The 288,358-nt window shown below is 49.0% G+C and overlaps 1 protein-coding gene and 1 long non-coding RNA gene across 4 annotated transcripts; one reads left to right on the top strand and one right to left on the bottom strand.

Annotated features, from left to right (window-relative positions):
* The first annotated feature begins 49,297 nt into the window (after positions 1–49,297).
* Positions 49,298–278,602, top strand: LOC144826100 (uncharacterized). The gene is given in 3 exon segments (XM_078684483.1): positions 49,298–50,902; positions 50,905–51,949; positions 275,563–278,602. Coding segments are annotated over 3 exon segments (3,075 nt in total). The 5' UTR covers positions 49,298–50,385; the 3' UTR covers positions 277,076–278,602.
* LOC144826101 (uncharacterized) lies at positions 91,120–107,839 on the bottom strand. 3 transcript variants are annotated; one of them, XR_013609685.1, is made up of 4 exons: positions 107,563–107,839; positions 94,558–94,691; positions 93,076–93,156; positions 91,120–91,325 (listed from the first exon to the last, which is right to left on the bottom strand). It is a non-coding gene; the product is annotated as an uncharacterized LOC144826101 (long non-coding RNA). The 3 variants fall into 3 exon arrangements; XR_013609686.1 differs by lacking the exon at positions 107,563–107,839 and adding an exon at positions 106,670–107,024; XR_013609684.1 differs by lacking the exon at positions 107,563–107,839 and adding an exon at positions 106,782–107,024.
* Positions 278,603–288,358: the final 9,756 nt, after the last annotated feature.

Raw genomic sequence — 288,358 nt, 5'->3', positions numbered from 1 at the left:
GGGAGGGTGTCCGGGCATAGACACATGGATAATGTTATGTTAAGTGTATTTGTAGAGCGCACTATCACCCGGGAGGGTGTCCGGGCATAGACACAGGGATAATGTTATGCAAGTGTATTTGTAGAGCGCACTATCACCCGGGAGGGTGTCCTGGCATAGACACATGGATAATGTTATGTAAGTGTATTTGTAGAGCGCACTCTCACCTGGGAAGGTGTCCTGGCATAGACACATGTATAATGTTATGTTAAGTGTATTTGTAGAGCGCACTCTCACCTGGGAAGGTGTCCTGGCATAGACACATGGATAATGTTATGTAAGTGTATTTGTAGAGCGCACTATCACCCGGGAGGGTGTCCTGGCATAGACACATGGATAATGTTATGTAAGTGTATTTGTAGAGCGCACTATCACCCGGGAGGGTGTCCTGGCATAGGCACATGGATAATGGTATGTAAGTGTATTAGTAGAGCGCTCTATCACCAGGGAGGGTGTCCTGGCATAGACACATTGATAATGTTATTTTAAGTGTATTTGTAGAGTACTCTATCACCCGGGAGGGTGTCCGGGCATAGACACATGGATAATGGTATGTTATGTTAAGTGTATTTGTAGAGCGCACTATCACCTGGGAGGGTGTCCGGGCATAGACACATGGATAATGTTATGTTATGTTAAGTGTATTTATAGAGCGCACTATCACCTGGGAAGGTGTCCGGGCATAGACACATGGCAATGTTATGTTAAGTGTATTTGTAGAGCGCACTATCACCCGGGAGGGTGTCCGGGCATAGACACATGGATAATGTTATGTTAAGTGTATTTGTAGAGCGCACTATCACCCGGGAAGGTGTCCGGGCATAGACACATGGATAATGTTATGTTAAGTGTATTTGTAGAGCGCACTATCACCCGGGAAGGTGTCCGGGCATAGACACATGGATAATGTTATGTTAAGTGTATTTGTAGAGCGCACTATCACCTGGGAAGGTGTCCGGGCATAGACACATGGATAATGTTATGTTAAGTGTATTTGTAGAGCGCACTATCACCCGGGAGGGTGTCCTGGCATAGACACATGGATATTGTTATGTTAAGTGTATTTGTAGAGCGCACTATCACCTGGGAAGGTGTCCGGGCATAGACACATGGATAATGTTATGTTAAGTGTATTTGTAGAGCGCACTATCACCCGGGAAGGTGTCCGGGCATAGACACATGGATAATGTTATGTTAAGTGTATTTGTAGAGCGCACTATCACCCGGGAGGGTGTCCGGGCATAGACACATGGATAATGTTATGTTAAGTGTGTTTCTAGAGCGCACTATCACCTGGGAAGGTGTCCGGGCATAGACACATGGCAATGTTATGTTAAGTGTATTTGTAGAGCGCACTATCACCCGGGAGAGTGTCCGGGCATAGACACATGGCAATGTTATGTTAAGTGTATTTGTAGAGCGCACTATCACCCGGGAAGGTGTCCGGGCATAGACTCATGGATGATGTTATGTTAAGTGTATTTGTAGAGCGCACTATCACCAGGGAAGGTGTCTGGGCATAGACACATGGATAATGTTATGTTAAGTGTATTTGTAGAGCGCACTATCACCCGGGAGGGTGTCCGGGCATAGACACATGGATAATGTTATGTTAAGTGTATTTGCAGAGCGCACTATCACCCGGGAGGGTGTCCGGGCATAGACACATGGATAATGGTATGTTAAGTGTATTTGTAGAGCACTCTATCACCCGGGAGGGTGTCCGGGCATAGACACATGGATAATGGTATGTTAAGTGTATTTGTAGAGCGCACTATCACCCGGGAGGGTGTCCGGGCATAGACACATGGATAATGTATGTTAAGTGTATTTGTAGAGCACTCTATCACCCGGGAGGGTGTCCTGGCATAGACACATGGATAATGTTATGTTAAGTGTATTTGTAGAGCGCACTATCACCCGGGAAGGTGTCCGGGCATAGACTCATGGATGATGTTATGTTAAGTGTATTTGTAGAGCGCACTATCACCCGGGAGGGTGTCCGGGCATAGACACATGGATAATGGTATGTTAAGTGTATTTGTAGAGCACTCTATCACCCGGGAGGGTGTCCGGGCATAGACACATGGATAATGGTATGTTAAGTGTATTTGTAGAGCGCACTATCACCCGGGAGGGTGTCCGGGCATAGACACATGGATAATGGTATGTTAAGTGTATTTGTAGAGCGCACTATCACCCGGGAGGGTGTCCGGGCATAGACACATGGATAATGTATGTTAAGTGTATTTGTAGAGCACTCTATCACTCGGGAGGGTGTCCGGGCATAGACACATGGATAATGGTATGTTAAGTGTATTTGTAGAGCACTCTATCACCCGGGAAGGTGTCCGGGCATAGACACATGGATAATGTTATGTAAGTGTATTTGTAGAGCACTCTATCACCCGGGAGGGTGTCCGGGCATAGACACATGTATAATGTTATGTTAAGTGTATTTGTAGAGCACTCTATCACCCGGGAGGGTGTCCGGGCATAGACACATGTATAATGTTATGTTAAGTGTATTTGTAGAGCGCACTATCACCCGGGAGAGTGTCCGGGCATAGACACATGGCAATGTTATGTTAAGTGTATTTGTAGAGCGCACTATCACCCGGGAAGGTGTCCGGGCATAGACTCATGGATGATGTTATGTTAAGTGTATTTGTAGAGCGCACTATCACCCGGGAGGGTGTCCGGGCATAGACACATGGATAATGGTATGTTAAGTGTATTTGTAGAGCACTCTATCACCCGGGAGGGTGTCCGGGCATAGACACATGGATAATGGTATGTTAAGTGTATTTGTAGAGCGCACTATCACCCGGGAGGGTGTCCGGGCATAGACACATGGATAATGGTATGTTAAGTGTATTTGTAGAGCGCACTATCACCCGGGAGGGTGTCCGGGCATAGACACATGGATAATGTATGTTAAGTGTATTTGTAGAGCACTCTATCACTCGGGAGGGTGTCCGGGCATAGACACATGGATAATGGTATGTTAAGTGTATTTGTAGAGCACTCTATCACCCGGGAAGGTGTCCGGGCATAGACACATGGATAATGTTATGTAAGTGTATTTGTAGAGCACTCTATCACCCGGGAGGGTGTCCGGGCATAGACACATGTATAATGTTATGTTAAGTGTATTTGTAGAGCACTCTATCACCCGGGAAGGTGTCCGGGCATAGACACATGGATAATGTTATGTAAGTGTATTTGTAGAGCGCTCTATCACCAGGGAGGGTGTCCGGGCATAGACACATGGATAATGTTATGTGAGTGTCTTTGTAGAGCGCTCTATCACCCGGGAGGGTGTCCGGGCATAGACACATGGATAATGTTATGTTAAGTGTATTTGTAGAGCGCACTATCACCCGGGAGGGTGTCCGGGCATAGACACAGGGATAATGTTATGCAAGTGCATTTGTAGAGCGCACTATCACCCGGGAGGGTGTCCTGGCATAGACACATGGATAATGTTATGTAAGTGTATTTGTAGAGCGCACTATCACCCGGGAAGGTGTCCTGGCATAGACACATGGATAATGTTATGTTAAGTGTATTTGTAGAGCGCACTCTCACCTGGGAAGGTGTCCTGGCATAGACACATGGATAATGTTATGTAAGTGTATTTGTAGAGCGCACTATCACCCGGGAGGGTGTCCTGACATAGACACATGGATAATGTTATGTAAGTGTATTTGTAGAGCGCACTCTCACCTGGGAAGGTGTCCTGGCATAGACACATGGATAATGTTATGTAAGTGTATTTGTAGAGCGCACTATCACCCGGGAGGGTGTCCTGGCATAGACACATGGATAATGTTATGTAAGTGTATTAGTAGAGCGCTCTATCACCAGGGAGGGTGTCCTGGCATAGACACATTGATAATGTTATTTTAAGTGTATTTGTAGAGTACTCTATCACCCGGGAGGGTGTCCGGGCATAGACACATGGATAATGGTATGTTATGTTAAGTGTATTTGTAGAGCGCACTATCACCTGGGAGGGTGTCCGGGCATAGACACATGGATAATGTTATGTTATGTTAAGTGTTTTTGTAGAGCGCACTATCACCAGGGAGGGTGTCCTGGCATAGACACATGGATAATGTTATGTTAAGTGTATTTGTAGAGCGCACTACCACCCGGGAGGGTGTCCGGGCATAGACACATGGATAATGTTATGTTAAGTGTATTTGCAGAGCGCACTATCCCCCGGGAGGGTGTCCTGGCATAGACACATGGATAATGTTATGTTAAGTGTATTTGTAGAGCGCACTATCACCCCGGAAGGTGTCCTGGCATAGACACATGGATAATGTTATGTTAAGTGGATTTGTAGAGCGCACTATCACCCGGGAGGGTGTCCGGGCATAGACACATGGATAATGTTATGTTAAGTGTATTTGTAGAGCGCATTATCACCCGGGAGGGTGTCCGGGCATAGACACATGGATAATGTTATGTTAAGTGTATTTGTAGAGCGCACTATCACCCGGGAGGGTGTCCGGGCATAGACACATGGATAATGTTATGTTAAGTTTATTTGTAGAGCGCACTATCACCCGGGAAGGTGTCCGGGCATAGACACATGGATAATGTTATGTTAAGTGTATTTGTAGAGCGCACTATCACCCGGGAAGGTGTCCGGGCATAGACACATGGATAATGTTATGTTAAGTGTATTTGTAGAGCGCACTATCACCCGGGAAGGTGTCCGGGCATAGACACATGGATAATGTTATGTTAAGTGTATTTGTAGAGCGCACTATCACCCGGGAGGGTGTCCGGGCATAGACACATGGATAATGTTCTGTTAAGTGTATTTGTAGAGCACACTATCACCAGGGAGGGTGTCCTGGCATAGACACATGGATAATGTTATGTTAAGTGTATTTGTAGAGCGCACTATCACCAGGGAGGGTGTCTGGGCATAGACACAAGGATAATGTTATGTTAAGTGTATTTGTAGAGCGCACTATCACCTGGGAAGGTGTCCGGGCATAGACACATGGCAATGTTATGTTAAGTGTATTTGTAGAGCGCACTATCACCCGGGAGGGTGTCCGGGCATAGACACATGGCAATGTTATGTTAAGTGTATTTGTAGAGCGCACTATCACCCGGGAAGGTGTCCAGGCATAGACACATGGATAATGTTATGTTAAGTGTATTTGTAGAGCGCACTATCACCAGGGAAGGTGTCCGGGCATAGACACATGGATAATGTTATGTTAAGTGTATTTGTAGAGCACTCTATTACCCGGAAGGTGTCCGGGCATAGACACATGGATAATGTTATGTTAAGTGTATTTGTAGAGCGCACTATCACCCGGGAGGGTGTCTGGGCATAGACACATGGATAATGTTATGTTAAGTGTATTTGTAGAGCGCACTATCACCCGGGAGGGTGTCCGGGCATAGACACATGGATAATGTTATGTTAAGTGTATTTGTAGAGCGCACTATCACCCGGGAGGGTGTCCGGGCATAGACACATGGATAATGTTATGTTAAGTGTATTTGTAGAGCACTCTATCACCCGGGAGGGTGTCCGGGCATAGACACATGGATAATGGTATGTTAAGTTTATTTGTAGAGCGCACTATCACCCGGGAGGGTGTCCGGGCATAGACACATGGATCCTGGCCTTCCGCGGGAGCTCTCATCTAAGCCCTGATGATTTTAAAGATTTTTTGTGCTTAACTTTGTGTCCTATCATTTTAATTAAAAACTTACCTACCCTCGCCGGGACCTCTCCTTGCCTCGTTTTCCCCCGCGCAGCCGAGGTAGACGCTGCAGCGAGGTCAGCCTCTCTCGCTCGCCGCCATCAGCGAGCCGCCCCCCGAGCCACGCCTGTTGGACCCGGCCTCATGGCGTGGTCCTACCCCTCCCGCATGGCGGGCCCAGGACGACATCAGCCCTCCTCCGGACCCCGGGCGGCCCCTTCTGCCCGACCCTGCACGCCCCAACACCACAGATCCGGCTACCATCCCGGATCCCCATCATCGGCCTGGCCCCAGCGTAGGCCCCTCACGACCTAAGCACGAGGCCGGGCCCGACTCCATCTTGGGCCCACCACGTCACGACCGCGTGGCCTCGGCCCCAGCCTCGGCCCCAGCGAAGCCCAGACATCGAGGCACCAAGATCCACCCAGGTGGTCGAGTGGCCACTCAACAGATCCCGGAGGGAGAGGAGTTTCGATGGCCCTCCAGCCGTCCCCGGACGCCTGGTATCGATCGCCCTCTGGCCTCCCTGGGCGCTGGCTCCACCCCCCTGCTGGGTGTCTGGACACCATCATCTCGGCCCCTCTGGCCCCCAGGCGCGAGGGTCCGGACATCAAAGGACCTCCGTCCTATATCTGGGCCCGCCCCGGAGTAGGACGCCAGTTGTATCCTGGACTGGAAGCCCTGTTGACGCTGTCACGGCCGACACCAGACGAACTCATCCGTAACCCGACGACCTCTTGAGGGCCTGCTGGCACTGCCGCGGCCTACCTTGCTGAACCTACCGAGAGCCTGCTGGCGCTGCCGCGGCCTACCTTGCTGAAACCATCTTGAGAGCCTGCTGGCGCTGCCGCGGCCTACCTTGCTGAACCTACCGAGAGCCTGCTGGCGCTGCCGCGGCCTACCTTGCTGAAACATCTGAAAGCCTGCTGGCGCTGCCGCGGCCTACCTCGCTGAAACCATCCTGCAAACCTGCTGGCGCTGCCGCGGCCTACCTCGCTGAAACCATCCTGCAAGCCTGCTGGCGCTGCCGCGGCTCGACCTCTCGGAACCCCCCGGCTCGAGGATTGAGAGCTGTGCGTAGGGTATCCCGTCCTCCGCCCAGAGTAAGACTGTCCCGCTACCTTACCCCCTTTTACGAGACTTTACAGATCTCTCGATCTGCTTGTACATACTACCAAGAACCCGCAACCTTTTACTAGCTATAAAAGCTTAAGAACTTGACCTCTCGAATGGTGTCCATCTGTAGTGTTGTGATTACTCTACTGTATGATCCTAGGAGAGGACCCTCACTCAGGAGGCCTCTCGGTAACCGCGCGGCTACTTCTCGACGGAGAGGTGGACCTAGGGGTGGCCAGTCAGACATCTTCTGCCTCCCCCAGGGTAGAGCGCACTATCACCCGGGAGGGAGTCCGGGCATAGACACATGGATAATGTTCTGTTAAGTGTATTTGTAGAGCGCACTATCACCAGGGAGGGTGTCCTGGCATAGACACATGGATAATGTTATGTTAAGTGTATTTGTAGAGCGCACTATCACTAAGCATGAGCGCAAAATCCGCTCCGATCGCGGATTTTGCGGATTTTCGGCAAATCCGCGATCCGCGAACTCTCGCGAATTTGCCGAAAATCCGCAATCCGCGATCGGAGCGGATTTTGCGGTCAAAAGTTCAAGCGAGCCTAATTAACGATGGCGCCGGCAAGCTGCCAGCGCCATCCTGCAATAGTTACTTAATTAGCTTCAACAGGAAGCTCTAATAGATAAGATACAGCAGGGGCTCGAGCGCCTGCTTTATTTTAACAGTTGGAGCTTCCTGTTGAAGCTAATTAAGTAACTATTGCAGGATGGCGCTGGCAGCTTGCCGGCGCCATCGTAAATTATTTCAACGGTGGTGTCTTTTGAATAAATATGAAGGGCAGGGTTCATTCGGGCACGACGGTCCTGGCACAAAAAAATAAACCTCAACAGGAAACACTTGCAGATATCAATAAAGCATGTGCCCTAGTTGAAGCTTAAATTCAGTGACTCATTCATCAGCCCAAAAATTAATCTGCTGTTCTGATCGGTCTCTGCCCTTTTATACACACAAGAGGCATGCTCGCATGGACGCCCCGTCCGTTTGGCCCCGCCCACACACTCGAGGTGTGCACCGTCTTCCCGCCATTTACCCACTATGACGGACATTTCACTCAAGGGACCCCTGCGCACTTCGGCGCGATTGCATAGTAACACACACTTGGCCGCTGGAACTAGTTGAAGCGCAAATGCAGTGACTCATTCATCAGCCCAAAAAAAATCGTGAGCGTTGGGAGGCTGGGCAGATGTGCCTTCTTCCCAAATATACCATCGAAAATCCGCTGTGATGCTGCTCTGATCGGTCTCTGACCTTTTAGACACACAAGAGGCATGTGCGCTCGCGTGGAAGCCCCGTCCGTTTGGCCCCGCCCACACACTCGATGAAGCCCCGCCCCCCAATCCGCAAATCCGCTAAATCCGCGGATTTTGCGGATCCACGATCCGTGGATCCGCTAAATCCGCGAATCGTGGATCCGCAAAATCCGCCCATGCTTAACTATCACCAGGGAGGGTGTCTGGGCATAGACACAAGGATAATGTTATGTTAAGTGTATTTGTAGAGCGCACTATCACCTGGGAAGGTGTCCGGGCATAGACACATGGCAATGTTATGTTAAGTGTATTTGTAGAGCGCACTATCACCCGGGAGGGTGTCCGGGCATAGACACATGGCAATGTTATGTTAAGTGTATTTGTAGAGCGCACTATCACCCGGGAAGGTGTCCAGGCATAGACACATGGATAATGTTATGTTAAGTGTATTTGTAGAGCGCACTATCACCAGGGAAGGTGTCCGGGCATAGACACATGGATAATGTTATGTTAAGTGTATTTGTAGAGCACTCTATTACCCGGGAAGGTGTCCGGGCATAGACACATGGATAATGTTATGTTAAGTGTATTTGTAGAGCGCACTATCACCAGGGAAGGTGTCTGGGCATAGACACATGGATAATGTTATGTTAGGTGTATTTGTAGAGCGCACTATCACCCGGGAGGGTGTCTGGGCATAGACACATGGATAATGTTATGTTAAGTGTATTTGTAGAGCGCACTATCACCCGGGAGGGTGTCCGGGCATAGACACATGGATAATGGTATGTTAAGTGTATTTGTAGAGCGCACTATCACCCGGGAGGGTGTCCGGGCATAGACACATGGATCCTGGCCTTCCGCGGGAGCTCTCATCTAAGCCCTGATGATTTTAAAGATTTTTTGTGCTTAACTTTGTGTCCTATCATTTTAATTAAAAACTTACCTACCCTCGCCAGGACCTCTCCTTGCCTCGTTTTCCCCCGCGCAGCCGAGGTAGACGCTGCAGCGAGGTCAGCCTCTCTCGCTCGCCGCCATCAGCGAGCCGCCCCCCGAGCCACGCCCACTCTCATCTGGCCACGCCCACTTTGGGGTTAAAGGTAGGAGCTGACTACTAGCTCGCCCACTGGATCCTCCCCTGCCTTCCGCGGGAGATCTCATCTAAGCCCTGATGATTTTAAAGATTTTTTGTGCTTAACTTTGTGTCCTATCATTTTAATTAAAAACTTACCTACCCTCGCAGGGACCTCTCCTTTCCTCGTTTTCCCCCGCGCAGCCGAGGTAGACGCTGCAGCGGGGGGAGCCTCTCTCGCTCGCCGCCATCAGCGAGCCGCCCCCCGAGCCACGTCCACTCTCATCTGGCCACGCCCACTTTGGGGTTAAAGGTAGGAGCTGACTACTAGCTCGCCCACTGGATCCTCCCCTGCCTTCCGCGGGAGCTCTCATCTAAGCCCTGATGATTTTAAAGATTTTTTGTGCTTAACTTTGTGTCCTATCATTTTAATTAAAAACTTACCTACCCTCGCAGGGACCTCTCCTTGCCTTGTTTTCCCCCGCGCAGCCGAGGTAGACGCTGCAGCGGGGTCAGCCTCTCTCGCTCGCCGCCATCAGCGAGCCGCCCCCGAGCCACGCCCACTCTCATCTCGCCACGCCCTGAACGGCCCTATATATCATGTGCTTCCCCCGTTCGCGCAGCGGACGGGCGCAGCGGGCGTGCCGTTTGCGCGCCAAAGGCGCGCCTAAGGCAAGCCCGTCTGCGCCCGTCCGCGGCCAGACGGGCCCAGGGCCCCGAGATGCTGCCCTTTCCATCACTTACTCCCCCGCTTCGCTCAGAAGCCTCCAGTGTCCCTCTTGTGCCCTATCATCCACAACTTGGGATCGTCTGGTGTCTCTCGGCATCCCGGCCGACCTGCCTTCTCCTAGACTCATCCGGGCATCCGTGTCTGTCCCCACCCCGCCCGAGACCTGCATTCGTATATTTTATCTTAATACACGGTCTCTTCCTCAACATCATGCCGATATCTTTCTTTTGTTGACGGCTGAGAATCCTGATATCCTGCTGCTCACTGAGACTTGGTTGTCTGATCCTTCCCTCCCTGACACCCTGGCTGCCCTATCCCCTAACTACTACATGCTGAACGTCAATCGGCCTAACGGCCGTCGTGGCGGTGGGGTGGCGGCAGTCATACGCAAAGATTTGCCTTTCATCACGTCCTCCTCACTATGTCTCCCTGATGTCGAGAATCTCGCCATCAGCCTGGCAACTGAAGCTGGTGCCCTGACCCTCATTGTCCTATACCGTCCCCCCACCCCTATGCCCCTGTTCCCCGCCGCTCTCTGCGAGCAGCTCTCTGCCCTGATGACTTCTTCAGCCCGCTTCGCCATGTTTGGAGATTTCAACTATTGGTTCAATCACGCCGACGCTGGCCCCCATGCCATCGAATTGTTCGAGGCGCGTCTTAGCCTCAATCTGACTCAGCACGTCACCTCCCCTACTCATGTCGGGGGTCATGTCCTGGACCACATCTGGACACAGGGGGTGTCGTTTTCTGGCCCAATTATCTTCCCCTGTGTCTGGTCCGATCATTCATTGATCGAGTCTTCCATCCTTGTAAAGGGTCTGGTTAGGCCTCCTTCTTTGGATGGAGGGGCCGCTCGGAAATGGAAGACCCTTGATTCATCTGCCTTCCTTTCCTCTCTCGCTGAGACCCAGCCTCCAACTACTGACACCCCAGATGTTAACATCATGGACGTTAATATCTCCCATTGGCTCATGACGGCTAGCGACCTATTTGCACCCTTGTCCTGCTTCCCTCGAACACGCCTCAATAACTCTCATAAATGGTACAACTCTGCCCTGAAACAACAAATTCTTGAGCTGCGCCAACTGGAGCGTAGATGGAGGCGTAATTATCTTAGCTCCGACAGGGAAGCGTATGTGTCCGCACGAAAAGCTTATAAAAAAGCCATTATCACAACCAAGTCTGCTTTCATCTCCGAGAGAATTTTAACAGCTCCCAACAAATCCAAAGAGATTTTCAAGGCCCTTGGCGAATTAACATCGGACGCCAGGACACTCCCGATTTTGCCTCCCTCTGCAGAGTCATGCAATGCTTTAAATTCCTTTTTTATCGATAAGATCACCACAATTAAAAATTCTATTCCCCATTCCCTCCCCCTCGCCACAGCAGTATCCCCCCCGTCAATACCTCTACCCTGTCCCGGTTTCCTACACTTGACCCGGAATCCCTCGCCAAGCTGTCTACCCGTGTGAAATCTGGTTCCCCCAAGGACTGCTGCCCCCCCTCTGTGCTCCGCGATATCTGTCACACCCTTCCACAATGCATCCTTCCCTTACTTAATGCCTCCCTCAACTCTGGCATAGTTCCCAGGTCATTTAAGGAGGCCGTACTGGTGCCCCTGTTAAAGAAACCCGGCGCGGACCCAGCGGTCCTCGCTAACTATCGGCCCATCTCCCTTTTGCCCTTCCTGTCTAAAATCCTGGAGGCACATGTCACTACTTGCCTCTCGCAATTCATCGAGGAGTCCAACTTCCTGGCAATCAACCAGGCCGGTTTTAGACCAGCCCACTCTACAGAGGCTGTGATTCTTGCCGTGTTGGACAACCTCAGAAGCAACGCCGACAGAGGACTACCCCAGGCATTAGTCCTACTTGACTTATCGGCGGCATTCGACACGGTGGACCATAACTTCTTACTCCACCGTGTCGAGTCCGCCGGAGTCTGTGGGCCTGCTTTGTCCTGGGTCAAATCTTTTTTAGAGGGGAGATCTCAGGCAGTCAGTTTGGGTCCTTTCAGCGCCACCAGCGTTTCGTCATCTTGCGGGGTCCCTCAGGGATCTTCCTTGTCCCCCCTTCTTTTTAATTTGTATCTTCAACCCCTCCTTCACTCTCTAGGTAGGTGGGACGACACCGTGTTCAATTACGCGGATGATTTGCAAATTATTTTCCCCCTCACCTCCCCTGACGCTGTCACCAACTTTCAGACGGCCATGACACACATCCAGCACTGGATGAACCAAAATCAATTAAAGCTCAACCCGGGCAAGACTGAGCTTCTCCTTCCTGGGAGAAGTGCCCCTTATTGGGGCCCCCAGTACTGGCCCATTGAACTTGGTACACCTCCTTCTCCTGCTGGCTGCGTAAAGAGCCTCGGGGTCATTATTGACTCTGGGCTCACTCTCAAGGCCCAGGTGAGCGCTGTAACATCCTCCTGTATGTTCCAGCTATACAGGATACGGAAAGTTGCCCACCTCCTGACTCCCGAAGCCTTGCTACAAGTCTTAATAGCCTTGGTGATGTCCCGTCTGGACTTCTCTAATTCGATATACCACGGCCTTCCCAAATCCCAGCTGTCCAGGCTACAGACTGTTCAGAACCAGGCTGCTAGACTTGCATTCAAAATTCCCAGATGGCAGTCGGCCCAACCTTTATTACATCAACTCCACTGGCTACCAGTCAGTGAAAGAATAGCTTTTAAGGTCCACTGCCTGGTCTTCAAGGCTCTCACTGGTCCCTCCCCTGCCTTCCTGAAGTCCCTAATTACTCCTTACTGTCCCTCTCGCACCCTGAGGTCCACCCACCTCCAGCTTCTAGTCGTTCCCCGCTTTAAACTTACTAGAGCTGGTGGTCGCAGTTTCTCTCATCTGGCCCCTAAGCTGTGGAACTCTCTCCCACTCTCACTCAAGACCTCCTGTTCCCTCCTCTCTTTCAGGAAATCCTTAAAAACATTGCTCTTCTCCCATCGCCACTAAATTCCTTCTGTCTAATCTCAGGATCCTATCAGCGCCAGGAAACTCATGGTGACAGTGCGCTTAATAAATGCCTTATAACATAACATAACATAACATAATGTATGTTAAGTGTATTTGTAGAGCACTCTATCACCCGGGAGGGTGTCCTGGCATAGACACATGGATAATGTTATGTTAAGTGTATTTGTAGAGCGCACTATCACCCGGGAGGGTGTCCTGGCATAGACACATGGATAATGTTATGTTAAGGGTATTTGTAGAGCACTCTATCACCACGGAGGGTGTCCGGGCATAGACACATGGATAATGTTATGTTAAGTGTATTTGTAGAGCGCACTATCAGCCGGGAGGGTGTCCGGGCATAGACACATGGCAATGTTATGTTAAGTGTATTTGTAGAGCGCACTATCACCCGGGAAGGTGTCCGAGCATAGACACATGGATAATGTTATGTTAAGTGTATTTGTAGAGCGCACTATCACCAGGGAAGGTGTCTGGGCAAAGACACATGGATAATGTTATGTTAAGTGTATTTGTAGAGCGCACTATCACCCGGGAGGGTGTCCGGGCATAGACACATGGATAATGTTATGTTAGGTGTATTTGTAGAGCGCACTATCACCCGGGAAGGTGTCCGGGCACAGACACATGGATAATGTTATGTTAAGTGTATTTGTAGAGCGCACTATCACCCGGGAGGGTGTCCTGGCATAGACACATGGATAATGTTATGTTAAGTGTATTTGTAGAGCGCACTATCACCCGGGAGGGTGTCCGGGCATAGACACATGGATAATGTTATGTTATGTTAGTGTATTTGTAGAGCGCACTATCACACGGGAAGGTGTCCGGGCATAGACACATGGATAATGTTATGTTAAGTGTATTTGTAGAGCGCACTATCACCCGGGAGGGTGTCCGGGCATAGACACATGGATAATGTTATGTTAAGTGTATTTGTAGAGCGCACTATCACCCGGGAGGGTGTCCGGGCATAGACACATGGATAATGTTATGTTATGTTAGTGTATTTGTAGAGCGCACTATCACCCGGGAAGGTGTCCGGGCATAGACACATGGATAATGTTATGTTAAGTGTATTTGTAGAGCGCTCTATCACCCGGGAGGGTGTCCGGGCATAGACACATGGATAATGTTATGTTATGTTAAGTGTATTTATAGAGCGCACTATCACCTGGGAAGGTGTCCGGGTATAGACACATGGATAATGTTATGTTAAGTGTATTTGTAGAGCGCACTATCACCCGGGAGGGTGTCCGGGCATAGACACATGGATAATGTTATGTTAAGTGTATTTGTAGAGCGCACTATCACCCGGGAAGGTGTCCGGGCATAGACACATGGATAATGTTATGTTAAGTGTATTTGTAGAGCGCACTATCACCTGGGAAGGTGTCCGGGTATAGACACATGGATAATGTTATGTTAAGTGTATTTGTAGAGCGCACTATCACCCGGGAGGATGTCCGGGTATAGACACATGGATAATGTTATGTTAAGTGTATTTGTAGAGCGCACTATTACCCGGGAGGATGTCCGGGTATAGACACATGGATAATGTTATGTTAAGTGTATTTGTAGAGCGCACTATCACCCGGGAAGGTGTCCGGGCATAGACACATGGATAATGTTATGTTAAGTGTATTTGTAGAGCGCACTATCACCCGGGAGGGTGTCCGGGCATAGACACATGGATAATGGTATGTTAAGTGTATTTGTAGAGCGCACTATCACCCGGGAGGTTGTCCGGGCATAGACACATGGATCCTGGCCTTCCGCGGGAGCTCTCATCTAAGCCCTGATGATTTTAAAGATTTTTTGTGCTTAACTTTGTGTCCTATCATTTTAATTAAAAACTTACCTACCCTCGCCGAGACCTCTCCTTGCCTCGTTTTCCCCCGCGCAGCCGAGGTAGACGCTGCAGCGAGGTCAGCCTCTCTCGCTCGCCGCCATCAGCGAGCCGCCCCCCGAGCCACGCCCACTCTCATCTGGCCACGCCCACTTTGGGGTTAAAGGTAGGAGCTGACTACTAGCTTGCCCACTGGATCCTCCCCTGCCTTCCGCGGGAGCTCTCATCTAAGCCCTGATGATTTTAAAGATTTTTTGGGCTAAACTTTGTGTCCTATCATTTTAATTAAAAACGTACCTACCCTCGCAGGGACCTCTCCTTGCCTCGTTTTCCCCCGCGCAGCCGAGGTAGACGCTGCAGCGAGGTCAGCCTCTCTCGCTCGCCGCCATCAGCGAGCCGCCCCCCGAGCCACGCCCACTCTCATCTGGCCACGCCCACTTTGGGGTTAAAGGTAGGAGCTGACTACTAGCTCGCCCACTGGATCCTCCCCTGCCTTCCGCGGGAGCTCTCATCTAAGCCCTGATGATTTTAAAGATTTTTTGTGCTTAACTTTGTGTCCTATCATTTTAATTAAAAACTTACCTACCCTCGCAGGGACCTCTCCTTGCCTCGTTTTCCCCCGCGCAGCCGAGGTAGACGCTGCAGCGGGGTCAGCCTCTCTCGCTCGCCGCCATCAGCGAGCCGCCCCCGAGCCACGCCCACTCTCATCTCGCCACGCCCTGAACGGCCCTATATATCATGTGCTTCCCCCGTTCGCGCAGCGGACGGGCGCAGCGGGCGCTCCGTTTGCGCGCCAAAGGCGCGCCCAAGGCAAGCCCGTCTGCGCCCGTCCGCGGCCAGACGGGCCCAGGGCCCCGAGATGCTGCCCTTTCCATCACTTACTCCCCCGCTTCGCTCAGAAGCCTCCAGTGTCCCTCTTGTGCCCTATCATCCACAACTTGGGATCGTCTGGTGTCTCTCGGCATCCCGGCCGACCTGCCTTCTCCTAGACTCATCCGGGCATCCGTGTCTGTCCCCACCCCGCCTGAGACCTGCATTCGTATATTTTATCTTAATACACGGTCTCTTCCTCAACATCATGCCGATATCTTTCTTTTGTTGAGGGCTGAGAATCCTGATATCCTGCTGCTCACTGAGACCTGGTTGTCTGATCCTTCCCTCCCTGACACCCTGGCTGCCCTACCCCCTAACTACTACATGCTGAACGTCAATCGGCCTAACGGCCGTCGTGGCGGTGGGGTGGCGGCAGTCATACGCAAAGATTTGCCTTTCATCACGTCCTCCTCACTATGTCTCCCTGATGTCGAGAATCTCGCCATCAGCCTGGCAACTGAAGCTGGTGCCCTGACCCTCATTGTCCTATACCGTCCCCCCACCCCTATGCCCCTGTTCCCCGCCGCTCTCTGCGAGCAGCTCTCTGCCCTGATGACTTCTTCAGCCCGCTTCGCCATGTTTGGAGATTTCAACTATTGGTTCAATCACGCCGACGCTGGCCCCCATGCCATCGAATTGTTCGAGGCGCTTCTTAGCCTCAATCTGACTCAGCACGTCACCTCCCCTACTCATGTCGGGGGTCATGTCCTGGACCACATCTGGACACAGGGGGTGTCGTTTTCTGGCCCGATTATCTCCCCCTGTGTCTGGTCCGATCATTCATTGATCGAGTCTTCCATCCTTGTAAAGGGTCTGGTTAGGCCTCCTTCTTTGGATGAAGGGGCCGCTCGGAAATGGAAGACCCTTGATTCATCTGCCTTCCTTTCCTCTCTCGCTGAGACCCAGCCTCCAACTACTGACACCCCAGATGTTAACATCATGGACGTTAATATCTCCCATTGGCTCACGACGGCTAGCGACCTATTTGCACCCTTGTCCTGCTTCCCTCGAACACGCCTCAATAACTCTCATAAATGGTACAACTCTGCCCTGAAACAACAACATCTTGAGCTGCGCCAACTGGAGCGTAGATGGAGGCGTAATTATCTTAGCTCCGACAGGGAAGCGTATGTGTCCGCACGGAAAGCTTATAAAAAAGCCATTATCACAACCAAGTCTGCTTTCATCTCCGAGAGAATTTTAACAGCTCCCAACAAATCCAAAGAGATTTTCAAGGCCCTTGGCGAATTAACATCGGACGCCAGGACACTCCCGAATTTGCCTCCCTCTGCAGAGTCATGCAATGCTTTAAATTCCTTTTTTATCGATAAGATCACCACAATTAAAAATTCTATTCCCCATTCCCTCCCCCTCGCCACAGCAGTATCCCCCCCCCGTCAATTCCTCTACCCTGTCCCGGTTTCCTACACTTGACCCGGAATCCCTCGCCAAGCTGTCTACCCGTGTGAAATCTGGTTCCCCCAAGGACTGCTGCCCCCCCTCTGTGCTCCGCGATATCTGTCACACCCTTCCACAATGCATCCTTCCCTTACTTAATGCCTCCCTCAACTCTGGCATAGTTCCCAGGTCATTTAAGGAGGCCGTACTGGTGCCCCTGTTAAAGAAACCCGGCGCGGACCCAGCGGTCCTCGCTAACTATCGGCCCATCTCCCTTTTGCCCTTCCTGTCTAAAATCCTGGAGGCACATGTCACTACTTGCCTCTCGCAATTCATCGAGGAGTCCAACTTCCTGGCAATCAACCAGGCCGGTTTTAGACCAGCCCACTCTACAGAGGCTGTGATTCTTGCCGTGTTGGACAACCTCAGAAGCAACGCCGACAGAGGACTACCCCAGGCATTAGTCCTACTTGACTTATCGGCGGCATTCGACACGGTGGACCATAACATCTTACTCCACCGTGTCGAGTCCGCCGGAGTCTGTGGGCCTGCTTTGTCCTGGGTCAAATCTTATTTAGAGGGGAGATCTCAGGCAGTCAGTTTGGGTCCTTTCAGCGCCACCAGCGTTTCGTCATCTTGCGGGGTCCCTCAGGGATCTTCCTTGTCCCCCCTTCTTTTTAATTTGTATCTTCAACCCCTCCTTCACTCTCTAGGTAGGTGGGACGTCACCGTGTTCAATTACGCGGATGATTTGCAAATTATTTTCCCCCTCACCTCCCCTGACGCTGTCACTAACTTTCAGACGGCCATGACACACATCCAGCACTGGATGAACCAAAATCAATTAAAGCAAGACTGAGCTTCTCCTTCCTGGGAGAAGTGCCCCTTATTGGGGCCCCCAGTACTGGCCCATTGAACTTGGTACACCTCCCTCTCCTGCTGGCTGCGTAAAGAGCCTCGGGGTCATTATTGACTCTGGGCTCACTCTCAAGGCCCAGGTGAGCGCTGTAACATCCTCCTGTATGTTCTAGCTATACAGGATACGGAAAGTTGCCCACCTCCTGACTCCCGAAGCCTTGCTACAAGTCTTAATAGCCTTGGTGATGTCCCGTCTGGACTTCTCTAATTCGATATACCACGGCCTTCCCAAATCCCAGCTGTCCAGGCTACAGACTGTTCAGAACCAGGCTGCTAGACTTGCATTCAAAATTCCCAGATGGCAGTCGGCCCAACCTTTATTACATCAACTCCACTGGCTACCAGTCAGTGAAAGAATAGCTTTTAAGGTCCACTGCCTGGTCTTCAAGGCTCTCACTGGTCCCTCCCCTGCCTTCCTGAAGTCCTTGATTACTCCTTACTGTCCCTCTCGCACCCTGAGGTCCACCCACCTCCAGCTTCTAGTCGTTCCCCGCTTTAAACTTACTAGAGCTGGTGGTCGCAGTTTCTCTCATCTGGCCCCTAAGCTGTGGAACTCTCTCCCACTCTCACTCAAGACCTCCTGTTCCCTCCTCTCTTTCAGGAAATCCTTAAAAACATTGCTCTTCTCCCATCGCCACTAAATTCCTTCTGTCTAATCTCAGGATCCTATCAGCGCCAGGAAACTCATGGTGACAGTGCGCTTAATAAATGCCTTATAACATAACATAACATAACATAATGTATGTTAAGTGTATTTGTAGAGCACTCTATCACCCGGGAGGGTGTCCTGGCATAGACACATGGATAATGTTATGTTAAGTGTATTTATAGAGCGCACTATCACCCGGGAGGGTGTCCTGGCATAGACACATGGATAATGTTATGTTAAGTGTATTTGTAGAGCGCACTATCACCCGGGAGGGTGTCCGGGCATAGACACATGGATAATGTTATGTTAAGTGTATTTGTAGAGCGCACTATCACCCGGGAGGGTGTCCTGGCATAGACACATGGATAATGTTATGTTAAGTGTATTTGTAGAGCGCACTATCACCCGGGAGGGTGTCCGGGCATAGACACATGGATAATGTTATGTTAAGTGTATTTGTAGAGCGCACTCTCACCTGGGAAGGTGTCCGGGCATAGACACATGGATAATGTTATGTAAGTGTATTTGTAGAGCGCTCTATATCCCGGGAGGGTGTCCTGACATAGACACATGGATAATGTTATGTAAGTGTATTTGTAGAGCGCTCTATCACCAGGGAGGGTGTCCTGGCATAGACACATGGATAATGTTATGTAAGTGTATTTGTAGAGCGCTCTATATCCCGGGAGGGTGTCCTGACATAGACACATGGATAATGTTATGTAAGTGTATTTGTAGAGCGCTCTATCACCAGGGAGGGTGTCCTGGCATAGACACATGGATAATGTTATGTTAAGTGTATTTGTAGAGCACTCTATCACCCGGGAGGGTGTCCGGGCATAGACACATGGATAATGGTATGTTATGTTAAGTGTATTTGTAGAGCGCACTATCACCTGGGAGGGTGTCCAGGCATAGACACATGGATAATGTTATGTTAAGTGTATTTGTAGAGCGCACTACCACCCGGGAGGGTGTCCTGGCATAGACACATGGATAATGTTATGTTAAGTATATTTGCAGAGCGCACTATCACCCGGGAGGGTGTCCGGGCATAGACACATGGATAATGTTATGTTAAGTGTATTTGCAGAGCGCTCTATCACCCGGGAGGGTGTCCTGGCATAGACACATGGATAATGTTATGTTAAGTGTATTTGTAGAGCGCACTATCACCCGGGAAGGTGTCCTGGCATAGACACATGGATAATGTTATGTTAAGTGTATTTGCAGAGCGCACTATCACCCGGGAAGGTGTCCTGGCATAGACACATGGATAATGTTATGTTAAGTTTATTTGTAGAGCGCACTATCACCCGGGAGGGTGTCCGGGCATAGACACATGGATAATGTTATGTTAAGTGTATTTGTAGAGCGCACTATCACCCGGGAGGGTGTCCGGGCATAGACACATGGATAATGTTATGTTATGTGTATTTGCAGAGCGCTCTATCACCCGGGAGGGTGTCCTGGCATAGACACATGGATAATGTTATGTTAAGTGTATTTGTAGAGCGCACTATCACCCGGGAAGGTGTCCTGGCATAGACACATGGATAATGTTATGTTAAGTGTATTTGTAGAGCGCACTATCACCCGGGAAGGTGTCCTGGCATAGACACATGGATAATGTTATGTTAAGTTTATTTGTAGAGCGCACTATCACCCGGGAGGGTGTCCGGGCATAGACACATGGATAATGTTATGTTAAGTGTATTCGTAGAGCGCACTATCACCCGGGTGGGTGTCCGGGCATAGACACATGGATAATGTTATGTTATGTGTATTTGTAGAGCGCACTATCACCCGGGAGGGTGTCCGGGCACAGACACATGTATAATGTTATGTTAAGTGTATTTGTAGAGCGCACTATCACACGGGAGGGTGTCCTGGCATAGACACATCGATAATGTTATGTTATGTTAGTTGTATTTGTAGACTACTCTATCACCCGGGAGGGTGTCCGGGCATAGACACATGGATAATGTTATGTTAAGTGTATTTGTAGAATACTCTATCACCCGGGAGGGTGTCCAGGCATAGACACATGGATAATGTTATGTTAAGTGTATTTGTAGAGCACTCTATCACCCGGGAGGGTGTCCGGGCATAGACACATGGATAATGGTATGTTAAGTGTATTTGTAGAGCGCACTATCACCCGGGAGGGTGTCCGGGCATAGACACATGGATAATATATGTTAAGTGTATTTGTAGAGCACTCTATCACCCGGGAAGGTGTCCGGGCATAGACACATGGATAATGTTATGTAAGTGTATTTGTAGAGCACTCTATCACCCGGGAGGGTGTCCGGGCAAAGACACATGGATAATGGTATGTTAAGTGTATTTGTAGAGCACTCTATCACCCGGGAAGGTGTCCGGGCATAGACACATGGATAATGTTATGTAAGTGTATTTGTAGAGCACTCTATCACCCGGGAGGGTGTCCGGGCATAGACACATGTATAATGTTATGTTAAGTGTATTTGTAGAGCACTCTATCACCCGGGAAGGTGTCCGGGCATAGACACATGGATAATGTATGTTAAGTGTATTTTTAGAGCACTCTATCACCCGGGAAGGTGTCCGGGCATAGACACATGGATAATGTTATGTAAGTGTATTTGTAGAGCGCTCTATCACCAGGGAGGGTGTCCGGGCATAGACACATGGATAATGTTATGTAAGTGTATTTGTAGAGCGCTCTATCACCCGGGAGGGTGTCCGGGCATAGACCCATGGATAATATTATGTTAAGTGTATTTGTAGAGCACTCTATCACCCGAGAGGGTGTCCGGGCATAGACACATGGATAATGGTATGTTAAGTGTATTTGTAGAGCACTCTATCACCCGGGAAGGTGTCCGGGCATAGACACATGGATAATGTAATGTAAGTGTATTTGTAGAGCACTCTATCACCCGGGAGGGTGTCCGGGCATAGACACATGTATAATGTTATGTTAAGTGTATTTGTAGAGCACTCTATCACCCGGGAAGGTGTCCGGGCATAGACACATGGATAGTATATGTTAAGTGTATTTGTAGAGCACTCTATCACCCGGGAAGGTGTCCGGGCATAGACACATGGATAATGTTATGTAAGTGTATTTGTAGAGCGCTCTATCACCAGGGAGGGTGTCCGGGCATAGACACATGGATAATGTTATGTAAGTGTATTTGTAGAGCACTCTATCACCCGGGAGGGTGTCCGGGCATAGACACATGGATAATGTTATGTTAAGTGTATTTGCAGAGCGCACTATCACCCGGGAAGGTGTCCTGGCATAGACACATGGATAATGTTATGTTAAGTGTATTTGTAGAGCGCACTATCACCCGGGAGGGTGTCCTGGCATAGACACATGGATAACGTTATGTTAAGTGTATTTGTAGAGCGCACTATCACCCGGGAGGGTGTCCGGGCATAGACACATGGATAATGTTATGTTAAGTGTATTTGTAGAGCGCACTATCACCCGGGAGGGTGTCCTGGCATAGACACATCAGGGCTCGACAAATCCACTCGCCCGCTCGCATTTGCGAGGGAGAATGGATGAGGGCGAGCTATTTTTAGGTCCTACTCGCCCTTTCTGGCGAGTAGGAATTCAAACTAACTTTTGTCCTCTGTCTTTAAAAACAGAGCAAAAGTGACAAGATAACATGATTTAAAGGCATTTTTATTGCTCATAAAGGAAATGAGCAATAAAAATGCCTTTAAATCTTGTTATCTTGTCACTTTTGCTCCGTTTTCAGAGACGGAGGTCAAGTGGGCTGGAGTCAGGTCGAGGGGATTTTCCATGGTACTAGACCTGCAGGACTAGTACCATTTTTCGGATTTGTTGAGCCCTGCACATGGATAATGTTATGTTAAGTGTATTTGTAGAGCTCTCTATCACCCGGGAGGGTGTCCTGGCATAGACACATGGATAATGTTATGTTAAGTGTAGTTGTAGAGCGTACTTTCACCCGGGAGTGTGTCCGGGCATAGACTCATGGATAATGTTATGTTAAGTGTATTTGTAGAGCGGGCCTTTTTTGTGTAGTGCCTTGAATGTGTGGGTGAGTAGTTTGAACTGTGGGTTCTTATGTATCTGGAGCCAATGGAGCTCTCTCACATGTTTTGTGATATGTGTTCTGAGTGAGAGGTTGAGGATGAGTCTGGCAGCTGCGTTCTCGGTGGTTTGCAGCCCTCTGGTGAGCTGTTTGATGATTTCTGCACAGAGAGAGTTCCCGTTGTACAGATAGGGCGACCACTGTGCCTTGCCAGGCCGGGTCGCCCCCACGCTCCTCCTGCTTCTGTTTTGCTGTTTTCCTGTTGCTGTTTTTGCTGCCACTCGCCTTTTCCCGTCTCTGCCTCCCTGCGGCCCCGCCCCCCGCCAACCAATTGGCCCCCACGCTCCCGCCACCCAGCGGACCCTCCCTCCCGGCTCCCTTCTTATGTCGCCTCCACGCTCGCGCAGCGGTTGGCGCGCCGATTGTGCGCCGAAGGTGCGCCAAAGGCAAGCCCGTCTGCGGCCGTCCGCGCCAGGACCGCGCCCAGTGCCAGGACCCCTGGCCCCCAACGGACCTACGACGACGCCACCCTCATCGCACTCAAACCCAACCCACCGAGAGCCTGCCACCGAGCCACCTCGAGACGCACCCACGGACCCTTCACCTGTCAGGCCTGCAAGTTCACCTGCCTCCGGACCTGCACCGCACCCGCCAAGCCAAGCACCAGCAGCAACCACCTCAAGTGCATCCTGCTCAACAGCCGCTCCGTCCACAGACACGCCATCGAACTTTGGAACCTGCTCGACACAACCTCACCAGACGTCGCCTTCCTCATGGAAACCTGGATGAACGCCTCCTCAGCACCCGACATCGCCATCGCCATCCCAGACGGATACAAGATCATCCGGAGAGACCGTGCCAACCAGACTGGAGGAGGCATCGCCATCGTACACAGGAACACCATCCGCATCACGACCGACTCCAACGACACCTTCACCACCGCCGAGTACCTCCACTTCCAGATACACACTGACCCAAAGACGACCCTCAGAGGAACCCACGTCTACAGACCCCCGGGATCACGTACACAATTCAGCGTAGACATCACGGACTTCATCAGCCTGCACGCCCTCCGCTCCGCTGACTACATCCTCCTAGGGGACCTCAACTTCCACCTGAAGAACAACAAGGACCGCAACACCACCGCCCTGCTGGAAAACCTCGCCAACCTCGGACTCAAGCAACTGGTCAACACCCCCACCCACTACGCCGGCCACACGCTTGATCCCGTCTTCTCAGCCAGCAAGCACATCACCTTCAGCCACTCCACCGGACTTCACTGGACCGACCACAGCTGCATCCACTTCAGCTTCAGAAGAACCACGACCCACCACCACCCGCAACAGGTTCCTCGCAGGAGCTGGAACAAGATCACCGCCGAGCAGCTCACCACCTCCCTCAGCCAGAACCCACCCGCCAGCACAACGGACCCCAACGAAGCAGCCCGCAACTTCACACAATGGCTGACCGCCTGCGCCGACTACCTCATGCCACTTAAGAACCCGCCCAGCAGACCCAGAAGCAAGTAGGCCTCCTGGTTCACCGGCGAACTCAAGAATTCCAAGAAGAACTGCCGCACCCTCGAGAAAGCCTGGCTCCGCAACCAGACCACAGACAACCGGACCGCCCTCAAAGACGCCACCCGCAAGCACCACCAACTCATCCGCACCACCAAGAAGAAATCACTGAAGGAACGACTGGACAACAACACCCACGACAGCAAGGAACTCTTCAACATCGTCAAGGAGTTCTCCAATCCCAGCACCAGCAACAACGACATCACTCCTTCACAAGATCTCTGCGACTCTCTCTCCTCGTACTACCACCGCAAGATTGCCGACATCCACAACAGCTTCGGCGCACCTTCCACGCACCCAATCATCGAACCAACGCCCGCCACCCTCCGCACCTGGACCACGGTGACCACCGTAGACACAGCCCGTACGATGAACACCATCCACTCCGGATCCCCAACCGACCCCTGCCCCCACCACGTCTTCAACAAGGCCGACTCCATCATCGCACCCCAACTCCGGGACGTCATCAACTCATCCTTCAACACCGCCACCTTCCCGGAGAGCTGGAAGCATGCCGAGCTCAGCGCCCTACTGGAGAAACAAACAGCGGACCCCACCGACCTCAAGAACTTCCGCCCCATCTCGCTTCTCCCTTTTCCTGCCAAAGTCATCGAGAAGACCGTCAACAGACAGCTTGCAGCCTTCCTCGAGACGAACGGATCCCTCGACCCCTCGCAGTCCGGGTTCCGAGCCAACCACAGCACCGAGACCGCCCTCATCACAGCCACCGACGACATCCGAGCCCTGCTCGACAACGGGGAAACAGCGGCCCTCATCCTCCTGGACCTCTCTGCAGCGTTCGACACCGTCTGCCACTGCACCCTAGTACAACGCCTCAGCAACATCGGGATCCAAGAAAAGGCACTGGAGTGGATCATCTCATTCCTCGCCGGTAGAACACAAAGAGTCCACTTCCCCCCGTTCCGATCTGAGGCCACCGAAGTCATCTGCGGCGTACCCCAAGGATCTTCGCTCAGCCCAACCCTCTTCAACGTCTACATGAGACCTCTTGCAACCATCGCACGCCAACACAACCTCAACATCATCTCCTACGCCGATGACACACAGCTGATCCTCTCTCTCACCCGAGACCCCGACACCGCCAGAAGGAGCCTACACGAAGGGATGAAAGACGTCACCGAATGGATGAAGAACAGCCGCCTGAAACTGAACTCAGACAAGACGGAAGTCCTCATCCTGGGACCATCGCCCTCCACCTGGGATGAGTCCTGGTGGCCTCCCGCCCTGGGCACCGCTCCCAAGCCAACAGACCACGCACGCAACCTGGGCTTCATCCTGGACTCCTCACTCTCGATGACCAGACAAGTCAACGCCGTCTCCTCATCGTGCTTGAACACCCTGCGTATGCTCCTAAAGATCTTCCGATGGATCCCCACCGAGACCAGGAAGACTGTCACCCAGGCACTCGTCACCAGCCGACTGGACTACGGGAACACCCTCTACGCGTGAACCACAGCCAAACTACAGAAAAAACTCCAGCGCATACAGAACGCCTCTGCCCGACTCATCCTGGACATCCCCCGACGCAGCCACATCTCCGGACACCTGAGGGACCTGCACTGGCTCCCCGTCAGCAAAAGGATCACGTTCAGGCATCTCACCCACGCACACAAGTCTCTCCACGACCTGGGCCCCAAGTACCTCAACGACCGCCTGACCTTCTACACACCCACCCGCCAGCTACGCTCTACAAGCCTCGCCCTTGCCGCCGTACCACGCATCCGAAGAGCCACCGCTGGAGGAAGATCCTTCTCCTACCTGGCAGCCAAGACATGGAACTCCCTCCCCATCCACCTCCGGCTGACACAGGACCACCTCGCCTTCAGGAAACTGTGGAAAAGTAAATTTTGCCATGTTATATGTGCCTACGTGTTCCCCATCTTATGCTATATGTGCATGATCGATATGCATGTATCCCCCTATGATCGATTAAAGACGCAATTATAGTTGTGTCCATCTCTAGTACGCCAGTTTCCAGTTCTCGTGAAAGCAACGAGTATTAGGCCTATGTTGCCACATTTTACAGTGTGCACGTTAATTCATTGAAATGTCCCCGTTCCTAGGCCTCAAAAGGGCCCGGACATCAGATTCAAGCTCCAGTCTCCTGAACCCACTCCGAGGAGCGATACAGCCCCCACCTGCATCCCTGACCCTTCACTTACTTCCTGCCTCGCAGTGCCCGGCTCGGCCTGGCTCTGTCTGCCTGTCTGCCAAGAATATGTTATGCTTCTAGTTATCAGTCCAGCCCTCCTTCTCTGCATTCCTAAGCTACTGAATCGCATCAACAGTTTCAGCCATGGTCTAGCCTTTCTGTCTCCATGTAAGAGAAATACTGTATTAATATTCATAGAATATTCCTAGCACACGCAATACATGTAGAATTATGCATGCACCAGTCTTAGTGTCAAGTAGCCTCTGCCCTGATAACTTTTGGATTCTATCAACATGTACTCCAAACACCAGATACCAGATATGATATAGGTACATGTTGCCCTGACACCGCAGACTTTAGTCTCCTCTTCTAGCGCAGAAGTCATAGCCCCCAGTTCCTCCTGGTAACACGTCATTGCCCGTTTGCGCGCACCACTAGGTTAAAGGTCCCAGCTGCTAAGGTAGCCCCCTCCATGTTTCCGCCCCATTTATGACACTTCTGTGACGTTTCACATCACATGTCTATGTATACGCCCTGTACACGCCTTCTTGTTACACCCATTTTGTCTTTATCTTTCGCGACTGCTACGAGTTACGCCTACTGCTACGCCTACTGTATTGGATGTAATGTAATTGTTTTAGTATATATACTGTGTACTGTTACTGAAAGGGATCCCTTATCCCTTACCCCCATGCCATTCCCATTCCCTGGCAGCTGCCTTCATTCTATTTCCGTGCAGGCTATCCCGTCCCTTCCCTTATGCCTGATTAAAGCCTGTAAGACTCTGATACCTCGAATCCTGTCTCTTATTTATTGAGCTATCTGTTTTATTCACTGTATTCAAAAATAGTACCGGTAATTAATTATTTATTTACCACATAATGGCGCCCGAACAGGAACTTGCCCTTTCCCCTCGCGCCGGCGAAGCCACGCAGGCCCCCTGACCCTCTGCAGCCGTGACGGAACCATACCGTGCACGTGCAGATATTTCTGCTTCAAGTATCCCTCAGGCACACGGAGGAGACGGAGGTTGCGGTCCAGCATCCAGACGAGGCGGTGAGGAACGCGGCGAGTCCCGACCAGAGCCCAAGCCAAGAGTACAAGGTCCGAGGTATCCGGAGGCCCACCTGTAACTGAAGTCCGAAGTTCGTAGTCCGACGTCGTAGCAGTCCAGTCCAGTCCGAGGCCTTCCGTTCTTGCTGCCCGGTGAGTACCGTTGCTGGGGTAGTATCTAGACAGGGTCAATTAATTTGTCTCTGGTCCAGTGGGTTTGGGTACGCAGATCCAGTCCGAAGTGTTCACCTAGGTGGACACGGGTCTTGACGTGTCTCTTTATGGGACCGGTATGTTTCGTACTGTTTTAGCAGTGCATCTAGTAATTCTAGTAAGTTTCGTTCTCGAGAAATTCATGTGTTCTGTTTTCAGTATACCAGGTAATATTCTGTTCGAACTGTTATTCTAAATGTTATTTAATGTGTTTTCAATGTCGTGGTATGAGTGATTTGTTTTTACTGTGTTTATCGTGTATTGTATTGTGTTCGGATTCAAGGCTAGAATGCCTCTGTTTTCCAAGTTACGTCAGTTAAAGACCAGAAAAGGGTTACTCGAGGAAGCAGTTCCTGTCCCGCCTAGGGACAGTCCAGGACATTTTATGTATCATAAGCATGGCTTAGGTGCCATATTATATCTAGACTTATGGGTGGACTATACCAAGGAGTTAGAAGAGAAATATAGATGGCCCATATCAGGTACATGGGATGCCGAGTGCATCATGCGAGTAGAAGAAGCATTATGGAAAAAGAAAGCCAGACAGTCCCAGAAAGATGCCATCGAGTTATGGCGCAAAGAATCTCATAAAAGAACCGAAAAAGAAATCAGAAAAACAGAATTAAGTAGGGAATCCTCAGAAAGAGCCCAAGAAAGGGAATTAATCGAAGTAGGTGAACGCATTAAAGCAGAACAGTCCGACAGACAGAGAAATGCCCTTATTAAGGGTATGTATCCTCTTCTTGCCGAGGGCTTGCCAAAAGCAACCCCGGAAGCACCAGGTAATTTTCCGCCGCCATTGGTCCCGATTAAGCTACGTCACAAACCGACCGCAGCTGATATTTTTCTCTCGTCCTATTTGGACGATACAGTCCCAGAATATGCAAATCCTGGTCCGCCTGTTCCCGTAAATAATGTAATTCCTGTTCCTCCAGCCACCGGGGCCGTGGGTACAGCTCACGTTACCGCACCCGTTACAGCATCTGTTACAGCACCCCCGGCCCAACCCACAGTACATGTACCCGCCACATCAGTCACTCTCCCAGCACGTACAGTACACACCGACGATTCTAGTTTAGGAGCCACGGGGGGAGATCCTCCTGGTACCCCGCCTCAACACAGACGTATGACGCTACATGAACTAGCGTTACAGCGTACGCCAAAAGTTAATACATTCACAGATATCAAGCGAGCACTTACCGAATGTCGTTATGATCCAGTTCCAGGCGATGGTACTATGGTCATATATTCATTACGTTTAAGACGGGTGACCGACTATTTGGACACCCTGCCCGATATGAGAGAACATCTAGACAGAATATATCGTTTTATCCGTACAGGAGTGAATCCAGAAAGTATTCGCGACGCCATGGCTCAAAGAAAAGTCGAGACTCAGCTCATGCTTTTAAAGTTTTTAATTAACTGTTTAATAAGAGAACAAGATTATCCGGAAAAAGATCAAGAAGAAATGAAAGTCCTGACCAGGTGGAGTGACCATATAGCCGAGGGAAGACACAAGACACAGAACTGTATAGAGAGTATGTACAAGAAAATTCGTAGGGAAATAATAAAGTTACACGAGAAACGAGAAGCAACACAAGCAACCGAGAAAGAAGACAACTCTTCTAATGAAGAGGTAGACGACGAGAATCCCTCCAGAATAGCAGATGTAGGTAGAACTAGACTTTCCGACCGACATTCACGCCTAGATCACCAGAAAGTTTTCCCTCCTCCAGCACCAGAACAGGGTTCTCTTGAGCAAGTATTCCAAGCTACCGATCACATTCTGAAATCGCGAATAGGTTATAGTGAGCTCAGTACAATACATGAACAAGAACTAGCCCGATCAGCAGTCCGGTGGACTACTGATTCTACCACTTTTCCAGACGAAATAGTGGCACAAATGTTTCTGAAACTGCCCCCAGCCGAGCAGCGACTGGTGGGTATGTATATGATCCAGCACCTCATTACACTGTATGAGGGACAGCATTCGGATCCAGGTCCACTACATGATGTCTTGAACGAGTTACTCCAGTACAGATGGAGAGGTCTAGGTACTGATTTAATTAGTGTCATTCTAGAACAGCGCCACAAATATCGAACGTTTCTGAATCCACATTTTGTTCACGTCTCACCTCCAGAAAGTAAATCATTTTACATAGATAGACAGAATCCGTTACGTGAAGTACACCCAGTTAGGACAACGGGTGGTGATCTAGAACGAGTATTTGTTTACACCCCCATCACAAAAATGGAACTCTTAGAGATGAAAAAGCTAATTCCCTGTCACGATAAAGATCCAGCAGGGTTCCACCGTGAATTAAAAGACATGCTCCGTATGGGAGAATACAAGTATCCGGATATCATTAAAATGTTAAAGGTCCTGTTGCCCGCGGGTGTATATGAAAAACTCAAGGAAAAAGAATGGGAGGTGGGAGAGAAAAAGATAGATTGGACAGCTCTAGAAGCTGAAGATAATACACGAGTACCAGGTACCGGTCTGGGGGAGAAAGCTAAAGATTTGCCCGAGTTATTGATACAAGTTTTGCCGAGATTACTAGCCACGAAAAAGGAAGATTGGGATGCCATCTCAGCTTGCAAACAGAAACAAGATGAAGACACTAGTGATTTTTATTCTAGATTTGAAAAATGTTTTATTATTAACAGTGGTCTGAAAACAAGTAGTGAATCGTACCCTCATCTTTTTGTTACCAAACTAGTCGAGAATTCAAGTCCACAAGTTAAAAATCGAGTATTGAAAGTCGAAAGTACCTGGCAAGCTAATACTCCGTCACAGATGCTTCAAATGCTTCAGTATCACCAGAACAGAATCAGGGAAGAGCAGGAACACGAAAGGAGACGTATGAAAGACACGAAAATGAAAGTATTAGTTGCACAATCTGTTCCACAAGACAGTCAGAAGAGGGGTCCGAATCAAGCCAGTCATCCTGCAGCTCCCGTTAAAGGGACCTGCAATTACTGTAAACAGCCAGGTCATTTTATAAACGAGTGTGCAGTTCTGAAACATAACATAGCTACTGGTAAAACTAAAGAAAGACCACGTCCGCCTAGACAAGAACAAGTTTCACAGACTTCTCAGCCACCACAGAATGCACAACAGACAGTTACAGCACCGCAGCCTATCGCTGCAACACAGCATGTTACACAGCAGATGTACCAGTATGCCCAGACAGAGTATCCAGATTATCAGCCGTATTCATGAAACAGCCTAGAGAGGGAGGTAGGCTTGCCTCTCATCGAGATACCTGTAGATCAAGAGGGTCCCTATGTACACAGTCAAGTATTAGGGAATGACAGAAAGTTTCTGATTGATACAGGGGCAAGTAGGACTACCATCAGTCATGACGAGGTTCCAGGGGCTCTGCTCTCAGGCTCTAGAAATGTTTCCCTTGGATTTTCAGGAAAGCCTATTGTTAATGAAATATCGAAACCAGTTACTCTAGAAGTTGATCAATTGTCCCGAACTACTGATTTGTTATTGACGAAATCTTGTCCCGAAAATTTGTTAGGCATTAAGACATTGAAAGAATTAGGAGCAGTAATTTGTTGTTCCCCAGAAGGGGTCCGCTTATTCTTGCGCGACTTCAAAGGTCATTATGTATTACGAGATTTTGATCCAAGATTATTGAATGTACCACAGCATTTATGGGCGCAAGGTCCAACTGATGTAGGTTGTATGCATATCACACCCCATCGTGTGACTCTAAAGCAAGGTGTGGTTTTACCACGAATCAGACAGTACAAATTGCCACCTGAGGCTGTAGCAGCCTTATCCAAAATTATTGACGAACTGATTGCCCAAGGAGTGGTTGTAGAAACTGACTCCAATGTATGTAATTCTCCTATCATTCCAGTCCTGAAACGTACTGATCCAAATGCACCTCCAGTTTATCGATTAGTGATTGACCTTCGAGAACTTAATAAATGTATCATACCCCAGTACCCAGTAGTCCCAGATATTTCATCCCTCTTGACAGCCATTGATTCTGAAGCTACGTTCTTCACAGTTATCGATCTCAAGAACGCATTTTTCAGTGTCCCTATTCATCCAGACAGCCAGTTCCTTTTCGGTTTCTGTTTAAATGGAAGAAGCTATAAATTCACACGAGCTCCTCAAGGTTTTACAGAAAGCCCTAGTATTTATAGTCAAGCACTTAAGAGACAACTAGACAATATTCACATGCCAACTGACACTGCCCTGCTCCAGTATGTCGATGATCTACTGATCACAGCCCGTTCTGAACGTGACTGCGAGCGAGCGTCACTTACAGTTCTGTATTTTCTGGCCGAGATGGGGCACAAGGTGTCCCCTTCCAAATTACAATTCTGTGTCCAGCAAGTGGTTTACTTGGGACACTTACTGTCCAAGTGGGGTAGGCAGTTGACACCTGACCGTATCCAGTTAATAGCACGTCTTCCACAGCCCAAGACACAGAAGGAGGTACGAGCTTTTATCGGCCTCACTTCTTACTGCAGACAATGGATTCCTCAGTATGCATTTCTAGCCAAGCCACTGATACAGTTAACGACACAGGAGGCAGCCACATCGACTGTCCTCCCTTGGACCCAGGAACATACACTTGTTTTTAATGAGTTAAAGAAAGCCTTATGTCAAGCACCTGTTCTAGCAATACCGAACTACAGTAAGCCTTTTACACTTTTTGTCACAGAACGTGATGGTACTGCATTATCTGTTCTCACACAAGATCAAGCAGGACAATACAAGCCCTGTGCTTATTTTTCGAGCACATTAGATCCAGTGGCCCAGGCTCTGCCTGCGTGCCTCAAGTCAGTTGCAGCCACAGCTCTAGCAATCAGACAAAGTGATTCCATAGTGTTAGGACACTCCCTGACAGTACAAGTTCCACACTCCGTGGAAGTTCTTTTAAACCGAAGACAGACTCAGCACTTGACAATTGCACGTTTAACAGGTTATGAACTGACACTGTTTCAGCCACACATAGAAATCAGACGCTGCAACATTCTAAATCCTGCTACACTGTTACCGTCAGTTACTTCAAATCCTGCCACACATGACTGTGTGGAAGTTGTTAACACTATGACAAAGCCAAGACAAGACCTGACAGATATTGCATTACCCGATCCCGACCTGACACTTTATGTGGATGGTTCATGTATGAGAACAAGTACAGGAGAACTAGTAGCCGCGTATGCAGTAACTACTGACACCGAAGTTATAGAAACACATCGTATTGATACCCTGTCTGCTCAAGCAGCAGAGCTAGTCGCTCTGACCCAAGCCTGCATACGTGCCAAGAACCTGAAAGTGAACATATACACAGATTCACGTTATGCATTCGGAGTTGTACACGACTTTGGAGTGCTCTGGCAAGAACGAGGTTTCATGACTTCTCATGGAACTAAGATCCAGCATGGTCTCCTCATCCAAGCTCTGTTAGATGCAATACATTTACCGACAGCTATTGCTATCATGAATTGCAAGGCACATACGAAAGTCACTGACATCATTTCCCAAGGTAATGATCTAGCAGATCGAACAGCCAAGCTCACAGCTCAGACTCCAGACATTCCAGTTAACACGACACAGACACTCACTCCAGATCAGACTACTTGTATGACAGTTAAGGACCCTACACAAGATGTCATAGACATACAGTTACATGCTACTCCCGAAGAAATCAAGAAATGGTCCGAACAAGGAGGGGTCCAGACAGATCAAGGATGGTTGACGAAGGTAAAAGCCACATGGTTTCTCCCCGACTCTATGGTTCAAGTCATTATTAATACCGCACATAGTCCAGCACATCTAGGAGAAAAAGCTATGTTAGACAGTATTCAGAACCTTTGGTTCAACAAGCATTTACGAGCTGCAGCCAAGCAGAAAGTACGTACCTGTATGATATGTTGTCAGTTCAATCCAGGTAAAAGTGTCCCGGTGGAACAAGGTGGATTCCAACCTCCTGACCACCCTTTTGAAGTCCTCCAGATGGATTATATTCAGATGGAGCGATGTCGAGGTTTCAAGTATGTCCTCGTAGTCGTATGCGCTTTGTCCAGGTGGACAGAAGCATATCCAGTTCCAGATTACACAGCTGCGACCACTGCCAGGCAGTTGGTTCGTGAGTTCTTTCCCCGCTATGGACTTCCTAGGGTCGTGTATTCAGATAACGGCCAGCCATTCTCATCCGAGCTCATGAAACAAGTTTCCCTTCTGTTAGGGTACCAGTGGAAGTTCCATTGTGTACGCCATCCTGAAGCAGCCGGTCTCGTAGAGAGACATAACCAGACTTTGAAAATCCGCATCGCTAAAGTGTGTACAGAGAAAGGTGTAGATTGGTTAGTAGCTCTGCCAGTCGCTCTTTTTTATATGAGAATGGTTGCACATTCCAGATCAGGTCTGTCCCCGTATGAGGTCGTATTCGGCCGCCCTCCAAACATGTGGGGTACACCTAGACCCCGTAGTATTACAGATGTTTCCAGTAATATGCTGACAGATTACCTAGCTTCCTTGATGTCTGCCCTACACTCTTGTCGTTCACAGGTTGTCGCTGCATTTCCAGACAACACTGAGGTGAAACCGCATGAAGTTGTTCCGGGAGAATTTGTCCTGGTGCGCAATTTTGATCGTTCAAGTCCGTTGGAGCCCCGTTGGAAGGAGCCCCAGCTGGTGTTATTGACAACAAGGACTGCCGTCAAGCTAGAGGGTCGCAAGGGCTGGGTGCATACCAGTCATATTAAGAAATTCCATGGATTGCGACAAAAGACATTTATTAAAGACTGCCCTATTCTTAAGGACTGCCCAAAGACAGACTCTGAATTCAAACTACCCCTGTTAGAGAAAACTCCGCAGCAGGAGTATAAAGCTAAACTCCGGTCTAGTAAAATAAGTCAGCCAGTTTAATTGTCTAAGTCCCTCTCGGGTGAAACGGTTAGACAGGTTCCTGACATGTATGAGACAGACCCACATAGTGAGAGAGTTAGTCAAAACTCTAAAAGATGTATTATCGTTCTATTCTTTTTATTATTTTTGAGTCTTATGATTACATGCATAAGTTATGCTTTACATTTATGTTTTCCAATTTCACATGTACATATGCTTTCTAATGTTACAGTAGAGCACACATTTAGTGATCTGCCTCCTCACGAGCTATCCTATCGTCTTGCTATGCGTAACAACACATTCATCCGAATGTTGCACTATTCACACCAGACCAGCAATGCCACTAATTGTTGGGTGTGTGGTCGACTCCCCCCTTTCCAGACACCAAAGGGAGTTCTGCCACTCTTTCCCTATCCGTTTTCACATAATGGTTCGTGTGGAGCATGGTCCACGTTGACATCATCTTCAAATGATATGTCCCTTCTGAATCGAACATGTTTCCCAGACAAGCAAGCTCTTTCCCATAGAACAGGGTTAGATCTAGAAAATGAAGTATATGATTTAGGTAATTATTCCTCGAATTTCATGGTCCTGAATGTTCAGTCCGATACTACTCCAGATTTGCCTGCTATTTCAGTACTACCAGTTAAAGGCGAATTATGTGTCAGAAAGAATGGTTCCGCACATGTAGGACATAGTGATTGTACTACTATTGTCGAGTATAGTGACAGTGGGAAATCTATTTTCAAAGCCTCACGTCATTCTTATTTTGTTTGTGGTCAGACCGCATATGTCCGTCTGCCCCTCGATTGGGATGGAACATGTTACATTGCCTTCCTACTGCCACCAGTTTTTCTAGCCCCATCCGATTATCACAGAAACACACATCTAGTACACGTTAGACATAGAAGGGAGATCGAGTCCCCAATTGTCGATCAAACTGAAACTGCTCTAGAACAATATCAAGACTTTAATAGAGGTTTCTTTTTCTTTATAGGTCCTGTCCAGAATAGTAAGTTAATACGTAGGTTAACCAGAACCCTTGAAGCAGTAGTGAATGAGAGTACTTCCGCTCTAGGTAACTTAACTGAAGAGCAATCTGCTATGAGATTTGTTGTGCTCCAGAATCGTCTCGTTCTTGACGTCTTACTGGCCGATAGAGGAGGAGCTTGTAGAGTCATCGGATCTAGTTGCTGCATTTTCATTCCTAATAACGCGCCGTCTGTTTATTCAGCTATAACCAGACTTCATAAAATTGCCCATCAGTTACACCAGAATCCAGGCACCTGGACATGGTCCGGTTGGCTCTGGAGTATTATATCTGCCTGGGGATGGAAAGTATTGTCATTCCTAGGTATCGCAGTAATGATCATATTCAGTTGCTGCCTCTGTTTACAATGTGGCCCTGCGATTTGCGGCATGTGTGCTACCTCTTGTATTCCTAGTCCTAAATCCCGTTCCAAGACAATTCGAGACGAGCAAATGATGCTATATGAACAGATAGATGGTATCATGAATATTGATGTTTCCTGATGGAAACGTAGGGCACAAGGAGGGAATGTGGAAAAGTAAATTTTGCCATGTTATATGTGCCTACGTGTTCCCTATCTTATGCTATATGTGCATGATCGATATGCATGTATCCCCCTATGATCGATTAAAGACGCAATTATAGTTGTGTCCATCTCTAGTACGCCAGTTTCCAGTTCTCGTGAAAGCAACGAGTATTAGGCCTATGTTGCCACATTTTACAGTGTGCACGTTAATTCATTGAAATGTCCCCGTTCCTAGGCCTCAAAAGGGCCCGGACATCAGATTCAAGCTCCAGTCTCCTGAACCCACTCCGAGGAGCGATACAGCCCCCACCTGCATCCCTGACCCTTCACTTACTTCCTGCCTCCCAGTGCCCGGCTCGGCCTGGCTCTGTCTGCCTGTCTGCCAAGAATATGTTATGCTTCTAGTTATTAGTCCAGCCCTCCTTCTCTGCATTCCTAAGCTACTGAATCGCATCAACAGTTTCAGCCATGGTCTAGCCTTTCTGTCTCCATGTAAGAGAAATACTGTATTAATATTCATAGAATATTCCTAGCACACGCAATACATGTAGAATTATGCATGCACCAGTCTTAGTGTCAAGTAGCCTCTGCCCTGATAACTTTTGGATTCTATCAACATGTACTCCAAACACCAGATACCAGATATGATATAGGTACATGTTGCCCTGACACCGCAGACTTTAGTCTCCTCTTCTAGCGCAGAAGTCATAGCCCCCAGTTCCTCCTGGTAACACGTCATTGCCCGTTTGCGCGCACCACTAGGTTAAAGGTCCCAGCTGCTAAGGTAGCCCCCTCCATGTTTCCGCCCCATTTATGACACTTCTGTGACGTTTCACATCACATGTCTATGTATACGCCCTGTACACGCATTCTTGTTGCACCCATTTTGTCTTTATCTTTCGCGACTGCTACGAGTTACGCCTACTGCTACGCCTACTGTATTGGATGTAATGTAATTGTTTTAGTATATATACTGTGTACTGTTACTGAAAGGGATCCCTTATCCCTTACCCCCATGCCATTCCCATTCCCTGGCAGCTGCCTTCATTCTATTTCCGTGCAGGCTATCCCGTCCCTTCCCTTATGCCTGATTAAAGCCTGTAAGACTCTGATACCTCGAATCCTGTCTCTTATTTATTGAGCTATCTGTTTATTCACTGCATTCAAAAATAGTACCGGTAATTAATTATTTATTTACCACAAAACAACTCAAGACCTGGCTGTTCGAGCAGTAGCAACCCCCTCCCACCAGCGCCTTGAGATCCTTCCGGGTGAGTAGCGCGCGATACAAATGCCATGATTGATTGATTGATTGATTGACTGGTGATGAGTGCATGGATGACAGGCTTCTGGTGTTGCTTTTGAGTCATTTGAAGATTTTCTTCAGCATTTTCAGTGTGTGAAAGCTGTGACGACGTTGGCATGGGCGATCATGATCCCTACATCACGTGTGTGCAATCTGGGGTGGGAGTAGGTCCTATGGTGGATGGCCATCAGGTGGAGTCCTGTGGGCAGGTGTTGTTTCCAAAGATCAACACATCTGTCGTGTCAGTGTTGAGTTTGAGACAGTTGGATTTCATCCATGTCATGCAGGCGGTAAGCTTGTTCCTTGTGTTGGTGGTTTTATTCAGAGAGGGACAGTATTAGTTGCATGTCGTCGGTGTAGAAGAGGATGGTGATGTAGTAGGCATGGATGACGTTGGCCAGTGGGGTTATGTAAGTTTTGAAGAGGGTCCGGCTTAGAGATGAACCTTGAGGTGCTCCGCAGATGAGATTTCCGGTTTCCAAGGACTATGATATCCGGTTGACTGTCTGAGTTCTTTTTGTCAGGAAGGAGCAGATCTATCATAGGCAGGTCCTTGAGTCCCATCTCGTGAAGGTGTCCGTGAGGTTGAGGTGTGATACCATGTGAAATTCTGCCAAGAGGTCCAATAGGATTAAGACCCCACTCCCTTCTCCGGCTATGATCATGTGTATTGCATAGGTGGGTGCGTGAGTGCTGTTTCCCTGCTGTGGTGGGGCCTGAATCCCGACTTGGTGGCCATCTTAGCCAGATCTAGGCATGATTTGTTCGCTTTGGAAGCAGCTTTGTATTTCTGTAATTTTAAACACTGATTCACCAGTGCATAACGGGCATAACGCACTGCATATACTTTAGAAAAGGGCAAGTTGGCATATTTTTTAGCACACTGTTTTTAATGTTGCTCACTTAAAATCACGAACAAACGCCTTTGTGCACCTTGTCTCCCCCGCACTGGGATCCTGTAGCCTTTTGCTTTCCGGTCCGCCACAGCTTGTGCTGGTTGAGCGGAGAAAGCCTCTGACATCACTTCCGGCGGAAGCGCGGTTAGCGCTCCGGTGGTTGTGGCATACACGGCCATAAAAGCAGATGCCAGGCGTTGGACTTGGCCCATTTCCCCCAAAATCTTTCGCTTTTCACCCCCCTGTTTAGGATGTCTTCCCCATGGTAGTAAAACTGTATAGGCCATGTATGGTATAAGATGCCCTGTTTAACATGAAAATGTGACGCAACGGTGTGCAGTTATTAATCCCTCATCAAGAAAATGTACCCTGATGGAATGCTGCATTTAAAATGGATGCCATGGCTATGTGTTGTGCTACCTGACTGCAGTAGGTTAGCGGTCTAGATGTTCGGTACCCAGCAATCCCAGCATTTGGGGGGGAAGCATGGCACCCAGGGTGCTCTACTCCTCCCTCTGAGCCAGTTAGAACTATTTTGCCTGAGAATTCTAGAAGCTTCTGCCATTGACTGGTAGGTGGGTTGAGGGGCATATAAATAAGGGGGCTGTGCCACCATGTGCTGCGACAGAGCTGGGACACGAATGTGAGGGGACCAGCTGCCAGGGGATACCGCCACTTAGACCTGTGTGCTGGACCCTGCACCTATCTAGAACCACTCTGCTGCCCCCAGGGCTAGTGGAAGCCCCACTGCAGGAGTTCAGGCTGAAAATGTAAATGTAAATTGATACTTGTATAGCGCACTACTGGCCCGCAAGTGTCTCAAGGCGCATGTACGAATACCGCTGTGGAACCCATCCTGGCTTTCCCTGTGAGGTTTCCACTCCTGGGCACCCCCAAGGTGGAGGCCAGGCATCCTTAGCGTTGTGGGGGCCGTTGTGGAGATTAAGCAAGCTATTGCCCAGAGTTGCAGAGTGGGACCCATGATTAGAGTAGGCACGAAGGCGAGAATGATCAGGTCCGTGGAATTTTTAGAGCCCAAGACCCGCCGAGGCGGGGAATTGAACCCTGGTCCCGGGCTAGACCTCTGCATCAGGGTCTGCCGCTCTAACCATTGAGCCACACTTCTCCACAGCCACACCGGGTGCTCACCCAGCATATGCCTGCTAACAGAGCGAGTGCCTACCTCGCGTAGCGTGGCCCCTGACGGAGGGAGCCTGACCCTTGTCACTGCCCGAAACACTGCCACGGACCCGGCGTCCCAAATCCCACCGAGGCGCTGGCCTGGAGAGCGCCTGTGGGACGAAATCACTGCCGCTGCCCGGCGCCTGGCGTAAGGAGTTCCTGTGGGGTCCCCCGGATCCTGGGGAGGACCCACGCGATCTCGGGAAAGGCCGCGCTAGGCTTTAGAAGCTGGCAAGGGAGTCGTCACATGGGTAGGGGAGCCAGCGATATCACCAGCCGTGCCCCCTGCCTGCCGCGCTCCGATTGGGCACTGTAACTGCACCCCCGCAGGCCACACTGCCATTGGCGGCTGCGGGCGTGCCCACCAGCAGCGAGCCTTTGGATTTGTTCCTGGGCCCCTGAACGCCCGAGGCCGAGGAAGCGCCTGTCTGGAGGAAACAGAGGGGGGCCTCGAGGCACATTCTCGGTGCCAGCCCCCCCCCCCCTACTACATCGGAGCCCAGTGAGTGGGGCTCAGCTGAGTGGGAGTTGGTGGGTGTGTCGGGGCACAGGGTCGGCGCCCGCCCCCAGGAACAGTATTGCTCTCTAGGTGCCCCGTCTGTCAGCGGGCACCTGCAACGTTGGGCCCAAGACTGCTCGTCTAGAAAGGAACCGAGGCTCCTGAACTGGGCTGAAGAGCGGCTTATAGCTGGTTGTGTAGTACCTAGGGAGGACCCGCTGGAGTTATATAAATGTATGTTTCCCCCAAGGTGCGCCCTGAGGTAATGCCTGATGCCCCGCACCCTTTGTCGGATGCCCCCTGCTAAGGTGATCATGCTCAGGTTATGCCTAAACTAAGGCGATAGATTTCCACAGGCTTGTGTCCGGTGCTAATGCTTATGCCCCCATGGTAAGTGTGATTTATGCCTGACATGTTTTAGGTGTACCTCCTGTTGCTAATGTTGTTGATGCCATGTTTATGCGCACAGGGTTGCTGGCCTAAGTAGTTTATGCATAATGAGCTTTCATGCCTAGTGTTTCTTTCCCTCACATTGATATTGCTGATATTTCGAGTCATGTGATAACGTCTTGTCTTTATTTCAGCCCTGGAAACTAACGGACTTACCTTTTTATTCTTTTTCTGATTACCCCAGTAAAAAATCCCCCTGGTATACATTGCCCTGGCGCCCGTTGACGCCCCCCTGTGATTACTGTGTCTTACTTTTGCAGGTTGGAGACAATACATGAGTTATTCTTTTTCATCCAAACCTGTGTTGTGTCTCTTTTTGTGCTGTGCCTGGTGTGTTGTCTGTGGGTACTACGTGGATGCTTCACACATGTCCTCAGGAGTTTGGCCTGCCCGCTCTGCTCCATGCTAATCTCGTAGAATTGGCAACCCCATTTCTAACATTGTTGGTGAGCGGTGGGATAGGACTTGTGTTTGCGCAGTACCACAGCGGCCACGGGTTACACTGCAAATAGAGCCCTGAAAAGTAATCACAGGTTTTTGGGGATTATTGTGTTTTCTTTGCTGATTGTTGTTTTCCTGATTATTGTATTTCCTCCTGAAGGTGTTTTGAATTGTGTCCCCTTGTTGCACTGTGGGTGGTGTGTCCCGGGTGTACCTTGCCAGGATGGGGTTGGTTTATAATGAGGCCGAACTCATGGATTACACCGAGCAGGAAGTTTTGTGTTTCTGGAAGTAGAGAGGGATACCCCCAGTAGGCAACATTAAAAGGAAGCTGTTTCTCTATGAGGCCCTCAAGAGTGGGGAACCCTTAGAGCCCTGGGGGGACCTGTCTGATTACCCCTCCGTGTATTTGAAGGGTGGATTTGGTAGAGACCCCAGTCCAAAACCCTGAAGGGTGGTTACTCTGATGAAGAGTAGGAAGAAGTAAATAGGGCAGAGACGCCAGTAGCTGATGAGGACACTATAGATATGGAGTCCCGCACTAGGTCTAGTCCCGGGGGCACTGCCCCAACCCTTTCCCTGTCCTCAGAAGTGTGAGTAGATAGGAGGGAAGAAAGGGAGCATCAGCTGGCGCTGGAGAACCGCAGGAATGCCAAGGAGTTAGCACAGCTGAGGGTGGAAGAGAAAAGGCTAGAGACGGAAAATGTCCTAGCGCAGGAAAGGATGGCGGACGCGGAGAGGGCCTTTGCCAGGAGAGTCTAGCTCAGGTGGGTAGGTTGTCCCCTGAGAGTGGTTTTAGGAGTCTGGATTCACCAGTGAGGGTGGGATCCAGTGGTGGCAGCGAGAGTAGTTCCAGTGCAGGGAGTCCCACTCCCAGAGCCCAGGAGATGGTGCCTGATTCCCAGGAAGAGGGGGACGGGTTGGAGTTCAGGGGGAGGGGAAAGCTGTCCCACCAGTCCTGGGGGGAGTTTGAGGAGGAATGTTGGACTGCATTGGAGGATTGGGTGGTGAGTAGAGCAGTCGAGGATTGGAAAGGGCTGTGCCATGTAGTTATCAAGGAGCACATGCTAAGGAATTGTTTCCGAAGTCTGCGTCACCACCTGTTGCAGTGTGGGTTCTCAGACCCCAGGGAACTTGCACGGGAGGCAGACCTTTGGGTAAGTGCCAGAGAGTCTGAGAGGACATTGGGGAGTGTTCCTGAAGGGAATGGTGCAGGGATCTTCCGGCCCAGCGAGGCAGGAGAGGTGAGGAATGGCCCAGCTAGGTCCCAGGGAGGTGAGAGGTTTGTAGGGCCTCACATCCTATCTACAGGAAGGAGTGAGACGGGGAGGTGTCCCGAGGTGCCCCAACCGCAGTCACAGGGCCTGGAAAGGTTCAGAAGGGAACCCCAGGTTGGGAGCCTATGCTGTCCTGATGTGCCTTCCAGTGACAGGGATCCCCTCGTGTCAGGAGAACACGGAGCATCTGTAATCGGAGCTCCAGAGGTTCGGGGGTCTGCTCAGTCGCAGGGTTTAGATCCTGGGCTGGGGTTCCAGGTTCAGGGGTTGCCTGACCTGGAGGGTGGGACGTCTGTAAACAGTGTCCCCCCGGGTTTGACTCTCAGGGGTACTTCTCCTCTTAGGAGGGTGCGGAACTCTGGGAGGGGGTGCAGAGAGAGGAAGGTCTCTCCTCTGGCACCTGCTCAGCCACAGGGCATAGATCCTGGGTTGGGAGGCCAGGGTCAGGGGTTGCCTGACTTGGCGGGTGGGACGTCTGTAACCAGGGTCCCCCCAGAATTGACTTCCAGGGGTACTACTCCAGGTAGGAGGGTGCGGAACTCTGGGAGAGGGTGCATGGGGAGGAAGGACTCATCCCTGTCACCGGTTCAACCTGAGGGTTTCGACTCTAGGTTGGGGAGTGAGTGGTTGTCTGAGGGTGTCCCTCGTAGCAGGAGAGGGCGGAACCCCAGAAAGAGAGGTAGGGGGAGGAGAGCCTCGCCCCTGAGTGCTGGTCAGCCTGAGGGTTCGGACCCCAGGTGGGAGGACCAGTGGCAGTTTGGTTAGAGGAGAGTGGTAAAAGGTTACTACGGGCCTGGGGCTAAAGCCTCCCACTCTGTAAGAAAGCAAGGGCCAGAGACATCTGGATGGCCTAGTGGCCGGTCCTGGCCACATCCCACTAGAGAGCTTCAGTGGGGTGGTTTGGTTGGTGAAGGGAGGGTTGAGCGAGGGAACCATCGGGTTCCAGAGTGGAGAAGAAACTGCAGGTGCTCCTGTAGTTGCGGGCCTGCATCCACCTTTTTCCGCCCCAAGCAGGAAAGCCCATCAAGGCAATGATTGGTCTACCCTAGCTTTTGGCTGGGGGGGGGATCGTGGTGGACTTGGCCCATTTCCCCCCAAAAAAATCTTTGCTTTTCACCCCCAGTTTAGGATGTCTCCCCCATGGTAAAGAACACTGTATAGGCCATGTGTGGTTTGAGATGCCCTGTTTAATGTGAAAATGTCACACAATGGTGTGTGCACTTATTAACCCCCCCCCCCATTGTGTAAATGTACCCTGGTAACATGCTGTATTTAAAATGGATGCCATGGCTATGTGTTGTGCCACCTGACTGCAGTAGGTTAGCGGTCTAGTTGTTTGGTACCCAGCCACCCCTGCTTTTGGAGGGAAAGCCTGGCCCGCAGGGTGCTCTACTCCTCCCCCTGAGCCAGTTAGGACTAGTTCCCCTGAGAATTCCAGTAGCTTCTGGCACTGACTGGTAGGTGGGGTGAGGGGCATATAAATAAGGGGGCTGTGCCACCATGTGCTGAGATAGAGCTGGGACAGGAAAGTGAGGGGACCTGCTGCCAGGGGATACCGCCACTTGGGCCTGTGTGCTGGACCCTGCTCCCATCTAGAACCCCTCTACTGTCCCCAGGGCTAGTGGAAGCCCCACTGCAGGAGTTCAGGCTGCCGTGAAGGAGGAGGAGGGCCACGCTGCAGTGGAGGATGGTGAAAGCCTACCGCCCTGTTTTGATGAGTCCCCACTAACTGCTGCTCTGTCCCTTGGCCCCTTGAGAAGTAAGGAGGGCCAGCCTCGGTCCCTGAAGCCACTGTGACCTGGCGCCACGCAAGCCCTGTGCCTAAAAGCGCCTGGAAAGGAAGGAGCACCTTGGACTGGACCCCCAGGAGGTGAGAAGCGTTACCCTGGGGCCCCTGGGGCTTGCTGCTGGGACTGTCTGCCCCCTAAGTGCCACAATCCTAAAGCGCTGTGCCTAGAAGGAGCGCTGTGTGCCTGCAAAGCGCTACCTTGGTCTAGGACTTTTGTAGCCTGCTGTGCCCTGCACCAGGGCCATCAAAGCACTGTATGTATAGCCTGTACTGTGCTATTTACAAGCACTACAGCCCTGGATTCTGCCACTACGGTGCCTAGAAGAAGCGGGTGCCTACCCCGCGTTAGCGCCACCTCGGGTACTGCCTGCAATCACCACCACATCCCGGGAGCAAGGAGGAGGCGAGGCTGCACTTCTGCAAGATTGGAAACTAAGCGGGTGCCTACCCCGCGTGAAGACGCGCTGCCGCAGAACTCACCGCCGCCGGGCGGGTCTCTGCATGGGGGCGCCGGGCACAGGTGAAGCACTGTGGCCTGCATCTCCCGCCGTGGCCCCGGAGCCAGGAGAGGGCCGCCGTGGCATCAAGGAGAGTCCGCTGGGAAGGGTTCAGGCATCGCCGCTGCCCCGGGCGCCAGAGAAGAGGAGCGTGTGAATGACGGACCTGCGTCATTGTCCACGCCCCCCCCTGCTGCCGTGCAGCCATTGGTGGAGGCTACAATGCCCCCGCGAGCCTTGCTGCAATTGGCGGTTGCGGGTGCGCCTCTGCCCCGCTGTACACTGATTGGTTCCTGGGCCGGGAAGGACATCGAGGGGCCTGGGACTGTCAATGACCATCGGAGAGGGGACTCCCAGGAGCGGGAGAGCCCCCCCACACTGCCCCAATCAGGCCTGCAGAGTGAAGGCCTCAGGGAGGACCCCAGCGAAGGTAACCCCCTCGGGGGAGGGTGAGAGGCTACTGGGTCAGCGGGGGCTGCAGAGGAGCCTCGGAGAATTAGAGAGGCAGCCCTGCGACCGCCCCTCCCCTCCAGGTGACTGCAGTTGGGCCCGGTAGTCCCTAGTTCGCCCTGTGGTGGCCCGGTGTGCCTCGAAGGCATAGAGTGGTGCTGGGACTAATTAGGGGCCTTAGGAACTAGGCTCCTGAACCACCCTGGTTGTCGCTGACATTGTTCAGGGTTATCAACACTGCTATCTTTAGAGAACCGGTGCCTGTAGTGACCTAAATTTATGTTCCTGTGCCTCTGCTGAATTGTCGCAAAGTTCCCCTGGTGCAAGGAATGATTTATATCGGAGGTGGTCCAGGGAAGTGTTGTTTTATAGATACTGCTTAGGCCCCATGTTGTTATTGAGGCCCTGTTGAGTTGTTTTGAGGAACCCTGTTCACCAGCAAGGGCTTGTCATGGCTTATGCCCAGGGCTAATGGGTTTGTGCAGCTAGGCTGTGGGTGCTAAAGAGAGATCTGTGTTCTGCCTATTTCAATGTGCCTAATGTTTCCCTGGCCTATGGTGAATGTCCTGTCAACAGGTTTGATTGCAGATGTCCCTGCCTAGGGTTCCCATGTTACCTTTTATGCATAATGTGCTTTCACGCCTAATGTTTTATTTCCTGCTTTCACGCCTAGTGTTTCTTTCCCTCACATTGATATCGCTGATATTTCATGTCATGTGATAACGCCTTGTCTTTATTTCAGCCCTGGAAACTAACGGACTTACCTTTTTCTTGCTTTTCACATTTTCCCTGTAAATAATCCCCCTGGTATACTTGGCCCTGGCGCCCGTTGGCGCCCCATCGTGATTACTGTGTCTTACTTTTGCTGGTTGGAGACATTACATGAGTTATTCTTTTACATCCCAACCGGTGTGGTGTCTCTTTTGTGGTGTGCCTAGGGTGTCGTCTGTGCGTACTGCGTGGATGCTTCACACATGTTCCCAGGAGTTTGGCCTGCCCGCTCTGCTCCATGCTACCCTCGTAGAATTGGCAACCCCATTTCTAACACACACACTCCTCAGTACAACCATACACGTGAAGCAGAGGAAGGCATATACCTGTCATTGATAACATTTTAAGCAAGGCATTCTAAAAGAAGAGATATGGAGCCCATGTAACTCTACTATCACGGGAATAAAATAAACAGGTAGAAAAAGGAGGACAGTAAAGGACCTGAGAAGAATTCATACTATTGTTGTCCCATGTTGCTGTATTGGTTGGTAGAACATGCAAGATCCAATGCCAATCTCCTGCTTTAAGGTGAAGAGTCATAATTAATTATTCATTTTGTAGGTGTGTTTTATAAAATTACATTTAGTTGTGCTATGTTTTCATGAACATTCACTGATTGTTGTCCTTTTTACCTCATCATGAACCATGTCAATAATGTCTTCTCTCTGTCTAAAAACTTATCAAATGTACTGGTTTAGGATATTTGCTGCAATTGTTTTATTTTACCCTTTTCCAAAATGCAGACTACATGCCACTTGTCTTACTGATTTTGTACGTCAGAACTTTTCCTTGATTTTGAACTAAGCAGATTCTATGTCAGTTTGCTATTTGATATTATAGAAAAAGGTTTTCTTATTTCTCAGCACACATTTGTTGTGGTGGTCTGTCTATTGACTTTACAGCTGGAGTTATATCTGAGTCTGGCTTTTGATATAATTTAGAGGTTAACTGTATGAGATCCTTATGCGAATATTATGATGATTATTTCTCTGACTAAGTAACCATTATTTTAAATCTTTGATATGATCTTATAGCTTGCTGTAATTCCAAAGCTAAATGCAAGTGCCTTTATCAAGGGAACGGTCCTTTAAAGGCAGTATTGCCTGCTACGGCTGACTATAAGGTGACTACACTGTTTGCCCCATGAGGGCAGAATGTGTTAATTAATAAAACAAAGGTGTCCCAGAGACCGAGGGGGTTGAAACACCTCTTTGTTTCACAGTTGTTGCTGTGAATGTTAAACAGTTAACAGTCGCATGCAGGCCCACAGGGGTTAATCGTTGAACAGTCACAGCAATAGCTGTGAAAGGAGGCTGAAGTCAGACCTGGTTCTGCCTGGGCTCGGCTAAACTGCTTTTCATCATTCAGTTGAGCCGGGGAGATGCAGGAGATGAGCAGAACTCCCCTCTTCCTGCGAGCTACGGCAGGAGGAAGGGGGAGGCTCCTGTGTGCCCTGCTGCAGGCTCCATCTTCTGCCTTCTCTTGCCCAATCCATATATTTCCGAGAGGCAGAGGCTGTGTATTAGGACATTGTAATGTTGAGAGCAGCGGGCCTATATCAGGTTGTATAGTCTGCTGCTGCTCCATTGTCTCCAATGGAGGTCTAAACATTTCAGTGTTCCAGCTTTGTCTTGTGAAGGGTTTATTGATACTGACCCTCCGCATCATCCCTTCAGATAAATTATAGATAAAAAGAACCAACACATTGATGCTTTGCTGCTTCCATTGCTCAGCATTCGAACTCTGCATCAGCTTGAACTTGAATTGCTGTTGCTCAGAGAGCATGGTTTGGACAGAATTATGTACAAGGACATTAACATACCTTTGCAAACCAGAATGTTTTGATTTGCAAGTTTCAGGATCTGTAAATTGAAAGATGGGGGTTATGAAGACATGGACTGGGTTGTTGGGGTTTGTTCTCTGAGACTGTGGGTGCACTCTATATTCACAGAGACCTTTTCCAGCAAAGGATCATGGCTCTTGAACCAAAAGAAATATATTTATTCATAACCAGAGTTGCTTCACAATGGCATCTAGAGAACAAGGGATTCTTTTGTTTTGTAAGTTCAGGATGGTTATTGGTAAAATGTGATGAAGTGTGATAGTCGTCTGAAGCAAAACCATTTCTTTACTTCCTTTCAAGATTTTCTGGGATGACCAGGCAGTGCAGTGTGGCTGCCACCCTCGGAAGAACTAAATATAATATAACTGTCAGGTAAGGATTCCTATAACTCTAAGTTTCCTTTTCCCCTGTTTCTTCTTTCTCTATTCCCTTTCTTGATCTCTGTTTTTTTTTGGTCTCTTCAGCTTCAATATTTGACTCCCTCTATCCACTATTCAAACTTCTGATAATCACCGCTTGGATCCACATTCCTCCTGGTACAAGTTGGGAGTGTAGTGCGGGTCCAATTCTTTTTAGGTCAGTTTTGCCCAGCAGTTCCTTAACAATTGGCACATTTGTCACCTCTTCCAGACCACATGAGACCATCCTCTCTCTGTCTGTCTTTCGGCATCTTTTCTCTCTGGATCTGACTTCCATCTCTTTGCGTCCTCCCATCCTGCCCTTTTTTGTCCTGTCTACTACAAGCAAAAGACACAGTACATGTGTGTGGACACACATGCACACATGGCTTGCTTTAGGGTGGTGCGACCTGTGGAACTGCACCTGGTGCTGACCTTGAGCGCACTGTATTTAGAAGTAACTTATGGGTTCACAAGCATCTGCTGAAGATTAGGGGTGGGCGGAATTCGAGTAGTTGCACTACGCAAAACTTCATGAAACGGTAAAAAATGTCCACGAGCACACAAAAGTTCAGCGAACACGCAGAATTGCTTGTTCCGCCTGTTCGCGTTTATTTGTTCCTGTTCGCGAATGCTGTTTGCGTGCTCGGGGAGAAATATCTTGCAAACACGCATTTTGAAAGCGCGAACAAGCAAAAAATTCCGCAAAAACGCGGATCGCAGAATTTTTGGCAATTCCGTGTTCTCCACAGAACGCGAAATTACCCAAATTGCACGATCAGAATGGAATTTACCACCCAGGCCTACTGCAGAGTTTCCTGTGCTGGACCCCTGTGGTGAGAGTGGAAGATAACCTTTTTTCTCTTTCCTCTGTTTTGTGTTTTTCTTTTCTTTACCCTTTTTGGTTTCCTTTACTGTTGTGCTGTTCAATAAATTGTCCCTTCCTAGATCTCTGGAAAAAGGAATAGATTAACAGTCTAGGTGGGCAGGGGAGTAAATAACATCTAGTAATTTATTACAAGAATTACAAATATCTCACTATGACGCCAGCCGTTGCCACTGAAATTGCAATTTGAAAGTGGTGGCTGCTTCTGAGAATCTGTGTTTCTTTCTTAAATGTTTACTTCTTTTGCTCTCACATCCTTGATTTCCAGTGATCCCAAGCTCCCGATCTACACTGTTTCACCACTATCAGAAATGCAACTCAAACTGATTTCCTTTCTTGTTTTTGTTAATGCTTTCTTTGTGCAAAGTATAAAGTCACAAATATTTTGACTTTGTGTTCATTTACAATTTTTGACTCCATTTCTACAGGTGACAGAAGCATGAACAGAAAAAAGAAGGTTTAAATTTAGTGAAACACAACAAAAAGGATTATTTCAAGGAATGTTAAAACCTTCTCGAGCTCTAGAGAAGAAACACATTCTATGTGCCAGGAATGGTGAGGATGTTGGAGCGGAAGAAACTGGTGTATGTGAAAGTTGTCAAATCCTAAAGGAAAATGATCATAAATGTTTACCAAGTGTCAGTAACTGAGATTGAGGAGAACATTGGCCACAATTGATTCCCACGCAGTGCACTTGAGAAAACTCAGTGTTGTAAATTCTGTTTGATGGTTTATGAGAAAGGCTTTGGAGACCCAGCCCCTCCCCAACAGATCAGCATCCGTGGACGTGTTGTGATGCGACAGAACCGTCAAAAAGACTAATATCCCCGGTTTACAAGTGCAAGCTTTTGACTGTGTCTCCTGTGATTCAGAGGAGTGAAAAGACTGTTTAAAAGAAACAAATTGTAAATACTCTTTCTCAGATGTCGTTTCGGCAAAGATGCTGGATTATCATTTCCAATATAGGAAGATTTTCCCCCACCGACTCTGTCTCTTGGGTTGATCCGAGTAGTTTCAAAGTGTTCTGTAACTTACAAAGTCGATCATGTGCCTGTCTTAGCCACTGAACAAAAAACCATATACTGGCTCAGAAAGTATAAAAGGGGCCAGTGTTACGCTATTGATAATTCATAAACCACCCTGGCATGCCCTAATCATCTGTCCATTACTTGTATGAACAAACATACCTACCAGGCAAACACTAAAGCCCAAAGACCTAATCAGTGCTTTTAGAACTCCTAAATCAAATGTGATAAACTAGAATCACTAAATGAGACTAATTAAACTTGAGAGAATTCACCCGGGCATAACTTGGAGAAAATGAATCCACGAGGGCATCTTAATAAATACAAGGGGCTCGTTGGTGAAAGTTAATAAGAAAAGTTAGGTAGGTGCCTTTAAAGATAGGAAAATTATCTCCAGGTAAAAATTATAATTAGTTAAATACATATGTTAAGAAGAGCATCTGAAATGTATTTTAGAAGGTCATGCTGAGTTGTGACAAACAAGTACATGATCATAAATCAAATTCAGTCTTAAGATGACAGGTATCCAGGAACAAACCCAACTTGGAGGGGAAACAAACAACCCTAATAGGATCAATGACTGTGAGAACAGCTTTAGTTATCAATCTCACCTCACTAAACATGAGAAAAGTAGCGCTGGACGAAAACCCTATCAGTGTCGTGAATGCCAGAAAGGCTTCAGTCGCAAATCCAGCCTTATGGTACATGAAAGAACCCACACTGGGCTTAAACCTTATCAGTGCTCGGAAGGCTGTAAAAGCTTCAGTACCAAATCCAATCTCACTGTACATGGGAGAACTCACACTGGGCTTAAACCGTATCAGTGCTCGGAAGGCTGTAAAAGCTTCAGCACCAAATCCAAGCTCACTTTACATGAAAGAACTCACACTGGACAAAAACCGTATCAGTGCTCCACGTGCCAAAAAAGCTTCAGTTTTAGTGACAGTTTGATTCAACATCAGCGAACTCACACTGGACAAAAGCCTTATCAGTGCTCTGAATGCTCGAAAAGCTTCAGTAGCAAAGCCAATCTGACTATGAAAGAGCCCACACTGGACAAAAACCGTATCAGTGCTCTGAATGCTCGAAAAGCTTCAGTCAGAAATCCACCCTTACTGCACATGAGCGAACTCACACTGGGCAAAAACCGTATCAGTGCTCTGAATGCTGTAAAAGCTTCAGTCGGAAATCCAGCCTTACAATACACGAGAGAACTCACACTGGGCAAAAACCGTATCAGTGCTCTGAATGCTCGAAAAGCTTCAGCCAGAAATTCAACCTTACAAAACATGAGCGAACTCACACTGGGCAAAAACCGTATCAGTGCTCTGAATGCTGTAAAAGCTTCAGTCTCAAATCCAACCTTACTGCACACGAGAGAACCCACACTGGACAAAAACCGTATCAGTGCTCTGAATGCTGTAAAAGCTTCAGAACCAAATCCAACCTTACTGAACACGAGAGAACCCACACTGGACAAAAACCGTATCAGTGCTCCTCATGCCATAAAAGCTTCAGTTTTAGTGGCAGTCTGATTCAACATCAGCGAACTCACACTGGGCAAAAACCGTATCAGTGCTCTGAATGCTGTAAAAGCTTCAGTACCAAATCCAACCTTACAAAACACGAGAGAACCCACACTGGACAAAAACCGTATCAGTGCTCTGAATGCTGTAAAAGCTTCAGTACCAAATCCAACCTTACTGCACACGAGAGAAACCACACTGGACAAAAACCGTATCCGTGCTCCTCATGCCATAAAAGCTTCAGTTTTAGTGGCAGTCTGATTCAACATCAGCGAACTCACACTGGGCAAAAACCGTATCAGTGCCCGGAATGCTGGAAAAGCTTCAGTATCAAATCTAATCTCACTATTCATGAAAGAGCCCACACTGGGTATAAACCGTATCAGTGCTCTGAATGCCAAAACAGTTTCTATTCCAAATCCAGTTTAACTGTACATCAGAGAATCCATACTGGCCTCAAACCGTATCAGTGCTCTGAATGCTGTAAAAGCTTCAGGCAGAAATCCAGCCTTACTAAACACGAGAGAACGCACACTGGGCAGAGACCCTATCAGTGTTCTGGATTCCAGAAAAGCTTCAGTCGTAAAATAACTTTCACTCACCATGAGGGAACTCACACTGGGAAAAAACCTGATTAGCTCTCTGAATGCTGAAAAAGTCGGAAATCTGGTCTCACTCAACCTGCGAGAATTTACCTGGAAAAAACCTCATCATAGCTCTAAATGCCTGGGAAGGGTCTGCTGGAGATTTCATTCAACATGAGGGAACCCACAACGAGAAAGAAAATGATCCGTGCTCTCAATGTGAAAAAAACTTCAGTTGTAAATGTAACCTTTCTACGTAAGAGAGACAATGTGGGAGAATAAAAGGTGCTCACTGTCAACCCTGAGGAGGAGCTTTCAGCATCGCAAAACCTTTACATGAAGCAACCACAAAGACTCCACTCCATTGATTGTTCTACAAACTCTACTGAGAACAGCAAACAGCGAGGGATTGAAACGCTTCAATTAAACTCATTCCTTTGTAACTATTTGTGGCCTCATTCCATTCAGTGTGTCTTGGTCCCTGAGAGTTTAAAATGGCTCTGACCCTCAAAGGCTATTCGATACTGAACTTTGAGGCTATACTGCTAGATTCAGGAATGCACGTAACTTCAAACGGTTTCAAGCGTTAATGAGCCTCACCAGGGGGCTGCAGCAGGAGTCCCTGGGTCGTAGGTCTCTATGGGACCAACATCTGTTCTGTGCCACGTAGGGCTGATCACTGAAAAAAACTAAAGACGATGGAAGGACTGCTGGTTAATCTCAGCAACACCCCACCACATCATTCTCTGGTCTTTGTGCAACTACAGACGAGGCCAGCCATATGCAAACCGTTCCTGGCTCCACTGTAAAGAGTCCGAATGACCTCTGTTCCAAGGGGACATGGCCTTGCATTACAAAGATCCACTTGAGAGACCTCTTTCTATGTCCTTTTTGCTACAAATGGAACCTGCTTCCCATCTGCTGAGGACAGTTTCACCAGCTTTACAATCTCATCAGATACACCCAAGAGAGTCTCACAGATAATCAGGCCTATTCGTAAACTACTATAGGACGACTAAAGTACAACAAAATGCGATTCACAAAGTATGTGCTGTCGGTCTGCCTCTCCTATCCTTTTCTTTGTGGAGTTGCCTGCCTCGACTGCAGAGTTTCCGCACATGTTTATATACTTTTTGTAGTAAATGCGAGAGGGACAGAGTGGGAGTGGGTGTAAAATGGGAAATATTTATGAATAAAGGGGAGGGGCTAAGGGAGGAGTAAGGAGGGGGGTGTAGGGATGGACAAGCACTCACCTGCAAAGGAGTAAACCCATTGCTATTTACAAACCACACCTCTAAAGTCACAACAGCCATGATGTACCTAAAACAGTTGTAAATATACCCGAGCTTAGAGACCAACATCACACATGGTGATCCACTGGAACTGCAACACACTCCCATTAATAATAATGGAGGTACGGACATATATTAAAACGGCATTAAATTAAATATTTTAAAATAATTAAAAATCTAAACAAATGTCATTCAAGGCAAAAAATATCTAAAAAGAAAAACGTTTAATTATTTTACAATGTTTTAATAAAATTTGTTGAACACTAATATAACATTTATTTTTAGTTAAGTATAATTACATATGTTATATTTAATGCCCAAAAGCAAATTTCAGGTTATTTCAGGCAATCAGGTGACACCACGTTGCAGAGATTTTCATATTTTCAATCCAAATAACAGACTAACATGTCCACCACTCAAATTAATTTCAATTTTCACTATACTAATTCACCACTAATCCTTTAATGGGTTCCGTAGTAGTGTGTTACTCTCCGAAAAAGCGCTTTGATGCCTCGTGAGGGGTAATAAGCACTATATACATGCAATTACAATACAATACATTTAAAAATTATTAATACATATTATAAATGTTAATTTAGGTGGGACATCTTTAATTAAACCTTAATACAAATATATCTTCTATATATTCTACTTGGGTGGAGTGTTCCCTGTGTAAAAAATATAAAGAATATTTAAATTGTTTATTACACTACAAATGTAAATGTTATAAACTTTAAATATAGAACAAATTAAAAAATGCTACAATAATAACTCACAGTTTACTTGGAGATTTAATTGATTTTAAATGTAAAAAAAAGTTTTCTTACAGATCTGTTCCAAAAATCCCAACAAGCTACAATCATCTGATTTTCTTATTATGTAATCCGAATTACTGATTTGCCTTATTCACCTCTATTCGGCGGGGTACATCCTTAAAAAATCATGTATAGAATTAATTGAAAGTATTTTTTAATAGTTGCAATCACCGTTCCCTCTAGGGCGCGCGCGCACCGCTCCTGACCTCAGTGCGCACCACCTCGCGTGGAGCGCGCACACAGTCAGGACGTCGTGCTGCCGGCTGCTATGGAAGAAGCGAGCAGCGCGAATGCAGCGGAGCGGTCGTGAGGGGTGCAGGTAAGGAGGCGGGGGCTCTGATTAACAGCAATACTTAAACAAAAGGCCAGATTCTGCCCCGCGCTTTACTAACAAAAGCGTAGACAGTTTCCAAACACAGCATGTGTTAAAGTATGCGCTGTGTTTGGAAACTGTCTATGCTTTTGTTAGTAAAGCGCGGGGCAGACTCTGGCCTTTTGTTTAAGTATTGCTGTTAATAAGAGCCCTTGAAGGGGGTCTGATTAACAGCAATTCACAAACAAAAAGAAGGGGAAAACGAGTGAAACAGAGGGCAGAAGAGCACAAAAAAAGGGGAAAACGAGTGGAACAGAGGGCAGAAGGGCACAAAAAAGAAGGGGAAAATGAGTGAAACAGAGGGCAGAAGGGCACAAAAAAGGGGAAAACGAGTGAAACAGGGCAGAAAGGCACAAAAAAGGGAAAACAAGTGAAACCGGGCAGAAGGGCACAAAAAAGAAGGGGAAAACAAGTGAAACAGAGGGAAGAAGGGCACAAAAAAAGGGCAAAACAAGTGAAACATAGTGCAGAAGGGCACAAAAAGAAGGGGAAAACGAGTGAAACAGAGGGCAGAAGGGCACAAAAGAAGGGGAAAACGAGTGAAACAGAGGGCAGAAGGGCACAAAAAGAAGGGGAAAACGAGTGAAACAGGGCAGAAGGACACAAAAAAGAAGGGGAAAACGAGTGAAACAGGGCAGAAGGGCACACAAAAAGGGGAAAACGAGTGAAACAGAGGACAGTGAAGCTTCTTCCTCCCCAAGTGGCTTTTTTTACCCTCCGGACAGTTATGAGTCTTGCCTCTGAAGACCGCAGTGTTCTATGAGGCGTATACCAGCGAAATCGTTGTTTTAAAAATTCTGTTCCGCTTCCCTGAAGGGCTTTAAACACCAGACAGAGGGACTTAAATTGAGTGCGCTTCCTAACCGGCGGCCAGTGAAGTTTTTTAATTTTGGCTGAGATTGAGTCGAACTTTGGCGTGCCTGTAAGGAGTCTGGCTGCTGCGTTCTGCAGTATTTGAAGTTTGTTTAAAGATCCTTCCTGGATTTTGAGACATAGACTATTGCAGTAGTCTAATCTGGACATTATTAATGCAGTGACGACTGTTTGTGGCGCATCTTTGGGTAGCACTGTGTAGGAGTAAATGGCACAAGAGTATTGCCACCTTAAGAGGGGACCAAGTTGTGCTAGTCTCACCCTCACTTCATACAGGAGTAAAGGGCACAAGAAGGGTATCGCCACGTTAAGAGGGAGTACGAGTTGTATCTAGTCTGATCCTCACTACATATTGGAGTAAAGGGAGCTATAAGTAGTATTGTCACTTTAAAGGGACAAATGATGTGTCGAGTCTGATCCTCACGCCGAACAGGAATTAAGGGCACAAGAAGTGAAATGAAACCTTGTGTGGCGGGGGCTTCCACGCTGTGTTTAGTTTGATCCTTACCCTATTTTGGGATCTAGCGGCCAGGTCTACAGAGTTTAGATTACTAACCCACAGGTTGAAGGAATTAGTTGGGTGCACCATTACTGAGTTATGGTTAAATGTAGCCCGCACAACCCACTGAGCACTCCTGCCGGTGTGGGACTCGCGCTCTCTGGGTTATTAACAATCCCCTAATGGGTTCAGGGACACTTTCAAGGGTCATCAGAACAGGGTATGCATTGTGACATTTATTTTAAAATAGTTATATTAACATTTCTAAATCTGGTGCTCACAATGTTGTATGGTAACATCACAGGAGCTAAAAATGAGACGCAGCTAAGCATTTCCAGAGCAGTGAAAACAACCGTGAAAACCTTTAACATCATTATCACAATTTATAGCGCCAACTCCCTCTGTGCTATCTCTAGGCGCTATGCGGGTGTCTAGAAAAATCAATAAATAATCTACCTAATTCTCAAGGTTTTGTGGTGGTGCGCAGACCTTGGACAACAAGGTTTTTGTCTGTCTGGAAACGCTTGCCAGCTGTTTCAAGGGCAAAGACATTGTGCTTGTTTGGGGACAAGCATTGCCCTGGCGCCATTCAGCCCGAGTCTGGGGGGGTCTCGCTGCAGTCCGAGTCTGGGCGGGGGGGTCTCGGTGCAGCGAGTCTGGAGGGGTCTCGGTGCAGCCCGAGTCTGGAGGGGACTCAGTGCAGCCCGAGTCTGGAGGGGACTCAGTGCAGCTCGAGTCTGGGGGGGGGTCTCGGTGCCGCCCGAGTCTGGTGGGTCTCGCTGCAGCCCGAGTCTGGAGGGGACTCGCTGCAGCCCGAGTCTGTGAGGGGTCTCGGTGCAGCCCGAGTCTGGAGGGGTCTCGGTGCAGCCCGAGTCTGGAGGGGTCTCGCTGCAGCCCGAGTCTGTGAGGGGTCTCGGTGCAGCCCGAGTCTGGGGGGGTCTCGCTGCAGCCCGAGTCTGGGGGGGACTCGCTGCAGCCCGAGTCTGTGAGGGGTCTCGGTGCAGCCCGAGTCTGGGGGGGTCTCGGTGCAGCCCGAGTCTGGGGGGTCTCAGTGCAGCCCGAGTCTGGGGGGGTCTCGCTGTAGCCCAAGTCTGGGGGAGGGGTCTCAGTGCAGCCCGAGTCTAGGGGGGTCTCAGTGCAGCCCGAGTCTGGGGGGGTCTCGCTGCAGCCCGAGTCTGGAGGGGGGTCTCAGTGCAGCCCGAGCCTGGGGGGGTCTCGCTGCAGCCCGAGTCTGGAGGGGTCTCGTGCAGCCCGAGTCTGGAGGGGTCTCGGTGCAGCCCGAGTCTGGAGGGGTCTCGGTGAAGCCCGAGTCTGGAGGGGTCTCACTGCAGCCCGAGTCTGGGGGGGGTCTCGCTGCAGCCCGAGTCTGGGGGGGTCTCGGTGCCGCCCGAGTCTGGGAGGGGTCTTGCTGTAGCCCGAGTCTGGAGGGGTCTTGCTGCAGCCCGAGTCTGGAGGGGTCTTGCTGCAGCCCGAGTCTGGAGGGGTCTTGCTGCAGCCCGAGTCTGGAGGGGTCTTGCTGCAGCCCGAGTCTGGGGGGGTCTCGCTGCAGCCCGAGTCTGGAGGTGTCTCGGTCCAGCCCGAGTCTGGGGGGGTCTCGGTGCAGCCTGAGTCTGGAGGCGTCTCGGTGCAGCTCGAGTCTGGGGGGGTCTCGGTGCAGCCTGAGTCTGGGGGGGTCTTGGTGCAGCCTGAGTCTGGAGGGGTCTCGGTGCAGCTCGAGTCTGGGGGGGTCTCGGTGCAGCCCGAGTCTGAAGGGGTCTTGGTGCAGCTCGAGTCTGGGGGGTCTCGGTGAAGCCCGAGTCTGGAGGGGTCTCGGTGCAGCCCGAGTCTGGAGGGGTCTCGGTGCAGCCTGAGTCTGGAGGGGTCTCGCTGCAGCCCGAGTTTGGGGGGGTCTCGGTGCAGCCCGAGTCTGGGGGGGTCTCGCTGCAGCTCGAGTCTGAGGGGGGTCTCGCTGCAGCCCGAGTCTGGGGGGGGGGTCTCAGTGCAGCCCGAGTCTAGGGGGGTCTCGGTGCAGCCCGAGTCTGGGGGGTCTCGGTGCTGCCTGAGTCTGGGGGGGGTCTGAGTACAGCCCGAGTCTGGGGGGGGTCTCAGTGCAGCCCGAGTCTAGGGGGGTCTCGGTGCAGCCCGAGTCTGGGGGGTCTCGGTGCTGCCTGAGTCTGGGGGGGTCTCGCTGCAGCCCGAGTCTGGTAGGGGTCTCGATGCAGCCCGAGTCTGGGGGGGTCTCGCTGCAGCCCGAGTCTGGGGGGGGTCTCGCTGCAGCTCGAGTCTGGGGGGGGTCTCGCTGCAGCCCAAGTCTGGTAGGGGTCTCGATGCAGCCCGAGTCTGGATGGGTCTCGGTGCAGCACGAGTCTGGAGGGGTCTCGGTGCAGCTCGAGTCTGGAGGGGTCTCGGTGCAGCCCGAGTCTGGAGGGGTCTCAGTGCAGCCCGAGTCTGGGGGGGGTCTCAGTGCAGCCCGAGTCTAGGGGGGTCTCGGTGCTGCCTGAGTCTGGGGGGGTCTGAGTGCAGCCCGAGTCTGGGGGGGGTCTCAGTGCAGCCCGAGTCTAGGGGGGTCTCGGTGCAGCCCGAGTCTGGGGGGTCTCGGTGCTGCCTGAGTCTGGGGGGGTCTCAGTGCAGCCCGAGTCTAGGGGGGTCTTGGTGCTGCCTGAGTCTGCGGGGGTCTCGGTGCAGCCCAAGTCTGGAGGGGTCTCGCTGCAGCCCGAGTCTGGAGGGTTCTCGGTGCAGCCCGAGTCTGGGGGGGTCTCGCTGCAGCCCGAGTCTGGGGGGGTCTCGGTGCAGCCTGAGTCTGGAGGGGTCTCGCTGCAGCCCGAGTCTGGGGGGGTCTCAGTGCAGCCCGAGTCTGGAGGGGTCTCGGTGCAGCCCGAGTCTGGAGGGGTCTCGGTGAAGCCCGAGTCTGGAGGGGTCTCACTGCAGCCCGAGTCTGGGGGGGTCTCGCTGCAGCCTGAGTCTGGGGGGGGTCTCAGTGCAGCCCGAGTCTGGGGGGGTCTTGCTGCAGCCCGAGTCTGGAGGGGTCTTGCTGCAGCCCGAGTCTGGAGGGGTCTCGGTGAAGCCCGAGTCTGGAGGGGTCTCGGTGTAGCCCGAGTCTGGGGGGTCTCAGTGCAGCGCGAGTCTGGGGGGGTCTCGGTGCCGCCCGAGTCTGGGGGGGTCTCGCTGCAGCCCGAGTCTGGGGGGGTCTCGCTGCAGCCCGAGTCTGAAGGGGTCTTGGTGCAGCTCGAGTCTGGGGTGGTCTCGGTGAAGCCCGAGTCTGGAGGGGTCTCGGTGCAGCCCGAGTCTGGAGGGGGTCTCAGTGCAGCCCGAGTCTGGGGGGTCTCGCTGCAGCCCGAGTCTGGAGGGGGTCTCAGTGCAGCCCGAGTCTGGGGGGTCTCGCTGCAGCTCGAGTCTGGGGGGGTCTCGGTGCAGCCCGAGTCTGGGGGTCTCGCTGCAGCCCGAGTCTGGGGGGGTCTCAGTGCAGCCCGAGTCTGGGGGGGTCTCGCTGCAGCTCGAGTCTGAGGGGGGTCTCAGTGCAGCCCGAGTCTAGGGGGGTCTCGGTGCAGCCCGAGTCTGGGGGGTCTCGGTGCTGCCTGAGTCTGGGGGGGTCTCAGTGCAGCCCGAGTCTAGGGGGGTCTCGGTGCAGCCCGAGTCTGGGGGGTCTCGGTGCTGCCTGAGTCTGGGGGGGGTCTCAGTACAGCCCGAGTCTAGGGGGGTCTTGGTGCTGCCTGAGTCTGCGGGGGTCTCGGTGCAGCCCGAGTCTGGAGGGGTCTCGGTGCAGCCCGAGTCTGGGGGGGTCTCGGTGCAGCCCGAGTCTGGGGGGGTCTCGGTGCAGCCCGAGTCTGGAGGGGTCTCGCTGCAGCCCGAGTCTGGAGGGGTCTCGGTGCAGCCCGAGTCTGGGGGGGTCTCAGTGCAGCGCGAGTCTGGAGGGGTCTCGGTGCAGCCCGAGTCTGGGGGGGTCTCGGTGCAGCCCGAGTCTGGAGGGGTCTCGGTGCAGCCCGAGTCTGGAGGGGTCTCGGTGCAGCACGAGTCTGGAGGGGTCTCGGTGCAGCTCGAGTCTGGAGGGGTCTCGGTGCAGCCCGAGTCTGGGGGGGGTCTCGGTGCAGCCTGAGTCTGGGGGGGTCTCAGTGCAGCCCGAGTCTGGGGGGGGTCTCGGTGCAGCCCGAGTCTGGGGGGGGTCTCGGTGCAGCCCGAGTCTGGGGGGGTCTCAGTGCAGCCCGAGTCTGGGGGGGGTCTCGGTGCAGCCCGAGTCTGGGGGGGTCTCGGTGCAGCCCGAGTCTGGGGGGGTCTCGGTGCAGCCTGAGTCTGGAGGGGGGTCTCGCTGCAGCCTGAGTCTGGAGGGGTCTCGGTGCCGCCCGAGTCCGGGGGGGTCTCAGTGCAGCCCGAGTCTGGAGGGGTCTCGTGCAGCCCGAGTCTGTGAGGGGTCTCGGTGCAGCCTGAGTCTGGAGGGGGTCTCAGTGCAGCCCGAGTCTGGAGGGGTCTCGCTGCAGCTCGAGTCTGGGGGGGGTCTCGCTGCAGCCCGAGTCTGGAGGGGTCTCGGTGCAGCCCGAGTCCGGGGGGGGTCTCAGTGCAGCCCGAGTCTGGAGGGGTCTCGCTGCAGCTCGAGTCTGGGGGGGGTCTCGATGCAGCCCGAGTCTGGGGGAGTCTCGCTGCAGCCCGAGTCTGGTAGGGGTCTCGATGCAGCCCGAGTCTGGGGGGGTCTCGCTGCAGCCCGAGTCTGGGGGGGTCTCGCTGCAGCTCGAGTCTGGGGGGGGTCTCGCTGCAGCCCAAGTCTGGTAGGGGTCTCGATGCAGCCCGAGTCTGGAGGGGTCTCGGTGCAGCCCGAGTCTGGGGGGGGTCTCAGTGCAGCCCATGTCTGGGAGGGGTCTCGCGGCAGCCCGAGTCTGGAGGGGTCTCGGTGCAGCCCGAGTCTGGGGGGGTCTCAGTGCAGCCCGAATCTGGGGGGGTCTCGGTGCAGCCCGAGTCTAGGGGGGGTCTCGGTGCAGCCCGAATCTGGAGGGGTCTCGGTGCAGCCCATGTCTGGGAGGGGGTCTCGGTGCAGCCCGAGTCTGGGGGGGGTCTCAGTGCAGCCCGAGTCTGGGGGGGTCTCGGTGCAGCCCGAGTCTGGGAGGGGGTCTCGCTGCAGCCCGAGTCTGGGGGTGTCTCAGTTTAGCCTGAGTCTGGGGGGGTCTCGGTGTAGCCCGAGTCTGGAGGGGTCTCGGTGCAGCCCGAGTGTGAGGGGGTCTCGGTGCAGCCCGAGTCTGGGAGGGGGTCTCGCTGCAGCCCGAGTCTGTGGGGGTCTCAGTGCAGCCCGAGTCTGGAGGGGTCTCGGTGCAGCCCGAGTCTGGAGGGGTCTCAGTGCAGCCCGAGTCTGGGGGGGTCTCGGTGCAGCCCGAGTCTGGAGGGGTCTCGGTGCAGCCCAAGTCTGGGGGGGTCTCGGTGCAGCCCGAGTCTTGAGGGGTCTCGGTGCAGCCCGAGTCTGGGAGGGGTCTCGGTGAAGCCCGAGTCTGGGAGGGGTCTCAGTGCAGCCTGAGTCTGGGGGGGTCTCAGTGCAGCCCGAGTCTGGGGGGTTCTCGCTGCAGCCCGAGTCTGGAGGGGTCTCGCTGCAGCCCGAGTCTTGAGTGGTCTCGGTGAAGCCCGAGTCTGGAGGGGTCTCGGTGCAGCCCGAGTCTGGGGGGGTCTCGGTGCAGCTCGAGTCTGGAGGGGTCTCGGTGCAGCCCGAGTCTGGAGGGGTCTCGGTGCAACCCGAGTCTGGGGGGGGGGGTCTCGCTGCAGCCTGAGTCGGGGGGGGTCTCGGTGCAGCTCGAGTCTGGAGGGGTCTCGGTGCAGCCCGAGTCTGGGAGGGGTCTTGCTGCAGCCCGAGTCTGGGGGGGTCTTGCTGCAGCCCGAGTCTGGGAGGGGCCTCGGTGCAGCCTGAGTCTGGGGGGGTCTCGGTTTAGCCTGAGTCTGGAGGGGTCTCGCTGCAGCCCGAGTCTGGGGGGGTCTCGGTTTAGCCCGAGTCTGTAGGGGTCTCGTTGCAGCCCGAGTCTGGGAGGGGTCTCGGTGCAGCCCGAGTCTGGAGGGGTCTCGGTGCAGCCTGAGTCTGGGGGTGTCTCGAGTCTGGAGGGGTCTCGCTGCAGTCGAGTCTGGGGGGTCTCGCTGCAGCCCGAGTCTGGAGGGGTCTCGGTTTAGCCCGAGTCTGGAGGGGTCTCGGTTTAGCCCGAGTCTGGAGGGGTCTCGGTGCAGCCCGAGTCTGGGGGGGGTCTTGTTGCAGCCCGAGTCTGGAGGGGTCTCGGTGCAGCCCGAGTCTGGGAGGGGTCTCACTGCAGCCCGAGTCTGGGGAGGGTCTCGCTGCAGCCCGAGTGTTAGAAAGGCGGTCCCGGGGGAGGCAGAAGATGTCGGACTGACCACCCCTAGGTCCACCCCTCCGTTTAGAAGTAGCCGAGCGTTATCGAGAGGCCTCCTGGGTGAGGGTCCTCTCCTAGGATCGTACAGCAGAGTAACCACACCACTACAAATGGACACCACACAAGAGGATAAGTTCTTAGGCTTTATCAAGAATAAAGGTTGCTTGTCTTCAGCGATATGTACAGGCAGATCAAGGGATCTGAAAAGTCTCGTAAATAAGGGACAGGGTAGCGGGACAGTCTCAGTACTGGTGAAGGAATGGATACCGTGCGCACAGCTCTCAATCCTCGAGCCGGGGGGTTCCGAGAGGTCGAGCCGTGGCAGCGCCAGCAGGACTCGACAAGTGGTATTTAACGGAGAGGGGGCCGCGGCAGCGCCAGCAGGCCTCGAGGTGGTTCCGGCGAAGATGGGCCGCGGCAGCGCCAGCAGGCTCCAAAGAGGGTTCAGCGATGATGGACCGTGGCAGCGCCAGCAGGCTCCAATGATTGTTCAGCGAAGATGGACCGCGGCAGCGCCAGCAGGCTCCAAAGATGGTTCAGCGAAGATGGACCGCGGCAGCGCCAGCAGGCTCCAAAGATGGTTCAGCGAAGATGGACCGCGCCAGCGTCAGCAGGCTCCAAAGATGGTTCAGCGAAGATGGACCACGGCAGCGCCAGCAGGCTCCAAAGGTAGTTTCAGGTTTATGGGTAATGAGTTCTTCTCTGGGTCAGCCGCGACAGTGTCAGCAGGGCTCTTGACTCCAGGATACAACTGGCGTCCTACTCCAGGGCTGGCCCAAATATAGGACTGGAGTCCCTTGATGTCCGGACCCCGCGCCTGGGGGTCAGAGGGCCCGGGATGGTGATGTCCAGACACCCAGCAGGGGGGTGTTGCCAGCGCCCAGGGAGGCCGGAGGGCGATCGATACCAGGCGTCCGGGGACGGCTGGAGGGCCATCGAAACTCCCCTCCTCTTGGATCCGTTGAGTGGCCACTCTACCACCGGGGGGAATCTTGGTGCCTCGATGTCGGGGCTTCGCTGGGGCTTTGGCCGGGGCCGAGGCCACGTGCTCGGGACGTGATGGGCCCAAGATGGAGTCGGGCAAGGCCTCGTGCTCGGAACGTGATGGGCCCAAGATGGAGTCGGGCCTGTAGGGATGGTCCGGAGTGGTAGCCGAACCGGCAGTGTTGGGGCGTGCAGGGTTCGCCGTGTTCCAGGGGGGAGAGCCGTAGTATTCCAGGGTGGTTGCTCTCGTCGGTAGTTCGTGTAGGGTCGTGCCAAGGGGGCGACCGTGGCTCGATGGAAGGCCGATATCGTTCTGGGCCCGCCATGCGGGAGGGATAGGACCACGCCATGAGGTCGGGTCCAACACCGAGTCTGGGGGGGGGGGGTCTCAGTGCAGCCCGAGTCTGGAAGGGGTCTCATTGCAGCCCGAGTCTGGAGGGGTCTCGGTGCAGCCCAAGTCTGGGGGGGTCTAGCTGCTACTTCATTTAAGGTGACATCTGGTGCCAGAGCATCTGGATCTGCGACCCGGGGGAAGTGTCTCTGAATCAATGGTCAGTTCTGGGGTTCATAGCAGGTATTGACCACTGATTCTTATTTTATGTTTTCAGAAACAAACAGGGAATTTAAGACACTAGATCTAACGGGACTATACTGGTTGGACGCAAAATATGTCCCCTATGTGAAAAGCCACAGAGAGGCGTTCCATGGGTGGAGAGGGGGTGCTTCCACGCATCCACCCTTGGAGTTTGGTGCATTACTCTGCCACAGAGAGGCGTTCCATGGGTGGACAGGGGGTGCTTCCACGCATCCACCCTTGGAGTTTGGTGCATTGCTCTGCCCCAGAGAGGCGTTCCATGGGTAGAGAGGGGGTGCTTCCACGCATCCACCCTTGGAGTTTGGTGCATTGCTCTGCCCCAGAGAGGCGTTCCATGGGTGGAGAGGGGGTGCTTCCACACATCCACCCTTGGAGTTTGGTGCATTGCTCTGTCCCAGAGAGGCGTTCCATGGGTGGAGAGGGGGTGCTTCCATGCATCCACCCTTGGAGTTTGGTGCATTGCTCTGCCCCAGAGAGGGGTTCCATGGGTAGAGAGGGGGTGCTTCCACGCATCCACCCTTGGAGTTTGGTGCATTGCTCTGCCCCAGAGAGGCGTTCCATCGGTGGAGAGGGGGTGCTTCCACACATCCACCCTTGGAGTTTGGTGCATTGCTCTGTCCCAGAGAGGCGTTCCATGGGTGGAGAGGGGGTGCTTCCATGCATCCACCCTTGGAGTTTGGTGCATTGCTCTGCCCCAGAGAGGGGTTCCAGGGGTAGAGAGGGGGTGCTTCCACGCATCCACCCTTGGAGTTTGGTGCATTGCTCTGCCCCAGAGAGGCGTTCCATCGGTGGAGCAGGGGTGCTTCCACGCATCCACCCTTGGAGTTTGGTGCATTGCTCTGCCCCATAGAGGCGTTCCATGGGTGGAGAGGGGGTGCTTCCACGCATCCACCCTTGGAGTTTGGTGCATTGCTCTGCCCCAGGGAGGCGTTCCATGGGTGGAGAGGGGGTGCTTCCACACATCCACCCTTGGAGTTTGGTGCATTGCTCTGCCCCAGAGAGGCGTTCCATGGGTGTAGAGGGGGTGTTTCCACGCATCCACCCTTGGAGTTTAGTGCATTGCTCTGCCTCAGAGAGGCGTTCCATGGGTGGAGAGGGGGTGCTTCCACGCATCCACCCTTGGAGTTTGTTGCATTGCTCTGCCCCAGAGTGGCGTTCCATGGGTGGAGAGGGGGTGCTTCCACGCATCCACCCTTGGAGTTTGGTGCGTTGCTCTGCCTCAGAGAGGGGTTCCATGGGTGGAGAGGGGGTGCTTCCACGCATCCACCCTCGGAGTTTGGTACATTGCTCTGCCCCAGAGAGGCGTTCCATGGGTGGACAGGGGGTGCTTCCACGCATCCACCCTTGGAGTTTGGTGCATTACTGTGCCCCAGAGAGGGGTTCCATGGGTGGAGAGGGGGTGCTTCCACGCATCCACCCTTGGAGTTTGATGCATTGCTCTGCCCCAGAGAGGCGTTCCATGGGTGGAGAGGGGGTGCTTCCACGCATCCACCCTTGGAGTTTGATGCATTGCTCTGCCCCAGAGAGGCGTTCCATGGGTGGAGAGGGGGTGCTTCCACACATCCACCCTTGGAGTTTGGTGCATTGCTCTGCCCCAGAGAGGCGTTCCATGGCTGGAGAGGGGGTGCTTCCATGCATCCACCCTTGGAGTTTGGTGCATTGCTCTGCCCCAGAGAGGCGTTCCATGGGTGGAGCAGGGGCGCTTCACCGCATCCACCCTTGGAGTTTGGGGCATTGCTCTACCCCAGAGAGGCGTTCCATGGGTGGAGAGGGGGTGCTTCCACGCATCCACCCTTGGCGTTTGGTGCATTGCTCTGCCCCAGAGAGGCGTTCCATGGGAGGAGAGGGGGTGCTTCCACGCATCCACCCTTGGAGTTTGGTGCATTGCTCTGCCCCAGAGAGGCGTTCCATGGGTGGAGCGGGGGTGCTTCCACGCATCCACCCTTGGAGTTTGATGCATTGCTCTGCCCCAGAGATGCGTTCCATGGGTGGAGAGGGGGTGCTTCCACGCATCCACCCTTGGAGTTTGGTACATTGCTCTGACCCAGAGAGGCGTTCCATGGGTGGAGAGTGGATGCTTCCACGCATCCACCCTTGGAGTTTGGTGCATTGCTCTGCCCCAGAGAGGCGTTCCATGGGTGGAGAGGGGGTGCTTCCACGCATCCATCCTTGGAGTTTGGTGCATTGCTCTGCCCCAGAGAGGCGTTCCATGGGAGGAGAGGGGGTGCTTCCACGCATCCACCCTTGGAGTTTGGTGCATTGCTCTGTCCCAGAGAGGCGTTCCATGGGTGGAGCGGGGGTGCTTCCACGCATCCACCCTTGGAGTTTGATGCATTGCTCTGCCCCAGAGAGGCGTTCTATGGGTGGAGAGGGGGTGCTTCCACGCATCCACCCTTGGAGTTTGGTACATTGCTCTGCCCCAGAGAGGCGTTCCATGGGTGGAGAGTGGATGCTTCCACGCATCCACCCTTGGAGTTTGTTGCATTGCTCTGCCCCAGAGAGGCGTTCCATGGGTGGAGAGGGGGTGCTTCCACGCATCCATCCTTGGAGTTTGGTGCATTGCTCTGCCCCAGAGAGGCATTCCAAGGGAGGAGAGGGGGTGCTTCCACGCATCCACCCTTGGAGTTTGGTGCTTTGCTCTGCCCCAGAGAGGCGTTCCATGGGTGGAGAGGGGGTGCATCCACCCTTGGAGTTTGGTGCATTGCTCTGCCCCAGAGAGGGGTTCCATGGGTGTAGAGGGGGTGCTTCCACGCATCCACCCTTGGAGTTTGGTGCATTGCTCTGCCCCAGAGAGGGGTTCCATGGGTGTAGAGGGGGTGCTTCCACGCATCCACCCTTGGAGTTTGGTGCATTGCTCTGCCCCAGAGAGGGGTTCCATGGGTGTAGAGGGGGTGCTTCCACGCATCCACCCTTGGAGTTTGGTGCATTGCTCTGCCCCAGAGAGGCGTTCCATGGGTGAACGGGGGTGCTTCCACGCATCCACCTTTGGAGTTTGGTGCATTGCTCTACCCCAGAGAGGCGTTCCATGGGTGGAGCGGGGGTGCTTCCACGCATCCACCCTTGGAGTTTGGTGCATTGCTCTGCCCCAGAGAGGCGTTCCATGGGTGGAGAGGGGGTGCTTCCACGCATCCACCCTTGGAGTTTGGTGCATTGCTCTGCCCCAGAGTCGCGTTCCATGGGTGGAGAGGGGGTGCTTCCACGCATCCACCGTTGGAGTTTGGTGCATTGCTCAGCCCCAGAGAGGCGTTCCATGGGTGGAGAGGGGGTGCTTCCACGCATCCACCCTTGGAGTTTGGTGCATTGCTCCTCCCCAGAGAGGCGTTCCATGGGTGGAGAGGGGGTGCTTCCACGCATCCACACTTGTAGTTTGGTGCTTTGCTCTGCCCCAGAGAGGCGTTCCATGGGTGGAGCGGGGGTGCTTCCACGCATCCACCCTTGGAGTTTGGTGCATTGCTCTGCCCCAGAGAGGCGTTCCATGGGTGGAGAGGGGGTGCTTCCACGCATCCACCCTTGGAGTTTGGTGCATTGCTCTGCCCCAGAGACGCGTTCCATGGGTGGAGAGGGGGTGCTTCCACGCATCCACCGTTGGAGTTTGGTGCATTGCTCAGCCCCAGAGAGGCGTTCCATGGGTGGAGAGGGGGTGCTTCCACGCATCCACCCTTGGAGTTTGGTGCATTGCTCCTCCCCAGAGAGGCGTTCCATGGGTGGAGAGGGGGTGCTTCCACGCATCCACCGTTGGAGTTTGGTGCATTGCTCTGCCCCAGAGAGGCGTTCCATGGGTGGAGAGGGGGTGCTTCCACGCATCCACCCTTGGAGTTTGGTGCATTGCTCCTCCCCAGAGAGGCGTTCCATGGGTGGAGAGGGGGTGTTTCCACGCATCCACACTTGTAGTTTGGTGCATTGCTCTGCCCCAGAGAGGCGTTCCATGGGTGGAGAGGGGGTGCTTCCACGCATCCACACTTGGAGTTTGGTGCATTGCTCTGCCCCAGAGAGGCGTTCCATGGGTGGAGCGGGGGTGCTTCCACGCATCCACCCTTGGAGTTTGGTGCATTGCTCTGCCCCAGAGAGACGTTCCATGGGTGGAGAGGGGGTGCTTCCACGCATCCACCCTTGGTCTTTGGTGCCTTGCTCTGCCCCAGAGAGGGGTTCCATGGGTGGAGAGGGGGTGCTTCCACGCATCCACCCTTGGAGTTTGGTGGATTGCTCTGCCGCAGAGAGGCGTTCCATGGGTGGAGAGGGGGTGCTTCCACGCATCCACCCTTGGAGTTTGGTGCATTGCTCTGCCCCAGAGAGGCGTTCCATGGGTGGAGCAGGGGTGCTTCCACGCATCCACCCTTGGAGTTTGGTGCATTGCTCTGCCCCAGAGAGGCGTTCCATGGGTGGAGAGGGGTTGCTTCCACACATCCACCCTTGGAGTTTGCTGCATTACTCTGCCCCAGAGAGGGGCCCATGGGTGGAGAGGGGGTGCTTCCACGCATCCACCCTTGGAGTTTGGTGCATTGCTCTGCCCCAGAGAGGGGTTCCATGGGTGGAGAGGGGGTGCTTCCACGCATCCACCCTTGGAGTTTGGTGCATTGCTCTGCCCCAGAGAGGCATTCCATGGGTGGAGTGCGGGTGTTTCCACGCATCCACCCTTGGAGTTTGGTGCATTGCTCTGCCCCAGAGAGGCATTCCATGGGTGGAGTGCGGGTGTTTCCACGCATCCACCCTTGGAGTTTGGTGCATTGCTCTGCCCCAGAGAGGCATTCCATGGGTGGAGTGCGGGTGTTTCCACGCATCCACCCTTGGAGTTTGGTGCATTGCTCTGCCCCAGAGAGGCGTTCTATGGGTGGAGAGGGGGTGCTTACACGCATCCACCCTTGGAGTTTGGTGCATTGCTCTGCCTCAGAGAGGGGTTCCATGGGTGGAGAGGGGGTGCTTCCACGCATCCACCCTTGGAGTTTGGTGCATTGTTCTGCCCCAGAGAGGCGTTCCATGGGTGGAGAGGGGGTGTTTCCACACATCCACCCTTGGAGTTTGTTGCATTGCTCTGCCCCAGAGAGGCGTTCCATGGGTGCAGCAGGGGTGCTTCCACGCATCCACCCTTGGAGTTTGGTGCATTGCTCTGCCCAGAGTGGGGTTCCATGGGTGGAGCGGGGGTGCTTCCACGCATCCACCCTTGGAGTTTGGTGCATTGCTCTGCCCCAGAGAAGCGTTCCATGGGTGGAGAGGGGGTGTTTCCACGCATCCACCCTTGGAGTTTGGTGCATTGCTCCTCCCCAGAGAGGCGTTCCATCGGTGGAGAGGGGGTGCTTCGACGCATCCACCCTTGGAGTTTGGTGCATTACTCTGCCCCAGAGAGGCGTTCCATGGGTGGAGCAGGGGTGCTTCCACGCATCCACCCTGTTAGTTTGGTACATTGCTCTGTCCCAGAGAGGCGTTCCATGGGTGGAGAGGGGGTGCTTCCTTGCATCCACCCTTGGAGTTTGGTGCATTGCTCTACCCCAGAGAGGCGTTCCATGGGTGGAGAGGGGGTGCTTCCACGCATCCACCCTTGGAGTTTGGTGCATTGCTCTGCCCCAGAGAGTCGTTCCATGGGTGGAGAGGGGGTGCTTCCAACGCATCCACCCTTGGAGTTTGGTGCATTGCTCTGCCCCAGAGAGGCGTTCCTTGGGTGGAGAGGGGGTGCTTCCACGCATCCACCCTTGTAATTTGGTGCATTGCTCTGCCCCAGAGAGGCGTTCCATAGGTGGAGTGGGGGTGCTTCCTTGCATCCACCCTTGGAGTTTGGTGCATTGCTCTGCCCTAGAGAGGCGTTCCATGGGTGGAGAGGGGGTGCTTCCACGCATCCACCCTTGGAGTTTGGTGCATTGCTCTGCTCCTGAGAGGCGTTCCCTGGGTGTAGAGGGGGTGCTTCCATGCATCCACCCTTGGAGTTTGGTGCATTGCTCTGCCCCAGAGGGGCGTTCCATGGGTGGAGCGGGGGTGCTTCCACGCATCCACCCTTGGAGTTTGGTGCATTGCTCTGCCCCAGAGAGGCGTTCCATGGGTGGAGCGGGGGTGCTTCCTTGCATCCACCCTTGGAGTTTGGTGCATTGCTCTGCCCCAGAGAGGCGTTCCATGGGTGGAGAGAGGGTGCTTCCACGCATCAACCCTTGGCGTTTGGTGCATATACCCGCTGGAATGTTAAACACCTTGACCTTTGATCCCCTCTTTCCCATGCGTCAGGTAGGTATTTAACCCAGTTTTTCCAGCACTTTCCGGTATGTCCTCGCCAGAGTATAGAAGACCTTGACCTTTGACCCCCTCTTTCCCAAGTGTCAGGTAGGTATGTCCTCGCCAGAGTGTAGAAGACCTTGACCTTTGACCCCCTCTTTCCCACGTGTCAGGTAGGTATATCCTCGCCAGACTGTAGAAGACCTTGACCTTTGACCCCCCTTTCCGATGCGTCTGGTAGCTATGTCCGCACCGGAGTGTCGAAGACCTTGACCTTTGACCCCCTCTTTCCCCAACGTCAGGTAGGTATGTCCTCGCCGGAGTGTTGAAGACCTTGACCTCTGACCCCCTCTTTCCCACGCGTCAGGTAGGTATGTCCTTGCCGGAGTGTTGAAGACCTTGACCTATGACCCCGCTTTCCCACGCGTCTTGTAGGTATGTCCTTGCCGAAGTGTTGAAGACCTTGACCTTTGACACCCTCTTTCCCACACGTCAGGTAGGTATGTCCTCGCCGGAGTGTTGAGGACCTATGACCCCCTCTGTCCCACGCGTCAGGTTGTTATGTCCTCGCCGGAGTGTTGAAGACCTTGACCTATGACCCCTCTTTCCCAGGCGTCTTGTAGGTATGTCCTTGCCGGAGTGTTGAAGACCTTGACCTTTGACCCGATCTTTCCCCAACGTCAGGTAGGTATGTCTTTGCCGGAGTGTTGAAGACCTTGACCTCTGACCCCCCTCTTTCCCACATGTCAGGTAGATATGTCCTCGCCGGAGTAGCAGACCTTGACCGTTGACCCCTTTTTCCCAGACAGTTATCATTAATTTCGACACCTGCTTTGGTTTGGAGATTGTGTGGATATATTCCCCAGGAGCATCAGTTGGTTTTGAAGCCACAAAAAACTTGTTGAGCTTCTTGTGCTCCTTGCTTTTTTGGTGTTCGAAAAGGAAATCAGGCTAAGAAAAGACATTGCCATTTTTCCTTGTAAAAAATAACATTGGGCTTCTCACACAACCCTTGGATTAAGGGTCCACAACAATAGGACATTTGGACCTCCTGGATCTAGAATAAAATATTTGGTTTTTGGATTCGAATACGTCATTCCTCACAAGATTGAATATTGTTTGGTTGGCTGATTTGTATTAATAATGCATAAAATGAAAACGGAACGTTTTGTAAAAAAATAATTGACAAATCGAATTTTTGTTTTGTTGTGTTTTTTCCTTATTTAAAATATATATATATTTTTGCAATTGCTGGTAATAACCATTGGATGAATGTTAAATAGATGATATATATATATCTTATATTAGAGATGTCTTGGCTAAACTGGGGCGTCCAGAGCTTTATCATTCCCCGCATTTGTTACAAAAAAGTGATCTGTACTGGATAAAGATGAATTTTAAGAGGATGGTTGAGCAAGAGCGGGAATATGTGGAAATGAACAAACCTCTTGTTAGATCTAACTATGTTTTAAAGACCACTCCACATTTAGAACCATACCTCAGAATGGTTTCAATACCATATCACCGACATCTTTTAATAAGATTCAGATTAAATATTGTTCAGTATACTTTGGGCACCTCATGTGTGTGGGGGAAACCAGACTTTACACCTCCCTGTAGCTGTGATAATGCCTCTCCCCAAACCCTTTTGCATTTCGTTCTGTTTTGTCAGCACTTTTGTGATATCAGGAAGCAACATTTAGTGCCTTTATTAAGAGAAGCGGGTCTCTTACAAGCTAAACCAGCACTGATGTTTTTACAATTGTTAAGCACTCCGAAAGTGATGTTTGGGGTTGCAAGCTTTCTGGTGGCTGCTGTACGCAATACGAATAAGAGACTGGCTTTTAGAGCCTTGGAGAATTGATTTTATCCCTCTGCTAATGAATTTTGATGTTTTTTAACTTTGTGATATGCCCATTGACAATATTTGCTTTTATGTGTATTTATATACGTTTCTTGTATAACACTATGTATCAATCTTGATAATATTTTAAAGTTTTTAATATTTCTGTATGATGCATTTTTGTGACTGCTTTTATGATTTTTACTAATCGAAATAAAGTGCTATTGACTTGACTTGACTTGATATATATCATACAATTTATGGTGTGACGAGACAGATAATTAATAGTTTTTGTCCTCATAATTAAGTTTCTTGAAGAAAACACCTTGGCATCGCCTTTTCGTAATTTTCTAATTTTACCCAGAGGCCGTTTGGTTTACCGGGTACCCCCTTGTTATTAATAAAGAACCTTTTTCCCTTGCGTCAGGTAGGTATGAACTTGCCGGAGTATTGCAGACCTTGACCTTTGACCCCCTCTCTCCCAAGCATCTGGTAGGTATGTCCTCGCCGGAGTATTGCAGACCTTGACCTTTGATCCACTCTTTCACATGCGTCAGGTAAGTATGTCCTTGCCGGAGTGTTGAAGACCTTGACCTTTGACCCCTCTTTCCCACGCGTCAGGTAGGTATGTCCTTGCCTGAGTGTTGAAGACCTTGACCTATGACCCCTCTTTCCCACGCATCTTGTAGGTATGTCCTTGCCGGAGTATTGAAGACCTTGACCTTTGACCCCCTCTTTCCCCAACGTCAGGTAGGTATTTCCTCGCCGGAGTGTTGAAGACCTTGACCTCTGACCCCCTCTTTCCCACGCGTCAGGTAGGTATTTCCTCGCCGGAGTGTTGAAGGGCTTCACCTTTGACCCCTCTTTCCCATGCGTCAGGTAGGTATGTCCTTGCCGGAGTGTTTAAGACCTTGACCTTTGGCCCCTCTTTCCCACGCGTCAGGTAGGTATATATTCGCCGGAATGTTAAACACCTTGACCTTTGACCCCCTCTTTCCCATGAGTCCGGTAGGTATGAACTTGCCGGAGTATTGCAGACTGTTGGACAGGCCTCGTGGTCGGGCCGTCCCCCCTCCGCACAACGGGGCCCGGACCCCGGCTCTCCCTGAATCCCCGGCAAGAGCCTCCCCGGCGACCCCCCGAAGTAGTCCACAACCCGTCCACAACGAGACTCCAGCTCCTGAACCCTCCCGTACCGGCTGGCCCTGGTCCCCATCCGCACCATGGCCCCGGCCCAGCCGCCATCTTTGGATACTACAGCACGAGGCCGCGTGGCCTCAACTCGACCCTAACCCTGGGCCTGGCCCGGGCCCGACATCGAGGCACCAACCTCCACCCAGGAGGTAGAGAGACCACTTGGCAGGTCAATGGAAGAAGGAGTCGTCAACGGCTCTCCTCCGCCAGGTGTCGATCACCCCCGGCCGCCCTGGGCGCTGGCTCCACCCCCCTGCTGGGTGTCTGGACTCCCTCATCCCTGACCTCCCGACCTCCAGGCGCGAGGGTCCGGACATCAAAGGGGACCAGACCTATAACTGGGGCAGCGCAAGACCAGGAAGGCAGTTGTATCCTGGAGTCGAGAGACACCGAGAACAACTCATCCTTGACGGACTGCTGGCGCTGCTGCAGCCCTGCCCTGGGAACCCTTCGTCTTGGCCTGCTGGCGCTGCCGCGGCCCTCCGCCTCGTGAAACCATCATCTTGGCCTGCTGGTGCTGCCGCGACCCTCTGCCTCGTTAAACCATCGTCTTGGCCTGCTGGCGCTGCCGCGGCCCTCGGCCTCGTGAAACCATCATCTTGGCCTGCTGGCGCTGCCGCGGTCTTCTGCAGCTTGAACCATCGTCTTGGCCTGCTGGCGCTGCCGCGGCCCCTTCGTTGTAGACTTCATCCTAGCCAGCTGGCGCTGCCGCGGCCCGACCTTGCAGACTCTTAAGCTCGAGGATTGTGAGCTTCCCTCTGGCTACCCCTGTACCGATCCGGTACCAAGACTGTCCCGCTACCCCCTTTCCCTACAGAGACTAGAATTGAGAGGACCCTCGAGTCCTGAATCTCCTGTACCGCTGATAACCTTACCGCAAGACCTATATATAAAGAGTGTTGATCTCATCCTTGTGTGGTGTCTATCTGTGGGGAGGGAAGTGACCTGTCTGTACGATCGCCGGAGACGGCCCTCATCGGAGGCCTCTCCCCCAGTATTCGGCCGACCCTCTGGGTCCCCGTCTAACACAGACTTTGACCTTTCACCCCCTTTTTCCCTTTGCGTCCGGTAGATATGTCCTCGCTGGACTGTCGAAAACCTTGACCTTTGCCCCTACTACCCACGGGTCAGGTAGGTATATATTCGCCGGAATGTTAAACACCTTGACCTTTCACTCCCTCTTTCCCATGCGTCCAGTAGGTATGAACTTGCTGGAGTATTGCAGACCTTGACCTCTGACCCGCTCTTTGCATTCCTTCTGGCCCAGTACTAGGTGATCTCTAAATCTAGTAAGGTTGCCATATAGGTGTTTGAGATTAAGCCTAGTAAGGCTTGAAGTCCACCTGGTCCAGGTGCACCAGTTTCAAGATGAACTGCCTTAGTCGAGTGCCCAGTACTTTCGCTAGTATTAAGCAGTGATATAGTCCTATAGAAAGGCACAACTATCTGCTGGTTTCCTGTCTTTCAGGACTGCCGCTACCATAGTCAACTGCTGGTCATAGGGTATCTGGCTTATTTCATTGGTTTCGGGGAACATCTGACTCTTGTGCGGCGCTAAGCCATACTTTTATTAGTTCTATTGGAAATTTCTTCTTGTGCGGCGCTAAGCCATACTTTTATTAGTTCTATTGGAAATTTCTTCACCCCGGAGCTTTCCCAGGTGAATGTCTTTGATGGTCCTAACTGTCTCACTTTATACTATGTCTCCATCTAGTTAATTTGTTTCCTCTGGCTTCGAGACCAGGAGGCGTATATGTTTGCGGAGGCCTCCTGTGTCACTTTGTAACTTGCTCGTGATTGACCGATGTAGGTCTTGATAGTAACTTGCGATTTCTGCCACTATTTCTGTTTGCCTCTTGACGAGCGGCTCCTTCTCCCTCTGTATTTCCTATACCAAGTTTCTATCCCTTTTTTGCTCAGCCATACAGGAACCTCCCTGATCTATTGCCTACCTCGTTTTGTCAATACTGTGAGGTCAAGGTGGTGGTTCTCTCTTTATTATCAGCCGGGTCCCCTTACTCTTGCTCTCGTACCCTCGGTAATGGCTTACTTTCTTATTTACATACTTTTGAAGCCCCTCAGGAATACCATGTAGGCTTCCCATGTAATGAGCTCTGAGGTTCCTGTACCCACGTTTTCTTCAAAGCAGTGGACAGTGCCTTTTCTCAACTCCTGAGCAATGCTTCTATCTTTGAGGTACCATAGTTATTGAGTCCCGGCCCTGTCTCTATCCACACATGAGTCCTGCAGCTTTTCCCACATATGTGAGTGATTTGAGATCCCGTTTGCAATCAGCCTAGTGTAGTGATTTTCCCAATATAATGATCGATATTTGATAAACTGTTGCATGCTCGAGTGGAAAGTCTTTTGTCATGCCCTGGCGTGCTGGTTTTCTAGATGTTAGATAGACCTTTGGCCCACAGGAATCCCACCAAAGAAATCTCCCTTGCCCGTCCCTGTCATTGTGGGTATCTATCCTCCCCATCACTCACCACCAGATTGAAGTTGCCTAAAATGAGTACCCAGTCAGGTAGGCGCAATAGGAGGCTGCCCAGCGTCTTCAAGGTCTATGCAAGGAGTTTAGGTGGGCAGCCCGACTCTTCAACTTATCACCCTTGCACGTCGACACACGTATGATTAGTGTTGACTTCTTATTTAGCAGTCCTACTCCCTTTGAGTCAGATGTGTGTGCCAAATGTGCCAGCACTTTATATCCCTTTTTTCAGTGCCTCGCTGTTGTTTCCCTTCTGGTGTGTTTCTTGTAACATTGCCCCTTCATGTCACTTGTGAACCTCTTTGCATCTCTTTGTTTTGTTCCCACGTCCATTTATATTCCAGGTCAAAGCTGTGAATTTGCCCCCTCCGCTGCATGCTTTTTGTAGATACATAGTGCAACGCTTTGCTTTCCTCTTGATCTGCCCAGTTGTCTGGCTTCCCATGTCCCCGGGAGTCTCTGAGACCCTGGAGTGGACGCTGTCCGCTGAGACCAATGGCAACAGCTGTGTGAATAACTCCCCTTTGAACCTCTCCATCTCCTTGTCGCTCCCTGCTACCTTGCTGTCTGGGTTTAAAACTGATTGGCCTCCCCAACTCGCCTGTTGTGCCCTCTCTGACCTTGGAAGCTGTACTGGAACCTTATCAGCTTTGTCCTCGCTCCCCACATTCCCTGCAGCCACCATTTGCCCCTCCATCATTTCACCCAACGGAGGAGATGCAGATATCTAACTGATAGTCCACATCGTGTTCAGGGTCATTTAACATAATGATAAAACCTCAACAAACTATGCCAGCCCTGTCCTCAATCCTCACCAGTCCATCAAATAACACTAGCTAAATCTGGGGGAGAGCCCTCTCTTCATCCCCGCACATGGATGCGCCTGACTTGTACATGGATGCGCCTGACTTGTACATGTCTCCGAGCTTTTGAGATAGGGAGTATCCCAAACCACCAGCAAGATTATCACACTGACAGCACATGAGAGAGAAGGTATCTGTGCCAGCACTCAGGCCAAGGAACACCCAGTAGGTGAAACAGGAGAAAGGTCAACACCCTTTCAGCAAGTCCACCGGCTGTAACCCAGACCTTGAGTCTTTTTTTATTCCATTAGAACCGCAATACAACTTTAGAGGGAACATGATTCCTTGAACAAGGCAACATTTTCAAACTCCTGTCGTATCTCCAGAATGTCCCAATTTTTTCTTAAGAATCAATAAAAAAATTGCATTTCTTTCTGCATTGAAAGGAGAAAGAAGAAAAACCATAACAATGGGAAAAAAATACAAGAATGTGTTTGACTGCATTACGACACAAAAACCAACATTTACCAAGTGGGGCATTCTAATTTCACACCTGGAGCCTGGTCACTCTCCAACAACATGCCTACAGTGTAACCCCCAAAAATGATCGAAACTCTATGAACATCTCTGGCTTTTAGGGGAAGATTCATCACCCACCTCAACAATGGACTTATTGCCTTTGGCCATCACACCATCACAGACTTTCACCGCGCTACCAGAAGGAGGGAACGGCTGCTGCTGCTTAAGGCAAGGACTGACAACCAGCACCTCGCGGTACCCGCTTCGCGGGTCCCGCTTCTCTGTCCTCTGCCCATTCAAAGCTTGGCCCCTGCAGGGTGAGTGCGCGAGCGACAGGGCTGCGAGCGTGGGACCGGGACTCACTCTCCCAGGAGTCCCGGCAACCCAGAGGCCAAGTCACCTGGCCCGCTCTCCCTGACCGCCCCGCCCTGCAATACCATCATCTCCATTGACGCCTATTAAAAGCGACGAACACCGCTGCGCGGGAGCGCGCGGGAGTGCCCGGGGCTAAGCCCGGGCAAAGGGCGGGCCCTCTGTGGCCCTCAGAGGCCAGAAGAGGCCAGGCTGGGCCACAGACTCTGGTCGAGTACTACTTTTCCATCTCTGCCTAGATTCCCTGGGTATACGGGTCATGTCCACTCGTAAAACTAGAAGCATGGCTGTGGCTGTTGCCGGCGCCAAAAAACTGACCGGGACCTTGGACGACTTTATTACCCGTACGCATGTATTAATTGACGAGGGAATCAAACTCATGGACAGGAGAGTTTCACAAGACCTGGCCATGGCCAAGCGCTCATCACTGGGCCTGATAGCACAGGCTCAGACACCCAGCACTGACTCTCGGCCACAAATTCAGGCCCTAGTACATAGTCATGGGGAAAACGGGGACATGGATGCCACAAATACTGTCCTGGACCTGGAGGCTTCACCCAATCTAAACCTCCTAATAGAGAGCGGAACACAATCTCTGGTGTCAAATACTAGTGATACTACTGCCGCTATTAATGAGAGGGGCAGGATCGAAGGGGCTGTCCTTAAGCAAAATCATAAGGGCTATAAACAAATTACTTCCAAACGAAAGAAGGGCCAGACTCCCCCCAACCTCCCTATCGGAGATAAGCTCCCAGATGCTTTATCCCGCCTTTCAGGAGGGTCACTTCCAAACAAGATCAGTCTACCCTTGAATCTTCTTGATGACACCTTCATTGACCAAAGTCTGGAGGAAATTTTACAGCTTAGTGTTGATGTTGGAAATCCTCCCACAGTGCCTCCACAGGAGGAGGTTGGCGCAATCATTAGTAACTCCGCGATCTTTAACATGCTTAAAAGAATGTTAGAACCTATAGAGGCTAGATTACGTTGCCTGGAAACTGTCCTAAAAAATATACACAAGGACATAAGTGCACCCAGTTTTACTTTAAATCACAAAACTGCCCAGGCCACTAATCAGACTAAATCATCTAAACCCCAGGTGACCGTTAATAATACTTTGGAAACCAACAAAGTGACGAAGAATCGCTGTAATTCTTCAAATCAGACTGTCCCTAATATTAAGCCTCCTGTAACAGAGAGAACTAAGCAAACTAAGAAAACTGTTCCCGTCCAAATACCCTCCAATAATAACCTAACTCTCCAGGTTGCACTTAGGGATGGCCTATCCCAGCCAGTTAACCATGATGCACCTGATAAAGTGAAATGTAGGGCTCGGAAAAATATTCACCTTCCTCCTGATGCTTCTCCCTATGTGGTGATTCTCACTGGGGTCACTGAAATCCCTGCAACAGAACACGAGTCGTATCAGTCTTTAAAAAATAAAGTATGCCATTGGTTAGCCAATAACTATCCCCTTCCGCCAAACATTCCTTGTAACATCCTGATGATAGAGAGAGCCCCATGGGTAGGAGATAATAGGAAAAATCTCCCAGGGGATTGTGTAGTGGTTACCTTCGAGAACACCGAGGTCGTAGACTTTATTTGTAGTAGTAGGGCTCCGAGATATCAGGCGAGCACGGTGACTGCTAGACCACTTTCTTATTTCTATCTCCCACAAACTCAAGTTGACAATCGATGGAGCTGGTTTAAGGGACCTAATGGCCGTAAACCTAGACAGAAATCCAACTTCCCCTGGGAGTTACAAACTCCTGGTCGAGAGGAGGGTTGGGACGGGGGATGGAATTTGGTCAGGAACAGAGGAAGCAGACCACCGCAAGGTGGACCTTTCTTTGGCCCACATTTCATTCAACCCTATCATTACCCCCAACAGCTAAATGGTCCTGTTAATCCCTTGTTTCTCCCCATGGCGAATCGCTTTGAATGTCTCTCAAACACAGACTGGGTTGACTGACATATACAGGGCTCCCCAAAGGGAAGGGGACCTCAGACCATCTTAACTTCCCCCTGTAAGGTAGTGACAACAATAGATCCGTCCATAGGTAATCTTCCTTTTACCCTTGATAAGAGTCCGGCGGAGCTTGAGAGCCAGAGTATACCTATTCCCCCCACTGATCCTATGGCGCCTTGTAAAATTCTCACCTGGAATGTGGCAGGTTTAAATTCTAAGGCTCTAGACCCTATATGGCAAGGGTTTGTAAAACAATATGACATCATGGGATTTCAAGAAACATGGGATACCACAACAAACTTTGCACTGGATGGCTTTTGCAGTTTTTTCATTCCCGCAGTTTCTGGTGCAAGAGGAAGAGCAAAAGGCGGTCTATTAACACTGTGTTCCTTGGATCTGGTAGGAGCATTCAGACAAATTGATACCGCATCCGCAAACATACTAGTCGTGGAGTGGACCCTACCTGATTCCCAAACTTTTTTATTGGTTAATTTTTATAACTCAAAGGAGTCCTCCTGTGTGAATGAACATCTGACTTTGTTATTAAATTTTCTGTCAGCCTATAGATATGATTGCACCCCTGCCCCAGAGATGATAATCCTGGGTGATTTTAACATACACCCCTGCGAGGGAGATTGTCTTAATGATAGATATGGGGGCCTACCAACAGAAGCCATTCCCCATTTCGCGCACACAACAGAGGGTGAGTGTCTCGAGTCTCTCTTAGCGAATTTAAACTTATTTGAACTTGATAAAAGTAAGAATGATCCCAGAGCCCCAACTTTTGTGGGCAAAGATGCCAACACCATCATAGATTTTATTTTTGTTTCTTCTGGGGTTTTGGCAAAGGCACGCGAGTACATGGTGGTCACCGCTAGTTTCAGTGATCACAATCCTGTTCTCTTGTTGCTGGATCTTGATTGCTTTCGGCCCCGTACATCGATAGACGTGGTAGCCCCAAAGGACTTGAAGACTAAAGACCAGGGAAGGCGACTAAAATGGGAGCAAGTAGTTCCCGAACAATTCTTCCAGTTACTCGCCCAAGAGTCCGAAGCCAATATGGCAGTGTGTCTGGATCCAACTGCCCGGGGATCTGAGGTCGTGGCTGCCTATGAGGAGATTTGTGCAAGGATCTCCAAGAACTTGGAGTTAAGGTCTGCTGGGCAAAGGAACAAGAAAACTTATAAATGGTTTAATAAAGAATGCTCGCAGAAACACACCGCCCTGCTGAAAGCCCTTAAACAAAAACCTAGGGATAGGCTTTTAGTGGCTAATCTAAGGAAGGATTATAAAAAAGCAGTCCTCAACCGTAAATCTCATATTAAGGAGGAAGCGTGGGAAAACCTACTATCTTTGGATGTTTTGCGAGATAGCAAAAAGTTCTGGGCCACTGTTAACCAGCCTTTTTTTTCCGAAGATGGAAAAACTGATCTGGATTGTGTGATAGAAGATGGCAGATGGTTAGGCCACTTCGAAAATATTTATAAATCCACAGCATCCGGTTCACCTGATAGCGCCCATGACTCTCCCAACTTGGTAATGGAATTCAGTACCTTGGAGGTCGAAAGGGCGATTAAAGACACAAGTAAACATAAAGCCCCGGGCCCTGACGGGGTCCCTGCAGATCTCTACATCCAATACCCCCAATTTTGGTCTAAAATATTAACGAACGTTTTTAACGCTATACCCACAGGTGGCTTCCCTTCCACTTGGTTCACCTCCATCATCGTGCCTATATTCAAGAAGGGGAACAGGGGGGATCCGGCCTGCTACAGGCCAATCTCCTTGCTGGACTCTGCCGTTAAGATCTTGGGCAGAGTCATCTTACAAAGGCTTGGGGATTGGCTTGAGGAGAGCGGGATCCTGTCGGACCTACAATATGGCTTCAGGGCACATAGAGGGACTATGGACCAGTGTCTTAACCTTCACATTATTATTAGTAAATACACTGTGGTGAAGGGGGGGCTTCTTTAATTAGGTTTCATGGATCTATCATCCGCCTTTGATTTGGTCAACCGTTCGAAATTGTGGATTATTTTGCGTAATATGGGCTTGGACACAACTCTGGTCAATTTTTTACACGATCTTCATTTAAATTTGTTTGCTTCTGTTAGGGTGAACAGGGATGGGAGGTGCACAGCGAAGTTTAAGTCCGGGAGAGGTGTTAGACAAGGTTGTATCCTGGCACCTCTCCTTTTCACACTGTACATCAACTCCCTGGGGAAATCATTGAATTCAGTCACCCCGGATATTCCACGTATGGGGGGGGTACCTATCCCGGTCCTCCTCTACGCGGACGACGCTGTCCTCTTAGCCCGGACTGGCATAGGTCTCCAAAAACTACTAGATCATTTTGGCCTCTTTATGGAAGCACTGGATCTTAAGATCAACACTGCCAAATCTCACTTCATGGTTACTGGTTTGCGAAAGAAACGCACGAAGATCAGGTCCTTTAGCTGTAACAGCTCATCAATCTCCAGGGTACCTTTCTTTTGCTACTTGGGCGTCACTTTTGACGAGAAAGGAACGTGGGGCGCACAAATGAGGCTAAAACAGAACGGAGTTACCAGATCCACCACAGCCCTTCTGCATTTCGCCAAAAGATTGGGCTCAAGACCCATGGAAGCCATGACGCGTATCTACAAAGCTAAATGTCTGGCAATTGCTTCCTATGGAGCCGCCATATGGGGCTATGTTCCAAGCCCAGGCATTCAAATCGCAGAAAACAACTTCATACGAGCCTTGCTTTCTCTCCCAAAATCATGCCCTATACATACAATCCACAATGAAATAGGTCTGGGACATGTCACTGACCTCCTAAAAATGTCCCCAGTGTTATGCTGGGTTAAAACCTGGACAAATGAGGAAATCAGCCTAAACCATCGTATTCTGAAAGACTGTATGTCTCTGGACAAAGCAGATAATATCCCGTGGCTGGCGTATGTTAGAGCGGCATGCGTGAGGCTAGGACGTCCAGAAATGTACTCTCTGCCACATAATTTAAAAAAAGAGGACATAAAATGGGTCAAACTGCATTTCCAAAATTTGTTGGAGGGTGAAAGGGAAATGGTTGAACTTGGGAAACCGATGGTACGTTCACTCTTTCAACTTTCTTCAACTACAGCCATGGAACCTTATCTGAAATATGTCACCAAGCCCTATCATCGCTTTTTACTTATAAGGTTCAGGTTCAACCTAATACACCTTGTTCTTGGCTCACAGTCAAAGTGGGGTTCACCAGAAAACTTACCCCCCTGTTCCTGTGATTGTTTTTCTATACAGGACACCCTTCACTTAGTTATGTTCTGCGAACACTACCGGGTGGCTCGAAAAAAATTCCTGGTCCCTATCCTGAAAGATCTGAACTTTGTCCAGGTTCGGCCAGCTCTACTATATTTACAGATGCTGAGCTCGGTACAGGTCACATATGGGGTTGCCTGTTTTCTGGCAGCAGCTGCCAGACAAAATAAATTAAGATCTGCAGCCACTATGAATCACCTAAACTGATATTTGCTGAATGGACACTTACTACACCTATTTTCCCTTTTTAAACTTGGTAAATTTTTAACAACATACCTTTACTGTGTTCTTATGAAGGTGTTGCAATCCTTTTTTTTACATGTTTAACTGTATTTTAACTTGGTATCATGTACGATGTTTTGCTTTTATGGTTTTAATTAACCGAATAAAGTTTCTTTGACTGACTGACTGGCCTTTGGCAAAGGAATCTGCAAACACAACAACAAAAAAGCAAATATACACAGACACAAGAATACGAGGATATAGCTGCAGCACAAAATCAAGGAAACCTGCCGCACAATGATGCATTAAAAGAAGAACTTAAGCCTTGTATTTAAAAAAAGAACAACATAAGAGACAAATGACTCAAAAGCAAAGAAATACAAGTTTGATATGCAATCAAACTGCACCCAACTTTAACCCAAAAACGAAATGTTTTCCCTCCCTTTCATAGGAAATGAAACATTAGTTTCTGAGCCACAACCGCCTTCATGTTCTAATCACAATGAAAGCTGTGATCTAACAACTTCAGAAGAGCATGATATTGAACGGATACATTCCTCATCCAAATTCCAATAGCAACTACAGGATGATTTAAAAAAATTAAAAAGTATTGACATTAAAAGAAAATTTTACATCTGAGCAACAAGCAACAAGACCCCAAATAGGAAGGAAGAGAAAGCTGAACTTTAAAAAAAAGAGCCAAGTGGGCCTCCTGTAACTATGCCCATCGCAAACTATGAGAATCTGCAGGGAATCCCTATCATAAAGCACAAAAAAACTAAAGAAATTAGAGTGAGAAACCTTCATCAAACTATGCTAGCACTGTCCTCAATCCTCACAAGGACATCAAATAATGGTAGCTACATCTGGGGAAGAGCCCTCTCTTCATCCCCCACACATCGATAGCCCTAACTTGCGCAAGTCTCCAAGCTCTTTGAGGAAGGAGTATCCCAAACCACCGGCAAGATTAGCCTACCGACAGCACAAGTCAGGGAAACAATCTGTGTGAACACTCACGCCCAGCAGAAGCCAAGAGGTAAATTGGAAGAAAAATCAACAACCTTTCAGCAAGTCCAGCAGCTGTAACCCAGAGCTTGGGAGTTTTGCTATTCTATTAGAACGACAATACAATAGCAGTCATGCCTTCTGCCCATGGATAACGACTGATATTATGAACTCTTCTACACGGATTGAGCGTCGGCACAATGTTGCACGTAGAAGTACAAGAGGAGCTTTGGACTTTTAAAAAGCAAAGTCTGATGTCTCCATTGGTGTGGTGATGTCTTACAATATTCTCCAGAAATCAGTCGTAAAATGGTGTCAACATGTGCAATTCTTCACAATACAGTGACTCAGAAAGAATTGGAAGTTTGGATGTCTGAGTCAGAGTCTGATTAAGACGGCAAAGAGCCATCAGCACGTCGACAAGATGATGACTCAAGGACAGCCCAAGGCTGCGGACGCCTCGCTAAGGGTAAGTTATAAATTAACTAAATCATTTTAGCATAATAATACAAATGCTTCGTAGTTGGTAAACCATAGTCTCGCTTTACTTTCAGATATGGTATCGTATGTAAGCAAAGTAATGTAACATTACTCTATGACACAAAATGTAAATGATAAGGTACAAAAGGTATACGTGTGCCTTATAATAATATAAAATGAAAGGTATACCATGTGTGTTGTTACCCTAAACACACCAAAAATAACAAATGACAAATAAAATGTCTAGCTTTTTCTTCATGGAAATCTGGGTTCAAGCATGAGGACGTTGAATTTTTTTAAAACCAAATGTAATGATTTTCTTCATCTTTGTCTTTTCATTCCAGGTACTGAACCTTAAGCATTGACGCCTTCAAACCTCCAAAGAGTTGCACATTTTAATGACTATGAGCAGTTCCCAGAATTTGTTAGGATTGAGTATTGGCAACATGGCGACTGCGAGCTCCACATCGACCGGATTTGTCTTAGCCTCCCTACAGTTTCCTGGGCGACGCGCTGTGTGTCTCTTCCACACACTTCTTGCACTAAATGTGTATGCTCTGTGACTCTGTCATTTATATATTCCGCTTAGAGTGCTGAGCCCTGGCTATGAAGATTAATTGGTCCGTGAGATTTCACAAGTTCCCCGGCTTCTGACACATCACTTCCATGAGCTTGGATATAAGTTAGAAAATGTAATTATGATTAATACATTTGTTGTACTCAAGCTAATGTGTTAATGTGGTTTCACTACATCTACCATGATACACTATGAACAATCACTGCTTTTTTAATGTACACTATTATGTGGATTACATTCCTTATTTATATATACATAAGAATTAAAAAGGTTGTATAATGTATAAGTGTTTTGATGCTGCCTAACCACATATATGTTTGTGTGCAACAAAGCTATCTTATACTTCCCTAGAGAGGCTCCTGGAATGTCAGGTGCATCAATTTTACTGAATCCATTGACTGATTCTGATCTCAGAGTAGTTTTTATCAGTCCGTCTATCGCAGTTGGTTTGGGCAGAGGCGGACCTCCTCCAGTAGCTCTAACCTCAATTAGACAGTTTGCAACCTTCCCGTTTGTCCATGATCTGAGATCTTGCCATCGTTTTCTGATTTCCTTCAATGGATCTCTGCATCACACCAACAGAGTTGATTTTTTCTGTATTGCTTTCCATATTTAATTCTTTTGTGATAAAGGCACTGTGAGGGATGAATTCCCAAAAGGTTTGTCATGGTGCCCAGTATACTGCTCTGTCAATATTTCCAGTTCTTGTCTTGAATATTTTATTTTGTGTTTCGAGGCCCAAGCCTCCTTCTCTGGGCCCTTTCTTGACCTTTGATGTCTTTATGGGTGGATTCCACACACACTGGTCGATGTTGTTTGGATACTGTCCGCAATCTCCAACATGCACACTCTGCTGTTTCCAATTGAGCAGCATTTTTTCGTTGTGAGGTCATAAGGGTATGACAAAATATGATGGCCGCTAATTCTGACAGAATTCACAATTTATGAAGTTGCAGGATACGATGACCTAAGTAGCCCACCAAACAAATACTGATTCTCAAATTGCTGATACAACTACTACTCTGCATTCTGAATAGCGATTTCCTAATTGCGAGGTGCTATTTGTAGCAATTAGGAAATCACACTCCAGTGCAGGAAATCTACTGGGCCTCTAAACTCCCTGCTCCATTATAGACTAGTGACTAGGGACTTATAGATAGTTTGAATCCCCCTTACCGTATTATATCCTAGGGACTTACAGGGGTCTCTCATTGCCAATTCTAATTATACGGAATTACAATATACTTTTATTCAGAGCTGAGGTCCTGGGTCATGGAGCCGTCAGTTACAAAACCAGCACCTAGTAGGCAAAATGGGGTCTAAAAGTGGGGGGACACTGCAAACAGGCCCTGATTTCTCGCAGTGCACAATTACTATGTATTTGCCTCTTTTACTGCATCTGTAATACAGCGTGGATGCAATGCCAGAACGATGCCTCATTTCCCTGGTCCTTTACTTGAACCGGACGCCACACTGGCAAACAGCTGGAGCAATTGCATTCTAAACGTTTATATAAAACAACCAACTTTCATAACGCATTGAACTAAGAAGTATAAATGATGACAACATGTGTACTGAGCCCTGATGAAGTTCTTGGTGGACGAAACGCGTTGGCTACTGTTTGATTGAGGTGATTTTAAGAAAAAAGATTTTAAGAAGAAGTATGGTAGCCGCTAGTCACCTACCTATGTAGAATAAAGATTTACTGAAAAAAGAAATTATCTTCACATCTGTTTATTGAGACTTGATGATGACATTGCTTGAAGTTAAACAGTGTGTACAATAGACTCAAGTTTCACTATATACATTTAACAACTTTGGAACTGAGTGCTGAACAACTATCTTGTGGGGCGGTGCAGAGATGTTGTGACAACTGCTGAAGACCTTAATGTCTGCAAATACAGGATACTTGCTGGTAGACTGGGTAAATATCAGAATTAGAAGCTGGCGCCCTAGCTTATCTTCTAGAGAGGGAGTAAAACCTAGGAAATTCTGTGTGGGCAACCTCCCCGCTTCACCAGTGGTGCAGGAGCCTGGGCTTGCCAGTAGCTGTCTGGGAGCTGCAGACAGTGTTAATCATTTTCCTCTCGGGAGAATAAATAATTTCTCTTAACCACCTTCCTTCCCACATGACTGCATGGGTCTGAAGTGTAACATGCTATGCATGCAGGATGGTATGTTGAGGACGAGTCCGATGGCCGAGTTTTGTAAGGTCTGTGAGGTGTAACGTGCTATGCATGCAGGCTGGGGGTTTGTGGATGAGGCTGGTGGATGAGTTTTGTAAGGTCTGTGAGGTGTAACGTGCTAGGCATGCAGGCTGGTGGGCTGTGGATGAGGCTGGTGGCTGAGTTTTGTAAGGTCTGTGAGGTGTAACGTGCTAGGCATGCAGGCTGGTGGGTTGTGGATGAGGCTGGTGGCTGAGTTTTGTAAGGTCTGTGAGGTGTAACGTGCTATGCATGCAGGCTGGTGGGTTGAGGAAGAGGCTGGTGGCTGAGTTTTGTACGGTCTGTGAGGTGTAACCTGCTATGCATGCAGGCTGGTAGGTTGAGGAAGAGACTGGTGGCTGAGTTGTGTAAGGTCTGTGAGGTGTAACGTGCTATGCATGCAGGCTGGTGGGTTGAGCATGAGGCTGGTGGCTAGTCTTTGTAAGGTCTGTGAGGTGTAACGTGCTATGCATGCAGGCTGGTGGGTTGAGGATGAGACTGGTGGCTAGTCTTTGTAAGGTCTGTGAGGTGTAATGTGCTTTGCATGCAGGCTGTTGGTTTGTGGATGAGGCTGGTGGCTGAGTTTTGTACGGTCTGTGAGGTGTAACCTGCTATGCATGCAGGCTGGTAGGTTGAGGAAGAGGTGGGTGGATGGGTTTTATAAGGTCTGTGAGGTGTAACCTGCTATGCATGCAGGCTGGTAGGTTGAGTATGAGGCTGGTGGCTGAGTTTTCTAAGGTCTGTGAGGTGTAACGTGCTATGCATGCAGGCTGGTAGGTTGAGGAAGAGGCTGGTGGCTGAGTTTTGTACGGTCTGTGAGGTGTAACCTGCTATGCATGCAGGCTGGTAGGTTGAGTATGAGGCTGGTGGCTGGGTTTTGTAAGGTCTGTGAGGTGTAACGTGCTAGGCATGCAGGCTGGTGGGTTGAGGATGAGACTGGTGGCTAGTCTTTGTAAGGTCTGTGAGGTGTAATGTGCTTTGCATGCAGGCTGTTGGTTTGTGGATGAGGCTGGTGGCTGAGTTTTCTAAGGTCTGTGAGGTGTAACGTGCTATGCATGCAGGCTGGTAGGTTGAGGAAGAGGCTGGTGGCTGAGTTTTGTACGGTCTGGAGGTGTAACGTGCTATGCATGCAGGCTGGTGGGTTATGGATGAGGCTGGTGGCTGAGTTTTGTAAGGTCTGTGAGGTGTAACCTGCTATGCATGCAGGCTGGTGGGTTGAGGAAGAGGCTGGTGGCTGAGTTTTGTACGGTCTGTGAGGTGTAACCTGCTATGCATGCAGGCTGGTAGGTTGAGGAAGAGACTGGTGGCTGAGTTGTGTAAGGTCTGTGAGGTGTAACGTGCTATGCATGCAGGCTGGTGGGTTGAGCATGAGGCTGGTGGCTAGTCTTTGTAAGGTCTGTGAGGTGTAACGTGCTATGCATGCAGGCTGGTGGGTTGAGGATGAGACTGGTGGCTAGTCTTTGTAAGGTCTGTGAGGTGTAATGTGCTTTGCATGCAGGCTGTTGGTTTGTGGAAGAGGCTGGTGGCTGAGTTTTCTAAGGTCTGTGAGGTGTAACGTGCTATGCATGCAGGCTGGTAGGTTGAGGAAGAGGCTGGTGGCTGGGTTTTGTAAGGTCTGTGAGGTGTAACGTGCTATGCATGCAGGCTGGTAGGTTGAGGATGAGACTGGTGGCTGAGTTTTCTAAGGTCTGTGAGGTGTACGTGCTATGCATGCAGGCTGGTGGGCTGAGGATGAAGCTGGTGGCTGAGTTTTGTAAGGTCTGTGAGGTGTAACGTGCTGTGCATATAGGCTGCTGGGTTGGGGATGAGGCTGGTGGCTGCGCAGAAATCACATGTAGCACATAACTCACATCAAAGTCCAGGTTGCGCCACTGCGCCAAAACCTAAACGTAGCAGCTGCTCACTACTTGCTGGGCAGCTGGGGACCATAGCAAGGGGCCTCAACGCTGCAGCTGGCACTAAGTGCTGCGCAGCTGGGGAAGGCCAAGTACGGATGAAGGAGTGCGTCTCACTCCTAAGTCCAAAGTACAAGTCCCCTAAGAAGCAAAACCTAAACGGTGCAGCTGCCCACTACTTGCTGGGCAGTTGAGGACAAAACTGCGACTGAGGGGGCTCTCGCTAGCCCTCAGGACAAAGACTGCGCACGTGGGAGCCTTCCAAGCTCTAGAAACACAGATTGCGCAATACGGTGGAGCCCTCTAGGCTCTAAACAAATCATGTCAACTGGGGGAAGCGGCCCGCTGCCAGCCGGGGCCGCTCTACCTCCCGAAATGTCCCCCTTTGTTGGGGGGGGCCTCGTGGCCTCTAAACACATGGGGGTGGGGGGAGCCACCTAGGCTCCTTAAACAAATGTGCCCCTGGTCGTTGGGGCGGCACTCTCGCAAGTGGGGCCGCCCGGGCGCCGACAAAACACCCCAAAATGGCCACAGATATGGGGACCCCCGCGGGGGCCTTTTTAAATAATAGAATGTTGGGGCGGCCCACTGCCATCTGGGGCCGCCCTAAATGCCCCTTGCCACTGTGCACATCATTGGAGCGGCCCCCTCTCAGGCGAGGGCCGCTCAAGAACTCATGCGGCCGTGCTTACCCTGCCCAGCCCTCACTTACCGGGCTCGGCAGGATTCATCTTACTGGGGCGGCGGTAGTGCTCGGCGGGGCTCTCTCTCCTCATTGGAGCCCCGCCTTCACCATGCGCCCGCTCTTCACCCGGTCCCCCATCTCGGGACCGGGACTCGATGTGGAGCCTTCGTGGCTCCGGAGCAGCAGTCCCCTAATCGGACGGGCACCAGCCAATCACAGCGGGCGGCAGGCGGGACTTCCTTGCAAAACCGGAAGTCTCACCCGGAGTCAGGCACTTCGGGGCCTGACTTCCTATTTTTGCGGCGCGAGGGCCGCGGCGGTGGTTTTAACGGGGCACAGAGAGGGGTAGGCACCCTCGAAAGTCAAAACAACCGTAGAAACTATATACTATGGCCATAATCGGGGTAGGCACCAGAGTTTTAAAAATACAAATGCGGGTATACAAAGGGCAGGAGCGCTTCCCTCTGAGGGAAAACGACAGCGCTCTGCCCGGAAAGGAAAAGGAAAGCGCTCTCAAGGCGCTGGGGAGTCCAAGGGGTCCTGGGGCAGGGAAATGGAGCAGGCAGCTCCTAGTAAAGAAAAAGTCCTATAGTCCCCCGAGGCAAGCAGAAGGGAGAGATCTTTCCAGGTATCCAGGGTATCCAGGGGCTGGGCAGGGCCCAGGGAGGCAAGCCTTCCCCTGGGCTCCGATACAGAAAAGGGGGTGGTGATGAACAGAGTGTCTGAATTAAGCAGACCACTCTTACCCAGTCCAAAGATCAGGGCTTGATCCATCACCGTTATTTATCTCACTGCCCCATCCCAGCTCAGAACCTGGCTATGTGCAAATTAGTCTGTCCCTGGCCCAGTGCATCATGGGAACAGGGCAGACCAAACTACAAAGCCAATTCTTCACCAGAAAGGAGACAAGCTACCGGGGACCGGTTTCTGGCATTTCAGCCTCTTCGGCCCGGCTTGCTTGAATCCTGATGGAGCAGTGAGAAAGGGACTCATGTCTGAGTATACCCTGCCACACCTATAGTGGCCAAAAACGATACAGCACGCCCCTGGCAGATTCAAGTCAGGAACAAGAACATTTTACAAGAGGTCACAGCCTCTTTTTATACACACAATTCCTTTGTCTAAAGGTGCAGACAAGGGGCAGACCAGATACAACTGGTTCCTGAGCACTTTGTTTTGCTCAGCCCCTCTGCCTATTCACAGGATCGGTCTGGGACATCAGACACACCACAGGGGGTGGATCCAGCATTGTGAGGGGAAAGCCCAGCTCTATTCAGGTCCCAGGTGCACTCCTCCCCAGCCATCAACATGCAGATCTCCCATTCTCCACCGGGGCAGCCCCATCCTGACTCCAGGAGCCTGGCACACCAGCCAGCCCCAGCCAATCACAAGCCAGCACATTCACTGCACAGACAGGCTAACTTCTAGAAGTAATAATAATTGGGGTTGTGGGGAGCACTCCAATATATCCAAATGCTTTAAGATTATCAAATGGTGCTATGATTAATCAGGAGAGTCACTCCTGAAAACTATAGTCAATGGTTATGGTGGGTTTTAACTCACCTAATCATGCACTGTTCACTTAGTGCTCCGCACTTAAATAACTTCAAATCTATCACCACTCTTTACACTTTGTTTTTACACTTGTTTTTACATTTATTGAAAGCTTTTCAATTATACTTTTGAACCTTCTTGGCGTTTGTTATTAACATTATTCATAACAATTTCCATATTGCATTGAGTTTATTAATATGACATTCTTTTTTTCAAACGTTTGTCGATTGGCCCAATGCATTTCGGCACCCGAACGGTGCCTTCATCAGGGTCAACTCTGAAAGGAATGAAAAAGTACTCTGTGTAAGTGACTGATGCTTATTTTTCTAATACACAGTGAAAACACCACAAAAGGACATCATACCAGTTTAGAAAATTAAAGTATCTTTATCTAAACTAAACAAGACCAAAACAACAAAAATCCAACATGCCTTGATCAAGAGCTTCATGCATTGCATCTAAAAGGTGTGGAGCTAATGTGTTCATGTGTGGTCCAAGGAACTCCATGGGGAATCCATTGGGGCCGGGGGCCCACCCTGGGCACATAGCGGCCAGCACTGCACTGAGCTCATCTGTTGTGATGGGGGCATCAAGTTTTCCTGCACCAGATCTGTGAGCTTTCTGGGGTAATCTCTCTTAGGAATTCGGCTATTAAGGCCTCTGATAACTGATCTTGGCGCGCCTAGAGTGAGGAGAAATAATGTGCAAACTCTCCAACCATCGCCCCGGGGGACGAGCGCAGGATATTATCTACTACACCTTTCAGCCACGGGACGCCCGCAGGGGACCTCACTGCCTGGCATAGCCTAGGGAGCATTTTGCTTGATTTGTCCCCCCACTGGTAAATCCGGTGCTGCAACGCGATCCAGATTTCCTTGGCCTCACCCATAAGGAGTTGTTGTATGTGTTGCTGCGTCTGAAGCAGATTACGTTGAAGGGAAGGGCTGGGATCAAGAACAAACAGCACTTCTAAGGCCCTCTGGTGAGTTTCCAATTCAACCAAATCCGCAGAGCGTTTAGGTTTTTCATTAGAATAAAATCTGATATAAATCCCGCGGATGGTGGGTTTTAAAAGCTTCCAACGGGATACCCTTCGATGGGGCCGAGGCCACGTTGGATTCATGATGGTCCAAGTGTGGCAATTTTAGCTTCTTGAACGACAAAGACTTTTTTTTAAACATATTTTTATTGATAATAACAGTTAGATAGGTGCATTTACAGCATTGAATAGGTCACCCCCCAATCAAAACATATTTAGCAAATAGTAGACGTCATCAAGCTTCTGGTGTATAGCCGTTCCATCTAATACGAGTTATCTGACATGAATAATAGATACAATGCGTAAAACATCATGCAGCTCGACGTCTTTGGGTTTACCACTGTGGTGCGTGCCAATGCAATGCGTTATCCAGCCATTGCATACCGTTTTTAAGAAGACCTAACCTCATTTGAGAAGGGTATATCTGAGGGGGTGCTTACAGTATATGTCTCAACTAATTTAACTTTCAAAAGAACTAATGCATTGCGGCCACAATAAACTGCTGATCTATAAGTGGTCAAGGTGGAGCCGGTGTGTAGAGTGAGAGGGGTCTAGGACCTCATCTTAAAACATACGTGTCATATGGCTTCCCCCAGTATAATCATGTTTGTGTGGGAGCCTGGGGGGTAGGTGTCTCTCGTACCTCATTCCATTTGGGTGGAAGAGGTGTGGTGCAGCGGCCAGGGCAACTGACTCCGGAACCCGGGGGCTCACGGTTCAATCCCCGGCCCCGGCGGCAGATCAGCCCAGCACCCTGTGACTCTGGGCAATAGCTTGCTTTATCTTCCCGAGGGCCCCCAGCGCCTTGACACCTTCGGGTAATTGTTCGCGCTTTACAAATACTGGACATTTACATTAATTTACATTTGTAAAGTGTATTAGAATCCACTATTAGCGTAAAGTCTACTCTCTGTATCGTTAGCAAGGGTCTTCCCTTCTGCCAGTCACCCCAACTACAAGTGTGTGCCTCCACCGGTCCGTATCTCACCTCTGTCTTTCACACTGAATCTCGTTCTGGGTGTTGCATGGCGTCAATGACCTCCTTCCACCTCCTTCCACTGCTCGAGACCTAAAAAGTGGCACAGAGGGCAGAAGAGCACAAAAAAACGAGTGGAACAGAAGGCAAAAGGGGCACAAAAATGAGGGAAAACCGAGTGGCACAGAGGGCAGAAGGGTACAAATAAACAATTGGAACAGAGGGCAAAAGAGGCACAAAAAAACAAGTGCAACAGAAGGCAAAAGGGGCATAAAAACGAGGGAAAAACGAGTGGAACAGAGGGCAGAAGGGCACAAAAAACGAGTGGCACAGAAGGCAAAAAGGGCACAGAAATACCAGAAAACGAGTGGCACAGAGGAAAAATACAGAATATAGAAATACAGAGGCAGCTAAGAACAGAAGGCAGAACGGGCACAGAGGCACGGGGGTAGCGAGGGGAACAGAAGGGAAAACCGGGCAGGGACACCGGGGCAGCCAGGGGTACAGTTGGAAAGACCGGGCAGAGAGAGCACAGGGACAGCGAGGGGAACAGAGGGAAGAAAAAGGGGCACGGACCACGTACCGGCAGCGGGGGGAAGACAGGCAACAGCAGTCACAGACACAACAATGAAAATACAGGCAATGCAATAAAAGCAATAATGTGGAGGATGAACAAACATACCTACGGCCTACCACTGGCCACCAGGGATGAGGCGCAGGTGGTAGCCTGCGGGTGGTGGAGGGCCTCTAACGTCCTCAGCAGCGGCAGCTGGGGTAGGGAGACACAGGCGGTGCTGTGCAGAGGGGTAGCGATCTACCTGGTGGGGTCAAAGGTCGCCAATGAAGGAAGGCCGGCGGCCAACGCATTCCACTCAACTGAGGTTTGTACATTTTTTGTATTTTTTTTTATTGCATGGCGCCACCATAAACTCAAGCTAGCTCTGGGCCTGGCCTAAAAGGGAGGCGAGGCGGACCGGAGAGGGCAGATCCAAGCCTGCCCGGTGCCGACTGCCCCAGACTCACCCTGGCATGGCCCGCCGCTGACCAGAAGGGCTGGCATGGCTTCTATTCCAGGGATGCTTCGGCTCTGCCCACCTCACCCCCCTTCCTAGGGGGCTCTCCCTCTGTTGCAGTCCCTGTCTGTGGCTCATTAATATGAGCCAGAGGACCCCCCCCCCCCCCAGACTCCCAAGGAGACTGAGCAGCGAATGGTGGGGGGGACACCAGAACAAACAGCAGCGCTTACACAAAGGCACTAGGAGCTATAATAGTACAGGCAGCGAAGCAAAAACAAAAAGCATTTGCTATGCAATAGGTCTCGCTTTTGGGATTCTAAATGACAATGCCTTTTATTTATCTTTTAAAAACAAAAATAGAAGGCATTGTTATTTGCAATGTCAATAGCTCAAACTCGCGTAAATGTGAGACCTATTGGATTGCAAATGCTTGTTTTTATTGCTGTCAAGCATGATGTGTTCACAGTGTCACACTAACCTTCAGCAGAGCGCCCCCTTGCCCAAGCAGTCCGGCCCAGCAGCCACATCTGAGGGTCGGAGATGAATAGACCCAGCCCTTCGCTGTGTCAGCAAAACACACTCTCCACAGGATGATAGAAGGTTTTTTTTAATCTGTTGGATTGAAAAGAAATAAGGTAACATAAAAGGCAAAAACGCATTTGCAACACATTTTTAAGGAAAACAAAAAAGGAGAGATTTTACCCTGATGTACAGTGTTTTGAGCCGGCTCTTGCTACGAAGGCAGAAAGTGTGTGAGAGACTGAGAGGGGATGTGAGGGTCTGTGAGGGTGTGTGTGAGGGATGGTGTGAGGGTCTGTGAGGGTGTGTGTGAGGGATGGTGTGAGGGACTGTGAGCGGGGGTCTCTGTGGGTGTGAGGGGGTGTCTGTGTGCGGGTGTCTGTGTGAGGGGGTGTCTGTGAGGGGCTGTGTGAAGGGCTGGGTGAGGATCTGTGAGGGTATGTGAGGGGGTCTGTGAGGGGGTCTGTGTGTGAGGGTCTGTGAGGGGGTGTGTGAGGGGCAGTGTGAGGGGGGCAGTGTGAGGGGGTCTGTGTGAGGGGGTCTGTGTGAGGGGGTCTGTGTGAGGGGGTCTGTGTGAGGTATGAGAGGCTCTGTGAGGGGGGGTGTGATGGTCTGTTTGAGGGTCTTGAGGGGTGTCTGAGGGGTTGTGTGAGGGGGTCTGAGGGTCTGTGTGAGGGTCTGTGAGGGGATCTGTGGGGGGTGTCTGTGAGGGTGTCTGAGGGTCTGAGAGGCTCTGTGAGGGGTGTGTGAGGGTCTGTGAGGGTGTCTGTGAAGGTCTGTGTGAGGGTGTCTGTGTGAAGGTATGTGAGGGGCTCTGTGAGGGTGTGTGTGTGAGGGTCTGTGTGAGGTATGAGAGGCTCTGTGAGGGGGGGTGTGATGGTCTGTTTGAGGGTCTTGAGGGGTGTCTGAGGGGTTGTGTGAGGGGGTCTGAGGGTCTGTGTGAGGGTCTGTGAGGGGATCTGTGGGGGGTGTCTGTGAGGGTGTGTGAGGGTCTGAGAGGCTCTGTGAGGGGTGTGTGAGGGTCTGTGAGGGTGTCTGTGAAGGTCTGTGTGAGGGTGTCTGTGTGAAGGTATGTGAGGGGGTCTGTGAGGGTGTGTGTGTGAGGGTCTGTGTGAGGGGGTCTGTGGAGGGGTTCAGTGTGAGGTTCTGTGAGGGATTGAGAGGCTCTGTGAGGGGGGTGTGAGGGTCTGTGTGAGGGTCTGTGAGGGACTGAGAGGCTCTGTGAGGGGCTGTGTGAGGGTCTTGAGGGGTGTCTGTGAGGGGGTCTGAGGGTCTGTGTGAGGGGTCTTTGAGAGGGTCTGTGAGGGGGGTCTGTGTGGGGTGGGTCTGTGAGGTGAGGATCTAAGAGGGTCTGTGAGGGGGTGTGAGGGTTTGTGAGGTGGTCTGTGTGAGGGTATGTGAGGGGGTGTGTGAAGGTATGTGAGGGGGTCTGTGAGGAGGTCTGCGAGGGAGTGTGTGAGGGGGGCTGTGAGGAGGGTCTGTGAGGGGGCTGTGAGGGGGGTCTGTGAGGGGCTGTGTGAGGGGGTCTGAGGGGCTGTGTGAGGGGATCTGAGGGGCTGTGTGAGGGGATCTGAGGGGCTGTGTGAGGGGATCTGAGGGGCTGTGTGAGGGGGTATGTGAGGGAGTGTTTGAGGGTGTCTGTGTGAGTCTTTGTGAGGGTCTGAGAGGCTATGTGAGGGGGTGTGTGAGGGTGTCTGTGAAGGTCTGAGTGAGGGTCTGTTTGGGGGGGTCTGTGTGGGGGTGTGTGTGAGGAGGTCTGTATGATGGTGTGTGTGAGGTGATGTGTGATGGGTCTGTGAAGGGGGTCTGTATGAGGGAGGTCTGTGAGGGGGGTCTGTGTGAGGGGGGTCTGTGTGAGGGAGTGTGAGGGTCTGAGAGGGGGTGTGTGCTGGGTCTGTGCTGGGTCTGTGCGGGGATCTGTGAGGAGGTCTTTTAGGGGGTGTGTGAGGGTCTTTGAGGGGGTGTGTGAGGGTCTTTGAGGGGGTGTGTGAGGGGGGTATGTGAGGGGGGTCTGTGAGGGGGGTCTGTGAGGGGGGTCTGTGAGAGACTCTGTGAGGGGGGGCTGTGAGGGGCTGTGTGAGGGTGTGTGTGTGAGGGGGTCTGTGGGGGTGTGTGTGAGGGTCTGAGAGGCTATGCGAGGGGCTGTGTGAGGGGGTCTGAGGGTCTGTGAGGGGGTCTGTTAAGGTCTGTGTGAGGGTCTGTGTGGGGGTCTGTGAGGGAGTGTGTGAGGGTCTGTGTGAGGGTCTGTGTGAGGGTCTATGTGAGGGTCTGAGAGGCTCTGTGAGGGTCTGTGTGAGGGTCTGTGAGGGTCTATGTGAGGGTCTGAGAGGCTGTGTGAGGGTCTGTGTGAGGGTGTATGTGAGGGTGTGTGTGAGGGTCTGTGAGGGAGTGTGTGAGGGGGTGTGTATGAGGATGTGTGTATGAGGGCATTTGCATGAGGGTCTGTGAGGGGGTGTGTGGGGGTCTGTGTGGGGGTCTGTTAGAAATGGGATATCCAGTTGGCTAAGGCTTGCGCCAAAGCCAGGCAGAAACCACCACTCTAGTCAGGGCAAGGGAGTTACACGCCAAAGATAACCCCTGCTCACCCTCTAGGTAACGTGACACGAGCAGTAAGGCCTATCCCGGAGGCATTGTAAGTTAAGTATTTGTGCACGCACCCACCAGCAACAACATCCCAGGCCCCCCACAAAAGGAACTCCAAACAAGGTTATATATAAAAATAGCCTTTGATTTCTACCAAACACATTAGATAATGAACACACAATTTACACTGTGCCACTGGGCAATATTTACAGGGGATTATATACATGGGACAGGGCCACATAGACCATTGTCAGGAATAAGCACTTGGTAGAACTAGCACTTTGAACATAGAATAATTGTAGCACCAAATAGCAAATGTAGCACACAACCAGTAACCACTGGTAAGAGGTAAGTACACCCTATGCAATCCTAAACACTTTAGGCATATATCACGCAGGGAAACATGAACTCACTAGCATAATTATAATAGGAAACACAACCTCCTAAGCATAAAAATACATTTAGGGGTAAAGGCAAAAAGGTAATGCATATATCACAATAGGCAAGTAACACGTTTGCACCAAAAAGTACACAGAACTGACTTTTCAGGGGCTCACAGGCCCAATGTCTAGAATGTCTGGGCTGGCTGCACAAGCAGCCAAAGAAGAATGCGCAAGGGCCTAAACCTAGCAGTTGCCCACTAAGTTCTGGGCAAGCGGAGATCTGAGCATGGCACCAGCGTGCCTCCTGGCTCTCCTCTGGGGCTGTGAATACAACAATGCGGCCAAACAAAATTTGGGAGCCATGTGGGCTCTACTCAGAAAATGCCCAACACGTTGGAGCCTCGTGGGCTCGAAGTACAAAATGCCCCCGTGCGCGTTTGTCGCGAGACAATGGCCCCCGAACCCTTGTGGGCTCTGAATGCTACTGTGCCTCTCTCAGGAATGAAACAAATGCCCCCGTTTGTCGGAGCGGCTCGCTATCAAGTGGTCCCGCTCAAGGAATCAGCCCGGGCCCCAAAAGGCCTTTAAAGAACATTGCTGCCCCAAAATTAAGTTAGCAGCCGCAGGAGGGGGGGCGGGCACCTGCAATGTGCCCCGACGCCCCCTCGGACAACAATAGCCCCCAGAGCTTCCCCCTGGCCCGTCGACACTCACCAGGCTCTGTCGGGTGTGAACTGCCGTCTCCGCTGGACTCTGGTCTGGCGGTGGCTTAGGAAGCTGAGCACTGTGCTCTCCCTCGCGACAGCACTCTTCTTTCCCGGTGTGGCGCCGGGCTCTCTCTCAGTATGGGCGCCCAGACAACGAGCTTTCGCCTTCGCCTACCACTTCCGGTTCGTTGCGAGGCAATGTGCGCAGCTGGACCAATCCCAGCACGGCGTCCTCGTGGCGCCGGCAACGGGGGTGGATGGAGGCCTTCCCAAAGCTCCCGGGCCGCTGGCGGTGATTTCAAGGGGTAGGCTCCCTCGTTAATTTAAATATGAAGCGGGGTGGGCACCCGCTAGGCCACAAATGTAGGGACACACCCTGGCACAAGGTCCCAGGCGGGATGGGCACCCGCTAGGGACATAAACCAGCAAAATTGGGGGGTGGGCACTCGTGCCGAGGAGCGAAGTGTAGGGGGATCCCCACGCCGGGGGAATCCCTCAGGACTGAAATCGCAGCTCCGGGCTGCTGGTCAAAATGAGGAGCGCTGGTCAGGAAAACCAGGCGCTCCCCAGCACCACAAAAGCGCTCCCAGGCGCGACAGGGCAGAGTCCAGGAAAAGTCCTTTAGGAAGGCAGGGGGGCAAAGGCTGTGCCCAGGGGCCAGCTCACAGGGCCCTCCAGGCAGGGAGGCCAGTCCCCAGTGGCGGTCCTCCTGGCGCCCAGAAGCAGCAGGCCCCCCCCAGAAAAACCAGTCGCAGCTGGTTTTGGAGCACTCTGTTGTGCTCAGCCCCTCTTCCCATTCACTGGACAGGCTAGGGTCATCAATCGCACCACAGGGGGCGGAGCCAGCATTGTGAGGGGACAGCCCAGCCCTATTCAGTTCCCAGGTGCAGCCCCTCCCTGCCATCAACATGCAGACCTCCCCATTCACCACCGGGGCAGACCCATCCTGACTCATGGAGCCAGGCACACCAGCCAGCTCTAGCCAATCACAAGCCAGACAGTCAAATCACCTTTATTACCCAGACATGCCAACTACTAGAAGTAGAAAGAACAACACAGGGTCGTGGCTCTGACCCAGAAAGGCTAAGCCAAATATAACAAAAGAACAACACAACTGTCAATACTGGACTTCACGTTCTGCTATTTATACTAACCTTTATGAATGAAACATACCGGTCCGTTTTTTTGAATTTACGTCACTTAGTTTTATTCATTTTTATAGTGAAACCATATTACTTCATAAAGATATCACTCATTGTTTATGCATGTACAAACAAATATAACACAATACACTTCAATACAACATAATTTAAATACACATTACATTTACAAATTATCAGCACATCCACCATCCATTCTAACCATCCATTCATACCTCACTCATAGCTACAAAAACATATAAAACATTATTTTGAGCCTAATGTCGAAAAAAAGGGTTATACGTCCATGTAGATGGTATTGCACTTTGTTGTTTTGTCATAAACAGTCTTATTTAGTTAGAACAATCACTTGGGGACAAAGCCTTGTTATCCAAACCACAAAACCCTTTCTTCAAATCTGATTGACACTAGGCACCAAAAAACAGGTCGACGCGTTTCGAACCCCCAATTTATAGTCTTCAGGGTGTCATTGATGGAGAGGACAGTCCAGCTGTTGAGTGAAGGCTGCGTCTTGTATGGAATGGTGGATGTAGGTCCCGTGTTTGGTGGTCTTAGTTGTCATAGATGGTCCTGATCTTGTGGTGGAAGAAGGCGCAAGTCTGTTACAGTGGTCCTGGAGGGGGTTGTCTCACTGTTTTTGTTGGGCGAACTCTTTGATGATGCCGAAGAGTTCCTTGCTGTTGTGTGCGTGGGTGGAGATTCTGTCCTGGATCGCTTTCTTCCTTGTGTATCTGATGAGCTTGTGGTGGGCGGCAGTGGCTGCTCTAAAGTTGTCGAATTCTGCTGTGGTTTTGGGGTTCCTCCATATCTTTTTGAGGAATCTGCAAGCTCGTCTCAATTCTTGGGTTGGAGCTGGTGTGGACGTTTGCGTTGATGTTGGTTTTGAAGGTGAAGTGGAGGATACGATGGTCTGTCCATGGGAGGGTGGAGGTGTGGCTGAAAGTGATGGAGTTTTCTGCTGTGAAGATGGGGGGGTCAAGGGAGTGTCATGTTGAGTGCGTGGGTTCTGGTACGATCTATTTGAGTCCGATGTTGAGGAGGTTGTTCAGGAGGAGGAGTTGGGGTCTTGTTGGAGGTTGTCGAGGTGGAAGTGGAGTTCTCCCAGCAAGGTGTAATACGTGGAGTTGATGGTGTGCGGGAGGATGACGGTGTTGGAGTCGGAGAAAGGTGCGCAGGGTCCATGGGGTCTTTAGATGAGGGTGCCTCGGAGGGTGGTGGTCAGGTTGGTCTGCATGTTGAAGTGAAGGTGCTCCATCAGGTCTGTGAGCCTGTCTGTGTGGGTACTCCGTCGGATGTTGGATTTGTGAGCGATGGCGATGCCTCCTCCGGGGCGGTCCTTCCGAGTAATCTTGTAGCCTTTGGGGATGGCGATTGCGACACCAGTTCCCGAGGCATCATTTATCCAGGTTTCTGTGAGGAAGGCGACGTCGGGGGAGGTGCTGTCGAGGAGGTCCCAGATTTCCGCGACGTGTCAGTGGAGGGAACGGACATTGAGGAGGATGCATTGCAGGATTTGGGTGCAGTGGAATAGTGGCAGTAAGTTGAGGAGGGTTCTGGGTCTCAGCGAAGGCTTGGCGACAGTGGTAGCAGGTAAACGGTCCGTGGGTGTCAATAGATGAAGAGCCCTTGCAGTTGTTGTCCTGGCCTGCATTGAGTGCGCATATGGCCCAGGAGCTGTTGCTCTGGCGGACCAGAGGACCTGGGTCCTTGGCGCTGGCCGCAGTTGGGACGCGCATAGACTGGCTTGCCTTTGGCGCGAGGCTGCTATTAAGTAGGGGAGGGTGGGACCATGTTGGAAGAGCCGATGGGGCAGCAGCGGCGAAAATAAGAGAAAGAGGAGAGAAAAAAGAAAGGAACAGAAAAAAGTTAAAAAGGAGCAGGAAAAGGCAAGGAAATGGTAAGGAAAAAACAAAAACTTAAAAGGCAAGCATAAGGAGGAACGAATCAGGCACAGAAGCGGAGACGAGCAGGAGAGGGCAGAGAAGCCTCAAACAGCAACCTTGCAGCGCTGGGGGCCGTCACTTTACGGTGGAGCTGCGTGAGGGGAAGAGCAGTATTCTGACCAGAAGGTCAGAGGTCTAGGCAGATTAATTCAGCAGTCAGCGCCTAGTGGATCAATAGCGGCAATTACACCTGGAGGAAGGGCAGGTTCTCTTCCACTAATGGGGAGAACCTTGGCTCTATCTGTTGGCCACCATCACCACTGTCAGCACTTCTGCAGACTGGTGTTTCCAAGGCATCGCTCACTCAGACATGTGTTTCGCTTTAAGTGGAATGTGGGACTCCTGTATGCCTTCTTGTCGGATGTATGATGTTACAACGCATGCTTTTACAACGCATGCCTTTACAACGCAGTTTTTACCACGCATACTTTTACATCGCATACTGCTTTAAGGCGCTGGGTAGTGAATAGTTTAATTTACTATTCCAACTCCAGTCCCCGTGGATAGTAGGGAAAGTTATTGGATAGTAAATTAACCTATTCCCTATCCTAGAGCGCCCCCCAGAGCAATGCGTTGTAATAGTTTGCGTTGTAAAAGTTGCGTTGTAATGGTATGTCGTTGTAAAAGTTTCGTTGTAAAGGCTGTATACCCTTCTTGTCGATACCACTCCGGTCACACGTTCTCAAGAATATTAGGACCAACTGGATCCAAGTTATCCAAGAGGACCCGAATTGGGCACGGATGGTAATTCCTGGGCTTGAGTATCTGTCCTTTGATGAGGCTGCGTCCACGGAAAGACCTGCTATTGCAGTAGCAGGGCTGGGAACTCAACCCAGGCATTCACAAAATCCATGTCCATGCATGGAGAATGAGTGGCGACAGCTAAGCACGTTTGATCTTACTCCAGAGGTGATTGATAGCCTCTTGGCAGCCAGACATCCCTCAACTATAACTAAACTATACATGTCTGTTGTTGGCACCAATGTGTGGCCTGGTGATGTACTTGGAGCCCAAGAGAGGGTGGACCCTCAATACGGATTTGTACCAAAGACCATCAGGTGGGTGATCAGCTCTTTGTGGAGTGCAGTGGAGTGAACAAGCATCAGCATAGCCAATAGGTCTCGCTTTTGGGACCTTATAAGTGTTCAGTCATGAAGCACATTAACCTGGGTGCTGTGCCGCCAGGGATTGAAGAGCTACACAATTATTACACACAGGGTCATGCAGTCTGATTCAGGAATAGATGCTTGCCTCAGGAAACAATTATGGGCACATTCCAAGGCTTTTTAAAGCACAGACAGAAAGACAAGTGCATTGATGCAAGTAAACGCTCAATACAATTCTGTGTGCATCTGAATTACTAAAGTATTGAACAGCCTATGGAAAAAAATAATGAAAAACAATCCAATAGCAGAGACGCCACATCCCTCGTCCCCAGGCCTCTATTCCTGAGAGTTTTCCATTTAAAAGAATGCATGCACCATCCGTTTACCAGCAGGCCACGGTCCCGCACTGTGTCCCAACCCCCTGGGTACAGGCGCACTAAACATGGCAACAACATCCAAATATCCCATTTGTCAGGCACAGGACAGATGATAAATAAACAGGGGTGGCAATGGCTGGGAGTCCTAAACTATCAAAAGGAGAAGTGGAGAATTTAGAGCAAAGACCAAGACGCCTTAAAATGCTGGACAATCTACAAACATTGCAAGGACCGAGAATGTAGTGAAGCAATTAATCACATCAGTACACCACATAACTACAGGGGGGTCTATGTGATCTGTCCCACAGTGGCAGGACCAGTATCTGCAGTTTTACTGCAGCCAGTACACACCAGACTGTTCCAGGTGAGTGTTCCCTATAAAATCTGGTTTCCTGACCTACTTTTCCCCATTTCATCACAAGCAGCAAAGCCAACCACCTCTTTGTCAGTATCCACATTCCCACTGAGTGCAAGTGGTGTGAGATTAAACTAAAAAGCGTGCGAGCCACTGGAGGCTCGAGCCAGATGCCTGGCTCTGGTGATGCACGAGGTCCCCTTGAGAGCAAATACTCCCAGCTTCCATGTGGCTTCTGCTTGTCGCCCACGCTGTAAACTAAAGCACCACAAATGTAACACATTATTAACATTAACCTTTGATGTAAACTATGAGAGAGCACAAGATGCTCATCCAGAGGCTGAATGAGCAATGTCAAATCAGAAAACCTAGAATTTCTGCCTAGCTTCTCTGCTTTATCAATTAGTTAAGAGTGCTTGTGTCTGAAGCGTGAAGCTTGGAAACTTAGTTTGGTGCGTGTGCAAATCCTGCATTGCCAAACCCTGGTGAGTTGCTCTGCTACTGCTGAAACAAGGCCAATGGAGGTACCAATGGTGAGGCGGACTGGCCTCAATGGTCCTCGGTGACAGTCACTGTTGCGCTAGGGAGTGCTGCTTCTGCGATTACCCAGAAGAGTGGAGATGAACTCCAGTGTGGCGTGTAGTGGACAGGCCTTGAAGGCGAACCCACACTTGCACTGCTAGGGTCGAGTTGCTGGTGCTAAGACACCAGGGCTTGTAAGGTCTAGTGGGGCTTTCTAAGGTCTAGCATGGGAATGTGCTCCCTCTGGAGACTAGTCTGGTCATGAAGGTTTAACCATAATTTTTCAGTTCCAAATTACACAGCTCTGGCCACAGTGCCACATCCTTTCTCCTACTGAAGACCATACTGTGTCACTGAGAGTATCTTGCAGTGCCTTCAGCTGCAGCCCTATTGTGCCGCTGTAAACACCTGGAGGCGACTCAATTCAAATGATGCAGCAGACAAGAGTGAGTAATATGCAGCCTGAAAAAAAAGAGTCACAACATCCTCGAAAAAGCAAAGACTCGTAGTGAAGGTGAGATGAAGTAAAGCGGGTGGAATATAAGCAGGAGCAAGATGGTGAACTGAAGGCTTTTACATTATTCAGAAATGAATGAGTGTTTTTGCCTGATGAGTTATGAACATGACAGCAGAATGGATTATAAAGAGCCCATCCCTGAAGACAGAGCAGCGGCGGACAGTGTATCAAGTAAAGTGAGGAAAGAGCGGACAGAGCTCATTAAAAGTCACCACTGCAGACACCGAGCGGGGATTGAAGCCCCTGTAGTATCCGGCTGGATACATTCTAGTGGTCTGCTTGTGATGTCACACACTGTACGCCCACCCACCACAGGCGTAACCAGTCAGGTGACCCTGTTAATAAAAGGGGCCGGAGTGCACGTGCTCCTGGCCAGTTCCACGCAGTACCTCACTGTGTCCGTGTCGCAATTACTTAACCAGCATGTGGGCCTAGCGCCCGATGTTACATTGGTGACGAGGGTGGGATGTGCCCAGCGTGCCACAGCTACTTGAAGAAATCGTCGGGAAAGGGGAGAGAGCTGCAGGGCGACGTCGCCCCCCCCCACTCCCCGGCATGATCGCCGGCCCCCGTGAGGCCCGCGGGGCGTGTGCTGAGCCCCGGGCCGTGATGCTGGCGAGGAGGTGACCGGGAGCCCACCCCGCTCCTCCAGTGCTGCTCAGGGCCACCGGGCTGATAAAGCGGACCGACCGGAGCCCACCCGCGTCGGCCGCGACTGGCCCCAGCTGCGAGGCGACCACCGCAGAGCCCACCCGCGTGGAAGGTGAAGGCCCGTCGACCGCAGGTAATCCCGGGCGCTGGCGAGGCCTGAGGGGCAGCGCGAGACTGGAGCGACCCCTCCCCTCCTGAATGTATCGTAAGCGGAGCCCACCCGCATCGAGATGGCGCCCTGCCCACCATCTTGTCCATTCCCTCGTTATTTCCCCTTTTCCCTAGTTTCCCCCGTGACGATCCTTAAATGTTTCTTCCTTTTTCTGATTTGCCTTTTCTCCATACCCTTGTATCCCTCCCACCCTCCCTTGGTGTTGTGACTGTGTCCCCCTCCAACCCCACTTAATGGAACTCTGCTCTCCTGTTTTTTTGGGTCTAGACCTGAGAAAATCTACTATTTGTATATATATATGTATATAGAGATAACTCTAATCACTAATACATGCAGTAGACCTTTGTACTATCTACCATTCCTATGTGACTCTTGGAGTATATCCATTCATATCCCTTCCATATGTATATAGAGATAACTCTAATCACTGGTATATGCAGAGACCTTTGTACTCTCTCCACTCGTATCCATTCCTTGAATGACTTTACTACCTTTACATTTGCAATGTTTTTTGTATCTTTTCCTTGTGTGACTTTAGAACTTGTACATTTGCAATTGTTTTCTCTAATTGTATCTTTTTGTAACGCATGTAATCCTAAGTCCTTATGTATCGCAACTGGTTCTTATGTAAAGCGCTCTGACACCTTCGGGTAATGTTCGCGCTATATAAAATAGCATTAAATAAAAAAAAACATAAAGTAATGTGGCCGACAATAGACACACGAATAAAGCAAGGCCAGCGGAGCCCACCTGCGGCCTGCCTGCAGTGACCCCGACCCCCGCTGTGCAGCGTATGACTGAAGCTACCGCGGCGGCGAGGTAAATGTGCCCGCAGTGTGAGGAGAGCTGCTGGGCACTGGTCACATTAAGCGGAGCCCACCCGCATCGGCCTGCAAGGGAGTGACCTTGAACGTATGGAGCAAGGAAGAAGCAGCCTGCCGTGAATCGGCACCCCCCCCCCCTGCGCAGCCCGTGCAATGAAGGCCTGCGGCAGGGACAAAGCTGAGGAAATGGCGGTGTGCAGAGAGTGCCGCCGAGATTGCGTATTTATGTTTATTGACTTGTACAGCGCTGAATCACCCATGAGGGTATCTTGGCGCTTGGGACTAGACAAAATAACAAGAGGCGTGTGGGGAGGCGGGACAAGAAGCGACGACCGGTAGCTCCCAGCTCCACGTGTGAGGAAGAGGAGCAGGAGCACCACAGACCAGCGTGGGCCCTGAGCACCACAGACCAGCGCGGGCCCCAAGCACCACAGACCAGCGTGGGCCCTGAGCACCACAGACCCGCGTGGGCCCCGAGCACCACAGATCAGCGCGGGCCCTGAGCACCACAGACCAGCGCGGGCCCCAAGCACCACAGACCAGCGCGGCCCTGAGCACCACAGACCAGCGCGGGCCCCGAGCACCACAGACCAGCGCGGGCCCCGAGCACCACAGACCCGCGTGGGCCCCGAGCACCACAGACCAGCGTGGGCCCTGAGCACCACAGACCCACGTGGGCCCTGAACCCCCCCCCCCTCCGCCACATCAAAAGATTCACACATTCAAAGTTTGTTCTTGTGCCTGTGTCTAGCATATATTGCAGTATTTTACCTCTACTTGTACTTTGTTTTCTCTTGTAACCTGCACACTTGTCACTCTTTCCTCCTGTAATGCACTGTTTGCTTCCTCATGTATTTTGTTTGCTCACAATTGTCACTTTTACCTCAAGTAACTTATCGTCTGCTTTTGTAATTTGTTCACTTGTAAATTTCTGTTCCTTTTGTGAAGCGCTCTGACGCCTTCGGGTGAAGTCCGCGCTATATAAAAACGCATAAAAAAATGAAAGATCAGAGGGGGAACACGAGGGGAACGAGCGTCACTCCTCAGGAAGACCCAGCGATGAGGCGCGAGCCCCGACGTCGAGGAAAGTCCAGCAGCGCGCGCCCTCAACCGTCCAAGCGCGAGCGCCGCGGCCATTGGACAGAAGAGCCGAGGGCAGGGCGCGCCCTCAACCGTCCGGGCGCGCGGGGGCGGGGGCGAGGCCGTGAGGCGCGAGCGCCGCTGCTGTTGGACAGAAGACCCGAGGGCAGCGCGCGCCTTCAACAACCGTCCAGGCGCGCGGGGGCGAGGCGCGAGCGCCGCGGCCATTGGACAGAAGAGCCGAAGGCAGCGCGCGCCCTCACCACCCGTCCAGGCACGCGGGGGCGAGGCGCGAGCGCCGCGGCCATTGGACAGAAGAGCCGAGGGCAGCGCCACCTAGCGGCCGCAGGCCGGCAACGCACCCTGGAATCAAAGCGCCAGCGAGGACGCGGGGCCGGCGTGACTGGTCCCCGCCGCTATGAAGGGGCCGCTGCGCCCCTATTCATTTTCACACAGCACAAGTAAGACCGGCAGGAGCAGCCCTGTCTGCCCGGCACTGAATGAAATATGGGCGATAGAGAGAAACGGCCGCACTATGAGGCAGGCTGCATGGCCGCCAATGGAACAGCAGCTACGCCGGTTACCTGTGAATATCCTGTGAGGCGGCCCTGAGCATGGAGGGCCTCCAGCGAGGACTGGAGCCGCCTCAGCCCCGCGCCTGGAGAGTGATGCCGGCTCCACCACTGCCAACGGGACAAACAATGGCACTGCAGCGACACCCGGCGGCCAGAGCTGGTTACTGCGCCAGGGGAAAGGGAGCCCTTCCCAATGACAGGCCAGCAGCCCCAGGAGAGCTGTGGTAGCCATAGTGACCACAGCTCAAGCCCTCCCTACAGCCATAGTGACCACAGCTCAAGCCCTCCCTACAGCCATGGTAACCACAGCTCAAGCCCTCCCTACAGCCATAGTGACCACAGCTCAAGCCCTCCCTACAGCCATAGTGACCACAGCTCAAGCCCTCCCTACAGCCATGGTAACCACAGCTCAAGCCCTCCCTACAGCCATAGTGACCACAGCTCAAGCCCTCCCTACAGCCATAGTGACCACAGCTCAAGCCCTCCCTACAGCCATAGTGACCGCAGCTCAAGCCCTCCCTACAGCCATACTGACCACAGCTCAAGCCCTCCCTACAGCCATAGTGACCACAGCTCAAGCCCTCCCTACAGCCATAGTGACCACAGCTCAAGCCCTCCCTACAGCCATGGTGACCACAGCTCAAGCCCTCCCTACAGCCATAGTGACCGCAGCTCAAGCCCTCCCTACAGCCATGTTGACCACAGCTCAAGCCCTCCCTACAGCCATATTGACCACAGCTCAACCCCCCCCTACAGCCATAGTGACCACAGCTCAAGCCCCAGTGGCCACAGCTCAAGCCCTCCCTACAGCCATAGTGACCACAGCTCAACCCTCCCTACAGCCATAGTGACCACAGCTCAAGCCCTCCCTACAGCCATAGTGACCACAGCTCAAGCCCTCCCTACAGCCATAGTGACCACAGCTCAAGCCCTCCCTACAGCCATAGTGACCACAGCTCAAGCCCTCCCTACAGCCATAGTGACCACAGCTCAAGCCCTCCCTACAGCCATAGTGACTACAGCTCAAGCCCTCCCTAGCCCTCCCTACAGCCATAGTGACCACAGCTCAAGCCCTCCCTACAGCCATAGTGACCACAGCTCAAGCCCTCCCTACAGCCATAGTGACCACAGCTCAAGCCCTCCCTACAGCCATAGTGACCACAGCTCAAGCCCTCCCTACAGCCATAGTGACCGCAGCTCAAGCCCTCCCTACAGCCATAGTGACCACAGCTCAAGCCCTCCCTACAGCCATAGTGACCGCAGCTCAAGCCCTCCCTACAGCCATAGTGACCACAGCTCAAGCCCTCCCTACAGCCATAGTGACCACAGCTCAAGCCCTCCCTACAGCCATAGTGACCACAGCTCAAGCCCTCCCTACAGCCATGGTCACCACAGCTCAAGCCCTCCCTACAACAACACTCTGCAGGACAGGCAGATCAGGCACTGCAAGGATTCAAGGAACTTCCTTTCAAAAAGTCAGCCCCAGAGAAAAAATGACACAGCTGACAGTCCTGCCAAGTGTCACACATCAGGTGTGACACTCACGCATTTCACTGCGGTGCTCCCTCCGCATCACCGCACTGAAATGCATTGTCACGCATTTTGCCACTAGTCGGCCCGGCTCTGCTGCAGCCTCCGAGAGACGTGCTTCTGCCTCGCAGCCTGGGCTGATCAATAGTGAATCCAGATCTGCTCTCAGCTGGAGTGTCAGAGAGTGTTACAAAAACAATGTCACGCATCTAACTGCCCACCCTGCTGTGTCAATTCACCATGCCTGGCTCCAGACTGCAGCTTTAATGACCCTCTCACTTGACACTGCTGTCAATCATGTAAATGGGGGCGCGGGGGCTGCCCTCTCAGTCGATGCTACTGCCTGGCTGTCAGTCAGTGGCACTGCACACCATGGGGGCGCCTGGGGTATTACCCGGATGTGTGCAGTGCCATCGCGGGGACTCAATCTGAGTCAGTCGAAGTCGTCCTCTGCTCTCATGGCCGCGCAAGAGGCTGCATCGGTGATCGGCGCGGGGGCGCGCATTGCTATCAGAGGAGGGGGGCGCATCGAGAGTGTTGCATCCCAGCAGCAGTGTCTGGGAGAAAGAAGACTGCTGCTGCAGAGTGAATCATGCAGAGCTGCAGGCCGCAGGTCGTGTCCCTGTGAGCAGCCGGACGGGCCGGTCACAGACGGGAAGAGTCTCTGAACTATGTTCTGTTAGTGTGTTTAAGTACATGAGTTATTTCACGCAATTCTGCAGGGCTGCTCTGTCTCATCATCCTCAGTGAGCCTCCCGAGTCCTCCTTTATCTGCACACAACATTCACGGCACAACAGTTTCCTCAGAGCGGGGGGGGGGGGGGCGGCTGATGCAACGATTTGGCTTAACTGGCTTAAAGGTTGACTTGACACTGTTTTACTAATGCCAAGGCCACGACACATGACCTCTCACTAATCTTCTGCAAAGCGCCACCGTCTGATAGTTTTCTCTTGCAACTGACAAACGCAGGTATTCTTAAAGGAAACTCAAGTATCGCTGTTTATGTGAATCATTACTTTAAAATACTTACGTTATAACCTGGTTCAATGTAGCAGTGGTGATGGGTGATGTCGCTTTCATGAAAGTGGCTCAGGAGTTCCAAGTGTTTTTGGTGGCGAATCTCTGAGATTACTAGGCGTTGTCATTGATTAACTGTTTGGCTTAACAAACCATTAGTTTTAATTGAAATGTGTACAAGACATAACATTCAACTTCATTAAACTATAGTCATGCTCCCAAAACATGTCTTTTATTGGTTATTACGATGCCAAATATATCTGCCAGGTGTCCCTGTTATCAAAAGAAAGTAGGTCTGTGATCTTGTAATACTTTAGGAGCATTGGGAAGTTTTGAGGCAGGTTTCATACCACAAAAGGGGTCATTTGTCTTACTAAATAGGCATAACTGTGGATCTCTATTCAGTACTTGCTTCTCCCACATGCATCAGTAAAAGTGCTACACATAAGACATTTATATGTCACACGTAAGAAGACTGAATATATGGCTATGTCACATACGCAGTCTCAAACTTTGACAGCTATGTATTCGGTCACTGCAATTACTCCAGTTAGTTTAAACAAGAGGCCTGCTATTCTTCGAAAATGTCAGGGGTTAACTCGTTTCGCAGTTAAAATTAATATTATGTGTGTGTGTGAATGATGTGTGGTGATTTCCAGCTGCAGCAGAGTCCAAAAGCCAAGCTGTCAGTAAACCATGAAATATGATATTGTGCTGCTCAATTTTAATGCAATTGCTGCAAACGTTTTGTGTCTAACCAGATAAAAACACAATACAGTACTGGTTGGCATAATGGTAAACAGTGGCAACTGTATTATAGCGCTGTGAGGTCCCAGTCTGCTTCAGAATGCACTGTGAATATGCAAGGCTATAAAGGTTTTATACGCTATGGCACAGTCATGATGATCAGATCAATAAGGTCCTCTTCTGAGCAGCTGCAGGGCCTGCCTGCCCTCCGTCACTGAGAACTGCAGTCACACATTCTATCTCCAGTTATTGTGGTTCAATTTCTGGTGCTTTGGGGTAGTTTTAAGATCTTTTTAGCGTTTCTATTGCTCAAATGGCTGTCATTTCTGATATTTATGTGTTTCCCTCGTCTTCATTGCTTGATTTTGCGTGCGAGAAAGTGTCACTCATAGCCATTGAAATGTCACTCATAATATAAAAATGTCACACATAGCAATCTGAAACCTTGGCAGCTACGACAGCATGAGAAGCGTTGCTGCACTGGACTAGGGAAAGGAAGCATAGTCTGCAATGTCCCTGTTGGAACTGCCCTACCGTAACACAAGGGAAAGAAACTGATGAGCCCAGTTAGAACAGCCCAACCAAAGACCCACAGCAGCGCAGCCTGAGCACGCAACGCCCAGGGAGAGGAAAGGTAGCGCGCCAACAGGAGACAGCATCTGAGCCCACCTCAAACAACGAGCGAAAACATGGTCGTCTACAGTTCTGCACCGTACTCGCTCAATGGAAACTGAGGTTGCAAAGCACAGCCAGTACCAGAACTGACTGCACCCAGCTGCCCTGCAAGAAAAGGGCACATGAGAGGTCTACAGTGTCTCTGTCCCTATGCAGCAAGCCCAATGTGCCAGATGGATGCACACACAAGAAACCCACACCTAGCAAAGAGATGCCAGAGGCCCAGGGCTACCCCAGCACAGGAACGTGCCAAGAAGCAAAAGACGGCAAAGACAAGTAATACGCTGAGCCCAAATGACACACACAAAGATGGACAGGGTGCATGGCACACCACCCCAACGGGCTGCCCAGACTTTGAAAGGAAGAAAGACCATGGCACATCACCAAAGGCCACCAGAAAAGCTTCTCCATCCCAGGCACGCACTGTCCAAGCTCTAGTGACAACATCAAAGACAACTCCCACTAGCAAGAAGAGGACGACCAGCCAAGACAGCAACGTCTTCAGGGAACTGCCCCCAGCAAAAGCGACAGAAAGACTGGTGAGGAGCACGCACCACACATGGCTGCCCAACGCCGCCACCGGTGAAGAGGGTGCATCACCCGCTCCTACTGGTGGACAGGCACGACCGCAAGCCACACCACAGGCACCCCAAGTGCCAAAAGAGAGCATCCACATCTTCATCGACCTCCGAGAAGCCCCGCAGTGGGTCGAAGACCACACAGTGTCCTCCCTCGCACTGCCTCAAGACGGAGTCGGCAGGAACCCAAGAAAGGCAAGAGAGGAGTTGCACACACCACGTGGCAGGCCACCACAGCAACAGATACTCCAACAGCACAGCGGCCCGTGACCGGACGTCACAGCGCGCAGCGACAAAGGAGCCTGTCACGCAGAGTGAACAGTCCAGACGAGCACACCAGAAGACCGGAAGAAGCAGCCACAAAGACGGCGCAAACACGAAGCTCCTCGAGCGAAGAGAAGAGGGACCCCGTGAAATCCCTGAGGAGGGGATGGTGCCACTGGAAGTCCCCAAGATGTACACACACCCTCACTCTCACACCCCCTCACCATCACACCCCTCACCCTCTCCCTCACACCGCCACACACCCTCAGAACCTACACCCCCTCACCCTCACACACCCCCTCACTCTCACACCCCCTCACCCTCACACCCCCTCACCCTCACTCACCCTCTCACCCTCACACATCCTCTCACCCATCCTCTCACCCTCACACATCCTCTCAACCTCACATCCCCTCACCCTCTCACCCTCTCACCCCCTCACCCTCACACCCCCTCACCCTCTCACCCTCTCACCCCCTCACCCTCACACCTCCTCACCCTCACACACCCTCACTTAGCCTCACACACCCTCACTTACCCTCTCACCCTCACACACCCTCATCTGCCCAGGATCACGGTTTGGTGAATCGCGGTCACCTGGCCAATAATGCACACAATGCAGTATCCCTTCGCGCCAGACAAAGCCCTTTGACTCTGAGATTCCGAGTATCATTTTGTCTTGCTTTCCCATCATGCAATAGGTCTCGCATTTGCGAGAGTTTAAGCTATTGACATTGTAAATGACAATGTCTTTTATTTGTCTGTTTTACAAACTAACACAAATAAAAGGCATTGTCATTTACAATGCCAATAGCTAAAACTCTCGCAAATGCGAGACCTATTGCATTGCAAATGCTTGTGCTTAGTTGTTTTTCTTACAGGTTTGACTTTTGTTTGTTTTTGCTTCATTAAAATTTGGGAGGGATGTAGTATCCGGTTGGATACGTTCTAGTGGTCTGCCTATGATGTCACACACTGTACACCCACCCACCACATGCGTCACCAGTCAGGTGACCCTGTTAATAAAAGGGGCCGGAGTGCACGTGCTCCTGGCCAGTTCCACCCAGTACCTCACTGTGTCCGTGTCGCAATTACTTAACCAGCATGTGAGCCTAGCGCCCGATGTTACAGCCCCGACAGGGATGGGGCACACCCCCCCCCCCCCACGGGGAGAAAATGAAACAAGTGCAGCGCCACAGGCAGTTTGAACCTTTTTTCCCTCTCCATCTCGAGGCTGCACTTGGAATTCATAAATGTCATAAAGACCCCATTTGCCGTGTTTTGTTTCTGCAGCTCCCGGGGGGCAATGACGGCGCCGTCCGCACACCCCACACGCTCCGGGCCCCGGGGTTCACGGTTCGAGCCCCGGCGGCGACAGATACAAGGTCATTATTATTATTATTATCGGCGGTTTCAGGGGCAGAGTTAGGGCTCTTGTAATGTTCTCTTGTCTTCAGTTCTGTTCCTCTTGTGAAGCCTCCGACACCTTCGGGGAAAGTCCGCGCGAGATAAAAACACATCAATAAAATAAATACCTTTGGCGGCCCCACCCCCTGCCCTCTCCTGTCCTCTCTGCTACTCGCCTCGGCCGCTCTGCTTTTCTCGCTCGTGCTGACTCTATCGTCACTGACCCGGAAGCGGAAACCCGTCCTGTGCTGCTTGGTGAGCTCCGGAAGTGGCGTCATCATTGAGCGTGCAGCGCCTCCTGCCTCCTGCCGGCGGAGAGCAGGACCCCCCCCTCAGATTCATTCATTCGTATGAGATCCCTGCACAAGGCTCAACCCCCCGTGAGAGCTGAGGGCTTGGCCCGCGCGGGTCAGAGGTCACGGGGGGGGGGGGGGTTCTGCCTCTAACTTATGATGGTTAACAAAACCCAAGAGTCCCGCCTCGCAGCAGGAGCAACACTCTGCAAACCACGCCCTCAACTGCATGGACCACGCCCCCTTTAAGACACCCCTTCCCCCCTGTACACAATAAACACAGGGACATCAAGAGACTCCATCTAGACCTGGATGAATCTGGAACTCACTTCCGCCTCAGCTCCAGACCACCACCTCCTCCCAGGCCTTCAAAACAGACCTCAAACTTCTCCTCATTCAAAGACACTTCCAAATTAACTCATGCTCTCTCTGTTATCTGAAGGAAGTCCTTTTAGTGTAGAAATTTCTATTCTCCAGGACTATGGAAGTACCTTCCCAGTGTGTTCTTGTGGTTGGAGTGTCTGCCATTTATTGCAGTATTACCCTTTTACCTGTGTTTGATACTCTTTTGTAACATACACACGTCACTTTTCTCTTGTAACACACTGTTTGCTACCTCTTACATTTTGTTTGCTTTCGATACTTGCACAAGTACCACCAATGCCTATGTAACGTTTGTTCTTGTGCTTGAGTGTCCTCCATTTATTGCAGTATTATACCTCTACTGGTAAATGTAAATGTACATGTATTTATATAGCGCAAATCACCGACACGGTATCTAAGCGCTTGCTTAGGGAACCCGTCCTGGTATTCCCCTGTGAGATACCTCGGCAGGGTATCCACAAGGTGAAAGCCAGGCATCCCGCCGCGAGGGGCCGTAGTGGAGATTAAGCAAGCTATTGCCCAGAGTCGCAGAGTGTGACCCCGTGAGATGAGTGGGCACCGGAACGAGAATTATCGAGTCCGTGGAATTTTGAGCCCGAGACCCGCCGAGGCGGGGAATCGAACCCTGGTCCATGGCCGATCTCAGCTTCCGGGTCTGCCGCCTCTAACCACTGAGCCACACTTGTACTTTGTACGCATTTGTAACCTGCACACATGTCTCTTTTTCCTCCTGTAATGCACCGTTTGCTACCTCTTGTATTTTGTTTGCTCACGATTGTCACTTTTCCCTCATGTAACGTATCATTTCCTTTTGTAATTTGTTCTCCTCATGTATCAGTTCTGTTCCTTTTGTGAAGCGCTCTAACGCCTTCGGGTAAAGTCCACGCTATATAAAAACGCATAAATAAATTACCAGAGCAGCAGGGCTCGAGTCCGGGTACCACAAGGGTACACAGCGTCCCCCCACTTATTTTACCAGGGGGACGCCGTCCCCCTCAGCCAAACAGCGAAACTTCAGTCTTTGGCCTCTCTGGGACGAGGAGCTTGGCACCTTTCGTGACGTCACTTCCTGTTGTGACATCACTTCCGGTGACAGCGTCCCCCCACTTCTTTATTTTACGACTTGTGCCCTTCAGAGCAGTGAAGGATCTGCCCCCCGCCCCCCGAGGAACCTGCCTCCCCCCTCCAAGGGACCTGCCCCCCCTCCAAGGGATCTGCCCCCCCGAGGAACCTGCCCCCCCTCCAAGGGACCTGCCCCCCCTCCAAGGGACCTGCCCCCCCTCCAAGGGACCTGCCCCCCTCCAAGGGACCTGCCCCCCTCCAAGGGACCTGCACCCCCCTCCAAGGCTCCAGGCACCCAAGAGGCCTCGTCTTTACCCACAACCATCCCTGGGGAGTGTCACTATAGGTGCAATGATCAGACAACAGCACAGACGCCTGAGGAGGGGGCGACCACCCGGAATGCAAAGCAACACAATGCACACAAGCTCCATGCTGCTGCACGCCACAGCCATGTTTGGCTACAACTACTACAGGGAAGAAGAGGGCGAATGCCCAGACAAGAAGGTGTGTCGATTGAGTCTTGGGTTATAGGGGCTAGTGTGACATGGGTCTAGGGCCCGCAGCCGGCTTGTGATGAGGCTAGGGCCCGCAGCCGGCTTGTGATGGAGCTAGGGCCCGCAGCCGGCTTGTGATGGAGCTACGGCCCGAAGCCGGCTTGTGATGGAGCTAGGGCCCGCAGCCGGCTTGTGATGGAGCTAGGGCCCGCACTGGCTTGTGGTGGAGCTAGGGCTCGCAGCCGGCTTGTGATGGGGCTAGGGCCCGCAGCCGGCTTGTGATGGAGCTAGGGCCCGCAGCCGGCTTGTGATGGGGTTAGGGCCCGCAGCCGGCTTGCGATGGGGCTAGGGCCCGCAGCCGGCTTGTGATGGAGCTAGGGCCCGCAGCCGGCTTGCGATGGAGCTAGGGCCCGCAGCCGGCTTGTGATGGGGCTAGGGCCCGCAGCCGGCTTGTGATGGGGCTAGGGCCCGCAGCCGGCTTGTGATGGGGTTAGGGCCCGCAGCCGGCTTGTGATGGGGCTAAGGCCCGCAGCCGGCTTGTGATGAGGCTAGGGCCCACAGCCGGCTTGTGATGGGGCTAGGGCCCGCAGCCGGCTTGTGATGGGGCTAAGGCCCGCAGCCGGCTTGTGATGGGGCTAGGGCCCGCAGCCGGCTTGTGATGGGGCTAGGGCCCGCAGCCGGCTTGTGATGGGGCTAGGGCCCACAGCCGGCTTGTGATGGGGCTAGGGCCTGCAGCCGGCTTGTGATGGGGCTAAGGCCCGCAGCCGGCTTGTGATGAGGCTAGGGCCCGCAGCCGGCTTGTGATGGGGCTAGGGCCCGCAGCCGGCTTGTGATGGGGCTAAGGCCCGCAGCCGGCTTGTGATGAGGCTAGGGCCCACAGCCGGCTTGTGATGGGGCTAGGGCCCGCAGCCGGCTTGTGATGGGGCTAGGGCCCGCAGCCGGCCTGTGATGGAGCTAGGGCCCGCAGCCGGCTTGTGATGGAGCTAGGGCCCGCAGCCGGCCTGTGATGGAGCTAGGGCCCGCAGCCGGCTTGTGATGGGGCTAGGCCGCAGGATGACCTGGGCGTCATTCCAATCCGGGGCTGACCCGGCCCCTCTCCTGCGGCAGCCGCGGCTGCACTGGCGACCAATGCTCAGTGGCATGGCCGCTCCGGTGCCAGGCGTACCACTGCTGCGCACCCAGGGGTTGCTGAGGCTCATTGGGGTGTGAAGAGACTTGTCTGCCAGCACACATTTAACTTGCATTTATGTAGACAATGTAGCAAAATAACAACCCCGGGCCCTACACATCTGTTACAGAGCTGGGCTCTTCTCTCCGGGGGCCTCTGGGGCTCAGCAGTATTTCCACTCCCATCGAGGCACCTGGGACATGGTCTTCATTTTGTGCAAGAACGTCACGGTTCTTTGACCGCGAGTGACACTTTCACTATTACCACGCGGGATGCGGATGGTTTAGCAGTCCGGGCGCTTCAGCTTTATTCGCCAATATGGTTCAGGCCGCAGACTGCTTCTGCTGTCTGTCGGTGGTAAGATATAACCAGAACTCTGTTGACCAGGAATATGCAATATTTTAAACCACCACAGTACGGGGAAAGAGTTCAGTCTTCCATTTAATGTCCAATTAACGGTGACTGTATAGAGTTAGAGTTCTTTTCCTAAATGTTGTAGTTTGAAGAGCACTGATCGTGGGAATGGGATCCTGTTGAACGTTCAGTGATCACCTGCAGGCGAGCGTTATCAAAATACATTTATGACACGTGTTGTGGCACTTGATAGCGTTGACATCAATAGAATTTCATGCAGGGGAAGCTTAGCAGATAAATGAAGGTAAGCATAATTGGGTATTTAGGAACAGTACTTGCCTCTCAAATGCGAATCTTTCAGCGGCTTGTGTTATTCTTCCCCTCCTTTGATCTTTTGCTAGGGGAGGGGTAGAGGGGTTTGCGATTAAGTATATCCGGTGCCCCACGTCCAGGCTACTGGGCCACTGGAGGAGCTCACTGGAGGATCTCACATAGGATACTAGGAACAATACAATTATCCCTAACACTCATAGGAATAAAAAGGTATAAAGTGCAACCTTGGTCAGATGCCTCTGAAATGGATTGACCTGGTCAGGTACTAGGATGACCTTCCATCATTTATATACAGAGCAGTTTAAGTGATTTACTTTTTGTGTGTTTTACTGCAGGGGGGTGGGGACTCCTCCCCTCTCAACCCAGCCGGTGTAAGCACAGGGATACACCCCTTTTCAGACTCAGGGCTCGACAAATCCACTCGACCGCTCGCATTTGCGAGGTAAATTTTATGAGGTCGAGCTATTTTTAGGTTCTACTCGCCCTTTCTGGCGAGTGGGAAAATATACTAACTTTTGTCCTTCATCTTTGAAAACGGAGCATATGTGACAAGATAACAAGATTTAAAGGCCTTTTTATTGCTCACAAAGCAAATGAGCAAAAAAGATGCCTTTAAATCTTGTTATCTTGTCACATTTGCTCCACTTTCAGAGACGGAGGTCAAGTAGGTTACTGTTAGGTCGAGGAGATTTTTTAAGGTACTAGTCCTGCAGGACTAGTACCATTTTTCAGATTTGTCGAGCCCGACTTGTACCTGGCTTTAGGTCCAGCCCGTTTCGTTGAAAACCCTAGGAGAGAAAGTCAACCCTGGACTTCCAAAAGTGACGTAATTGCCCACCTTTGCGAACTTGCAGGACCAAGTTTACTGGGGCTATATGAGAGCGGGGGTTCCTGGTCCGCAGCTCCGTCCTTACTGGCCGTCTCCAGCGCTTGTGACCGTCTGCCACCAGTTGGCGCTGTCTGTCCAGATTCAGTGATGACCACTACAACAGGCATTGAATAATTCAATCTCATTGGATTTACGATTGCCTGCTGCCCAAACCATTCTCATACTGAGGGGGCCTGGAATAGTCTGCATTGTCACACTCGGTCAAGTGTCAGGATTAGCTGTTGGGATGGTACTGCGAGTGGCAAGACAGCGGGAGCAATGTGAGGGGCAAAGGGCACATTGTTTGCGGTGCAAGATACACACCCCGTTAGGTGTACACCTGGGCCCGCATATGGGGACAATTCCTGCAATAGAGTATCATGCTTGTTAATCAGTACTTTGTTTCATTCTCCTTGAGCAGGGGGCATAGGGAACCTTTTACTTTGGCCATACCATCAGATGGTGTGCCGCCCCCTCAGCCTTTCACCCTGGAGAGCACTAGGAGGAAGGCTGAGCTGCCAGCTTACAGGGGTGATAAGCTACCGGGGCACGCACACTTTTGGTTGGTGTTGGTAAGGCATCCGGAATGTTATGCTAGCAGGAAGGTACTTAGCTGGTCCCTCACTCAAGGAGCCAGGTCTTACACACATGTCCCTTTAGCAGGGGGCAGATTGAATTGTTCTTGGGGGCCCCTTTTGCTAAGGCCATCCCATCAGATAGTGTGCCACCCTCCTCAGCCTTTCACCCTCCTGAGGCCGATAAAACGAGTACCTCCGAGTTGGGTAGCAATAATAACCTGTTAGTCAGTGCCAGGATATCCCCCGGGGTGACGGTGCACAAACACGCCCAGGTTAGGTTTGGAATAGCCCAGGTCAACCACTGGCGGCAAGCTCTCTTCACATTGCGTTAAGGACAGGGAACTAACACATGGCGAGCCAATGGATTTTGGATCTTGCACAACAGTAATAATGGACTGACATTTACTTTTGACAGGCCAGAGTGCAAACAATTGCACATTTATTAGTCTTATGATTCCTCTAGACCTGCACAACATCACATATATTGAGCATTCAGGACACATGCTATACGTTCCACCTACCCGGTAGAGGGAACCACAAATCTTCAGCAATGTTAAACATTATTGGTCAAGAGGGCGAGTAGTGGTTTGCAACCAGACACCTGCAGCAGTGATTGCCACTATGCAGCAAGGAGATTAAGGGAAAACAGACGGGAAGGTCCCAATGGGTGCCTGCCACATGGCCACTTGTAGGTGGTTTATGGCGATTCCTAAGGGCATAGGAAGGGTCATGGCAAAGTAAACCTGGACCGATTCACCTGCTGGGGTTGGTGGTGGTGGTCCCTACCTCTTTTCACAGCATCACTCCCTGTCGGGTCTATCTAACGATCATCCCAATTAGCATGTAGTACTGCAAGAATTTGAACAGGGTCAAACAGGCAGGGGATTGGCTTGGGCAGGCACAAAAGACAGTCCCCATAGTGTCCTGGGACATGCAGCAACATTGCTTCATCGCAGTTGTATCAACAATCCCGGGGAGGAGCCAACCTGTGGCCAGTTAACGGGATCATCCCGCAGCATAACCAGGGTGTGCCCCGGGTCAGCTACGCATCATCAGTCATCACCCTTAGTAGGATGGGGATTGGAGTCTGTCCCCCCTGTTCTCACCACCCCCTTGCCGGCTTCCTGGTATACTCTAACAAAGGTTTGGCATAGGGCCGCTCATGCCAGGGTTGGGGCATAAGGATGGTGACGCAGCAGCAATAGATCACTGTCAGACGGGCAGGAACCTGCAGGCATTTGAAAAATAAAGGGCAGGCTAGTTGTGCGTATTATTTTCTCCAGGGTCCCACTAGCCAAAGCATGGCCCCTGCTTGACACACCGCGATACCTCTAACTACCGCTGGCTTATGGGCTACATCGCTAGTTTTTTCAGTCAGCCTGGCGGGTTGCGCTAGATTATCATGCTTATGAAGCAGAACACGGGGTCAGGTGCAATGCCATGGCATTACTGGGCCATGCAAGGGCAGATGGGTACAGTACCAGGAACCACATGATCTCTGAAGCCAGCTATGGGCAATCAGCAGCGGAGCGCATCAGGCAGGGGGGGACGATGGGAATCCCAAGGTTTTAAAAGGTACAGCCGCCCGGAGCCACCCCGGGGAGTGGCCGGAAGACAGGTTAAGGTATCATGTGCAGGCAAACTTGGAGTATTCCAAAGGCACACTGTGAAGCACCAGAAGTGTGATTGGGTGCAGTGTTATTGTACAACTATGTGCCAGCCGAAGTAGGTGTTTATACTGGTGTGCAGTTTTCAATAAAGGGTGTTAACAACCTAGCATTCCTTTATTTTGCCAGGATCAAAGGTCTGGGTGAAGGGCTGTCCGTGTGTCCTGTGATTGATGCGACGGGTGGAATTCTAGAAATGGAGGCAGGGGTTTCCACCACTGACTTAGTTGGTTGAGGGGCCCTGCACTAGAACTGCTTGCTGGAGAAACCGCGGCACTCCACTGAGATAATTTGGTTGAGGTGCCCAGGCATGCGCTGGAACTGCTTGCTGGAGAAATTGCGGCACGGACTGGGGGGTCTCCCCTTCCAACTGTATGGTCATACACCGGGGAGGTATAATTGTACTTTCCCGGTGGGAGGGCACTGCAGCCAGTAATGAAATCCTCCTGGTGTAAGTTAGGCAACCTATGGTGGGCCTGGGTGTTATGATGGGCAGAGATAACTCCACTTGGATTGTAGCGAGGGGCTAGGTCAGAGGTTGCTGGTGATTCCTCACACAGGAGAGTTTACCGTGCCAGGCGCAGATTCGATGTACAGGAGGTTTGGTCCATCAGGCATGGCCTGCTGCATGCTAAGTCCACTGGGAGTTTGAAATAGGATGGGGCGACCCTCTCAGAGTGGGCATAGACTTGTTTTGCTAGACATGGGAGAGGCCCTGGAATCAGCAAGATGGAGGTGAAGAGGCCTACCTTGGTGGGGGGCCCTGGTTGTGACGGTGGCCACACCCAGAGGTTTTTAGGTCAAGCTGGCGTCGGCTGCGCACATGCGCAGTTGAGCTCACGAGTTTTAATGTTTTAGAGGTAGTTTCACTACGAGGGTTAAGCCCCGCCCCTCTTTTCCATTGGCTGGCGTCACTGTTCATGCTAAACGGTGGCCAGCCTTTGGAAAAGAGGTCCCAGTGATGTACTCTTTTCTCTTTTAGCCCCGTCTTTTTCAGACTGGTTTCCTTGACTTACGTGTGTGGTAAAAGGTTTGTTTTCTTCTTTATGGGGCGAAACAGATCAGACTCCCAGGATATTGCGGCATGGATTAGCAAATTTAGAAAAGCACAAATATGGAAATTTAGCGGCACAAATAAGGAAATTTAACGGCATTTCTGAGGCACTTTATTTTACTCCTAATCATTCATTTTCGGTCTGAAAACAATGGAAACTCTTTTAGCAGAATATTCCATTTTGCAATAGGCATGTTTAAAGTGTCTGCAGCCCTACGGAAGCACAGCTCCAGTCCTAACCTCGCGGGAGGGAGCTGGATTTCTCCCTAGGATGTTCTAGTGCTCATGTATGTACCCCTACCGCTGCCTCCGGATCTGTGAGGCAGGACACCTCTTCCTCAGGCACCCTAGGGCACAGGATCGTAGTGGCTGATCCAAATAAGTTAGACAGACTGCATAGGGAGGTCACCTCCTGCTTTCTGGTTATTTCACTAATTTGTTTAAATATACATTATCTGGTGCAATCTTCACCTTTAAAAAATGGTAGAGCATATTAATAACTTCTTCAAGTGCTCAACGTCCATGGAAAGCACCACCCCACTCATGGACTCACCTGCACTTTAATCTACAAATCTCCTAAAACTTAATCGTAAATGGAAGTCTTGTCTACCGACCACCCGGACCACGATCTACCTTCACCAGCCTCATCACGGACTTCATTGCTCCCGCTTACAATCGACTCCAGAGCCTTCATACTCCTCAGCGACCTCAACTTTCACCTGGAAGATAGAACCGACCCCTGCTTCACAACACTCCTTGAAAGCCTCAACAACATTGGACCAATCCAACGAGTAACTGAACCAACACACATTGCAGGACACATACTGGACCACATCTTCACCACAAGTTATAGCATCGGGCATAACTCCACATCACCATTCATATGGACTGCTCACTGCATCATCCACTTCCAAAACAACACACCAAAGGTCAACATGACCACCAATGCCAGCCTTAGAATACTTAGCCCAGGTCAACCAAAACCCCATGGATTACCTCAAAGATATCAGCAACTTCTTTAACTGGGTCAAAAACTGTGGAGTCTCCCATTGCACCCATCAAACACAACAGGCAAAGAAGTCTGCGTCAACAGCATCGCACCCTCCCAAGAACTCTGCAACAACCTATCACACTTCTTCAACCACAAAATCACAAGCATATAGCAAATTCACACAGCTACTAAGCCCTAGTGATCTCATCACCAGCCTGCCCATCCACAACCAATTTATTTATTTGTCGGATTTGTAATGCACATAGGTGCCCCAGCGACGGGGCGTCCCAGCGCGAGCCACAAACTCCAAGACAAGAACCGGAAAGCAGACGGGTTATACAGGCAAATGCCAGGTCTTTATGGCTTTCCGGAAAGCAAGATGATTCTGGATGGCTCTGATGGAAACAGGGAGCGAATTCCAGAGTTGCGCAGCCAAACTACGAAAGTAACGACCACCCGCTCCGGCTTTCCAAACACGCAGAGTACGGACCAGCGCTGAGTCGGCAGATCTCAAAGACGCTGCAGCACGTAAAACTCTAACAGGCCAGCCAACCCCAGGGGTGCCTGATGCGTCAGGATCCTACGCGCCACACAGAGCGACTTAAATTGAATGCGCTTCTCAACAGGCAACCAATGAAGTTTGCGAAGCACGTAAGAAACTGAGCAAGATTTCGGGAGAGCCACCAGCATGTGGGCAGCTGCATTCTGTGCTCTCTGTAGACGCTTAACACTAGTCTTGTTGGCACCCAGGTAGAGGCGGCTGCCATAATCCAGTCTGGATAGGATTGTAGCTTAAATAATGGTTTGGCGTACTTTTGGAGGAAAGAAACCCAGCAGTGGCTTCAGGGCGTGCAGAAGCCAAAAACACACCCCAGCCACTACCTTTGATTGGGCGTCAAACGTCAGACCACTGTCAAACCAAACGCCTAGGTTTTTCACTGTCTCCTTAGGCAGGGGGGCAGGTTTAAGGCGATCCGGCCAACATTGCTCGTACCACAACCCTCGATCCTTCCCAAACAGTAAAATCTCGGACTTACTGGCGTTCAGCTGCAAACAGTTTAACGCCATCCAGTCTGCAATTGCTGAAAGATCCTCTTTAAACTTGGTCAGTTTGGTGCACCTTTTTATGGAGAAAGCGATCACCAGCTGGGTGTAGTCAGCATACGACACCAGTGACATGCCCCTTCCCTACGCTAGCGCGGTCAAAGGCCGGACATAGATCTTAAACAGTAGGGGGCTTAACACTGAGCCCTGCGGCACCCCCTGATGCAAAGCAAACTCTTTGGAATGGAAAGGAGGCACAAGAACTTGAAATGACCTCCCCCCCAGAAAAGACCGGAGCCAATTCAAAGTCACATCCCTAATGCCTATTTCCTGAAGGCATCTTAAAAGTATCACATAGGAGACGGTTTCAAAAGTGGCACTTAGGTCCAGAAGGACCAAGGCCGCTAGTCACCATCATCCAGATTAGCCCGGATGGCCTCCGTAACTACCAGCACAGCAGACTCAGTGCTATGGCGGGCTCGGAAACCATGTTGAGATGGATCAAGGATGGCATTCTGTTCAATAAACTTAGAGAGAATGGAGTTCACGTCCGATCACCCAGTTTGGACAGGAAAGGCAATTGGGAAATAGAGTGGTAATTGGTTGACTCCACGGGGTCTAGGGAGGGTTTTTTGAGCAACGGGATGACCTTAGCGTGTTTCCACGCCCTCGATACAGAAGCTGATGCCAAAGAAAGATTGACCAAGTCAATATTCAGCGGGGAGCGGAAAGTGTGGAACTGGCAGAAGTGGGCAGGTGTCAACGGTTCGGCCGGCGACCCCGATTTGATCTTCAAACAGAGGGCCTCAAACTCCATCTGTGACAGCAGAGGAAAAGATGACAAGGTATTTTCCACAATGGAACATGTGGCCCCCAAAGCCACTGTCTCAGGGGGCGAAGTCAGGGTGGGTAAACCAAGGTAAATCTTTTTGACTTTGTTCACGGAATACCGAGCTAGCTCATTGCACTGCTGATCAGAGGAGATCGATGAGGTCCCTGTGGTACCACCGCTCTTCATGCCCTTCCGCACGGAGAAGATTGTCTTGGCGGGGTTAGTACTAGCCAGGATTTTGTCGGCCACGTACGCCACCTGAGCTCGCCGAATGAGCTTGTGGTACTGTTTAATGGCGGCTCGATATTCACTTTTTGCTACCCCATCATAACAGCGTCTTCAAGCACGTTCTAACTGCTTGCAGCCCTTTTTGGCTATGACTAGTGAGTCATTAAACCAGGAGTTAGATGGCCTGCGGGTTTTCCCCCCAGCCTAGCCGGGATGCAGCTATCCAAGCCATGGGTTACCCACTCATTGAAGCCGGAGTTTGCCACCTCTACGTCCAGCGGCCGCTGGGGCCTATGGCTAGACAGCCGTGCTGAAAGAAAGCCCAAGTCTAACTTATGCCAAGGGCGTTTTAAGACTGGAGCAGGACGGGTCAGGTCACCTTTCCCCAACAGCCCAACAGCCGCAGCGAAAAGGAGACCAAGAAATGGCCGGTCCAAGCCTGTGGGACGGTCGGCAAGATTGTGAGGCAACTTAAATTGGAGAATATGGGATCCAGCAGGTGGCCGGCGCCGGCGGTGAGGGCGCAGACGGGCTTGCCTTAGGTGTGCCTTTGGCACGACAGTGGCGCGTCCGCTGCGCGGTCGCGGCTGTGCTATTATTTCAAGCGTCAGCAAAAAAACAGCTGCCCCGCTGACCTGTGCACCTCCCAAGATGGCGTCTCACTCCGACCGTCCTGGGCAAGATGCCACCAATCACCCCATCAAGCCACCACACAGCCCTTTGGAGCCTTCCCCACAGCAACCAAGGAACAGCAGCCGCAGGTGCTTGTAATGAGGTAATTGCGGCACGCGATTTAAAAAGTTTTAAAACAAAATGCAGATTTTCAGCTAAGCAGGATAAAACAGTAATAGTAACACAAACAACATCTAGCTCCCGGCTCACGGCTCAGGAGTCTGGGGTCAACCAAGACAACCGCATGGGGAAACTCTCACCAGAGAAGACACGGACGATCATGAAATCCATCCATTCAGGAGCAACACTCAACCAGGATTCAGGAAAAACCACAGCACCAAAACAGCCCTCATCACAGCCACAGACATCCGGAGCATCCTGGGGCAAGGGGAGACAGCAGCTCCCATCTTACTCAACCTCTCAGTGGCATTCGATACAGTCTTCCAAACCCTACTGATCAGAAGCCTTCATGAGATCTGCACCCAAGGACCTGCACTCACATGGATTTGCTCCTTCCTCACAGAAAGAACCCAAGAGTCAGACCAATGTGGTACTATAGGTCAAGGAACTCTTTTAATTCGAAATCTTTGGTAGAACGCACATATCCACCCTTGCTTGCATACACTTGTGTCGCAAGGAGGCCCTGGGCCCTGGTGCAAGCAAAGGCAATAGCTCACTTGACTGCTGTTGGAGTAGTAAAATGCAGCATTGTCAAGACTCAGTGGGCCCTCAGAGCTTTGGGGCCCAGTGCCACAGCACCTTTTGCACCAATGCTAGCCAAGGCCATGTTGGCATACATAAACACTTGGAACAGAAATCCAGGCTCTGAGCCCACAACACATGAACTTATTTTCTCAAAAATTAACAGAAAAATGCAGAGAATTATTGAAATATGCAAAGTTCTGTGCAACTCAGTTCTCTTTTCCCATGTGCTGGGTAAATTATTAACAGAGTGGCTGTCAGAATATATATGTTTTACTCGATCTAACCCTTTTTAGTGTTTTATTTTTCTCTGTTAATTTGAAGTGCATAGATTTATTAAAGCCATTCCAATAAACACATGGTTAGACATAAAAGGCTATTTCTTTGTTATCTCTGCCTGTGTAAATTATTCCTGTGCATTTATTAAGAGATAAACATAGCTGCTGCCAACCTGCTGGCACCAGTTTCACGTTTTGTAAGCCCTGTGTTTTTTGTTATTAACTTAGACCCCTCTGCGCGCTGGAACACGTAAACCCATACTTAAAAAGGGGAAGAGTTTCAGTTTACAGTCTTTGGTATTCTCAGTCTTGACACACAGGTCAGTGGGCAGAGCCCAAGAGGCAGGGTGATATAAAGTGGTGGGGGGAGGGGGCTGAGCCACAGTTTCTCATCCATCCTCTACAGTGCTCACCGTGCCGCACCACCTCCTAATTTCCCTCACCACTATCTAAAGGAGTCGCCCGGTACCACTTGTATCGTGCTGAGACCACCACTTCCAGCGTGTTGGCACTGAGAGGAGGGGTGGACGGGCTGTGGCACCCTCAGAGGTGATCAGCTGAGAGCACTCCATTGCCATCCACATCAGTTCCATTGGATATGATGCGGGAAGTCACACATAACAAGTCACTGTCCACATGAGGTCAAGCAATGAGCATCTGGTCACTGCAAGGCCAGAATCAGTGCCCCATATGGAAAAACTGGTGAACAACACCTACAACGCAACTTTTACATCGCAGAGCCTTTACAACGCAACCATTACAACGCAAACTATTACAACGCATTGCTCTGGGGGGCGCTCTAGGATAGGGAATAGGTTAATTTACTATCTAATAACCTTCCCTAGTGTCCACGGGGACTGGAGTTGGAATAGTAAATTAAACTATTCACTATCCAGCGCCCCAAAGCACTATGCGTTGTAATGGACTGCGTTGTAATACTTGCATTGTAAAGGCATGCGATGTAAATGCATGCGTTGTAATGTCATACATCCGGAAAAACTATTGTTCCCACAGCTGTGTATCGGGGTATCACCCAGTTATTGCCTCGGGGTAAAGTGGAAGCAAATAGCCTTCAGATATTCGTAATAGAGTAGCCAGCATCTTCGTGGCCAAGCTGTGCCTCAAAACAGGTGGTGTCTGATGGCAGAACCTCAGCTTTGCTGCTAGAAAGCTTTGGATGGTGGCAAATTCACTATTGAGTGGCTTTCTAAGAATATTGGAAAGCCTTTTCTATTTAAGTAGAACCTTCTGAAACAGGCGCGCAACGCCCATTGGATTCAAACGGCTTCAGTTCCCGCCCCCACTCCCCTGACCCCCTCCCCCCCCCACCCGTTGAGTGTGGCAGCCCAGGATGAGACCGCTTCCCGGGTGCACACACAGCCGCACCGAGTACTTCACAGGTCTTTTAAAGTCCTTTTGCTTGTTAATGAGACTTTGATGGTTGTCACTCCCTTCTTGGGGCCCCTACAGCTCTACTCTACCTTTTGCTTGAAGAATCAGCCCCCACCGAAATTTGACTCTAGGCGCGCCTCTGTTCTGACATTTTATGCATGGGAATGGCGAGCAAAGCTTGGCAGCCACAGGGTGAAAAGTCATCAATAGGTTCCACTTGCCGGGAAGAAACTCTGATTTTGTTGTTCTCTCGACCCCCCACTTGCAGCTTTTGTTTTGCTGAACCAAAAATAAGCTGCGTGTGACAGTAACAAGTCAGTCTGCCGCGCATTCGATTTTTGACAAAGCGCTGCCATCGAGTCAGCAGAAGCACTGCCGGAGGGTGGAGTGGAGGTGGAACCGTCACCCCCTAGTTGAAGACCGAGAAGATTTGTAAAAATTAGGAATGGAATTCATCCCATTAGGCAGCAGCTATTGTACGGCTGCACGGTGACACCTTGTGGAGTGAGGAGAATGAAAGCCAGCTGGTCACCTCCATGGAGTGAGGAGAATGGAAGCCAGCTGGTCACCTCCATTGAGTGAGGACAATGGAAGCCTGCTGGTCACCTCCATGGAGTGAGGAGAATGAAAGCCAGCCGGTCACCTCCATGGAGTGAGGAGAATGAAAGCCAGCTGGTCACCTCCATGGAGTGAGGCGCTGCATAGCAATCAATAAGAAGCCTTCATTATTTCCTTTGTTCAGGGAAGACCCTTTTTAGCGGCCAAATCAGCAAATATCGCGGCCATCGTGCTAATCTGCTGATTTTGCGATTTTTTCGTGAATCGCGAAATAGCGAAATGTGGGAGGGTCTGACAGATGGCCCCATAAAGAATAATAATAAACCTTTTACCACACACGTAAGTCAGGCCAAGTCCGTCCAAGTGAGACGTCAGAAAAGTGTACGTCATGTCGTAGCGAGCGCTTGTGTATTCATGCTCCCACATGCCACGTTCATTATGAGGAATTGTCAGTGCACAAACTTTTGCGCTAAGTTCTACCTATGGCAGTTGCAGGAGGTTTTTTGCTCAGACCGGCTCGCTCTCTAAACGTGAGTCAATTTTACTGGAATTAAACTTTGGTAGAAACTTACCAGCTTGCCAGCAATTACCCGCGTATCACAAGCGTCTTAAAGTCTGACAGGCCTGTGCAAACGATAGATAACGACTGAACGGTGCATTAAAAGCTGGACAGATAACCAAGCAAAATGAGGACGTTGAGGTTCCGTGACAATTTTAAGTGATGTTTTCGACTCGCACGAATATGGTCGAGTCTGGTATCTAAGAACCGCAAATGACGAGTTTAGTAAGTGTGCGCAGTTTCGCTGTGCTAACTTAAACCGTTCGTTTGATATGTGGGTTTTTCATCTGTACCCACGGGTTCCATCTTAGATACGGCATCCATTTTGTCTCTTGCCCTCAAGTAGCCAGCGAACGGACACTGTCCGCTTCGTCACCCTGGGACTCTCAGGATATTTGTGGAAGACACATGTACTTTGTAAATATCTTTTACGATGAGGGGGATGATACTGTAAGGCAGATGGCCCCGCTCGAGGCTCATCTTGCCGTCCGGTTTATTGTCTCAGCCGTGCATCTCATTAGGCACGTCTCTTTGATGCCTGTATCTCGTGTTTCCCGATACCTCCCCTTTTACACCCTTTTCGATTTCCCCACTGTCTCCATCTCCCTCTGCACCTGTCTTTGTCCCTATTTCGATCTGTTTTACTGCCGATTGGAATTCACTAATGTTAGGAAGATGGGTTTTTACAGTTGGGAACCGCCAAATGTTTCCGCACTTATGTTCCGGACCTTATGTGTACCAAAGTGACCAAAGCGACCCCTCTGAGGGATAATTATGGGAACCAGGTTGTAAACTTTTGTGTACCATGTTGTCCTATGAGTTAATTTTGTATAAAAGGAGCGATCCACAGAACCAATTTGAAGCAGTCTCCCCAAGTTGCACGTGTTGTACTTGTTGTGACTTCTGTGTTCCCTGCAGTAAATAAACCTTGAATCTTTGACGCCGAAGGAAGTGTCCCGTGTCTCTGTAGTTTGTGCGCCGAAACAGGTATCCCATGAAGGTTATAGGTGTTGTTCCCTGGCACCGCTGGTACTATTAAAAAGTCCAGTCCTTCAGTTGGCGCCCAACGTGGGGGCGACTTCAGCGGTACCGGTCCGGTCCAAAGCCTGATGATCGTGAGGAACTTCGTATGAAATCTCCGAGGGAAGGTGCACCCCGCTTCATCGATCCTGTTGTCGAAATAAGTGGCCCGAAGTTTTTCCCTGCGAAGATTCCCGCCTCCTGACGGCTGCAACGGACCGATGCCCTGACTGTCGACCTGTCTTCGACGCCCGGCGTAGACCTTATGTACAAGCGAGACGATAGACGGGCCTTCCTGGTGACGCCATTGAAGTTCTGAGTTAAGTATTTGTGGGTCGCTCCCAGTCCTTAGTGGTTGTTCTAGCTTTTTGAAAGCTTTGTGGTTAGCCTTTAAGGCTTTGTGGTAATAGGTCACTGAGCTTTGTAATAGCCTCCTCAGGCTTTGTGGTTAGCTCTCCGAGCTTTGTAATAGCCTTAAGGCTTTGTTGTGTTGCATGGTTCCATTGCATTTGTGGTTCTTAGTATTGGTCCTTAGTATTATTTGACAGTTGCAATTGCCAAAAACCGAGGGTTTTGACTTACACGAGGTTTTATTGCTTCGGTAATCCTTGAAGTTTGATACTAGGTTAGTGTGCACGATGCCTAGCCATAGTGATTTGTTTCGTATTTTCAAATGTTGCGCAATGGATTCCCGGTTGGAGGACTCATGTCCGATACCTCCAGTTGGAACTCCGATACATGATCTTTATAGTCGACATGGGGTGGGTCCTATAATATATAATGATTACTGGATCCGCTATACAAAGAAAGACGGTGACCTTAGATGGCCACCACACGGAACTTTTGAACTTTCGATTTTAGATAATCTTGAGGCTAAATTATTTTTAAAGAAAGCTAGGCCAGCTATGTTTGATTCCTTTCGGATATGGCGTAAGGAGGCCAAGCAGAAAGAAATCAAACAACTTAAAAAAGATAAAAAGCAAGAGTTTGTTCCGATAATGCAAGCTATAAAAGAATGTAGACAAGACAAAGAAGAAAAAGATATGGAAATCGCTACTAGATTGCATCACATGAAAATAGATAAATGTTACCCAGTTTTACCGAATAATCTAGAAAAGAAAGAAGAAGATTTGAAGGAGGATTCCTTGTTATCATACTTGATGAAATCACCACCTCCTTATGTACAGGGTGCTACTGCTCCTGTAGCTCCTCCTATAGCTCCTCCTGTTGTTCCTCTTGTTGCTCCAGCGGCTGCGGGCCAGCCTGCTGTTAACCCTACGTTTGTTCCACCACCTGTCCTCGTTCCTACTGCTCCTGTACCTGTACCTTCGCAGACTGTTGTTTCTGCTACTCCAACTACCTTGTCCGTTCCTACTATGCCTTCCTTCACCTCTAGTGTTGTTGCCCCTGTTTTTCTTTCTCCTTCTGTTCGTAAGCGTGTTCCTAACTCTGTTGCTACTCTTTATTCACCTCTTTCTGGTCCGTTATTTTCGTCTGATTCATCTGAAACTCCTCAGAGACGGAGTCAGATCCCTAGTGGTAGGGAGAAAGAGACGTTAGTAACAATGGCACATAGGTGGATAAGAAAAAGAGAAACAGTGTAATCCCTATGCACTCAGTATTCAAGGTTATTCTAAAAGTTCATCAGATGGTGGTGGTGCGTGAACGTCACACGTAGTCTGGCCGTGCCTTATTACAACAATGTAGTGGTGGGGATAGAATCAACGATCCTCGAGTTTACGCACTCAGTTATACACGAAACAATAATGCTTCTTCACAGGTTTTTCTTTATTTGTTTGTTTTTTACGACCAATTCTTCATTCATTGGTACATACGATTATTTCATATTCGTTTCTTTGCAAACATAATGTGCTCCTTATGTCGCCATTTTAACAGTTAGCTTGCATTTATCATCACCCAATGCATTTCGGGTCATAAACCTCGACCCTTCGTCAGGGGTCTGTGAACAAGGGATAAGACAGGACCAAGAATTAGATGCTGCCACAAATGTCATAATGTCTAGGTGAAATGGTGAACGAAAACGTGAAAAAATAGAGAACCGGAATGCAGAAAGAGTATATAGCGGTGTCTAAAAGGTGGAAAGGTCGATTCGTGAATTAAATGGAAAAACGGCGGTGCAAAACAAACAGATGTATAACTTCAGATGGATATAGTAAGTAACCCAGTGCTCTTTACAAGTTACGAGTGTGTACCAAACAGTCCCAGTCGTCAATATCACAAAAACTTACGGAATAGCGGCAGTAACCGTCAACCTTGAACGAGTCTCGGTGAACCTCGGTGTGTAGTGGAAAGTGCATGGAGTATTTAACACGGGGTCATGTGATCGGCAAAACCACCAATACGAGAATGGAACAAAGAGAACCCAATAGGAGTGGAGTATAGAGAGACGTGTGTAGTCAGAAGACTCTGATCACGTGATATGAGTGTGAATGCTTCATAGGGAAGAGGGTATCGAACGTAAACAATAATATCAAAAAACATGATAATAAAATATGCAAAATGGAGCAAATGAAACATATTGCAAAATAGACGGACTGAATAGGTCAGAAACAACAATGCTGCTGGTCATTTAAAGAAAACATGAATGTTCAACACGGTCATTCATCCCAAAAGGATGTGTCGAATTAAGTTTTTTAATCCAGTGGAATTCTGATCGTAGTCTTTGTTTCAGTGGATCCACGTCAGGGCGTTGTGGGAGAATTTCCAGAACCGTGAATTTGAGTTGGGATATCTGGTGTCTTGCTTCTATCCAATGGTTAGCTAGGGATGATTTCATGTTAGACTGACGGATATTGCTTTTATGTTCAGTGATACGTGTTTTTATTTTACGCTCGGTTTGGCCGACATAAACTTTCCCACAAGGGCATTTGATTGCATAGATGCAGTTAGTGGTATCACAGGTGCTGGTGTGATTCAGTTCAATAGGATAGCCTTTAGTTGGATGAATGAAAATTTTTCCTGGCATAACATTATTGCAATGAATGCAATTCAAGCACTTGAGCATTCCTTTCCAATTGGCGTTTACTTTCTTGCGTGTTTTTAAAAGTTCTTGTAAGTTCTTCGATCTTTGGAACGCAAATGTGACCTTGTCACTGAATAAGTCTTTGAGGTCAGGTTCAGATTGAATTAGGTGCCAATGTTTATTGACAATACCCTTGATTTTGTTAGATTCCGTGGAAAATTTGAGTACACACACTGTCTTTTTGACTTCAGTTTTTGCTTGAGCTTGTAGCAATGTATTCCGTTCTAATTTATTTACTTTTTCCAAAGCTTTGGATATTGTGTTTTCCGGATATCCTCTTTCTTGATATCTCATTACTTGGTCATTCAGGGCAACCTGTAAATCAGTATCACGAGATGTGATCCGTTTCAACCTGATAAATTGCGACGTAGGTAGGTGTTTCTTCAAAGAATCTGGGTGAAAACTCTGAAAGAGAAAGCTGGTGTTTCTGTCGGTTGGCTTTTTGAAAACCTTGGTGTTGATGGTGTTGTTATTGACCATTACTTGTACATCCAAAAATGAGATAGATTCTTTCTCAATAGTATGAGTGAATTTGATGCGTGCGTTCTTGGTGTTGAGAGTGTGAATGTTCGACTCTAATCGTTCTTTCGAGCCATGCCATATGACGAAAATGTCATCAATGTAACGTTTAAAGATTGTTAATCCATCCATCCAATCAGGGTTTGATAGAATATGATCAGTTTCGAATTTCTGCATGAAAATATTCGCGTATGAGGGGGCCCCCCCAAAACCCATGGATGTCCCGTTGCACTGGTTAAAAAATTGTCCTTGCCATTCGAAGTAGCTGTGATAAAGAGCGAATTGCATGAGTTCTAAGATGAACACTTTTTGAGATTCTTCTAAATCACTGTTCAATAGGCTCCATTCTAGAGCTTCAATGCCCTCACTGTGAGGGATGGATGTGTAAAGAGCCGTGACGTCAATAGTGCACAACCAATATGAGAAATCTTGTTGTAATGATGTTGAGCTCAGTAAGTTTAAAAAAGTTGTGGTGTCCTTGATGTAGGTGACACTTTTTTGAACGATAGGTTGTAGAAATTTGTCAATAAATTTACCAATTGGTTCTGAGATTGACCCACAGGCGGAGACGATGGGTCTGAAAGGCGGATTGACAGTATCTTTGTGGATTTTCGGCAACATGTATAGTTGCGGTCTCCTTGGGAATTTCATCATGAAATATGCATGGGTTTTTTTGTTGATCCAATTCATGGTTAAGGCATGATCGATTATGTTTTGTAAAGTTTGTTGATATTCTCTTGTGGGATCACTCTCAAGTGGGAGGTAGATGTCTTGATTATTAACGTGTAGATTCACACTGTTGATATAGAAAGATGTATCCATTACAATTAATGCTCCTCCCTTGTCAGCTTTTTGAAAAGTTAACTTCTCTTCCAGACTTAGGTTTTTTAGGGTATTCCATTCTTTAGGTGACAAGTTTGATTTCTTAGGTTTGTTGAAAGGTATCTTTTGGACTTCCGTAGTTATAGACCTTTCGAAGGCGTCAATGGTTTTGTGTGAAAACGGTGCACAGAAGGAACTTTGAGGTCTAAAATCTTTATCCCACATGTCAATGGGTTGTTGTTCTTGTGCGTCTTTAAAGAAATACCTCAGTTTCAGATTTCTGAAAAATTTGAACAAAGCAATTTCTGTTTCTGCTGCATTTGACCTGTAGGTAGGTACGAAGGTGGTACCTTTATTTAGAAGATTAGTTTGAGCCTTGGTTAGTTGTTTCGAAGAGATGTTGATGATTAAGTTGTTTTCGACAGCTGACTTCGTGTCCTTTTGGCTATTTCCTCCTCGGTTTCTTTTGCTCCTTCTTGTGGTGGGGCGTTTGCTGCCGGGCTTACATCTAAAAAAGCCGGTTGATTTTGGCCTGTTTTGCTAGTGGACGGTTTTGTGGATTTATCCATTGTGGCTACAGGTGGTCTGGTTTGTGAAATTTCAGAATCTGAAACGACACTTTCTTGAGAAGAAGTGGTGGCTGTTTTTTGAGTTGATTGTTGAGGTTGCCATTTTTTTTGATTGTATATCTCAGCCCACGTGTATACCTCTTCCAGTTTATAATCTAACGTGTCTCGTCGATATTTCCTCACTTTTCTTTCATTGACCTCTTTGGAATAACGTTCTAGCTTTTTGTTGATGTCTTCTAGAGTTTTGTCTAGGTCTGGAATTGCGTTCATTTGTGTCTTTAATGCGTTGATCTCTTCCTCAATTTCTGTAAGAGCTTTTGAGAGTTCCTCCACAATTAATAGAATTAGGTCTAGTGAACATTTGTTTAGAATTTGGTACCATTTCTCGATGAATTTCTTATTGTTTTTGCACAGCATTGGTTTGAGCGCTATTCTAAGTCCTCGCGGTATTCTTTGGTTCTTGTGGTAGTGAATGAGGGTGGTTGCGTGCAACCTTTGATTTATTTCCTTCTTACTGATATATTCAAATTGTTTAAGCAGTTGTGCTGTTGTGGTCTTATGGGGAGCAAATTTGATGGTCTCCTGAATTAACCCGTAGATTTCCTTCGCGGCTTCCGCCGTGTATGCAAGAGTCTCTGCTTTGTTGGTGGTAAGTAACGCTATATCGTCGAGTTGCATTTTGTATGGGTGGTGCAAAAGAGATAGGGTAGACTTGTGGAATCAATGAGAAACAGTGTAATCCCTATGCACTCAGTATTCAAGGTTATTCTAAAAGTTCATCAGATGGTGGTGGTGCGTGAACGTCACACGTAGTCTGGCCGTGCCTTATTACAACAATGTAGTGGTGGGGATAGAATCAACGATCCTCGAGTTTACGCACTCAGTTATACACGAAACAATAATGCTTCTTCACAATGTAACAATTCTTCATTCATTGGTACATACGATTATTTCATATTCGTTTCTTTGCAAACATAATGTGCTCCTTATGTCGCCATTTTAACAGTTAGCTTGCATTTATCATCACCCAATGCATTTCGGGTCATAAACCTCGACCCTTCGTCAGGGGTCTGTGAACAAGGGATAAGACAGGACCAAGAATTAGATGCTGGGTTTATGACCCGAAATGCATTGGGTGATGATAAATGCAAGCTAACTGTTAAAATGGCGACATAAGGAGCACATTATGTTTGCAAAGAAACGAATATGAAATAATCGTATGTACCAATGAATGAAGAATTGGTCGTAAAAAACAAACAAATAAAGAAAAACCTGTGAAGAAGCATTATTGTTTCGTGTATAACTGAGTGCGTAAACTCGAGGAACATAGGTGGATAAGACATCCTGCTAATTACACTCCGCGTGTAGTCTTTGATACATTTTCTCAGTTTAATGAGCCTATGCAGAGATTCGTATTTGAGGAAATGTGTAACTTTTTGAGGGAAGAATGGTACAATAATGATGTAGATGATGTACCGTCCGACATAATTGAACTTCAAAGTCACTTTTCGAACGGTATGATTATAGGAGACGATGTACGACGTGCAGTGGAACGCTTATTAGCATTCAGATCCACAGCACATTCTCGGGTATCATTAGATGATACCACTGAGAACTGGAAAGCGGTTCCTGGTCAGTATCCCATGAGAGAAGTCCCGCCACTGTGGGTGCCTGGAGATCCGCAAGCTAACCCTGCGGTTTTACCACATTTTCGAAGGGTGTGGATACATCTTCCATGGAAACGATCGGAAGTTTTGCAAGTGAAGCAATCCTTACCCGATCCGCGTAAAAATCCGGCTGGTTATTATAAGGAGTTATCACAACTGATAGAAGCTTCTATTATGAATATTGCCGACATCGACATGTTGTTTGGCAATGTTGTACCGCAACCAGTTTGGGCTAAAATTCGTCAAGCCGATCACGCAGTTGAATTAGGGGGTGATTGGGTTGCACTGCTAGCAGCTGATGCATTACAAGTCGGTGGGGCCAAGCCTGAACAGCTGATTTTGGATTTGCCTCAGAAAATCATTACGCTCATGAAAACTCTCATGCCAGCGATGAAGGTGAACTGGGATAAGTTATCAGCTTGTAAGCAAAAGAAAGACGAGAGTGTCTCAGATTTCTTTACAAGGTTTGAGGAAGCGTTTGTCGACCACAGCGGCCAGGACATGGGCGCTGAGGGAGGCCAGCGGTTATTCGTTGACAAATTCGTGTCAAATTTGCTGCCTGAACTAAGCAACAAATTGAAGAATTCAGAAAGTGCGTGGGCAGTTTCAACCCCTGCGCAAATACTAGCAATGGCTCAGTATTATGAGAATAGGGAAAAGGAAGAAAGTGATCGTGTAGAAAAGAAAACGAAAGAACTCAAAACAAAGGTTTTGTTGCAACAAGCATACCCTCCACGATCAAACCAAAATGATTCGCAACAGCAGTATCGACCACGAGCACAGCCCGATAGGACACAGCCGCGCTCTGACAACTTTGATTCCAGATCTTCACTTGGGTATAATCAGTGCGCATATTGTAGGAAAGAGGGACACCTAAAATATGATTGTCTTGCCTTACGGGACCGCCTGAATGGTGTGTCGACACGTGGAAACCGTGGTGGTGGTCCTCAACAGGCACCACGTGGTAGAGGTCGTGGTTCATTCCACAATCAGAGTGATCGTTATCAAAATCAATCAGATGCAAATAATTACTTTGACCAGCGAAATGCGGGGTCAGTTCGATCTGCACAGTATAATGTGGATGATTATTACGTAGAGCACGAGACTGTTGTAAATGACCATTACTAGGACAGCCAACGACAAAGAGAGGGAGTAGTGTCAGTTCCGGTCGATCAGAGTGGGCCTTACGTTGCAGTGGCTACATCGGGTGTAGTTGAGCCTTTTCTGTTAGACACTGGTGCGACGAAAAGTTCCATCATGCATTAAAAACTCCCTGGCGCACCTTTGTCTGGCTTAACGAATGTTTCCGTCGGATTCTCTGGCGCCCCTGTTAGTAACCCAGTCTCTAATCCTTTGCCTCTTATGATTGGACCTTGTGAGCTAACCGCTCCACTGATTCTATCTACAGGTTGTGGTGAAAATCTTTTGGGTCTGGATTTGTTGAAACGATTATATGCAACATTGTATTGTTCCCCCGAAGGAGTGGAACTTACATTGGGACGGAGAGTGATCTCTCCCATGTATTTATCGGTTGATAAATTCCCACCGGAATTGAGTTCCCTCCCTGCGTCTCTATGGGCCACAGGTCCCAATGACGTGGGCCTGTTAGACATTCCACCCTATGTGATTCAATTGAAACAAAATGCGCGATTACCGCGTTTACCTCAATATCGTATTTCTCTGGAGGGCGAACGAGCACTGTTAGCAATCATTCATGATCTCATTGGAAAGGGTGTTGTTGAAGAAACTCGTGGAAATGTATGTAATAGCCCTGTATTGCCAATTTTGAAACGAACTGACCCAACTAAACCTCCTGTATATCGTTTTGTAATAGATTTGAGAGAGGTAAATAAAATAGTAGTTCCACAATTTCCTGTGGTACCTGACATTACAGCTTTATTAACAATGATTCCGGCATCTGCCTCCTGGTTCACAGTGATCGATCTAAAGAATGCTTTCTTTAGCATCCCAATTGCAGAGGAAAGTAGAGACCTGTTCGGATTCTCATTAGGAGGTCGCAGTTTTAGGCTAAAACGCGCTCCACAGGGCTACTGTGAGAGTCCGTCAATCTACAGCCAAGCACTTAAAGGTCAGCTTGATGCCTTTGTATTGCCTAAAGGTGCAGCTTTGATTCAATACGTTGACGATCTTTTAGTGGCAGCTGATACGGAGGCCATTTGCAAAACGGCTACAGTATCATTATTGCACTATCTACATGACTTGCACCACAAGGTGTCGCCTTCAAAGCTACAGTATTGTTGTCAAGAAGTTACTTATCTAGGTCACTTATTGTCAAAAGAAGGGAGAAGGTTGACCCCAGAGAGAATTGCAGCGATTTCCCGAATGACTGTGCCAAAAACCCAGAGAGATGTTCGTGCCTTTTTAGGTATTACGTCCTACTGCAGACAATGGATTCCAAATTTTTCATTGTTGGCGAAACCATTGATAGCCCTTACGTGCAAGGACGTTTCATCCCCAGTACCTTGGGCTGAAGAATGTCAGAAAAGTTTTTCTGAATTGCGTGATGCGCTGTGTTCGGCTCCTGTGTTGGGTACCCCTGACTACAGTAAGCCGTTTACACTATACGTTCACGAGAGGGATGGTTGTGCGTTGAGTGTTTTGACACAATCCTTTGGTGGTAAGCAACGCCCATGTGCCTACTTTTCTTCGACTTTAGACCCAGTAGCAAGAGCTTTGCCAAGTTGCTTAAGAGCAACAGCGGCAGCTGCGGCGTCCAGTCGACAGTCTGCAGGTCTAGTCATGGATAATATACTCACGGTAATGGTTCCGCATGCAGTCGACACTCTATTGAACCGAACGAAAACTCAACATCTGACGAGCGCAAGATTGTCTGGATATGAGTTGACGTTGCTGGCCAGTCATATACGGATAAAACGGTGTAATGTGTTGAATCCAGCAACATTGCTGCCGATCGACGCAGAATCAAGTGGTGAAGCAGTACATGACTGCTATCTCAAAACTGAAGAGGAAACTAAGGGTCGCATTGACCTAAAAGATACTCCATTGACAGATCCCGATGGTACTTTGTATGTGGATGGTTCTTGTTTCAAGTTGCCGAACGGTGATGTGACGACTGCATATGCTGTAGTCACATTGAGAACGATTGTGGAAAGTGCAAGATTAAATCAAAATTCGGCTCAGGCTGCTGAGTTAATTGCTTTGACGAGAGCGTGTGTGTTGTCTAAAGATAAACGGGTGAATGTGTTTACAGATAGCCAGTATGCGTTTGGTGTGGCACATAGTTTTGGACGACTGTGGAGAGAGAGAGGATTCCTTACGTCACATGGTACGAAGATTCAACATGGCCAGCTTGTAAATGATCTTTTGGATGCACTTACGTTGCCTAAGCAAGTGGCAATTGTTAAATGTAGTGCGCATCGTAAGGTGACGGATGATGTTGGTCGTGGTAATGCGTTTGCAGATGAGACCGCTAAGGAGACTGCCCGGAACCTTAGCACTCGAATGTATGTGACGAGTTCGGTTAGGTGGCCTGCAGAATCAAGTATGTGTGAAAACACTATCGAGAGTGTGAAAGCAATTCAGAATGAGGCCACCGAGACTGAAAAGGCGAAGTGGAAAGAAAGTACGGGAAAGTTGGATGCGAATGGTTGTTGGACTGACTTATCGGAACAGAAAAGATGGATGTTGCCTGATGCGTATGTGCTGGCTATTGTGACTATGGCACATGGGTTAGCACATATTAGCGCGAAAGGTATCTGTAAATTGCTGTTTCCTGTGTGGAAGAATGATGGTATTACGAAATGTGCTGAACGCTTGGTTAAGAATTGTATGGTGTGTTTGATGCACAATCCTGGTAAGGGCACTCCCACTCCACCTGGCCATTTTGCTCCTCCTGCGTACCCTTTCGAAGTTATCCAGTTGGACTTTATCCACATGGAGAGATGTAATAATTTGAAGTATGTGCTGGTTGTGGTGTGTGCATTTTCTAGGTGGATTGAGGCCTACCCCCTTAAGGATAATACGGCTTTATCCACGGCAAAAATTTTACTCAAAGAGTATTTTTCCCGCTACGGAATGCCTCGGGTTGTGTGGTCAGACAACGGAAGTGAGTTTGTTGGGAGCGTGATGAAGAGTGTGTGTCGCGGGTTAGGGATTGTACAGAAATTTCATAGTGCCAATCATCCTCAGTCAGCCGGTTTGGTTGAAGGGTACAATGGCACCCTTAAACTAAAACTAGCAAAGATTCAGGCTACGACAGGTCTTTCGTGGCCTGACGCTTTACCCTTAGCATTGCTGTCAACAAGGGCAACTGTACACTCCCGAGTAGGGCTCAGTCCCTATGAAATAGTGTTCGGTCGCCCTGCCAATGTTTGGGGGGTCCCTAGACCGGGTGCCTTTTGTGATCTTGAGTATCCAATGTTGATCGATTATCTTCATGACTTGACTGCTAAACTGAGGTTAATTCACCAACAGGTTCACGAAGCATTGCCGACACAGACGGAGGGTCCAGGCCACCAGCTCCAGCCCGGAGATTGGGTGGTAACGCGGAATTTTTCGCGCAAGAACAATTTGGATCCCAGGTTCACTGGACCCTATCAGGTCCTCCTTGCCACAAGAACTGCAGTTCGTCTTGAGGGGCGGAAAAATTGGGTGCATGCCACCCATACCAAGAAAGTCCCCATTCCGTTGCCAGCAGACTCGTGGGTAAGGAAAGGCATTGCATCAACTGAAACCGAAGGATTGCCGGCGTTGGTACCTTTCAGTGACGCACAACCTGTCGGAGAATCCTCAGTGCAGCAAAAAGGCATTATTGAACACTTGTCATCAGAAAACTCAAGACCAGAACATTCAGCTGATCAACGGATCTTTTGTTTAACGAACAGACACGTCCTGGGAAAACCCGATATTTTTTAAGATCTAGCACTAAAGACTAATAAAACCCCGTTCTGTCCCTTGACAAGTGCATTATCCCGTTTTCCATGATCAGTTTGAACACTCATATTATTGTAATTATTTTGTATATATTCATTGAGCTTCGTTCCTTACACTTTTTGTTTCCACAGCTGAGAGACATTTGTTTTTGATATATATATATATTTGTGAAATAAAGGCCGTAGGGCCGCGCGTGTACTTCCTCCTGGTTAGTAGGTCTTGACGCTAGGTTAAAGACCGTCGATTCCTGGGAACTCCTAGGAATTGACTATTGCTACACAGAACGAAGTGCGTCAAGAAACGTTGCGGACGGTCATAGGGAATGGCATTTTTGAAGCTGATGGACTTGGAAAAAGCTCAAGCACAAAGATTCAAGCTGCAGCAACTCAGTCGTACCAAATGTTTTGTGTTCCAAATATTTGTACTGTTTGTGACTGTTTCTGCGTTATTGGCGGGTGGGGTGTATTATACAATGTCTTACTTCTTGCCTTTTACTATACCTACTCCTACCCCTGATCTTAAACTCATCTCCACTGACTCTCCTCATTCTTTTCACATCTTACCTGAACACGAGCAGGCTAGACGTGCAGAATTCCGCAACAATTCCTTTATTCAACTCCTTCATCAGCATCAGTTAGTGGTTAACACTACTAATTGCTGGGTGTGTGGGTTGATGCCACATACTACGGATAAGGGAATTCCATATCTGGTGTTACCGTATAGCTCCCAAGGGTCTGCTCGAGCATTTCAAACAATGTTTCGAAGCGCACTGGGTTTCCACCCCATTCGAGAACCACGTTCCCCCTACTCTGGTCCTACCTCGTACCAAAAATCTTTGTCTATAGCAATAGAGGATTTAGATAGCGATATCTATGATCCCTCGCTTATCCCTGAAGAAGAGGTACAAGCCTATAGGGTCCTAAGTAGAGGCGAATATAGTGTGTTCACTGGTGAAAAACAGCTTAAAAGCTCGCCTCCGATATGGGTCGTACCCCACACTGGCAATTTTTGTTTAATAGGTCGCGGCCGTAGATCGAAAGCCCAACTTGGAGAGAGTGCTTGCACTGAAAATTATATTTTGCCAATGGTCTCGTCCCCTGTGTTTTTGGCTGCCAAGGGTACATACTTTATTTGTCATGATCGTGCGTATGCATGGTTGCCCTCTGACTTCATGGGCTCATGTTTTATCGCAAACTTGTTGCCTCCGACATTTACTGTAGATGCAGATTATCACAAAACTAGAGTTGTGAGAGGCGTAATTAGCGAAGAGGATACTGCCGGTCAAGAGGCAGGAGACTTTTTCAAGGGTTTCCTCCCATTTTGGGGACCTATGGTTAATAGTAGGAACCTGAGACAGTTGACTCGAGTGGTAGAATCGACAGCTAATATTACTGCCAGTGCCCTTGGTAATATCACCACAGAACTTCAGGCGGATAGACTTATGACGTTACAAAACCGTATGGTTTTAGATGTGATCTTAGCAGATCGAGGTGGGGTATGTAAGATTATCCATTCGAGCTGCTGTATTTTCATTCCTGATAACGCTCCGACTGTCTATCAAGCCATCTCGAAGTTGCATAAGATCTCCGAATCCATACACGTGGATGTAGGGGATTGGACGCTACTTGGATGGTTTTGGGGCCTGATGTCGACTTGGGGTTGGAAAATTCTGACGATCATTGGAGTCGTTGTAGCATTCCTGTTCACGTGTTGCCTTTGCGTGCAGTGCGGTCCTGCCTTATGTGGCCTCTGTGCTACAACGTGTATAAGACAGCCACCTGTTACCAAAGGGTCTCAGTTGGACAGAGCTATGCTACAGCAACATCTCGAGGGTCTGATGAATATCGAATATGATTCCGACTAGTGCTTGCCTACATGAGGGCAAAAGGAGCGTCTGAGGTTCCGTGACAATTTAAGTGATGTTTTCGACTCGCACGAATATGGTCGAGTCTGGTATCTAAGAACCGCAAATGACGAGTTTAGTAAGTGTGCGCAGTTTCGCTGTGCTAACTTAAACCGTTCGTTTGATATGTGGGTTTTTCATCTGTACCCACGGGTTCCATCTTAGATACGGCATCCATTTTGTCTCTTGCCCTCAAGTAGCCAGCGAACGGACACTGTCCGCTTCGTCACCCTGGGACTCTCAGGATATTTGTGGAAGACACATGTACTTTGTAAATATCTTTTACGATGAGGGGGATGATACTGTAAGGCAGATGGCCTCGCTCGAGGCTCATCTTGCCGTCCGGTTTATTGTCTCAGCCGTGCATCTCATTAGGCACGTCTCTTTGATGCCTGTATCTCGTGTTTCCCGATACCTCCCCTTTTACACCCTTTTCGATTTCCCCACTGTCTCCATCTCCCTCTGCACCTGTCTTTGTCCCTATTTCGATCTGTTTTACTGCCGATTGGAATTCACTAATGTTGGGAAGATGGGTTTTTACAGTTGGGAACCGCCAAATGTTTCCGCACTTATGTTCCGGACCTTATGTGTACCAAAGTGACCAAAGCGACCCCTCTGAGGGATAATTATGGGAACCAGGTTGTAAACTTTTGTGTACCATGTTGTCCTATGAGTTAATTTTGTATAAAAGGAGCGATCCACAGAACCAATTTGAAGCAGTCTCCCCAAGTTGCACGTGTTGTACTTGTTGTGACTTCTGTGTTCCCTGCAGTAAATAAACCTTGAATCTTTGACGCCGAAGGAAGTGTCCCGTGTCTCTGTAGTTTGTGCGCCGAAACAGGTATCCCATGAAGGTTATAGGTGTTGTTCCCTGGCACCGCTGGTACTATTAAAAAGTCCAGTCCTTCAACGTCTCCTTCCCAGACGCATCACTAATTACAAGTGTTTTCCTATACTCTGACCGCGTGCTTTTTTTACTTTCACTTTCCTTTGACTTGTGTTGCTCTCTCGCCTATTCGCTGCGTCAAGTGGGAGGCCCGAACACGAGTTTTCATAGGCTTGGCGTCCTTGCTGTCACTGGCCCAACTTGAGCTCGGCATGCATTGCGCGGAGCTGTACACTGTTCTTGGAGTCATCTCGTTGATGTGATAGTGCGCAGTCGTTGAGCGCGCGGTTCTCTTTTCCTAGCTGTCTTTAAGCCTGGAGCGAGTCCTCCCCTCGCGTCCCCCCCCACTAGCTTGTGAGGCTGGGATCTAAATGCGCCTTGGCACTGCTACAAGTTATCAGCAGCCCCTGTCTTTTGTGGGCTGCATGAGCCTGGAAACCCCCGCGTGGTACGTGGGCTGATTGTGGAGAATGGCCACCGGCTTCTCGTTCGGGGCCGGTACCGCGACCGCCACCCTGGGGGCGACCACAGGAGGTACTTCCTCAGGTGGAGGGGGCTTCTCATTCGGAGCGGCGGCGCCGAGGTAAGGAGATTTGTTTAGTGTGTCATATTTCCTTGGAATTCAAAGTTAGGTAACCCGAGGTTATTCAACACCAGTGCTTAAGTCCTCGCTCCTTTTTATATGTACCCCCGCCCTTGTTTATATGTACCCCCGCCCTTGTTTATAGGTACCCCCGCCCTTGTTGGAGCTCCACCCATGTTTATATGTTCTAGAACTGCAGTCGATGGCTAGATGTGTTTTTTATTAAACTGTAACTTGTAAAGGGGTGCCTTCGACGTATCTCAGCTCTTTCCATAGGCAATTCAAAGGAGGAGTTTATTCCTAAACAATAACATGACAAGATGTGAAACTTTCTACAACTCAAATGGATAAGGAAGTATTGTTTAGTGGCTGGATGATGGGTCGGGAGCAGAGGGACCCCCTGTTTATGATGCAGGCCCTGGTTTTTGGGATGACAGATTGTGGCCTCTTTAGAGACAAATATTCTTCATGAATCTTGGAAAGGGGTGATCCCCCCCCCCCCCCCCCACACCTTATACTGAAAAATTGTCATCTGGCCCCACCCGCGAACCATCAACTTATCGCATTGCGAGATGCAAAGGCTAGAACTGTGCAAACATTCTGATAAAAGAAGCAGGAGTGAGCAGAATGGAAGCCAGCCGGTCACCTCCATGGAGTGAAAAGAATGGAAGCCAGCTGGTCACCTCCATGGAGTGAGGAGAATGAAAGCCAGCTGGTCACCTCTATGGAGTGAGGAGAATGGAAGCCAGCTGGTCACCTCCATGGAGTGAGGAGAATGGAAGCCAGCTGGTCACCTCCATGGAGTGAGGAGAATGGAAGCCAGCCGGTCACCTCCATGGAGTGAGGAGAATGGAAGCCAGCCGTTCACCTTCATGGAGGGAGGGGGAATGGAAGCCAGCCGGTCACCTCCATGGAGTGAGGAGAATGAAAGTCAGCCGGTCACCTCCATGGAGTGAGGAGAATGAAAGCCAGCTGTTCACCTCCATGGAGTGAGGAGAATGGAAGCCAGCCGGTCACCTCCATAGAGTGAGGAGAATGGAAGCCAGCTGGTCACCTCCATGGAGTGAGGAGAATGGAAGCCAGCCGGACACCTCCATGGAGTGAGGGGAATGGAAGCCAGCTGGTCACCTCCATGGAGTGAGGAGAATGAAAGCCAGCCGGTCACCTCCATGGAGTGAGAAGAATGGAAGCCAGCCGGTCACCTCCATGGAGTGAGAAGAATGGAAGCCAGCTGGTCCCCTCCATGGAGTGAGGAGAATGAGGAGAATGGAAGCCAGCTGGTCACCTCCATGGAGTGAGGAGAATGAAAGCCAGCCGGTCACCTCCATAGAGTGAGGAGAATGAAAGCCAGCTGGTCACCTCCATAGAGTGAGGAGAATGAAAGCCAGCCGGTCACCTCCACGGAGTGAGGAGAATGAAAGCCAGCTGGTCACCTCCATGGAGTGAGGAGAATGAAAGCCAGCTGGTCACCTCCATGGAGTGAGGAGAATGAAAGCCAGCCGGTCACCTCCATGGAGTGAGGAGAATGAAAGCCAGCTGGTCACCTCCATGGAGTGAGGAGAATGGAAGCCAGCTGGTCACCTCCATTGAGTGAGGAGAATGGAAGCCAGCTGGTCACCTCCATGGAGTGAGGAGAATGAAAGCCAGCCGGTCACCTCCATGGAGTGAGGAGAATGAAAGCCAGCTGGTCACCTCCATGGAGTGAGGAGAATGGAAGCCAGCTGGTTACCTCCATGGAGTGAGTAGAATGGAAGCCAGCCGGTCACCTCCATGGAGTTTGGAGAATGGAAGCCAGCCGGTCACCTCCATGGAGTGAGGAGAATGGAAGCCAGCCGGTCACCTCCATGGAGTGAGGAGAATTGAAGCCAGCTGGTCACCTCCATGGAGTGAGGAGAATGAAAGCCAGCCGGTCACCTCCATGGAGTGAGGAGAATGGAAGCCAGCTGGTCACCTCCATGGAGTGAGGAGAATGGAAGCCAGCTGGTCACCTCTGTGGAGTGAAGAGAATGGAAGCCAGCCGGTCACCTCCATGGAGTGAGGAGAATGAAAGCCAGCCGGTCACCTCCATGGAGTGAGCAGAATGGAAGCCAGCTGGTCACCTCCATGGAGTGAAGAGAATGGAAGCCAGCTGGTCACCTCCATGGAGTGAGGAGAATGAAAGCCAGCTGGTCACCTCCATGGAGTGAGGAGAATGGAAGCCAGCTGGTCACCTCCATGGAGTGAGGAGAATGGAAGCCAGCCGGTCACCTACATGGAGTTTGGAGAATGGAAGCCAGCCGGTCACCTCCATGGAGTGAGGAGAATGGAAGCCAGCCGGTCACCGCCATGGAGTGAGGAGAATGGAAGCCAGCCGGTCACCTACATGGAGTGAGGAGAATGGAAGCCAGACGGTCACCTCCATGGAGTGAGAAGAATGGAAGCCAGCTGGTCCCCTCCATGGAGTGAGGAGAATGAGGAGAATGGAAGCCAGCTGGTCACCTCCATGGAGTGAGGAGAATGAAAGCCAGCCGGTCACCTCCATAGAGTGAGGAGAATGAAAACCAGCTGGTCACCTCCATAGAGTGAGGAGAATGAAAGCCAGCCGGTCACCTCCATGGAGTGAGGAGAATGAAAGCCAGCTGGTCACCTCCATGGAGTGAGGAGAATGAAAGCCAGCTGGTCACCTCCATAGAGTGAGGAGAATGAAAGCCAGCCGGTCCCTCAGTGGAGTGAGGAGAATGAAAGCCAGCTGGTCACCTCAATGGAGTGAGGAGAATGGAAGCCAGCTGGTCACCTCCATTGAGTGAGGAGAATGGAAGCCAGCTGGTCACCTCCATGGAGTGAGGAGAATGAAAGCCAGCCGGTCACCTCCATGGAGTGAGGAGAATGAAAGCCAGCTGGTCACCTCCATGGAGTGAGGAGAATGGAAGCCAGCCGGTCACCGCCATGGAGTGAGGAGAATGGAAGCCAGCCGGTCACCTACATGGAGTGAGGAGAATGGAAGCCAGACGGTCACCTCCATGGAGTGAGAAGAATGGAAGCCAGCTGGTCCCCTCCATGGAGTGAGGAGAATGAGGAGAATGGAAGCCAGCTGGTCACCTCCATGGAGTGAGGAGAATGAAAGCCAGCCGGTCACCTCCATAGAGTGAGGAGAATGAAAACCAGCTGGTCACCTCCATAGAGTGAGGAGAATGAAAGCCAGCCGGTCACCTCCATGGAGTGAGGAGAATGAAAGCCAGCTGGTCACCTCCATGGAGTGAGGAGAATTGAAGCCAGCTGGTTACCTCCATGGAGTGAGTAGAATGGAAGCCAGCCGATCACCTCCGTGGAGTTTGGAGAATGGAAGCCAGCCGGTCACCTCCATGGAGTGAGGAGAATGGAAGCCAGCCGGTCACCTCCATGGAGTGAGGAGAATGGAAGCCAGCTGGTCACCTCCATGGAGTGAGGAGAATGAAAGCCAGCCGGTCACCTCCATGGAGTGAGGAGAATGGAAGCCAGCTGGTCACCTCCATGGAGTGAGGAGAATGGAAGCCAGCTGGTCACCTCCGTGGAGTGAAGAGAATGGAAGCCAGCCGGTCACCTCCATGGAGTGAGGAGAATGAAAGCCAGCCGGTCACCTCCATGGAGTGAGCAGAATGGAAGCCAGCTGGTCACCTCCATGGAGTGAGGACAATGGAAGCCAGCTGGTCACCTCCATGGAGTGAGGAGAATGAAAGCCAGCTGGTCACCTCCATGGAGTGAGGAGAATGGAAGCCAGCTGGTCACCTCCATGGAGTGAGGAGAATTGAAGCCAGCCGGTCACCTACATGGAGTTTGGAGAATGGAAGCCAGCCGGTCACCTCCATGGAGTGAGGAGAATGGAAGCCAGCCGGTCACCGCCATGGAGTGAGGAGAATGGAAGCCAGCCGGTCACCTACATGGAGTGAGGAGAATTGAAGCCAGCTGGTTACCTCCATGGAGTGAGTAGAATGGAAGCCAGCTGGTCCCCTCCATGGAGTGAGGAGAATGAGGAGAATGGAAGCCAGCTGGTCACCTCCATGGAGTGAGGAGAATGAAAGCCAGCCGGTCACCTCCATAGAGTGAGGAGAATGAAAACCAGCTGGTCACCTCCATAGAGTGAGGAGAATGAAAGCCAGCCGGTCACCTCCATGGAGTGAGGAGAATGAAAGCCAGCTGGTCACCTCCATGGAGTGAGGAGAATGAAAGCCAGCTGGTCACCTCCATAGAGTGAGGAGAATGAAAGCCAGCCGGTCCCTCAGTGGAGTGAGGAGAATGAAAGCCAGCTGGTCACCTCCATGGAGTGAGGAGAATGGAAGCCAGCTGGTCACCTCCATTGAGTGAGGAGAATGGAAGCCAGCTGGTCACCTCCATGGAGTGAGGAGAATGAAAGCCAGCCGGTCACCTCCATGGAGTGAGGAGAATGAAAGCCAGCTGGTCACCTCCATGGAGTGAGGAGAATGGAAGCCAGCCGGTCACCGCCATGGAGTGAGGAGAATGGAAGCCAGCCGGTCACCTACATGGAGTGAGGAGAATGGAAGCCAGACGGTCACCTCCATGGAGTGAGAAGAATGGAAGCCAGCTGGTCCCCTCCATGGAGTGAGGAGAATGAGGAGAATGGAAGCCAGCTGGTCACCTCCATGGAGTGAGGAGAATGAAAGCCAGCCGGTCACCTCCATAGAGTGAGGAGAATGAAAACCAGCTGGTCACCTCCATAGAGTGAGGAGAATGAAAGTCAGCCGGTCACCTCCATGGAGTGAGGAGAATGAAAGCCAGCTGGTCACCTCCATGGAGTGAGGAGAATGAAAGCCAGCTGGTCACCTCCATAGAGTGAGGAGAATGAAAGCCAGCCGGTCCCTCAGTGGAGTGAGGAGAATGAAAGCCAGCTGGTCACCTCCATGGAGTGAGGAGAATGGAAGCCAGCTGGTCACCTCCATTGAGTGAGGAGAATGGAAGCCAGCCGGTCACCTCCATGGAGTGAGGAGAATGAAAGCCAGCTGGTCACCTCCATGGAGTGAGGAGAATTGAAGCCAGCTGGTTACCTCCATGGAGTGAGTAGAATGAAAGCCAGCCGGTCACCTCAGTGGAGTGAGGAGAATGAAATGGAAGCCAGCCGGTCACCGCCATGGAGTGAGGAGAATGGAAGCCAGCTGGTCACCGCCATGGAGTGAGGAGAATGGAAGCCAGCCGGTCACCTCCATGGAGTGAGGAGAATGGAAGCCAGCCGGTCACCTACATGGAGTTTGGAGAATGGAAGCCAGCCGGTCACCTCCATGGAGTGAGGAGAATGGAAGCCAGCCGGTCACCTCCATGGAGTGAGGAGAATGGAAGCCAGCTGGTCACCTCCATGGAGTGAGGAGAATGGAAGCCAACTGGTCACCTCCATGGAGTGAGGAGAATGGAAACCAGCCGGTCACCGCCATGGAGTGAGGAGAATGGAAGCCAGCTGGTCACCGCCATGGAGTGAGGAGAATGGAAGCCAGCCGGTCACCTCCATGGAGTGAGGAGAATGGAAGCCAGCCGGTCACCGCCATGGAGTGAGGAGAATGGAAGCCAGCTGGTCACCGCCATGGAGTGAGGAGAATGGAAGCCAGCCGGTCACCTCCATGGAGTGAGGAGAATGAAAGCCAGCCGGTCACCTCCATGGAGTGAGGAGAATGAAAGCCAGCCGGTCACCTCCATGGAGTGAGGAGAATGAAAGCCAGCCGGTCACCTCCATGGAGTGAGGAGAATGAAAGCCAGCCGGTCACCTCCATTAAATGAGGAGAATGGAAGCCAGCCGGTCACCTTCATGGAGTGAGGAGAATGGAAGCCAGCCGGTCACCTTCACACAAACCAGCTCACGATCGAACAAGGATACCTCTGGTCACAACCTCGCCCTGATGATGCTCGCTGAACTGTCTTAAAGTGATCTGTCTGCTTGCTGTTAGAGAGGGCAGTGTCCAGTGCCATTGATAGGGGGCGCTAGACAGGGGACTCCATGAACCTTGACGGAAACTCTGCAGTCTCTACGGAGTGATATCTGGGTGTGGTTTAAATTAGACTGGAACAGGTTCACTACCTCACGTGACACTTTCCGGTTCAAGTCTAAAGTGGGGGGATATTTGGCGGGAAGCATATTGCCAAAACACAATGGTGCCTGGAGGGGTGTGCCTCGATAGGGTTGACACCTTCCCATATTTGGGCCTCTGACATGAGAGCGGAAGGGACACAAATGCCACTCATTTTTCTTTTTCTTTATTCAACCAGAGATTTTATTAACACCCGGAGGTTAATGTAGTCCCACAAAATTCATTACATTCAATACATTACATACAATACAGTTCAAGTAGCATACATATGTATATATAAGTTTTACCTACTGGCGGTCGTCAGTAGGTAGTTATAGTTAGGACCAAGTTTCCATAGGAAGAGCATTGTTTGTTTTGCGTATAACTTTGCCATCGTTTGATGAATCTTCATGAACTTTTCCAAACTAATTCTTTGTTCCTATCAGCTCCTATGTTGAAAGCGTGGGGGTGATTCGTCAAGGGGGAGCTGAGAAAAAAGGGGTCCCAAAATGTGTTTTTCCATGAAATTTCCATAGGAAACTTTAGACAAGGCTACAGGTCGAACGAGTAAACGGAATTACCCCAGATTTGGCAGGAGAAGGGTCTTGGTCTAGAAAGAGCGCTTTTGTTTATTTGGTGTAAATCTGTTCAGTAGTTTGGGAGAAATATCCGAATTTATAGATATCGATATTTGGGAATCCTGCCATCTGATTGGCTTCACACCCGCTTGCACCGCAGATAATTGACACCGCTCTCTCCTGTGTAAAATTGCCATTCCATGATACAAAACCCTACCAGAGTGATCATTTATTCCAAACTTCTTCATGTAAACTATTGCTTTAACTGAGCAGATGGTGTCTGGTACTGAGTACCTGCACTACTTTAATTTAAAAGAAAGAGCATCTGCACTTCTCAGCACTGCTGAAATACATTTAATGGGAGAAGCAGCACTTCGGAGGAGCGTATAGGTACTATAGATAATAAGTAGCAGCACTTTTTCCATGTTAATACTACCTATAACATTGCATAGGTGTGCGTCACCCCTCCAACCGCATACATCACTCTTTCAGCACTGATTGCTCGCTTCTTTTGGACAAGCCACTTACAAACGTTCGGGTCCACAGGGTTCTGCTAGATTGCCAATCGCCTGAACTGGTGCTGGTGTTCCGCTGATAGCAGCTGGTGCTGGGCCTCTCTTGACTTTGGAGGCTCAGGGCTCCATTACACAGTTGACAGTCTGCAGAATATTTTGAAAATAGTTTCAAGTTTCGAGTTTATTTTATTTTGCATAGTTATTTAAAACCATTGCAACATTTGCTTAAAAAAATATTCAAATTATTGTTGTACAATGATAAAAACCATAATACAGGGACCAAAATTACTATACAAAGAAAGTCGGCTATGCAGGCGATGGCACGGTTCATCTGTTCACAAGATACAGTGCAGTGCATTTGCTGTTCCTAGCTGATACTGGACGTAGGCGTGTTAAGATGCCCTATAGAATGTATTGTTCTTGTTGTTAGTTCTTGCTAAAAAAATGTTGATTTAGAAAAGTGCTGATGCTCTGTCCTTTGAGGGAAGCCAGTCCCGGATTATTACTTAGTTGCACAACAAGGGCTTCTTACTCGTGCGGCTTATTTATATGGCTATTCCAATATTAAGTGTTTTTTCTCCAGCTTTAAGTAGTTCATTAGTCTGCAGTTCAGCTGCGTATTTCCCAGATTAAAGCAAGCCAACACCGCTTGTCTCCTGGTTGTTGAAGGTGATCTTTTAATAGCAGTAACCGTTCTTGATGTAGATCCTTACAGGGGCAGATTAGGTGTAAGATGTCTCAGAGCGTGGAGTTGCACAGCCTACACGTGCTTTGGGTTATTTCTCTCAGCCATGGTTCAAGATGCTGGAAGCACGGGAGGATGCCCAGCCCGTGCTTTAAGAATTTCATTTTTATCTCTTTGGAGTATCTCTGATTAAAGTACTTTTGTGGTGCAAGTAATTTGTAAGCGTTCAAGGTCCTCCAGGCATGGGATCTATCTGCAAAGGTTATCTTGTCCCCTCCCACCGCACTTTGTTTTACACATTTCCATGCCAACTTCTTGAAAATTGGGGGGGCGTGGCTTGGCGGCAGAGCGGAATGGCTGCTTGAACTCGCAGCTCCGCCGATCGAGCGAATTAATCCGCTATTAATCCGTATTTCCTGAACCTATGACTCCGACCCTGGTCCCCATATAGCCTGCGGAGTGTCCCCACCTCGAACTGCGAAGAATTAGCGGGAGCACGGTAACTTTTGAGGGACATTAGACACTCTGCCCTGAACTTGCTGTAAGGCCTGCTGGGACACGAGAAGCCGGGGGCTGGCGCTGAGACTGGCAGACCGGAAGTGGCTGTTGGCCCGGCAGCGCGTGCAGCGACCGTGCCGCTCTGGAGACCGACGACGAAAACTGATCGCCCTCCCTGAAACCCGACGGCTGTCCGGGCCCAGGACCAAGCGCCAGCGATAGCGGAAGCCTTCTTTCAGGACGCCCATACCGAGACACCGACCGGAGTGATTGCGGGTGCACGGAGACTGCCTGGCTGCGGGCTAGTGACCGGAGAGATGGACGGAGAGATGGCACACACCTGCCCTACGGAACAGTGAGTGGCCATATGGTGCACAGCCTAGCCTCTACTGACTTTACTATAAAACGAATCCCCAAAATCGTGAGCGGCTACCAGTGAGGACCGGGGCGAGTAAGGGAATATCGGCGCAAACCGCCATTTTGTCGGAGGGCCTTGGTCCGAGATCACGGCGTGTAACTGCGATAGCCTGGCCACAGCGGCTCCTCGCAGGGACGCATTTGGGGCGCAAATTCCACTGTAAACAGTGTGCAGCACTTTCGGAGGTCGAAGGACTGGTGGTGGGAAGGATATCGTTGCAGAAGGGACACACTATAACGGCCCTGGCTGAGGCCTGGCATCGTGCTCACTGCCTACGTACACACTCTAGTCGTATATCACACGCGGTGAAGAGGTGACCGCAGTAGGCCGTGGGTGGACACGACGGCACATAACGTCATCATGGGTAAGCCTGATACACGGCAACCCAGAATCACCTTCGATAAATCGACCAAAAAACCTTCAAACCAAGACGCTCCGGAGCAGGAGCCATCGGTGGACGGCCGCCCAGTCCTACCGGCGGATGACATCAAGGCCATGTTCCAAGATCTGAAAACGAGTCTGCAAGGAATAGATTACAAAATGGACGTACTGGCTGCCAGGATGTACAGCATGACGAAGAGGATGGACAAACATGAGGGAGTAGTCGGAGTGCTGGAAAGGCGTGTGACGGAAACTGAAGAATGCCAGACAGAACTAGACAAAAAGCTGAGAGGCATGGACAAGGTGCTGTCATTGATACAAATGAAAAACGAGGATTTGGAAGCGAGGTCCAGACGAAATAACGTCCATATCACGGGCGTGGCGGAGTCGACAGACATTGCAAATATGAAACGATACATTGAACAGATGATGAGAGACTTATTTGGTGATGGACTATCGGCAATGTTCCTAGTGGAAAGAGCACATCGCACGCTGGTCCCGGTGCCCAAGCCAGGAGCTACCCCGCGGCCCATACTGGCCCGAATTTTGAATTACAGGGACAGAGATTCTATACTGCGCTTGGCCCGTAACATGGCGGACTTGCAATACAAAGGAAATCACATAGCCATGTACCCTGACTTTACTCTCCAAGTTCAAGCGGCCAGGCAGGAGTTTCTACCTGCAAAAAAAGGTGTTCCAACAGATCGGCACGAAATATTACTTAATCTACCCGGCAAAACTGAGAGTGAAAGGGCCGGGAAAACCTACTTTCTTCACTGACGCTAAGGCTGCCTTGAAATTCGCTTAGCAACTTGCTATAGAACAGAAGGGACCTTTGGTAGAGGAGGAACGGGATGTTGTTGAGCAGCTAAGTGATGTTGAATGATGCACGGTATTACTATTCGTCACACTGAAATTATTGTACCTGTATTCACAATTGTGTTGTTGGGATGATATGGTCATAATTGTTATTTACGTAAGCTCCTCTCGCGCGAATAGCGACCACTTCGCTAGGTTTGGGGGTCAGGGAATCCTTGAGCCTTAAGGGTCAGATGCACGCTCGATCACCCTGTCATAAGTACAGGGTTAGTTGGCGCTTTCCTGCGTACCCCGAGGGATGACTCCCACAATATGGTTAACCCATCTACTGTTGATGTTCTTTGGTTCAAGTAGGGTGGGCAGTGGGGGGATACATGCACGACCTGATTGGGGGGTTGGAGCGGGTGGGTGGGGAGGTACTGGGTCTGGGTTTGTTGGGGTTGCACTGTTTAATTATGAAGGCGAAATGTTGCAAATATCACCGCTGCTTGCTAGAATTATGTGCATTGTCACTACTGTTGTATACCTGACGGGGAGGTGGTGGTGGGTGTATTGGGTGGCGACTGGGGGTTCGAAACATATACATCACGTGCAAATTGCATTGAGTACTCTGTTGTATCGATTAACAGATATACTACACGTGTTGGCTTTGAGATGGAATATAGAGACACAGTAGAGAATAGGGAGATCACTGACCGTAGTATGAATGCTGCAATGACATCGATAAAATGCTTATCATGGAATGTAAGGGGGATGAATGACAGGAGGAAAGCGAGACTTGTCCGAGCCTACCTATTGCGAAAACAAATAGATATTTGCATGCTGCAAGAAACACACCTGCATACCAAGGCTGCACCACAACTGAAACATACTAGATGGGGTGAAATAGTGCATGCACCTTACTCGAATTATGCAAGAGGAGTAGCCATAATGATCCGAAGGGCCTCCAATGGATGACACACCAGGTATTGGGAGACGAGGAAGGTAGCTACATACTAGTGCTGGGGGTCCTATGCGGGGTCCAAGTGTTGCTGGTGAATGTTTATGGCCCGAACAATGACGCACCTGAATTCTATGAGAAATTGTGGAATAAAATGAGGACATTTGGTGATGTGGCAATAATGTGGGCGGGTGATTTCAATGTAGTGCTTTCTGACACAGTAGACAGGCAGGGCTCTGCCCGGGAGCGCCACCCGAAAGCGGCTGAGGCACTGGGGAGCATCATCTCAGAGGCGTCGCTGGTGGACTCATGGAGGCTATTACATCCACATGTACGCGCGGGCACCTGCATTACTGCCCATAGGGCTGCATGGTCGAGATTGGACTACTGGCTATTATCCAGAGACCTTCATGCGTCGGTATTGGAGGCTCTTCACCTGCCACGATCACTGTCAGACCACGCTCCGGTGGCAGTGACATTGGCCACCCCCACACAATACATACAGCCATTCAGCTGGAGATTCCCTTCGCAGGCCCTACTAGATCAGGTCTTCAAGGAAGAACTTGGAGAAAAACTGGAGGAATATTTTATGCAGAACGAGGGGTCAGTCGAATCGCCTGGAACGCTCTGGGAAGTCTGCAAGGTGGTGACCAGAGGACACTGCATGGCGCTAAAGACGGGAGTGTTGCGTTCCATCAGAAACACGCTAGACGGGCTTGAGAAGGAACTAGCAGCCCTAGAGGTTATTTTGAATGGCACGCCTACTGATGGGGCACGTGCTGAATTCAGGACAAAACTCACTCAATAGCAAGAGGAAGCTGAGAGGGAAGTGAAATTCTTGCATAAATATGCACAAGCTAGGCGATATGGGGAGGGAGACCGTCCTGGTAGGACACTAGCTGCTATGCTACGAAAACCCAGAGGGGCGGAATATATCTTGGAACTGACTGACGAATCGGGTGACACTATCAGGACACCGCAGGACATTTTGCACACAATGGAAGATTATTATGAGACGCTATACACCTCCAGGGTGCAGCCGGATGACCAAGTCATCACTGAATACCTAGACACAATAGCACTGGCATGGTTTAACAACGGAGCGCGCGAATACATGGATCTTCCCATAACGCAGGAAGACATACGCAAAACTATAGCTGGCATGCCCTCTGGCAAGGCGCCTGGACCTGATGGCCTCACGGCATCATTCTATAAAGAATACGCAGACATTATTGTCCCAAGATTACCCAAATTGTATATGGAAGCAATAGAGGTTGGTAGTTTCCCCTCGTCGCTACGAGAAGCCATGATTATAACACTCTTGAAGCCAAACAAGGACCTTAAGTGCCCGGACTCGTACAGGCCGCTGTCCCTGATAAATCTAGATGCCAAGATCTATGCTAAACTACTGGCAGAACGCCTGAAACCAATGTTGCCCATGATAGCGCTATCGGATCAATCAGGATTTGTGACGGGGAGATCCACCTCGCACAACCTGCGAACCCTGTTTGGATTACTCCACTACCTGGACCCTAAGGTCCACGCTGCAGCTGCCCTACTGGACGCCACCAAGGCTTTCGATTCACTTGAATGGAAGTTCCTACAGACGTTATTCACCAGAATGGGCTTCAGTAGACTGTTCATCCAGAAAATCTGTATACTATATAATTGCCCTACGGCTAGAGTCAAGGTAAATGGGCAGATATCGCGGCCTATACAGATAACGAGGGGAACCAGGCAGGGCTGCCCCCTATCGCCGTTGCTATTTGCCATCGCCACGGAACCATTGGCGGCTAGACTCAGGCAACATAACACCCAACGCAGTATTGGCTTTACCTCCAGGGGGCTTTTAGTGTCCCTATATGCGGACGATATCACGATTTTTATGCAGAACCCGGCGGAAAACTTCGACCCCCTCATGAGGGAACTAGTGCGATATAGTGGCCTGACGGGAATCGACATTAACTGGACTAAATCCACAATGCTGCCGCTGACGGACGGCACGGCTAAGTGTCAAACGGAATTTCCCATTAATTGGGTGGAGAGTGAGGTGAAGTACTTAGGAATTCACATTAGCCGCTCAATACAGGACCTCTGGCTACTAAATTATGGCGTTGCGGTGGAGTGGCTCGAGACCAAAGTAAAAAAGTGGGTCACCTTGCCGCTATCCCTCACTGGGCGAATAGCCATAACTAAAATGATTATATTGCCGAAATTCTTATACCGCTTCGCAAACATACCACTACCACTGACAATCTCCTTCTTTAAACGAATCCGTTCCGCACTTCTGGAACTGACATGGGCGGGCAAACAACCTAGAGTCCAGTGGAAGGTACTGACGTTGCCATTCCGGCAGGGAGGCCTAGCGGCACCAGACTTTGAGCTGTATGCTTACTGTGCCCAGGCCCAATATCTGCACTACTGGCAGCACCCGATCCCGTATCAGCCACATGTGGCGATTGAAATGGACGTGTCGGCTCCAACTCCCTTGACTGCGACGCTATACCATAAATTCCAGCGCTCGTTGGAGGATATAGAGTTGGTTGAAACAGTGAGATGGGTCTGGCAAAGCATAGCAAAAAGAGCCGGAAGTGCAGAATTATACGCCCCATCCATGCCACTGTGCGGTAATCCGCTGATTGGGCCCCTACAGGATAAAGCAATATCAGAGAGGGCACGCAGATGTGGCTTGTCGGTGGCAAGCGACCTCTACCCAGATGACACCTTTGTGCAACTAGAGGATATCTGCGAATCAGAGAGACCTACAGCCTCTGAATTGCTCCTCTACTACCAACTGCGAGCAGCATGCAAAGCCAGATACCCGATGTTCCCAGCGGCCCCCCCGTCACTATCAGCACTTGAGGACGTATTGACCAATAAATCCTCAAGCAAACTGATCACCCGCATTTATAAAAATACACAAGACACGGCACCGTGGGTAAGACCGAATTCGAAAGCGCTATGGGAAGCAGAGATTGGCATAGATATTTCGGATAAACAGTGGAAGTTGTGCTGTACCCAACTCGAAAACTTGTAGCCTAACTACAGACTGAGACTGATTCATTTTAACTTTTTACACCAAACATACCTTACGCCTGCGCAACTCTCGAAAATGGGATTGCTGGCTGAGGCCAGATGTTGGAGATGTAGGTCGGAGGACGCTAATTTCTTCCACCTCACATGGCTATGCGCGCCAATACAACACTATTGGGTAGAGGTGTTTTTGAAACTGGGACGAATCACTGGGGAACAGATAACTCCTGATCCGCTTGTGGCCTTACTGGGTCTGGTGATGGGCATACCAAGTGCCTCGAGAAAACTGGTCGCAATGATGCTCCTACTGGCGAAAAGACAGATTTCACTGCATTGGAAGAAAAGGGCCCCTCCAACAATAGCGGGATGGGTAAACTCTGCACTATATTGCCGAGACCAACTGACCACATACTGGGAACTCCTCCCTCTGAGAACAAGACCTGCAGATATCTGGCAGCCCCTGACGACATGGCTGGCTGGGGAGGAGGTGGATGAATGAAATGTCGGATGATGCGACTGGGCGCCTCAGTTTGGATGGTTGTTTGGTTATATCAAGCTTGAAGAGAACTTCGTGTTACTAAGTGAGGAGAGGTGTGGTAAATAAATAAATAATACCCTATTTTTGACTAAACTTATAGCATAACAGATAGCTCAATAAAATAAGAGTCAAGATTCGAGGTAGTAGGAGTTTCTGCAGGTTTATTACAGCATAAGGACAGGATCAGGACAACCTGCATAGGAACAGAATGACAGGGCCCAGCAGGACAACTGGGGCCCAACAGGGGAAAAGAGGCCCAGCAGCTGCTGGGGCTAGGTCTGGGATGAGCGCGCTAACTTTTAATAATAATACATTGACTTATATACATAGCGCAAACACATAGCATTACATTGCAGTAGGCGTAGCAGTGGGTGGAATAGAAGGCGTGACGCGTAGCAGTCGCGAAAGATAACAGTAAAAAGAGGTGTAACTGGGAGTATACATAGACATGTGATGCAAACGTAACAGAATATGTCATGAATGGGCGGAAACTTTGGAGGGGGCTACCTAAGGAGCCGGGACCTCTAACCTAATGGTGCGCGAAAACTGGCAATGACGTGTTACTAGGAGAAGCTGGGGGCTACGAACTCTGTGTTAGGAGCAGAGACTAGAGTCTGGAGGGTCGGAGCGACATGTACCTAAACCCTATCTGGTATCTGATGTTTAGGGAACATGTTGATATAAACTAGAAGTCATGAGGGGAAAAGCTAACTTGATTCTAAGACTGGACCATGCATTATTCTACATGTAGTGCGTGATGAAGAATATTAAATGACCATTAATACAGTATTTCTCTAACGTGGAGCCGAGAAGGCTAGACAATGACGGAAACTATTGATGCAGTTCAGTAGCTTAGGAATGCAGAAGAGGAGGACTGAACTGATAACTGGAACTATAACATACTTTTGGCAGACTCAGAGGCAGAGCCAAGCTGCACCGGGCACTGCGAGGCAGGAAGTAAGTGAAGGGTCGAGGATACAGGTGGGGGCTGTATCGCTCCTCAGCGAGGCTTTCAGGAGACAGGAGCTGAATCTGTGGTCCGGGCCCTTTTGAGGCCTGGAAACGGGGACTTTATAATGGAATAACGTGCACACTGGGAAACGTGGCAACATTACTTTACATAGGCCTGATATTCGTAGTATTCACGAGGACTGGAAAATGACATACTAGAGGTGGACACAACTGTAATTGCGTCATTAATCGGACATGGGGAATAACATATGCATATTGGTCATGCACACATAACATATGATGGATGAGGCGTAGGGACACAGAACATGGCAAAATTTACTTTTCCACATTCCCTCCTTGTCACTACGTTTCCATCAGGAAACATCAATTTTCATGATACCATCTATCATTTCATACAGTATCATTTGCTCGTCTCGAATTGTCTTGGAACGGGATTTAGAACGGGGCTTGGGACTAGGATTACAAGAGGTAGCACACATGCTGCAAATCGCAGGGCCACATTGTATACAGAGGCAGCAGCTAAATATGATCGCTACTGCAATACCTAGAAAGGACAGGACTTTCCATCCCCATGCGGAAATTATATTCCAGAACCAACCGGACCATGTCCAGGTGCCTGGATCTTGGTGTAACAGATGGGCAATTTTATGGAGTCTGGTTATAGCTGAATAGACAGACGGCGCGTTATTTGGAATGAAAATGCAGCAACTAGATCCGATGACTCTACAGGCCCCGCCCCTATCGGCCAGTATGACGTCAAGGACGAGACGATTTTGCAAAACGACAAATCTCATAGCAGATTGTTCTTCGGTTAGGTTGCCTAGAGCAGAGGCAGTCTCATTTACTACAGCTTCAAGGGTTCGTGTTAACCTACGGATCAGTTTACTATTCTGGACAGGTCCTACAAAGAAGAAGAAACCTTTATTGAAATCTGTATACTGTTCTAGAGTAGTTTTTTCTCCTAAATGTGCTGGACTATGTGCGGTATTGATAATGACTTGAACCATAGAATCGGGGAGAAACCATGTGGCTCTACCCTTCGTTAACCATCCTTGATCTGTCTGGACCCCTCCTTGTTCAGACCATTTCTTGATTTCATCGGGAGTAGCATGTAACTGGATATCTATGACATCTTGTGTAGGGTCCTTAACTGTCATGCAGGTAGTCAGATCTGGAGTATGTGTCTGATTAACTGGAATGTCTGGAGTCTGTGCTGTAAGCTTGGCTGTGCGGTCTGCTAGATCGTTACCTTGGGAAATAATGTCTGTAACTTTCGTATGTGCTTTGCATTTCATGATAGCAATAGATGTCGGTAAATGTATGGCATCTAACAGGGCTTGAATAAGGAGACCATGCTGAATCTTGGTTCCATGAGAAGTCATGAAACCTCTCTCCTGCCAGAGCACTCCGAAGTCGTGTACAACTCCGAATGCGTAACGTGAGTCTGTGTAAACATTAACTTTCAGGTTCTTGGCATGTATACAGGCTTGTGTCAGAGCGACTAGCTCTGCTGCTTGAGCGGACAGGGTGTCAATACGGTGTGTTTCAATAACTTCAGTGTCAGTAGTCACTGCATACGCGGCGACTAGTTCTCCTGTACTAGTTCTCATACATGAACCATCCACATAAAGTGTCAGGTCAGGATCTGGTAACGGAATATCTGTCAGGTCTTGTCTTGGCTTTGTCGTAATGTTAACTACTTCCACACAATCATGTGGGTCTGGATTTGAACTAACTGATGGTAACAGTGTAGCAGGATTCAGAACGTTGCAGCGTCTAATTTCTATGTGTGGCTGGAACAGTGTCAATTCATAACCTGTTAAACGTGCAATTGTCAAGTGCTGAGTTTGTGTTCGGTTTAAAAGAACTTCTACTGAATGTGGGACTTGTACTGTCAGGGAATGTCCTAAAACTATGGAATCACTTTGTCTGATAGCTAGTGCTGTGGCTGCAACTGACTTGAGGCACGCAGGCAACGCCTGGGCGACTGGATCTAATGTGCTCGAAAAATAAGCACAGGGCTTGTATTGTCCTGCTTGATCTTGTGTGAGAACAGACAATGCTGTACCCTCACGTTCAGTAACGAAAAGCGTAAAAGGCTTACTGTAGTTCGGTGTAGCTAGAACTGGAGCTTGACATAGGGCTTTCTTTAACTCGTTAAAACTAAGTGTATGTTCAGATGTCCAAGGGAGGACAGTCGATACGGCTGCCTCCTGTGTCGTTAACTGTATCAGTGGCTTGGCTAGAAATGCATACTGGGGAATCCATTGTCTACAATAAGAAGTAAGGCCGATAAAGGCACGTACCTCCTTCTGGGTTCTGGGCTGGGGAAGACTCGCTATTAACTGGATACGGTCTGGTGTCAACTGCCTACCCCTCTTGGACAGCAAGTGTCCTAAGTATACCACTTGCTGGACACAGAATTGAAGCTTCGAAGGTGACACTTTGTGCCCCATCTCGGCAAGGAAATACAGAACTGTAAGGGATGCTCGCTCGCAGTCACGTTCAGAACGGGCAGTGATCAGTAGATCATCGACATACTGGAGCAGGGCAGTGTCAGTTGGCATGTGAATGTTGTCTAGTTGTCTCTTAAGTGCTTGACTATAAATACTAGGACTTTCTGTGAAACCTTGAGGAGCGCGTGTAAACATATAGCTCCTTCCATTTAAACAAAATCCGAAAAGAAACTGGCTGTCTGGATGAATTGGAACACTGAAAAATGCATTCTTGAGGTCTATGACAGTGAAAAACGTGGCTTCGGAATCAATGGCTGTTAACAGGGAAGAAATATCTGGGACAACTGGGTACTGAGGAATAATACATTTGTTAAGCTCTCGTAAATCAATCACTAATCGATATACTGGGGGTGCATTCGGATCAGTACGTTTCATGACTGGAATGATCGGAGAATTACATACATTGGAGTCAGTTTCTACAACTACTCCTTGAGCCATGAGCTCGTCAATAATTTTGGATAAGGCTGCTACAGCCTCAGGGGGCAATCTGTACTGTCTGATTCGGGGTAACACTACACCTGGCTTGAGAGTCACACGATGGGGTGTGATTTGCATGTAACCTACATCAGTTGGACCTTGCGCCCATAAGTGCTGCGGAACATTAGACAATCTTGAATCAAAATCTCGTAATACATAGTGACCCTTAAAGTCACGTAGGAACAGACGTATTCCCTCTGGGGAACAGCAAATAACTGCACCTAATTCTTTCAGTGTCTTAATGCCTAATAGATTTTCTGGACATGACTTAGTAAGTAACAGATCAGTAGTGCGGGACAATGGACCTACTTCTAGAGTAACTGGCTTAGATATCTCATTAACTATTGGTTTTCCTGAAAATCCAAGGGAAACATTTCTTGAGCCTGAGAGCGGAGCCCCTGGAACTTCGGCATGACTAATTGTGGTCCTACTTGCCCCTGTATCGATCAAAAACTTTCTGTCTTTCCCTAATACTTGACTGTGAACATAGGGACCTTCTTGATCTACAGGTATCTCGATGAGAGGCAAACCTACCTCCCTCTCTAGGCTGTTTCATGAATATGGCTGGTACTCTGGATACTCTGTCTGTGCATACTGGTACATCTGCTGTGTAACGTGCTGTGTTGCAGCAATAGGCTGCGGTGCTGTAACTGTCTGTTGTGCATTCTGTGACTGAGGAATCTGTGAAACTTGTTCTTGTCTAGGCGGACGTGGTCTTTCTTTAGTCTTACCAGTAGCTATGTTATGTTTCAGAACTGCACACTCGTTTATAAAATGACCTGGCTGTTTACAATAATTGCAGTTCCCTTTAACGGGAGCTGCAGGATGACTGGCTTGATTCGGACCCCTCTTCTGACTGTCTTGAGGAACTGTTTGTGCAACTAGCACCTTCATTTTCGTGTCTTTCATACGTTTTCTCTCGTGTTCTTGTTCTTCCCTGATTCTATTCTGGTGGTACTGGAGCATCTGGAGCATCTGGGACGGAGTATTTGCTTGCCAGGTGCTTTCGACTTTCAAAACTCGATTTTTAATTTGTGGACTTGAATTCTCGACTAATTTGGTAACGAAAAGATGAGGGTATGACTCACTACTTGTCTTGAGACCACTATTAATACTGAAACATTTCTCAAATCTAGAATAAAAATCACTAATGTCTTCATCTTGTTTCTGTTTACAGGCTGAGATTGCATCCCAGTCTTCTTTTCTCGTTGTCAATAATCTGGGTAAAACTTGAATCAATAATTCTGGTAATTCTTTACATTTATCTCCAAGACCGGTACCTGGTACTCGTGCCTTGTCTTCAGCTTCTAGAGCTGCCCAATCGATCTTTTTCTCTCCCACCTCCCATTCTTTTTCCTTTAACTTTTCATACACCCCTGCGGGTAACAGGACCTTTAACATTTTAATGACATCTGGGTAAGTGTATTCTCCCATACGGAGCATGTCTTTTAATTCTCTATGGAACCCTGCTGGATCTTTGTCATGACAGGGAATTAATTTCTTCATTTCAAGAAGTTCCATCTTTGAAATCGGAGTGTATACAAACACTCGTTGCATTACGCCACCCGCCCCTTGGACTGGGTGGACTTCTCGTAACGGATTCTGTCTGTCTATGTAGAATGATTTACTTTCTGGGGGTGAGACATGAACAAAATGTGGGTTCAAAAACGTTCTATACTTGTGACGCTGTTCTAGAATGACACTAATTAAATCGGTACCTAGACCTCTCCATCTATACTGGAGTAACTCGTTCAGGATATCATGCAACGGACCTGGATCAGAATGTTGACCCTCATACAGAGTAATGAGGTACTGAATCATATACATACCCACCAGTCGTTGCTCGGCTGGGGGCAGTTTCAGAAACATTTGTGCCACTATTTCGTCTGGAAAAGTGGTAGAATCAGTAATCCATCGGACTGCTGATCGGGCTAGTTCTTGTTCATGCATAGTACTTAATTCACTGTACCCGACTCGTGATTTCAGAATGTGATCGGTAGCTTGAAATACTTGTTCTAGAGATCCTTGTTCTGGTGCTTGATGATGAAAAATAGACTTGGGTTCTAGGCGTAAATGGCGATCTGGAAATCTGGATTTTCCTACATACGCTATTCTGACGGGATTCTCGTTCTCTTCCTCTTCAGGATCAGAGATACTTTCTTTCTCGCTTACTTGTGCTGCTTTACGCTGTTCGTGTAACCTTATTATTTCTTTACGAATTTTCTTGTACATACTCTCCATGGCACCGACGGTCTTGTGCTTACCCTCGGCTATATTATCACTCCACCTTGTCAGGATTCTCATTTCGGCGGGATCTTTAGACGGGTAATCTTGTTCTCTTATTAGACAATTGATCAGGAACTTTAATATCATGAGCTGAATCTCGGCTTTCCTTTGAGACATAATCTCGCCAATACTTTCTGGATCATCCCCTGTACGGATGAAACGATATATTCTGTCTAGATCTTCTTTCATATTCGGTAAGGTGACTAGATACTCGGTCACTCTCCTTACACGTACGGAATATAAAACCATATTGTACTCGCCTGGGACTGCGTCATAGACACATTCGTTAAGGGCTTGTCTGATTTCTGTGACAGACTTATTACCTTTAGGAGTACGCTGTGATGCTTGAGCATGTAATTCGAGTGCTGATAAACGTTTGTGTGGCGGCGGGGTTTGAGGAAGACCTCCCCCTGCGGCCCCTAGACTAGAATCGTCGACTGACATTCTTCGTCCTGGCAGAGTCGGTAATTGTAACGTGGGCTGGACTTGTATGGCAGACTGGACCGGGGGAGCTGTTAAGGGCACCCCGGTGTCTGGAGGAGCATGAATTACCTGGTTTACAGGGACTGGCGGAGCGCGGACAGGATTTGCATATTCGGGGACTGTGTCGTCCAGATAGGACGAAATAAAAATATCAGCTGCGGTCGGTTTGTGACGTAGCTTGGTCGGAACTAATGGTGGCGGGAAATTACTGGATGCCTCTGGGGTCGCTTTTGGCAAGCCCTCGGCAAGAAGAGGATACATACCCCTAATGAGGGCATGCCTCTGTCTGTCTGACTGTTCGGCTTTGACTTGTTCACCTATCTCGATTAATTCTCTTTCTTGGGCTCGTTCTTGGGATTCTCTACTTAACTCTAACTTTCTGACTTCCTTTTCCGTTCTTCTATGAGCTTCCTTACGCCATAACTCGATGGCATCTTTCTGTGACTGTCTGGCTTTCTTTTTCCATAATGCTTCTTCTACTCGCATGATACATTCGGCATCCCATGTACCCGATACGGGCCATCTATACTTTTCTTCTAACTGTTTGGTATACTCTACCCATAAATCTAGATACATTATGGCGCTTATGCCATGTTTCTGATACATAAAATGACCTGGACTGTCCCTAGGCGGGACAGGAACTGCTTCCTCTAATAGACCCTTTCTAGTTTTTAACTGACGTAACTTGGAAAAGAGCGGCATGGCTGGACTGTAACCTGGACACAATACAATACACAATGAAAACACGAAATCACATCGCACTCATACCACAACAGTAAAATACATGAAGAACATTTATAAATAACAGTTCGAACAGAATATTTACCTGGAATACTGAGAACAGAAATACAAGAATTTTCTCGAGAACGGAACAGACTAGAGTTACTGGATGCACTGCTGTAACAGTACGGAACATACCGGTCCCACAAAGGAACGCATCAAGACCCGTATCCACCTAGGTGAACACTTCGTTTGTGAGTCTGGGCACCACCAACCCACGGACCAGGAGTCAATTTAGATTGGTCCTGTCTAGATACTACCCCAGCAATGGTACTCACCGGGCAGCACGGAACGGAAGGCCTCGGACGGGACTGGACTGCTACGACGACGGACTTCGGACTTCGGACTTCAGTTACGGGTGGGCCTCCGGATACCTTGGACCTTGGACTCTCGGCTTGGGCTCTGGTCGGGACTCGCCGCGTTCCTCCACCGTCTCGTTCGGATGCTGGACCGCCTCCTCCGTCTCCTCCGTGGGCCTGAGGGATACTTGAGCAGAAATATCTGCCACTGCGCAGAAGAGTTCCGTCACGACTGCAGAGGGTCAGGGGGTCGGCGTGGCTTCACCGACGCGTGGGGAAAGGGCAAGTCCCTATTCGGGCGCCATTATGTGGTAAATAAATAAATAATACCCTATTTTTGACTAGACTTATAGCATAACAGATAGCTCAATAAAATAAGAGTCAAGATTCGAGGTAGTAGGAGTTTCTGCAGGTTTATTACAGCATAAGGACAGGATCAGGACAACCTGCATAGGAACAGAATGACAGGGCCCAGCAGGACAACTGGGGCCCAACAGGGGAAAAGAGGCCCAGCAGCTGCTGGGGCTAGGTCTGGGATGAGCGCGCTAACTTTTAATAATAATACATTGACTTATATACATAGCGCAAACACATAGCATTACATTGCAGTAGGCGTAGCAGTGGGTGGAATAGAAGGCGTGACGCGTAGCAGTCGCGAAAGATAACAGTAAAAAGAGGTGTAACTGGGAGTATACATAGACATGTGATGCAAACGTAACAGAATATGTCATGAATGGGCGGAAACTTTGGAGGGGGCTACCTAAGGAGCCGGGACCTCTAACCTAATGGTGCGCGAAAACTGGCAATGACGTGTTACTAGGAGAAGCTGGGGGCTACGAACTCTGTGTTAGGAGCAGAGACTAGAGTCTGGAGGGTCGGAGCGACATGTACCTAAACCCTATCTGGTATCTGATGTTTAGGGAACATGTTGATATAAACTAGAAGTCATGAGGGGAAAAGCTAACTTGATTCTAAGACTGGACCATGCATTATTCTACATGTAGTGCGTGATGAAGAATATTAAATGACCATTAATACAGTATTTCTCTAACGTGGAGCCGAGAAGGCTAGACAATGACGGAAACTATTGATGCAGTTCAGTAGCTTAGGAATGCAGAAGAGGAGGACTGAACTGATAACTGGAACTATAACATACTTTTGGCAGACTCAGAGGCAGAGCCAAGCTGCACCGGGCACTGCGAGGCAGGAAGTAAGTGAAGGGTCGAGGATACAGGTGGGGGCTGTATCGCTCCTCAGCGAGGCTTTCAGGAGACAGGAGCTGAATCTGTGGTCCGGGCCCTTTTGAGGCCTGGAAACGGGGACTTTATAATGGAATAACGTGCACACTGGGAAACGTGGCAACATTACTTTACATAGGCCTGATATTCGTAGTATTCACGAGGACTGGAAAATGACATACTAGAGGTGGACACAACTGTAATTGCGTCATTAATCGGACATGGGGAATAACATATGCATATTGGTCATGCACACATAACATATGATGGATGAGGCGTAGGGACACAGAACATGGCAAAATTTACTTTTCCACAGAGGAATGGAAGGTGTGGAAGCGGCGAGAACGAGGACGCAGACGGTGTGATGGTGAGTGAACGAATAGATGGGATGAGAGACGCGAGGACGCCTGATGGATTTGTCGCCCTTCGATAGATTGATTCCCTTCCCCCCCCCCGCCACCCACCCTAGCTACAGGATACTAAGCGAAATTCTTATGGAGATGACAGTGCACTTTACCGATTGATAATTTAATAATGCAAATGAAAACAACGCCTTTGGTTTGGTTCTATAAGTTCTAATAAGACTCATGCTAAATTATTTGTATAAGTGTGTAAAAAATTGGCCGCACATTGTGGTCAGATGGATATTACTTATGCTGCCTGCCTCCGGGTTGTTGGCTAAACAGCGGTGTAAGCACACGTATCGAATAATAAAGGTTTTTGAAAACTAAAAAAAAAAAACTTCTTGAAAACTGAATGTCCAAGTTGAGTGTTCCAGGGATGCTTAAGCTTGGTCCTTTCCAGCGATGTCTGAAGATATCTCCTTGCTTGGCTTGGCAAGTATCCCTGTGCTGGATTTCATGCCACAGCAGTTGGTTCCGCGTATTTGGAGTGGCGTTTCTGGTTTCGGGCCAACAGATAACATAAGACCCTTTTGAAAATAATACAGCACAGAGCTCGTCTGGATGGATACAAGGGCCCCACCATTCCCGCAACACACATGAAGAATGATTTATTGTATTTACATCAAAGGCCCGCAAAGATGGAATCTCTGCCTAGGGGCTAGGGCTGATGAGACAGCAGGGGGCACAGCAGTGGTTAAAACACTCCTGCCTGGTGCCAGTGTGAGCGCAAACTCCTGCAGAGCAGCACTGAGAGGTTGGCATGGACTGGAGGCCCTCCGTCAGAAGAACTCAAAATAATATAGTCAGTGCTTTAAATCAGTGAATGAATCAATCATGGGACATCTGAATGGACCCTAACGCACAGCGGCACCACCCTGAGCCTGGAGAGCGGTGAGCAGAGCTACAGGCTCGGAATTTGTCAGGCTGTTAGTTTTAAATACCTCAGTGAGCCACGCAGCCGCCTCTCCTTGATGACAGTCTGTGCCCTCTCTTCTCGGAACAGGTCCGGTCGCAGGACGGCATGATGAGGCACCGCGGCCAATTCGGCACAGGCAGCCGCGCGAGCAGTGGCTGCCACTTATACTACACAAACAATTTGTAACTGCCACCCGCTCGCACCGCGTCCCCTCCCGCCTCTGGAGTAACTTAACTTCCTGTCTCCCCCTCAAGAGATAGACACACTGTTGCAGTCCTTACGCCATGTCACGTAAACGCAGCCGCCGCAGTAGTGAATCCAACAGCCTGCTAACACTCGGCAGCGCATCATGACTTCTGCGCAGTGTGTAGAGTGGTACAGTTCAGGCCATGTCTGTCCAGTGCTTTATTTGAGCCAGCTCTGCCACAGATGCGCCACCCTGGCCAGCTCGTGGCCTGCACTCCCGCTGCTTGCTCAAATGACTGCTACTTTAACATAATGTACTATAGCCCGGTGATCATGAAGAAGAAGCGGCAGCGCTATGATGCGTGACTTTGCATTTTAGTGCGGTGATGCGGATCCCCGCACTAAAATGCGTTAGTCTAACGCCTGATGTGTGACACTTGGCAGGGCTGGACCTATGCTACATTTTATTTGATCTGGTGTTTAAAACTCCCTGGTATTTTCCTCTGTTTACTTTCCTATGTACCACGCTGTGGATTTTAAAAACCTGCAAATAAATTATTTAAAAAATAAATAAACTGCCCAGTTTAATTGCAAAACTGACCAATATGCTCATATATTCATTGAAATACAGATATATTCGTTGAAATACAGACTGTCACTTCCATTTGTCACCGTTCTGTAATCACTCAACTTTGCCGCAACTTCAACAAGCCTGAAATACCTTTCCCTCGAGGACCGGGCGACATCGCTTGAGGTCCGACATCGTTGACAAGCCCGCTGCTGCAGCCCGGACGGAGGAAACATGGCAGCTCGACCTGGGTGGGCTGAGTAGGGGCCTCATAGCAAGTGGATGGATGACCTGGGCTGGGCTCTGGAGAGCTCAGTGAGACGAGGATCAGTGGTATGCCGATGATGGATTCTCTTGCCCCTGAGGCTGTGGGGCAGTCGAGAGCCTCTGCCTGCCATCGTCTACCCAGAGGAGTTTGATTTGTTTTGACTTGTCCGATGCAGTCTGACAGCTGGCGAGGCCCCCCTGCTAGCTGGGGCTGGAGCCGTCGCCCCCCTTGAGGAGACGAGTCAGAGAACAGTGGTTGCCGAGAAAGAGGAGATCCTTGGGTCGAGGGCCCCCAGCTTACAGGCAATGAGTCCTTCCCTCCAGATAGGAAGCGAGACGTACTGGGGCCAGTGGTGAGATACGAGAGCCCCGGAGGCCTAGTTACACAGATCCTATCGTTAGTTCCGGATGGCCACTACTGAGGTTTGGTACTGACCGAACCTCAGTAGTGGCCATCTAGGCATGGGCAATTGACCAACAACCCTCTCAAACTATTCAGCTGAAGGAGAACCAATAATCATCCCCACTGTACAATTAGATGGCATAATTTCTATTTGAAGTGATTTTAGTTTATTTACGTCTCGACATTCTTAACATTCAATTGTGCGCCCATCTAACCCCACCCGGAACTCTAATCTCGTGCTTTACGGAACCAGCTCTTGGTACATTAATTACAAAAATAACAAAATGACCAGTAATGCAAAAAAGAACTTCAAGCACAGCACTCTAAAACAACACCCTGAAACACTCATTGTGGATAACTATCACTCAGCGACCAACGGCAGCACGAAAACAAACTTCATTTTCTACACTAATCGCCCGGCTCAATGGAAAAACACCTTCTCTCTTCACCTTCAAGTCGCAAAGTCATTAACAATTCCCTTTGGCGAAAAAATCTCCACTACCATCTCCCCGACCTTCAAAGGGGATCTCACCATTTTCATCTATAGAACTGGAACCATTCTCATACAGGCCACTGACCCGTACCTCACCACTTTTGACCGCCTCTTCCCCACACTTTTCTCCTCGCTAACTCAACTGAGCCATCAAACCCTTTCTCCCCATTCCCCACTACCCTCACGAACATCGTGGAACCGATCCAATCTCCCTGCCCTGAAGACCCTCTCCTCAACTCATGGACTTCCACCATCACCCTCTACAATCACACTACCCCTATTCTTACTCTCCCTTACACCCACATTTTTCACATCTAATGATCACACCAGGAGCAACAAACTCACAACTAACAATCCCCTCAAGGCCAATTTTAACAACTTGGTCTCCAACCTCAGCCCTCCTGCGACTGAAATCCCCAATGGCACTCCCCTCTCCACCCCTGAGAATCTGAACCCTCCCCCACAACCTTCCTCTTCCACCTACCCCCCTGGTCTAACGTCATTTCCAATCCAGTGGTCTCTCTCCTCCCTTCTACAACAGCACCATCCCCTTCCGCTGTCACACCCCCCATACACAACCCGCCTTCTACTCTATCCTCTCGGACACGCCCCGGAACTCCGATGACTTTTCTTTAATTTCTCTTCCTCCTCACCTAGACTCTAGTCCCACTTCTCCTCCTCTGAACTCTGTGAATGGGAACATTACAAATTCGTCTCCCTGTGTCTAACCTCTCCCCTCTCCTAATCACAAGGACCACACAGACTCTCCCCTCTCTACCCTGATAATCGGAAGCCTCCTTCAAAATCTACCCCTACCACCTACACTGTCCCTGTTCCCCCGACCCTTATTCCCCCCGTCTAACGTCCGTTCCAATCCAGTTGTGTCTCTACCCCCTTCTACCACTACATACTCCTCTTCCGCTGTCGTGCTGCCACATTCACAACCTGCCTCCACCGCCAATCTCTCTGACAATGCCCAGAACTCTGATGTCCGTCCCAGAATTTCTCTCCCTCCTCACTTGGACACCAGTCCCACTTCTCCTCCACCGAACCCCTCGAATAGGAATATTACAACACCGACTCCCCGCGTACAACCTCCCCCCTATCCTAATCCCGGGGACTCCATCCAACCCCGGACCCCTGCTCAATCTCCCTCAATAGACCCAAGTCATCCTCGACCCCTTCCTAAAACCTTAAACTTTCTCAGCTCAATAGCACAGCAACTGAACAGAATCGAGCAGAAAATAAACTCCCTTGCTGCGGATTTCCTTTACCTACAACTAGACCTTCTTAACAGACCTAAGCCACCGAGCTACCTCCCCCCGAGTTGTTGTGCTCCTACTACACTCAATCCATCTCACATGGCCCCACAGAGCACCCCTTGACCCTCCAACCCATCATCGAACCATGCTCTCAGTCCCAACAGGGATAGCCAACCCTTTTCAGTACTGAAACCTGAGGAGCTCTACGACTCTCAGCTCGCTTTGTACCAGAAGTCAGTACCTCTCCATATCCCTGTTATTATGGGCACTAACAGAATCTCGAATACTGTCCACTCTACTAGACTCCCTGATCAATACGCCTCTATCACCCTAATTCCCCCCATTATCGAGGCTCCCTGTCCTCTCTGTTGCATGCTCCTAAACTGCAGATCAGCAGTACACGCTACTGACATTGATGAAGCTCCTCTCGCTGAAGAAATTGACATCACCTTCCTCACAGAATCCTGGCTCAATGCCCACTCCACCCCCATTCTTGACATTCTCACCCCTCCAGGATACAACATCATCAGACAAGACAGATCAATCAAAACTGGGGGGGACTAGCCCTCATTCATAGAGATGGAATACAGATTACCAAACTCAAATCTGCAGAATACCTTTTGTCTGAATACCTAGGCGTCAAACTCACTACCAAGGGCACGCCACCCATCAAATTCCACACCATCTACCATCCTCCTGGAAAGCGTACCCTTTTCCTCGAATAACTAATAGACCTAATAACACGATTCTCCTTGACAGACACTAAAGACGTGTTCTTGGGTGACCTCAATATCCACTGGAACGACTCAGAAGACTCCACTGTCCTGAACCTTTCCAACCTTCTGGAAATATATAACCTCAAGCAACTCTGCAATAAACCGACTCTAGGTGCAACACTAGATGCGATCATAACCAACAACGATCTGATCTCCCTGAGAGGGATTACACCCATTGACTGGTCCGACCACCACATCATTCTGTTCAGGAGTGACACACTTGCCAGCCTCCAACCTATTTGTGTTGTCAAACCTAAACTCTTGACCAAAACATCAAAGAAATACCTCTTTCCAAACTTAAAGCCAAGATTCATCCCCATCTTCAACTCCATCCCTCATCATGGACGGCTGATAACCTTACTTCACACTTTAACTCAAGAATGACAGAGGTTTTAGACCAAGTAGCTCCCCTCAAACTCAAACAACTATGGAGAACCAAATCAAAACCCTGGTGTAACGTAGAGCTGAATGATGAACAGAGTCAACTCAGACAAATGGAAAGGTCTTGGAGACAAAGCCCCTCGTCCTTGCACCTAGCACATCTTAGATCTGCTCGGCGGTCATACAAAAAACATATCTTCAGGGAAAAGGCATCTGTTTTCCACAGCCAACTAGCTCTTGTGAAAAACAGACCAAGAGAACTCTTCAACATTGTTAAAAGCCAATCTAACTGCACTCCCTCGAAATCGAAGCCACCAACCAGCGATGTGAAGAAATTGCGACCCTCTTCACTAATAAAGTCTCTAAAATTGATCAATCCTTCTTACAATCTGCTAACCCTCCTTCCCCCTTAACCTGCCCCCCTTCAACCTCCCTTGACCATTCGGAAAGAGCTCTTAACAAGGACAATCAGACCTACCTCAAGCTAAAAAACAATGCGCATTGGTCCGACTTTGAGCTAATGTCGGTAAGCGAGGTCTTCAAGATAATTATGAATCTAAAACCTTCCTCCCACACTATGGACCCCCTCCCTTCCACAATTATAAAAGAACTCAACCACACTATTTCCCCTTTATGGACAAAAATCATCAACGCCTCTCCCACCTCAGGCTGTGTCCCTGACTCCCTTCAACTAGGACAAATAACACCCATTCTCAAGAAACCTGGGGCTGATCCTAATGATGTTAATGACCTCAGACCTATCTCTAACCTCCCATTCCTTGCAAAAACATTGGAGAAATGTGTTCTCCTCCAACTCAATAAACACATTGATGAGTTCAGCCTCCTCGACGCCTTCCAATCTGGTTTCAGAAAAGTCTGTAGCACGGAAACAGCTTTGCTCAACGTCTCCGACGACATTCACAAGGCCCTAGACGAGGTGATGCCTGCCTACTCATCCTTATTGACCTATCTGCTGCATTCGACACAGTAAACCATCCAGCCCTTCTGGCGACCCTGGCGAAACGTTCCGGCATAAATGGCACAGTTCTAAAATGGTTCACCTCTTTCCTTCAACACCGCTCGCAACAAATTAAAATTAACTCCTGTCTCTCAAAGCCAACTAAAGTCACACTTGGGTTCCCGCAAGGCTCGATCCTCTCACCGTCCCTCTTCAATCTCTTCATGAAGCCCCTCACAAGCATATTTAAAAAAGCTGGAGTGAATTACCACCTTTACGTGGATGACACCGAAATGTATTTCAGGATCAAGTCTCCCAGCGACATCCAACTCCTCAATACTACCCTAACCGAGATCCAAACTTGGTTCTACGTTAACCACTTAAAGCTCAACCAGGACAAAACGGAACTAATCCTATTCTCTCCAAAAAGTAACCATCGCCCAATCCAAGAGTGGCTAAAGAATCTGGTTGCCCTAAACTGCCCCTTCGTCCTATCCGACTCAGTTAAGTCTCTAGGCATCACCCTTGACAAGAACTTATCAATGGAGGCCCACATCAAAAACTCTGAAAAAAGTGCTCTTTTCTCTCTGAAAAACCCCGAACAATTGAAACCTTTTCTACAACACGATGACCTCAAGACAGTAGTCCAATCCCTAGTTCTCTCTAAAATCGACTACGGGAAAACCATCTTTACCGGGACTCCAAAAGCTCACCTGCCCCTCTAAAGGCAGTGCTGAACATGTCTGTTCGACTCATATCTGGAGTTAAAAGATTTGAACACATCACTCCAGCTCTCAACTGCCTCAATTGGCTTCCCATGCAAGGCAGATGTATCTATAAACTGGCCTGCATCACACACACAACCCTTCACTCTCCTGCCCCCAACTACCTAAATAACAAACTGATAAGAGCAGGGCAATACAGAACGCTGAGAAGCTCCTACTCACTTCTTCTTATTCCTTCAAAACTGAAAAAGAAAACCACCCAATACCGATTGTTTTCTGGCAACGCTCCCAGGATATGGAATGCTCTCCCTGGAGTCCTCAGATGCAACCCCTCCTTCTCCTGTTTCAAAAGGGACCTGAAACTCCATCTCCTAAACAAATACTTTCATGACCAATATCAACTTACCTAGACTTCTAAATCCGAGTTGTCTCCTCTCTCTTTATATCTGGGTGCCAACAAAGCTAGCATAAAACGCCTGCAGCGGGTTCAGAACGCAGCAGCACGTATGTTAGTGGCTCTACCAAGATCCCAGTCGGTGTCGCATGTGCTTCCCAAGCTGCATTGGCTACCCATCGAAGAACGTATTCAGTACAAGGTGCTGTGCATCTCTTACAAAATCCTGATGCACCAAGCCCACATTGGGTTATCTGGTCTATTGAAGCCCTATATGCCCAGGCGTGCTTTGAGATCCTCCGACCATGGACTTGTCTGCGTCCCTCGAGTCTGGAGAGCGAGGGCTGGGGGGCGTTCGTTCAGCCTCTTGGCGGCCAAACTCTGGAACTCTCTCCCAGCGTACATTCGAGACATCCCTAATCTCTTGATGTTTCATAAGACTATAAAATCTTGGCTGTTTCCCACTATCTGCGGTTCAGGCGCTTGTGGTCTCTCTGTTCCTCCTCTGGTTTCTGGTTGCGCTCGGACGCCTCGCCGCTGAGGCAGCCATGCACTCTACAAATCCTTCATAAATAAATAAATAAAATAAATTTCTCTCTGAACATTCAAGGATAGTGGGTGACCGGACTATGTCATTCGCACCGTTTTTTCTTTTTCTTTTTCTTGCTCGCTCCCCCTCCGCTGTACTGCATATTTATTTCCCATGCTGTATTTTTTTTCTTTGCTTTGCTTCCTTACTGCCGGCCTACTATGTAATGTAATATCCTTTCTGCTGTTTACTGTGTGTATGTAAAGCGCTCTGATACCTATGGATCAAGCTAGCGCTATTTACAACTTTTAAAATAAATAAATAAAAAATAAATTAAAAAATACTCTTACGTCCTTTACATCAGTGTTTGGAAGATGCTCATCTGGAGTGAAGCTATAAATACTTTTCCACAATAGCAACCAAGTGTGAGGCCCTGTATTTGAACTGTCTTTCCCTTAACCCTTTAGGTGCTGCCGTCGGCCAACGGTCGTCACGGGCACTACCTCCCCAGTGCTGCGTGCGACCGCTGGACGTCCAGTTCAGCACTGGATAATGGACAGCGCAGCACTGGGGAGGTTTGTTTACGAGCTCCTAAGGTGTTAAAAACATTCACGTTTGTGACATCTGAAATCCCAGGTCTTTACAGGTATAAATGCTTGTTTGTGTGAAATGTATTCACTGCTGGAGCCTGGAGGCGGTGGTTCCGTCAGCGGCCACCAGAGGGCGCTCCTCGCCTGCTGATGAAACCCAATGAGCTGCACATGGGATGAAAGGGAGAAGGTATTCCTCTTCCGGGTCAGCGGCGGCAGAGACAGCACCAGCAGCGGCAGTGACATCACTTCCTGCCTCTCCTGGTGTGTGCAGCCTGCTGCAGAGGAGGAAGGAGCCCTGTCTGGTGAGCAGTTACCTCCATCTTCAGTCCCTCACAGAACACAAAGGATAGAGTAAAGTAAATAATAGATATCAGCAAAAATATTAAAGAAATAGGTCTGAAGGGGAGGAAACAAGAGTTAAAAAAAGAGCAGAAAAAGAAATGGAATTAACATTATTTATACATTGTAATGGGTTTAAATATATGTTGTGAGCTAAAAATGAGATTTAAGTGCCATGTAAATGTGATTCTTCAAGAGTTATAGGTGTCATTTGCTGTTGATTGGTACCAATACTTGAACCACATTTAGTGCTATTAATCTGAGATTTAATCCCAGCCACCAAACAGTGTAAATGCCCCATCTGGAGGGATCCATGTATTTATTTCCTGCGGGTACAAATTTCAACTCTAGTGAGATAGCGAAGGTGTCCCAGGTTCCAACTCCTGTACAAGTGAGTTAATGCTCATACTGCACAGATCTATCACCTTTGCATCACAAGTACCAACACTAATACATTCCTAATGAAAATTACAATAAAGAGTACTCAACCAATTTTGCACCCAGGAGCCTCTCCAGCTGCCCAACTCTGGACATGTTTGTACTATTAAAAAGAGCTATAAATGTGTCTTATGTCCAGCTAATATTTAGGTAGTAGGTTGGACAAGTGGATTTCTTTAAAGGGCAAGCTGATTCCTGTATTAATCTGCCCTAAAAACAAGCAGATTTGAAAATTATTCCACACCCCCATAAAGGGTATTTACAGATATGTATGGCGCACTGATTATCACTCCCAGTAAGAGGGCGTTTAGAGTTTAGGAAATCTGAATGCAGCGCTAGCAGACGAGGAAACCTCTACACTGCATTCGTTTTTACTTCACTGCAGACTTAATCTGTGCACCTGGCACTGATTTTTACCACAACGGGGGAAAACAAGTAGAGTATGGATAATGTTAAGCTATGCTTGGGGTATTTGTAGAGCGCACTATCACCCGGGAGGGTGTCCTGGCATAGACACATGGATAATGTTATGTTGAGTGTATTTGTAGAGCGCACTATCACCCGGGAAGGTGTCCGGGCATAGACACATGGATAATGTTATGTTAAGTGTATTTGTAGAGCGCTCTATCACCCGGGAGGGTGTCCTGGCATAGACACATGGATAATGTTATGTTAAGTGTATTTGTAGAGCGCACTATCACCCGGGAGGGTGTCCTGGCATAGACACATGGATAATGTTATGTTAAGTGTATTTGTAGAGCGCTCTATCACCCGGGAGGGTGTCTGGGCATATACACATGGATAATGTTATGTTAAGTGTATTTGTAGAGCGCTCTATCACCCGGGAGGGTGTCCGGGCATATACACATGGATAATGTTATGTTAAGTGTATTTGTAGAGCGCACTATCACCCGGGAGGGTGTCCTGGCATAGACACATGGATAATGTTATGTTAAGTGTATTTGTAGAGCGCACTATCACCCGGGAGGGTGTCCGGGCATAGACACATGGATAATGTTATGTTATGTTAAGTGTATTTGTAGAGCGCACTATCACCCGGGAGGGTGTCCGGGCATAGACACATGGATAATGTTATGTTATGTTAAGTGTATTTGTAGAGCACTCTTTGACCCGGGAGGGTGTCCTGGATCTGTGCAGGTGTGGAAGTCTAGCCTTAAGGGCGGAGTCATTCGAAGAGCTAGTCTTCAGCTTCTTGCTTAACTCAAGATGCGAGGAGGAGGCTCTGATGTGTTGAGGGAAGTCGCTCCATGCTTTAGGAGCGATGTATGAGTTGGCGTGGCCTCCAGATCTGTTTCTGTGTATGTCTGTGATGTGTCCGAGTATGATTCCGGCTGGGGGGGGGGGGGGGGGGTACCTAGGGTGTTGACGGAATAAGTTGCGGTTATTAATGTAAGCAGGGCCTTTTTTGTGTAGTGCCTTGAATGTGTGGGTGGGTAGTTTGAACTGTGGGTTCTTATGTATCTGGAGCCAATGGAGCTCTCTCAGGTGTGGTGTGATATGTGTTCTGAGTCAGAGGTTGAGGATGAGTCTGGCAGCTGCGTTCTGGGTGGTTTGCAGCCCTCTGCTGAGCTGTTTGATGATTTCTGCATAGAGAGAGTTCCCGTTGTACAGACTGGTGATGAGTGCGTGGATGACAGGCTTCTGGTGTTGCTTGGGAGTCATTTGAAGATTTTCTGCAGCATTTTCAGTGTGTGAAAGCTGTGACGACGTTGGCCTGGGCGATCATGATCGCTACATCACGTGTGTGCAAGCTGGGGGTGGGAGTAGGTCCTAGGGTGGTTGGCCATCAGGTGGAGTCCTGTGGGCAGGTGTTGTTTCCAAAGATCAACACATCTGTCGTGTCAGTGTTGAGTTTGAGACAGTTAGATTTCATCCATGTCATGCAGGCGGTAAGCGTGTTCCTGGTGTTGTGGGTTATATTCAGAGAGGGACAGTATTAGTTGCATGTCGTCGGTGTAGAAGAGGATGGTGATGTAGTAGGCATGGATGATGTTGGCCAGTGGGGTTATGTAAGTTTTGAAGAGGGTACAGCTTAGAGATGAACCTTGAGGTGCTCCTGAGATGAGATTTCCGGTTTCCAAGGACTATGATATCAGGTTGACTGTCTGAGTTCTTTTTGTCAGGAAGGAGCAGATCTATCATAGGCAGGTCATTGAGTCCCATCTCGTGAAGGTGTCCGTGAGGTTGAGGAGTGATACCATGTGAAATGCCACCAAGAGGTCCAATAGGATTAAGGCCCCACTCCCTTCTCTGGCTATGATCATGTGTATTGCATAGGTGGGTGCGTGAGTGCTGTTTCCCCTGCTGTGGTGGGGCCTGAATCCCGACTTGGTGGCCATCTTAGGCAGATCCAGGCAGGATTTGTTCGCTTTGGAAGCAGCTTTGTATTTCTGTATTTTTAAACGTTGATTCACCTGTGCATAACGCGCATAACGCACTGCATATTCTTTAGAAAAGGGTAAATTGGCATATTTTTTAGCACACTGTTTATAATGTTGCTCACTTAAAATCACGAACAAACGCCTTTGTGCACCTTGTCTCCCCCGCACTGAGATCCTGTAGCCTTTTGATTTCCGGTCCGCCACAGCTTGTGCTGGTTGAGCAGAGAAAGCCTCTGACATCACTTCCGGCGGAAACGCGGTTAGCGCTCCAGTGGTTGTGGCATACACGGCCATAAAAGCAGATGCCGGGACAGACATGCAGCGGACGTGCCACTGGCACGCCAAAGGCACGCTCGTCTGTGCGCGTCCGTGCCTGGTTGTCGCCAGCAGCCAGGAACCCTAGACCTTTTGAGGTAAACAATCAGATCAGGTAATTACCTGCTGAGAGCACAGCACAAGGCTACTATACCACTACAGCTTCTCTGCACCAACCGGTATCCGCACATCCTAAAAGGTCCGGTGGCCTGTTATCATTGCCAGTTCCAAAGTGACCAGGAGACTAGGATGCCACCAGGGAAAGTACCCAGACCCTCTCCAACCAAATATGGCCTAAATAGTCTTCTTTGTAATGTTAGGTCACTGGCCAAGCACTCGACCGAGATATGGGATGTGATTTCCTCCCAGTTATCGGATATTTGCTTCTTAACAGAGACATGGCTAAACCCATCTAAACGTCCAACCATCGCGCTAGCTATCCCTGATAACTATAAACTAATCCATCTCGATGGAGGGGGAAAAAAACGGGCTTTTAAAAACACAATTAATGTGACATGGGTCTCAACCACCTGCACTGACTCCATAGAGTTAGGGATTTTTAAGATAAGAGTGTCCACAACGGATAGGTGGAATGGAGCACTGATTTACCGCCCCCAGGGCCAAAAACCCATTTTAGTCAGCTATTGATGGAACAGATAGCCATACATGTTCTAGCTTCAAAAAGATTTCTTCTTTTAGGTGACTTTAATTTCCATGGGGAAGGACATACCAACCCAGAAGTTAGGAAATTTCTAACAGACCTAGGGCCAGATGTAGGTCGGTCGGTAACGGCCGAAAATCGTTATTTTCGGCCGTTACCGACCGGTATTCAAGAATTGGTACGTAGGGGCTAATTTTTACAGAATCTGTAAATTTACCGATCGGTAAATTTACCGATTCTGTAAAATACCGAATCGGTATTTTTTACTGATTCTGTAAATTTGAGATGTAGGTGGGACTCTTCTGAGTCCCACAAGCCTTACCGAATCGGTATTTTACCATCAAATCCAATTTGATGGTAAAATACCGATTCCGGTGTGCATGCACATGTGTGCATGCACACCTCTGTCATATGACAGGCAGACCTGCCCTTGGGGCATGTATGCCTGCCACATGGCACCCAAGCCTTTTTTTGGGGGGCCAGAGGGTGTCAAAGTGACACCCCCTGCACCCTTGAGAAATTCGGTATTTACCGATTCTGTAATTACAGAATCGATATTGCCCATTGATTCCTATGGGCTTCACAGCCCATAGGAATCAATAGGAAATACTGATTCGGTATTTCCAGATTCGGTAAATACCGAATCTTAAAGATTCGGTATTTACACATCTGGAAATACCTACATCTCCCCCCTTCATATTTACGACTTCTTAAATACCGAATCGGTAACATTCGGTATTTAAGAAGTGGTAAATAAGAATTACCTACATCGGGCCCCTAGAAACATTAGGGCTCTCCCACAGAGTCAATAACCCGACGCATACAGCTGGTCACACACTGGATCTAATTTTTGTCAACATAGAACAGCTGGACTGTAAGACACGTATCCCCCTTACATGGACTGATCATTTTCTAATCACTTTTGAGGTTCAACCCCCTCACTCCCCTACAAACAGCAGACCGCGATGCGATGCTCATAGATCTTGGCACAATCTTACTCCTGAAGCCATTAGCGATGCTTTTCACCCCAAGTCACCAAATGACAACCCAGAGGTCTCTGAACTGCTGAATTCCTTCAACTCTGCCCCTACAGCGGCACTGGACGAAACAGTTCCCTTTAAAAATCACGGTCCCACACATCACTGACCATCAGCCCCGTGGTTCACGCTAGAACTAAAACTAGAAAAAACCAAATGCAAGATCTTAGAGAGATTCTGGCGTATTAGGAAAGAGCCTCAAGACAAGGATCAGTACAAACAAGTGCTGTCTCGACATCATCAGAATATCAAATCTGATAGGTGGAGCTTTATCACTAACCAGCAACCCAGACACTGCAGCACGCAACCTCAGACAGTGGATTGACGACTGCGCCAACACCCTTGCCCCTCTCAAGAAACCCCCCAACAACCACGCCAGCAAGAGAGCCACCTGGTTCATCGACGAGCTGCAGACCTCCAAACGCGCATGCCAGAAACTGGAGAAGATATGGCTCCTCGAACGCACTCAGGACAACCTCGCAGCCCACAAGGACGCCACCCGCAGACATCACCACCTCATCAGATCAGCCAAAAGATCCTCCTTCAAAGACCGCCTGGTTAACAACGCACACGACAGCAAAGAGCTCTTCAGCATCGTCAAGGAACTCTCCAACCCCAGCGCCAATGCCAACTACATACCGCCATCACTAGAACTGGGCAACTCACTAGCCACCTTCTTCCACCGCAAGATCTCTGACATCCATGACAGCTTCAACACCATGACCGCCCCAACTATGCCAGATCCCACCTCCCCTGTGAACACCACCAGCGCCAACCGCCTGACCTCCTGGTCCAACGTCAACGACGACGAGACACGCAAGGTCATGAACTCCTTCCACTCAGGATCTCCGTCGGACCCGTTCCCACACCACGTATTAAACAAAGCAGACACAGCCATCGCACCCCAACTACGGAAGGTCATCAACATCTCATTCGAAGCAGTGACATTCCCAGAAAGCTGGAAACACGCCGATATCAATGCCCTCCTCAAGAAGCCCAAAGGGGACCCCAGGGACCTCAAGAACTTCCAGCCCATGTCCCTGCTCCTGTTCCCGGCAAAGGTCATTGAGAAAATCGTCAACATGCAACTGACCTGCCACCTTGAAGACAACAATATCCTGGACTCGTCCCAGTCCAGATTTAGACGCAACCACAGCACCGAGACAGCCCTCATCGCCGCCACAGATGAAATCAGGCGCCAACTAGACAACGGCAAAACATCAGCCCTCATCCTCCTGGAACCGTCAGCCGCCTTCGAAACGGTCTGCCATCGCACTCTAAAGACACGCCTCCTAGAAGCCGGAATCCAAGAGAAGGCCCTCGACTGGACTACGTCCTTCCTCTCCGGCAGAACCCAGAGCGTCCGCCTCCCGCCCTTCCGATCCAAAACCACCGACATAATCTGCGGCGTCCCCCAGGGCTCATCCCTCAGCCCGACGCTGTTCAACGTCTACATGGCCCCCCTCGCACAAGTGACCCGTCAACACGACCTCAACATCATCTCTTACTCCGACGACACCCAACTCATCCTCTCCCTCACCAAGAACCCGCACACCACCAAAACCAACCTCCACGAGGGAATGAAGGCCGTTGCCGACAGGATGAGCAACAGCCGTCTGAAGCTAAACTAGGACAAGATGGAGGTACTCATCCTCGGACCCACCCCCTCAGCCTGGGACGAATCCTGGTGGCAGACCACACTGGGAACATCACCAACACCCACCGACCATGCACACAACCTAGGATTCATCCTCTACTCCTCCCTCTCCATGTCTAAACAGGTCAACGCCGTCTCATCCTCCTGCTACAACACCCTCCGCATGCACCGCAGGATCTACAAGTGGATCCTGACCGAAACAAGAAGAATGGTGACACAGGCCCTCGTCAGCAGCAGACTGGACTACGGCAACACACTCTATGCAGGAATCCCAGCCAAGCACCTACATCGACTACAACGCATCCAAAACACCTCTGCCCGACTGATCGTCAACGCCCCCCGCCGCAGCCACTTCACCCCTCACCTGAGAGTCCTACACTGGCTCCCCGTCGACAAGAGGATCACCTTCAAGCTCCTCACCCACACACACAAAGCACTCCACAATGCCGGACCAGCCTACCTGAACAGCAGACTCAGCTTCTACACCCCCACCCGCCATCTCCTCTCCGCCAGCCTCGCCCTCACCCTCGCATCCAACGAACATCCACCGGCGGCAGATCCTTCTCCTACCTCGCCGCCAAGACCTGGAACACCCTCCCTACCCACCTACGACAGATCCAAGACCTACTCACCTTCAGAAGACTCCTCAAGACCTGGCTCTTCGAGCAGTAGCGGCACCCCCTCCCCTCAGCGCCTTGAGACCCTCACGGGTAAGTAGCGCGCTTTACAAGTACTCTGGATTGATTGATTGATTGAACCAAATCGAACGGGCCGACAATTCCCCCCAAAGTCCATTTTAGTATGGTTCACGATTTTAGCTCCCACAAGTGTGCATTCAATCTCCTGTGGATTCCCAAGACCTCTGTGACTCTTTGGCTAATTTCTTCCAGGAGAAAATTTCTCACATTACTCAAAGTTCTGTGCTGCTTCTTTGCAGGACACACTGACCACCATCTCTAAAGAAGAGCAGCCAAAAGTAACCCTCCACACGCTAAACAGTTTTCAGCCTATCACTTGAGAGGAAATACACAACTCCTTGGATGCAGCTAATTCTGGCCCCTCCGGGGTATCTATCCACCTAAAATAATATCCCTTCTAGCTGCCTGCTGCACCACAAAGGTCTTAGAGATCTTTAATTGCTAAATAAAATCAGCATTATTCTGACAGAGTGGAAGGCAGCATGCGTATGGCCCATATGATAAAAACAACAACGCTGGACCAAAAAACTCTCTTCGCCCAATATCCTTGTACCCCTTCTGGGCAAACAGCTGCAAGGCCTAATAAACAAACAGCTGGGATCCTTTCTTGAACTCAATCATATTCTTGGTCCCTCACAATCTGGCTTTCACCCAGGGTACAGAACAGAGACTGCGCTCCTGGCCGTGACCCATTCATTGAGACAGGGGGTGGATGCAGGAATGCCAGTGATATGGATATTATGAGATCTCTCCGCAGCCTTTGACACCATCTCTTATCCAAGGCTCCTGGAAAGGCTTTGGGCGATTGGTGTACAGGGTCTGGCACTTAAGTGGCTTCAGCATTTCCTGACAGCCCGGCAGCAAACTGTCATCCTGGGCCCGTATTCATCACGTAAAATGAGTTTAGACAAGGGTGTCCTGCAGGGCTCATGTCAGAGCCTCACTTTGTTCAATATCTATATGGCCCCGTTAGCGAAGATTGCAGAGCACCTTGGCTTTGAGCTAATATCCTACACTGATTACACGCTGCTGATGGATACTTTAGGCCAAGGCCTGATAACAGCAAAAAAACGTTTTGCATCAGGAATGCTAGCAATCTCCGACTGGATGACCGAGAACTGTCTCCAGCTAAACCCAGAAAAGACGGCGATCATGCTGCTTGGAAAACCCCCTCCATCTGGTCGGACGACTGGTGGTCCCACCAATTGGGTGCTACCCCCGTGCACAAACTAACTTTAAAGAATTTGGGGATAAAACTGGACCAAGCATTAACGATGAAAGATCAGATCATGACAACTACAAGCGCTTGCTACTACAATCTGCGACTTCTGTGCAGAATGTTTCCCTTCCTCCACACTACGGTCCGTATAACTTTGGTCCAGGCCATGGCGATAAGCAGACTGGACTATGGAAATGCCATTTTGGCAGAAGCTAGCAAACAGACTGCTCTCCAAGCTCCAGGTGGTCCAGAAAATGGCAGCTAGGCTTATTCACAACCGCCCTTCTGGAACTCCTTCAGCGCCTTATCTGAAGGAACTGCATTGGCTACCAGTGAAGAAGCGTTCCCATTCTAAGATCTGTTGCCTCAGGTACAATGCCTTAAAAGGCAAAGGCCCGTTATATCTCCAAAGAAAGATAACAGTTTACACCCCTAGTCGCAATCTTGGATCCAGCGACAAAGCCTTACTGTGTCCCCCCCGCATCCGCCAAACACACACTGCGGGGAAAGGCCTTCTCCTATCTGCTCCAAGGTCATGGAACAAACTTCCCTTAACACTGCGATCCACGCCCGAATACAGTAAATTCAGGAAACTACTTAAAGCCTACTTATTCTGAACCATCTGATATGTGTTTCCTGTTAGGATCCGCAGCAGCGCCAAGATGCCCCCGGGTGAGTCGTGCGCTGTAGCAAATAATGTTAACAGAACAGAACATAGGTGGGTGCAATGAGTGCTGCTTCCATGCTGTGGTTCGGCATTAATCCCGACTTGGTGGCTTTGAGGAGCTGGCTGTTGATGAGGTAGTTGGTCAGACGCCTGTTGATGGTTTTCTCTAGGACTTTGGCCCTGTATGGTAGGAGAGAGCTCGGTCAGTAGTTGTAGAGTTTGGTGAGGTCCATGGAGGGTTTATTCAGCAGGGCTGTACCAGCTGCCTGTTTCAAGGCTCCTGGGAGGAGGGCTGCGTTGATGGAATCGTTCAGGATGGGAGGGAGAACTTTATTGAAGTGTGTCGGGTGGGTCTAATGGGGCACCTGAGTGGATGGCCTCAACGTTGTGGCAGCCACATTTGTGGTGATGGCGTTCAACATAGCCAAAGTCCATTCTATTGCTGAGATTAGAAGGCTGGCTGTGAGGTTGATGGGGTCAGGTGGAGGGTTGAAGTTGCCGTATAAGTATGTGATCTTGTTCCAAAAGAATTTACATAGATTGATGCAGGGATCTTGTAAGGGGTGAATGTTGCTGGTGGTGGCTGCAGGCACCATGAATTCTCTGATGATGGTGAAGATTTCTTTGCTGCTGCTGCTGTTGTTGGTTTGAATGCAGTTGGCATGGGCTGTTCATTTGGCATTTCAGACTTGCTGTTGGGAGCACCTCAGGGCAAATTTAAAGACTTCCTTATTTGTGGTGTCTTGACTCATTCAACACTAGCTTTCCAGTTGCTTACAGTGCTGCATCGCCATCCTGAGTTCTTCTGTGTGCCAGTTGAATTGTATTTTGTGATCTTGAATAGTTTTGCTTTGCTTGAGGGGGTCCAGGGTGTTGGCGCAGGTTGTGATTCATTCATTGAAGTTCTTCATGTCTTCCGTTAGGTTGCTGCTATGCTTGAGGGGTTCCAGGGAGTCGATGCAGGTGGTGATCTATTCATTGCAGTTCTTCATGTCTTCCGTTAGATTGCTGTTGTGCTTGAGGGGGCCAGGGTGTTGCTGCTGGTGGTGATCCATTCATTGCAGTTCTTGTTGTCTTCCGTTAGGTTGCTGTGATGCTTGTGGGGGTCAGGGTGTTGGTGCAGGCTATGATCCATTCATTGCAGTTCTTGATATCTTCCGTTAGGTTGCTGCTGTGCTTGAGGGGTCCAGGGTGTTGGTGCAGGCTATGATCCATTCATTGCAGTTCTTGATATCTTCCGTTAGGTTGCTGCTGTGCTTGAGGGGTCCAGGGTGTTGGTGCAGGCTATGATCCATTCATTGCAGTTCTTGATGTCTTCCATTAGATTGCTGTTGTGCTTGAGGGGGCCAGGGTGTTGGTGCAGGCTATGATCCATTCTTTTGCAGTTCTTGATATCTTCCGTTAGGTTGCTGCTGTGCTTGAGGGGGTCCAGGGTGTCGGTGCAGGTGGTGATCCATTCATTGCAGTTCTTGATGTCTTCCGTTAGGTTGCTTCTGTGCTTGAGGGGTCCACTGTGTTGGTGCAGGCTATGATCCATTCATTGCAGTTCTTGATGTCTTCCGTTAGATTGCTGCTGTGCTTGAGGGGGTCCAGGGTGTTGCTGCTGATGGTGATCCATTCATTGCAGTTCTTGATGTCTTCCGTTAGGTTGCTGCTGGTATCCTTGAGGGGGTCCAGGGTGTTGGTGCAGGTGGTGATCCGCTCATTGCCGTTCTTGACGTCTTCCGTTAGGTTGCTGCTGTGGTTGAGGGGGTCCAGGGTGTCGGATCAGGTGGTGATCCATTCATTGAAGTTCTTGATGTCTTCCATTAGTTGCTGCTGTGCTTGAGGGGGTCCAGGGTATTGGTGCAGGTGGTGATCCATTTATTGAAGTTCTTGACGTCTTCCGTTAGGTTGCTGCTGTGGTTGAGGGGGTCCAGGGTGTCGGTGCAGGTGATGATCCATTCATTGCAGTTCTTGATGTCTTCCATTAGGTTGCTGCAGTGCTCGAGGGGGTCCAGGGTGTCGGTGCAGGTGGTGATTCATTCATTGAAGTTCTTGATGTCTTCCTTTAGGTTGCTGCAGTGCTCGAGGGGGTCTAGGGGGTCGGTGCAGGTGGTGATCCAATCACTGAAGTTCTTGATGTCTTCCGTTAGGTTGCTGCTGTGCTTCGAGGTCCAGGGTGTCAGTGCAGGTGGTGATCTATTCATTGTAGTTCTTGATGTCTTCCGTTAGGTTGCTTCTGTGCTTGAGGGGATCCAGGGTGTCGGTGCAGGTGGTGATCCATTCATTGAAGTTCTTGATGTCTTCCGTTAGGTTCCTGTGATGCTTGTGGGGGCCAGGGTGTTGGTGCAGGCTATGATCCATTCATTGCAGTTCTTGATGTCTTCCGTTAGGTTGCTGCTGTGCTTGAGGGGGTCCAGGGTGTTGGTGCAGGCTATGATCCATTCATTGCAGTTCTTGATGTCTTCCGTTAGGTTGCTGCTGTGCTTGAGGGGGTCCAGGGTGTCGGTGCAGGTGGTGATCCATTCATTGCAGTTCTTGATGTCTTCTGTTAGGTTGCTTCTGTGCTTGAGGGGGTCCAGGGTGTTGGTGCAGGCTATGATCCATTCATTGCAGTTCTTGATGTCTTCCGTTAGATTGCTGTTGTGCTTGAGGGGGCCAGGGTGTTGGTGCAGGCTATGATCCATTTATTGCAGTTCTTGATGTCTTCCGTTAGGTTGCTGCTGTGCTTGAGGGGGTCCAGGGTGTCGGTGCAGGTGGTGATCCATTCATTGCAGTTCTTGATGTCTTCTGTTAGGTTGCTTCTGTGCTTGAGGGGGTCCAGGGTGTTGGTGCAGGCTATGATCCATTCATTGCAGTTCTTGATGTCTTCCGTTAGATTGCTGTTGTGCTTGAGGGGGCCAGGGTGTTGGTGCAGGCTATGATCCATTCATTGCACTTCTTGATGTCTACCGTTAGGTTGCTGCTGGTATCCTGGAGGGGGTCCAGGGTGTTGGTGCAGGTGGTGATCCGCTCATTGCAGTTCTTGACGTCTTCCGTTAGGTTGCTGCTGTGGTTGAGGGGGTCCAGGGTGTTGGTGCAGGTGGTGATCTATTCATTGAAGTTCTTGATGTTTTCCGTTAGGTTGCTGCTGTGCTTGAGGGGGTCCACGGTATTGGTGCAGGTGGTGATCCATTCATTGCAGTTCTTGATGTCTTCTGTTAGGTTGCTGCAGTGCTCGAGGGGGTCTAGGGGGTCGGTGCAGGTGGTGATCCAATCATTGAAGTTCTTGAAGTCTTCTGTTAGGTTGCTGCTGTGGTTCGAGGTCCAGGGTGTCAGTGCAGGTGGTGATCTATTCATTGTAGTTCTTGATGTCTTGCGTTAGGTTGCTTCTGTGCTTGAGGGGATCCAGGGTGTCAGTGCAGGTGGTGATCCATTCATTGCAGTTCTTGATGTCTTCTGCTAGGTTGCTTCTGTGCTTGAGGGGGTCCAGGGTGTCGGTTCAGGTGGTGATCCATTCGTTGCAGTTCTTGTTGTCTTCCTTTAGGTTGCTGCAGTGCTCGAGGGAGTCTAGAGGGTCGGTGGAGGTGGTGATCCGATCATTAAAGTTCTTGATGTCTTCCGTTAGGTTGCTGCTGTGCTTCGAGGTCCAGGGTGTCAGTGCAGGTGGTGATCTATTCATTGTAGTTCTTGATGTCTTCCGTTAGGTTGCTTCTGTGCTTGAGGGGATCCAGGGTGTCGGTGCAGGTGGTGATCCATTCATTGAAGTTCTTGATGTCTTCCGTTAGGTTGCTTCTGTGCTTGAGGGGGTCCAGGGTGTTGGTGCAGGTGGTGATCCATTCATTGCAGTTCTTGATGTCTTACGTTAGGTTGCTTCTATGCTTAAGAGGTTCCAGGGTGTTGGTGCAGGTGGTGATCCATTCATTGAAGTTCTTGAGGTCTTCCGTTAGGCCTCTGTGGTTGAGGGGGTCCAGGGTGTCGGTGCTGATGGTGATCCATTCATTAAGTTCTTGATGTCTTCCGTTAGGTTGCTGCTGTGCTTGAGGGGGGCCAGGGTGTTGCTGCTGGTGGTGATCCATTCATTTCAGTTCTTGATGTCTTCCGTTAGGTTGCTGCTATGGTTGAGAGGTTCCAGGGTGCTGGTGCAGGTGGTGATCCATTCATTGAAGTTCTTGATGTCTTCCATTAGGTTGCTGCTATGCTTGAAGGGGTCCAGGGTGTTGATGCAGGTGGTGATCTATTCATTGTAGTTTTTGACGTCTTCCATTAGGTTGCTTCTGTGCTTGAGGGGGTCCAGGGTGTCGGTGCAGGTAGTGATCCATTCATTAAAGTTCTTGTTGTCTTCCGTTAGGTTGCTTCTGTGCTTGAGGGGGTCCAGGGTGTCAGTGCGGTGCAGGTGGTGATCCATCCATTGAAGTTCTTGATGTCTTCCGTTAGTTTGCTGCTGTGCTTCGAGGTCCAGTGTGTCAGTGCAGGTGGTGATCTATTCATTGTAGTTCTTGATGTCTTCCGTTAGGTTGCTTCTGTGCTTGAGGGGATCCAGGGTGTCAGTGCAGGTGGTGATCCATTCATTGAAGTTCTTGATGTCTTCTGTTAGGTTGCTTCTGTGCTTGAGGGGGTCCAGGGTGTCAGTGCAGGTGGTAATCCATTCATTGCAGTTCTTGATGTCTTCCGTTAGGTTGCTTCTGTGCTTGAGGGGGTCCAGGGTGTCAGTGCAGGTGGTGATCCATTCGTTGCAGTTCTTGATGTCTCCCTTTAGGTTGCTGCAGTGCTCGAGGGAGTCTAGGGGGTCGATGCAGGTGGTGATCCAATCATTGAAGTTCTTGATGTCTTCCGTTAGGTTGCTGCTGTGCTTCGAGGTCCAGGGTGTCAGTGCAGGTGGTGATCTATTCATTGTAGTTCTTGATGTCTTCCGTTACGTTGCTTCTGTGCTTGAGGGGATCCAGGGTGTCGGTGCAGGTGGTGATCCATTCATTGAAGTTCTTGATGTCTTCCGTTAGGTTGCTTCTGTGCTTGAGGGGGTCCAGGGTGTCAGTGCAGGTGGTGATCCATTCATTGCAGTTCTTGATGTCTTCCGTTAGGTTGCTTCTGTGCTTGAGGGGGTCCAGGGTGTCGGTGCAGGTGGTGATCCATTTGTTGCAGTTCTTGATATCTTCCGTTAGGTTGCTTCTATGCTTAAGAGGTTCCAGGATGTTGGTGCAGGTGGTGATCCATTCATTGAAGTTCTTGAGGTCTTCCGTTAGGCCTCTGTGGTTGAGGGGGTCCAGGGTGTCGGTGCTGGTGGTGATCCATTCATTGAGTTCTTGATGTCTTCCGTTAGGTTGCTGCTGTGCTTGAGGGGAGCCAGGGTGTTGCTGCTGGTGGTGATCCATTCATTGAAGTTCTTGATGTCTTCCATTAGGTTGCTGCTATGCTTGAAGGGGTCCAGGGTGTTGATGCAGGTGGTGATCTATTCATTGTAGTTTTTGACGTCTTCCATTAGTTGCTTCTGTGCTTGAGGGGGGCCTGTGTGTCGGTGCAGGTGGTGATCCACTCTTTGCAGTTCTTGATGTCTTCCGTTAGGTTGCTTTTGTGCTTGAGGGGGTCCAGGGTGTCGGTGCAGGTAGTGATCCATTCATTAAAGTTCTTGTTGTCTTCCGTTAGGTTGCTTCTGTGCTTGAGGGGGTCCAGGGTGTCGGTGCGGTGCAGGTGGTGATCCATCCATTGAAGTTCTTGATGTCTTCCGTTAGTTTGCTGCTGTGCTTCGAGGTCCAGTGCAGGTGCAGGTGGTGATCTATTCATTGTAGTTCTTGATGTCTTCCGTTAGGTTGCTTCTGTGCTTGAGGGGGTCCAGGGTGTCGGTGCAGGTGGTGATCCATTCATTGTAGTTCTTGATGTCTTGCGTTAGGTTGCTTCTGTGCTTGAGGGGATCCAGGGTGTCAGTGCAGGTGGTGATCCATTCATTGCAGTTCTTGATGTCTTCTGCTAGGTTGCTTCTGTGCTTGAGGGGGTCCAGGGTGTCGGTTCAGGTGGTGATCCATTCGTTGCAGTTCTTGTTGTCTTCCTTTAGGTTGCTGCAGTGCTCGAGGGAGTCTAGAGGGTCGGTGGAGGTGGTGATCCGATCATTAAAGTTCTTGATGTCTTCCGTTAGGTTGCTGCTGTGCTTCGAGGTCCAGGGTGTCAGTGCAGGTGGTGATCTATTCATTGTAGTTCTTGATGTCTTCCGTTAGGTTGCTTCTGTGCTTGAGGGGATCCAGGGTGTCGGTGCAGGTGGTGATCCATTCATTGAAGTTCTTGATGTCTTCCGTTAGGTTGCTTCTGTGCTTGAGGGGGTCCAGGGTGTTGGTGCAGGTGGTGATCCATTCATTGCAGTTCTTGATGTCTTACGTTAGGTTGCTTCTATGCTTAAGAGGTTCCAGGGTGTTGGTGCAGGTGGTGATCCATTCATTGAAGTTCTTGAGGTCTTCCGTTAGGCCTCTGTGGTTGAGGGGGTCCAGGGTGTCGGTGCTGATGGTGATCCATTCATTAAGTTCTTGATGTCTTCCGTTAGGTTGCTGCTGTGCTTGAGGGGGGCCAGGGTGTTGCTGCTGGTGGTGATCCATTCATTTCAGTTCTTGATGTCTTCCGTTAGGTTGCTGCTATGGTTGAGAGGTTCCAGGGTGCTGGTGCAGGTGGTGATCCATTCATTGAAGTTCTTGATGTCTTCCATTAGGTTGCTGCTATGCTTGAAGGGGTCCAGGGTGTTGATGCAGGTGGTGATCTATTCATTGTAGTTTTTGACGTCTTCCATTAGGTTGCTTCTGTGCTTGAGGGGGTCCAGGGTGTCGGTGCAGGTAGTGATCCATTCATTAAAGTTCTTGTTGTCTTCCGTTAGGTTGCTTCTGTGCTTGAGGGGGTCCAGGGTGTCAGTGCGGTGCAGGTGGTGATCCATCCATTGAAGTTCTTGATGTCTTCCGTTAGTTTGCTGCTGTGCTTCGAGGTCCAGTGTGTCAGTGCAGGTGGTGATCTATTCATTGTAGTTCTTGATGTCTTCCGTTAGGTTGCTTCTGTGCTTGAGGGGATCCAGGGTGTCAGTGCAGGTGGTGATCCATTCATTGAAGTTCTTGATGTCTTCTGTTAGGTTGCTTCTGTGCTTGAGGGGGTCCAGGGTGTCAGTGCAGGTGGTAATCCATTCATTGCAGTTCTTGATGTCTTCCGTTAGGTTGCTTCTGTGCTTGAGGGGGTCCAGGGTGTCAGTGCAGGTGGTGATCCATTCGTTGCAGTTCTTGATGTCTCCCTTTAGGTTGCTGCAGTGCTCGAGGGAGTCTAGTGGGTCGATGCAGGTGGTGATCCAATCATTGAAGTTCTTGATGTCTTCCGTTAGGTTGCTGCTGTGCTTCGAGGTCCAGGGTGTCAGTGCAGGTGGTGATCTATTCATTGTAGTTCTTGATGTCTTCCGTTACGTTGCTTCTGTGCTTGAGGGGATCCAGGGTGTCGGTGCAGGTGGTGATCCATTCATTGAAGTTCTTGATGTCTTCCGTTAGGTTGCTTCTGTGCTTGAGGGGGTCCAGGGTGTCAGTGCAGGTGGTGATCCATTCATTGCAGTTCTTGATGTCTTCCGTTAGGTTGCTTCTGTGCTTGAGGGGGTCCAGGGTGTCGGTGCAGGTGGTGATCCATTTGTTGCAGTTCTTGATATCTTCCGTTAGGTTGCTTCTATGCTTAAGAGGTTCCAGGGTGTTGGTGCAGGTGGTGATCCATTCATTGAAGTTCTTGAGGTCTTCTGTTAGGCCTCTGTGGTTGAGGGGGTCCAGGGTGTCGGTGCTGGTGGTGATCCATTCATTGAGTTCTTGATGTCTTCCGTTAGGTTGCTGCTGTGCTTGAGGGGAGCCAGGGTGTTGCTGCTGGTGGTGATCCATTCATTGAAGTTCTTGATGTCTTCCATTAGGTTGCTGCTATGCTTGAAGGGGTCCAGGGTGTTGATGCAGGTGGTGATCTATTCATTGTAGTTTTTGACGTCTTCCATTAGTTGCTTCTGTGCTTGAGGGGGGCCTGTGTGTCGGTGCAGGTGGTGATCCACTCTTTGCAGTTCTTGATGTCTTCCGTTAGGTTGCTTTTGTGCTTGAGGGGGTCCAGGGTGTCGGTGCAGGTAGTGATCCATTCATTAAAGTTCTTGTTGTCTTCCGTTAGGTTGCTTCTGTGCTTGAGGGGGTCCAGGGTGTCGGTGCGGTGCAGGTGGTGATCCATCCATTGAAGTTCTTGATGTCTTCCGTTAGTTTGCTGCTGTGCTTCGAGGTCCAGTGCAGGTGCAGGTGGTGATCTATTCATTGTAGTTCTTGATGTCTTCCGTTAGGTTGCTTCTGTGCTTGAGGGGGTCCAGGGTGTCGGTGCAGGTGGTGATCCATTCATTGTAGTTCTTGATGTCTTCCGTTAGGTTGCTTCTGTGCTTGAGGGGGTCCAGGGTGTCGGTGCAGGTGGTGATCCATTCATTGCAGTTCTTGATGATTTCCGTTAGGCTGCTGTGGTTGAGGGGGTCCAGGGTGTCGGTGCTGGTGGTGATCCATTCATTGAGTTCTTGATGTCTTCCGTTAGGTTGCTGCTGTGCTTGAGGGGGGCCAGGGTGTTGCTGCTGGTGGTGATCCATTCATTGCAGTTCTTGATGTCTTCCGTTAGGTTGCTGCTGTGGTTGAGAGGTTCCAGGGTGTTGGTGCAGGTGGTGATCCATTCATTGAAGTTCTTGATGTCTTCCATTAGGTTTCTGCTGTGCTTGAGGGGGTCCAGGGTGTCGGTGCTAGTGATGATCCATTCATTGTAGTTCTTGATGTCTTCCGTTAGGTTGCTGCTGTGCTTGAGGGGGGCCAGGGTGTTGCTGCTGGTGGTGATCCATTCATTTCAGTTCTTTATGTCCTACGTTAGGTTGCTGCTATGGTTGAGAGGTTCCAGGGTGTTGATGCAGGTGGTGATCTATTCATTGTAGTTTTTGACGTCTTCCATTAGGTTGCTTCTGTGCTTGAGGGGGGCCTGTGTGTCGGTGCAGGTGGTGATCCACTCTTTGCAGTTCTTGATGTCTTCCGTTAGGTTGCTTTTGTGCTTGAGGGGGTCCAGGGTGTCGGTGCAGGTAGTGATCCATTCATTAAAGTTCTTGTTGTCTTCCGTTAGGTTGCTTCTGTGCTTGAGGGGGTCCAGGGTGTCGGTGCGGTGCAGGTGGTGATCCATCCATTGAAGTTCTTGATGTCTTCCATTAGTTTGCTGCTGTGCTTCGAGGTCCAGTGCAGGTGGTGATCTATTCATTGTAGTACTTGATGTCTTCCGTTAGGTTGCTTCTGTGCTTGAGGGGGTCCAGGGTGTCGGTGCAGGTGGTGATCCATTCATTGTAGTTCTTGATGTCTTACGTTAGGTTGCTTCTGTGCTTGAGGGGTTCCAGGGTGTCGATGCAGATGGTGATCCATTTGTTGCAGTTCTCGATGATTTCCGTTAGGCTGCTGTGGTTGAGGGGGTCCAGGGTGTCGGTGCTGGTGGTGATCCATTCATTGAGTTCTTGATGTCTTCCGTTAGGTTGCTGCTGTGCTTGAGGGGGGCCAGGGTGTTGCTGCTGGTGGTGATCCATTCATTGCAGTTCTTGATGTCTTCCGTTAGGTTGCTGCTGTGGTTGAGACGTTCCAGGGTGTTGGTGCAGGTGGTGATCCATTCATTGAAGTTCTTGATGTCTTCCATTAGGTTTCTGCTGTGCTTGAGGGGGTCCAGGGTGTCGGTGCTAGTGATGATCCATTCATTGTAGTTCTTGATGTCTTCCGTTAGGTTGCTGCTGTGCTTGAGGGGGGCCTATGTGTCGGTGCAGGTGGTGATCCACTCTTTGCAGTTCTTGATGTCTTCAGTTAGGTTGCTTTTGTGCTTGAGGGGGTCCAGGGTGTCGGTGCAGGTAGTGATCCATTCATTAAAGTTCTTGTTGTCTTCCGTTAGGTTGCTTCTGTGCTTGAGGGGGTCCAGGGTGTCGGTGCGGTGCAGGTGGTGATCCATCTGTTGGACTGGGCCCTTCTGGTAGGTCCACCCCTGAAGTTGTGCTTGTTATATGTGACCTGGGGATGGTGATTCCCACTCTGAGTGCGTGTAGATGAGAGAAGCCTGCCCTCCCATAGGACTGCATGGGGAATGGGTGTGTCCCTGATAGTTCCTGGTGCGTGGGGGGTACAGGCTCGAGTCTGGTATGTATGGACTCGTGTGATTGAATGCTGTAAGATGATGTATGCGACGTGTGTGTGTCTAAAAGAGAAGTGCCACTTCTAGACATCGGTGTGTGTGTGCAGTAAGTATGCTGGCGCGTGATTGGCTGAAGTGAGGGAGGGGCTGTGCCTGTATCCTGTATGGGTCTGGGCTGTCCCCCACAATGCTGGCTCCACCCACCTGGGGTGCGTCTGGTGTCCTAGCCTGGCCAGTAACAAGAAATTCCTTATAACCAGTTCTAGCTGGTTCTCATCCTGCCTGCCCCTTTTTAGACAAAGGGATCTCATGTATAAAAGGAGGGTGTGCCCTCTTCTCTCTCTCTTGCCTGCTTGTCCTGACTGAATCCGGCCAGGGGCATGCTGCTGCTTGGGCTCAGGGGAAGGGCTTGCCTCCCTGAGCCCTGCCCTGCTCCTAGGCTACTGGGATCCTGGACTTCCTTTGGACTCGGCTATCTAAGGCCCTAGCGCTTGGGAGCGCTTTCCTGCTGTCCTAGCGCCTTGGGCCGCTTCATCCCGGTTTCTAGCGCTTTCCTGCTCCTAGCGCTGGGAACGCTATATTCTACAAGCCGGTGCCCACCCGGCATTTGCCCGTTCGTGGGAGGGGGCCCGAGCCCCCAGCGAGTGCCTACCTCGCTTGCCCCATCATTGCTGCCCTTATCGAGGGAGCCTGTCCCTCGTCAATTTCCCCCGTGTTCACCGCCGCAGCCCGGGACCCTCGTGAGGCCCTCCCCCGGGCCGCGCTCTGATTGGCTGCCGGCCCGGGCTGTGCTGATGACGTCTCCCCGGGCCGCGCTCTGATTGGCCGGCGGCCCTGGGAGCTGCAGAGGCGGAGGAGTTAGAGCCGAGCATGCAGGGAGCGGCGGGAGCCTACTCCGCGCCCCTGCGTCCCACCAAGACGACTGCCGCTTCCCCCCCGGGGCCCCCAGGAGCGAGAGGGAACCCCGGAGAGCGAGGAGAGACCGGCGCGCCGGCCCGCCGACCGGTGAGTGCTGCCGGAGGGGAGGCGGGGCTTCGGGGCACATTGTCGGTGCCCGCCCCTCCCCTCCAGCACGAGCGCCGTGTGTTTAGAGGCCCGCGGGGCCCCCAGTGATGCCGGGTCCCCCGAGGGGGGGCCCCGCCTGCCCGCAGCTTTGTCCCTGGGCCCTGCTAGGCTCAGTCATGAACCCTGGGGCCCCCAGTGATGCCGGGTCCCCCGAGCGGGACCCCGCCTGCCACAGTTTTACCCCCAGAGCCCCGAGAGGCTCCATCGGCATTCCTGGCCTCTGAGCCCCGAGAGGCTCCATCTATATTTTACCCCCCGAGCCACGAGGAGGCTCCACCGTGTCCTTGCCCCCTGAGCCCCGAGAGGCTCCCACGTGGCCCAGTGTCCCGAGCCCTGCGAGGCTCCGCGCAGTTATTCTCGAGCCCGAGAGGCTCCACCGTTTGGCGCCTTTTCCTTCAGAGCCTGCGAGGCTCCCACAATGGCCCCATCCTTTCTCTACGGCTGCCCAGCACTTCGTGGGCAGCTGCCCCGTTTAGGTATTGGTGGCTACCTGCAGCCTGCCCTGAACATCGTGACATTGCCTGCTGGAAGTATTGATTAATGTTAATTGTGACTCTGAGAGTATTACGTGTTTACTTCTGATGACGCCTCTATTGTGTTATGTACTTTGTCATTCCTTCCCTCCTGTATAACCTTGCCTCATGTATGTTGATACTGGTTAGAGTGAGTTCTAATGCTAGTCCTATGAAACCCCGGGGCGTGACGTATACTAATGCTAAGCTCCTGGTGATTATGTGTTCTAGTCCTAGTTCGAGGAAACTCCCAGTTGTTATATGTTCTAAATGCCAACTCCATCATGTGCATATCCCTGGCAGTGGTCCCATGGCCCTGTCCTGTATATTTTCCCTTGTAAATCCTGCCCGTGCCTCTGGCACCCTGTAAGGTATGTGTTCCTATGTGTCCTTCTTAATACAAAAGCTATTTTTCATATATATCTTGTGTGGAGTCCTTTTGTGGGGGGGGGCCCGGAAGGTTGTTGCTGGGGGTGCGTGCGCAAATGCTTTACACATGACCTCCGAGATAGGCCTGACTGCTCGTGCCAAGCTACCAAGGGGGTGAGCGGGGTTGTCTTGGCGGGTGACTTCCCTACCCTAACTGGAAGTGGTGATTTCTGCCTGGCCTTGGCACAAGCCTCGGCCAACCAGGGATCCCATTTCTAACACCATCCATTGAAGTTCTTGATGTCTTCCGTTAGTTTGCTGCTGTGCTTCGAGGTCGAGGTCCAGTGTGTCAGTGCAGGTGGTGATCTATTCATTGTAGTTCTTGATGTCTACCGTTAGGTTGCTTTTGTGCTTGAGGGGGTCCAGGGTGTCGGTGCAGGTGGTGATCCATTTATTGTAGTTCTTGATGTCTTCCGTTAGGTTGCTTCTGTGCTTGAGGGGGTCCAGGGAGTCGGTCCAGGTGGTGATCCATTCATTAAAGTTCTTGATGTCTTCCGTTAGGTTGCTTCTGTGCTTGAGGGGGTCCAGGGTGTCAGTGCAGGTGGTGATCTATTCATTGTAGTTCTTGAAGTCTTCCGTTAGGTTGCTGCTGTGCTTGAGGGGGTCCAGGGTGTCGGTGCAGGTGGTGATCCATTCATTGCAGTTCTTGATGTCATCCGTTAGGTTGCTTCTGTGCTTGAGGGGGTCCAGGGTGTCGGTGCAGGTGGTGATCCATTCGTTGCAGTTCTTGAGGATTTCCGTTAGGCTGCTGTGGTTTTGGGGGTCCAGGGTGTCGGTGCTGGTGGTGATCCATTCATTGAGTTCTTGATGTCTTCCGTTAGGTTGCTGCTGTGCTTGAGGGGGGCCAGGGTGTTGCTGCTGGTGGTGATCCATTCATTGCAGTTCTTGATGTCTTCCGTTAGGTTGCTGCTGTGCTTGAGGGGGGCCTGTGTGACGGTGCAGGTGGTGATCCACTCTTTGCAGTTCTTGATGTCTTCCGTTAGGTTGCTTTTGTGCTTGAGGGGGTCCAGGGTGTCAGTGCAGGTAGTGATCTATTCATTGTAGTTCTTGACATCTTCCGTTAGGTTGCTTCTGTGCTTGAGGGGGTCCAGGGTGTCGGTGCAGGTGGTGATCCATTCATTGAAGTTCTTGATGTCTTCCGTTAGTTTGCTTCTGTGCTTGAGGGGGTCCAGGGTGTCGGTGCAGGTGGTTATCAGTTCATTGCAGTTCTTGATGTCTTCCGTTAGGTTGCTGCTGTGCTTGAGGGGGACCTGTGTGTCGGTGCAGGTGGTGATCCACTCTTTGCAGTTCTTGATGTCTTCCGTTAGGTTGCTTCTGTGCTTGAGGGGGTCCAGAGAGTCGGTGCAGGTGGTGATCCATTCATTGAGTTCTTGATGTCTTCTGTTAGGTTGCCGCGGTGCTTGTGGGGGCCAGGGTGTTGGTGCAGGTGGTGATCCATTCATTGCAGTTCTTGATGTCTTCCGTTAGGTTGCTGCTATACCTGAGGGGGTCCATGGTGTCGGTGCAGGTGGTGATTCATTCCTTAAAGTTCTTGGTGTTTTCCTTTAGGTTGCTGCTGTGGTTGAGGGGGTCCTGTGTGTCGGTGCAGGTGGTGATGCATTCATTGCAGTTCTGGACGTCTTCCGTTAGGTTGCTGCTGTGCTTGGAGGTCCAGGGTGTCGGTGCAGGTGGTGATCCATTCATTGCAGTTTTTGGTGTCTTCCTTTAGGTTGCTGCAGTGCTTGAGGGGGTCCAGGGTGTCGGTGCAGGTGGTGATCCATTCATTGCAGTTCTTGATGTCTTCTGTTAGGTTGCTGCTGTGCTTTAGGGGGTCCAGGGTGTCGGTGCAGGTGGTGATCAATTCATCGCAGTTCTTGATGTCTTCCGTTAGGCTGCTGGCATGCTTGACAGTGTGTGTAGGGGTCAGAAGCCCAGTCCTTCTCTGAGATGTCCTTCCAGAAGCAGCAGGACTTCCCGAGGTGGTGGGTCTCCTGTGGTCCAGGATGGTGATCTTGAACCTCATGAGGGCGTGTTAAGTTCAGGTCATAGGCGTTGGTTTGTTGACCGTGATGTTGCTACTGTAAAGAAGGTAGCGTCCAGGAAGTGTCCATGGGTGTGGGTGGGTCTGGTGATGCACTGAGTAAGATCGAGGTTCCTAGGGCTTTTGAGGAGGGCATTTGAGTTGCAGTCATTACGATCCTCGAGGTGCAAGTCCATGTCTCCACGGAGGATGAAAGTGCTGGAGTTGATGATAATCCCAGATCTGGATTAAAGCCGATTTCCAGTCTTTGTGTCACACAGACCTATATCTCTGTATTGCAAACGTCGAGAGAAGCATTTCCCATCTTTCTTCTGCATTCTACCTTGGGACTGCTGGCTTCTGGTAATTTACCTTGTCTTTAACCTACAAAGACATAATAAAAATCTTAATCCTTTCAGCTACAACCGGTGTGAACCAATGCTCCAATTTCCCTGCCAATGCCATTCCACCAATAACGATAAATCCTGATTTACCTCTGTTCATCTGAATATATTTAGTAGTCAACAACAAAAATTATCCAGGCACACAGAGATAGAAGTGAGGTTGTGGTTTCAATATTTCTTTCATTTTTCTTCAAGTTATATGCACCTTTTGCCAACACGGGTTTCGTCTCAGGCTGTTCTTGTTACAGCAGACTTCATAAGGGCTTAAAATCTACAATAAAGTCAGATTCCAACTAAGGAGGACTATTTGTGTTCAAAAGAATATCCCAAAACCTGGGTCAGGTCAGGTGACCCTAGACATGCAATGAGATTTTTAGGGAATGAATGGCGTGGTTACACTGGTTAGTGCGTGGCGAGATGTAGATTGGGTCACCACGTGTCATAGTTGTGAAATTCAACAAACAGTGTCTTTTATATTGTGATAAGTCCCTTAAAATCAAGTGTCCTAGTTATCAAAGTTACCGTCCTGATCTCATCAGAAGCGGTCGCTCCTCACGCTGCTCTCTGCTCTGCCTGCCGCCTGGTATCGTAGAGCTATAGCGCCAGACTGCTGTCTGCTACCTCGCCTTGCTCCCACAACTGCTATTGCCTGATTGCTCATTACAATTGTATCGTTACGCTAGATTGCCTGATTGTTTATTAATTTCTTATTATAACTGTATCGTAGCGCTAGATTGCAATTGCCAAAATGCGCTTTAACGATCTTTTCAATTGTGCTGTGCTGCCTGTAGAATTCATTTGTGCCTGATTGTGCCGGTGCCACTGCCATTTGCATCGCGTTTATTCTGACTGTGCCCCAATCCTGTTTCGCTTTTGGCTCGCTGCCATTTTGTTGTTGTTTGTGCCTCCCTGCCCGGCTCTCCACCCCGCTCCCGCCTCCCAGCTGCTCCTCCCTCGTCCCTCCGCCTCCACTATCCGCATATGACAGATGCCTTCGGGCGCCCTATGCGCGCCGAAGGTGCGCCAAAGGTAAGCCCGTCTACGCCCGTCCGCGCCTGGACCGCGCCCAGCGCCGAACCCCCTGCCCCCCGCAAAACCCACTCCAACCGCATAACATACGACGCCGCAACCCTCTCAGCCCTCAGTCTCCCAAACTGCTACCAAGCCGCCCCAGGACACACCCATGGACCCTTCACCTGCCACTCCTGCAAGTTCGACTGCACCATGACCCACACCAAATCCACAAACTCCAAACAGAGCTCCGACACTAACCACCTAAAGTGCATCCTGCTCAACACCCGCTCAGTCCACAGAAACTCAATTGAACTGTGGAACCTGCTTGACACTACATCGCCGGACGTCGCCTTCCTTACAGAAACATGGATGAACGCCTCATCAGCGCCCGACATCGCCATAGCCATCCCGGACGCATACAAGATCATCCGAAAAGATCGCACCAACCAAACAGGAGGAGGCATCGCAATTGTCCATAAGAACACCATCCACATCAAGACTAGTTCCGACGATAACCTCACTACCGCCGAACACCTTCACTTCCAGATTCACACCGACCCCAAAACCACACTCAGAGGCACCCTCATCTACAGAACACCAGGACCCTGCACACAATTCAACGAAGACATCACTGACTTCATCAGCCCACATGCCCTCCCCTCCGAGAACTACATTCTACTGGGAGACCTCAACTTCCACCTGGAAAAGAAAAACGACAGTAACACCACCACCCTTCTGGACAACCTGGCCAATCTCGGACTCAAACAACTCGTTAACACCCCCACCCACTTTGCCGGACACACGCTTGACCCTATCTTCACCTCCAGCAAGCACGTCTCCTTCGACCACACCACAGCTCTCCATTGGACGGACCACAGCTGCGTTCACTTCAACTACAAAAAGACCACGACCCACAACCCCCCACAACCCATTCCTCGAAGAAATTGGAAAAAATCACCACCGACCAGCTCTTCACATCGCTTCACCAAAACCCCCCTGCCAAATCATCGGACCCAAACCAAGCAGCCACCAACCTCACACAATGGATCACCCACAGCGCCGACGAACTAGAACCCTTGAAAAACCATCGAATCAAGCAAGGTAGCAAAAAAGCCCCCTGGTTCAACGAGGACCTTAAGAAATCCAAGAAGTTCTGTCGTACTCTCAAGAAATACAATCACAAAAAGGAGCAAAGAGGGAACGGAAAGGTATGCAAGGGATCGCCCTCCACTCTAAGCAATCAATCTACAATGAGATCCCTATACCTGGGACGATTAATACATTTAACTGACATGAGTACACATCACTCAGGTTGTATTTCATCAAACATACCAGAGTAGGCCCCCCGCTATATATCGCAGTGGGGTATGGATCCTCTAATGTCTTATTGTCCCCATAATCTACTGTTCTGAAAGTGTTACCAAGTTCTCAACTCAAACAGTATCCAGAACAATGTCCAAAAAATGCCTGCCTCCTTTTCTGGCAGTACATATATCCACACTCAACCACATGTGCACATAACTAAGAAAAAATGTGTGGTGGAATGGAAGGCACCTCACGGGCGAACAACCCTCGGGGATCTTCGCAGATGTTACCAACTCAATGCCCCTTTCTCATCATCGGTTGCCTTCCAATACCAAAAGAAAACAAACTTGTTACAACACATAAAATGAAATGCGTGTAAAAGGTGCTAAACAAAGAGTTTTCCAACATTAACTCATGAATGTGACCAGAAGGACAAAGTGACATAAAATCAGCAGACACACCCACTCAATTACTTTATTCTTCGTTTTAGTGTGCACTGATGAATTAAAAAAGAGAGGTTGGTAGCTTAATGTCGCCTACCAGTACCTGATACCGACATGTTTCACTGCCCCAATAATTTCGGCAGATTCATCAGGGTACACTTGGACACTGAATGAATAGGACTTTGAACATTTTAGACTTATGTGGTAGAGTGGGCTAATTGTCCCGGCCATCGCACCTTTCTTATTTTCATCTATTTAGTGGTCATCAGGGCATGAATGGCTGTCAAGCAGACCCCTCAACATCTGTGGTGGAAATGTTGTGTTACATTTAGTAACATGACATGTTGCCAGTGTGTATTGTCATTTCCCCAGTTCCCCATAGAGAAACCCTTGTACACACCACCATGTTTGGTGGGTGATCCGTTTCCCGCCTCAGTAGGAGGGCTGCCCCGGCATTCTGCTGAATAGAAATCCAACCTTCTCCAAGTTGTGAAAGCTTCAAATTGGAGTTTGTAAACTTACAAACTGACAAAGCAAACCGTGCCTGTGTAATTCTACGTGGATGCGACTGAAAATTATACAGAGTCAAAACATTCACACCTGGCAGGTATTCTTTTACGGGTTGCTGTCGGGCATCAGAGGAGCCATCAGCGACATTCTGGCTGGACACTGAGAGGCTCGTGCCATAAAACCCACTCGGATCACTTCAATGTTTATAACTTGAAACTCAGTAGCAGGGACTCAGACTCCTTGAGTAGTCCAGCTTATATTTGGCTCCTCTTTCCAATTGACTAGTTTTGTTTGCAAACCTCTGAAGAGCTGCTGTGACTTCTGAGAACACCCAAGTGCTATCCCCGAGGTAAACACTGGACGTGGGACTCTGTTAGAGAGAAATATTCTCATTGTTGGGTGACCACCACCGTCTGATACAGGAACTCTGAAAACAGATGAGACTCTACCACAGAGCGAGGAATTACAAGAGCATTTATTGTAAACACACTCGAGTGGAGAGAAGGCACAGCATGGCTTCGCTCAGAGTGCTCTGCCTGGCACAGGGTCACACAGATGTTCATACAGCTTTCTGCAGATACAAAGGGCAAGACACCTTTGCAAAGTTACATGTAAGCATGGAACACTCCTGTAAGCATACCACTGAGGTTCCGTGACGATTTTACTCGTGTCTGTAACATTGTCGTAAATACATAATTTTGGTATCAGTGGACCGCAAATGATCCATTTAGTATATCCTGGTGTTTTCGCTATGCTACGAGCAAGAGCACTCCAGTTACAAACACATTTCTGTTCTACCCATGGCATCCATCTTAGAACACGGAAGCCATTTTGTATTCCTTGCCCTCACATAGTCAATGGACACACAAAGACCTCTTTTCATTTAAGGACACGTAGGCTTTAGCCGGCGATTCACCTTGCGAGTGACACGTGCACCTTAGGCCAGCAACGCTGTAGCAGCATGACTCGGCAAGAACTGCCTCCCCAGCCTGAGGCCAGTCCTGCTATACTGGTTCTTGTGTTCGTTGGCCTGATCATGATTAGGCGGCCGAAGCTGGTAACCGTGCCCATTTACGACCCACAAACATCTCTTATCCTGTCTTTCTATCTTCCACACCTGGCTCTGCTTCTTTCCTTCTGGGCCTTTATTAGGGGGAGGTAACGAAATTTACGATGAGGCGGTCCGGGTCTTGAATGAAGAATTGACATGGGATTATGATGGACTAGTGGGAACCCCTCATTCGTAATGTTTTGACATCAGATACTGTTGACGATTCCTGTGCAAACGCCAAATATTTATTGTTTAAGACACGAATGTTTAGAACTGTGGTAACATGTAAAGAATTTGCCCCGAGCAGAATATTTAGTATATAAGGAACAACCCTCTTTGTACAAATTGAACAGGCTCCTAGACACTGCCCGTGTGCAGTTTCTGTGACTTCTGTGTCCCTGCAGTAATAAACCTTTGGTCTTTGACGCCACCATCGAGAAGCCCGTGTTTCTGTTTGTTTGTGCACCGAGACAGGTTGAACTCCGGGGTCTTCGGGTGTTGTCCCTGACACCTCTGGACGGAACCAAAAAGTCCAGAACTCCAATTGGCGCCCAACGTGGGGCGACGTCATTCGGTACCGGTCCAAAAGCCTGAAGAGTTCGAGGAGCTTCGTGTGAAGATTTCAGAGGGAGGCGCCCCACTTCATCGATCCCGGCATATCGCAAAAGTGGCCCCGACGTTCTCTTCCACGAGGGTTCCCGTTCAGACGGCTGCAGTGGTCCGTTGCCTTGACCGTCGCCCTGTCTTGGACCCGAGGTGCAGTCCTTAGTACGGCGAGACGTGACGGGTTTCTCCTTGGTGACGTCTTCAGTACCTCAGTTAAGTATTTTGTGAGGGTTGCTCCTGTTTGGATAATCCTTTTAGTTCTCAGTTCAGTTCAGTTCTGTAAGATTATCACTGGTTATTCTGGTTACGATAATCATTCTGTTCAGTTCAGGTATCGATACATTTGTCAGTTCTGGTAGGCCTAAGTTCTTGGTTCGAGTGCGCATCTTTTCTGTTTGTGTCTTGTTTGTTTTGTGTTCCGGATTATAAAATGGTAAGTCGGAAAAATTGTATGTTGTCTTGTTTTAGTTGCAACAGTGATTCCCAGGTGGAGGACTCGTGTTTGGTTCCTCCGATTGGAACTCCCCTTTATGATCTATATTGCAAATTTGGTGTGGGCCCTATCTCTTATAACGAGGTATGGATCCGCTTCACAGAGAAAGATGGTGTCCTTAGTTGGCCACTACATGGTAGTTTTGAACCTGAAGTTCTCGATAATCTAGAAAGAAGGTTGTTTAAGAAGAAAGCCCGGCCGGCAATGTTTGATTCTTTCCGTTATTGGCGAAAAGAATCTAAACAGAGAGAAATTAAAAAGTTGAAGAAAGAACAGAAAGAGCAAGAGTTGACTTTAGAACAGTCTGCTAGGCAGCTGCAACTCAACGAGTCTGAGAAAGCGATGGAGGTGGCCAATAGAGAGCGTAATTTAGCGATAGACAAGTGCTATCCTGCTTTGCCAACGAGTACGACTAAGATAGTAGAGGACCCTGAAAAGGATCCCCTGTTGTCTTACTTGTTACGATCACCCCCACCGTATGCACAGGGTGCTACGGCTCCACCTATACCGAATGTTCAATTACCGGTTGCTGGACAACCTGGTGTCCCTGTTCCCGCTCCCCTGAATCAAGTTCCTGTACCTCCTGTGGTCAATATTAATGTTCCTTCGACAACCCCTCTTCTAGGGTTGCCGGCTTCTTTACCTATGCCTGTGTCGCTCACACCTGCTACTTCACAAGCTATTTTTCCTGCTACTCCTACTGTTCCTAATCTATCTGTTCCAACTGCTACTCTATTTACTGCTTCTGCTAATATTATGACTCCGCTTTCTGTTCGTCGGAGAATCACTGATTCTGTCTCTAATATTCTATCTCCCTTCTATAAAACTCTGATTAAGACTCCTACCTCTGACTCTGTGCAGAGGCGTAGTCAGCTTCCCAGTACTGAAGAAAGAGGAATATTAGATTCCACTGCTCTTAGATGGGTTTCAAAAATTGGAAGATATAATGTACAAGATGTATTAGATACATTTATGCAATGGAATGAACCGACACAACGATATGTGTTCGATGAAATGTGTTTCCTTCTACGTGAGGAATTGGAAGAGGATGACCCTGAATCAAATCTAGAAGAATTAATTAATGTTCAGAAAGAGTTTGCTGCAGGTATGATAGTTGGACAAAATATAAAAGAAGCGATGGAACTGGTTCTAAGTTATAGAACCGACTCATCCCTTCGTTCACCAAGAGAGTTAGGGAAACGCAGTACGAAACAAAATCGTCAATACCCAATGAGAGAGGTTCCACCAATTTGGCGTGAAGCTGTGCAAGCTAATGTAAACCTTGGTATTGCAGCCGCTCCGGCACAATTCCAGAGAGTATGGATACATATTCCATGGAAGCGAGCTGAAGTATTAGCAGTGAAACAGGCCTTGCCAGATCCGCGTAAAAATCCTGCAGGGTACTACAAAGAGTTGGCTCAAACGGTTGACGCTTGTGTATTGAATCTTGCTGACATAGATCTGCTATTTGGTAATGTAGTACCGCAACCAATTTGGGCTAAAATTCGTAAAGAGAATCATCCAGTTGCCCTAGGTGGTGACTGGGCAGCTATAATTGCAGCGGATGGTCAACAAATAGGTGGTTCCAAACCAGAACCCCTAATTGCTAATTTGCCTGGTAGAATAATCGATTTAATGAAAACCCTGATGCCAGCATTACGCGTTAACTGGGACAAATTGTCCGCGTGCAAACAGAAGAAAGACGAAAGCGTCTCAGACTTTTTCACAAGATTCGAGGAGACTTTCGTGGATCATAGTGGTCAGGATATGAGCACAGAAGGAGGCCAGAGATTATTTGTTGATAAATTTGTGCACAATCTGTTACCAGAACTTAGTGGTAAATTAAAGAATTCTGAAAGTGCGTGGGCTGTCTCTACGACTGCGCAAATACTTGCGACTGCCCAGTACTATGAAAATAGGGATAAAGAAGAGAAGGAAAAATCAGATAAAAAGACGAAAGATTTAAAAACTAAAGTACTTTTACAGCAAGCTTATCCGCCTCGCACGAATCAGACGAATATGCAGCAAGGGTCATATCAAAGAACGGAATATAATTTTCAAAGACCACAATACCAATGGAATCAATGTGCTTATTGCAAAGTGGAAGGTCATTACAAAAATGAGTGTCCAGTTCGGGCACAAAATAATGCTGCGGCAGCTCAGAGAGGTCGTGGTAGTTCTATGCAAAACTCTAGAGGTCGAGGACGAGGTGCTATGCCTCCGCAGACGAGTGATCGCCCTTCTAATTATTTCGACCAGCGAAATGGACAATCTGCCCAACAGAATAAGTCTCCACAATATCATGTTGAAGACTATTATGAAGCTAGTGAGGAAGGTCAGCAAAGTGAGTACTAGGACAGCCATGGACAAAGAGAGGGAGTAGCATCAGTTCCAGTAGATCAGAGTGGGCCTTATGTCGCAGTAGCAACATCAGGTATAGTCGAACCGTTTCTGTTGGATACTGGTGCAGCAAAAAGTTCTATCATACATGCGAAACTCCCTGGCGCACCTTTGTCTGGCTCAACAAACGTTTCAGTAGGTTTTTCGGGCGCCCCTGTTCACAACCCTGTTTCTGGTCCTTTGTCTATTTCTGTTGGACCCTGTCAATTGAAAGCACCCCTGATTTTGACGACAGGTTGTAACGAAAATCTGCTTGGTTTAGACTTGTTAAAACGCCTGTACGCGACATTGTACTGTTCTCCAGCAGGAGTACAGCTTACGTTGGGTAAAAGAATAATCTCTCCGATGTACTTGTCGATGGATGCGCTCCCACCAGAGCTGCGTTCACTCCCTGATACTCTTTGGGCGACTGGTCCTAATGATGTAGGTCTATTGGAAATTCCACCCTATGTAGTAACTTTGAAAGCAAATGTCAAACTTCCACGAATTCCACAATACAGAATCTCTAGTGAAGGTGAGCGTGCGCTCCTACTGATAGTGCATGATCTGATTGAGAAAGACGTTATAGAAGAAACTAGAGGTAATGTCTGTAATAGTCCTGTACTGCCTATTTTGAAACGAACTGACCCTACAAAACCTCCAGTATATAGGTTTGTAATTGATCTCAGAGAGGTTAATAAAATTGTGATCCCACAGTTTCCTGTGGTTCCAGACATTACTGCATTGTTAACGTTGATTCCTGCTACAGCAGCATGGTTTTCGGTTGTCGACTTGAAAAATGCCTTTTTCAGCATTCCGATAGCCGAAGAAAGCAGAGATATCTTCGGTTTCTCTCTAGGAGGACGAAGCTTTAGGTTTAAACGCGCTCCACAAGGCTATTGTGAAAGCCCATCCATTTACAGTCAAGCATTAAAAAGCCAGTTAGATTCCTTCGTACTTCCTCTTGGTTCTGCTTTAGTACAATATGTCGATGATCTTCTGGTGGCTGCTGATGACAAGGAAACTTGCAAAACAGCTACGATTTCTTTATTGCATCACTTGTCAGATTTGAATCACAAGGTGTCACCTTCAAAAATGCAATACTGCTGCCAAGAAGTGACCTACCTAGGTCATCTCTTGTCAAAGGAGGGAAGGAAGTTGACCCCAGAGAGAATAAAAGCAATTACACAGATGAATGTTCCTAGCACGCAGAGAGAAGTACGTGCCTTTTTAGGTATTACCTCATATTGTAGGCAATGGATCCCAAATTTTTCTCTTTTAGCAAAACCATTGGTAGCCTTGACTGGGAAAGGTGTTCCGAGTCCGGTACCATGGTCTGCAGAAAGTCAGCAGAGTTTTTCTGAATTACGAAATGCACTGTGTTCAGCACCTGTATTGGGTACACCCGACTACAGTAAGCCATTCACGCTCTATGTCCACGAGAGAGAAGGTTGTGCATTGAGTGTTTTGACGCAGAAATTTGGTGATAAACAACGCCCTTGTGCGTATTTTTCATCAACGTTAGATCCGGTAGCCAGAGCATTGCCTAGTTGCTTGAGAGCTACAGCCGCAGCTGCAGCTTCCATTCGACAATCTGCTGGTTTAGTAATGAACAATATGCTAGTGGTTATGGTTCCTCATGCGGTGGATACACTCATGAACCGAACCAAGACGCAACACCTTACCAGTGCTAGATTATCAGGTTATGAACTGACACTGTTAGCTAGTCATATTCAGATCAAAAGATGCAATGTATTGAATCCAGCAACATTGTTGCCGACTAGCCAAGAGTCGAGTGATTCCGAACCACACGACTGTTATTTCAAAACTGAGGAAGAAACAAAAGGACGTATTGATCTAAAAAACACTCCGTTATCAGATCCAGATGGCACGCTGTATGTTGATGGGTCTTGCTTCAAATTGGAGAATGGTGATGTGACTGCTGCTTATGCAGTAACGACCTTGAGTACGATTGTGGAGACTGCAAGAGTGAGTCAGAATTCTGCCCAGGCTGCAGAATTGATCGCGCTAACAAGAGCGTGCGTTTTAGCTAAGGGAAAGAGAGTGAATGTGTTCACAGATAGTCAGTACGCGTTCGGCGTGGCCCATAGTTTTGGCCGTTTGTGGAAAGAGAGAGGTTTCATTACGTCCCATGGGACTAAGATTCAACATGGTCAGCTAGTTAATGACTTGTTGGAATCTCTAACCTTGCCGACTGAAGTTGCGATTGTGAAATGCAGTGCTCATAAAGCAATCACGGATGATGTTGGTCGTGGGAATGCTTTTGCTGATGAGACTGCAAAACAGACAGCTAGAAATATGATGAGTAGAATGTATGTTGCAACGTCTGCAAGATGGATTTCTGAGTCTGGAATGTGTGAAGACACAGTGGAAAGCGTGAAGGAAATTCAGAAAGAGGCGACTGAGGAGGAAAAGCTTGCATGGAGAGAGAGCACGGGTAAATTGGACTCGAGTGGGTGTTGGATTGACTTGTCAGAACAACAGTGTTGGATGTTGCCTGATGCGTATGTGCTTGCAGTAGTGACGATGGCACATGGAACAGCGCACATCAGTTCAAAAGGGATTTGTAAGATGTTGGCTCCGGTCTGGAAGAATGATGGGATTAGTAAGTGTGCAGAGAGAGTGGTGAGAAATTGTATGGTATGCTTGATGCATAATCCTGGCAAGGGAATCCCCACACCTGCAGGTCACTTCGCTCCTCCTTCCTGCCCCTTTGAAGTGATCCAGCTAGACTTCATTCACATGGATCGTTGTAATAACCTGAAATACGTCCTAGTGGTAGTTTGTGCTTTCTCCAGATGGATCGAAGCATACCCGCTAAAGGACAATACTGCCTTATCCACTGCCAAAATTCTTCTTAAAGAATACTTCCCCAGATACGGAATGCCACGGATTGTATGGTCAGATAACGGAAGTGAGTTCGTAGGGAAAGTTATGCAGAGTGTGTGTGCCGGCCTAGGGATTAGACAGAAGTTTCATAGTGCAAATCATCCCCAGTCCGCGGGTTTAGTCGAGGGTTACAATGGCACCCTTAAACTGAAACTTGCTAAGATACAAGCATCCACGGGTTTGTCCTGGCCAGACGCATTGCCGTTGGCTTTGCTATCAACAAGAGCAACCGTACATTCTAGAGTAGGGCTTAGTCCTTATGAAATAGTTTTTGGTCGTCCTGCAAATGTTTGGGGGGTACCTAGACCAAAAGAATTCAAGCAGCTGGAATACCCAATGTTAATTGATTACCTTTTCGACTTGACTGCTAAATTGAGTCTTATTCACCAACAGGTTTTCGATGCATTGCCAAAGCCACCGGAGAGTCCAGGCCATCAGCTGAAACCGGGTGATCAGGTGGTCATCAGAAATTTTGCAAGAACGAAAAATCTTCAGCCCAGATTCATTGGCCCTTTCCAAGTCCTACTAGCAACGAGAACTGCTATTCGTGTGGCCGGAAGGAAAAACTGGATCCATACGACACATGTCAAACGTGTGCCTCTGCCACTTCCTTACGACAACTGGGTAAAGAAAGGAATCGGTGCCTCTGAAACGGAACAAATCCCCAGGTTCATACCTTTCAGCGATGCAGAACTGATCACGGATTCACCAAATTCTGACTCTCCTCCTGAAACTGCTCTTTTGAACCCTGAACATTTGCCATCTGCACCAAAAGGACATTTGCCATCTGCGAACGTGAACATTGCAACGTCAGCTGAAAATACATTGTTTCCAGATCAGACAGCTCCTGCAAAACTGAGATACAACTTACGTTCTCGCAATATGGACAAATAAAGCAGGAAACTGCCTATTTTCAGATTTGAATTTGCTATACATTGCCTCCAGCCAGGAAGTTTGCTAAATACTTTGTATTTTTTCTTTTTGTTTTAAAATTGCCTTGCCGTCTGGGTAGCCGTAGGGTCGTGGCTGTGTGCCTAGTTGAATCTGCGGGGGTCAGACACAAGGTCGATCTTTCTGTTAGTTCTGGGAACTCCCAGGGCTGATAGAGGCATTTTCATCTACGTACACATCATCAGTGGTCGCGAACGGTCGTAGAAGATGGAGCTTCCTGAGCTGCAACGAGAAAATGTAATTTATGTTCGCAGAAATAGACTGTACCGAATACTTCACAGCAAATGCTTTCTAATGCAATGTGCAGTTACGTTTTTAATCGTTTTGATAACGTTGGTGGGTGGAATCATCTTTGGTGTACATTTGATTTTTATGCCAGTAACTACAGTACCTCCCCTTGATCCTACTACTTCTACGGTTTCTTCTATGCATTCTTTTCACTCATTTCCTGAACACGAACAAGCTCGACGCTCAGAATTTATTAACAATACATTTGTACAGCTCTTGCATCAACACCAACTGGTAGTTAATACTACAGACTGCTGGGTGTGCGGCTTGATACCTCACACTATGGATAAAGGCATTCCCTATTTAGTCTTGCCTTTTAGCTACAATGGATCATTTCAGGCCTTTCAGACCATTTTTTCATATGCCCTTGAGACCTATCCTCCGCGTCCACCACGGTCCACTAAATACAACTCAGCCAACAAAGCTTTAGTCCAGGGAATTATTGATATGATTAAAGACGTCAATAATACTCCATCTTACCCTAGAGATGAATTACGGGTGTATTTGAGTTGGAACTCTACCGAGTATCGCCTTAGTTTGGGAGAAAGCAAGCGTAAAAGCTCCACTTCAGTTTGGGTCGTGCCTCACCGAGGTCAAGTCTGTTTGCAAGGAAATGGGAGAAATCCGAGAGCTCAGCTAGGGAGGAGTGAGTGCGTTGAGACTTACGTATTTCCGTCTAACTCCTCCCCTGCCTTTCTGACTGCTAGGGGTACCTACTTCATCTGTCAGGACAGAGCATATACATGGCTGCCTGCTGACTTTTCAGGTTCATGTTATATTGCTCGATTGTTACCTCCGACATACACTGCTTCTTCAGATTATCACAAGACCAGAGTAGCAAGAGGTGTCTTCAGCAAGGAAGATACCGCTGGTCAAGAAGCTGGAGACTTTTTCAAAGGTTTCCTTCCGTTTTGGGGGCCTATGGCCAATAGTAGAAATCTACGTCAACTAACACGGGTAGTTGAATCTACTATTACAGAAACTGCTGGTGCCCTTAGTAACTTAACAGCTGAGCTTCAGGCGGATCGTCTCATGACGTTGCAGAACCGTATGGTTCTAGACGTAATACTTGCAGATCGAGGTGGGGTATGCAGAATGATCCAATCGAGCTGCTGTGTCTTTATTCCAAATAATGCTCCAACAGTCTATGAAGCGATCTCTAAGCTACACAAGATTTCCGACTCTATACACGTAGATAAGGGAAACTGGTCCTTCATGGAGTGGTTTTGGACTCTGGTATCAGCGTGGGGATGGAAGGTTCTGATGGTCATTGGTGTCATCCTAGTATTTCTGTTCTCGTGCTGTCTTATTATCCAATGTGGTCCCGCTCTGTGTAGTCTCTGTGCTGCAACCTGTTTCAGAAAACCACCTGCATTAGGAGAAAAGGCACGAGACAGGATGATGATACAACAACATGTCACTGACCTAATGAGCATAGAATTAGACTCTGACTCTGATATAGACTGAGTAATTGCCTATGTAAGGGCAAAAGGAGGGACTGAGGTTCCGTGACGATTTTACTCGTGTCTGTAACATTGTCGTAAATACATAATTTTGGTATCAGTGGACCGCAAATGATCCATTTAGTATATCCTGGTGTTTTCGCTATGCTACGAGCAAGAGCACTCCAGTTACAAACACATTTCTGTTCTACCCATGGCATCCATCTTAGAACACGGAAGCCATTTTGTATTCCTTGCCCTCACATAGTCAATGGACACACAAAGACCTCTTTTCATTTAAGGACACGTAGGCTTTAGCCGGCGATTCACCTTGCGAGTGACACGTGCACCTTAGGCCAGCAACGCTGTAGCAGCATGACTCGGCAAGAACTGCCTCCCCAGCCTGAGGCCAGTCCTGCTATACTGGTTCTTGTGTTCGTTGGCCTGATCATGATTAGGCGGCCGAAGCTGGTAACCGTGCCCATTTACGACCCACAAACATCTCTTATCCTGTCTTTCTATCTTCCACACCTGGCTCTGCTTCTTTCCTTCTGGGCCTTTATTAGGGGGAGGTAACGAAATTTACGATGAGGCGGCCTGGGTCTTGAATGAAGAATTGACATGGGATTATGATGGACTAGTGGGAACCCCTCATTCGTAATGTTTTGACATCAGATACTGTTGACGATTCCTGTGCAAACGCCAAATATTTATTGTTTAAGACACGAATGTTTAGAACTGTGGTAACATGTAAAGAATTTGCCCCGAGCAGAATATTTAGTATATAAGGAACAACCCTCTTTGTACAAATTGAACAGGCTCCTAGACACTGCCCGTGTGCAGTTTCTGTGACTTCTGTGTCCCTGCAGTAATAAACCTTTGGTCTTTGACGCCACCATCGAGAAGCCCGTGTTTCTGTTTGTTTGTGCACCGAGACAGGTTGAACTCCGGGGTCTTCGGGTGTTGTCCCTGACACCTCTGGACGGAACCAAAAAGTCCAGAACTCCACCACTAGCCACATTCATCTGTTATCACATGGCACATATTGGATACTGCTGGAGGAGAGCTAAGTACGTAATCATAGGTTAATGACTATTTGTCTGGTTTACTCATAGACTCGCCCAAGGCTATTTGTAGCTGGAAAACATCATGTTTAGTTGAACTTTTTCAGCACAGACTCTGGTTTCTTGTGATCAGCAAAGGAAGGGGATGTGAGCAAACAGCACGTGGGAGCAAGAAATGACAGAATGGCTATACAATGTGGGCCATAGGTCAAATGTTTAGCTGATGTTCACAATGTAGGCTACAGGTTAACAACTCTATGTTATTTGAGACCTCAGCTCGTGCAGCTAAACATAATACATGTATCTCTCCCCAAGAGGGTATCAGCATCTTCTGTATGTTTTAGCTGGTCCTTTTTGTACCTCTTGGTGAAAGTTCAATTCCTATTTATCGTTGTATCTCTGGTTGAACATTTGCCTTATTGTGTCTTTTACTATCCTGCGCTGTGTGTGATTTCTAACCTGTTCCAGCTCATGCCTTGACTGCTTGGCCTTACTACTTCAAGAGTCATTTACTCAAAGGAAGCAGCCTGGTCATTCAGTTGAAGTGCTGTAGCATTGGTGTCCCTGCGGAACACTGTGCCTGCCAGTAATACTGCCCCATCACCACTGACTGATCAAAGGACCCCAAGAAAAGGCATCTCCAGCCCCTGTACCTGACGGCTCCTGCCTGAGAGTACCCAGGGGGTGTGCCCGGTGCAGTGTTTTCAGCTATTCTGGTCAGCACTTCCTCCTGTGAGAGCTGAGGCGCCATATGATATATTTCCATCTTTGGAAGTCTCAGTCCGCCTGAAGTAGCGGCTTGGAGTTTGGACATGGCCAGTCCTGGGGTCTCACCTTGCCACAAGTATGTTTTAATGGCTGCGTCTAGTAGGCATAGTTCTGATGCCGGGACCATTATAGGCAGCATTCTGAAAATGTATTTAAACCTCGGGCTACCACCATGTTCACAGTTAGGACTCGTCTCCCGTAGCGAGAATTGTAGCTTGCTCCATTTAGTGAACTCCCTGTGCATTCGATCAGCCAGTCAGTCATATTGTCTTTGGTCATCATTGGAAAATCGGTAGTAATCTATATTCATGATATTTAATGTTGGTTGAAACATTAAATAATGGATGCACGGAGGGCTTGACTCTTGGTCCAGTTCCTTTTGTACCTGGTAAATGCTGTGAACTCTGATATGGTGGACATCGTGCTGGCCGTTGTCCACATGCAGCTTAATTCCCAGGTTGCGGCTATGATGTCCGTTTCCCAAAGGTCTTCAGAGCAGCTTATGGTGAATGTGAGGGGATCCAGGGTCATCAGGAAGAGTTTGGATGAAAGAGGACATCCCTGCCTTATGCTTTGACCAATTGGTTTCTTTCCATCCCTTTCCCTTTTGCGCTTCTCCACTTCTTTTCTTGTCTGCCATCTTTTTGTTCTCATCCATGTGCACACTTCACATTATGTGTTGTATCCATGCTCAGAAGTTAGATTTTCCTAAGTGTAGAGTCAAAGTCTCAAGTATTATGCATTACATCCCGAGCTTTATCAGCTTCCACTTTGTTTTTAAATAGTGTTTATTAATTTTTCCTTGAACATTCATGGCCTGTTAGGCAGTGGAAGGTATACACAATATGCCACGACAGCTTAGACAGCAGTTTATTTTCCACATCTGTGAATATGAAGCTGTTGACAGTTCTGTAGCATTCTATTGCACCACTATTAAACATTGCAAACTTTGCAAACTTGAGTCTGAACGTGCTTACAGTCATGAAGTGCCGCGTGGGTTTGTTGAATGGGCTGATGGGGCAGGTTATGTCTACGCATTCAGCGTGTTGTGGTGTGTCGGGTTGTGGGCTCTGTGTCCGAGTCATTGATATTACACGTGGGAGGGATTAGTTGGCGGTGTAGTCATTTCGGTGCACGGGTAGCAAGACTGCTTCTCGCCCTGGTTTGGAGGAGGGAGAGGCGTGAGGGGGAAGACTTAAGTGCTGAAACGGGTCAGTCCCAGTTAGGGGGGGCAGCGGGGGGAGAGATAGTGGCAGGTTTGAGGAGTTGGATTCATCTTGTATGGGGTTGGTGCTGTGTTTGTCGCGGTGAAGTTTTGATTCTACGTATGTTAAATACTTTTGCCAGCCTGGAGAGTTAGTACTTGTGAGGTTCTTTTGTGTGTCGTCTTGCAGCAGCACGTGCTCTGCAATCAGTGCCCTATTGAGCTCTACAATCCATATGTGTTTCTGTAAATAAACTTTTATTTCCATGACATGGCTAACCTGCGTTTGGCTGGCCAAGTGCCAGGTCCAAGAACCTATTGATGTTTCACCGTCTAGTGTTGCGCTTGGTAATGCTCAAGAGGAAGTGTGGTCCTTGCGCTACAACCACGGTCTCTGTGGCCTCCGAAAGGATGGTTGATACCTCATTCCGATATCATGTTATTTGTGGGCAGTCCCAAACCATATGAATAAACGTGGATTCAGGGTTGTGGCAGCGGGGGCAGATGTCAAGGGAGCCCTCCTACATTTGCTCTAGTCTGTGTGGGGTTAGGTATGTATGGTGAAGGAAACTAAATTGTGTTACAATTGCAGCGTACCAGTATTCACTAAGCGCTGCAATGAGGGTTCTGGTGTCCGGGCTTAAAGAGTTGTATTGCATAGTAATTGCCCTCCTGCCCGTTCCGTGTGTTAGTAGCGCTTGGAGTGTGTTGGAGGTTTTAGGTCCGTCCTGCTTGGCGCCCCATGTCCTAAATAACTGGTGTGTGAGCCATGCGTATAGTAGCAATGATTCAGGAGAGATTCCATAGTCATCCACAAGTGTTGTAAATTCACGGAGAGTGGATTTGACTAATTAGTCGCCCGAAGTCGTTAGGCCAGCGGAAGACCACTCCGCCATCTCCGGGCGTAACATCCCCACTTTTGAAGCTGGAATTATACCACGAGAGGCAAATCTGGGGCATAAGGTGGAGGTGAATGTCTAGTCCAGAAACAACAAAAAAAGGGGACCGCCGGTCTACAAACCTTGAGTCTCAAGAGATTGAACAGGAGATCGTGATACCTGGAATAACACAAGCACAGCCTCACTGGGTTGAAATGAATCGCATCAGCCCACCACATGGCGGAACATCGTCATCTGGGAATGACCTTTCATTGTATGAACTAGCACAGCCCACACCTGTACATGGGGGAACAAAACTGCACTTGATTCATAACCAGTGATCGATCCAACCGAAGTGAAATTTCAATCAGTGGTGCTGGTGATATGCAGTGCAAAAGAAAAATATGAAAAAGTTAAAATTGACTACTAAGACACAGAAAAACTTTAATAAACGCTATCCTAGAGTCAAGGTTAAAAACACAAGCTGATAGTTTGAAAGAATAACTATCGACAGCAATAGGACATAGGTCGACATGTTTCAGCCTTGTAGGTGTCACTAACCTGACTTTCGTCAGGACCAAGTGGTGATAACGCTACTGCAAAATTCTACAAAATGACGTGCAAAAGTTGAGAAAAACCATCAAAATAATTGATACAGTACACCCTACCAGAACCAGCGATTCAGAGAATACATTTCCATTTTCACAGGAGGTGCGATTTATTTCCCAGCTTTATGTGGGAGTACTCCTCATCTCACCCGGCCACTACTCAGTACATGAGGCCCCGCTCTGTCTGTCGGTACCCCTGGCTGGAACCAAGACGAAAGGCTTGGTTCCAGCCAGGGGTACCGACGGACAGAGCGACCGGAAATCTTTTGTAGTCTAAGGTACGTAGTCTGTCTAGCGTCTCCTTGTGTGATAGTCGGATTTGAGCTAGCTTAGGCGCTGTCTGTGGGTTAGTGGGTAGCTGGCGTTTGTGTCACCACATCTCATCCTCTAGGCCTTCTAATTCCCTGGTAAGTATCATAGTGCCCCATATACCACTATTATCATTTGCCCACGCATGACCAAAGCATCTCATGCTAACCCGACATTGGATGCTGTATCCTCGTTAGCCAGAAAGTATGATGTGATAGTTTGTGTTAGTACGGCCGGCAGTGGGTCATCTTTTAGCGCTTCCAAGGGAAGGCGCCAGGTCGGGATGCTGGATCTAATTGGAGCCAATGACTGCCTTTGTTTGCTGGGGTTTGTGATCCGATAATGTGCAGGGAGGTATTCGGTAAGGGATACTGCTGAGAGGCCCTAATGAGAGAACTACACCAGATCTGTTCTCGTGTGTAGATCGTAAAGCCCAGAATAGTGGGTGACTCTCTATGGGTAGGATACAGGTCAAGCTATGCATCCTGTAGGTGTGACATAGTAGCCCATGCCTGTATGTGTTGGGAGAGGTTAATAGACTGAGTGCCCTGTATTGGTGGGCATGAGCGAGCCAGTGCTATGTCCAGAATGCAATTAAAGTCCCCTTCCGAGTATGTTGGTGCCGAGGGGTAGTAAGGCTGGTGTCAATGATTGCAGAAACTGGGCTTGGCCAAAATTAGGGGCATATAAGGAGATCAGTGCTATTGGCTGGCCATCCTGTATCCCCTCTAGTATCGCATAGTGTCCGTTTGGGTCAGTGCAGGTGTGTTGTACCTCCATTGGAGTCCTTTGTGCCACCCATATCAAGGCCCTTCTTGCGTTTCCGGAGTATGTGGTCCCCACTATCGTGCCTCTCCATCTCTTGCGCATGGAGGCAAGTGTTTGTGTGCTCAGATGATGCGATCGTAATACCTCTCCTCTGTAGTAATTGGTTTACCCGTTGGCGCTTAGTACATCCCATGAGAAAAGGAGAAATTCCCTTGAACAGAGTTAAATTTGTAAAACACAATTATAATTTAGAAACGAAAACGATTACAAGATTTGCATATATAAAAAGAACACAATTTATTGGTTTACACAGTAATTAAAAAAGTGGACGGTTTGAAGACCACTTAATACAGGTTTAAAAGAAAAACAATAAAAATACCTGACATTCAATATTGACCAGAAAGATTGATACATAGAGACAGAAAACAGTAAGACATAGAACTTGTGCAATACTAAGTGTATATTCTAACTCAATTTCTAATACCAATGTTATGCACACTACAGTACAGTGTATCAACAGGGATATCCGAGTCATGAATTATACTGAAGGATGCGTCAACGCGTTTCGGTGGGTTCCCAAAATTCTATCCACCTTTATCAAGACTACAAATGGTATCTGTCTTAGTACAGGGGTCAATACAATCTCCCTCTAGAGCCAGAGGAGCTATTGCGTATAACTCCTATTCCCGCTTCATCTTATTCACGGGATTTGGCAGAGAACGTCTAGTTGTGTTTGGCGTTGCTCTAGTTTGCACGTGGGGTTGGCATTCCTCTAAATCCGTTTTTGTGTGCTGGCAGATTTCACTCTTTTCCACGATGGCATATAATGTGGGTAAGAAAATGCTGGCTTCATATGGCCATTAAAAATGTGTGTTTTATCGAATTGCAGGTCCGTTATCCTGTTGTTAGGGCGCGGAGTCTAGACTCCACGCAACCAGAGAAGCAGGCAGCCCTTCGTGACTTAACAGTGAAGCATTCGCTCACGTCGTAAGGGCATGACGTAAGCGCCCCTGGTTCTTTTAGAAGTAAAGAAAAGCGCGCCACGAGGCTCGACTATTTGGAGCTACTGCAGCCAGTGTTTAAGCGCCCTAGAGCAATGCCAAACTCAACTAGACGTTCTCAGGATCTTCTTTAATGCGAGAAAGGAGGAACTGCGTTCTTGTACTGCTAAGGTTTAGTCCGTTTTTTTTGGGATCGTGACATTTTCTATTGTCCACCATACCTGCACTATGTGGTCCCTGTCACTGTAGTTGAAGAGTCATGCCACCACAGGCCTCAGCAGAGCTACCGGGCGGAGGGGGACCAACGGGTACTCTTTGAGCCCTTTCCACTGAAAAGAACTTGGATTACATGCCTTGCGGGATCGTGTCGGCAAATCATGTCTCCAGTTATAGTTTCATGCTTTGCCCTTCAGCATGTTCCGGTAGACCCACTATGCGAACGTTATTCCACCGAGATCTACCTTCCTGATCTTCCACTCGATTCAGTAGATATTCAACTTCTTTTTGTAGGATCCTGAGTTGTTCATCCGTCTCCTTTACCATGGGCCTCAAGGCGGCAGGGTTAACTCGGAGTTCTCCAGCCTGTCTTTTAGGTGCTTGTGATCTTCACACAAAATGCCCAGCTCTATTCAGAGTGAGTCAAATTTGGGTCCTATGGTAGATTTGATGTCCAGGATGGCTACCATAAGTTAGTCAAAGCGGTGTGCGTGTTCAAGTGGAGCTTCCGGCGGGTGTCCTGCTGTTTGGACTGTGTCTGAAGACCTTTCTGCGAGGTTGGACATACCCCCTGTTTGCGCCTGTGGTCTCTCCAATTTATTCATGCCCATATTGGCAGAGGGTGGGGCGGTTTATGTTGTGTCTGTGGAGGCCAGTGGTCGCAATGGTGCGTGCTTGGGCTAAAATACCGTTTGTCTTGTTGTGGTCGCCTTTTTAAAATATCCTCCCCTGTGGTGTCCGGCCGGATTAGCTGGCTGATTCTACCTCTTCCAGAATGTGGAGAGGGCACTTCGTACGCACTGTCCTGGCAGTGCAGAGTGTTGGGGACCTTTTGCCGCCTGGTTCAGGCCTCCTCGCATCCCTCCTCGGCGGTGACTCTTCGAGTACACCCTGGGGTGTTAGGTATGCAGCGTCCCTGTGTGTTGTGCGTGAGGACTTGTGCTTAGGAGAGATGCTGGCATATAAGTTTCTTCTGGTCACCTTTACCAATTAATAAATATTGGTGAATGTACATACAGTCCAGCATGCAGTGTCTCAGGCCTGTGCATGCCCATGCTGGCGCAGTTCATGAGCTATCTTCAGGTTGCTGCCTCCAGTATTGGTGCCCCGGTGTATATATGGGGGGTCGTGTTCTTGGCGCTGATTATGTTGGACTGGTATTTTGTCTCCCTCTGTGGGCCTCCAGCTCGCTCCACAGCTGCTTTGCCCGCATATAATGTGCAGAGGACAAGGAGGGAATTAGTTGCTTTCTCTCCCGATTGCACAGTTGTTGCTTGCATCGGGTATTGTCCGAGTGTCCCCCCTCGGTGAGGGGCGCGGTCTGACAGTATGGAAGTGGTGGGAAGGGATTCAGCAGTGTTGCAGGGCCGGGGCATGGGCCTATTCCGGTATTTTGGTTGGCCTCAACCAAGACCATGTTTTGTAGGCCATTGAGATTGGCAGCCTGCCCCCGTTGTAGCTGTTCCCCTCCTTGTTTTTGCTGCAGGAGCAGCTGTGTTGAGGAGCCCCCGTTCCTTTAATTCAGATCGTGGTCTCTCTGGTGAAGGTAGCCTCAGATGCCTGAGTCCTGGGTCCCAGCGCAAGGCACCTCCCAGCCAGGCCCCGCTGCTGTAGCCAGATGCGGCAGCTCAGGCACCTTGAAATGTTTTGAGCAGGATCTCAGGGTCCCCAAAGATAGTCATAGGGCCGTTGCTGGAGCGAATCGCTCCTGCGCATCTCGAAATTTCAGCATCTTGTGGTTGGTCGCGATGGAGCAGCTTAATGCACATCTGCTCCGGTCACCATCTTGGCCCCACCCCTCAGCATTCACCTGCTGGAAACTAGAGAAGAAATGACACAGCGAACAAAATCCGGACAACCATGCAGCACACAAGAACGCCATCCGCAACCACCACCACCTCATCAGGGCCACCAAGAGAACCTCTTTCAAAGACTGCCTCGACAACAACGCACACAATAGCAAGGAGCTCTTCAACATCGTGAAGGAACTCTCCAACACCAACGACATCCCGCCATCCCAAGCCCTGTGCGACTCCCTCGCCACCTTCTTTCACCACAAAATAACAGACATCCACGACAGCTTCAACACCCAGACAGACCCAACAGACAGCAACACAACAGAACCTCTGCACACCAGCCACCACGACCCTCTGCTAGCCTGTTCCAGAGTGAGCATCGATGACACCATTAAGACCATGAGCATAATCCAATCTGGCTCATTTTCAGATCCCTTCCCTCACCACGTCTTCAACAAAGCAAGCAGCACCATCGCACCTCACCTGCGCAACATCATCAATCTCTCCCTCGAGACCGCGACCTTCCCAGAGAGCTGGACACACGCCAAGATCAACGCCCTACTGAAAAAACCCAAAGCTGACCCAAGAGACCTCAAGAACTTCCGGCCCATCTCTCTGCTCCCCCTCCCGGACAAGGTAATCGAGAAAATCGTCAACAGACAGCTAACCCGATACCTCGAACAAAACAGAATCCTGGACCCTTCCCAGTCAGGGTTCCGCAGCAACCACAGCACTGAGACCACCCTCATCGCCGCCACCGACGACATCAGGACCTTGCTGGACAACGGCGAGACCACAGCACTAATCCTCCTAGACCTCTGAGACAAGGTGCTAGAATGGACCACCTCCTTCATCTCCGGCACAACCCAGAGCGTCAGCCTCCCCCCATTCTGGTCAGAAGCCTCCAAAATCATCTGTGGCGTACCTCAGGGATCCTCCCTCAGCCCGACACATTTACAAGGCCCCGCTCGCACACTTCGCCCAACAGCATGACCTCAACATAATCTCCTACGTTGACCACACTCAATTGATCCTCTCCCTCACCAAGGACCCCATATCCGCCAAAGCCAACCTCCACAAAGGAATGAAGGCCGTCACCCACTGGATGAAGACCAGCCATCTGAAGCTGAACTCGGACAAGACAGAGGTCCTCATCCTCAGCTCCAACCCTTCAGCCTGGGACGACTCCTGGCGGCCGACGGCACTGGTAGCAACCCCGACACCCACCGACCATGCACACAACCTGGGAATCATCCTTGACTCAACGCTCTCAATGACCAAGCAGGTCAACGCGGTCTCCTCCTCCTGCTTCAACACCCTCCTCCTGCTCCGCAAGATCTACAGATGGATCCCGACATATGCAATAAAGACAGTCACCCAGGCCCTCGTCAGCAGCAGACTCGACTACGGAAACGCCCTCTACGCGGGAGCCCCGACCAAGCTCATCAAACGACTACAACGTATCCAAAACGCCTCGGACAGACTGATCCTTGATGTACCACGCCATGGCCACATCACCCCCTACCTGAGGAACCTACATTAGCTCCCCGTCAGCAAGTGGATATCCTTCAAGCTCCTCATCCACGCACACAAGACACTCCACAAGAGCCGCCCAGCCTACCTCAACAGACGGCTCTCCTTCTACATCCCCAACCACCAGCTCTGCTCCACCGACCTCGCACTAGCCACCGTCGCGCGCATCCGACGAACAACCATCGGCGGGAGATCCTTCTCCCACCTCGCCGACAAGACTTGGAATACCCACCCACTGAGCCTATGACAGACCCAAGACCTGCTGACCTTCAGGAGGATACTCAAGACCTGGCTGCTCGATCAGTATCAGCCCTCCCCCAGGGCCTTGAGACCCTTGCGGGTAGGTAGTGCGCTTGACAAATTATTGATTAATTGATTGATTGATCCACGTTAAACGCAGATACAAAAAGACTGTACTTCCCAAAGCCCTTTGGAATGCATGAGTACAGAAAACTGCACCTGGTGCACCATCATGGCACACTAGATCTCAATCTCATAATTAATCCTCTTCTCTGATAATGCACATTTAAAACAAGGTGCAGAGGCTTTTCTGTTTTCAGTTTCTATGAGTTGTAAATTGTGGTGTTATTTTTCAGTTTTTTACAACATTTAAAAAAATATTTACTTTTTTTGCTCTGTAAAAATTCACAGAATGTTGAGTTTGTTTCCTTCTCCTGTTTGTCCCTATTGCCATTCCTAATATCCATCTATCTTCTCCTAACTCTCTTTTTTGAATTTGTTCTTTCAGGTAATGTTTCAGTGTTTTGCTCACCTCCACACCTGTCTCATTTCCCATTGATCTCTTTCCAACAGTCTAGTCCCGGGATGTGCAGGATGTAGGTATGTTTGCATGTCATTATCTCATAAATATTTGATTGCAGCTGGCGAAAGGTTAATGGTCTACATTTAACACACATTTCCCAATTGCTTTATTCTTCAAACAAATATTAAAGATTGTCTGAAATGGTGTTCAGTGCTGTGTTATTGGAAGCCATTGTCCTACTACTCAGTTCTTTATCTCAGAATACTCCTGGGCTATAATTGTATTATTACTGTCTGTTCCCGGTCTGTACGTGCTCTACCTGGTCATAGAAGAGAAGCTACTGAGGGATTAGCACACATGCTATTACAGACTCTTCGGACATAATGCAGTAACAATCCACTATCCAGCTACCTCGCCTATCACTCGTTGACTCTAGCACCTTTTTAAAGATGGAATACTTTGGTGCCAGTAAGCGGAGCTGCTGTAGAAAGGACCAGCTGAAATAGTAAAGACATTTGGTGGCCGGCAGCATGCTTAGATCATTTGCCGGTGCGTTTCACTCCATGAATTCATTTTATTCTACATTGTTAAGCTGTACCTATGGGATTTTGTGTGTATTTGAAAAGCAGTGCTAAGCATGTGGGCCTTTGTAAAAGCTGTGTAGAGACTGCGTACTTGTCGGGCATGTGTCAGTGTTGCAGTAGGCATTCTATCTTTGTGCACTGTTGTGGTGCATTCTCCATCTTGTGTACACAATGAGCACACCTCAGTATTGTTCCATTAAATGTGGCCACGCTGGTTTGTACAGGTGATGTTGCAACGAGTGAGTAGGAGGAGAGACCTATGGAAAGTCATGGGAAATACGTGGTTCAGAAATCTGGTTCTCAGGCTCTGGGCTGGAAAAGAAATGTTGAAAGCAGGAATATGCTAGCGAGGTGCAGATGAATAAATGTAAGACCCGGTCCTACCTTTATGGATGAAAGCGTGGAGGGCAGCCGAGGTGTAGGACTTCTGGACAGAGCCATTTGACTTAAGAGAGGTTTTGAAGAGAGTGTTTCGCGTGCTGGGCTTGGTCCAGGAGTGAAAGGATGCTAACAGGCTTCGGCACACCATCCGTGCACTCGCCACACAGACGCACCACAGCTTTCAACTAGTAGACAGCCAGGCTGGTGTGCTATCTCACAAGTTAGAGGTGTGACAACTGCACAACAGACCAGCTCAGCTCAGTCTCCTAGTCCAGCTGGTGATCTCCCACTCCAGTGGCAACCAAAAAAAGCTAAAAAAATATTTGAGAAAATTAAAACCACAAAGTAAATAAAATCAATAAATTGCTGCTCTACAGCATAATGTGGGAGTCACTTATTTATTTATTTAAAGATTTACATAGGCGAACATGACTCGAGAGGGTATCGGAGCGCTTTACAAATTATCAGGGTGCGAGAAAGAGGCAAGGCTGACAATAATTAACAATAGTAGCAATCACAGGAACAATAAAGAAAGTAGCAATATCCAAGCTGGGAGAACTCCTACTCGTCCAAAATAGCGCTACATAAACGATTAGGGTGAGAGAAACTGGTGGCGGCTGGCAAGTTCACCGATTGGAGAGGCGGGCAAATGGGTGGGGCATAAAATAAGTACAAAACATTAATACATTAAATACATTGTTGAAAAAAACAACTGCTTGCGCTGGTAGGTCCCCTTCACACCGGTCCTCTTCTTTTCCAACGTCACATCCAGGGCCCCACATAACCAATCCAGACAGTGCTTTCAGCATGAGAGAAGCTCCAGGATCGGAGGGAGCAGCATCTCTTGGCGCTCCCGAGGACAGTAAAGGCGTGTGTAGGCTCTCAATCCATCTGTCTAAGAAGGCTGAGTTGAGAGGTTTATAGTGCTTATTTCAGGTTGCTTGTCGGTAGATGGCTGGCCAAAGGGACATGCGCACTATAAACTAGTGCACAGGAAGCCCACCACTGCTGCCACTCACCAGGCCACACCCCTTCCTGAGTCTGACCGGGTTGATGAAAAATGAAATGGTAAATAATTATCTTCATTATCATGGTATTTTTCGTCTCTGGGGCTTTTCTGGGGGCATTTAAGTGGGGTGATGCTCCTTCCCTCCAACGGAGGAGACGCCCGCAGAGACACAGGTAAGACAGGCAATAATAAACAATAATGACCATCGCAACAACAGTATCAAGGGAGCTAAAGCAAGAATTTGTTCATCAGTAGCACTTTCTCTTATTTTTTTAAAGATCAGGTGAAGAGTTAATTCGGATTTCAGATGATAGCAAATTCCAGATTCTCGGGTCAATGCCAGAGAAGGCTTGATTGTACGTTTTCTTCTTGAATTTCTGCAGTTTCAACAGAAAAGACAACGTGTTTGTGCAATGTGCATCGGGTGCTGGAGTGTGTGGCTTTGTGTGTCATGCAGGCAATTGAAAATGTAATTCTTGCCTCGTAAGGGAGCCAGTTTAGTGATTTCAAGTAAGGTGTGATGTGGTTATTACATTTAAATCCAGTAATAAGCCTTGCGGCTGAGTTGAGGGAGGAGCTTTGAAAGAGTTGGGATGCTGGAGACAGGACGGAAGTTATTTAGATCAGTGTGCTCTGCGGTGGGTTTTCTAAGAATGGCGTTTATCTGTCTAGACTTGAGGCAGTCTGCTATACTGCCATGAATTAATGAATCGTTTACTATTTTGATCCAGAGTGGGAGAAGAGGGGTTTTAATCTCAATGAAGAGATTTGAAGGAAGTGGATCACTGAAGTGGTTTGACAGGATTTTTAGTATGGTAATTTCTTCAAAAGATTTGAATGAATTCCACACAGCAATATTTGTGGGGGTGTTTGCAGGACGCTCAGGCCACATGGGTGGGTGGGGGCTGACATGTGAAGGCGTCTGGAGGAGTGCCAATGATTTCACTAGTGTTAGTAAGGACTAACTTCTTCACCCGTGACATTAAAAAAGAATTCTAAGCTCGAAGAGCTTCGGTCTTCCTGAAGGGGAGCTATGCCGTGAACGCCTTCCTCAAGGCCAAAAGCACGATAAATCGCGTCAATTGTACTGGTAAAGGGGCTCCTTATGCTCTCACATAGGGCCTGAGTAGGTGCTGGGATCGGATTGTTGACCATGGGATTCGGGAACTCCTTTAAAATAGTGAAAAGCTCCTGCGATGAGTTTTAGCTTCCATGATGCGTGGGCCTAGGTAGGATCTCTTAGCTGAATTACAGCTATTTAAGGATTCATACTGCTCCAACTTGGATTTCCTCCATTTTCTCTCTTTGGACCAACAGGAGGCCTTCTCTCTTTTGAGACTATCTGAGTACCAAGGGGCGGGCGCTGCCCTCTCCTGGATATTTACCCTCTTAAATACCCAATAGTGCAATAGGGTCTAGGGCATTAATTATGGCGGCCTCAAACCTTTATCTGTAGTTCTTTATTAGTGTTTTTAAAATGTTCTTTAATTTGCTGCAATTCTCCAGGCTACTTTTTCTCATTATATCGCTCTTTACTCTCCGTCAGTTAAATGTGAGGTTTGATGTAGGATTTGTTGTTAGTGTCTCTAGACCATGTCCCAATCCATTTGTGCTTGATTTGTCCGCATGGGTTTTGTCCACACACTGGTCTAGGATGGGCCTTCTCAAGGTAGAAGGCGCTGTAATAGGAATAAAAAATCAGACATATATGAAATTGTATGTAAACAAATTTGTGCCTTTCAGTTATCAGGCACCACCAGACTCACATCTACACATGTAATCGAGCACCAGACTAAAGTGACTCCTCCCTGTATAAGTATGTGCCATCAGTAATCGGGCTGATGGTTTCACTGATGCGCACAGTAAATACAGTTTCTGGGACAGCACGCATTGGCCTAAATTTTAATTGCTGAAGTTTCATGCAGTTTCGCTGATACGCACAGCTTATAAGGTTTGTGGATATTGCGCACTGTATGCAGATCACTGAAGTTCACCCTTAAGTAGTAACCGGGTCAAAACCTAGTACATACATCATACAAAATGCCACTGCCACTCCCTTCTTGTTGACATCTCCAGGAGTTCCTCCTCTATCGTGGCTGAAGTGGAAGAAGATTTTCACACATTTTGCTTGTGTCTGTGGCACTTCCTTAAGCGCAGAGAGGAAAGCCGCATTTTTAATGCATTGTTTGGGCTCTGAGGGATAAGAATTCTTTGAACACCTTCCTGAGCTCTCTGATAGTGACTCTGACACTCTTAACCCTTTGCATGCTTGTGACGGAACCGTTCCATCACAAGCCTCGGTGGGCTGTGCTGGTGACGGAGCGGTTCCGTCACGGCCCGCTCGACGTGCCTGTGCGACGCGAATTCCGCGCCTGCGCTGAGGATTCTATTGGGTAGGCGGGGCCTTGACGGAACCGTTCCGTCACAAGCACAGCCCTCCCAAGGCTCGTGACGGAGTGGTTCCGTCACGAGCATGGGAGCACCGCGCAGCCCCACCTCCCCCTTAGCACTGCGGCGGAATAGCCACCGCAGCTAAGGGGTTAATGAATATGAGATCTGCTTCAAAAAGTTGGACTTGCACTAGCTCCCCAAAGTGAGTACTGTCCTTTAACAATATCACTCTGAGAGAAGGATGCAAAGGCAGTATGAGTCAGTCGAACAGTCCATAACTACCTTGTGCAAATTGGCTTCCATGTGCAATTGTGGTGCAGGTTAGAGGAGCGCTTAAGAGATCAGTTCATGTTGGGGTGAGTCCTCGACAAAACAAGAGATGCCCTGTGGCAAAAAGACATGGCGTCGCTTCAAGAAGTGCTGACCATAGCCAAAAGTCAAGAGTGTAGTAGAGTAGGATCTGCTTCTTATAGTTACCCCCATTTTTAGCTGATGTTTCACTGTGTTCGACTTAGTCTGACTGGGGCCCTGCTATCCAGGACCCCAGCCTAGCTGCTTTCTTTTATAAACTGATTGCATGTACTTTAGGTACACTTCAGGTACGCGAACAACCCGGGAAACAACTCAAACAAGGGCCACTCGGTAAAACAACGCAACAAAGCCCACCCAGGCGGGACTGTATAAACAACGCATGCCCCTCCTAACAATGCCTCTGGGTGGATTACTTACTGGTTTTGGTTTCCCTGGATAAGAACGGAGCCCAACCTTCAACAACTACCTACAGGAAGGGAAACTTACCATCCTTCCGAGGCTACAGTACTTGGACCAAATCAGCACTCAACCTGAAAATAGGAGACGATAGTTAGATAAGAAGAGTTAGGAAATAAGAGTTAGTGGAACACCTCACCAAGTTTCTACACATCCCGCTTCCACTTTGCCGGAGGGGAGTCCGTTTCTCCAGCCGAATCAGGATTCTCTGCTCCACCGTCACAGCTACACGTCTGTACTGTGATGAACTACCAGAGATCCAGAACCGAACTCCCCCTTAAGTACAAGTGGAAAAGTTTTTTCAAAACTTCTAGCAAGCCTCACCCCCTGTTCTCATCAGATTCCTGTACCACCCCGCGCTAAGGTCACAGCTTCAGCTAGCTAGGCGTCGGTTATGACTTTGAGGCAAAGTGAGCACATTCCTTCAATGTAAACCGATTCCTACTAGTATACGAAGTGCGAAAAACAAGTGAGAAGTAAAACATGACTCCTCACCCAGAAAGGCTTCGAAGATGGCGATAGCTTAGAAAATGGAGTCGCTCAAGCATAGGCCACGATTCCCGCAAAGAGCCCAAATTAATATGCAAGATGTCATCAGAGTATGCTAAAGCCAATAGGTAAGCCCTGCCTTTAAGCAAGATATAGTCAGGCATAGAAAGAACATTATCAAGTCCTATTTACAGCTAATCTATATTATGCGAACGTACTTAGCACTATATTAGAACAAAATATACTGAGATGGTAGTGGGCAATGGTTATAACCGAGCCAATTATCCATAAAAATGGCTCGATCACTACATTCCACCCATGACCATTGTCCAATTCCAACAAATGTATATAAACATTAAACAGAACGCAAATCATTACTAGAATAATATGTAACATAAATAACAGACCTAGATAGGGTACCAGGTCGAAACAAATTCAAGAAATTGGGTACACATTGGATACAACAACATATAGCAATAAGAAAAGAAATCACCAAGAGCACACCACCCAAGATAGAACGTAGAAAATTAAAATTAGGTAACCACCCAAAAAGCCAATCAAACCACCCTTGATTCAAATTTTGACGAACTTCCATGGACAAATTATGCAGAGCATTAATGTGGGAATAGCTAGATTTGGAATGGTCTGACAAACTAAAACAACAAAGACCCTCAAAATCAGAGCACCCATAATCATGCTTCAAAAGAAGAAAATCAAGGGCAGCTCTATTCTGCAAAATAGCCTGGCGCTCACCCTGTGCGTCTAATAAAATTTCTGATAAGGCAGTTGAAGTGTGGTTAATGGATTTGACCATGAGACACGCTAATTTACTAATAGCCCCGGAATTGTAAATGGAAAGTCCCGGGAGTCCGACAATTGAAGCAGCCAGGGTGACATACTCAGTTTTAGATAATAAATGCAAATCGAATTCATAATGTCCATCCAAAAGTGGTGCCTCACGAACAGTCTGCATTTGCATAGAAGGTAACAAGGGAAACATAGCCAGGTTGAATCTGGCTAAGGCGCAAGATCCACTGGAAATGTCCGCAGGAATAAAGGACTAAGATAAATTCCCGCAAGAAAATAACCAACCATTTGGTAATAGAACATGTCTATAATAGCTAACTGAAAGAATCGTCGTTTTACAGGACGTAGAGTTACGAACTGAAAGGCACATATGGGGTTTACGATTAAAACACAAAATCTGTATATGTCGAGAAAGCATGGAAACATTCTCCAATTTAGATTGAATTCATTTGCAGATCAATAGTGGATTGCACATAAATTCAAAGCAACTGTCACCTTCCGTAATGTTATAAGTGGTAATTGTAAAAGTTTGTGGCAGGTCAAGATCAGGTAACACTGTGCAAGAGGCTCAATAGTCACATACCGACAGCCGACTCTTTACCATGTCAATATCATCATTGTTATCAATGTCTGTAACGTTGAAAGTCCGAAGTAGGACTGTTGTCGGAGTTGGAACTGAAACAAGGCACGTCGACAAGATATCACGGACACTTTTCTTATTCGTCATACAGAAATGGGAGCTCCGAAGAAGCGTGTGAGCCAAATTTTCCCAGATGTACGTTGTATCAGAAAGTGTCGAATCCGTCCTGCGTTCTCTGATGATCGTCTCGCTGTTGATCCTCCACGGCCCATCTCGGCCCCAAATGCACCATGCCGAAAGGAGTCCAGCGACGACACATCCCGCAGCGACAATCCATCCAATGATCTAAAGAAAACAGGTCAAAAACAGGCATTATTCATTCTCGAAGGTAACATTTGTCAGCAGGAACATAGTCCCACTTTTCCAGTCCCGGTTTCATAATCAAAATGGTGTTCTCACTGCCCGTGGTTCAGGTGGATTATTAGGCGACTGCACCCACACTCTAGCTCCTGGGTTTTTATCAGTTGAGCCAAACCCTTCTTCTCCACGTACAGTTAGGAGGGTTGGGGCAGTCCCTTTCCTCACCACCCCTCCAAGAACTGGCACTATAACCAACTGGGCAACTCAATCACCAGGTTGAACTGTCAAATCTAGATTGCCACTGCTCAACAAAACTATTTTAATTTTACCTTGATAGTCAGAATTGATCACACCGCCCAGCACCTGGATGTCTTTCAGCGCTAGTCCAGAGCGTGGAGCGATCAGACCAAAGTGTTCCGTTGGTATTTGGACACCAATTCCAGTTTTGATAAGGACAATGTCTCTTTTCTTTAATACATGAGATTTCAAAGTGCAAAGGTCAAGACCAGCAGATTCAGGAGTCGCTCTGTGTGGAGCCAACGCTCCAGGAGTAATTTCCCAATAAACAATGGTAGGCCCTGCTGTATGGGGTTGAACACTCACAGAAGGGGACAACATTTGCATAATAGGTGTCTCCGAATCATATACAGGTCTATTGTTAAGAATCTGTAAAGCATCATTCAGGTGAACTCTCCAATTGTGCAAAGAACCATCGGACAGTCTTTTCAATTGATCTTTTAAAAGGCTGTTCATCCTCTCGATGAGGCCTGAAGCCTGTGGGTGATAGGGAATGTGAAAGACCCATTCGATATTGCGCTGAGCACAATATACCTGTACCATCCTTCCTTTAAAATGTGTAGCATTGTCTGAATGAATTTGTAAAGAGACCCCATAATATAGAGCAATCAAATCTAAAGTTTTCAGTGTATTTGCCCGAGTAGCGCATTTGTAGGGAGATGCGACCAAATATCCATAAAACGTATCAACCACTGTATTGACAACCTCTACATGTTGGCAAGGGACCTATGTAATCTATCTGCCAAATCTGTGCTGGTAACTTACCTCGGTGCAATTGACCTCTCACTATCTGTGGTACCTCACGTGGTCGGGAATGTTGGCAAATAGGGCATTGCAAAATTACTGTTTTATTTAAATCATGGGAGAGATGTATGCCTCTATCTGTTGCCCACCTGCTAGTTGTCTTCTCTCCGAAGTGCCCACACTTTTGGTGGGCCCATCTTGCCAATCCAACCAAGTTAGAATCCTGCGTTTCCACCTCTGCCTCAGAGATCTTAGCATTTTCGTCTGCAATGAGGTTAAACAATCTATCAAATGAATCAACAACAGAGTGTGCATCAACATGAAAAACAGTTACAGTACTCTGAGGAAGCATATCTTACATTTCTTTCCACAATTCTTTTCCCCATAACTCCTTAGTGTTAATCGACCAGTTGTGGGCATGCCATGTGTGAAGCCAAGTCACCAATCCATTAGCAGTCGACCAGGAATCAGTGTAAATATGGCAAACTCCCGGTAATTCTTGTTTCCAAGCCTCATAAACAGCTTAAAGTTCAGCAAACTTACTACTCTTTCCTTCACCAGTTGTACTCAACAATTTCTGGGTAGTGGGGTTATAGGATACCGCCTTCCATTGTCTCTTTGCTCCAACATACCTGGCTGAACCATCCGTAAACCATGCATGCTTCCTCTCCTCCACGGAGAGGTCGCTAAACGGCTTCCCCCACCTAACAGGGCATTCCTGTACTATAGGTACGTTGTGCTCCACATCAGTCTCCTCTATTGGCGCCTGCGCCACCTGCTCATGAAACATCACGGTGCCCTTAGGACCCACTTGAGCCCTATCTTGAATGTACCACTTCCACTTAATCACACTGGCTTCCTGTGCATGTCCAATTCTATGAGTTTTAGGCGAGCTCACAACCCATTGCATATTTGGAATCTCAGGTCTCAGATTAACATTGTGTCCCAAAGTTAACTGTTCAGTATCAACGAAAGCCCAATAACATGCAAGTAACTGTTTCTCAAAAGGTGTATAACGCTCACCGGCGTCAGGCAATTTCATAGTCCAGAACCTAGGGGTACTTTTGTCTTACCTTGTTTTTGCCATAAACTCCAATTTGCATATGAACCTTGTACAGTCACATTAAAATCGACATCGCCATCACGTATTGGCCACAAATATATAGCATGCTGAATAGCCTCTTTCGCCAATTCAAATGCTGTCTGCTGTGGCTCACCCCACTCAAACATGTTTTTCTTCCTGGTAATTTTGTACAAAGGGGCCAGAATCTGACTCAAATGGGGAATGTGTTGTCTCCAAAACCCAAACAAGCCGATAAAGCTCTGAGTCTCTTTCCTGTTTCGGGGTATTGCAAACTCTTTAATCTTCTGTCTCACTTGTGGAATCACCTCTCGATTTCCCTGGTGCCACTGAATACCTCGAAATTTCACACTCTGTGCTGGACCTTGTAATTTATCCGGATTAATTACCCATGAGTTACAATTTGGTCTAATTGTGTCTGAACTTGTTCCTGTGTTTCACCTTGTATCAGTATATCATCAATATAATGACAAATGTGTACACCAGAAATTATCGGTACCTCATCTAAATGTTCTGCCATCAGCCGGTGACATAATGTCGGACTGTGTAAATAACCTTGTGGCGAACTTGGAAATGTCATTTGTCTGCCACCCCATGAAAAACTGAATTGTTCCTGACATTCAGGAGCTCTGGCAATGGAAAAGAAAGCATTGGCAATATCAATAGTTGCGTACCAAGTCCCTGGATGTTTCTGAATTCTCTCAATTAAAGTAACAGTGTCAGGGACAGCAACAGTCAAAGACGGTGTATGCTTGTTCAATTCATGGTAATCAACTGTCATGCTCCATGAGTTAACACTTTGCACACCGGCCACACAGGATTGTTCCATGCAGAAGTAATCGGAACCACAACCCCGGCATCCATCACGTCTTGCATAGTAGCACTGATCTCATCATGCCCACCTGGAATTCTGTACTGTTTCATTGAGATTACCTTAGTTGCCTGAGGCACCTTTACAGGAGGAATTTTCAAGCGACCTACTCTCACAGTATTAGCTGACATATAGCGTTTTGTTCCAAAGTGGTAATATCCATCGTCTAAACATAATGTCATTTCTTTTAAAATGTAATTTCTAATAATATATTCAGAAAGGGGCGCAACAAGTACACTGTATTCTTTTCGTGGTATTTGTCCAATCTTTCATTGGGGATTAGTTTGTACTGCAGGGGTCTCTTTACCACCGAATCCTGTAATTGTAAAATACTGTCCTCTAAATTTCTTGGGACTACCATATATCAACGTGGCCTCCACTCCTGTATCTACTGGGGCTTGGGCCCGTTGCATGTTACGATGTCTCCAGAAAATCTCTATGTCTACATAGGGTCTGTGATCTTTACGAGCCCAATTCTGTACCGGAGCTTGACCTATTTCCTAGTCGTTTTTGTTCGTGTCCTGCGGCCTGGACAAATCAGGATATAAAGTTTTGTAGCGTTTAGAAAGTACGTCTTCCTCATACACTCTCTCTTCGTAACATGAATTTCTCATATTCCTGCCACTCTGTGATCCTCGATCGGGAGATCTGCCTCTCTCATTTCTCATTCTACGTTCTGAGGATTTACCTCTCTCGTTTCTCATTCTTGGTTCAGGAGATCTACCTCTCTCGTTTATGGCCCTGCGTTCTGAGGATTCTTCCCTCCCATAGCGTGTTCTATATACTGGGGATTCTTCCCTTCTTACCCTGTATAATTCGTCATCACTTCCCCCTGAATATCTCTGTTCATGATCTTGTTTATTAACTCTCCTGTTGTGAATGTATCTAGGACCCTAATTAAATATTCCTGATTCATGCCCTTATGTGGTTATAACAAAACATATCCTTATAAAGGCATAAGAATCATATCCATATTTAGTAATAGCCCATGCAGTCCAAATACGGCAAGGCTACTCCCATAGACTCCTAGAAAGTACAACGCGTTCTTTAAATAAACCAAGCCTCCAGCAGCCCGGGAATTACCCCAGCTTTTGTTTTGATTTGCACAAAAACTCCTGGAGTCCAGAAAGAACTGTTAGTTCTTAGTGACGTCTTATGTCCAACCTTACGTCAAACTCGGCACCTTTCAGGTATAAATATACCAACGTTGCCTTAAGCAAACACACGGTGGTTTGGAGCAGAGCGGCTATCTACTAGCCCGACGCCCAGCTGATGCGAGTGCTGAAGGAAGCCGACCCTCCCATTTGACGCACTGAGAGAGACGCTGGCTTTTCTCCTGCCGAGAAATTCCAGCTCCGGTGTTTCCAGTCACCCTTGCGGGTTGCTGGGAGATCGAGTCCTGAGAGAAAGATACAAGACCTCCTTCACTCTAGAACCAAGGTACGGAGCTGATTAAAACTCATTCAGATTCTTGGCATAAAACCAACTTAACTTAAACTGCAACTTACTTACTCCTTCCCACGTATTAGGCTTAGGTCAGGTACACCGTGGTAGGCGTATCTTAGAAGCACCAGTTGAGTACGTTAGTCAATGTTTTTATGTATGTATATATTTTATCCGTTTTAAAGTATCATATGGCTAAGAAACCATATCAATGCTTTTACAGTATTATTTCATAATACTACTTTTACTGTACGCACTTTACTTCATGATATGTATTGCAATTGTGGCAACTCACTTCTCTTGCATGAGAAAGAAGACTGCTCAATAAATAACAACTTTTATAGAAAACGCCCGTCTCTCTATTTCTCTGCACTCTGGTGAAATTAAGCATGCACGATTGACTGAGTGAAATAGCTGTCTATTGTTTTCACACGACTCTATAGAAATACTCTTTATTCTGAGGGAGCAAAGTTGTCATGTTTATGCGGTTGTCAGAAACGAATCCCTTCTTGTCTAATCAGGAGAGTTAACTCCTTCCTGAACATTCGAGAACGTTTCTAGTGACCTCTGAGCTAGCTGGCAAACCTAATTAAGTCTAACAGAGTCAGTAGAGACCTAGATGACCTCAGTCCTACGTCTAAACTGCTGTTTATGTTATTCCAATGCGCAGAGCCTATTGGGAAAATAGGAACTACACTGCAGTGTCATTCATTTTAAAATGTCACTTCCAAGAATATATTCAGAAAGGGGAACAACAAGTACACTGTATTCTTTTCTTGGTATTTGTCCGATCTTTAATTGAGGATTAGTTTGTACCGCAGGGGTCCCTTTACCACCGAATCCTGTAATTGTAAAATACTGTCCTCTAAATTTCTTGGGACTTCCATATATCAACGTGGCTCCTGTATCTACTAGGGCTCGGGCCCGTTGCATGTTACGATGTCTCCAGAAAATCTCTATGTCTACATAGGGTCTGTGATGTTTACTAGCCGAATTCTGTACCGGAGCTTGACCTATTTCCTAGTTGTTTTTGTTCCTGTCTTGCGGCCAGGACAAATCAGGATATAATCTTTTGTAGCATTTAGAAATTACGTCTTCCTCATACACTCTCTCTTCGTAATATGAATTTCTCATATTCCTGCCACTCTGTGATCCTCGATCGGGAGATCTGCCTCTCTCATTTCTCATTCTACGTTCTGAGGATTTACCTCTCTCGTTTCTCATTCTTGATTCAGGAGATATACCTCTCTCGTTTATGGCCCTGCGTTCTGAGGATTCTTCCCTCCCATATCGTGTTCTATATACTGGGGATTCTTCCCTTCTTCTCCTGTATAATTCGTCATCACTTCCCCCTGAATATCTCTGTTCATTAACTCTCCTGCTCCCTTCTTTTCTATTTAAAACTCTTTTTCGATATATATTCCATAACTTCGGAGTAGGTTCCCCATCTATTTCCTCTTTCCTCACCCCGTATTTCATTAGGGCTGTTAATAAATCTCGTCTAGTCAACCTGTTACTGTCTGTACGGACTTCAGATCTAGATGGTCTTTCTGTTTTCATCCATTCTCCCAGTTCGCCCAACTCACGAACTGCTTCAATCACTTGAGCTAATGTGTTTCCTGTCTGATTTATTAACAGTGTCATCAATACCTGCTTATAAGCAGGAGAGCAGTACGGATGATCTCATTCCTTACCGAAGTGTTAAGTAGTCCCTCCATTAATCTGTGTGCAGTGTCTAGGAAAATAGAGGTTTTCATGACCTCTTCCTTTAATCTCTGTGTCGCATCTCTCAATGTGTACCATGGCTTTTCATTCACTGGCCAATCTGATTCAGTCGGGTATGTATGGCTGCATCCGGCTACAGCCAATTGTAATAGGCTAATCTGATCGTCAAGCCCATAATTTCGAAAATGTTCCTGAATTGTCGGTTCTGTGCTTACACAGCACATCATTTCATCCCATACAACCTTTATACACCAGTAAGTTGAAAAAGAGCAAGGGGGAAATGTAATCAAACAAATAAACAAAGATACAAATATACAAATGTATTCAAAATGTCTAGTTACATTTTGTCTGTTTTTTAACATTACTATATGTATTAGAGAGGGTATACAAGACTCAAATATAATATATTTTATACTGTGCCCTATTTGGTTTTAATGAATTTTGAATACATTTGTATATTTTTATCTTTGTTTATTTGTGTGATTACATTTCCTCCTTGCTCTTTTTCAACTTACTGGTGTATAAAGGTTGTGTGGTATGAAATGATGTGCTGTGTGTGATATCTACCCGGAGGGGACTCTTTTTAAGACTTTCATCATTACCCTTTACCCAACATAACTAAAATGCTGGTGATTTGGGAAATACCGATGATTTGATATATCGCGGTACTAGAGCCTGAGCCTCACTGGTTATTGGGTTGGCGGCCCGGGAGGATATTCGACTCCTTATGCGTTAAAGAAATACTGGCTCGAACAAACTGGGAAGAGTGTGGACTTTGACCCAGTTGATGGAGGTATTGACTATGGCCCAACTGGGATAGAGAGGAGACCCTAATGCCAAGATTGCAGTTGGATGCAGGATATGATGGCACAGCCTTGTTTGCCCCAAGTCCTGATGATGCCTAAAATCTTGATAGGCTGAAATGCGTCGGCGTTTTTTTTAAGGCACCCCTACAAAAGAATTTTGTTGAACACATGAAATAAATTGGAAGGAGCGCACATACAAGGAAAAGTTAAAAAAGGATTACACCTTTAGATGCTCCTTCGCTTATTGTTTTGGTGACCTGTTTATTAGGAATGTTCCTTTGTAATTAATTGAAAACATCCTTGTTGATATTAGTATGGGCAAAGAACCCTGAAAAAGGTTCTAGGATTTTTGGTGTTAGTTTGTACATAATAGGTTGTTTGTATATTGTATATATGTGTGTATATATATGTGTGTATATATATATATATATGTTAAAGTTTTGAACATATATATGTTAAATAGAGTATTAACAAAAAAAGAAAAGATAATCAATCCTTAAGAAAGAAATGGTTTATTAAATGAAGTATATAAACCAGTAATTATGATCTTTTTTTTTTTTTTGATTAGTTTAAAGTTGTGGATTTCAAACTAGTTGAATGAGTGCTAAAGAAACTCAAGATTCATTTCTCACAAGAATAATTGTTTTGAGGAAGAGATAATTAATGGTAGTTGATCCTAGAAAGTATATGTAAATGCTCCATAGCCATCACCTTCTTTACCCTTTGTATTGTTTACCCAGATGTCTGTTGGTTTATTGGGTTTCCCCTTTAATACTGGTGTTCTCTTGAGGGGGCAAGGCATTTTTATTCCTTGGACTTGACCGCCACCTATCACCAGGCCGGGCTTCACTCCTCTTCAGAACATTCAGAACATTCACTCCTCTTCCCAGGACCTTACCTCCTTTGTAGCACCCTTTGGTACCTTTAGATTTCTAAGAATGCCTTTTGGACTGATTTCTGCGGCCTCAGTGTTTCAGAGGGCAATGAAGGGCACTCTTGGAGGCCCTCAGGGTGTCAAGGTCTACCCAGATGATGTGCTCATCTTTGGTGTGGATTTTGAGGAGCATGATGGGAGGCTGAGGTCAGTATTGAAGAAGTTACGCGATGCTGACCTTATTGCTGACCAGTGCAAATTTGATGTTTTTATTTTTTTTTGTAATTTTTTTTAAACTGTGTTTTTATTGCAGAATTTTAAATAATGTACAATCAGTTGTTCCGGGTGTCACAGCTCTGATACATGTCCTGCACCCCACTCAAATAAGCCTCACACAGCCATTCAGCCCACATCCCGGAGGACGGGCGGCAGTAGCTAGTAAGCATCAAGCATAAGAACGGAAAAAGATGATAAGGACACCAATGCGACAGGATGATCCAGTATCTGCTTTTTGGTTCCCCCCATACACCCTTCCAACAAAGAACCGGCCCCAATGCTGATATGGTACCTACAGCCTATCTCCAGCTATCTAGCCCATGTGGGTAACCCTCTCACGATAGCTGAACGCGGTGTGCCAACCCATAAACGGGGTGGCACCGCAACCATTCCTCCAACACTATTGTCTGCATCCGCAACATTGAACTTGGATTCCCCTCTTGCACCAGCTATAGGCCCCCCTTCTATCCCACCCGTACCCTCCCCCCAAACTACTACTGTGGGCACCATGTTGCTCTATCTATTCGTAGACTGAATATATCCGTGGGATCACTACTCTTACTTGAATGTACCACCTGGAATTCCATCTAAAACTGTCCCTCCTTAGTCCTCTCTGGCCTCTAGGCAGTCGCCCAGCGTGCGCACCAATCCTTCCCATGCTCGTGCCATCTCTAGACTCTTCTCATTCGCTGTCCTAGCTGCCTGTCTAAGCCTGACGGTACCTTCACTATGGGCCCATTTCTGTAGTTCGCTCGCCCATCTACTACCAATAGGACCCTCCCTCGACTTCCAATGCCATGTTATTTCTCTCTGGGCTAGGATGAGACCCAAATCAATGAATTTGCTAGTGATCTTCGTTTTTTTGGTGTGCGGAAACCAAAGCAGCAGACAAGCCGCCTTATCAAACTCCACCTGCCGATCAGTGACTTCGTTAAGAAGCGTCCCCACCTCAGACCAGTAAAGCCCTAGTTGTGGACAGTCCCACAACAAGTGATTAAGTTCCACAGCTGGCATCGAGCATCTGGGGTACGCTGCATCCCGCACCCTGAAATATTTCCTGATCTTTCCTGGGGAAGGTAAGCTCGGTGCACTACAAAGAAATGTACTTGCTGAAATCTGGCATTCCTATACCCCTTCCACGTTCGTCTCAGGATGTGAGCCCATGTGGGGTACGGAATGGGCTTCCCCATGCTCTCCTCCCATTTTTGTTTCAGGATCGTGAGCGGTTCCAAACCCTCATGTAACATGCGAGAATGTAGGCACGTAACCGCCTTAAACGTTCCCGCTGCCATTACCACATATTGGCAAGCCATTGTGGTCTGGGCTCCGACTGCCCGGTCTTCCAGTGTTGCCGCATAGCTGTTGTGACAGTCCTGTGCAACAGGAAACTCCCGTCTTGAAGGCCAAATTGGTCCTGTAACGTCCGAAAGGGTAACAACTCGCCGTCAGCGTAGAGGTCGCCAACCATATGCAGCCCCTTCTCTTCCCACTCCATGAGTGGGGACCAGTCCCCTCCATGTGGCAATGCTGTCAACATGCCCAGCGGGATCTCAGGTGCGTATGGATGCGCCACTCTCGCCCTTTTTTGGCTCTTATTCTAGCACAACCTCAGGGTCTTCTCCTCCAGCGTTAAGTCCCGGAGGTCCAGTTGTTGCTGAATGACGATGTACGAGAGAACATGTCTCTGCAAGCCCGTCCCTCGATTCTGCTCAGGGCCCCTAAATTCTCATGCTGCATTCTGCGTCAGGATCTGCAGTTGCGCCGCCAGATAATAAAGTTCGAAGTTAGGTACCGCCAGTCCTCCCTCCGCCTTCGGCCTCAGCAACGTATCCAAAGCCACCCTATGTCGTCCATGCCCCCACAGAAAGTCTATGGTGAGCGTCCTTAGTTCCTTGAAAAACCGGGGAGGGATCCAGACTGGCAGGGTACGAAAATAATAAAGCCGTCGGGGCAAGGCCACCATCTTGAGCAACGCTACTCTCCCCATCACCGAGAGGGGGAGGGTTGCCCAGAACGCCACACAGCCCTTCAGAGCACGAATACAGCGCCCTATGTTCCCCTCTAGTATGTCATCCGCACTATGATAAATCCGGACTCCTAAATAGGTAAAGCATGAACACTCCCACACCAGATCAGCCGCCAGGTGCGGTTCGGGCACATCTGCCCGCAGCGGAAACAAGCAGGTTTTAGTCCAATTCACTTTAAGGCCCGACCTCTGTCCAAATTCCGACAGCATTTGTACTGCCCACTGTAACGCCACTGTCGTGTCCTCCAAGAACAACAACAGATCATCAGTATATAGCAAAATGTAGTGGGGGGTACCGCCACATATGAGGCCCCTATACGCTATCCCTAGCCGTGCTCGGGCCGCCAATGGCTCGACTGCCAATGCGAACAACAGGGGCAAAAGTGAACACCCCTGACGTGTTCCTCTTCGCACCGGATACTCTGCCGATATCTCAGACCCCAGTCGCACCCTGGCCGTAGCTAATGAGTTTAGGACTTTCGTCCAGCGGCGAAATCGCTCACCAAAACCAAATTTCTCCAACACCTTATTCAGATATTCCCATTCCAAGCTATCAAATGCCTTTTCCATGTCCACCGACAATACGGCTGGCATCAAATCCACGTCAAAGGCATTCCCCAGTACTCGTATTAGGCGTCTGATATTGTCCGAGGTATTCCTTGTCGGAATGAACCCCACTTGATCCTCGTGGATTAGTGCAGTCATGTGGGGCAGCAGTCTCATGGCTAATATGCGGCTCAGAATTTTATAATCCACTGTCAACATGGACAGGGGTCTATATGAGGTCACATTGCTACTTTCTCTCCCAGGTTTTACCAAGGGGACCACTAGCGCCTCTCTTATGGATTTTGGCAAACGGCCCTGCTCTACCGCCTCACTATATACTTCCACCAGGTGGGGCGCCAGGATGTCAATGTATTTGACATAAAATTCTATTGGGAGACCGTCCACTCCTGGCATCTTGTTCCTAGCCATCTGCTTGATCGCTCCCCTAATCTCAGACAGGGTAATAGCCTGACCCATTTCTTCGGCTACCTCTTCGTCCAAGTGCGGAAGTAGACTCCCCGTTTAAAAGTCTTCTATGTCCAGCGTTGTCGCCTCTAAGTGACTCTGATAGAGTGCAGTGTAATAGCCCAAGAAGCGCGTGGCAATTGCAGCTTGGGAGTGGACCAGTTCTCCTGTCTCCATACGCACATTCAAGACCGGGCTCCCTCCCAGTACCGGGCTCGCCAACCGCGCCAACAGCGTACCCACCTTGTCCCCTTCATCGTGAACCTTTGCCAAATACTGTTTGTGATCATAGCTCCTTAACCTCTCCGTTTCCACCGCCACTAATTCCTTAGCTGCTGAAAGCTGCTCTTGCAGTGCCTCCCGCTCCGGCCTCCGCCTCTCTATGTCTCTCAGTGCCTCTTCCGCTTTCTTAACATCCCTTAACACCATTGTCCTCTCCCCGAATGTTTACTAATGCACAACCCTCTCACGACTACTTTGAATGCATCCCATTCGCCGTGTTCCTATTCACCCTGAAATAGCGTTCAATGCCTTCTCGGATTTCAGAGCTAAAGACCTGATCTTCCAGGGTTTCCGGACGTAGACGCCAAGTGGGGATCGCAGCCCTCCCATGCTTCCACCGAAGAGATATCAGCTGGGGATTATGATCGGATATGGTCCTAGCTAGGTATTCAGAATGCGTCGCTAGTGATGCCAACGAGGTGCTACATAAAATTGTATCATTCGAACATGCAGCTCATGAAGCGCGGAAATGAAAGAATAATCCCTGTCCTCTGGGTGGTGTCCTCACCATACATCAATCAAGCCCCACCTATCCTGCCAATCTGCTCTCTGCTTCGCTATGCTGCGGACCTGGGATTCAATCAGTTGTGGATGTGATCTGTCCCGCGTCGTATCTGTGATCGAATTAAAGTCTCCCCCCAAGATAACCGGACCCGCCAGGAAATGTGCCAAAGTCCCTGATAGTTTATCCAAGAATCAGGGCTGGTCAGTGTTCGGGGCATAAATACTACAGATTACCACATCTCGTCCGTACAATCTCCCCTCCACCACTACATATGTGCCCTCCGGGTCAATAACACTATTTGTGGCCTGAAAAGGAATCCCCGCCCTCACCCATATCAGTGTTCCCCAGGCAAACGCAGACTAGGCTGTGCCAAATACCTGGCCACGCCATCGCTTCTGCAGCGCTGCACATTCCTGTTTGGTAAGATGGGTCTCCTGAAGGAACGCTATCTGGATTCCACGTCGCACCAAATATGCATGCACCTTATGGCGTCTGGACATAGTATGTAATCCACGCACATTCCATGTGATACATTTCAGTTCAGGTAACGTGCCCATAGTAACAATCTCTCAACGGTTCTACTTCCGAACTTTGCCGGCCCACACCAGAGCCATCTAACCCCAAACCCTCAACACTCCGGATAACTCCCCCAACCCTCCCCCCCCAGAACAGGACCTAATAACACATCATCAGACCCCATCCAAACTACCACAACCATTCACACAATACTATCCTGTAGTAGTTACCAGAGGTTGCCTTAAGGGCAATGGAGGGGTGGTCGAGCCCCGACGGGTGGCAACTCCGGCCCCAGCCCCAGCCCCATAATCCACCACTGCAATGTGACACAGCTACAACATTCGAACGTGTTACCATCTGTCCCAGCTCTGCCATATTCAGTCTGCCGACAACGGCCCTCCTGAAGGGTCATGCCAACTACAAGTCATCCGCCGATCTCGGCGTCACCTCCGGGCCCCTGGTGCTGTTGACATCCGAAATTTCAGTTCCCGATAGCCTCCTTTCCTCATCAGTGTCCGATCCCCTACGCGAGTCCTCCTTCTGCGATCCCGTGATTGCTGCTGTTGCCGCCAGAGCCCCCTGCCTATCAGCCGCCAGCTGTGTGAGCTTTAAGGCCTGTTGGGTTCTGTTCCGTTTGCGGATACGTTGTGATTGGCGCATTCGCTGTTGTTTAGGCTGCCCTCGACCTCCCCCGCTCTTACGGTCTGTGCCCGCCCTGTACAATTCAAGCCAGGACCAGGCATCTTCGGGCGTCAAGAAAAACTGCGTTGTACCATCAAGTATCACCCTCAGTTTGGCCGGAAAGAGCAGCGAATATTAGATCACCTCGTCTCTGAACTCCTTCTTGACAGACAAGTACGTGGCCTTGCGCCGCTGTATCTCCTGAGTGTAGTCCGGGAAGATAGTGACTGAACTGTTCTCCACCTTAAAAGGCCCTACGGAGCGCGCAGTTTGAATCAACAGGTCCCTATCTTTATAATGGAAGACTCTGGCCACCACAGGTCGGGGGGGACGGCCCTGCAACGGCGGTTTGGCGGGTACCCTGTGTGCCCTTTCGAGGGTAAAGAAGGAAGAATGGCCCTCCAGGGCTACTTGCGTCCGAAACCAGTTCTCCAGATAAGCTATCATGTCTGTACCCTCTATTTTTTCTGGCAGGCCTACCACCCGCACGTTGTGTCGCCGATTGCGACTTTCGGAATCTTCGGCCCTCTTCTCTAGGGTCGCCAGTCGCTGCAGCGCATCTTCGAGTTTGCGTTCCACTGTCACCACCGCAGGTTTCAACTCTTGGAGGGTTGTTTTGTTGTCTTTGACCCTGTCCGCTAACTTGGCATGGTCCGCCCTCAGAAGTCTCAGCCCCGTCGCCACTTGGGTGATGTCCTGATGCAGTGATTCCTTTGTGGCTGCTATTGCTTAGGCGTTTGTTCATTCTCCGCTCGGATAGCGTGCCATCAGTTTCCGCACCGTCCTCTCGAGCGTCGTCCCGGTCCATCCCGCCCTCCTTCTGATCCTTCGGTTTCATGATGAGCCACGGAGCACTGCACCACACCTCAGATATGCGTCCCCCAGCGCACCTATCTCACAGCCACTGTCGTTCCTGCTGGGCATGTGCACAGTACGGCAGTGGGCCGTTCCCGGAGTCTTCCGCTTGTGTTCTCCTAATGCCTATTACACTGTCGCGCTGCAGAGATGGTATGTGCAACACAGAGCACCCGGTATGATCACCACTTATGTCAATGCCTAGCTCAAGGCTCCCTTATTCGTGCAGCCCGGGCGTCCCTCCCTCCGGCAAGGCCCCAGGGCCGGTGATCATGTAGCCTGCACTCGCCTCGCCAGCTGAAGGTCCGTGTTCGGTTCCCTCCCGTGGCAGCCCTCTGTAAGCACAGCGTCCACCAGGCTGTGGTCCATCAAAGGCCTCACACCCCAATGTCCTCTATTGTGCTCCTGTCCACTGCAAACCAAGGGCCCTCCATCAATTTCCGTGCCCGTAATCCACTTCTCCCTAACAAATGTTTTATGTCAGGTCTGCCTGGGCTCGTATTCCGCCGCTACCTGCTGGTAGGCGATATGCAGTTTGCATCTGCCACTCAAGCGCTCCGTCGCTGGCCCTAGGTATCCCGGCCGTGCAGCGCCAGCGGTCCGTCCCCGTTCCCAGCTCTGAGGCACCCGGGTGAGCTCCGCAGCCCCCTCCTTTGTAGGACCTCTGCTGTGGTCCCGCTGCTCACCCTGCAATCGGCGGCCGTTCCAGGCGGCAAGCAGCGCACACCCCCTCGCTCAACGTCGGAGACTCCGCGGTGGGTCCCGGTGCACTCCGCTAGGGGTATAAGTCATCGGTCACCGGTGCCGCGGCTCCTTAGCGTCCCCCACACACAAGATTGGTTGTTATCCTGGCGGAAAGGGGAAGCCTCCATCCACCGTACGAGTTGCCCTCCTCCCTCAGTACAGCGGAGAACCTTCGCTGCTCCACTCTACTGCCGGAAGCCGCCCCTAGCCGTCCTCTTGCCCAGCGCCACTGCAGAGGTACCTTGCGGTTCTGCAGCACTTCTATCCCGGGGCCAGTGACCGCTGCAGCAAGGCGCCATGATAGCCTGTCAAGGAGGGCAATGGCGCCCGGCGTTCTCCAGTCCTGCAGTCATGCTCTGGGGGTGTACCTGCTCAGATCGCCCAGGACGCCGCAGCTCAGTCCTGGCGGCCGATCTGCGCCGCCATCTTGCCTTCACCTTGTCGGCCCGGCCGGAGATTTCGCCCACAGTTTCAGGGTATTTCTAGGTCTTCGTCAACCATCACATTGAGCCAGCTGGCTGCGCCAGTCGTTCCGGCATTCGTTGCCGTAGCTATAACTGCACCAGCTGCGATTTATCAGGATTATTGAGGGGATCGGGCACGGAGCTAGTTGCTCACGCCGCCTCCTCCATCAGTGCCCAAACCACGCCCCTCCAGTGCAAATTTGATGTCAAAGAATTAGAGTACCTAGAGCATTTTGTGTCCGCTGCAGGCATCAAATCCAAAGAGTCATTGGTAAACACCCTTTGTAATTTTACACCCCTTTAAACAAAGAAGAGTTTACAAAGTTTCTGGGCATGACTTAATTTTATCACAAGTTCGTTCTGAACTTCGCAGGAATAAGCTCTTGTTTGAGGTCTCTCCTCCTGAAGGGAAGTACATGTGTTTGGTCCAAGTGCTGTGAGGAAGAGTTTGAGTGCATTAAGACATGTCTGAATGAAACACCTTGTCTAGGAGGTTTTGACTCCACAAAGGCATCTTATCTCATGACTGATGCCAGCTTGAAAGGGTTAGAAGTAGTTCTTTTGCAGGAGGTTGATGGGGAGGTTAAAACAATTATTTTTGTCTCTAGCCCTTGAGGGTGCTGAATGCAACTGTTCTGTTGTGGAGAAATAAGCTCTGGGTATTTTCTGGGTGGTTTGCAAGCTGAGAAAGATTTTGTGGGGAAGAGGTTCAGAATTCTTACTGACCACAAACCTCTTAGGAAGGTCTTCTCCAAGAAAGGCATTGACTTTGTCTCCCATGGGATACGGAAGTGGGTTGTGGCTCTACGGCCCTGGCAGACTGTCTGGGGTGAGGAGTGTGACTCTTGTCAGACTATGATGTTCAGTTCACAACCGTAGTCCTGGAAGAGTTTCGGAGTTCCAGGGGGATCAAGCATAAGAAGGCGTCCCTGTACCATCCACAAAGCAATGGTGAGGTGGAAAGGTTTGTAAAGGTTCTTAAAGAGACTCTGCAACAAGCTGTTGCTTGTGGTGAAAGTTGGGAGTTGGCAATGAGGAAGAAGGTTAGCGAGTATAGGTTCACTTCTTGTTCATCCTCTGGTGAAACTCTATTTCGTTTATTTAAAGGAAGGGTCCCCAACATGAAGGTCACTCCGTTGTGGGTAATAACCAAAAGAACCTTAGTGGATGAAAAGGTGGTCAGTATGGAGGGCTGAAAAGAGAGAAAGGAGTTGATGAAAAAAAGAAAGATCTTGTATGATAAAAGGAGGGCCGTGAAGAGAACAGTGGTCGACGTGGGAGACAGGGTAACGATATAGGGGTCCATTAGGATGGCGGGCGGACTTTGCCCGCTTTTCTATCGTGCCATGGCGGCAATGAATTTTGCTCACACGTGCTGAAAGAATTGTCTGTTTATAAGCTGGCATTATTTATAGAACTACAAACTCTATTGCTTTCCAGTAACTGGGCTGAGCATAAATTGGCAGAATGTGCTTCTTTTGGTCTTGATATTTTGTCCTTAAACTCAAACTTTCTAATTTTTCCAAAATGTCGAGTGTGGGAATAATAAACACTAACTGCTCAAGCAAATGCCTTATGTATTAGCGGAAACGCCGTGTTATGTCTACGTGGTCGGCAAAGCTATTTTTATCCGGACATAGTGAGTGTTTAAAGCTCCGCGTATTGTTTTGGGCTCTGCTTAGCGTTGCGAGGTCCTGGATGGGGGAATATATCTTTTTCTTCGTGCTACTGTTGGACTTTGGCCCTTAGGGCAGGTTCACCCCTAGACTTTTTGCTTGAAATGGTGACCTGGAGATGGTGATTTTTGGATTCTGCGCACTTTCACTGTGTCCCAGTGGAAAGTGCGTGCGCACTCTGAGTGCATGTGCTGAGCTAGGCCTGCCCGCCCATAGGAATGCATGGGGAATGTATGTGTCCCTGGTAGTTCCTGATGCGTGGGGTGTACAGGCTTGAGTCTGGTATGTGTGAACTCGTGAGAGTGAATGCTGCGAGATGGTGTATGCAGCATGTATGTGTCTAGTAGCGAAGCGCCATTTCTAGACATGGCTGTACGTGTGCTGTGAGGGTGCTGGCGTGTGATTGGCTGGAGCTGGCTGGCATGCCAGGCTCCAGGAAGTCTGGATGGGTCTGCACGGTGGTGAGTGGGAGATTAGCATGAGTGATGTGTGGGAGGAGTGTACCTGTGTCCTGGATGGGCTGGGTTTTCCCCACACAATGCTGGCTCCGCCCCCCTGTGGTTTGTCTAACGACCCAAGCCCTGCCAGTGAATAGAGAGGGTGGTGGAGGTAAACAGAGTACTCAAGAACCAGCTGTGACTGGTTCCGCCCCCACTCTGCACCCTCAGACAAAGGGAAATGGTGTATAAAAATGGGGCTGTGTCCCCACAGATGTTGTTCTCTTCTAGGATCCTGAGGGGGCTGTTGCTGCTGCTGCTGGGCCAGAGGACCGCCACTTGGGGTGTCTCCCTGCCTGGAGACCCAGTGTGCTGGCTCTGGGCCCAGCCTTGCCCCCCTGCCCCCCCCTGGAAGGACTTTTTGCTGGACTTTGTTGTCCCTAGCGCTGGTGAGCGCTTCCTGATTTTCCTAGCGCCTGGGAGCGTTTCGTTTTGCTTGTAGCGCTGAGCGCGCTTTATTGCGACCCCCTAGCGCTTGGGAGCGCGCCAATTGCTGTGCAGGTGCCCACCCTGCTCGTGGTGGCCAGATCGAGTGCCCACCTCGATTGGAGTGTTTATTTAAGAAAGCCGGTGCCCACCCGGCATTGCCCCGGTGAATTGCCGCTGTTTCTAGAATTTAACTCGGGAGCCCGGTAAACTCACCCCCCGCCTGGAAGTGCCGAAAACGGGCCGCCGCGCTGCCCGCGACGACCCGGAAGTGGTTGGCCGGCCGGCCAATCAGGGAGCTCGCCGACGGAAGTCCCGCCCCCGCAGCCGCGACCCGGAAGTCAGGCAGGCCGGGGGCAGGACAGAGAGTGAAGCCAGAAGCCGGCGTCTTTCCGTGTCCCCCCAGGCTCCCAAAGCGAGGGAGAGCCCCGGGGAGAGAAGAAGAAGCAGAGCCGCCGCCCGACCCGGTGAGTGGGGCAGAGGAGAAGGGAGGGGCGCCGGGACACATTGTAGGTGTCCGCCCCCCCCCCCTTGTAGTGCGATCTCGCGCTCATTGTGATTGTGAAGCCACGAGGGCTTCAGGGTAATTGCGGCATCTAGAGTCCCCCAGAGGGGGGGGACTCCCAACAGAGGCGCCCCGCGTATTCTCGGGTCCCCCGTGAGGGGCCCCACCGCCACAGAAAGCCGCACCTTTGTCTGTTGAGAGCCCGAGAGGCTCAGGGGGCATAATTTGTTAGTTGAGCCCGAGAGGCTCCAAAGTGCCCACTATTATTTTAAGAGCCCCAGAGAGGCTCTAGGTGCCCCAATTTTGCTTCGAGTCCCCAGGAGGGGGACTCCAACGGCGGCCATTATTGATTTCGAGCCTAGAGAGGCTCAGGGGGCCATTCTGTTTGTTTAGAGCCACGAGGCTCTTGGGGGACACAAGTGCTTTGTCCAGAGCCTGAGAGGCTCCAACGTTGTCCCCACCAGCATTGCACCAGTTGCCCAGCACTTTGTGGGCAACTGCCACGTTTAGGCCCCCTGACATTGGGACAGTTCTGGTGTTCCTGCCTATGGACAGTCACAGGTGGTGACTTGTGAGTTTGGCGCCATTGTTATTGTTATACACCTCTGAATGAATGTTAAGCATTGCATCATGTGTTTTACTCTTACACCCCTACAGGTATTGTGATACATAGGTGGTTGTTTTCTCCCTAGTACAGGTGGTGCTAGTGAGGTCCTGTTACCAGTAGTGACTGGTTGTGTGCCCTATTTTTATTGTGTGCTACAGTGATTTTACATGCAAAAGTATTATTTCTGAAAGTGTTACTTCTGATTCCTGACAGTGGTCCAGGTGGCCCTGTCTTGTACATATCCCCTGTAAATTCTGCCCATGCCCCTGGCACATTGTAAAGTGTGTGTTTTATCTAATGTGTTTTGGTGTAATACAAAGGCTATTTTTATATAACCTTGTGTGGAGTTTCCTTTGTGGTGGGCCTTTGGTTGTTGTTGCCGGGGTGCGTGCGCAAATACTTAGCCTACATCGCCTCCAAGTTTAGCCTTGCTGCTCGCGCCACGTTACCTAGAGGGTGAGTAGGGGTTATCTTGGCGTGTAACTCCCTTGCCCTGACTTGGGTGTGGTGGTCTCTGACTGACTTTGGCGAAAGCCCTGGCCAGCCGGGGATCCCATTTCCAACAGCTACTGATACAAAACTCTTAACGAATTACAGGGGATGACGTATTATAGGCAAGCGAACGGCAGAACTATTTACCTCCGGAGCTTGTAAATCCTTAAAGAGCGGCTATTGTTTTGCTGTCTAACCTGTTGCCAAATGTTGTGGGTTCTACTCGACGTTACAGGGGCACAATTAAAATGCTTAAAGACTGCAGCCAGCGTTATCATAATTTCTAGACATTGGGGTCTACCTCTGTTGTCTCAGCTGAGTTCTGCTCATCTTGTTTGTTATTTTTTCGCGGGTGCGGAAAGACGTATCCTCGCGGTACTTGAACGCGAGGAATATGCATTGAATTCTGGGAATTGTAGTCAATACTTCTTTGCGAAAAGGCCGTGCCATAAATGCGTCTGTGATCTTAATCTCTCAGATTTGACACAATCGATCATCATGTAGCTGTCATACGATTTCCTGTATACATTGTTTGGCCATAGTTTTTTTTTTTTTGGTTTTTTTTTTTAAAACCTTTATTTACATCAACAGGATATACATGCGTGGGCCCACAACCAATCCGGCTGGCCACAAGTCAATTAAATGATCAAAAGTCAGAATAAGCGGCACAAGGCCAGCTGACAGGCAGGCAAACATATTTGAAACAGTGCTAAGGAAAGGACAAGCAATATTAACGGCCCCATATCAGGAACAATGAGGCCCATTTTATAATGAGGGGACAAGGCTTATGGCAGACACATAAAAACACGACAAAGAAAAAAAAACCAAAAAACAGACTACACCCACGCCAAAATGGGAAGGGGGGGGTAGGGGGGGAGGATGTGAAGACACGAGTCGATCGCAGCACAAAACAAACGCAAAATATATTAGATAAGCATACAGGTACTACCAGCATCTCATGCCCCCCACCCAATAACACGCGAACAAATGCAAGGGGAGCGGATAAACTGCACGATCCAAACCTACTCGCCATACTAGCCTGGGGAAAAAAAAGGGGGGGGGGAAGGGAAGGAGAGGGGGGAGGGAAAAGGGGGAAAAATAGGGGGGAAACTGAGGGAAGGGAACCAATAAGGGCAAAAACAGGGAAAGGGGAAGAAGGAGGAACAAAGAAAGGAAATATAAAAGGAGAAACACAATCTTGCAAGAAGGGCGCCACCCCGGGCCAAGCATCCCGCGGCCAATAATACAGAAGAAAGTAGAGAGCTGGCGAGAAGAAGGGTATGGCAGTCGCGACGGAAACACCGAAACTGAGAAAAGTGGCATAGCAACAGACCCCAACCCACTCATGCCAGAGAAGCGAGGACAGAAGCGGCATCTCTATAAAGGGATAGAAAAGGGCCATAGAACCAAAAAAGAAACATCTGAAAGACCCCACCCACCCGTCCCACCCCGCACCCCTGCAGAAGGCTACAGCCTACCTTCCAAACAGCGTGCCTGTTGTGGAAAAGTAAATTTTGCCATGTTCTGTGTCCCTACGCGTCCTCCATCATATGTTATGTGTACATGATTAATATGCATATGTATTCCCTCTGTTCGATTAATGACGCAATTACAGTTGTGTCCATCTCTAGTATGCCTGTTTCCAGTCCTCGTGAATACTACGAATATCAGGCCTATGTAAAGTCACGTTGCCACGTTTCTCAGTGTGCACGTTATTTCATTGTAAAGTCCCCGTTTCTAGGCCTCAAAAGGGCCCAGAAACCGGATTCTCAGCTCCTGTCTCCTGAGCCTCGCTGAGGAGCGATACAGCCCCCACCTGTATCCTCGACCCTTCACTTACTTCCTGCCTCACAGTGCCCGGCTCAGCCTGGCTCTGCCTACGAGTCTGCCAAGAGTATGTTATGATTCTAGTTATCAGTCCAGCCCTCCTTCTCTGCATTCCTAAGCTACCGAATCGTATCAATAGTTTCCGTCATTGTCTAGCCTTTACGTCTCCATGTAAGAGAAATACTGCATTTAATGGTCATTTAATATTCTTCATCACGCACTACATGTAGAATAATGCATGCTCCAGTCTTAGAGTCCGTTAGCCTCTCCCCTCCTGACTCTTAGTTTATATCAACATGTTCTCTAAACATCAGATACTAGATACTGTTTAGGTACATGTCGCCCTGACTCTCCAGACTTCAGTCTCTACTCCTAGCACAGAGTTCATAGCCCCCAGCTTCTCCTAGTAACACGTCATTGTCAGTTTGCGCGCACCATCAGGTTAGAGGTCCCGGCTCCTTAGGTAGCCCCCTCCATGTTTCCGCCCCATTCATGACATATTCTGCTACGTTTGCATCACCTGTCTATGTATACGCCCTGTTACACCCACTTTCACCCTTATCTTTCGCGACTGCTACGCGTCACACCCTTTGCTCCACCCACTGCTCCGCCTATCATATGTACTGTAATGCAACTGTTTTACTATATATGCTTGTGTATTGCTATTAAATGCTAGCGCGCTCATCCCAGATCCAGCCCCGGCAGCTGCCGGGCCCTGCCATCCTATTCCTGTGCAGGTTGTCCTGTTCCTGTCCTTATGCTGTATTAAACCTGCAAACTCCTACTACCTCGAATCTTGACTCTTATTTATTGAGCTATCTGTTATTGCTATGCCTAGTCAAACCTAGATCCGGTATTATTTATTTATATACCACAGAATGGCGCCCGAACAGGGACTTGCCCTTTCCCCACGCGCCGGTGAAGCCACGCCGGCCCCCTGACCCTCTGCAGCCGTGACGGAACCATACCGTGCACGTGCAGATATTTCTGCTTCAAGTATCCCTCAGGCCCACGGAGGAGACGGAGGTGGCGGTCCAGCATCCAGACGAGGCGGTGGAGGAACGCGGCGAGTCCCGACCAGAGCCCAAGCCGAGAGTCCAAGGTCCGAGGTATCCGGAGGCCCACCCGTAACAGAAGTCCGAAGTTCGTCCATCCGGCGTCGAAGCAGTCCAGTCCAGTCCGAGGCCTTCCGTTCTTGCTGCCCGGTGAGTACCATTGCTGGGGTAGTATCTAGACAGGGTCAATCTAATTGACTCTGGTCCGTGGGTTGGTGGTACACAGACCCCCAAACGAAGTGTCCACTTCGGTGGATGCGGGTCCTGACGTGTCTCTTTATGAGACCGGTAAGTTTCGTACTGTTTCAGCAGTACATCTAGTTTCTGTTCTAGTCAGTTCTGTTCTCGAGAAAATTCATGTATTCTGTTTTCAGTATTCCAGGTAGTATTCTGTTCGAACTGTTATTTTAAATATTCTTCATGTATTTTAATGTCGTGGTATGAGTGTGAAGTATTTATCGTGTTCATTGTGTATTGTATTGTGTCTAGATTACAGTCCAGTCATGCCGTTATTTTCCAGACTACGCCAGTTAAGAACTAGAAAAGGTCTGCTAGAAGCAGCAGTTCCTGTCCCGCCTAGGGACAGTCCAGGTCATTTTATGTATCAGAAGCATGGCATAAGTGCCATATTATATCTAGATTTATGGGTAGAGTATACCAAACAGTTAGAAGAAAAGTATAGATGGCCCGTATCGGGTACATGGGATGCCGAGTGCATCATGCGAGTAGAAGAAGCATTATGGAAAAAGAAAGCCAGACAGTCACAGAAAGATGCCATCGAGTTATGGCGCAAAGAATCTCATAAAAGAACCGAAAAAGAAATCAGAAAGTCTGAATTAAGTAGAGAATCCTTAGAGCGAGCACAAGAAAAAGAATTAATCGAGATAGGTGAACGAATTAAAACAGAACAGTCAGACAGACAGAGGCATGCCCTTATTAAGGGTATGTATCCTCTTCTTGCCGAGGGCTTGCCAAAAGCGACCCCGGAGGCATCCAGTAATTTTCCGCCACCACTAGTTCCGACTAAGCTACGTCACAAACCGACCGCAGCTGATATTTTCATCTCGTCCTATTTGGACGACACAGTCCCGGAATATGCAAATCCTGTTCCGCCGGTCCCTGTAAATCAGGCACTTCCCGCTCCTCCAGACACCGGAGTACCTGTTACGGTACCCCCGGTCCAACCCGCCATACAAGTCCAGCCTGCATTTCAATTTCCCACTTTGCCAGCACGAAGAGCATCAGTTGACGACTCTAGTTTAGGGGCCGCAGGGGGAGGTCCTCCTGGAACCCCGCCGCCACACAAGTGTTTAACGTTAGTCGAATTACATGCACAAGCGTCACAGCGTACGCCCAGACATCAGTCTGTTGCAGAAATAAGAAAAGCCCATACCGAATGTGCCTATGACCCAGTCCAAGGCGAGGATAATATGGTTTTATATTCATTACGCGTAAGAAAGGTGACCGAGTATCTAGTCACCCTACCAGATATGAAAGAAGATCTAGACAGAATATATCGTTTCATCCGTACAGGGGATGATCCAGAAAGTATTAGTGACGTCATGTCTCAAAGGAAAGTTGAGATCCAGCTCATGTTATTAAAGTTCTTGATTAATTGTCTAATAAGAGAACAAGATTCCCCGACTAAAGATCAGGCCGAAATGAAAATCCTGACAAGGTGGAGTGATAATATAGCCGAGGGTAAGCATAAGAACATCAGTAGTATAGAGAGTATGTACAAGAAAATCCGTAAGGAAATAATAAGGTTACACGATCAACGTAAGGCAGCACAAGTAAGCGAGAAAGAAAATGACTCTTCTACAGAAGAGGTAGAGGATGAGAATCCCGCCAGAATAGCGTATGTAGGAAAATCTAGATTTCCAGATCGCCATTTACGCCTAGAACACAAGCCAACTTTCCACCATCCAGCACCAGAACAAGGTTCTCTAGAACAAGTATTTCAAGCTACCGATCACATTCTGAAATCACGATTCGGTTATAGCGAGTTAAGTACTATGCATGAACAAGAACTAGTCCGATCAGCAGTCCGATGGATTACTGATTCTACCACTTTTCCAGACGAAATAGTGGCACAAATGTTTCTGAAATTGCCCCCAGCCGAGCAGCGACTGGCGGGTATGTATATGATTCAGCACCTCATTACTTTGTATGAGGGTCAACATTCTGATCCAGGTCCGTTACATGATGTCCTGAACGAGTTACTCCAAAATAGATGGAAAGGTTTAGGTACCGATTTAATTAGTGTCATTCTAGAACAGCGCCACAAATACAGAACGTTTCTGAACCCACATTTTGTTCATGTCTCACCTCCAGAAAGTAAACCCTTTTACATAGACAGACAGAATCCGTTACGAGAAGTACATCCAATTAAGACAGACGGTGGTGAAATGCAACGAGTGTTTGTTTACACCCCGATCACAAAGATGGAACTCTTAGAGATGAAAAAGTTAATTCCCTGTCATGATAAAGATCCAGCAGGGTTCCACCGAGAATTAAAAGACATGCTCCGTATGGGAGAATACACGTATCCAGATATCATTAAAATGTTAAAAGTCTTGTTGCCCGCAGGGGTATACGAGAAACTCAAGGAAAAAGATTGGGAGGTGGGAGAGAAAAAGATCGATTGGGCAGTTCTAGAAGCTGAAGATAAGGCACGAGTACCAGGTACCGGTCTAGGAGAGAAATGTAAAGAATTACCAGAACTGTTAATACAAGTTTTGCCCAGATTATTAGCAACTAAAAAGGAAGACTGGGATGCAATCTCAGCCTGTAAACAGAAACAAGACGAAGACACTAGTGATTTTTATTCTAGATTCGAGAAATGTTTTAGTATAAACAGTGGCCTCAAGACAAGTAGCGAGTCATACCCTCATCTTTTTGTTACTAAATTAGTCGAGAATTCAAGTCCACAAGTTAAGAATCGAGTTTTGAAAGTCGAAAGTACCTGGCAAGCTAATACCCCGTCCCAGATGTTACAGATGCTTCAATACCACCAGAATAGAATCAGAGAAGAGCAAGATCACGAGAGAAAACGTATGAAAGACACGAAAATGAAAGTACTAGTTGCACAATCTGTTCCTCAAGACAGTCAGAAGAGGGGTACGAATCAAGCCAGTCATCCTGCAGCTCCCGTTAAAGGGAACTGCAATTATTGTAAACAGCCAGGTCATTTTATAAACGAGTGTGCAGTTCTGAAACACAACATAGCTACCGGTAAGACTAAAGAAAGACCACGTCCGCCTAGACAAGAACAAGTTACACAGACTCCTCAGTCACAGAATGCACCACAGACAGTTACAGCACCGCAGCCTATCGCTGCAACACAGCATGTTACACAGCAGATGTACCAGTATGCACAGTCCGAGTATCCAGAGTATCAACCGTATTCATGAAACAGCCTAGAGAGGGAGGTAGGCTTGCCTCTCATCGAGATACCTGTAGATCAAGAAGGTCCCTATGTTCATAGTCAAGTACTAGGAAAAGACAGAAAGTTTCTGATTGACACAGGGGCAAGTAGGACCACCAATAGTCACGCCGAAGTTCCAGGGGCTCCGCTCTCAGGCTCAAGAAATGTTTCCCTTGGATTTTCAGGAAAACCTATTGTAAACGAGATATCTAAGCCAGTTACTCTAGAAGTAGGTCCATTGTCCCGCACTACTGATCTGTTACTTACGAAGTCATGTCCAGAAAATCTGTTAGGCATTAAGACACTGAAAGAATTAGGTGCAGTTATTTGCTGTTCCCCAGAGGGAATACGATTGTTCCTACGTGACTTCAAGGGTCACTATGTATTACGAGATTTTGATCCGAGATTGTCTAATGTTCCGCAGCATCTATGGGCACAAGGTCCAACTGATGTTGGTTATATGCAAATCACACCCCATCGTGTGACTCTCAAGCCAGGTGTAGTGTTACCACGAATCAGGCAGTACAGACTGCCACCTGAGGCTGTAGCAGCCTTATCCAAAATTATTGACGAGCTTATGGCTCAAGGAGTAGTTGTAGAAACTGACTCCAATGTATGTAACTCTCCGATCATTCCTGTCATGAAACGTACTGATCCGAATGCACCCCCAGTATATCGATTAGTGATTGACCTACGAGAACTCAATAAATGTATTATTCCCCAGTACCCAGTTGTCCCAGATATCTCTTCCCTATTGACAGCCATTGATTCTGAAGCCTCATTTTTTTCAGTCATAGACCTCAAGAACGCATTTTTCAGTGTCCCCATTCATCCAGACAGCCAGTTCCTTTTCGGATTTTGTTTAAATGGAAGGAGCTATATGTTCACACGCGCTCCTCAAGGTTTCACGGAAAGTCCAAGTATTTACAGTCAAGCACTTAAAAGACAACTAGACAACATTCACATGCCAACTGACACTGCCCTACTCCAGTATGTCGATGATCTACTGATCACAGCCCGTTCTGAACGTGCTTGCGAGCGAGCATCCCTTACAGTCTTGTATTTCCTTGCCGAGATGGGGCACAAGGTGTCCCCTTCGAAGCTTCAATTCTGTGTACAGCAAGTGATCTATTTAGGCCACTTACTGTCCAAGAGGGGTAGGCAGTTGACACCCGACCGTATCCAGTTAATAGCGAGTCTTCCTCAGCCCAAGACCCAGAAGGAGGTACGTGCTTTTATCGGCCTTACTTCTTATTGCAGACAATGGATTCCTCAGTATGCATTTCTAGCTAAGCCACTGATACAGTTAACGACACAGGAGGCAGCCGTATCAACTGTCCTCCCTTGGACATCTGAACATACACTTAGTTTTAATGAGTTAAAGAAAGCTTTATGCCAAGCTCCAGTTCTAGTAACACCGAACTACAGTAAGCCTTTTACACTTTTTGTCACTGAACGCGAAGGTACAGCATTATCTGTTCTTACACAAGATCAAGCAGGACAATACAAGCCCTGTGCTTATTTTTCGAGCACATTAGATCCTGTAGCCCAGGCTCTGCCTGCGTGCCTCAAGTCAGTTGCAGCCACAGCACTAGCTATCAGACAAAGTGATTCCATAGTATTAGGACATTCCTTGACAGTACAAGTTCCACACTCCGTGGAAGTTCTTTTAAACCGAACACAGACTCAGCACTTGACAATTGCACGTTTAACAGGTTATGAATTGACACTGTTCCAGCCACACATAGAAATCAGACGCTGCAACGTTCTAAATCCTGCTACACTGTTACCGTCAGTTAATTCAAATCCTGCCACACACGACTGTGTGGAAGTAGTTAACACTATGACTAAGCCAAGACAAGACTTGACAGATATTCCATTACCAGATCCTGACCTGACACTTTATGTGGATGGTTCATGTATGAGAACAAGTACAGGAGAACTAGTAGCCGCGTATGCAGTGACTACTGACACTGAAGTTATTGAAACACACCGTATTGACACCCTGTCTGCTCAAGCAGCAGAGCTAGTTGCTCTGACACAAGCCTGCATACACGCCAAGAACCTGAAAGTTAATGTTTACACAGATTCACGCTACGCATTCGGAGTTGTACACGACTTCGGAGTGCTCTGGCAAGAAAGGGGTTTCATGACTTCTCATGGAACCAAGATTCAGCATGGTCTCCTTATTCAGGCTCTGTTAGATGCTATACATTTACCGACATCTATTGCCATCATGAAGTGCAAAGCACATACGAAAGTTACAGACATCATTTCTCAAGGTAATGATCTAGCAGATCGCACAGCCAAGCTTACAGCACAGACACCAGACATTCCAGTTAATAAGACACCGACATACACTCCAGATCTGACTACCTGTATGACAGCTAAGGACCCCACTCAAGATGTCATAGATATCCAGTTACATGCTACTCCCGATGAAATCAAGAAATGGTCCGAACAAGGAGGGGTCCAGACAGATCAGGGATGGGTAACGAAGGGTAAAGCCACATGGTTTCTCCCCGACTCTATGGTTCAAGTCATTATTAATACCGCACATAGTCCAGCACATTTAGGAGAAAAAGCTATGTTAGACAGTATCCAGAACATTTGGTTTAACAAGCATTTACGAGCTGCAGCCAAGCAGAAAGTCCGTACCTGTATGATATGTTGCCAGTTCAATCCAGGTAAAAGTGTCCCGGTGGAACAAGGTGGATTCCAGCCCCCTGACCACCCATTCGAGGTCCTCCAAATGGATTATATTCAGATGGAGCGATGTCGAGGTTTCAAGTATGTCCTTGTAGTGGTATGCGCTTTGTCCAGGTGGACAGAAGCATATCCAGTCCCAGATTACACAGCCGCGACCACTGCCAAGCAGTTGGTTCGTGAGTTCTTCCCCCGTTATGGACTCCCTAGAGTCGTATATTCTGATAACGGCCAGCCATTCTCATCTGAGTTGATGAAGCACGTTTCCCTGTTGTTAGGGTACCAGTGGAAGTTCCATTGTGTACGCCATCCTGAAGCAGCTGGTCTCGTAGAGAGACATAATCAGACCCTGAAAATCCGAATTGCAAAAGTTTGTCAAGAGAAAGGTGTGGACTGGCTAGTAGCTCTGCCAGTTGCTCTGTTCTACATGCGCATGGTCGCACATTCCAGATCAGGTCTGTCCCCGTACGAGGTCGTATTCGGCCGCCCCCCTAACATGTGGGGTACACCTAGACCCCGAAGTATTACCGATGTTTCAAGTAATATGCTGACAGATTACCTAGCTTCCTTGATGTCTGCCCTCAACTCTTGTCGTTCACAGGTTGCTGCCGCATTTCCAGACAATACCGAGGTGGCACCGCATGAAATCGTTCCCGGATCCATGGTCTTAGTGCGAAACTTTGATCGTTCAAGTCCGCTGGAGCCTCGCTGGAAGGAGCCCCGACAGGTCCTCTTGGCCACCCGTACAGCCGTGAAGTTGGAGGGACGCAAAGGCTGGGTGCATCTTTCACACATCAAAAAATTTTATGGATTGAAGCCCATTTCAAAGAACATTTCCGAGCATTTAAAAGACTGCCAAAGTACTATTCTTAAGGACTGTCCCGCAAAAGACAATGATACTGCACCCTCCCTGTTAGAGACAACTCCGCAACAGGAGTATAAGAAAAAGTTAAGGTCTAGTAAAATAAGTCAGCCAGTTTGATTGTCTAAGTCCTCCCCTAGGTGAAACGGTTAGACCGGTTTCTGACATGTATAAAATAGACCCCCATAGTGAGAGAGTTAGTCAAAACTCAATCCGATGTATCGTTTTTCTAAGTTTCATATTATTTCTCAGTATTATGATTTCCTGCACCAGTTATGCATTTTACCTGTATTTTCCAGTTTCTCATGTAGATAAGTCTGCCAATGTTACAGTAGAGCACACGTTTAGTGATCTGCCTCCTCATGAACTCTCTTATCGCCTCGCTATGCGTAACAATTCTTTTATCCGCATGTTACATTATTCACACCAGACCAGCAATGCCACTAATTGTTGGGTGTGTGGTCGACTCCCCCCTTTCCAGACACCGAAGGGAGTTCTGCCACTCTTTCCTTATCCGTTTTCACATAATGGTTCGTGTGGAGCATGGTCCACGTTAACGTCATCCTCAACAGATATGTTTTTTCTTAACAGTACATGTTTCCCAGACAAGCAAGGTCTTCCCCACAGAACAGGGTTAGATCTCGAAAACGAAGTTTACAATTTGGGTAATTATTCTTCGAGTTTCATGGTCCTGAATGTTCAGTCTGATTCTACTCCAGACTTACCTGCTATTTCAGTACTACCAGTCAAAGGTGAATTATGTGTCCGAAATAATGGTTCCGTACATGTAGGACATAGTGATTGTACTACTATTGTCAAGTATAGTGACAGTGGGAAATCTATTTTCAAAGCTTCACGTCATTCTTATTTTATTTGTGGTCAGACCGCATATGTTCGTCTGCCCCTCGATTGGGAGGGAACATGTTACATTGCCTTCCTACTGCCACCAGTTTTCCTAGCCCCATCTGATTATCATAGAAACACACATCTAGTACACGTTAGACATAGAAGGGAGTCCCCGATTGTCGATTATACTGAAACTGCTCTAGAACAATATACAGATTTCAATAGAGGTTTCTTCTTCTTTATAGGACCTATCCAGAACAGTAAGCTAATCCGTAGGTTAACCAGAACCCTTGAAGCAGTAGTGAATGAGACTGCCTCTGCCCTAGGTAACTTAACCGAAGAGCAATCTGCTATGAGATTTGTCGTGCTCCAGAATCGTCTCGTCCTTGACGTCATCCTGGCCGATAGGGGCGGGGCATGTAGAGTCATCGGATCTAGTTGCTGCATTTTCATTCCAAATAACGCGCCGTCTGTTTATTCAGCTATAACCAGACTCCATAAAATTGCCCATCTGTTACACCAAGATCCAGGCACCTGGACATGGTCCGGTTGGTTCTGGAATATAATTTCCGCCTGGGGATGGAAAGTATTGTCCTTTTTAGGTATTGCAGTAGCGATCATATTCAGCTGCTGCCTCTGTATACAATGTGGCCCTGCGATTTGCGGCATTTGTGCTACCTCTTGTATTCCTAGTCCCAAGTCCCGTTCTAAATCCCGTTCCAAGAAAATTCGAGACGAGCAAATGATACTGTATGAAATGATAGATGGTATCATGAATATTGATGTTTCCTGATGGAAACGTAGTGACAAGGAGGGAATGTGGAAAAGTAAATTTTGCCATGTTCTGTGTCCCTACGCGTCCTCCATCATATGTTATGTGTACATGATTAATATGCATATGTATTCCCTCTGTTCGATTAATGACGCAATTACAGTTGTGTCCATCTCTAGTATGCCTGTTTCCAGTCCTCGTGAATACTACGAATATCAGGCCTATGTAAAGTCACGTTGCCACGTTTCTCAGTGTGCACGTTATTTCATTGTAAAGTCCCCGTTTCTAGGCCTCAAAAGGGCCCAGAAACCGGATTCTCAGCTCCTGTCTCCTGAGCCTCGCTGAGGAGCGATACAGCCCCCACCTGTATCCTCGACCCTTCACTTACTTCCTGCCTCACAGTGCCCGGCTCAGCCTGGCTCTGCCTACGAGTCTGCCAAGAGTATGTTATGATTCTAGTTATCAGTCCAGCCCTCCTTCTCTGCATTCCTAAGCTACCGAATCGTATCAATAGTTTCCGTCATTGTCTAGCCTTTACGTCTCCATGTAAGAGAAATACTGCATTTAATGGTCATTTAATATTCTTCATCACGCACTACATGTAGAATAATGCATGCTCCAGTCTTAGAGTCCGTTAGCCTCTCCCCTCCTGACTCTTAGTTTATATCAACATGTTCTCTAAACATCAGATACTAGATACTGTTTAGGTACATGTCGCCCTGACTCTCCAGACTTCAGTCTCTACTCCTAGCACAGAGTTCATAGCCCCCAGCTTCTCCTAGTAACACGTCATTGTCAGTTTGCGCGCACCATCAGGTTAGAGGTCCCGGCTCCTTAGGTAGCCCCCTCCATGTTTCCGCCCCATTCATGACATATTCTGCTACGTTTGCATCACCTGTCTATGTATACGCCCTGTTACACCCACTTTCACCCTTATCTTTCGCGACTGCTACGCGTCACACCCTTTGCTCCACCCACTGCTCCGCCTATCATATGTACTGTAATGCAACTGTTTTACTATATATGCTTGTGTATTGCTATTAAATGCTAGCGCGCTCATCCCAGATCCAGCCCCGGCAGCTGCCGGGCCCTGCCATCCTATTCCTGTGCAGGTTGTCCTGTTCCTGTCCTTATGCTGTATTAAACCTGCAAACTCCTACTACCTCGAATCTTGACTCTTATTTATTGAGCTATCTGTTATTGCTATGCCTAGTCAAACCTAGATCCGGTATTATTTATTTATATACCACACTGTCGCCCTAATCCGAAACCCGAAATATAGTAAAGAAAGAAGTACAATAGGGAGACAAAAAGAAGGAGGAGAGGGAATATGAAACAAAAATAGGATGAGAGGGAGGAGCCAGAGGATACGAACAAATACACTCGGCTGCGACCCTCCCCCGACCATCAAATGAATAACTATCAAATCAGTACTACACCTTCACATACAACAATAACTGCAGGGGGGGGGGGGGGGGGGAGGGGGAAATTTGAACGTTTCACAATGTCGAGAGTGTAAGCGTCAGTGCAACGGACAGGTAAACCAGCAGTCTATCAGTGTTGTGCAACTTACCCCCAGCCCTTCCTAACCACGAAACCAACCCAATAAGGTATAACATGAGGCGGACCACCCAGCACAGAATAATCGTAATGTTGACTAGGGTTACGGCAGTGATGAAGATTAGGGAGAGCCACCAAACTAATGGAATACAAAAAGTCAGTGAAGCAAGTCAATTGTAGCAGCAACGACAGGGCAAGCAAAAGCAAGCCGGAGTCCAGTGTCGCAGATCGACAATGCAAAGGTACCCCTCCAGGACAAAAGCTCGAATCCATCGAAGCGGGAGCAAACAGCGGTCCACCATAGGTCCCAGTTGGCCGGGAAGGAGCAGATCTCCGCGTCGTGTGCAAGTCATCGAAGTCCGGACGGTGAAAAACCGGAGGTTCAAGAGCCACCGGCCCAGCAAGCGGCCGAAGAACAGCGGCAGCAACTCCTGGCGCAGCCGAAGGGGGCGAAGCAATGGAGGCATCAGGACGATAGGGGTGCATGAAAGAGCGGCGACCCAAAATGGCGGCGGGCCGCATGGGGTCGGTAGAAGCACCGGGGGCCAAGACAGCGTGTAAGGACATCAAGGCGTCTAGGACATCTCCGAGTGTGGGCGCTCGAGCACACGCCCAGGCCCCCGCGCAATCCGGCCAGCAAAGTTCGTCGACGCAGAGTGGAGCACCCCCCACGTTGTTGACAGCCATTTTGTGAGTTTCGCCGCCCCGCACTCCACCGTGGGCCCCCAAACAGTTCCCAAATGTAGGACTTTACAGACCTCTGGAGGTTCCCAACAACGGCCTCACCGGCACAGAACGGGTAGGCGCTCGATGGGGGGGGGGCCCCCTCCGAACAGCGGCGGGCCCCACAGGCGAGAGCCAGGCGCGGGGTCCAGGGCCGCCGGACAGAACAAAGGCGAAGGGACCCCTTCACACAGTCAGCCCCCAACACATCTCGTCCCCCTCCAGCCGCACGGTCCACAAATCGGGGCCGGTTCAGGATCGCCGGGGCATACACACAACGGCTCCCACCAGTGGCTCTCTCTCGCGGCCGGGGCCGGCAATCTCAGCACCGCCGGTCGGGTCCCACAGGCGAGGTCCCGGTCTCGAGCGCCCGGAGGCCCAAACTTCCCGAGGGCACAACTGCGGACCCACAGCACGCAGGAGCCTCCGGACCAGACGGTGAGTAAGAGTGGGTCGTTAAATTCCAAAATCTGTAGTGAAGTATCGTCGCAGTACAGGATAAATTGCAGGATAGTCGAGGTTGGCCGGAGGGCCGACGGAGCCGAGCTAAAAGGCGGCCATTACGCTCTCGGGCTAGGCTCCTCCCCCCTGTTTGCCCATAGTTACTTCTCCTGAAGTCCAATAAAAAAAGGGGGGGAATGATTCGCACAATCATTTGCCATTATGTATTACATAGCACTATTACTACTCTAATAGATAAGTGAAACTATCGCAATCTAGTTCATGGTTGGAATCAAAATGAAGTGAACATGCGAGACAGAATCCCAGCACTTTTTTTTTTACATGGAGCTTAATCGGATGAGAATCCTGTCTTATTCAAGTTAAAAAAATGCTCTTAAAAGAGGAATGATAGTGTTGATCTCATAATTTCTCTGTGAACTTGGATTGTGAACTCAAGATGTCTGTCACGATTATACAAGCGCAGTTCAGCCTTTCCTGTCACTTTACTGTTGTATAACATGGGTACTCAGCAAAGGATGGTATCTTCTGTTCTCTAAAGCGTTATCCTCGCTGACCAAAAGAGAAGCAACACTATTTATCAAATTCAACAAGGCAGTCGATGAACTTAATGAACGTTCAGAAATGTACCATCTTTAATCTATATCACAATTACCACACACAGTTTCTGCAAGCATAGTGAGCGAGTACCAAGCATCGCGAGTTAGTGCAGATTTACACAATATAGCAAAGTCAGAGCCCAGACAGAAGAGGGCGCGTGTGGTTTTGTGTCTGCCTGTCTTTTAGCGTTGCATCCAGAAATGTTTTTTCTCAAAGTATTGGTTTTACTAACCATGACAATATAAATACCTAAAATATTAATAATATGCAGAATAAGACACGCCCCTTTCCATGCGTGCATCAAACTGGGAAACGGGAACATGAATCTGATGGCACAGAATGGGATGTCACAGCCAATGGTCCCAGCCCAACTGGCCTCTGTGCCGAGCATGCAGAATCAAAGGCAGTTAAATTGGAACATGCCTTCAGTCCCGATGGCCCCACAGCCCAATACAGAATAGAACGCCAAATTCTTAACAAATTCAGGATTTCAACAAAATTCTTCAGTGATAAACAATGATTTTCCACAACTTCCACCTACACTAGGAGTTTCTTCTGGACTGAATCAGACACAATGACGGTGCCTGAGACGGGAGAAGGATTGCATGCTTGGTGCAGTCCTAGAGGTCACCCAGAGTGGCCCTTTTGTAGGAGAAGTAAATGGGAATCCGGCATCTCTTTTAATCAATAAATGTGCCTCCCGTTCCACAGTCAGACTGATGGGAGCGCCCAACCCACCCCTCTGGGAAACGAGTCCAAGTTGTAGACATTTCTAATAAACACCTAATAAACTGTCAGCAAATGTTCCCGTACAATTTGTCTCAATGATGAATGGCCACAAACTTAAACTGTGATTAAGATCCAGTTATAATGTTAGGGAATAACCTTGTGAACTGACTTGTGTAAATTACTGTGCACCAGATGGGTTTGGTATTCAAACATAATGTGAAGACTCTAAATTACATTCGGCAACTCGAGAGTTAATTTGTTTCCAGGCTTTACATAAGAGTAGTTAACTCCAGATTCAAATTGCACAGTAAATCAAGAGGCTTGGGATTTTACAGGAAAGAAATGTGAATTGATTGAAAGTGCAGAGACAGCTTAAATCACGGTGAAACCGAATGCAGTGTGTCCACACTGTTGGACTTGGCCCATTTTCCCCCAAAAAATTTGCCTTTTCACCCCCCTGTTTAGGATATCTCCCCCATGGTAAAGAACACTGTATAGGCAATGTGTGGTTTGAGATGCCCTGTTTAATGTGAAAATGACACGTAATGGTGTGTGCACTTATTAACCTCCCCCTATTGTGTAAATGTACCCTGGTAACATGCCGTATTTAAAATGGATGCCATGGCTATGTGTTGTGCCACCTGACTGCAGTAGGTTAGCGGTCTAGTTGTTTGGTACCCAGCCACCCTTGCTTTTGGAGGGAAAGCCTGGCACCCAGGGTGCTCTACTCCTCCCCCTGAGCCAGTTAGAACAAGTTCCCCGGAAAATCCCAATAGCTTTTGGCACTGACTGGTAGGTGGGGTGAGGGGCATATAAATAAGGGGGCTGTGCCACCGTGTCCTGAGACAGAGCTGAGAGAGGAACGTGAGGGGACCTGCTGTCAGGGGATACCACCCCTTGGGCCTGTGTGCTGGACCCTGAACCCATCTAGAACACCCCTACTGTCCCCAGGGCTAGTGGAAGCCCCACTGCAGGAGTTCAGGCTGCTGTGTAGGAGGAGGGCCACGCTACAGTGGAGGATGGTGAAAGCCTACCGCCCTGTTTTGATGAGTCCCCACTAACTGCTGACCTGGCCCAGTAGTGCCTGCTGCTCTGTCCCTTGGCCCCTGGAGAAGTAAGGAGTGTGCCTGCAAAGCGCTACCTTGGTCCAGGACTTTTGTAGCCTGCTGTGCCCTTGCATCATGACCATCAAAGCGCTGTATGTATAGCCTGCACTGTGCTATTTACAAGCGCTACAGCGCTGGATTCTGCCACTATGGTACCTAGAAGAAGCGGGTGCCTACCTCGCGATAGCGCCGCCTCGGGAACTGCCCGGAATCACCGCCACAGACCGGGAGCAAGGAGGAGGCGAGGCCGCACTTCGACATGATTATAAACTAAGCGGGTGCCTACCCCGCCTGAAGACGCGCTGACTCAGAACTCACTGCCGCTGACCGTGTCTCTGCGGCCCCCGGAGCCAGGAGAGGGCCACTGCGGCATCAAGGAGAGTCCGCTGGGAAGGGTTCAAGCTTCGCCGCTGCCCCGGGCGCCAGAGAAAAGGAGCGTGTGAACGACGGACCTGCCTTGGTATTAGAAAGGCCCGAACCGGGCCTGTAAAGCTAGAGGGGCCACATCCATGTGACGGGCACCGGCTGCGTTATCGGCCACGCCCCCCCCTGCCGCTGTGCAGCCATTGGTGGAGGCTGCAACGCCCCTGTGAGCCGTGCTGCAAATGGCAGCTGCGGGCGCGCCTCCGCCCCGCTGTACTCTGATTGGTCCCTGGGCCGGGAAGGACATCAAGGGGCCCGGGACGGTCAACGAACATCAGAGAGGGGGCTCCCAGGAGCGGGAGAGCCCCCCCGACACTGCCCCGATCAGGCCTGCAGAGTGAAGGCCTCACGGAGGCCCCCAGCAAAGGTAACCCCCTCTGGGGTCGGCGAGAGGCTACTGGGACAGCAGGGGCTGCCGAGGAGCCTCGGAGAATCAGAGAGGCAGCCCCACGACCGCCCCTCCTCTCCAGGTGACTGCAGTTGGGCCCGGTAGGCCCTAGTTCGCCCTGTGGTGGCCTGGTGGGCCTCGAAGGCCTAGAGTGGTGGTGGGACTAATTAGGGGCCTTATGAACTAGGCTCCCGAACCACCCTGGTTGTCACTGACATTGTTCAGGGTTATCAACACTGCTACCTTTAGAGAACCGGTGCCTGTAGTGACCTAAATGTATGCTCCTGTGCCTCTGCTGAATTGTCGCAAAGTTCCCCTGGTGCAAGGAATGATTTATATCGGAGGTGGTCCAGGGAAGTGTTGTTTTATAGATACTGCTGAGGCCCCATGTTGTTATTGAGGCCCTGTTGAGTTGTTTTGAGGAACCCTGTTCACCAGCAAGGGCTTGTCATGGCTATGCCCACGGCGAATGGGTTTGTGCAGCTAGGCTGTGGGTGCTAAAGAGAGATCTGTGTTCTGCCTATTCCAATGTGCCTAATGTTTCCCGGGCCTATGGTGGATGTCCTGTCAACAGGTTTGATTGCAGATGTCCCTGCCTAGGGTTCCCATGTTACCGTTTATGCATAATGTGCTTTCACGCCTAATGTTTTATTTCCTGCTTTCACTCCTAGTGTTTCTTTCCCTCACATTGATATCTCTGATATTTAATGTCATGTGATAGCGCCTTGTCTTTATTTCAGCCCTGGAAACTAACAGACTTACCTTTTTCTTGCTTTTCACATTGTCCCTGTAAAAAATCCCCTTGTATACTTTGCCCTGGCGCCCATTGGCGCCCCATCGTGATTACTGTGTCTTACTTTTGCAGGTTGGAGACAATACATGAGTTATTCTTTTACATCCCAACCGGTGTGGTGTCTCTTTTGTGGTGTGCCTAGGGTGTCGTCTGTGCGTACTGCGTGGATGCTTCACACATGTCCTCAGGAGTTTGGCCTGCCCGCTCTGCTCCATGCTACCCTCGTAGAATTGGCAACCCCATTTCTAACACACACACTCCTCAGTACAACCATACACGTGAAGCAGAGGAAGGCATACACCTGTCATTGATAACATTTTAAGCAAGGCATTCTAAAAGAAGAGATATGGAGCCCATGTAACTCTACTATCAGGGGAATTAAATAAACAGGTAGAAAAAGGAGGATAGTAAAGGACCTGAGAAGAATTCATACTATTGTTGTCCCATGTTGCTGTATTGGTTGGTAGAACATGCAAGATCCAACGCAAATCTCCTGCTTTAAGGTGGAGTCATAATTAATTATTCATTTTGTAGGTGTGTTTTATAAAATTACATTTAGTTGTGCTATGTTTTCATGAACATTCATTGGTTGTTGTCATTTTTACCTCATCACAAACCATGTCAATAATGTGTTCTCTCTGTCTAAAAACTTATAAAATGTACTGTTTTAGGATATTTGCTGCAATTGTTCTATTTTACCCTTTTCCAAAATGCAGACTACATGTCACTCGTCTTACTGATTTTGTACGTAAGAACTTTTCCTTGATTTTGAACTAAGCAGATTCTATGTCAGTTTGCTATTTGATATTATAGAAAAAGGTTTTCTTATTTCTCAGCACACATTTGTTGTGGTGGTCTGTCTGTTGACTTTACAGCTGGAGTTATATCTGAGTCTGGCTTTTGATATAATTTAGAGGTTAACTGTATGTGATCCTTATGCGAATATTATGATGATTATTTCTCTGACTAAGTAACCATTATTTTAAATCTTTAATATAACTCCAAAGCTAAATGCAAATGCCTTTACCAAGGGAACGGTCCTTTAAAGGCAGTATTGCCTGCTACGGCTGACTATAAGTTCATTACACTGTTTGCCCCATGAGGGCAGAATGTGTTAATTAATAAAGCAAAGGTGTCCCAGAGACCGAGGGGGTTGAAACACCTCTTTGTTTCACAGTTGTTGCTGTGAATGTTAAACAGTTAACAGTCGCATGCAGGACCACAGGGGTTAATTGTTGAACAGTCACAGCAATAGCTGTGAAAGGAGGCTGAAGTCAGACCCTGGCTCTCCCTGGGCTCGGCTAAACTGCTTTTCATCATTCAGTTGAGCCGGGGAGATGCAGGAGATGAGCAGAACCCCCTCTTCCTTCTTAGATACCAGTGACACTGCGATCTACGGCAGGAGGAAGGGGGAGGCTCCTGTGTGCCCTGCTGAAGGCTCCATCTTCTGCCTTCTCCTGCCCAATCCATATATGTCCGAGAGGCAGAGGCTGTGTATTAGGACATTGTAATGTTGAGAGCAGCGGGCCTATATCAGGTTGTATAGTCTGCTGCTGCTCCGTTGTCTCCAATGGAGGTCTAAACATTTCAGTGTTCCAGCTTTGTCTTGTGAAGGGTTTATTGATACTGACCCTCCGCATCATCCCTTCAGATAAGTTATAGATAAAAAGAACCAACACATTGATGCTTTGCTGCTTCCATTGCTCAGCATTCGAACTCTGCATCAGCTTGAACTTGAATTACTGTTGCTCCGAGAACATGGTTTGGACAGAATTATGTACAAGGACATTAACATACCTTTGCAAACCAGATTGTTTTGATTTGCAAGTTTCATGATCGGTAAATTGAAAGATGGGGGTTATGAAGACATGGACTGGGTTGTTAGGGTCTGTTCTCTGAGACTGTGGGTGCACTCTATATTCACAGAGACCTTTTCCAGCAAAGGATCATGGCTCTTGAACCAAAAGAAATATTTATTCATAACCAGAGTTGCTTCACAATGGCATCTAGAGAACAAGGGATTCTTTTGTTTTGTAAGTTCAGGATGGTTATTGGTAAAATGTGATGAAGTGTGATAGTCGTCTGATGCAAAACCATTTCTTTACTTCCTTTCAAGATATTCTGGGATGACCAGGCAGTGCAGCGTGGCTGCCACCCTCGGAAGAACAAAATATAATATAACTGTCAGGTAAGGATTCCTATAACTCTAAGTTTCCTTTTCCCCTGTTTCTTCTTTCTCTATTCCCTTTCTTGATCTCTGTTTTTTTTTGTCTCTTCAGCTTCAACATTTGACTCCCTCTCTGCACTATTCTTGTTGTTATCAAACTTCTGATAATCACCGCTTGGATCCACATTCCCCCTGGTACATGTTGGGAGTGTAGTGGAGGTCCAATTCTTTTTAGGTCAGTTTTGCCCAGCAGTTCCTTTACAATTGGCACATTTGTCTCCTCTTCCAGACCACATGACACCATCCTCTCTCTGTCTGTCTTTCGGTGTCTTTTCTCTCTGGATCTGACTTCCGTCTCTTTGCGTCCTCCCATCCTGCCCTTTTTTGTCCTGTCTACTACAAGCAAAAGACACAGTACATGTGTGTGGACACACATGCACACAGGGCTTGCTATAGGGTGGTGCGACCAGTGGAACTGCGCCTGGTGCTGACCTTGGGGGCACTGTATTTAAAAGTAACTTATGGGTTCATGAGCATCTGCTGAAGAGTAGGGGTGGGTGGAAATTGAGTAGTTGCGCTACGCGAAGCTTCGCGAAACGGTAAAAAATCTCCGCGAGCACGCAAAAGTTCAGCAAACACGCGGAATTGCTTGTTCCGCCTGTTCGCGCTGATTTTTTCCTGTTCGCGAATGCTGTTTGCGTGCTCGGGGAGAAATATCTCGCAAACACGCATTTTGAAAGCGCGAACAAGCAGAAAATTCCGCGAAACCACGGATTGCAGAATTTTTGCCAATTCCCTGTTCTCCGCAGAACGCAAAATTACCCAAATTCCGCAAATTCCACGAGCAGAACGGAATTTATCACCCAGGCCTACTGCAGAGTTTCCTGTGCTGGACCCCTGTGGTGGGAGTGGAAGATAGCCTTTTTTCTCCTTCCTCTGTTTTGTGTTTTTCTTTTCTTGATCCTTTTTGGCTTCCTTTACTGTTGTCCTGTTCAATAAAATGTCCCTTCCTAGATCACTGGAAAAAGGAATAGATTAACAGTCTAGGTGGGCAGGGGAGTAAATAACATCTAGTAATTAATCACAAGAATTACAAGTATCTCACTATGACGCCAGGCGTTGCCACTGAAATTGCAATTTGATAGTGGTGGCTGCTTCTGAGAATCTGTGTTTCTTTCTTAAATATTTACTTCTTTTGCTCTCACTTCCTTGATTTCCAGTGATCCCAAGCTCCCGATCTACACTGTTTCACCACTATCAGAAATGCAACTCAAACTGATTTCCTTTCTTGTTTTTGTTAATGCTTTCTTTGTGCAAAGTATAAAGTCACAAATATTTTGACTTTGTGTTCATTTACAATTTTTGACTCCCATTTCTACAGGTGATAGAAGCATGAACAGAAAAAAGAAGGTTTCAATTTAGTGAAACACAACGAAAAGGATTATTTCAAGGAAAGTTAAAACCTTCTCGAGCTCTAGAGAAGAAACACATTCTATGTGCCAGGAATGCTGAGGATGTTGGAGCAGAAGAAACTGGTGTATGTGAAAGTTGTCAAATCCTAAAGGAAAATGATCATAAATGTTTACCAAGCGTCAGTAACTGAGATTGAGGAGAACATTGGCCACAATTGATTCCCATGCAGTGCACTTGAGAAAACTCAGTGTTGTAAATTCTGTTTGATGGTTTATGAGAAAGGCTTTGGAGACCCAGCCCCTCCCCAACAGATCAGCATCCGTGGACGTGTTGTGATGCGACAGAACCGTCAAAAAGACTAATATCCCCGGTTTACAAGTGCAAGCTTTTGACTGTGTCTCCTGTGATTCAGAGGAGTGAAAAGATTGTTTAAAAGAAACAAATTGTAAATACTCTTTCTCAGATGTCGTTTCGGCAAAGATGCTGGATTATCATTTCCAATATAGGAAGATTTTCCCCCACCAACTCTGTCTCTTGGGTTGATCCGAGTAGTTTCAAAGTGTTCTGTAACTTACAAAGTCGATCATGTGCCTGTCTTAGCCACTGAACAAAAAACCATATACTGGCTCAGAAAGTATGAAAGGGGCCAGTGTTACGCTATTGATAATTCATAAACCACCCTGGCATGCCCTAATCATCTGTCATTACTTGTATGAACAAACATACCTACCAGGCAAACACTAAAGCCCAAAGACCTAATCAGTGCTTTTAGAACTCCTAAATCAAATGTGATAAACTAGAATAACTAAATGAGACTAATTAAACTTGAGAGAATTCACCCGGGCATAACTTGGAGAAAATGAATCCATGAGGGCATCTTAATAAATACAAGGGGCTCGTTGGTGAAAGTTAATAAGACAAGTTAGGTAGGTGCCTTTAAAGATAGGAAAATTATCTCCAGGTAAAAATTATAATTAGTTAAATACATATGTTAAGAAGAGCATCTGAAATGTATTTTAGAAGGTCATGCTGAGTTGTGACAAACAAGTACATGATCATAAATCAAATTCAGTCTTAAGATGACAGGTATCCAGGAACAAACCCAACTTGGAGAAACAAACAACCCTAATAGGATCAATGACTGTGAGAACAGCTTTAGTTATCAATCCCACCTCACTAAACATGAGAAAAGTAGCGCTGGACGAAAACCCTATCAGTGTTGTGAATGCCAGAAAGGCTTCAGTCGCAAATCCAGCCTTATGGTACATGAAAGAACAGACACTGGGCTTAAACCGTATCAGTGCTCGGAAGGCTGTAAAAGCTTCAGTACCAAATCCAATCTCACTTTACATGAAAGAACCCACACTGGACAAAAACCGTATCAGTGCTCCACGTGCCAAAAAAGCTTCAGTTTTAGTGACAGTTTGATTCAACATCAGCGAACCCACACTGAACAAAAACCTTATCATTGCTCTGAATGCTCGAAAAGCTTCAGTCAGAAATTCAACCTTACTGCACATGAGCGAACTCACACTGGGCAAAAACCGTATCAGTGCTCTGAATGCTCAAAAAGCTTCAGTCAGAAATCCACCCTTACTGCACACGAGAGAACTCACACTGGGCAAAAACCGTATCAGTGCTCTGAATGCTCAAAAAGCTTCAGTCAGAAATCCAGCCTTACAAAACACGAGAGAACTCACACTGGGCAAAAACCGTATCAGTGCTCTGAATGCTCAAAAAGCTTCAGTCAGAAATACAGCCTTACAAAACACGAGAGAACTCACACTGGGCAAAAACCGTATCAGTGTTCGGAATGCTCAAAAAGCTTCAGTCAGAAATCCAGCCTTACTGAACATGAGAGAACTCATACTGGGCAAAAACCGTATCGGTGCTCTGAGTGCTGTAAAAGCTTCAGTAGCAAATTCAGTCTCACTTTACATGAAAGTACCCACACTGGCCTCAAACCGTATCAGTGCTCCACGTGCCAAAAAAGCTTCAGTTTTTGTGACAGTTTGATTCAACATCAGCGAACTCACACTGGACAAAAACCTTATCAGTGCTCTGAATGCTCGAAAAGCCTCAGTAGCAAATCCAATCTGACTAAACATGAAAGAACCCACACTGGACAAAAACCGTATCAGTGCTCTGAATGCTCGAAAAGCTTCAGTCAGAAATTCAGCCTTACTGAACATGAGCGAACTCACACTGGGCAAAAACCGTATCAGTGCTCTGAATGCTCAAAAAGCTTCAGTCAGAAATCCAGCCTTACAAAACACGAGAGAACTCACACTGGGCAAAAACCGTATCAGTGCTCTGAATGCTCAAAAAGCTTCAGTAGCAAATCCAAACTTACTGTACATGGGAGAACTCACACTGGGCAAAAGCCGTATCAGTGCTCTGAATGCTCAAATAGCTTCAGTATCAAATCCAATCTCACTGTACATGAAAGAACTCACACTGGACAAAAACCTTATCAGTGCTCTGAATGCTCGAAAAGCTTCAGTCATAAATCCAGCCTTACAAAACATGAGCGAACTCACACTGGGCAAAAACCCTATCAGTGTTCTGAATCCCAGAAAAGCTTCAGTCGTAAAATAACTTTCACTCACCATGAGGGAACTCACACTGGGCAAAAACCTGATTAGCTCTCTGAATGCTGAAAAAGTCGGAAATCTGGTCTCACTCAACCTGCGAGAACTTACCTGGAAAAAACCTCGTCATAGCTCTAAATGCCTGGGAAGGGTCTGCTGGAGATTCAGTTTCATTCAACGTGAGAGAACCCACAACGAGAAAGAAAATGATCCGTGCTCTCAATGTGAAAAAAACTTCAGTTGTAAATGTAACCTTTCTACGTAAGAGAGACAATGTGGGAGAATAAAAGGTGCTCACTGTCAACCCTGAGGAGGAGCTTTCAGCATCGCAAAACCTTTACATGAAGCAACCACAGAGACTCCACTCCATTGATTGTTCTACAAACTCTACTGAGAACAGCACACAGCGAGGGATGGAAACGCTTGAATTAAACTCATTCCTTTGTAACTATTTGTGGCCTCCTTCCATTCAGTGTGTTTTCCTCCCTGAGTGTTTAAAATGGCTCTGACCCTCAAAGGCTATTCGACCCTGAACTTTGAGGCTACACTGCTAGATTCAGGAATCCACGTAACCTCAAACGGTTTCCAGCCTTAATGAGCCGCACCAGGGGGCTGCAGCAGGAGTCCCTGGGTCGTAGGTCTCTATGGGACCAACATCTGTTCTGTGCCACGTAGGGCTGATCACTGAAAAAAACTAAAGACGATGGAAGGACTGCTGGTTAATCTCAGCAACACCCCACCACATCATTCTCTGGTCTTTGTGCAACTACAGACGAGGCCAGCCATATGCAAACCGTTCTTGGCTCCACCGTAAATAGTCCGAATGAGTTCTGTTCCGAGGGGACATGGCCTTGCATTACAAAGATCCACTTGAGTGACCTCTCTCAATGTCCTTTTTGCTACAAATGGAACCTGCTTCCCATCTGCTGAGGACAGTTTCACCAGCTTTACAATCTCATCAGATACACCCAAGAGAGTCTCACAGATAGTCAGGCCTATTCATAAACTACTATAGGGCGACTAAAGTACAACAAAATGCGATTCTCAAAGTATGTGCTGTCGGTCAGCCTCTCCTATCTTTTTCTTTGGGGAGTTGCCTGCCTCGACTGCAGAGTTTCCGCACATGTTTATATACTTTTTGTAGTAAATGCGAGAGGGACAGAGTGGGAGTGGGTGTAAAATGGGAAATATTTATGAATAAAGGGGAGGGGCTAAGGGAGGAGTAAGGAGGGGTGTAGGGATGGACAAGCACTCACCCACAAAGGAGTAAACCCATTGCTATTTACAAACCACACCTCTAAAGTCACAACAGCCATGATGTACATAAAACAGTTGTAAATGTACCCGAGCTCAGAGTCCAACATCACACATGGTCACCACTGGAACTGCAACACACTCCCATTAATAATAATGGAGGTACGGACATATATTAAAACGGCATTAAATTAAATATTTTAAAATAATTAAAAATCTAAACAAATGTCATTTATTAGTACATATTATAAATGTTAATTTAGGTGGGACATCTTTAATTAAACCTTAATACAAATATATCTTCTATATATTCAACTTGGGTGGAGTTTTCCCTGTGTAAAAAATATAAAGAATATTTAAATTGTTTATTACACTACAAATGTAAATGTTATAAACTTTAAATATAGAACAAATTAAAAAATTCTACTATAATAACTCACAGTTTACTTGGAGATTTAATTGATTTTAAATGTAAAAAAAAGTTTTCTTACAGATCTGTTCCAAAATTCCCAACAAGCTACAATCATCTGATTTTCATATTATGTAATCCGAATTACTGATTTGCCTTATTCACCTCTATTTGGCGGGGTACATCCTTAAAAAATCATGTATAGAATTAATTGAAAGTATTTTTTAATAGTTGCAATCACCGTTCCCTCTAGGGCGCGCGCGCGCACCGCTCCTGACCTCAGTGCGCACCACCTCGCGTGGAGTGGGCACACAGTCAGGACGTCGTGCCGCCGGCTGCTATGGAAGAAGCGAGCAACGCGAATGCGGCGGAGCGGTTGTGAGGAGTGCAGGTAAGGAGGCGGGGGGGCTGGTGGTGTTTGTGTGCTGTGAGGACGCGGGGCAGACTCTGGCCTTTTGTTTAAGTATTGCAGTTAATCAGAGCCCTTGAAGGGGCTCTGAAACAGCAATACTTAAACAAAAGGCCAGAGTCTGCCCCGCGCTTTACTAAGAAAAGCGGAGACAGTTTCCAAACACAGCGTGTGCTAAAGTACGCGCTGTGTTTGGAAACTGTCTATGCTTTTGTTAGTAAAGCGCGGGGCAGTCTCTTGCCTTTTGTTTAAGTATTGCTGTTAATCAGAGCCCTTGAAGGGGCTCTGATTAACAGCAATACTTAAACAAAAGGCCAGAGTCTGCCCCGCGTCCTCATAGCAGACAAGAGCTGTGACACAGCAGGCCGAAGGGCACAAAAAAGAAGGGGAAAACAAATGAAACAGAGGGCAGGAGGGCACCAAAAAAAGGGGGAAACGAGTGAAACAGAGGGCAGAAGGGCACAAAAAAAGGGGAAAACAAGTGAAACAGAGGCAGAAGGGCACAAAAAAAGGGGAAAACGAGTGAAACAGGTCAGAAGGGCACAAAAAAGGGGATAATGAGTGAAACAGGGCAGAAGGGCACAAAAAAGGGGAAAACAAGTAAAACAGGGCAGAAGGGCACAAAAAAGAAGGTGAAAACGAGTGAAACAGGGGGCAGAAGGGCACAAAAAAAGGGGAAAACAAGTGAAACAGAGGGCAGAAGGGCACAAAAAAGGGAAAACGAGTAAAACGGCAGAAGGGCACAAAAAAGAAGGGGAAAACAAGAGTGAGGAGAATGGAAGCCAGCTGGTCACCTCCATGGAGTGAGGCGAATGGAAGCCAGCTGGTCACCTCTATGGAGTGAGGAGAATGGAAGCCAGCTGGTCACCTCCATGGAGTGAAGAGAATTGAAGCCAGCTGGTCACCTTCATGGAGTGAGGAGAATGGAAGCCAGCCGGTCACCTCCATGGAGTGAGGAGAATGAAAGCCAGCCGGTCACCTCCATTAAATGACGAGAATGGAAGCCAGTCGGTCACCTCCATGGAGTGAGGAGAATGGAAGCCAGCTGGTCACCTTTACACAAACCAGCTCACGACCGAACAGGGATACCTCTGGTCACAACCTCGCCCTGATGATGCTCGCTGAACTGTCTTAAAGTGATCTGTCTGCTTGTTGTTAGAGAGGGCAGTGTCCAGTGCCATTGATAGGGGGCGCTAGACAGGGGACTCCAAGAACCTTGATGGAAACTCTGCAGTCTCTATAGAGTGATATCTGGGTGTGGTTTAAATTAGACTGGAACAGGTTCACTACCTCACGTGACACTTTCCGGTTCAAGTCTAAAGTGGGGGTGTATTTGGCGGGAAGCATATTGCCAAAACACAATGGTGCCTGGATGCGTGTGCCTCGATCGGGTTGACACCTTCCGATATTTGGGCCTCTGACAAGAGAGCGGAAGGGATACAAATGCCACTCATTTTTATTTTCATTTATTCAACCAGATATTTTATTAACACCCGGAGGTTAATGTAGTCCCACAACATTCATTACATTCAATACATTACACACAATACAGTTCAAGTAGCATACATATGTATATATAAGTTTTACCTACTGGCGGTCGTCAGTAGGTAGTTATAGTTAGGACCAAGTTTCCATAGGAAGAGCATTTTTTGTTTTGCGTATAACTTTGGTGTCGTTTGATGAATCTTCATGAAATTTTCCAAACTAATTCTTTGTTCATATCAGCTCCTATGTTGAAAGCGTGGGGGTGATTCATCAAGGGGCAGCCGAGAAAAAAGGGGTCCCAAAATGTGTTTTCTCCATGCAATTTCCATTGGAAACTTTAGACAAGGCTACAGGTCGAACGGGTGAACGGAATTACCCCAGATTTGGCAGGAGAAGGGTCTTGGTCTAGAAAGCACACTTTTGTTTATTTGGTGTAAATCTGTTCAGTAGTTTTGAAGAAGTATCGGAACTTACAGATATCGATATTTGGGAATCCTGCCATCTGATTGGCTTCACACCTGCTTGCACCGCAGATAATTGACACCGCTCTCTCCTGTGTAAAATTGCCATTCCATGATACAAAACCCTACCAGAGTGATCATTTATTCCAAACTTCTTCATGTAAACTATTGCTTTAACTGAGCAGATGGCGTCTGGTACTGAGTACCTGCACTACTTTAATTTAAAAGAAAGAGCATCTGTACTTCTCAGCACTGCTGAAATACATTTAATGGGAGAAGCAGCACTTCGGAGGAGCGTATAGGTACTATAGATAATAAGTAGCAGCACTTTTTCTATGTTTCCATTTATAATACTGCCTATAACATTGCATAGGTGTACGTCACCCCTCCAACCGCATACATCACTCTATCAGCACTGATTGCTCGCTTCTTTTGGACAAGTCGCTTACAAACTTTCGGGTCCACAGGGTTCTGCTAGATTGCCAATCGCCTGAACTGGTGCTGGTGTTCCGCTGATAGCATCTGGTGCTGGGCCTCTCTTGACTTTGGAGGCTCAGGGATGCATTACACAGTTGACAGTCTGCAGAATATTTTGAAAATTGTTTCAAGTTTCGAGTTTATTTTATTTTGCATAGTTATTTAAAACCATTGCAACATTTGCTTAAAAAAAATATTCAATTATTGTTATACAATGATAAAAACCATAAAACAGGGACCAAAATTACTATACAAAGAAAGTCGGCTATGCAGGCGATGACAAGGTTCATCTGTTCGCAAGATAAAGTGCAGTGCATTTGCTGTCCCTAGCTGATACTGGACGTAGGCGTGTTAAGGTGCCCTATAGAATTTATTTTTCTTGTTGTTTATTCTTGCTCAAACATTGTTGATCTAGAAAAGTGCTGATGCTCTGTCCTTTGAGGGAAGCCAGTCCCGGATTATTACTTAGTTGCACAACAAGGGCTTCTTACTCGTGCGGCTTATTTATATGGCTATTCCAATATTAAGTGTTTTTTTTGGAAGGGAGGAGTAAGGAGGGGTGTAGGGATGGACAAGCACTCACCCACAAAGGAGTAAACCCATTGCTATTTACAAACCACACCTCTAAAGTCACAACAGCCATGATGTACATAAAACAGTTGTAAATGTACCCGAGCTTAGAGGTCAACATCACACATGGTCATCACTGGAACTGCAACACACTCCCATTAATAATAATGGAGGTACGGACATATATTAAAACGGCATTAAATTAAATATTTTAAAATAATTAAAAATCTAAACAAATGTCATTTATTAGTACATATTATAAATGTTAATTTAGGTGGGACATCTTTAATTAAACCTTAATACAAATATATCTTCTATATATTCAACTTGGGTGGAGTTTTCCCTGTGTAAAAAATATAAAGAATATTTAAATTGTTTATTACACTACAAATGTAAATGTTATAAACTTTAAATATAGAACAAATTAAACAATTCTACTATAATAACTCACAGTTTACTTGGAGATTTAATTGATTTTAAATGTAAAAAAAAGTTTTCTTACAGATCTGTTCCAAAAATCCCAACAAGCTACAATCATCTGATTTTCTTATTATGTAATCCGAATTACTGATTTGCCTTATTCACCTCTATTTGGCGGGGTACATCCTTAAAAAATCATGTATAGAATTAATTGAAAGTATTTTTTAATAGTTGCAATCACCGTTCCCTCTAGGGCGCGCGCGCGCACCGCTCCTGACCTCAGTGCGCACCACCTCGCGTGGAGTGGGCACACAGTCAGGACGTCGTGCCGCCGGCTGCTATGGAAGAAGCGAGCAACGCGAATGCGGCGGAGCGGTTGTGAGGAGTGCAGGTAAGGAGGCGGGGGGGCTGGTGGTGTTTGTGTGCTGTGAGGACGCGGGGCAGACTCTGGCCTTTTGTTTAAGTATTGCAGTTAATCAGAGCCCTTGAAGGGGCTCTGAAACAGCAATACTTAAACAAAAGGCCAGAGTCTGCCCCGCGCTTTACTAAGAAAAGCGGAGACAGTTTCCAAACACAGCGTGTGCTAAAGTACGCGCTGTGTTTGGAAACTGTCTATGCTTTTGTTAGTAAAGCGCGGGGCAGTCTCTTGCCTTTTGTTTAAGTATTGCTGTTAATCAGAGCCCTTGAAGGGGCTCTGATTAACAGCAATACTTAAACAAAAGGCCAGAGTCTGCCCCGCGTCCTCATAGCAGACAAGAGCTGTGACACAGCAGGCCGAAGGGCACAAAAAAGAAGGGGAAAACAAATGAAACAGAGGGCAGGAGGGCACCAAAAAAAGGGGGAAACGAGTGAAACAGAGGGCAGAAGGGCACAAAAAAAGGGGAAAACAAGTGAAACAGAGGCAGAAGGGCACAAAAAAAGGGGAAAACGAGTGAAACAGGTCAGAAGGGCACAAAAAAGGGGATAATGAGTGAAACAGGGCAGAAGGGCACAAAAAAGGGGAAAACAAGTAAAACAGGGCAGAAGGGCACAAAAAAGAAGGTGAAAACGAGTGAAACAGGGGGCAGAAGGGCACAAAAAAAGGGGAAAACAAGTGAAACAGAGGGCAGAAGGGCACAAAAAAGGGAAAACGAGTAAAACGGCAGAAGGGCACAAAAAAGAAGGGGAAAACAAGAGTGAGGAGAATGGAAGCCAGCTGGTCACCTCCATGGAGTGAGGCGAATGGAAGCCAGCTGGTCACCTCTATGGAGTGAGGAGAATGGAAGCCAGCTGGTCACCTCCATGGAGTGAAGAGAATTGAAGCCAGCTGGTCACCTTCATGGAGTGAGGAGAATGGAAGCCAGCCGGTCACCTCCATGGAGTGAGGAGAATGAAAGCCAGCCGGTCACCTCCATTAAATGAGGAGAATGGAAGCCAGCCGGTCACCTCCATGGAGTGAGGAGAATGGAAGCCAGCTGGTCACCTTTACACAAACCAGCTCACGACCGAACAGGGATACCTCTGGTCACAACCTCGCCCTGATGATGCTCGCTGAACTGTCTTAAAGTGATCTGTCTGCTTGTTGTTAGAGAGGGCAGTGTCCAGTGCCATTGATAGGGGGCGCTAGACAGGGGACTCCAAGAACCTTGATGGAAACTCTGCAGTCTCTATAGAGTGATATCTGGGTGTGGTTTAAATTAGACTGGAACAGGTTCACTACCTCACGTGACACTTTCCGGTTCAAGTCTAAAGTGGGGGTGTATTTGGCGGGAAGCATATTGCCAAAACACAATGGTGCCTGGATGCGTGTGCCTCGATCGGGTTGACACCTTCCGATATTTGGGCCTCTGACATGAGAGCGGAAGGGATACAAATGCCACTCATTTTTATTTTCATTTATTCAACCAGATATTTTATTAACACCCGGAGGTTAATGTAGTCCCACAACATTCATTACATTCAATACATTACACACAATACAGTTCAAGTAGCATACATATGTATATATCATTTTTACCTACTGGCGGTCGTCAGTAGGTAGTTATAGTTAGGACCAAGTTTCCATAGGAAGATTTTTTGTTTTGCGTATAACTTTGGTGTCGTTTGATGAATCTTCATGAAATTTTCCAAACTAATTCTTTGTTCATATCAGCTCCTATGTTGAAAGCGTGGGGGTGATTCATCAAGGGGCAGCCGAGAAAAAAGGGGTCCCAAAATGTGTTTTCTCCATGCAATTTCCATTGGAAACTTTAGACAAGGCTACAGGTCGAACGGGTGAACGGAATTACCCCAGATTTGGCAGGAGAAGGGTCTTGGTCTAGAAAGAGCGCTTTTGTTTATTTGGTGTAAATCTGTTCAGTAGTTTTGAAGAAGTATCGGAACTTACAGATATCGATATTTGGGAATCCTGCCATCTGATTGGCTTCACACCTGCTTGCACCGCAGATAATTGACACCGCTCTCTCCTGTGTAAAACTGCCATTCCATGATACAAAACACTACCAGAGTGATCATTTATTCCAAACTTCTTCATGTAAACTATTGCTTTAACTGAGCAGATGGCGTCTGGTACTGAGTACCTGCACTACTTTAATTTAAAAGAAAGAGCATCTGTACTTCTCAGCACTGCTGTAATACATTTAATGGGAGAAGCAGCACTTCGGAGGAGCCAATAGGTCCTATAGATAATAAGTAGCAGCACTTTTTCTATGTTTCCATTTAAAATACTGCCTATAACATTTCATAGGTGTGCGTCACCCCTCCAACCGCATACATCACTCTATCAGCACTGATTGCTCGCTTCTTTTGGACAAGTCGCTTACAAACTTTCGGGTCCACAGGGTTCTGCTAGATTGCCAATCGCCTGAACTGGTGCTGGTGTTCCGCTGATAGCATCTGGTGCTGGGCCTCTCTTGACTTTGGAGGCTCAGGGATGCATTACACAGTTGACAGTCTGCAGAATATTTTGAAAATTGTTTCAAGTTTCGAGTTTATTTTATTTTGCATAGTTATTTAAAACCATTGCAACATTTGCTTAAAAAAAATATTCAATTATTGTTATACAATGATAAAAACCATAAAACAGGGACCAAAATTACTATACAAAGAAAGTCGGCTATGCAGGCGATGACAAGGTTCATCTGTTCGCAAGATAAAGTGCAGTGCATTTGCTGTCCCTAGCTGATACTGGACGTAGGCGTGTTAAGGTGCCCTATAGAATTTATTTTTCTTGTTGTTTATTCTTGCTCAAACATTGTTGATCTAGAAAAGTGCTGATGCTCTGTCCTTTGAGGGAAGCTAGTCCCGGATTATTACTTAGTTGCACAACAAGGGCTTCTTACTCGTGCGGCTTATTTATATGGCTATTCCAATATTAAGTGTTTTTTTTTCTCCAGCTTTAAGTAGTTCATTAGTCTGCAGTTCAGCTACGTATTTCCCAGATTAAAGCAAGCCAACACCGCTTGTCTCCTGGTGCGGATACCTAGCTGCTTAAGGGGGGCTTTTAATAGCAGTATCCGTTCTTGATGTAGATCCTTACGGGGCAGATTAGGTGTAAGATGTCTCCGAGCGTGGAGTTGCACAGCCTACACGTGCTTTGGGTTATGGCCCTCAGCCATGGTGGAAGATGCTGGAAGCACGGGAGGATACCCAGCCTGTGCTTTAAGAATTTCATTTTTATCTCTTTGGAGAAGCCCTGATTAAAGTACTTTTGTGGTGCAAGTAATTTGTAAGAGTTCAAGGTCCTCCAGGCATGGGATCTGTCTGCAAAGGTTAACTTGTCCTCTCCCACGGCACTTTGTTTTACACATTTCCATGCCAACTTCTTGAAAGCTGAATGTCCAAGTTGAGTGTTCCAGGGATGCTTAAGCTTGGTACTTTCCAGCGATGTCTGCAGATATCTCCTTGCTTGGCTTGGCAAGTATCCCTGTGCTGGATTTCATGCCACAGCAGTTGGTTCCGCGTATTTGGGGTGGCGTTTCTGATTTTGGGCCAACAGATAAAATAAGACCCTTTTGAAAATAATACAGCACAGAGCTTGTCTGGACGGACACAAGGACCCCACCATTCACGCAACACACATGAAGAATGATTAATTTTATTTACATCAAAGGCCCGCAAAGATGGAATCGCCGCCTAGGGGCCAGGGCTGATGAGACAGCAGGGGGCACAGCAGGACTTAAAAACACTCCTGTCTGGTGCCAGTGTGAGCGCAAACTCCTGCAGAGCAGCACTGAGAGGTTGAGCATGGACTGGAGGCCCTCAGTCAGAAGAACTCAAAATAATATTCAAATCTAGTCAGTGCTTTAAATCAGTCAATAAATCAATCATGGGACATCTGAATGGATCCTGACCCACAGCGGCACCACCCTGAGCCTGGAGAGCATTGAGCAGAGCTACAGGCTCAGAATTTGTCGGGCTGTTAGTTTTAAATACCTCAGTAAGCCACGCAGCCGCCTCCCCTTGATGACAGTCTGTGACCTCTCTTCTCGAACAGGTCTGGTCGCAGGACGGCATGATGAGGCACCGTGACCAATTCGGCACAGGCAGCCGCGCGAGCAGTGGCTGCCACTTATTCTACACAAACTATTCGTAACTGCTGCACGCTCGTACCGCGTCCCCTCCCGCCTCTGGAGTAACTTAACTTCCTGTCTCCCCCTCAAGAGATAGACACACTGTTGCAGTCCTTATGCCATTACCCCTTAAACGCAGCCGCCGCAGTAGTGAATCCAACAGCCTTCTAACACTCGGCAGCGCATCCTGACTTCTGCGCAGTGTGTAGAGCGGTACAGTTCGGCTTGTCTGTCCAGTGCTTTATTTGAGCCAGCTCTGCCACAGATGCGTCACCCTGGCCAGCTCGTGGCCTGCACTCCCGCTGCTTGTTAAAATGACTGGTACTTTTGCCCGGTGATCATGAGGAAGAAGCGCCAGCGCTATGATGCGTGACTTTGCATTTTAGTGCGGTGATGCGGATCCCCGCACTAAAATGCGTTAGTCTAACGCCTGATGTGTGACAGTTGGCAGGGCTGGACCTATGCTACATTTTATTTGATCTGGTGTTTAAAACTCCCTGGTATTTTCCTCTGTTTACTTTCCTATGTGCCACGCTGTGGATTTTAAAAACCTGCAAATAAATTATTTAAAAAATAAATAAGCTGCCCAGTTTAATTGCAAAACTGACCGATATGCTCAGATATTCATTGAAATACAGATATATTCTTTGAAATACAGACTGCCACTTCCAGTTGTCACCTTTCTGTAATCAGTCAACTTTGCCGCAACTTCAACAAGCCTGAAATACCTTTCCCTCGAGGACCTGGTGACATCGCTTGATGTCCGACATCATTGACAAGCCCGCTGCTGCAGCCCGGATGAAGGAAACAACCTGAGTGGGCTGAGTAGGGGTCTCATAGCCAGCGGATGGATGACCTGGGCTGGGCTCTGGAGAGCTCATTGAGGCGAAGATCAGCGGTATGCCGATGATGGATTCTCTTGCCCCTGAGGCCGTGGGGCAGTCGAGAGCCTTTGCCTGCCATCGTCTACCCAGAGGAGTTTGATTTGTTTTGACTGGTCCGATGCAGTCTGACAGCTGGCGAGGCCCCCCTGCTAGCTGGGGCTGGAGCCGTCGCCCCCCTCAAGGAGACAAGTCAGAGAACAGTGGTTGCCGAGAAAGAGGAGAGCCTCGGGTCCAGGGCCCCCTGCTAACAGGCAATGAGTCCTTCCCTCCAGATAGGAAGCGAGACGTACTAGGTCAGTGGTGAGATACGAGAGCCTCGGAGGCCTAGTTACACAGGTCCTATTGTTAGTTCCGGATGCAAAAGCCTTTCCCAATGAGACTCCCGCTGGCAATAATTTTCTCACTTCCAATGGACGCA

This window comes from Lissotriton helveticus, chromosome 3_2, assembly GCF_964261635.1.
Source record: "Lissotriton helveticus chromosome 3_2, aLisHel1.1, whole genome shotgun sequence".
NCBI lineage: Eukaryota > Metazoa > Chordata > Amphibia > Caudata > Salamandridae > Lissotriton > Lissotriton helveticus.
The sequence above is the reverse complement of the archived record's forward strand: the minus strand, read 5'-3'. Positions and strand labels throughout refer to the sequence as shown.